At 38.9% G+C, this 288358-nt stretch overlaps 3 protein-coding genes, 2 long non-coding RNA genes, 1 other non-coding gene and 3 pseudogenes across 8 annotated transcripts; 2 read left to right on the forward strand and 7 right to left on the reverse strand.

The window, feature by feature from the left end:
* Window positions 1-4848: 4848 nt before the first annotated feature.
* On the reverse strand, window positions 4849-144766 carry ACAP2 (ArfGAP with coiled-coil, ankyrin repeat and PH domains 2). Of its 2 annotated transcripts, XM_027582803.2 has the most exons (24): window positions 144483-144766; window positions 100381-100438; window positions 90803-90922; window positions 89968-90021; window positions 59114-59172; window positions 57804-57987; window positions 53838-53882; window positions 50850-50945; window positions 43773-43847; window positions 38269-38381; window positions 30718-30769; window positions 29105-29205; window positions 28417-28522; window positions 21520-21728; window positions 21113-21182; window positions 19651-19742; window positions 17678-17862; window positions 17164-17268; window positions 16687-16779; window positions 15478-15665; window positions 14963-15072; window positions 13547-13657; window positions 10784-10845; window positions 5013-5157 (listed from the first exon to the last, which is right to left on the reverse strand). In XM_027582803.2, the coding sequence occupies exons 1-24, from the start codon at window positions 144533-144535 to the stop codon at window positions 5057-5059; spliced, it is 2442 nt and encodes an 813-aa protein (XP_027438604.1). In that variant the 5' UTR covers window positions 144536-144766; the 3' UTR covers window positions 5013-5056. The 2 variants fall into 2 exon arrangements, with proteins under 2 accessions (XP_027438606.1, XP_027438604.1); XM_027582805.1 differs by lacking the exon at window positions 17164-17268 and having other exon boundaries at window positions 4849-5157; window positions 144483-144763.
* On the reverse strand, window positions 42736-42898 carry LOC113919134. The gene has a single exon (XR_003518861.1). It is a non-coding gene; the product is annotated as a U1 spliceosomal RNA (small nuclear RNA).
* LOC113918984 lies at window positions 84514-84639 on the reverse strand (annotated as a pseudogene).
* Window positions 144767-181243: 36477 nt separating the features above from the next.
* Window positions 181244-206196, reverse strand: PPP1R2 (protein phosphatase 1 regulatory inhibitor subunit 2). 2 transcript variants are annotated; one of them, XM_027582476.1, is made up of 6 exons: window positions 205784-206196; window positions 194694-194801; window positions 191344-191421; window positions 190608-190702; window positions 185122-185289; window positions 181244-182770 (listed from the first exon to the last, which is right to left on the reverse strand). In XM_027582476.1, the coding sequence occupies exons 1-6, from the start codon at window positions 205903-205905 to the stop codon at window positions 182724-182726; spliced, it is 618 nt and encodes a 205-aa protein (XP_027438277.1). In that variant the 5' UTR covers window positions 205906-206196; the 3' UTR covers window positions 181244-182723. The 2 variants fall into 2 exon arrangements, with proteins under 2 accessions (XP_027438277.1, XP_035577856.1); XM_035721963.1 differs by having other exon boundaries at window positions 190605-190702; window positions 205784-205933.
* On the forward strand, window positions 195073-196043 carry LOC113917323 (annotated as a pseudogene).
* Window positions 206197-206337: 141 nt separating the features above from the next.
* Window positions 206338-212188, forward strand: LOC113916341. Its single transcript, XR_003517912.1, has 4 exons — window positions 206338-206421; window positions 207568-207750; window positions 209050-209180; window positions 212015-212188. It is a non-coding gene; the product is annotated as an uncharacterized LOC113916341 (long non-coding RNA).
* A 14666-nt stretch (window positions 212189-226854) lies between these two features.
* On the reverse strand, window positions 226855-244037 carry APOD (apolipoprotein D). Its single transcript, XM_027582477.1, has 5 exons — window positions 243865-244037; window positions 240029-240168; window positions 234409-234530; window positions 230684-230772; window positions 226855-227358 (listed from the first exon to the last, which is right to left on the reverse strand). Exons 2-5 carry the CDS (start codon window positions 240146-240148, stop codon window positions 227123-227125), a joined length of 567 nt encoding a protein of 188 aa, XP_027438278.1. The 5' UTR covers window positions 240149-240168; window positions 243865-244037; the 3' UTR covers window positions 226855-227122.
* A 10762-nt stretch (window positions 244038-254799) lies between these two features.
* Window positions 254800-272013, reverse strand: LOC113916342. Its single transcript, XR_003517913.1, has 3 exons — window positions 271914-272013; window positions 270518-270615; window positions 254800-254903 (listed from the first exon to the last, which is right to left on the reverse strand). It is a non-coding gene; the product is annotated as an uncharacterized LOC113916342 (long non-coding RNA).
* A 3145-nt stretch (window positions 272014-275158) lies between these two features.
* LOC113915923 lies at window positions 275159-275412 on the reverse strand (annotated as a pseudogene).
* Between the last annotated feature and the right edge of the window lie 12946 nt (window positions 275413-288358).

Raw genomic sequence — 288358 nt, forward strand, 5'->3', positions numbered from 1 at the left:
GGAATTATGGATGATTATCTTTTTTACTTGTTGTTAAACATTTTTCTACAATGAAAAAGCATTGTTTTGCAATAGGAAAAAGTTGGTTGTCGTTTTCATTTAAAGAATTTACTATTGGTGTGAGTTCTCTTCTTCACAGAACTATTCCGAAAATGAAATGAAGTGGAATAAAGCAAGTCACATAGAAAAGTTTTATGTGTCTGCTTTTAATTAACTTAAAAGGCAAAAAAAAAGCTGGTGATTCACTTCCAGGTCTGTTCTTTCAACCCTCCATTCCTTAGATCTCAATTCACATAGAAACATGTTTTTGTTTATTTACTAAAAGGACTGAGTGTGAACGTGTTGCCTAGATGGGGAACTTCAACAGATGTCAATTATGGAAAATAATTAGGGCTAGCCCCCATTCCCACAAAAAAAGAATAAAAAAAGCCTTAGTAATTTTTAGCTAATAAATGCATACAGCTCTGTGATCAGGAAGAAAATACTTAAAAGATGAAAATGGATTTCCTGATTGAAGCAATCAGCAAAGAGGATCAACTGGATCAATGTGACAGAGCTGGAAAGGAATAGAAGACCTTAAACATGACAGTTCTTAACAGACATGTCTGCAGTTGTAGTTCACAATAAAGTGCAAGTCTGAGCATAAGAGAACTATGCCAGAGGTGAGATTTTTATTGACTTATCATAATTTTTCAGCATACAAAGTATTTAATCAAGTATATTTACAATTCTTACATAATGTACATTTTAGAATAACTATAATGATAATGTACTTTTCTCCATTTACAATGACAAACTACAGTAAAACTACATTCATGAATTAGATACAAATCCTCTACATACTAATAAAAAGTAAATGGAGTGTTGGTTATACATTCTTTAAAATATGCCTTTTCACAGGTAGCAAGAAATATTACATGTAATAAGTCTTTATGACTGGAATGATCCAGAAATATCACAAAGCACAAGTAAACACATATAGAAAAGTAGCTCATCATTTCCAAAAGTTAACCTTTAGCCTTTCTGTAAAATAAATGGTGCCAGCAATCTTTATAATGTAAGCAAGCTTTCCCTGTTTAAAATTAACACCCAAGGCAGGGGATTGTTGAGGAAAAATAAGAAAATCTTAAAACATAAGATAGTGAAAAGACCAATGCAGAGAAAAGATTATTTAATCAAACCTTAAATCCCTCCCCTTATTATTTCATTTTAAGTGGATAAGTTTATGTAATTGGGAAAGGATGTCTACAAAACCATGTTTATAGATGTCAGGATTCAGCCAAACTGAATCCAAGCCCCTTTTAAAGTTACCTTTCATTTGGAAGCATCAAGAATTTGATAATTATATGGTAAATTAAAATCACCTTACCATGTTTTCCTTTAATATTTGTTATTACAAAAATGTAATATTTCCCACAATTTAATGTCTTCAAATCCTAATCTATTCCTTCAAGGTAATTTTATATCCAGGTTCTCCAGAATATTTGGGGTCTTCGTTATGAAAACACAAGGAAAGCTGGCAGTCATTATCAGATTTTGCTACTTTACAATGATTTCAAAACATTTCATGATACAAGTAAAGTGCCTCTAACTAGTAGTCAGTCAGACAGGGGTTCTGGTGTCAGCTGCCCTACCAACCAGCACATCAATGACTCCCCTCTATAAACCAAGAGGAGCAGCCCAGGATCAAAGAAAAGAAATGCTGGCATTCTCAGATTAATATCGCAGAAGTCCTACTGTCAGAATCAGGTGAGATAAAGTAATGTCAAAGTACACTGTGACATTACTTTATCTCACCTGATTCTGACAGTAGGAAAAAGTACACTGTACACAAAAGCATGTTGTTACAGTTTCACCATGTTTTACCCACTCATTTTATTTGTGAGGAGCTCTGAATCCAAAAAGGGCAGTAACTACTAGTCAGTGCTCTTTCCACTATATCATGAAGGTGGAAGTCATTTTGGACATAATAATTCTATAAAAATACATTTTTCCTGCTCCTGTCCATGATCAAAAGTGCTATCAAACAGAAAAGTTAATATGACAATATAAGAGTGCTATGGGAATGTCTTCTTATTCAAAATGAGTAGTAAATTTAGTCTTAAATACAATTTAGTTTATTAGTCACCATACTTTACATGTGTAAAACTGTATTTTTTAAAACACTGCCCAACACATCACAAACTTAAGTTGTCCAGACTGTGAAGGTGTAGTGTTTTTTTCAAAATTATAGTATATATTCCAAATTAAATGTTTCAGAAAGTAAACATCAAAGCTCATTAAAATATACAGTGAAGACCAGTAAAAATTAGGTAAACACTGTAATGTACTGAATCCCTGGAAATTTCTGAATTTCTAAGGATTGTACCAAAGGTAATTTTTAAAAACCTTAGAAATCTTAAACATAAAAGTGTTACCAGGAAACACCGCAAATAACTACTCAATTATCTTTAGTTCTAGTGTGAGACTGCATTTTATGAGCTCTTCCTAGTACTACTGTTCTTATTTTGATGTTAATCTAGCTCTTAAGTTACTGTGCTAGTGACAATAAGCTAAAAGAATACTGATAAGGAATCAGAAACTAATATAAGCAGATCAGTTAGGGAAAGAAAACAAAGGGCCATTACATTGACTTACAAAGCCCAAAAGTATGATTAACATTGTTCACACTATAATTTCTCATAATGCATTGAGAATAATTCACAGCATAATAAAACTCAGATTTGTTACATACTATATAAAAGCTATTAGTTGACACAGCTAAATTCACCTTGGTAAGAGCCAATCTACTTTGTAACTACTAGTAACTATTAATTTACTTTAACGCCTTGCTATATTTACTGCATCACTTCTGCCAAATTTCATCCAAATTGGGTCACGGCATATGCAAGAAATCAAGCCACAGGAATGTATTTTTGTATTGCCAGGCTCCCTATACTGTTAAAGATTTCGTTTCTCTGAAGATATTCAGAACCATGATAATTTTCAAATACATCTCTAACCATTAAATTTAAGTAGACACTAACTACTACCACATTAATAAAACTCATGACTCAAGCCAACAGGAGGTAAGAGTGTCATAAGGAATTGTCTTCACAACCAGAGACCCCAGAGATGATCTGAAGCACCAATGGCTGGATCCCAAAGCAAAACTGTTCAGGCTTCCTCAGATAAAGGTTAGGAGCTTTAGATGTGAAGCCTATGATTAACAGGAATACGCACTACAAAGGAAAAGTGAGCTTCTCTTTTTCTTTCTGTTCATTTTTAACATATTTCCTTATCCTTGAACTTTTTGGACAACTTCAAAGTACACTCTAATAAAAATGTTACAAACTAGACTTGTGCAAAGCCAGATGATCTGTGACTCTGAGGTGAGAAACAGAGAAGATTTAATGTTCCTGTTACTGTTGCAATTAAAATACAGGCTTTGGAAGTTAATATTTTCTTAGAAATAACTATTAAATATATTTTATACTGATCTAACATACACTGTTACTAAATAAGCATTATATACACACAATTTGGCCAAATATGGAAATTTTTCTGTGACATGAATTTACTTCAGTCTAATTCCTGTTTAGACAAATCCTGATTTGACATGCAATCAGCTTATAAAACTCTAGTTACTGGAGGGAGGGATGTTAGAAAATTTTATTATCTACCAAATTAAATATAATTTTTCTACTTATTTGGTAATGCAAATTTTAAAAACTCTTATTTAGAAACTGAGTATCAATATCACTTTGACATAACTTGTAAAAGAAGATTAAACTTAATTATTGACAATATTAGAAACCGTAAGGCAAATTACTTAATTATTTTGTACTCCTGACAAGATATGTCAATCAAAGATGGAATCAGACAAATTTATAGCATTTACGTGTAAATTAGTAGATCCATGTTTTGGAATTCAAGGGTGTTTCATGTAACCAACTACTAAAGATATATAGATAGTATAATTAAAAATACTGTACACTGTGTACAAAGTACACAGATGTTGAAAAAATTTAAAAGCAATTTATCGTTACATAATTTAGTATAAACTAAGAAAAACATGAGGTTTTTCTTTTACAGAAATTTTTCTTTCACTCAATGCAATAGCAAAATTATCTTGAAAAGGAGAAATTTCAAATATAAAAATGCTCTACATTATTTTATAAATCAACTTATCCTTTGAAAGTTTTACAATCTGATAAAAGCATAATTTTTCAACATTCAAGTAACCTTTGAAACACAGTTTTATTACATCAATAAATTTGTCAAGGTTTTAGGAAACCAACCCAACAATGAAGGACTACAACTTCTATAAGTAAGGATTCTTTTGGTTATTTAAAAAAAAAAATTGTTAAGGGCTTCTTTTTGCTTCATAAAATGGAATAAATCTAAAAGACTGAGTTATGTCTACTTGTACAGCCATTACGCGTATGTTAACATACATGACAATAAACAGACATCTAAGGAGTATCACTACATTTATGAGCAAATGGAGGAAACCTATTCTCTAGCTCTGATAATTAAATTACATATCGTGTTTATGATAGTTAGGATACTAGAAAACCAAACAAAACAACAAAAAAAATATTTTTGAACCACCAAAAATCATTAGGGAAGCTAAAAAAAAAAGACATATTCTTCAGGCAGGCAGAACATCTGGCTCTCACTTTGATGCAGACATGCTTGACTGAATGATCCTGGGCATGATGCATAGAAAAAAAAAAACAATGCTACCACCCATTGGCAAAAACAGAGATTTTGTCTAAACTCTTAGCATCTTATAACCTAGAGATGACCTAAGTCTAGATTTAACTTTATCTATAAAAAATAGCCCTTTAAACACTTTTTTTTTATATAAAAGAGGTCCTAAAATAGGTTCCTCTCCCAACTACTAGAGCTCTATGTTTTAATTTATAAAAATATCAATGAATGGGTACCTTTTTTCCAAACCACTCAATACCTACTAAAATTAAGTAGAATTAAAGCAGTAAAAATTTGTGAGATTTCAGATGTACACATTAGGGGATCATTCAATTTAATATTTTCCCCTTCTTAAAATAACTCAGAATTTCTGTGAATCTTGCTGGAAACGATTTAGTTTCTCTGGATTATTGGATGCCATTTGGGAAAAATCACGAAAAATATCCTGGTAGGTTTCATCACCTGCATGAAAGTAAAACAAAGACGCTTTTAAAATGTATACAATGAAAGTATAAATAAACAACATTCATTTTTATGGCTAGTAACTATAATTAATCATATTCAAATTTTGCTCAGATGAGCTTTTTGGAAGAAAAAAGACTAACATATATAAATGCTGGAAAAGCATACAGTGAAAGAAAAAAAAGCTATACCTGAAAAAAGCACCTCAGATGCAGCCACAGAGGAAAGCTCAGAGTTAGAAAAGAGCAAAGATGCAAGTGTTTTAAAAGCAATGTAAAGAAATACATTTATTTACACAGAAATAAAAGTCATTCTAAATGAGGTATAGTAAACAAGGCATTCTTGAAATAAATATTTCCCTTGATCAAAGCCAAAAGAAAAGACCAATAGCAAATAGTAATGCTTCTGATGGATGCAAGTTATTAATAAGACAAACTGATAACCAGTTGAGAAAAAAAGCCTATTTTAATATCATCTTTTAGTTAAAAGGCATTTTAATTTAAATAGCATGTGAAAAAGAAATTCTTTATTCAAACTTTAATGCTTAACTAAAATTAATGCACCTAATCCACTGCTTACTAAGCTTATAAAATAATAAAGCCTAGAAAATGACTAAACTAAAGTCAGTTTCACATTTAGTCAGAGGTTTTTTGTTTACTGTAGGTCATATGAGCAAGAGTGTTATTACAAAAGGGGGACAGATACCAAAGATGTCTGTTAAATTAGAGTAATACATGTATGTATATACATACAAATACGCTTATAGAGAAGCAGATTATAGAACTGATACTACAGCAAACTGAATACTGTTTTTCTTGGTAGGAGAAACTAAATATATGCATACATAAAGATGAATTCCTCAGATGAAGGATTTATATAAAGTAAAATCTTATTTTCAAGATGAATCTTTCATCATGACTACTTCCTGTTAAACATTAGCTTTACACAGAAGCTTAGCATAGTTGTTTTCAAAATTTAAACCATCAAATACTGTTTTAAATGATTACTGCTGCAACATGGTTTTATAATTATTTCCCATATCTTGCATCCATCTTATTACAAACTCATTGCTACAGCTGTTAATAGTGCAGTAAGTTTTGTCAGCTTTTAATAAGCAAGATCTTTGAGGCAGTAGGTATCATACCAAAAGCTAGAGAATCGGAAAAAAGTTGGGGGAAGGGGATAAAGATCTAGTAAAAAGGTCTAACAGCATAACCCAAGATTTTCAATAAAAATTTTTTAATACTTTTAACATTTAGTTACTTTTAGTATTTAGTCTATGTAAAAAGCAAGTTATTAAAATCTCTATATAGTTTTCATTTAGTCCTGGAAATTTTCTCACGACCTGAATCAATCAGTCTACTTTAAAAAGAAAAAATACAGTTAAGAAGAAAATCTTAATAAGTTGGCTAAGAGTAGTATCTAACTCATATTATGTTATTAAAACAATAAAAATAAAATTTGATATACTGGAACAACTGTTAGGACAATCCAATTACACCCACGATTTCTTTAAAAGTTAAACTCTCACATTAAAAGACAAACTACAAATCTATTCCCATTTTTAGCCATTCTAGAAGATATAAAATAAACTGAAAAGAGACCAACATTAAATATCAATTAACAAACCATACAAAATATTTAAAAATTCTTATCCTTAGATGTTGAATTAAAATATTTAAAATATTTATTGTAAACATTAGAAATATTTTTAAAATACTATTTAAACTTGAGAGTCTGGAATTTTACTTTCCAAGGAAGTGTAAAGTGCAGATTATAATACAAAAATAACACAGATTTTACCATTCAACACCAGAAGTAACTTAAAAGGCACACATTATACATTCAAGGAGAAATAGGAAGAAGAATCTAGCAGACACTAATGCCAAATAGTTTACAGATAGCACCAGATGAGCATTCTTAAGTATTACAACAGTACAATGGCAATATATGGCTTCTACTATTAGCAATGCATATTCTGTATAACAAACTGTAGGGGTTTTTTTCTTTTTATGGTTTTCCAGCTTTTGTTCTTAAATCATCTAGTACCTATTACACAAGTACGTTTTAGTAGAACCATTGTACCATGCAAAACAAGTTATAAGATCTTTTATTCACTGAATTAAATGCTTCCTTGAAGGAAAGTGTTGGTGCTACACTAATCATTGGTTTCACGAATACATTTTAAGAGTTAATACAATACAAAAGGAAGTCTCACCTTCACACACACAAACTTCCTGTTAACGTTCAGTTTCTAACAAACATTAATTAATGGACTATCAATAAAATACCTTTCTTAGGGCTCAAAATGTATTATCAAAAAGCAAACATTACAATAACAATAGTGACTAAGATACTTAATATAGTTAACATAAATTGAACTTCAATGTGATTCTTTAAAATTTAAGTATAATTTTCATCATTTAGAATTTTTCCCAAGGCAAATATAACTTGTCTACACTAGAATACATAAACAATAACCCAGAATATGCTGCCCTGGGAGGTCACAGAAGTACATTTAACAGTTTATTACAAATGGTAAGCAACTAATCACCCAGTATTTGTAATGCTAAGTTATATACTTTAAATTACTTAATCACATTCTATTTCTCTTCCAATAGTTAACTATTCTATGCGCCCAGACAGTTCTGAATTTTTAAAATATGAACTGCTGTATGTCCACTGATAGTTTAAAATAGTTTTTGGTTTTTGGTATTCAGAATATCCATTGCAACAGCAATGATGATGATCCAAGATTTTGTTGATTTTGCTCTTGAAATGCACTCCCCTCAAAGAGATGGCAGCACGTGAGACCCCACCCCAAGGTGATCAAGTATATGATCCCACCCTTTCTGGGCTGATTACAGCTTTCTTTTGAAAACTGATCAGTGATCAACCTTTGCCAGCAACATATTCCCATAACCAGCAGTGGTTCACTAAAGCAATAATTTTCAACTGGCTAAGAAACTCTGCCAACAATCAAGAGGAGTCATAGAGCCAGAGACTGTGGGAACCACCAAAGTGGTTTCCAGCAACTGAGAGCAGGGCGTGATATTTCACTCACTCACCCAGTCCTCTTAAGAGTTGTAGGACCTGATAAAGAGGGATACATCTTCCCTTCAGGAAATGTGTGCTCTTATAGCGCCTTGCAAAAAACAGGGAGTTTCAGGTCCTTAGGGTTGTAGATAGAAGTTTCAGAAGCGGGGTTTCTCAGAAATAAGTCCATGATTCCCAAAGGTTATATCTGAGACTTTTAAATGATAGGGCCCTTCATTATCAAAAGGTTGAAGATACCTGCATTTTAAAATTACCCACAATTCTGAGTTATTGCTAGGCCACCAAAAAAAAAAAAAAATCTAGATAAAACAATCAACCACAATTAATGAGAGAAAAAGAACAGTGACAAGTGGAGGGAAAGAAAGACCTACTGCCTGAGCAAACATTTGCTCTCCAAAGACTCATGAAGGGAAAGTAGCCAGAGAGCAATTGCTGTGCCATTTCACCAGGTCACCTGGATAAGTATATAAAATTGTTCTGCTTTACATATGAGACCCCCTAAATGCATTAAAAATCTAACTATTATCAAGATTATCCTCTCATTTTATTCTGCTGATACACCATTTCCAGAATTCTGATCTATTTTTAACCTCTAAAATTTGAGAGTGATAGAAAAAATATTTCCATTTTTTTTTTAAGTGAGGCTTTTTTTGTTCAAATTTTCAGTCAAATACATTGGAAAAATTCATTTTTCTACTGAGGAAAGGAAGGTGTATGCTCATAAACTTATATATAAAACAACAGTGAAAGAGACATTTGAACACTCCTCAACGGTGGCAGCAGAAGTCCAAGCAATTTGAGTGGAACTAGAAGTCACAAGAACATGGAGGCCCTGTCCATTCAAGCTTCCCAACTCCAAAGGAAAGTGACCACTGACCTTAAGACTAATCAGTTGGGTATAACTTCATTAGCAAATAGCTTAAGGAAAGAACAGCTGACCAAACATTTAAGTTTAAAATTTCAGGAATAAGAATTTTTTAACTTAAAATCTTGAAGTTCACTCCTACCTCACAAATATCAGGTTATATCCTTTGAATAATTTTATTTTTAAAGTGCTTAAACACAAAGGCCTCAAAAATGGCCTAGTAATACTCTCACTTAAGTATATCTGTTACAAAATTATAACTTATTTAAAATCTAACATTCAAGTTTAAAACAAATGGGTGAAATTCAGAATTAACGCTGACACTTCACCCTTAATCAGCACTCTTACATCTTGGTATACCATAAGTCAGTAGTATTGTTTGATCCATAGGATTAAAGTGGGACACCCTAGATTAGAAATATCTAGCTGAAGTGCCTCTATTCTCAAAGTTCTTACTTGTTCCCTATTAAACTAGACCAACAATAAGTAGTAGATACAGTCCTCTGAGACAAGAATGGCCCCACATTTATACTAACTATATATTAATCCATTTAAAATAAAAGTTAATGGCTGAAGCTAGCATAAAATACCAAAATTTCAAAACATATTTAAACAGGAAGAATAGATGATATTACCAAGCCACTTTAAAAATAACACATTAATATTCATTTTAAAAAATCAAATATACTTCAAACTAATATTCTCAATTATTTTGGTCATGAATTCCTGAAATTTTTTACTAATACATACACGAATATAAAACAAATTAGTAATTCATATACTCAAATTCATGAAACTGGAGATCCAATTATTACTTTTTTTGTGAAGAATGTCTAAGTAGGATGTGTTCATCAAAGAAAGGAATCTGATTAGCAACATTTCTTCCTTTTCCTGACATCTTGACTCAAAGGTGAAAATTACTCAAAATGAGACGTGAACTGATCCTGAGTTGAGGTTTCTCTAACAAGTCTACTCTGTCATCAGGTTCATGAAATACTGTTCTAAATACTTACATTTATCCAACAAATATCGTAAGATTGCTGGGGGCAAAGCTCAAGATAAAGTGAGACCCTTTCTCTATACCTTTTAAACTAACCCCACTCCCATTATGGACTTCTTAAACTACTAGTAAATTTTATTTTTAAACCTACAACTTAATTTTAGATCAGAGTACAGAACTCTCCATTCAATAAACGTTTTCTAGGTATTTTCCATACTGACTTTTTATATGCCAAACACATGGTGATTTTTTTTTCCCTGAACACAATTCATAGAAATTCCCTGAATAACAAAAAGAAAAGAACTCTGTTATATTCACTTGACAGCTAAAGAGAATTCCAAAATGAAAATGACTATTTTGCTGCTGTAAGGTATAAAGATAGGTTATCATTCCATTCGCGTCACTGGAATGTATATGGAAGACATCTGTACAGCAGATAAAGAAGTCAGCAGCCAAAGTTGAACACAGCAAGTAAATGTGTACTGTAGTAGGAATAGTTATGGAGTTTTAAAGGCTCAGGAGTTAGCCACTCCCAAGAATTCAGTAGGTACAATATATAACAACTCACAATTTACACATTATAAAATCTCTAGAGTATTAAGTCAGTTCTCTAAAGAACTATGAATCTTCCAATTGTAAACTAATAAATTCCTGAATGCATTTCTTATACTGCATTTCAGTATGGTTATTAGTAGAATATTGACCTGGCTGTCCATAAAGTCCTTCTGATTCCCGCATCTCTTCATTCATTCTTGCTAAACGCAACCTAAAATTAAAGGAAAGGATTATTAAAGTTATGTAATATATTCATAAATTAGTGAATTATATAAGCAGGTAAAAACATACACTGATATAATCTTTTCCTTTTCCCAGTATTTACCAATAAAATAGACGAATTTTTAGTTTTAGTTTTCTTTACACAATTCTCATGAGAGAAGGCAATAAAAGATTTATTTTTTTCTCTTTAAAGATTTTATTTTTAAGTAAATCTCTAAGCCCAACAATGGACCTGAGCTCACAACCCCGAGACCAAGAGTCACATGCTCTACCGACTGAGCCAGCCAGGTGCCCTGACAATAAAGGATTTCTAACAAGTACATTTCAGCTGTTTAAGCTGGACCCTTGCAGCATATCCAGTAGCTTACTTGCCTCCAGACTGGCTTCTACAGCAACCTGCCCCACTTTAACTGCCAACTGTTGAAAGTGTTGCTTCTACAGTGTGGGATGTCATATTGTATCGTATAAATTCATTCTGGTTCACCACGAGGTGAGGTCGTTCCAGGTATGTAAATAGTATGTGTTATGTCATAATAGTGGAATTACATTTTGATGTATTAAATGACCATAGGTTACCAAGATTTTCCCAAGGTTACCATTTAATTATACATTCTTTTTTGGGTTATTCATCCTGGCAGCTGGAAGACATGTAGCACTGGATTAAGAAGACAAGAATTTCCTCCCACTGTCTTACTAACTTTAAGCAACTTTAAGCAACGTTTTGAAAGAGGCAAATGTTGCCTTTGGTGCACCTCTCCCACCTTGTACTATTTGTACTATTCGCCTGTGCTTCAGGCCACCAAAACCTCACTGCCCAATGAAAGCTCTGTCACCCTCTACTGATATGCACTCTCTGACATCTGCAGCATGTGACATGAGCTTTCCCTCTCTTCAGAATATCACCATTCCAGGGTTTCTGGGTGGCTCAGTTGGCTGGGCTCAGGTCGTGATCCTGAAGTCCCAGGATTGAGTCCCGCATCGGGCTCCCTGCTCAGCGGGGAGTCTGCTTCTCCCTCTGAAACTCCCCCGTCTCATGTGCTCTCTCTCTCTCATCCTCTCTCTTTCAAATAAATAAATAAAATCTTTAAAAAAAAAAAAAGAAGAAGAGGAAGACCACCATTCCATTCCCTTCCATCTCTTCACAACCACTGCATGAGTTAATAGTGCCTTAAATCCTCTTTGATATTTGGACTTTTCAGAGAGGACACTTATTTTCAAAAATTATTAAGTGAAACTGAAGTCCTCAAAGTAAAATGAGAAAATTTAGATAATTTGGGAATAGATATTTTTGAGGAAAAGGGGCCATTATTTTTTTTTAAGATTTATTAATTTATTAGAGAAAGACAGCAAGCATGGGGAGGGGGAGGAAGAGGGAGAAACTTTATCAGACTCCCCACTGTGCTTGGAGCCCAACATGGGGCTTGATCTCATGACCCTGAGATCATGACCTGAGCCAAAACCAAGAGTCAGACACTCAACCGACTGCGCCACCCAGGGGTCCCCAAAGGGGCCGTTATTATAAGAGTTTCTTTCTCTATAGTATCCCTATCTTTTCTTTAATAACTTATCTTTATCCAATGGTGAATCTATAATGATTTAAAAGTTCTAAATTTTCCTACAATAGCCCCCAAAATTACACTAACCTCTCCAGTGGGGAAAGGACATTGAGTACAGAGAAAGCATGTTTTACTGTTTTACTGTGTGTCTTAATTCAGCAGGGGCCAGGGAGGAGGGATACACGACAAGTCAAGAATTCCCAGCAGCAGCTCGGGTGCTTAAGGCAGCCGGGAGAGTTTCTCTTTGTAAGCGACTGAGATTCAGTAGTGTGAAGGAAACTACCTCTACCCGTATCGCAGGCGATCAACAATTCTGGCCTTCATTCAACCCAGAATAGAATGAGTAAGTGACTTCATACAGCATATTTCCTATATAACAATAAAGTGTAGGTGACAAGCACATTTCTAGGTTCCAGTGTAAACAAACACCTTTGATCTAAGATGAAAATCAAACTAAGTTCTCAAAACTCTTTAACTGATCATATTCGGTCATATTCAAACATTAAAAAACAAGTATTTTTATCTTAAAATAGAATGTTCATGTGAATAATTCCTTAAAAAAATAAGCACAAACAGATCCTAAGTATCACTGCCCAAAGGCAATGCTACTGCAAAAGTGACTGACATCAATGCAGCTGTCCCCCCTACTTATAATCCTTTAACTTTTGAGGTAGAAAAAATGTAGATTCTTGAATAGAGTAACAGCCTGTTACTGTACCACTCCAACCCCTGCCCTAGCACTGCAGTGAGAATTAAAGATCCATTTTAGAGAAGCCACTGGTTTTGTGTCCTTACTGGTCAGGTGGTATAAAGGAAGTGGCTAAGAACATGGGTTTTAGAGACAAAATTCTTAGTTTCAAATACCCATTCCACCAGTCACCAGTTTCTCAAATTATCTGTGGCATGGCTTCCTTATAAAATGAGGCTAATAACAATAATCTCTTCCTCATAGGGTTGTTGTGAGAACCAAGTAAGTTCATGTGTGTAAAGCACTTACTATGTTTAATGTGTCTAGAGAGGTTCGTGGCACACAGTAAACAATCAAGTTTATAGTTCACACCTATGCATGAAACTATGCTAAAACCCTATATAATAATACATTGAGAAATAATCAGGTAAAAGGAAAACACTCACAAGGTCACTATATCCGCATTGGCTGCTTCCACAGCAATGGTCAAAGGGTCTTTCCCTTCTTCATCAGTGGCGTGTTGATTGGCACCTCGTTTTAGAAATAAACATACCTGCCTGTTTCAGAAAACAGCATTTTTGAGACATTGCCAATGAGAAAAAAAAATAGTATTCACCTTAAAAAATAAAAAGCACTACCTAAAGAAATAACATTTTCACTAGGAAATTCTTGACTCATTCTCCAGCTATTTATTGAACACTGGCTCTAATAATAAAAATTTACCATGATCACCATTTTACAAATCTCCAGATGTTTTTACATTTAACTTGGTGCTCTGCAGCAAGATGGAATGTATAATTATGGTCCCTACCCTCAAATAATATCAGAAAAAGATGTACATATATATCCATAAACTTAAAACAGAAATCACTCAAGGTCATTATTTGCAAAAGAAGGAAGCCAAGGCAATGTTAACATATCAACGATAATTCAACAGCAAAGAGTGGAAGGTAATCCTCCCTCTGGACTCCACAAATATTCAAAACTGGAAGAAACTGACAAAAATGAAAAAATATGATAGGATGAATAAATGGAGTCTATGAAGTAAAATGGGAAGAGTGGCTGTTTAAGAATACAAAAATAAAATATGAACATTTTTAAGTATACAGAAGTTTTTATGATGAAGTTATTGAACTCAGTCTCTTTGCTCACAGACAAAAGTAAGCTATGATAAAAGTAGAAAATCCTTAAAAAAAATAGAAGATGCTTTAAATACACTTAAAAAGGGACAGCGTCTTGCTTGTTGGGATAATAAGAATTGGATATCCGGAGATATTTTATTTAAGAACAATCACCTATGACACAAACTTTTCATTTAAGGTCAACATTTTTACTTCATTTGCACCTTTTATTAGAAAATCCATTTTCATGACTTTATTGTTCTGTGAGTCTAAATATCGCTTCAGACACCTCTACAGCAATAGCACAGACTAAGAATTTACTTTAAAATTGGACTTTAGCTACCCTGTGGGAAAACTCAAATGTCCAAAATTACAAAACTCTCCCCAAATGTGTGTGCTATGCATGTAATGTATGTGAACATGCATAAATACAAACACAGATTTAGTTGCTGAAAAAAAAACCATAATTTCAGTAAAAGTTTTAAAGACTAAAACTGATCTATATAAATGGCAAGTAAAGTTCAAAATAGGCTTTGCAACTTTCTTATCTGAAAAGTAACAATAGTTCTTTTCTGCATGAGATTTTTAAAATTTCAAATTCTATCATGACAATAGAAGTCATAGGAAAGTATCATTTTATAAACTCTACCCAATGGGCCTTCACCTGAGAAAAAGCAAAACATTATTCCAAAATAATTTTTCAAATAAAATCTACTTAAATATGTAAGCACAACAGTTTACCCTGTATGTCCCAAGACAGTGGCATGGTGCAGAGGGCCCCGCCCCTGCACATCTCTCTGGTTCACGTTAGCACCATTCTGTAGAAGAAACTCGCAGGTCACCAAAGAACCCTTAAAGGAAAACAGAAGGATAACAATGTACGAAGAGCAAACAATAATATATTCCTATTAAAAACAGGTATTTACTCTGATAGCCTGTTTCCTTTTTCCCAAAAGAGAAAATACTCCCCAGTAAAAGCAGAAAAATGATGTTACATTATTTTCTTCCCAAGAATGACGTCAATAGGGATTCAATTTGCAGTCTGTGATGTAGCAAAAGACACTACACATTCATCACCAGAATTCTCTTCCACTGAGGAAAAAAAAACTGAACTTACACAATCAAAGTGGTGCTCAGAACTCACTACCAGCTTTTTCTTCTACTTTCCAACCCATCTCTTAAAGCAAAAAATAATGCTAAAGCTATGTTCACAATGAATTATAATTTTTCATGTTTTACAATGTATGGATTCATACCCCTAATACAGCCTGAATAAGTGGTGTTGCTTTATTTTCCTCTGAATTAGCCCAGTTCACATCTGCACCATGAGCCAAAGCCTCAGCCATTTTAGGAAGATTTTTTTCATATGAAGCCCTATAAAGCTGGAGTCCTGGGTTAAGATGTTTAGAGTCGAGAAACACAGAAGAATCTTGCCTTTCTCCCTCTGAAAAGCAAACACAAATACGTCAATAAAAACGAGCAGGGCGGGCGAGAATGGGAAGTCCTCGTTTCTCCGGTACAGGGTTTCAGTCGTGTAAGACGAAGAGAGCTCTGTGGCTGGACAGTGGTGACAGCAGCATGAGGGCCACTGCCACGCAACTCTCCATTTAAAAATGGGGAGGATGGTAAATTTTCTGTTATGTACATCTTACCACAATCTAAAAAATAAAACTGAATTCCTACAATGTACCACAATGTAAAAGATGTAAAAGAAACCGCTAATTTAACAAAACGAGCGAATGGGAGATTTTCACAAAAATATGTTATTTCCAACAGACTGATCACTTCCCAGTCAAACTTCTTCTCTCATAAAGACGTTGATTGGTATGCTAGACTTTTGTGGTCCTGCCAGGATTCAACGGGAAGTTAATTACTCTGTACTAGATTAAAATTAGGTATATTCCTATAAAAGCCTGGATTTAAGGACTCACAAAGGCTGGTAAAAAAATTCCTAAAGAATTTTACTACTAGACCAAGCCTTACTTTATTCCTAGGATGGTTTAATACCACCACAATTTACAGTACAAGCAATTCAAGTAATTCAAAAAAATGCTCACTACCCTGGGTATTCTGCAAGATCGAAATCATGGAACTCAAGAAGGAGAGAATGTAGGAAGAAAGCACAGGTCAGAAAAAAATACAATGGAGAGGGAGTGGCTAATCTCTTTCTCCTGATAAAACAGCCATAAAAAAAAGATAAAGAGTAATAAAACGTAGTTCATGTGGATGAGAAAGCGTCCTTAGTGACTGACTAGGCACTTCCAGCACGTATCACGAGGCCTAGAAGAATGTACAGCTACAAGAGAACTTCTAAATATGGAAAGAAATAGCTGCTTTCTCATTTGACAACACCTTCTAAAAGGCTAACCACTTTCTTCAGAAATTATTTAATCAAGACTAAGCACAAAGCACATGTATTTTTCAGCAAACAATACCAATTCACATTGAATTTCACCAAAACTCACCAGGCTCATATAAACTATTGGCAGACACCGTGGAGGGTAAAGATTCTCTTCCATCATCAGAGCTCTGCTGGATTCCACTATCATTACTTTTGACTGTTTTAAAGAAAAATCAGCTAGTGATTAAAGTTCATGCCATTCAGAAAACAATCTACCACAAACAAGAAGGTTTTAAAATGAGCTCTGATATGTCAACATGAACTTGGCCACTACCACAATACATTTAATAAACTTTAATCCTTTCGAACATTTAGCTTATCAAAATATCAATCAATCACAAAGCCTGAAAATAAACTTATCTTCAGAGTCGCAAAACATCTCTTTACCCCATAATATGTCAGGCGTGGTGAAGAGCTTAATTTATTGTATGACTGCCAGTAATGTGTAATTCTGAGACAATGGGTAACATCTAGAGAAATGGCCACACCGCACAATGACCACTGGCACAGACTTGGAATGCTGCACAAGAGTAGTACTTACTACTACGTAGTTTTGAAGAAGTATCAAAGTAGGAGAAGAGTGAATCTAGCTCATCAGGACAGAACAGAGACTCCCGCCTGGCCTCGTCGCTATTTACAGCAACCACTGGGGACATGCAAGTTAGCAAAGCACAAAGCAGGCCATAAGAAGGGAAAAGGGCAGGAAAAAAACGTTACTGGGAAAAATTTAGGAGGAAAAAAATAGGAAGGATATTAGGTGGTTAATCAGATATTTAGGGCTTGTTGCCATGATAGATTTATAATTCCCATCTCCCCCTGCACCTTAAGCAGTTTTATTCCTTAGAATATACGCATTACCTAGAACTGTGAATTACCAAGATGCTATTGCATTTTAACTTTTTTAAAGCCATAGAAATCCAATTTTTCCTTAGAATATGTAGAAGGAAACAGGTTTTTAGCATTTAAATAATCTACAATGGCTACTAATTCAGAGATTAAGAAAGTGACTTCAGCTTAAGAAAATATTTCTATATACAACAAGTAAGCTATAATACCTGAACTTTGGGGAGGTACTTTGACTTGGTCACTGGGCCCAAGTTTAGAAATGCTCAGCCTCTTTTCTTCACAACTTTTGGAGATCATCCTTTTTTCCTGCTCAGAAGGTGATGATGATATAGAATATTTATCCACAAATTTCCTCTCCACATATTTTGCTTTGATATATGCCTCTTTCTCCTGTCTGGTATACATAAAAATGTCATGATGTTCTGCTTAATCTCTTAGTATGGCTAATACTGAAAAGAAGCCATTACATACCAAATATTTCCTAAAAAGTCACTAAATGTATTACTAGTTAAAACTAAATTTGTGATATTATGCAACATATTTCCCTTCCAAATATTTAATAAACTATGATCTCATGTTCAAATAAAATACAAGTAATAAACTAACTGAAAAATCACAAGTATTAACATGGCACTCTCTTCTTCTCTTAATTTCTGGGCTCATTCATTTCTCTACATATTCCCTTGTGTTTGTTTTTTTTTTCCCCTTGTGCTTTTTACAAAATGGAAAACATTACCAAGGAAACTATAAAAATTTACAGAAATTAACTTTAATTTCATTTTACTCCAATAGATAACATCAATAGATGAACTATCACTGTTGTCAGTCATTCCTAAGACAACTACTTTAAAACAACATAGCACTCCTAATTAAAGCGGATGGAAAAATGTCACATTTTAAACTTTTCTGATACAATCATAAAATGCCAAGTCTGTTCTATGCTTTTTCTTACTTATATCCTTTTAAAATAGTTAAATCTTTGGCTAAAATAGAAAGATATTTCAAGGTCTGAAATAACTTGGCCATGCTTTAGCAAATAATCTCACTTAAGTGATACTAGTTCAGACAGCAATAACTTTAAAATAATATTGATTATACATAGGGGCACCTGGGTAGCTCAGTCAAACATCTGCCTTTGGCTCAGGTCATGATCCTGGGGTCTGGTGTCAGGCTTCCTGCTCAGAGGGGAGCCTGCTTCTCCCTCTCCCTCTGCCCCACCCCTTACTTGTGCTTGCTCGCTCGCTCTCTTTCTCTCTCAAATAAAATATTTTAAAAAAATATTGATTATACATAAAGATTTAGTCGAACATAAAATCCCAACACAGGATTATGGCAAATAAAATTTTAATGCTAAAAATAATCATAAAGACTAAAAGCAACATCAACAATAAAAACTAATTTTGTACCTTGAGGGCACTCCTAGCCACTTCATTCAATAAGCCTCTATATATAGAATTGGAAGTATAATTTCAAACACAGCAATTAAGTACTCTCCCCTACCAGAAGCTACCCTTTCACCTTTAATTCTTTAATATCATAATGCCATGTATAAAGTACATGATTAACAAATATATATACATATACATATATATATATATATTTTTTTTTTTTTTTTTGAGAGAGAGCGAGCACAAGCATGGGGGGAGAGGGGGGAGAGCGAGAGGAAGAGAATCTTTAGCAGGCTCCATGCCCAGTGCGGAGCCAGAAGCAGGGCTCGATCCCCAATCCCCGAGACCATGACCTGAGCTGAAATCAAGAGTTGGACACTCAACCGACTGAGCCACCCAGGGACCCCTTAACAGATATTTATTGAAGTCAAACAATGTAAAACTATTCATTCATTGTTGATAATAGAAACTTGATCCTTAGAGACATTAATGAACAGATTACCTCTTTATAAAGGCCTGCCAATAACAGAACTGGTCTACTTTAACTGCTAAGAGCTTTTACATTCTATGTAGACTTTTAATATTTAAGATTCTCATCTGGAGCCTAGAGTTGATTATCTAATCAATAAAAAATAATTATCTAATACCTACCCAAGAAAGAGATAGACATATTTTAACAGTATCTTCTAAACAGTCTGTCTCAATATTACATATCAATTATAGTGAAATAAAATCTTAGCTATATTCCTGCTTATGAAAAAAAAAGTAATACATGGAGACAACTGAAATAGTACCTTTGTCCTGGTTGTGGTTTCTTTATTCCCATTTTTTCCACTTTAGCTTCATAAACTCGATTTATAACATCATTTCCCAACTCACACATAAGCTGTTTTGGCAGGAAAATAGAAAAATAAGCTACAAATTCCTAAAAATACTATAAAAGTCCTTAAAGCACACACAATTAACTCATTCCTTTTGCATATTCTGCCAATGCTCGTCCCACAAATACATTTAAAGTTAAAACAAATTAAGAAAAGGAGTAAGAGCAATATCATCATTTTGCCTAGAAGACTACCACTCTTACAAGAAAGGGTTTCTCCTAACTCACCTTCCCTCAACTATGGCTAGCACAATGCTGCATACTATTCACAATGCTTGGTAAATTAAATGAAAAAAGACCAAACTGGTTAAGTTTTAAAACAGAAGTAAACTATTTTCTCCTTATATTTTATATGAGTTTCAAAGTATTTTGTTTAACACTTGTGGTTATATTTTTTAATGTACCAGACAACTGTGTTTCAACCAAATTTTAAAAATTGAATCTATTAAGTTCAGAGCTACAAAACTGATGCCGAAAAATTAGGTTTCTACCTCTCATCCTCCACTTTCTTCTCCTTTGAATTCATAACAATTAATAGGATCTATCTAAATAGTGCTCTACCTTAGGAACCAATTTATCACTTTCATCCAGATGTTTACACAATAATTCCACAAAGCAAATGTTTTACTTTACATAAGTGAGAGGATTACTAGTTTATCTATGGATTGAAATAAAAATACAAGCACATTAACACAATTTCACACAGAAATAAATGCAGAGTAAACTACAATCTTTAAACTAATATATATATATACATATATATATATATTTTTTACAAATATGGTAAACTAAATGGTGGGAATTAAAAGGAATATATTGTTTACCAATATGAGTTTTATAAATCTTACCAGAACCCGAATAGTGGTCTAAAATGATTTATGATATTTTCATAGATATGAATCCTTGCACAACTTACACAAGGCGAAAGGATGTCTTAGTCTGATGACTACTACCTTGAGAAATGTAAATCTGCAAATGGTCCTATGCTAAAATGGCCCAATGATTAACAACACGCTATACCAATCCATTTGGGAGCACACTAATATGTCTGTTATTCTTTTAACAAAAATTTATATAATTATAAAAAACTAAAATTAAGGCACAGAATTGAAGGTTTTTTTGAGAAAACATAAAAATGTAGGAAAGCTGTTTTCCTTAAAAGGTGAAGTGACTTGCAACTAAAAGTGCTGCATAAACTTAGCAATTAAAAAAACCCAATTATGAAAATATCAGATTTGCCAAAATAGCCTCAGATGTGTGCCAGTAAAATTCAGTTTATTGTTAGCATTGAGAAACTCATACATTTTTTAAATCAAGATTCTAAAATCCTGATCTTTTATGTGAAAATCTGAAACATTTTTAAGTATATATTTTACCTTTAAAAGTTCAGGCTCCCAGGTGTCTAAAGTTAAAGATCGTACTTTTGAAAAATGAACTCCAAGACTCCTAGAGGGAAAAAAAAGACTATATTAATATAGAAAGCCATCAAGTCTCTATTTGCATATTATGCAAATTACTTCTCTTTTAATGGAACAAAGTTGCTAATACAGCCCTCAACATGTATGTAAATAAGTAGAGCTCTTCTGGCTAATAATAAATAGTAAAACAAAGTCCTCTAAGGCACTCCACAAAAAAGAATTTTATTCAGTCTACAGAAGTTATAAAGATACAAATGGCAGTCACATTAAGGCAAGTGGAAAAGGCCCTGTAAGCAACGGGACACGATAATTTACTATGTGTATTCACCCCAGAGAAGTGTCCCACCCGGCGCAGGCCTACCCACCGGTGAATCCCAGAACACTCTATACACAGGGTGATGCCCAGGTTGATGCTGGCCCACCGTGGATCCGCCAGACCACAGTCACAGCAGCTAGCATTGCCAGGAATACACTGGACTCGCTGCAGTGCACTTTCTCCTTTCAATAATTTATCTTTTGACTCATTTCCAGAATCCAGGCTTCCTGTGGATGGAGATGATTTCTTATCCAGCTTCTAAAAGAATTAAGAATTACTTGTTTAAAAAAAAAAAAAAGATTGCAATACTATGCTACACATACCTGCTCCAAAACAAAGCTTCCAATCAATAAATTAAAGGCTTATTATAGGCCTAAGCCAGGTAGTGTTCTAGGCATTACAGATTCAAGGATAAAAAGAAATAGGTTCCTCCATCAACTAGCATTTAGTCTTGTCAGAAGAAACATAAACATTGGAAATGATATATTATTTATCTAAATAAATATTTACATTTAATTTATATGTATATATATAAAATAAATGACACACTGAACACATGTACAAGATATGAGGGTGAAGAGAAAGGGAAACACTTAACATGCAAGATCAGAGATAGATGGAATAAACATGAGACTATTAAGACTCAAGAATAAAATTAATATTATTATTTTATATCAAGTTTTTCCAAAGTATCCAATGAACTGCAAGCAAGTTGTTTTGATTACTGCAGTGAATAACTGGAAATGGTATGGCTTTTTACTAAAGAATAAATCAATTACATAATTATAATTATATTCCCAGCAAGGGAAGTGAAAGACTGAGGAGGGAGAAGAAAGCACTAGTGTGAAGTGCTAGAGCCTGATGAGGGGCAACAGGCAGAAAAGAAGGTTGTTGGTTACATACAGGGGGACTGATCATATAAGTAAACATGTTAAAAATAAAAGGGAGCCATTTATTCATATGGAAAGGAGAGAATTAGAACAAACCCTGTTGTGTGTGCTTACAACTGGAGATATAAGAGGCACACTAATGGTTTTCAATATAAACAGATATATAAAGAAATATAGCTGTAAACATGTCTATGTGTATATACATACATATATTCCTTTATCATGGTTTCTAAAAGCCATTCACCAGCAAAAGGAACTAGGGCTCTTCGGAGAAACTGCTGATTTTAGCACTGGTACAGAGAAAGTGCAAGATGAACCTGGAACACCTCATCATGCTAGAAAGTTAGGAGGAACTCAGATTGATGGGAACATGTCAAAAGGATACAGAAGCCAGGGTTCCACTGGCCAAATTTGGATCAATTTTTTAAAGAATTTATTTATTTATTTATTTATTTGAGAGAGAGAGAGAGAGTGAGAGAGAGAACACATGAGCATGGGGGGCGGGGAGAGTCAGAGGGAGAGGGAGAAGCAGACTCCCCACTGAGCAAGGAGCCCAATGTGGGACTCAATCCCAGGACCCTGGGATCGGGACCTGAGCCAGAGGCAGACGCTTAACTGACTGAGCCACCCAGATGCCCAAACTTGGGTCAATTTGAACAGCAAAACAAATAATCATAGTAATGGATTATAACACACTGAAAAAAGTAGTGGCCTATACTGACATAATTAAATAACATTTAAAGCCTGACGAGGAACAGAATATTCACATAGTCTCAAAGTACCTCCCCTACAAAATACTTATTATCTACAAAAGGAATATTACAGTACAGAAGTCTAGCAAACACCACCTTAATCAAGTGATCACAGTGAACATCACCAATAATGGGACAAATCAAAGTTATGTACCACCTGAATATGCACTGAGAAGAACACAGCATCATTCATATAACCTATCTGCCAAAGATGCATAACCTTGCAAGTAAACATCAAACTTACACTGAAGGACATTTTCCAAAATAACTCGTTTGTTTTCTTCAAAACTATCAAGGTCAAGAAGGTCAGAGTAAGACTGAGGGACTATTCCTGAGGGAAGGAAACTGAAGAGCTGTGACATCTAATGTTACCTGTACTTCTGGACTGGATCTTTATGCTATAAAGAACATACTGGGACAGTTGTTAAACTTAAAGATGTTTGGGACTAAACTGTAGCCATATATCAATGCTCATTTCCTGATTATGATGGCAGTACCGTGGTTTTATAAGAGAAATGTCCTAGGGTGTGGGAAGTTAACACTAAAACAATGGGTGATAGGGCATCATGTTAGAAACCTACTCTGAAATAGTTGGGGGGGGGGGTTATTTGTACAATACTGGGAACTTGTCTATAAGTTTGAAATGATTTCAAAATTTTTTAAAAATGTTTTACTAAAACATGTTCAATAATGTGAATTACCTCATAAGCAATTACCAGATAGGAAAAAGATGTCAATACAATACAGAAATCTTGTTGGTTCATTCCCAGTTTATAGAAACTAATGTTTTTGTACCAAATCAGAGAAGCTGAAAGCAAAGTATACTACACAGCAGAACCTGGGTTCAGGAACAAAGGAATCCCCTCCATTCTTTTTGGCTCATTTTGGCCATGTGCTTGTACTCAAAAGTGTGTACTTCATTCATTCTCTCTGATCTTTATATGTTTTGCCTTTGTCATCATAACTGAGTAGCCTCAACCCTTCTGTACCCTTCCATTATGCAATCTTCGTCAATTTTTAAAGTTAATTCCTATCATACTGTAGTATTCATTTATTACAAATTTAACTATTCTAGTATTTTTACTGAGATTCTAAAGTTCCTGCAAGTATTCTAGTTACAAACTTACACAGGTTTTTAGGGCAGCCCTATCCCTATTTTTCCTATAATCTCTATTATTTCTCATGTATGGCTTTTCATAACAGGTATTTCAGCAATGCCACCAGCTTCTTCATCAAGATGATCTGGATACACACCTAATTTTGTTCCCTCACAAAACTTTGCTAAAAAACAGAAAAAAATTATTAAAAGGCATTATCCTGGGCTTTTATTGGACAAAGTTGTGATAATCTGATCAAAAAAAAAAAATACTGATGTTGAGTATCTTCTTTGGAAAAATGTCTATTCAGGTCCTCTGCCCATTTTTAATCAGATCATTTGTGGGGGGTTTTGGTGTTGAGTTGTATAAGTTCTTTATATTTTTTAGATCTTAACCCCTTATTGGATATATCATTTACAAATAGCTTCTCCCATTCAGTAGGCTGCCTTTCTATCTTATTGATGGTTTCCTTCACTGTGCAAAAGCTTTTTATTTTGATGTAGTCCCAGTAGTTTCTGCTTTTCTTTTCCTTGCCTTAGGAGATGAGATATATCTAGAAAAATGCTGCTACGGCCAATGTCAAAGATATTGTTGCTTATGTTCTCTTCTAGAAGTTTTATGATTTCAGGTCTTACATTTAGGTCTCTAATCCATTTTAAGTTTATTTATGTGTATGGTGCTAGAAAGTGGTCCAGAAAAAAATTCTTTCTGCATGTAGCTGTCCAGTTTTCCCAATGCCATTTATTGAAAAGACTGCTTTTTCCCCATTGTATATTCTTACCTCCTTTGTCATAGATTAACTGACCATATAAGTGTAGGGTTATCTCTGGGCTCTGTATTCTGTTCCATTGATGTTTGGTCTATTTTTGTGCCAGTACCATACAGCTTTGTAGTATATCTTAAAATCTGGAATTGTGATACCTCCAGCTGTGTTCTTCTTTCACAAGATTGCTTTGGTTATTTAGGATCTTTTATGGTTCCATACAAATTTTAGCATTATTTGTTTTAGTTCCATGAAAAATGTTGTTGGCATTTTGCCAGGGATTGTACTAAATCTGTAGATTGCTTTGGGTATTATGAACATTTTAACTATATTAATTCTTCCAATCCATGAGCATGAAATATCTTTCCATTTGTTTGTGTTCTCTTCAATTTCTTTCATCAGTATTTTATAGCTTTCAGAGTACAGGTCTTTTACCTTCTTGGTTAAGTTTATTCCTGGGTATTTTATTCTTTTTTGGTACAATTGTAAATGGAACTGTTTTCTTAATTTCTCTTTCTGCTACTTCATTATTACTATATAGAAATGCAACCAATTTCTGGGTATTAGCTTTGTATCCTCCAACTTTACTGAATTCATCTGTTACTTCTAATAGTTTCTTTGTGACATCTTTAGGGTTTTCTATGTATAGTATCACATCATCTGCAAAGAGTGACAGTTTAAATTCTTCCTTACCAATATGGATGCCTCATCAGGGAAATGCAAATCAAAACCACAATGAGGTATCACCTTACACCTGTCAGAATGGCTAAAATAAAAAAGACAAGAAATAACAAGTGTTGGTGAGGATGTGGAGAAAAAAAACGCCTGTGCATGGTTGCTGGGAATGTAAATTAGTGCAGCTACTATGAAAAACAGTATGGAGGTTCCTAAAAAAATTAAAATAGAAATACTATATAATCTAATAATTCCACTACTGGGTATTTACCCCAAAGAAAATGAAAACGTTAATTCAAAAAGATACATGCAGCTCTATGTTTACTGTAGCATTATTTACAACAGCCAAGATATGAAAGCAACCCAAGGATTCATCAACAGATCAACATTCATCAACAGCTTCACACAGAAGCCTGACAGCATTAGCAATGAATGACTGGATAACCAAGTATTCTGTGTCTCCTGTTGCAATGTGAAGTATAACATATCACCTATGATGTAACTGTATCAGCTGAAATTCTATAGAACAATTAACCTTATCTCTTCAGTAAGTTATTGTCATGAAAAAAAGGCCTTGTTCTAGACTGAAAGACTTGAGGGACAACCAGATGCAATGCCCAGTCATAGATAAGATGCTACTTTGTAAATAGGTTGCAGAAGACATTTTTAGGACAACTGAGGTCCTCTGAATATAGACTGGGTAATAGATGATATTAAGAAATTACTATTAGGCATGAAATGAGATAATGGCTGTACTCTAGAAAGCTTTTGTGTTTTTTCTTTTTTTAGTTAAAAAAAAAGACATTTAGGGCGCCTGGGTGGCTCAGTTGGTTAAGCGACTGCCTTCGGCTCAGGTCATGATCCTGGAGTCCCGGGATCGAGTCCCACATCGGGCTCTCTGCTCAGCAGGGAGTCTGCTTCTCCCTCTGACCCTCTTCCCTCTTGTGCTTTCTATCTCTCATTCTCTCTCTCTCTGAAATAAATAAATAAAATCTTTAAAAAAAAAAAAAAAAGACATTTACCCACTAAAATAGGGAGAACAGAAAAGCAAATAACAGCAACAAAATTCTGAAAGCTGGAAGACGGTTGGATGAATAGTAACTGAGCAGACCAAGGCCAAATCTTACAATGGTAGTAAGTAAAAATCTGAGTTCATGAATTCATATTACATGATACTTAAAGGCCTCAAGGATTTATACCAGTTAACCATGAAATGGGAATCAAAGTGGGAGAAATGACTGTGTAAGGAGCAGGTAGATCCCAAGGTGCCTTCCCCAACTCCATGCCATTTTGGGACTGCTCCCACACATTAACACAAAAAACGAGAATTTTATTTCATTCTCTGAGGAAGTAAAACAGAGAGTCTCTGGATGGGATTTACCTGAAAGGTGGAAGGCAGAAGCTTAAATGAACTTATACATATTGAATACTGAGATCCCCAGCAACTAGTTCCCAGCAGCCCCTTACTCCTCTGCAGGAGACTGATGGGACTTCTCTGGGAAATCATACCAGCTGAAAAGATTCCAAAGATCCTAACTCTATGGTTGTTCCTCAACAAATGGCCCAGACTTCAGAGAGGCTCATGGTCAACAAAGTCCTAACTATGTTTGTAGAGTGTCCAAAGAGATTTTTAGTCCTTAATTTGTAATCAGAACAGATTACCAGATAGCCAAGAAAAACCTCTGACACAATAGTTCTCAACATTGCCTGTATATGGAAATCACCTAGGAAGCTTTTCAAACTATTGATGTCTGGATCCCAACTTCATTTAATTACTCTGGGGTGAGACCTACGTATTGGGATTTTTTTTTAAATCCCTGTGTTATCATCACAGGCAGCCAAGTTTAAAAACCATAGCTCTAACACTGTATCCAAGAAGAAAGAAAAGGTTTACATGTATAAACATTCAGCAAACAAAAAGAAACTCCTGGAAATTTAATATGTGCTAACAGAACTAAAGTATTCAATAGAAGGCTTGGGAGATTAACTGAGAAAATCTCCCAGAAAGTAGAGCAAAAACACAAAAAATCAGAAAATCAGAAAATCAGTCAGAAATTCCAGAAAAAGAAAACAGGAAAATTGGAGAGGAGCAATACAAAAAAAGATCAGTAATAAGAAAGATTCCCAACAGCAATGCTGGAAACTAAACAATGCTGTTAAAATTCTTAAGCATAGTTACTTCCAACCTAAAAACTCCACACCCAACCTAACTATCAAACAAAGGTGAGGATAAAATAAAGATATTTTCAAACATGCACAGACTCACAAATGCCTCATTTTGAAGAAGTTACTAGAGGAATTGTTAAGTTCCATTTCTCAAAACTTACTAATGGCCTTGCTCAAAAGTCTGTAAAATCACTCGGAAGCTGAAGCCAGACTATGACTCAACACTCCACATTCAGCTTAACTTATCCAGGGAGACTTCAAACCAGAGACAATTTGAGCTTTCCTTTTTTGATTTTTACTAATTACTAGTCTTTTATGTTTTACTAATTTTTATTAATAAGAATAATAAAATATTTTGGGAAAAATATTTACGTTAGAATACCTTATGTCAATCTAGGACATACATTCAAATACTGAATTAAACATATATTAAAATGATAAAGTAAAAAGAAATAAAGAAATTGAATCTAGGTTTTCACAGTAAAACCTCTTTCAATTATAAAATTCATCATCCATAGAAAATGTTATAATCATATAATGTTACAACTAAAATTAAAAACTTTTGGCAACATATCATTTCATATTACAATACTGTTTACTAACCTCTGATTCATCACCCTTCTCTCTATAAGCAGTAGCAATACTGGTCTGAACAGCCTTAATCCATGCCTGGCGCAGCTTTTCAGAATCTGCCTGAAGCATACAACTTCTAAAAGAAAACAACATTGTTTTCTCAGATACTAAGTTAACACCCCCCCAAATAATAATGTTTCTTTGCTTATTTAATAATTTTCTAACAAAAAGTAATTTCTTTTGAAAGGTTTTATTTCATCTATCTTTAGGACAGAGTATGTTCATGAAGAAATCAATAGAAATGAAATAAATTGCCTATTAGAAAAAAATCACAGATCCCTTAACATTTAAAAAACAAACTTTAAATTTGCCAACTACAACACTAATTTTTTCTATTGGGTAGAAATATGAAATGATAATTATCAAAGGAATTGATCTGATATATGATGTCAGTTCATCATCAAGACAGGTAAAAACTTTCCATATGGCCACAGCAATAATCTTTATAGAATTTAAAGAAAATGATACTGGGTAGAAGTTACTTAAATATCTCACAGTAATACTTGTAATCATTAATTATTAAAATTTACTTTTAAAGCACTTTTTTTCCTTTCTACCATAATCACAAGTAAAACACAAATGTTTCTCTACTCTGAAAAGGTCTTCAAAATAAACAACAGAAACTTAAAAGCAACTCTCATTCTTTAGAACCACTTACTTTGTTGGAGAGACTACCTCAAAGCAGAAACGTCGTTCTATGTCTTCACAGTGTTTCACTGTGCAGAGCCTTAGATCTTCCACTACCACAGTGGGGTTATCCTACAATAAGGAAACACAACCCCCATGTTTATCAACTTAGTTTTTAAATACTACTACCAATACCAATAATAACATACTTTAAAATATTACTTGTAATAAATGGTCTCATTTTAAAGATTTATATTTATCTTATTTAGGATTAGAGATAGGAGTTATCAACTCCTATATAGATATAACTAATAAAGGTAACTGTGTCCTGTTCATAATTTTATGTCTCATAAAATTGCTATACAAGGATTCAGTGGAAGTATATGTAAAGAGCTTAGTCTAACACTTGGTAATTAATTAATAGGTGCTCAGTAAATGTTAGCTTCCTACTAACTTTCATTTTCTTCCATTTTCTTTCATATCCATTACTCTCCTGGTCCCCCCTCAAATATAATAAAAGCTACTTTCCTCTAAAAAAGAAGCTTTAACAGTCAAGTCTTTCAAGTAACTGAAAAAAAAATAAGAAGCTTATACATTCTTCTTAAAATACTTAAGAAAATGAGAAAGCTTCTATCATTTTTCTAGTACTTAACAAAAATATAAACTCAAAACCAAGTTTATCAGAGCAGAAGAAACCATGAACTTCTGTGGAATAAGCCTGCTAGCACAGAACCAAACAAATAAAACTTCAGATTGTGTATCTCAAGAGTAAAGTGAGTATTTAAAATGGACAGCTGAGGGACGCCTGGGTGGCTGAGTGGGTTAAGCGTCTGCCTTCGGCTGGGCTCAGGTCCTGATCGGGCTCCCTGCTCAGCAGAGAGCCTGCTTCTCCCTTTCCTCCTAGTTCCTGCTCTCTCGTTATCTCTATCGCCATCTTTGTCTCTCTCTCTCAAATAAATAAAAAAAATCTTTAAAAAAAATAATAAAATAAAAAATAATTAAATGTACAGTTGAATACATCATTCACAAAGACTGACTAGGTAAAAATTAATTCATCTATTAACTAAAGGTTTTTTTTCCCTAATTATTTTTAACACTCTCAAGTGCCATGTAATCGCAGTATGCCTTTCTGATAAATAAAAATTCCTCAACCTTAAAATAAGGTTCAGGAAAAGAAATGTATAAAAACAGCATTAACAAATTTAGAGGTTTCTATTTAAATTACTTCAAGCTTACATTTTAATTTCATATTTCACATTTCCATATTATCACCTTTGGCCTGAAGGTGATGTTTCTTAAAAGGCACCCCTTCCTACAGCCTCAAAACAGTACTATGGAATGGTGGTATTGTTCCTTCAACCACAGCGGGTCGAAGAAATGAAAGTAATAATCCTGGGACACAGAAACACCTGTCTCAAAACTAGGAGTCAGGAATTCAGGATTCAAAATCACTCTGCTTCAATTTTAAGGATCAAAAGTTAATACTTTCCACTTTTGAGTCCTCTTATACATGCCTAAACATAAAACTAATAAACAATAATTTTGCATATATGACTATTTAAAGACTTCATTGCTTTATCAAGATGAACAGAGAACTGAAATGGGGGACTCACTGGGTTTCCACTTAATTAATAAGACACCTACCTTAAACTTTTTCTGGTAAACCAATTGATTGTTCTGTATTGAAAACCAGCGTCTAAATAAATAAAAACAGATTAAGTTTTCATAAACATAATTTAGGCCTGTTGTTAGAAATAAAATATTTGGGAAAGCACTAGAAAATCAGTTGATAGTAATTATGTTTTGAGAAGTGCATTGTTTTGTTTTGTTTTATATAGACTGATGTCAATGAGATAACTATTGAAAGTAAAGAACAATTTTAAACAGTTTTAAAACCACAGACTAGGAAAATAAAATTACTGTATTTTGATTCATTTTGTCAGAAATTTATATCCTAACAACAGCTGTTACCCTTTATGCTATCCCCAAATAATAACTGTTATAAAAGTAAAAATTTAGTTTTTTGAGGTTACTCAAAAATAACTAAAAATCTTTCCCCAAAATAATTGCTTCTATTATAAAGTAGAAATAAATTTATGTTGTAAAAAAAGACTATCCATTTGTATACAGCAAAACACTGAAATAAATGGTGCTTTGTCTACAACCTTTCTGCAGCTAATTCAGCAAGCCTTTGATGTGTTAAGCAAAACAGGAAATTAAATCATTTTAGAACTGATATCAAACAAGAGATAATCGCCAATTCACTTGACCTTGCTTTAATATAAAATACTTCTAAGCAGAATAATAAAATATATTACTAAAAATGATTCACCTATTTATATTGTTCTGTTTGTTCTTATAAATTATTAGGCAAACAATTTACTTGCAATCTTTTTTAGAAGAAAAAGCTATGTATGGTATATTTACTAATTCTAATTTATTAAAACAGTAAAAGAACCTAAAAATTTATAAAAAAAAAAATCACAGCAAAAGCCATTCATAAAAGGAAGCAAAAATTCTCATCAAGCATGAAAGGTAAAACTATTTGGTCATTATTTTAAAATTAGTTTCATGTGAGATGATTTCTATTGTAAATGTTATTAATCTATTAGCAGATAGAGATTCTACCTTTTCATTGATACTAATACAAAGCACGAGAAAATGTATTTAGACATATTTAGAATTTTTATTTTAAAAAATTAAGTTATTTCTCCAAAGCTGTGAAAATGATTAGATGCTTTTCTATTTTTAAGCTAGACAGACTGTTAGGTTTTCTTGCTACTTAAAAAGGCATCACCTTTTCCATTAAAATAGAGATGTGTTAAATAAGCATCTAGATAAAACCAAGTGACTTGCCTCTAATGCAAATCATCAAGATGCAGGCTAGAAAAGGAAGAACTTCTGGGTTTCTTTGTTTTGGGACACATAGTTAGTTAGAAATGTTAAAGGAAATACCTATAAACAAACAAAATGGTGCAGCCCTGCCACAAGGATGACATGCAATGGAAACAATCTCTGATATTGATTAATGTGGTAACAAAATACTACATAAAAACCTGATTTTTATGTAGTAAAAATCTGATTATTAACTTTATAGATCATATATATTTCTGAAGCCCAGTTCCCCTGCCATCTATCTGCTTCTGGGTGACTCTCGCACATCTTCATTTTTTTGTACACTCAGGGAAGACACTATAAATTCATCTTAACTTTGACATTTCCTAAGAAACAAAATTAAAATGTACCTTACATAGAAAAAAAAAAAAAAACTAAGATCTGTATGTTGTACGACACTGTCTCCCCTCCTCTGCCATTAAAGAAAAAAAAGAAAAAAAGATCCAACTACAGTCATTGACACTGATCAAAACTTTAATCAGGTAAGTAAAATGGAATATAATTTTTAAATTGCTCTTATAGGATAATCCTAGCTATTATTAACATTTCTAATAAAAGGAAAAATGGGAGAGTACTTAATATTTCAAGCTCGTGCTGCCTGCAATTTGGAGCTACTTTAAAAGATAATTAAATAGAGGTGCCTGGCTGGCTCGGGGGAGCCAGAGGAGGAAGAGGAGCATGCAGCTCTTCATCTTGGGGTCATGAATTCAAGTCCCACGTTAGGTGTAGAGAATACTTAAGCTTTAAAAAACAACTTTTTAAGATAATTAAATAATAAAAAAGACAAACTTTAGAAAGCACTGAGCTGACAACTATACTATATTCTACAAAATTCAGAAACTGACCACAAAGCTAAATTATAAGACTGTTCTTTAAAAAACAAAATTTCTTGGCTCATTAAGAAAAATAATACACCACTTTATATCTATCCCAAAGTGAAATAACTCAATAAAGACTTTAGACCAAAATACTAAATTCATAAACAATTAGATATTATTGACACTGAAATACCTATGAGAGCTTCCAGATAACAAAGCATGGAGGTAAAGGAAAAAATATATAAAAAAAAACTTAAGGGTCTTTTACCATGTTTAATCATGAGTCCTAGAACTGCACTTGAAACCAAGAATAAAATGTAAAAGTAAAACTTCTAAATCTGTAGATTTCTCACTAAAACTATAAAAATGATAGATTTACACACATATTCATATATGTGCAAAATAGGTGAACATTTAACAAAATTAAAAGCTTCAGCATGTGGGCGCCTGGGTGGCTCAGTTGGTTAAGCGACTGCCTTCAGCTCAGGTCATGATTGAGTCCCACATCGGGCTCCCTGCTCAGCAGGGGGGTCTGCTTCTCCCTCTGACCCTCTTCCCTCTCATGTTCTCTGTCTCTCATTCTCTCTCTCAAATAAATAAATAAAATCTTTAAAAAAAAAAAGCTTCAGCATGTATGCTACTATCTTTCAAATTCAATTTAATTTTTCCCAAGGAAAAAGACCAAAATGTTAAAACAAAAAAGCTCTAGGAATTGACAATTTTTATTTTCAATAAAACTAATATGATTATTACCAAAGGCGCTAATTCCTAGTTACTGTTTAAAATTTCTGAAAAGTGTTTACTGGCTTATTTTCCTTAAAAAAAAAAAAAAAGATACAAAGGCATTTGTATCTATACAATTCTATATCTCTGGGGAACTATAAATAATATCAAATGTTCTTTTCATTTTCAATTAAAACAAATAGAGGCTATTGGCAATGAAAAGATAATTCCATTCCTGAAATGAAATGTGTGTATTTTATTCCCAATTTAAAACATGAGACATTATATCCATTGCAAGTAATCCAACTGAAATGCAGGTTAATTATGAGCTTTCTCGTGCCAAAGAGGAAATTGGAGTAAGGCAGGAATGAGGGGAAGGAAGCCATTTGGTACCTGATATGATCGGGCTTTTTCCTGTCATGTGAAAAAATGGGGCAGGATTAAAACATAAAGGAAAGGTGGTAAAAGAATGAAAACGCAAATGTGCAAAATAAGCAAAGGACTAGCATGATATGAAAATAAAGCAAGAATTAAAGAAACAAGCTTAAGCTCAAACCTAACAAAATAGTCAAAAATATCTGTTGCATTTTGTTCTCAAATTTATACATGTATGCATTTATACAATTCTAACTCTTAGGAATCTGAAATGCTAGTATTTCAGAAATATTCAAAAATTTTTTTTTATTATGGTATAAAAAGTTCTGGTAGGACTTAGCACACTTGGGCATACCTCTACTATTATTTTTCTGCCTCTATGGTAATAGCTATAAAATATAGTACTTCTCCTCTTAATAAGTTGCTCCTAAAAAATTAAGGGCAATAATCACTAAAGATATATCTTCATAAACCTGAAACAAAGGAAAACTTTCCATAAGGAAAATAGGATCACTAATTAGGAATTTCAAAGATTATAAAATATCATTAGGCAAATAAACCTACCTCCCACCTGCTCTCCCCCTTTTCATCAATGACAGCAGACACTCAAAGGCCACACATAAGTGGCGTATCTTTAATCTATGCATACACGTCTTATTTTAAACAAAAGGCCAATAAAAATAAAATTTGTATCTCTGCTAGCAACATATATAATACTTTAAGAAACTGTATAATACATTTTATGCTTTTAGCTATATTTTCTAGTTCAACAGACTGACCATAGCATGTTAATAATTGTTTCTTAATTCATTTTACCAGCTTACTATTAAATAATCTTAGTATTTAATTATTTTCTTTGTTCATTCATCTTTCTGAATGTATCATAAAAAGCAAAAGAGACATATAGGTACGAATAATCCATCTGGCACTGATTCGAGTCTGAGGTTAAGCTGCCACACTGAAAAATGGCCTGATATGGAAAGATAATTTTGGTAGCTCTCACCTTTTCAGAAAAATACGTATTATAGACATATAAAAATGCTGAGACACTACAAACTAGAAATCTGAAACCGAGAAACAAATCCAACAATTCACATAAGACATAAAGTGTCTCACTCCTTACACTCTTTCAATCACATCACACAACATATAATCTCTTCCGTAAAATTTCAAATTAGAGAATGATGCTTAGATTTTATGAAGCACCGGGACAGGTTTTAAAACTACCTGGGAATTCTTAGTCAAATACACATTTCCCACAGGAAATAAGTCTTTTTTAAAAGTTGGCTTAAATGAGTGATGGGGATTAAGGAGGGCACCTGTGATGAGCCCCAGGTGTTCTATGTAAGTGTTGCATCACTAAATTCTACACCTAAAACTATTATTATGCTGTATGTTAACTGGAATTGAAATAAAAATGAACAAATAAATAAATAAATGTTGGTTTTGAAAATATTACATGCCACTATTCCATAAAACTATAGATAATGGCAAATTTGTCATATGATTGGTACCTTACAGTGACTACAAGGAAAAGTGTTCCCTAAAACTAATCTACAGACAATCTAAAGAAGATACATAAACAGTAAGCAGAAAAATCTTTATGCTTGAAACTGGAATCCTAGATTTAAAGTTGAGGTACAAATATCACAAATACAGTCTTTTATTTGAAGTCTAATCAAATATATGAAATCAAGCTGGATAGAGAACTAATTAGAGAAGGACAGACTCTACAGTCATAACAGGTAAAGGGAAGGTAACTGCCAAGTACTTCCTGAGATTAGATTTTTTATAAACTTCATATAAGAAATTTAAGATACAGTCCAAATTTTTAAATTGAAAAGCAGAAAAAAATTCTAAATAACATTTAATAGATTTTTCTTCTCCCTTTCACCGTTACTGACCTATAACCTAGAAAATATCTAAAACTTTTGTTTTAAGGTTTTGACTTGTTTTCTATGAAGATACTTTTATACAATGCTTATATGCTATGTTCCTTAGAAGTCTGCTTTTTACTGGTATTTTCATGAAAACACTCTTTTTAAAGGCATATGAAAATGAAATAATCACTATCCATAATTTTTCTAGTAATGTAAATAGACTAGGAAATTTGAATAGTTCCTAAGTTATTTTTAAAAGATTTGACATATTCTATTTTATCAAAACACAAATTTATATGGAATTTCCATAGCACGTTAAAAAAAAAATAACAGGTTTTAGGCCTCAGTCTTGTCACAGACCAGCTGTGTGACCTTCAAAGAGCAACCATCTCTCTGCACCTTCATTTCTTTTCTAAAAATTAGGATGTTGAAATATGATCCATGATTCTAATCAATTAACTATCACCCCAGTACAATTAGATGGCATCTCCCTTAAAGAGCAGCCTCATTTCCAAAGGCATTGTCTTTTCCACTTTACAAATGGAAGGTAACATGGGCGCCTGGTTGGCTCAGTTAAGCGTCTGCCTTCAGCTCAGGTCTTGATCCCAGGGTCTTGGGCTTGAGCCCTGCATTGGGCTCCCTGCTCAGCGGAGAGCCTGCTTCTCTCTCTCCCTTTGCTGCTCCCCCTGCTTGTGTTGCTCTCTCTCTCTCCCTGTGTCAAATAAATAAATCTTTAAAAAAAAGGAAGGTAATATGTCTACAACTGAGAATTTAATAGTTATTCCCTACTTGCTTTTAGTTACATTTTATTATCTATGTCAGTTAATAGAATTCATGAAACAAATAATAAAAATGAAAGGTCCATGCTTAAATTAGAATTAAATTTCTCCTATTGCCTTAAACGGCAATGCAATTTTCCACTAACACTTACTGTGCTTCATTTTGAAGTCTGAGATCATTTCTCACTGGAGTAGTCCATGGAAGATCATTTCATTTCTTCTTAACATAATGGTATAGTTTCTACGGATTTATTGTATTTTCACTGTGTTAAACCTTAAGTAGGTTGTTTTGAAATCTGAAGGTTAAAATTCAATTCTAACATTACCTCATGAAACTGTACTGGTTGAGAAATCTTTATTTTTAATTATAAAAATGTGACACACTATTTTTTAATTTCCTATTCTGGCTATGAAAATTTGCCAGGAAAAACTTAAAAGATTATTGTCTTAACTTAAACAGCTTAGAAAACAGAATTTTAATTTTTCATTTTCACTTTACATTAGTTACAAACACTGTTTCTACACAGACCACCTTGGTTGGTCCTTCTGTATTCATACATTATTTTAGAAGTTCTACATAATTCAAAGAGGCTTTAATATTAAATATAATCACTTTCTAGTTTATATTCATCCTCAGGTAAGGAAAAATTATTTCAAATAAAAACACACCTCATAGATTTAAATATCTGGCAATATCAAATGCTACGGAAATGCTCAATAAATCACTGACATTTGAAAATACCAGTGAATATTTTTTCCATATAACCTCATCACCAAGAAATCAAAATAAGTGCACTAGAAATCCATTTTAATAGATTAAATATTCAAGCATTAGTTTCCATTTAAATTAACAAGAATGTATACTAAATTAAATTTACCAAGAAAATTTTATTTATTTTGCTAATGTCCATTTTTTTAAAAAAGAAAACAAGCTTCTCTATCATTAAGTGAATTCATGTCCTGTTCATGTAGCAAATAAAACACATTCAACCAATAATGTAAATCAATTCACCAGAACCCAATGTTACTCTCAATTATTACTAAATTGTTCTACTTTTTTGTTTTTTTTTGCAAAAACAGAGGCATCCTTGAATAAAAGACTAATCATTACTTTTTGGAAGGATGATCCTGAGTCAACACAATTTTTTTTTTTTATGTTTTAATGTCTGAAATTATTTCACTTTATATTAATACAAAGGAAAACAAAATATTTTATATATTTATATAACAGACATTTACATGATTAATATTTTATAAAACCAGTTTAACAACAACAAAAAGTAACATTTTTGTAGCCATCAAGTTTAGAATAAAGGAGCACCAACTGCCACACACACTTCACATATAAAAACAATCTCATTTCCTAAAAGTCCTGGTTAAAGTTATTGCAAAGTTCAAAAGATCAGTAAAAATTTGTAAGCAAACACTAAATTAAAATGTACATAAACATCACACAGAGAAGGAACCCAAAGGAGAAAAAAATTCTTGCTTCCTGGTTTATACTTTGCTTAAATTTTATAGTTTAGAATTAGTGCTATCATTTTTCACTTGCTTCTTAGGATCCCCTTTCCTAGAAGGGCAACTTATCTTCAATGGACTGGGTTCAAGAAAGTTATTATGGATGGTGAATTTAAAGAATTATGAAAGAAAGAAAGAGCTGCCAAATCACAGGGAAGGTCAGAAAACAATGTCCCAAGATCAAGACTAGTATTTGAAATATATTACCTGTTCCAAGTTTTGAAGGCATTGCTGGCTCGTTTGAACAGATATCCTTCCATAACAATGCCATTTGCAGCATCTACATTATATTCTAACTTAGAGTCATCACTGGAGAAATCCTAAACGAAATAAAAAAGTTTGTACGATTTGATTAAGTCCTTTACACAACAAATTTATCATAGAGAAACAGCTCAAACCACAGAAAAGCTTTGTATTAAAACAGTTATATTAACAATAGTCATTAGAAAAGGAGACACCTAAATGTTGAATAATAGAAGAATGCTTCAACATATAAAGGTATTTCAATTCAATGGCCTGTTATGCAATAATTATTATAATGACAATATTAAAACACAGATGATTATATAGAATAATACTCTGAAAAACAATACAAATTACATACACAGTGATTAAAGGCACAAAATATTATGTGTACAAATAGACAAAAGGAACAACTAAATATAATGCATGTTACGTTTAAAATGTTTTCATTTTCTCCTAATATTGTATTATGATGTGTGTGATATCAATTTAAAAAAAAGGAATATAGATATATTTAAACTGAGATTACTTAAATCTACCACTATTCTCTAAGTATATTACTATTATGGTAGTTTTTTAATATGACAGAAGCACTAACTCCACTATTGGGGAGTTCAGAAATAGAATAAAGGCATTTTTTTCCTAAAATAAAATTTTGTTTTGCAAACAATCACATTTTGAAGTGGGCACACTGAGCTCACTTTTTTATACGGATTATGGAATGCCTCATAATCTTCTATCATTCTAGACATTTTAGTCTTCGCATGAATTCAAACTTTCAATTTTCCTCTAAGGATTCATGAAGTTTTGAAATCAGAAAACTTATATTTTAAATACTTCCTGATGGGGCGCTTGGCTGGCTCAGTAGGTAGAGCATGCAACTCTTGACTCAGGGTACTGAGTTCAAGCACCACGTGGGATGTAGAGATCATTTAAAAATAAAAAATCTTGGGGCCCCTGGGTGACTCAGTTGATTAAGCGTCTCCCTTCAGCTCAGGTCATGGTCCCAGGGTCCTGGGATGGAGCCTCACATTGGGCTCCCCACTCAGCAGGGAGTCTGCTTCTGCTTCTCCCTCTCCCTCTGGGCCTCCCCCACAACTCGTACTCTAATAAATAAATAAAATATTTTTTAAAAATTAAAATAAAAATATTTCTTGATGAACTTACAAAGTAATTTGTACAAAAACTGCAAGACCGCTATTATCCCCAATTTTAAAACTCTAAAAATCATTCTCAGAACTTTCAAAATTACTTCTGGACCAATAATCAAAGTTAGAATATTATCCTTTTAGGGAATAGCAAACTCTGTCTTGAGAAAGATTTTGGCAGAAGCTACATGACCCTCTGCCAAGAATGCTGGATGTGAGGGTCCTCCCCTAGAGGGGAGGCAGAGTAAGAATCACCTAGGAACCTTCCAAATATAAGCGTCTACAAAGATGGAAAATGGAAACAATAAATTCAGAAAAACAAAATTTATTAAAAACCTCTGCTGACATCTCTCAAAATTTAACCATAAAAATATGCTAATCCAAAATAATCAAATGAAACAGAATTTATAAACAAATTGCTACACTTTCTCCTTTTTCTTTGAAAAAAAATCAGGAAAACTTTAATTCCCTCATTTAAAATTTATTTGAGGCTGTAATGTATTTAATTATGCACACAGGATTATGTCAGCAATTGACATAATTGAGTTTGGCAACATTCTAAAGGTTTCATTTATAACACTGGCAGTTTTTAATGACGCTGATGCTACTTAAAACATTAAAATATAACCTCCTTGAAGTACAGTACATTATAAGTATTTTTCTAATTTTCAACTATATTTCCTGAGATAGGTTGTCTTCGATTTACTTACTATTAATATCAATTAATATTGTATAATACTTAAAATGTGACAGATTATATGATTTTATAATGAAAGTAATAACACTGTATAAAATATATAATAAAGTATATAATACTATAATTTAAATATATTGATGAGCTGACAAATTAGGAAGAAATACTCAAAGGCAAAAGATTAAGTGAAAGTAGGAGGCTTGAAGAGGTAAGCTGATCAAGGAAGCCAGATTTCACCTTAAGGGCATTTGCCTCATCAGAATTTGAAGCTTTGGTGTGAGGCCCAGAGAAGAGAAGGCAAGACTAACACTGACCAATATTTTTGAAATTGCAACCAAGACAAGAAGGCCCATTATCACTTCAAGATTATGTTAGAAGTCCTAGCCAACAAAATAAAAAAGAAGTGGGGAAAGAATCAGAAAGGAAGAAACTATTATTATTAGCAGATGATATGACTTTGTACAAGAACATCCAAAAGAATCCAGAGATAAATTAGCATTAAAGAGAGCTTAACAAGAAAACAGGTTTCAAAGTCAATAGAAAAATCAATTTTATTCTAATATGTAATAAAAGTAAACAGCGAGAAAAGAAAATTTTAAGACATTTACAATAATATTTGCAATATAAGTATCTAGGAATAAATTTAACAAAAGATGTAGAAGAAAATATCAAGCTTATAAAGGATGCTAAAGAAAACTTACAATATTTCAAGCTCATAGAAGACATTATAAAATAAAAATATCAATCCTTCTCCATATTGATTCATAGATCCAATGAAATCAATCAAAATCCCAAAAGCTATTTTTATGCAACCTCAAAGTCTGCCCCTGAAATTTATATAAGAACACAAAATTTACACAATTCACTTTTGAAGCAGAGAATGTAAGAGACTTTACTTTGTCAGATATCAAGATATACTATAAAGCTAAAATAATTAAAGCAGCATAGTATTGGCACAATTAAGACAAAAAGGCCAATGAAAAGAATTGAAAACCTGAAACAGACTTCACATGTATGCAAACATGATGTAAATCAGAAGATATAATAGAGTAGTAGGGAAAGAACACATTTTTTAGTAACTGATTCTGGATCATCTAGATACCAATATAAGAATACAAGAAAATTGGATCTCTACCTCACGCCATACACAATCACCCAATTACAGATGGTTTTAAGGTCTAAACATAAAAGGCAAATCTATAAACACTTAGAAGATTATACAGGAGATATATCTTTATGATCCTGGGATAAGAAGGACTTACTAAACAAGACACAAAAAGTACCAAACATAAAAACATTAAAAAAAAAAAACTATGTGAAAATTAAAAACACATATATCCCCCCCCAAAAGGCTTATATCCAGATGATATGAAGAATCTGATCAACAGTTAGGCAACCTGTTGGAAAAATGGAAGAAAAACTAACAGACATTTCACAAACAGGATATCCAAAGGACCAATAGGCACAGGGGAAGGTACTTGAGTTCATTAGTAACTAAAGCATAAATTAAAACCACAACAAGATGTCAGTATCTACTCACCAAAATTAGCAAAAATTAAAAATTCTCACAATACCATGGGGTGGCAAGGAGCACTGAGAACTCACACACAGTGCTGCCTGTCAGGAATGGTAACATCATTTTGGAAAAGTAATTTAGCATTTATCTACTAATACTGAACATATATATACCCTCCGAACCAGCAGTTTTACTCCTAGGTATAAATATATCAGGAATATGTACACATAACCAAAAGACATGTACATGAATGTGCATAGCATCATTGTTTCTTTAATTGATCAATTTCAATTCTTGAAAAATGTAAATAATTACATTAGGTACATTAGACATACTTTCCCTTAATTTTTACGTGATTGAATAGTTTTCTTTTCTTTTTTTTTTTTTTTTTTTTTTTTTTTTTTTTTTAAAATTAATGCCGCCTTGTGTCAGCATTTAAGGGCAAAAAAAAAAAAAAGCAAAACAGCATTACTTTCTTTAAAAGTACAGCAGTAACTATTATTTAAAATCAAGTAAATTAATCTTAGATTCAATAATCTACTACTTTTGGCCCTTTAGTACAACACTGAGCTGTGTATACAACAGGGAAAGATATTAAAAGATACATAATATTCATTAAATAATTCAGTTTAAGCCAACAGTCACAAGCATCTACAAATATCATGATCTCTCATTTTAATTAGAAATGACTGGTCCCAATTTTTAACAATCTCTCCATGGTAATGTCATTAACACAAATTACCCAACCAAAAGTGAGTCTAACTTTAAACAAAACAAAACAGGAAGTTAGTCTTACCTAACTATAACTCGAACTAAGTTAAAGATGATCCAGTAGAAAATCTTTCCCTTTATAAATAATGTTTCTCTTTGAATGTTAATAACCCATCACCAATAAAATTTTCCTTACTTATATTACTGACTTCACTTTAATGTTTTTCTACTGACATCTTTTATGTCAGATCTAGTTCCCTGGTATTTTAAATTCTAAATAAACCATAACAAAAGTTGATCTGACTGGTCAATACCAAAGGAACAGATTCCTTAAAGCAATGCTAGAAGGCATCCTTTTTTTTTAAGGTGACACATGAACAGGGTGCCCCACTACCACAAATTATGCAGTCAAGTTTCCCACATTTGGGGAAATTCCAAGGGTCAGCACATTTGGAGTCAATGGATAAGCCTGACCCTGGGAAAAACACTTTTGTGATCATGCTATCTCCCTTGCCAGGTAAGTACAGAAGGCATCTTGTCACATACTTGTATTATTAGATTCAACCTCCAGTTCTCTCCTTTTATTTTCAGATTACCACACAAAAATATCACTGACTATGTAAGACAAAATATTGTTGAGTTCCAAGTTAGCTGTATTCAAAGCTCTCCACACACAAAAATAAAAATGTGTCATATTTAAATTTCCATTTTAAAAATATCTTTTTCAAATAGTTTAGCTAAGCTTAGGCAAATTAACAAGTAATGCACGTAAATTCCAGTATCACATGAGAGAGGGCAAAGGCTGCCTCAGAGTAACTATAGCTGTTAAGTCCACAATACCAAACACACACTGATGCAAAGATGTTCTCCACTACCCTCTCTGCCTACCCCCCACCCCACACGCTACCCCCCCTCACTCACACACTTTACAGGGATTGGTGATATCCTAACCGAAACTGTAAATAGCAGTTTAAATTCTAGGGCCATTTTTTAATTAGTTAAGATCCTATGAGATTGGGGTGCCTCGGTGGCTTAGTTGGTTAAGCATTTGCCTTTGGCTCAGGTCATGATCTCAGAGTCCTGGGATGAAGCCCTGCTCGTGCTCTCTCTCCTCCCAGCTCGTGCTCTCTTTCTCTCTCTCAAATAAATAAATAATCTTAAAAAAAAAAAGATCCTTTGAGTTCTTGCAAAGTGGTTCAAAAACATGGCTTTCAAATACTGCCTGACCATCTAAAAAATATTTTACTTTTCACAAAAAAAAGGAGGAATTTTCTACCCAATTAAATTACTACATCAACTTAAAGGATTTGTTCGAACACAATGATATCTTGCTGAAACCAATAATCAAACAATTGTATAAAATGGGAATTACTCTCCTGTAACTTTTCTTATCAAGTACCTTTTGTTGAATGGTGGAATGTTTTTGCTCCATCTCTCTTTTCTCCTTCGCTGCATCCACAACCAGTCGATCCAGCTATAAAGGGGGAAAAGGGAAAACATTAGGCAGACTTAAAAATTAAAGAAAAAAAGGTATGATCATTTTTTTAAAAACATACTCTCAATAAGTAAGCCAATTTAAGTTTACTTAAAAAGGCATTTGGCTATAACTTTAAAATGGAAGTTCTCTCTGGTATCAAATCCTTTTTAAGAAAGTCTATAACTCCCCCAGGAAAAACATTTCTAAGAACAGTTGTAATACCAAGCAAACATGACAGGAGGCCTTGTCAGAGGCACTACAGTGATAAAACAAACTCCCGGAATAAGCAAGAGAACTCTAGTTTAAGTTGCCTGCTGACCCCTGCAATTCCAGTAGTCAGAATCAAAGACAGAAAGAAGATACCCTGGTGACTTTTTCCCCAAAAAGCAAAAAGTAGCAGCTATGCTAGTGTGGGGCCAGCTCTCCTAAGTTCAAAATAACAGACACTTTCAATCACTCAAAATGCTTCATGTTTTCAAGTTGGCTTCTTAATGTTATCATCAAATCTAAAAGGCAAAAAAACAAACAAACAACAAAAAACAAAAAGTCACCAGATAAGAGAGAAAGCTAAATAATAAAATTTTTTAAAAAGGAATAATAAAATAGTAATCATTCATAAGGCCAGGGTAAAATTGACATTGTTTTTAAGGTTCTGTTTTAAAAGCTCAAAAAACTTAGGAAATCATAAATCTCATTTCTTTCTTATTCCTTTCCATCAGAAAAGATGATTTTCCAGTATTATGATAAATGCCCTGGCTTCCTGAACTACTCTTTGCTGGAATAACAAACAATTGGGTTATAAATTATGTGAGTCTACTCTTCTAGACCGTGATGTATATCATTTCATCTTTGAATCCCCACACCTCTGATTAATGTGGGATAAATAAAAAATAAAAATGTAAACATCAATAGGAATAAGGAGAAAGATAAAGTATTAAATGAACAAATGTTTTCATTGCTATCAAAACAAAATTTTAAAAAGCCTTCATAAACAAACCATTTGGTCCTTTATTCACTATTACAAATGATGTTTTTTTCCCCTATCAGAATAATTTTGGCCACAGAATTTTTCTTTTGTTTTTTTTTAGTTAAAAAAAATTTTTTTTAGGGATGCCTGGGTGGCTCAGTTGGTTAAACATCTGCCTTCAGCTCAGGTCCTGGGATTGAGTCCCCCATCGGGCTCCCTGTTCAGCGGGGAGTCTGCTTCTCCCTCTCCTGCTCCCCCTGCTTGTGCTCTCTCTTTCTCATTCTGTCAAGTAAATAAGTAAAATCTTTTAAAAAAATTTTTTTTAAGTTTTTATTTAAATCCCAGATAGTTTTTTTTTTTAAGATTTTATTTATTTATTTGAGAGAGAGAGAGAATGAGAGATAGAAAGCACAAGAGGGAAGAGGGTCAGAGGGAGAAGCAGACTCCCCGCCGAGCAGGAAGCCCGATGTGGGACTCGATCCCAGGACTCCAGGATCATGACCTGAGCCGAAGGCAGTCACTTAACCAACTGAGCCACCCAGATGCCCCTAAATCCCAGATAGTTAACACATAGTGTAATATTAGTTTCAGGTGTACAACTGGCCATAGAATCTTAATTATCACTGAATATTAATAAAGAACCAAAAGAAAACACACTGAAACAGAATTATCACTACTATAAATAGTTGATTTAGATGGCAACTATACTACTACACTTGAGGATCTAATGCATACATACATTAGTGACATGTAACATTGATTTAATGGGTAATGCTGGTACATGCTGCACTCGGAAAGTGTCCTCAATATTTTCTTATACTGAATGAGTGAAATAACCATTATACCATGATTTTATATCCTTTAATTGAACGGCATATAAATTTTATCCATTCAGATTGAAGTGAGGTATAAGGCAGGCCCTAAGATTCAACTAATATTTATAAACTTGTGTGCATGTACCTTCCACACTAGTACTGCAATGCAAGTGATGGTTTTCTGCCTGTCCCATCAGTAGTAATTCCTCGGCTACATCCAACCTCACTGCTATTACAGCAGAAAGCGGGAAAATTCACCTCTCTCTGCTGGGGCAGAAGTATAAAGAAAAAAATGTCTCAACATGGTAGAGGGTTGGGGAAGGTATGAGTTGAGGAGATGTGAAGACTAACAGTCTTGTCTCCTATAAGCTGGGATGATATCAGGAAGACAGTCTGGAGCACATCAGAATGTGTCCTATGCTTCTATTAGTCTTGGACATGAGGAGTTTTACAGCTACCTATAACCAGTCAGGTGCCCCCAATCCTCTGTGTTTGGAATCCCCTCTACTCCTACCACATCAGACATCAACACTTCTCTTTCAGCGTTCCAACTTCTCCCATTTCCATCTGCTTATATATTTGTGCAAATCCTATTACCTTAAAAAAAAAAACCTTCCTCCAACTCATATCCTCTCCAGCCACCATCTTCCCCCTCTCTTTCCATCATAACACAACTTCTGGAAAAATCTTCCCTCTTCTTCGCTTGTCTATTTCATATTCATCTACCCATTATTAGTTTAGCTTCTACCACTCAGACCCTCTACTCTCACAAAGGTAACATATAATCTTCTTGCTGCTAAACCCAATAGGTAGTTCTCAGTCCTGGGTTTACTGGACCTTCTTTCCAATACTTGTACTGGTAACTACCCTCTCCTTTTTGAGACATTCTTTCTTTGGCCTGCACTAACACTATCGCCCAGTTTTCACCTCCTCTCTCATCTATGCTTTAATGGAGATCCTCATACCTAACCATTTCTTAAAAATATGTCATTCTTATTTTTCATTTTTTGAGGAACCTCCACACTGTTTTCCAAAGTGGCTGTACCAACTTGCATTCCCACCAACAGTGTAAAGGGGTTCCCCCTTCTCCACGACCTCTCCAACATTTGTTGTTTCTTGCCTTGTCGATTTTTGCCATTCTAACTGGTGTAAGGTGGTATCTCAATAGAGCTACCCTATGACCCAGCAATTGCACTACTGGGTATTTACCCCAAAGACACAGATGTAGTGAAAAGAAGGGCCATATGCACCCCAATGTTCATGGCAGCAATGTCCACAATAGCCAAACTTTGGAAAAAGCCGAAATGCCCTTCAACAGACGAATGGATAAAGAAGATGTGGTCCATATATACAATGGACTATTACTCAGCCATCAGAAAGGATGAACACCCAACTTTTACATCAACATGGATGGGACTGGAGGAGATTATGCTAAGTGAAATAAGTCAAGCAGAGAAAGTCAATTATCATATGGTTTCACTTATTTGTGGAACCTAAGGAATAGCATGGAGGACATTAGGAGAAGGAAGGGAAAAATGAAGGTGGGGAAATCGGAGGGGGTGATGAACCATGAGAGACTATGGACTCTGAGAAACAAACTGAGGGTTTTAGAGGGGAGGGGGTGGGGGGAAGGGTTAGCCCAGTGATGGGAATTACAGAGGGCACGTACTACATGGAGCACGGGGTGTTATTCGAAAACAATGAATCATGGAAAACTACATCAAAAACTAATGATGTACTGTATGGTGACTAACATAATTAAAACAAAATTAAATTTTAAAAAAAATGTCATTCTTAGGGCCCTGTTTGAAGCCAGATTCTCTTTTTACTCTATACTAGTGGCCCTTGACCTTAGTTTACAAAATCAAAATCTTTAAGCATACTGTTCTAGCACTCACATTTTTCAAAATAGCTTTCAAAACACAAAAATGATTTTGGGATCCCTATTAACTCTCCTTGGGTCAATTCACCCACTCTTGTGGTTACAATTAGCAATTATATGTTACTGACTCCTTTAACCTAGTTTTTTTGTTTTTGTTTTTGTTTTGTTTTGTTTTTTGAGCTCCAGATACACCCACTTAGATGTCCTATCATCAAAATTTAACACATTTTTTAAAAGATTTTTTATTTGACAGAGAGAGAGATAGCAAGGGCAGGAACACAAGGAGGGGGAGCGGGAGAGGGAGAAGAAGGCTTCCCGCCGAGCAGGGAGCCCGATGTGGGGCGCAATCCCAGGACCCTGGGTTCACAACCTGAGCTGAAGGCAGACGCTTAACCGACTGAGCCACCCAGGTGCCCCAAAATTTAACACATTTAAACCTCAACTCATCATGTCCCTCTACCTTCAAATTGGCTATGTCTTAAATATCCCTCAAGTCTACTTGTTTCTATCCCTACTGCCATGTTCCTAGTTCCAGATCCAGTTATCTCATAACTGAATTATTCAAAGAATATCTGAACTGGCCGCCTCCAATCAGGCTATGTTTTCCATGAGCTTAGAGGCTTTTCAAGGACCTGAAAAATTATGTGAGAACTGAGAGGGGGAAACTGCAAAACCAAAATTAATAAATGTCTAAAGTATACAATTATTTAAACTATTCAACTGTAATCCAACTCATTTGTTTATAAATTATATTTAATGTAAGATGAGGGTGCAACATAATGCTTGACAGAATGTGGGGAGTGCCTAGAGCCTAGGAAGGTCTTGCCTTCCTCCCAAGTCTGGGTTACAGGTTCTATCTGTATGTTCCTATAACTCTCTGATCCTCTGCTATGTGGTAGAGACAGCCAGCTATTCCCCAATATCCATTCTCTCTTTCTATCTTAACTAAAGAACCCCCAAATTCTAGTAGGTCACATGATTATCTGGCATTAAGTTTTTATCTCCCAGTTTTCCTTGCAGCCTGTATGACACTGGGATGTACACAGAAGTGGCCCTACAATTTCCAGGAGACATCCATAAAGAGAATGCATCTTTCTTTCCTCTTTCCTCTCTCCTGATAGCTAGAATGTGGGTATGGTAACTTTGAACCATGAGGTAGAATTAAAAAATATAAGCCTGCATCCCTGCATACCAGGCCTTTGACTTACATAGGGAAATAAAATTTCATCTTGTTGAAGCTACTATTTTAAGGTTTCTATCTATCCCATGCAAATGAGCAAGTTCTCAATTTATATACCCAGACACAACACTGAGCACAAAGAGTAATTGTCTGGTGACTTGTTGGTTTCCTCCAATAGATTAAATTCTATAGAGCCTGGGAACAGTATCTCTGCAACTCATGGTATATGCCCTGCACACCATCCCAAGACACACACGTACACACATATGTGTATGCACCATATTTACTTTTGGTCAATGAATGCAATTCTTGTTACACTCTTACCTTTTTCCTCATTTCCCTAAACTCTATTTTTCATCCTTAATCCCCTGTCCTCAAAAGGTAATATGAACCTATATGGGGAAAAAAAATCACCTAAAAATTGATACTATTAAATCCAGATGGCTCACCAATCAACAAAAAAAACTGTCCCAGAACAAATCTAATACAAAGTTCTGCTCGGTTATCAAAAATAATTTGAATGTAATGAAATTTCTATATAATACTGTGATATATGTATAATCCACACATGTGCATATGTGTATAAAATAAAAAAGTTCCCAAGACTTCCATAATCTTAAGATTCTAAAATGTTATTAGTCAAAATATAAAGAGTATAGCTCAGATAAAAAATCAGTAGGATTTTTCAATTATCCAAATATAAGAAATGAAAAAATAAATCCAGCTATGTATACTATAAAACAGACACTTTGTTTTTAAGTTTTCCTTTCAACACCCTCACATGCTGTCCATAACATATTTTTAACTTCAATCTTCTTTTTGGTTACACATTTAATCCATACATAAATCTTGTGCAGCATCAAACTTCTTCATTAAATAAATGAAATGTCAAATTTCCCAATATGCTAATTTTTTCCCCAATATGCTAAACTTCTTTAAAAGTACAGACACCAGAGCGAAGGCAACAAAAGCAAAAATAAACAAGTGGGACTACATCAAACCAAAAAGCTCCTGCAAAATATTTTCAAATCATGTATCAGATATAAATGTCCAAGGTATTTAAAGAAGTCATACAACTCAATAGCAAAAAAAAAAAAAAAAACACTTTGTCTTAAAAATGGGCAGAGGATCTGAAGAGACATTTCTCCAAAGAAGACAAACAGATGGCCAAAAGGTATATGAAAAGGTGCTCAACATCACTAATCATCAGGAAAAGGCAAATCAAAACCACAATGAGATATCACCTCACGCCTGTCAAAATGGCTGTCATCAAAAAGAAATCACAAGTGTTGGTGAGGATGTGGAGAAAAGTGCACTAGTGGTAGGAATATAAACTGGTGCATCCACTATGGAAAACAGTATGGAGGCTCCTCAAAAAATTAAAAACAGAACTACCATATGTTCCAGCAATGCCCCTTCTACATATGTTCAATGTACACAAAGATACTAATTTGAAAAAATATCTACATCACCATGTTCACTGCAGCATTATTTATAATAGCCAAGATACAGAAACAACCTAAGTGTCTGTCAAAAGATGAATAGATAAGAAAATGTGGTGTATATATATACACATGGGACTATTATTCAGCCATTAAAAAAAAAAAGGGGAAATCTTGCCATTTGCAACATAGATGGACCTTGAAGGCATTACACTAGGTGAAATAAACAGGCAGAAAAAGACAAATACCATAGGATTTCACTTATATGTGGAATTAAAAAAAACAAAACAAAACAAAACCAAACTCACAGATACAAAGAACAGACTGGAATTTGCCAGAGGTGGGGGATGAGTGGACAAAATGGGTGAAGGGGGTCACAGGTACAAATTTCCAGTTATAAAATAAAGAAGACCTGGGAATGTAATGTACAACATGGTGACTATAGTTAACACTACTGTATCATATATTTGAAAGTTACTAAACAGTAGATCTTAAAAGTTCTGAAGATAAGAAAAAAAATGTTTAAGTCTATGGAGTAATAGTTTACCTTCTGAGGTGGTCATTTGACTATAACTATGTGTGCATTAATACACACATATATCTCAATTATTTTATACACCTAAATTAATGCAATTTATGTCAATCACATCTCAATGAAAAAAATACAGATATCAATGCATAACACAGAATCAAGCAATACAGTACAATATTACCTGTGCACCAAGATCCTTCATGTACGGCCCAAGTTCACTAAATAGATCATACCCTTGATGGAAGAAGGCCAAATGGGCATACATAAAAGATAACATCTAGTAAGAAAAAAAAGTTTAGCATTTTAAAATCAATTCTTAAATATCCTGAAATTTTTAAAAATCTTAATCTTATCTAATGTTTAAAAATTATTCCTTAGAACTGAGTCATTTTTCTTAAAAGAGTATTTCAGAAATATTTGTGAAGTGAGAATAAATTATATTTAAAAGAAATCTCTAAGTGGTTTAAAATTTTAAAAACACCCCAAATTTTAGTTGTTTAGATTATATCCAGACAATCAAAATTCACATGGTAATAATTGAAAGAATCAAGTTTTCAATACTTTCACCATCTTCCCAGGTACATTATAAGATACCATATTATATGCCTTTCAACCAAACTCACTAGCAAAACTTTAAATTGCAAATAAAACATTAGAAAATTAGAAGAGGAAATATGAAGCTCTCAAAATAAAACAATCACACTTTATAACCGACTAGGATCACTAAACACAGTCCAAAGTAGGGGAATGCTTATTTTCTTTCTCAAGATACTGAAATAAAATGAGTCAACAGACTTTGCCAATATGGAGGTTTCTGTATATTCATTCCCAATATCCAAAAATGTTGCTAATAGGTTAAGATTTTTTCCAGGTTTTCCTACATTTTACCTATTCATGAGAGAAAAATCACCCTTATTTTTATTTGTCATTTTTATATGGGAAGAAATTTAATTCAATCATAATAGTGAAAGAATCCTCCAAACATCCATGTTTATTTGTAGCAAGATGAGACATCTGTTTAATTTTCTGAAATTTAAAATAGGTCCTTAATATTCAAGAATGCTTCAAAAGAAAATTTTTTGAAGAGAAAAACCAATTAAAGCACAAACACAAAAGGACAAAGCTCAATAAAAGATTATTTTGTAATTAAATTAACAGTAGTTATGCAACTTTATGAGTGTAATAAAAAAAATTATATAAAAAAGAGGGTGAAAGATGAACAGCTACAACTACATAAAAATGTAAAACATGCCTGCACATCAAAACATATAATAAACATATTAAAAGATAAATGATAAACTAGGAAAACACATGACAAAGGGTTAATAGTCTTAAAATATAAAAGATGTTACAAATCAGTATGAAAAAGATGAATACTTAACAAAAAAACAGGGAACACAGAGGCCAAAAAATATACAGAAAAAAATTCAAACTCATGCATATTTAATACAAACTCATTTGTATTAAAGAAATAAAAAATTGAACAATGACATGACATTTTCTATCTATAAAATTATATGTAGAGTAGGAGAAATTAATACCCAGTGTTGGTAATATAGTTCACTTTCACATACTACTAGTGGAAATGATGTATAACTCTTAAAATTTACCATTATCTTTTAAAAGTTTTAATAAATGCTTAAACCCTTTGACTAAGTAATCTCTTGTCTTAATCTATCCTAAGGAAATAATATTATTTATTAGAATGATCACTATAATGCTATTCTTTAAAGTCAAAAAACATGGAAATTACTTAAAAATCCATTAATGGATAAAACTAATTTATGGCCTAGTCAACTGACCTGCAAACTATATCTAGCCCTATCATCTGTTTTTGGATGGCTTATGAGCTAGGGTTTTTACATTTTTAAATGTTTGAAAGACAATGAAAAGAAGACATGAAATTCATGACATGTGAAAACTATATGAAATTCAAATTTCCATGTCCATAAGAAAAATTCTTATTAACACACAATCATGCTATTCATTTACATATTGTCTATAGCTGCTTTCTCATTACAACATCACAGTTAAGTAATTACAACACAGACCACAAGGCCCACAAAACCTAACATATTCACTACCTGGCCCTTCACAAAAAAAGGTTGCATACCGCTAGTATATTCACATGGTAGAATTCTGTATGGCCAGGAAAGCCATTGTTAAATAAAAAATACTCAATAACATGTGATGATTTTGTAGTTACTATCAAAAGAACAAAGTTATAAAACATATGTAACAATGACTATTTTGTTTAAAAAAATTAAATGCAATTTTAAAACACACATACACATTCACATACATACATGCCCACAGAAAGAGAGGAAAAAAGATGAAGATATATGCCAAGATATTAATAGTAGTTCTCCCTTGGTAGTAAGATTTATAAGTGTTTAAATTTTTTTCTTCATCCATTTTACTTTCCAATTTTCTACAATTAACACATATTACTCTCAATCTGGAAAAGGAAGTAGAGGTAAAGAGCAAGTACAATGTACTTTCCTGATAAGAAATAACATAAATATAGAATTTAGGGAAAAGCTAGGTGGGGACAAGAATCAAAAGCAATTTAGGCATACCGTTTCGGGGGTAAAAAACAAAACACTTCAGTGAACAGAGAGGAAAAATTATTTCTAAGGTTCTCAAAATGTGAAAGATTGCAATGTCATACCAGTACCATCCCATGTCCACTTCTTTGTTAGCTTTAAGGTTTTAAAAAATGGTCAAATGAAAAAGTGGCCATAGAGGCTCAGGGAAAACCATTATCCTCAAATTTCACCCCATTTGTTTTCAAATGGCACTCTAAAGAACAAACCAAAAGGATGAAAAATCATCAATAACCCGGGAGGAAAAATTCTCTAAATGATACTATTTATGCATGCCCTCAATCTCAAATATTTAAATGTCAATTATTAAGGAGCTCACAGTGTGTTAATAGAGGAGATACACATAAATAACTGTAACATGAAGGAGACAAAAAAGTGGTTAAGTGACATAGGAGAAGTATGAAAAGATCTGTAAGATTAATTCTAAGCCTGGAATAAACATATTTACATATATATATACACACACATAAATATACACATATATGATGCTGCTTTAAACACTTATATATGTACACTTAGATGATATTAAAATGTTGAAAACATCATTTCAATAAATATCTTACTGATTTTAGGATTTCTGATCTCCTTTTTGATTGAAGGACATTAATCTGAGGGAAAATACACTTGGTTAATTACCCATGCATTTATTTTAAAAACTAATCTACAATGCAATATTGTAAAATTTGATTTTTCTGATAGTTTGATACTTTTCCAGAAAAGTAAATAAAATCAAAGTTCAAGTTTTTCACCCTTTGACCCACGTTTTGCAAAAACAGTTAAGACAAACATACCAACAAAACTCTCATCTATTTTCAACTCAAAGAAAAACTGGCCATGCATAAGTCATAAATACTGTAGTGATAAAACTATCACTCTGAGAGACATATCAATTTCTTAGAATTCCATCTTTTCCCCATCCTCCTTATGTAATTGCTCAACTAGACCCTTCAACATGTATCCTTAATGCAAATTCTCATCAATTTTTGCCACTACTACCAAACACCATCTTACTTTTCTAGACTGTTGCAATAGCGTATGAACTTGTCTCTCTGTCCTCTTGACTCTCTACAATCCATTCTCCACACAGCAAACAGAGTGATCTTTTCAAAATATAAATAAGATTATACTATGTCCAACTTAAAACCTTCCAACTTCCTCCTGTAGCCTTCATGGCCCTCTGTGATATCACCTCTCTAACCTAGTTTTCTATTACTTTCCCCTTTCTGTGCTCCAACCACAATCCAAAACTACTCCCACCTCAACACTTTCAAACTAGTTGTTCTGTCTTCATGTCATAACTGTCTGCCCAGATAGGCATAAGGCTACCTGTTCCAATCAGGTCCCAGCTAAAATACTATCTCCTCAAAAAGGTCTAAGTAGGCCCTATGTACTCTCTAGTACAACAACCCTATTTATTTCCTTGATAACATTCATAACTACCTTATATTTTCTTATTTACTTATGTCTTTTCCCTGGTTAAAGTGTGAGCTCCGTAAGATCAAGGAAGGTCTTGCCTTATTCCCAGCTGCATTCCGCAAGTGGTACATAGTGAGGACTCAATAAATATTTGTTAACTAAATTAACAGACCTCAAATAATATTTTAATTAAACTAAACTTACTGAAAGATCAGTAAATTATGAAAGTTGCCTTTGTGGTATCTCTCCCAACTCTGGAAATTCTTAACAAATATTTTTTTTTGTCTATTATATATCAGCTTAATGAAATTAATGTTTATACAAAAAAAGAATCATCCACTTTTTGCTAATATTGTCAAAAGATTATAGAATATCTTCCTTTTTGATATGTTCTTCCCAATGAATATTCTGTCTGTTTTATAAGATAATTTTAAAGCACTGATCAGAAAACTAAAAACACACCAAGAAAAGTCCAAATAACTATGCTTAATGAGCACTAATTTCCTTTTTATGTCTGTTTCAAGGCCTATTCAGTTTTGAGAACTAAAATATTAACTTTCAAATGCTCTAAGTAAAAGCAGAGGCTGCAGATAACCTATTATTCAGACTTTGAAAAATGCCAAAAGTGCTTCTGTTTTATGTATTTTTTTATGTTGGGCAATGAAAATAGCATGTACTTGGAAAAAAAAAGTAAATTCAAATATTTAGAGAAGCTAAAGCATGACAAACTTTATAAACTTGGATATTACTTACTACACCCTAAAATAGCCACTTTAGCCATATAATAAAATGACACAAGAGTTCTCATCAGAAAAATCAAATAAGGTAATAGTTACAGGGGACATGGGGATCCTAACTTAAAACTACTGGATGAGCACTAAATGAAATGGATAATTTATTTTCCAACCACTAGAGGGAAAGAATATAACCTAGGAGTAGAAAAGAGATATAAATACATAATTATAATAAATGTGATTAAGTGCTCTAACAGCAATGTGTATGACAATATTATGACAGCACAGAAGAGGCAAAGGCAAGGATGATTCACTTTGCCTGGAGAAACTTGTATAACTGACCCCAGAACAGAGAACAAAGTGGTAACAGGACAGGGAAGAGCAATGCAAGAAGACTAATTTTTTGAGAACATCTTAATACTCCAGATAAGAAACAATAAAGACTGGTGTTAGGGCTGCAGCAGGGGTAAGAAAGAGCAGACTTAAGAGGTACACAGACCTTTTTTCTTTTTTTTTTTAAGAGTGAGAGAGTGTGCACCAGCGGGGCGTAGGGGAGTGGGTCACAGAAGGAGAGGAAGAGAGAGAATCCCAAGCAAGCACCACGCCCAGTGCGGGGCCTGACTCAGGGATTGATCTCACGACACTGAGATCATGACCTCAGCCCAAATCAAGAGTCAGATGCTCAACCAACTGAGCCACCCAGGCGCCCTAATACACAGAACTTTTTAAGGCAGTTTTGATTGTTAGAGCAGCTGAGAATGAGAATATCTGATGTAATTCTCCATGTGACTTTCTAGGATTGAGTAAGAGGGTGTTGGCATTCAGTTAGGTAAGGGTAAAAAGAAGCCATTTGGAAGAAGGCAGTTTTCAGTTGTGAATCAAAAAGAAAGAGGGATGTCTGAGAAAAATAGATTTTGTCATCTATACATGATGGTAATTCAAGCAAGGGGCATGAGCCTTTCAGGGAAATCAAAAGGTCAGAAAAGAATAGGACCAAGAGGGAACCCTGAAAAAGAGGTTGAAAAGACGGACAAAGGAGAGAAGCCCAACATGGACACTGAGAAGAAATACAAATTAACAGAAGTTAAGAAACAGAAGCTAAATAGAAGTTAATGCAACCTAAAAGTGGTTTGAGATAAATCAAGACAAAAGTATATTTCAAGAAAGAGAGTGCGGTCCACCATTTCAGTGAAACACAATAGTCAAGTTGGTTAAGAATTAAACTGTATCTAATGAGTAAGACCTTAGCATGAGCTATGTCAGTGGAATGGGATAGGAAGACAGAATTCATCCTACCGCAGGAAGTGGACTAAATGGAAGAGAGCTAATGGGAGAAAGGAAATACAGAGCATTCCATTCTAGAAGATTCTAGTTAATAAATGGAATGCACTTCATTGAGGTTTATCTGAGGCGCGATTATTGCTAATTGAAAACTTTAACTTCCTACTTACTGAATAGAAACTTAAAAAAAACTTAGTCATTTTCTACTGTTTTGCTAAGTTTTCTAAGTAGTTTTTAATCACTAATTTGTATATGGTTACTTATTATTTTTTTAAAGAAATAATCTGTGATTGCTAGTTAACAATCTCTGGGGACTCCACTGCTGTTTTGTAAAAGGAGATTCAGACAAACTAATTTCCTGAGCTTTAAAGCTTTCAACTCATGATATATAGGAACACATCAAGTACATGTGAAATAATGTACACTTTGCCTTCACTTTTCATGTCTCTCGAATCCCTCTGGAGACCTATCACATTCAAACTGATTTCAATTATACATAGGACCACAAGATCACTAGGCAACTTATCAAATACTGATCTCTAATTTTAAAAAATAGCATGTAATGCAATTATGAGAACACCACTTCTAGAAATATTTTTCATTTGTCAATATGGTATGCCTTAATACCTCTAAGAATCTACTCTAAAGAAATAATCAGAAATGTGGCAAAAGATTTATATACAAAGATGTTATTATCATTTACAATTATTGAAAACTATATTTTCACTATTGCCAGTAAAAACTGGCAACAATGTCTGATAAGCAGTATTAATTAAATTAACCTAGCAACTCCACAGAATAAAATAAAGCGATTAAAATGCTTTTTACAACATTTAAAAATGTTGTAAAAAACATTTTTAATGTTTACATTAAGTATCATGTTAAGTGAAAAGGGGAAGAAATCAGAACCAAAGGTATACACATGTACACACACACATTTATGTGCATACACAGATATACAGACAAGTGAAAAGTCTTCACAAAAGATCATGGCTTAATTTTAGACTCAAAGAAACAGTATTAGTTCTTCTCAGTGTAATCACTCAAAAGTAATGACATATTTAGTAAGCATTTTTTGAAAACATATAATAAATATACCTGAAGTACATAGTCGAGGGCTATATGTCGAAAACATTTTCTTGTTGCTGTCAGAATGTTCGTGGCTTCTTCAACTTCATGCTGTTTGTTTCTTTGTACTTGAGCATTTTTTACTAATGCATTTTCTTTCTCTTCACTGACTTTTTCAAATTGCTTCTTGGCATCTTTGAATTTTCTAAGATCTCTAAAAAATAAAAACAGGAAAACTTCCATAAATCCTACTGTGGGTGATCTACAAACCACACTTTAAGAAATATCACTCATTTCTTGTTGAGGGAAATTACTGGGCCAAAGGGCATGAATATATTCTTAAAACACACATACATACAATCTTTGATAAAAAAAACCGCATACCCATAAAGGGTAATGGTTTCCATTTCAGTATTCTGAAACCCTTGATTCATTAATGATCTTAGATAAGTACTTTTTTCTACCAGAGAACCAGGCAAAATGACTTGAAAACAAATGATTTTAAAATAATAAAGTAGACCCGAGAAAGACTTTAAAGTCTAAGAAGCCATAAATTTTCATGCATACATTCTATAAGGACATTCTGAACGTTAGTCTATTATTTGGAAAGAATCTGTGAGATATCACTACAGGACAATAAATTCTAACCTACTAAACGGCAGTGCACTATGTTCATGAGATGTGCTACTTTTTATAGCTTATAACTTCTATAATAATCCTGAATACTGTATCATAACCAACTTTATCTGTAATTTTATGTATTCTCAGTCAGGAATTAAAAGAGAAAAACTGAATTATTAATGTGGGAAAGGAAAATGTTCCTATCTGGAAAGTTCAGATGTTTTTATTTCTAGTTCAATTTTATTTCACATATAAAATGGGATGAATGTGACACAAAAGGATCACATGTAGCAAAAAAAAACATGCACTTTTATGATTCATTCTCATATATTCCATTATATTCTCTTCAAAGAAAAAACCATATTGAGACAATGGAAAACTTAGTCTCCACTATAATAACTAATAGTATTTCAACCACTTTTGGGATCTGCTTTGATTTTGAAAGGTCATTCAATTATTTTTTAATCTATAACAATCCTAGTTATAAATCCTGAATACAAATTTCATAGTATAAATGATTCACTGAAAGACATGAAGTCTGATTCCCTTATGGAGTAATTCAAGAGGAAATGCAATATACACTTCACAAAGCAACAAAACAAAAACTCCAATATTTTCAATAAATCACAATTCATACAATTCCTCTCAAAAGATAACCAACTCCCAGATGTGATCATGAACTTGTTGCTTTTCTTTTCTCTTCACTGCACTTGACTTACTCTTTAACAAAGTTCTGAAGCTGTGCTTTAATTGATCTCTGAGTTTGGTCAAATAGGATCTAAAAGATAAAATGAAACATTACACAATTAGAAAAGTAAACAAAAAATAATTTTCATGTAGGTTGATAAATAACACATCCTTCCACCAGTACTCCAATTCTAATAACACCTATATTTCTTATTGAAGACTACATAAAAATAAGCATTTAAAAAAGAAACAAACTGATTTTCAAGCGAATTTCATCTGTCTAAAAAATAAAATTATTTCTAATTACAGGGAAAATCAAATTTGCATTACTATTTAAATAGAATGTTAAAACAATAAAGCAATTTATTGCCTTGATTTTAATTCAAGCTTTGAAAAACAACCTGAAAGAGTAACACAAATTCCACTTCATTTACTACAGGAATTTCTTACTTTAACATATCAAAACACTTCAAGTAAAAACGACTCCAGAACTGCCTTATATCTTAGTTAGAGATTACTCATTTGGCAAGACCTAGGTATTTAAATGTTTTACATTCTTAATTTGAGTAAACATTATATAGTCCTTTAGGTTCAATGACTGCTAAGACTAGAGACAAGAATAAAGTTTTATTCCTCGTGACAATAATTTGCCCCACTTAAATAATGCCACATGTTAAACTTTAGTAGCTCTATGTGTGGGAAATTTCACTGGGCTTGTCATGGAAATTCTGAGTATTTTGATAATTTACAGATACTCTACATTCAGAGATGAACAGGCACAAAAATCAATATTCAAAACAAAAAAAAAATCCTGTACCCTTCTCATTAAAAACAGTACCAATTTCACTCTCTCTGAAATCTTGCTACTAGCAAAGTCTCATGTTCTTGCCTAAACACTAAACACCAACACCACACACACATACACACACACACACCACACCTGAACTGAGTACTACAGGATTTAAAAATATGACAATTTACATCCAGACTGAAAGAACTGTTTTCTGTAATATGTTAAACCCAAAGTAGTAAATCCAAATTAAGCAGAAGAGAGGAAATAATAAAGATGATCGGAAGTCAGCTAAACAGTATCAGTAACCCAAACTCAACAAAAACATAAGCCAGTTCTTTCAGAAGGTCTATAAAGTTGATGAACCTCTTGCCAAAGAAAAAATTTTGAAAACACGAACTTCAGGGGCAACTGGGTGGCTCAGTCAGTTAAGCATCCGGCTCTTGATTTTGGCTCAGGACAAGGTCTCAGGGTTGTGAGATCAAGCCTCACATTGGGCTCCACGCTGGGTGTGGAGCCTGCTTGAGATTCTCTCTCTCCCTCTCCCTCTGTCCCTACCCCCAGCTCTAAAAAAACAAAAAAACTTCGAATACCAAGAAGGAGAGAGATGACAACACCACAGACTCTACAAATATTAAAAGGAATAACCAGGGGAACTGGGGAATAATTTTATGCCTATAAATTTAACAGACAAGATGGGTTAATTCTTTGAAAGACAAAAACTACCAAAGCTCACTCAATAAGAATCAATAACCTAAACAGAATTAAAGAAATAGAATCTATTAAAAACCTCCATGTCCTATAAAGTTTAAAGCTATACTTACATAAAACTTAGCAATCCCACTCCTAGGAACTTGCCCAAGAAAAAAGAAAACTTAGATTTACACCAAAATCTGTATGCAAACATTTATAGCAATTCCGTTCCTAATTGCCAAAAACTGGAAACAATCCAAACGTCCTTGAAGAAATAAACTTTGGTACATCCATGCAATGGAATACTACTCAGCAATAAAAAGGAACAACTATTAATACATACAACAACATAGATGAATCTCAATGGATTTAGCTAAGTAAAATAAGTCATATTCAAAAGGTTACAAACTATATGATTCCATTTATATGACATTCGGGAAAAGATAAAACTATAGGGATGAAGAATAAATCAGAAATTTCTAGTGGTCGGAGGTAGAAGGTACTAACAACGGAGTAAAATAAGGGTATTTTTAGGATTATTGGAACTGTCATGCATCTAGATTGTGGTATGGAGATCCAACCATATGTGTTTGTCAAAATTCATAAAGCTAATTAATAGTATTTATCACAGAATTAGAAAAAATAATCCTAAAATTTGTATGGAACTACAAAAGACCACAAAGATTCAAAGCAATCTTGCAAAAAAAACAAAACTGGAGGCATCACAAATCCAGATTTCAAACTCTACTGCAAAGCTATAATAATCAAACAGTATGGTACTAGCACAAAAACATACACAGAGAACAATGGGACAGAATAAAGAGCCCAGAAACAAACTCATATTCAATTAATCTACAATAATGGAGGCAAGAATATACAGCAGAGAAAACACAGTCTCTTCAGTACATACTGTTGGGAAAACTGGACTGGTACATGCAAAAGAATGAAACTGGACCATTTTCTTATATCATACACAAAAATAAACTCAAAATAGATTAAAGACCTAAATGTGACATCCGAAACCATAAATATCATGGCCTTAGTATTTTTCTGAATTATCTCCCCAGGCAAGGGAAATAAAGGAAAAATAAACAATTGTGACTACATCAAATTTAAAAGTTTTACACGGTGAAGGAAACCATCAATAAAATGAGAAGGTAACATACTGAATGGGAGAAGATATTTGCAAATGATATACCTGGTAAGGAGTTAATACCCAAAATACATAAAGAACTCATACACAGGGCACCTGGGTGGCTTACATGGTTAAATACATAAAGAACTCATACACAGGGCACCTGGGTGGCTTACATGGTTAAGCGTCTGCCTTTGGCTCAGGTCATAATCTCGGGGTTCTGGGATCAAACCCTGCATCAGGTTCCTCACTCAGTGGGGAGTCTGCTTCTCCCTTTCTCTCTCCCTCTGTGACCTCCCTTGCTCTTGCTCTCTGTCAAATAAATAAATAAAATCTTGAGGGGCGGAGCAAGATGGCAGAGGAGTAGGAGACCTGGCTTTCGTCTGATCTCAGGAATTCAGCTGGATAGGGATCAAACCATTCTGAACTCAACAGGAGATCGAAGAGAAAAATAGCAACAACTCTCTAAACAGAAATGCGACCACTTTCTGGAAGGTAGGACGTGCGGAGAAGTGAATCCGAGGGGGATATTCAGGATACGCCGGGGGAGGGGGCCTCCGTCGCCGCTTCTGGCAAGTGATAGAGCCACGGAGCACAAAATCTGAACTTTTAGAAGCCGGCTCCGCTAAGGGACGTCGCTCCAGTGGCTAAGCGGGGGGTGGAACCCTCGCGGGACAGTGTGGTCTCAGGACCCTCGGGGTCACAGAAAGACCGGAGGTGCCTGAGTGCGGCAGAGCTCCCAGGTATCAGAGCGGGGAAGCCGGCTGCAGAGAGGGAGCCGAGGCTCGGGCTCTCAGCTCGGGGTTGCCATAAACTGTGATCCGCGGCCCAGTCCGGCCACTGCTCCTCCAGCAGGGACCCAACAAGTGACAGAGCCGGGGAGATTCCCCTTCCTCCCCGGGGAGGAGCAGCGCGGGAGTGCACCGCACGGATCTGCTGGGTTTGGAGACTCCACACGGGGTCGGGTGCCAGAGATAGAAATGCTCGGTCACAGGCCGGGTGAGTACGCAGTGCGGCTGGAGACCGGGGACATGGCAGTGACTGACTGCTTTTCTCTGGGGGCGCACTGAGGAGTGGGACCCCGAGTTCTCGGCTCCTCCGGGGCGGAGATTAGGAGGCCGCCATTTTCACTCTCGTCCCCCAAAGCTGTACCAAGAGCTTGCAGGGAACAAAAGCTCCTGAGAGCAAACCCGTGCTTAGCCCGGACAGACAAGGGAAGGGCAATTCCGCCTCCGGCAAAGACATTTGGGAACCACGGCAACAGGCCCCTCCCCCAAAAGATCAGCACGAACAGCCAGCAAGCAAGACCAAGTTTACCGATCAAGGAGAACGGGAGAACTCCAGCGCTAGGGGAATATTGCACATAGAATTCATGGCTTTTTTTACCATGATTCATTAGTTTCTCAAAGTTAATTTTTTAAGTGTTTCTTATTTTTCTTTTTCCCTTTTTCAACCAACATCTTATCAATCCCTTTTTTAAAAAAACATTTTTTATTTTTCATTTTTAGAGTCATATTTTATCCCTACATAGTAGTTACCCTTATTTTCGTCATATATATATATATATATATAAAGTTCTTCTCTCTTTAAAATTTTAAGATACAGTTTCTTCTAACAGATCAAAATATACCCTAAATCACTAGTGTATGGCTTTGTTCTAGTCTCCTGCCTGATCACATTCTCTCCTTTTTTTTTTAATCTTCTTCTTTCTTTTTTCAAACAACTTCTTATCAATTCCTTTTATAAAATCTTTTATAATTTTCATCTTTACAGTCATCTTCCATCTCTTCATTGTATCAACCCTAATTTTGTACATATATAAGTCTTTCTTCCTTTAAAATTTTAGGAGGCACTTTCTTCTAACAGACCAAAATACGTCCAAAATCTAGTATGTGGCACTGATCTATGCACTAGCCTGATCATATTAGATCATATTCGGTTTTTTTTGTATTGTTCTGTTTTTGTTTTTATCTTTTTCTTTTTGTTTTTTCTCTCTCTCTCTTCTTTCTTTCTTTCTTTCCCTTTCTTTTCCCCTGGTTTCAGGTCTTTTCTGATTTGTATAGAGTATATTTGCTGGGGACGTTGTTAACCTGATAGCATTTTGTTCTCTCATTCATCTATTCTCCTCTGGACAAAATGACAAGATGAAAACAATCACCTCAACAAAAAGAACAAGAGGTAGTACCCTCTGCCAGGGACCTACTCCATACAGACATTAGTGCGATGTTGGACCTAGAGTTCAGAATCATGACTTTAAAGATACTAGCTGGGCTTGAAAAAAGCGTGGAAGTTATTAGAGAAACCCTTTCTGGAGAAATAAAAGAACTAAAATCTAACCAAGTCGAAATCAAAAAGGCTACTAATGAGGTACAATCAAAAATGGGGGCACTAACTGCTATGATGAACAAGGCAGAAGAGAGAATCAGCGATATAGAAGACCAAATGATGGAAAATAAAGACGCTGAGAAAAAGAGAGAGAAACAACTACAGGATCACAGGGGCAGAATTTGAGAGATAAGCGATATGTAAGACGAAACAACATTAGAATAATTGGGATCCCAGAAGAAGAAGAAAGAGAGAGGGGCAGAAGGTATATTGGAGCAAATTATAGCAGAGAACTTCCCTAATGTGAGGAAGGAAACAGGCATCAAAATCCAGGAGGCACAGAGAACCCCTCTCAAATTCAATAAAAATAGGTCAACACCCCGACATCTAATAGTAAAACTTACGAGCCTCAGAGACAGAGAAAATCCTGAAAGCAGCTCGGGAGAAGAGATATGTAACCTACAATGGTAGAAATATTAGACTGGCAACAGACCTATCCACAGAGACCTGGCAGGCCAGAAAGGACTGGCATGATATCTTCAGAGCACTAAACGAGAAAAATATGCAGCCAAGAATACTATATCCAGCTAGGCTGTCATTGAAAATAGAAGAAGAGATAAAAAGCTTCCAGGACAAACAAAAACTAAAGGAATTTGCAAACACGAAACCAGCCCTCCAAGAAATATTGAAAGGGGTCCTCTAAGCAAAGAGAGAGCCTAAAAGCAACATAGACCAGAAAGGAACACAGACAATATACAGTAACAGTCACCTTACAGGCAATACAATGGCACTAAATTCATACCTTTCAATAGTTACCCTGAATGTAAATGGGCTAAATGCCCCAATCAAAAGACACAGGCTATCAGATTGGATTAAAAAACAAGACTCATCCATTTGCTGTCCGCAAGAGACTCATTTTAGAACCAAAGACACCCCCAGATTGAAAGTGAGGGGGTGGAAAACCATTTACCATGCTAATGGACACCAAAAGAAAGTTGGGGTGGCAATCCTTATATCAGACAAATTAGATTTTAAAACAAAGACTGTAATAAGAGATGAGGAAGGACACTATATCCTACTTAAAGGGTCTATCCAACAAGAAGATCTAACAATTGTAAATATCTATGCCCCTAACATGGGAGCAGCCAATTATATAAGCCAATTAATAACTAAAGCAAAGAAACACATTGACAACTATACAATAATAGTGGGGGACTTTAACACCCCCCTGGCTGAAATGGACAGATCATCTAAGCAAAAGATCAACAAGGAAATAAAGACTTTAAATGACACACTGGACGAAATGGACTTCACAGACATATTCAGAACATTCCATCCCAAAGCAACGGAATACACATTCTTCTCTAGTCCCCGTGGAACATTCTCCAGAATTGATCACATCCTAGGTCACAAATCAGGTCTCAACTGGTACCAAAAGATTGGGATTATTCCCTGCATATTTTCAGACCACAGTGCTTTGAAACTAGAACTCAATCACAAGAGGAAAGTCGGAAAGAACTCAAATGCATGGAGGCTAAAGAGCATCCTACTAACGAATGAATGGGTCAACCAGGAAATTAAAGAAGAATTAAAAAAATTCATGGAAACCAATGAAAATGAAAACACAACTGTTCAAAATCTTTGGGATACAGCAAAGGCAGTCCTGAGAGGAAAGTATATAGCAACACAAGCCTTTCTCAAGAAACAAGAAAGGTCCCAAATACACAACCTAACCCTACACCTAAAGGAGCTGGAGAAAGAACAGCAAAGAAAGCCTAAACCCAGCAGGAGAAGAGAAATCATAAAGATCAGACCAGAAATCAATGAAATAGAAACCAAAAGAACAGTAGAACAGATCAACGAAACCAGGAGCTGGTTCTTTGAAAGAATTAACAAGATTGACAAACCCCTGGCCAGACTTATCAAAAAGAAAAGAGAAATGACCCAAATCAACAAAATCATGAATGAAAGAGGAGAGATCACAACCAACACCAAAGAAATACAAACAATTATAAGAACATATTATGAGCAACTCTATGCCAGCAAATTAGGTAACCTGGAAGAAATGGATGCATTCCTAGAGATGTATCAACTACCAAAATTGAATCAGGAAGAAATAGAAAACCTGAACAGACCTATAACCACCAAGGAAATTGAAGCAGTCATCAAAAATCTCCCAACAAACAAAAGCCCAGGGCCAGATGGCTTCCCAGGGGAATTCTATCAGACATTTAAAGAAGAATTAATACCTATTCTCCTGAAACTGTTCCAAAAAATAGAAATGGAAAGAAAACTTCCAAACTCATTTTATGAGGCCACCACTACCTTGATCCCCAAACCAGACAAAGACCCCATCAAAAAGGAGAATGACAGACCAATATCCTTGATGAACATGGATGCAAAAATTCTCACCAAAATACTAGCCAACAGGGTCCAACAGTACATTAAAAGGATTATTCACCATGACCAAGTGGGATTTATCCCTGGGCTGCAAGGTTGGTTCAACATCCACAAATCAAACGTGATACAATACATTAACAAAAGAAAGAACAAGAATCATATGATCCTCTCAATAGATGCAGAAAAAGCATTTGACAAAGTATAGCATCCTTTCTTGATCAAAACTCTTCAGAGTATAGGGATAGAGGCTACATACCTCAATATCATAAAAGCCATCTATGAAAAACCTACAGCGAATATCATTCTCAATGGGGAAAAGCTGAGAACTTTTCCCCTAAGGTCAGGAACGTGGCAGGGATGTCCACTATCACCACTGCTATTCAACATAGTATGAGAAGTCTTAGCCACAGCAATCAGACAACAAAAAGAAATCAAAGCATCCAAATTGGCAAGGAGGAAGTCAAACTCTCACTCTTCGCAGATGATATGATACTGTATGTGGAAAACCCAAAAGACTCCACCCTAAAACTGCTAGAACTCATACAGGAATTCAGTAAAGTAGCAGGATATAAAATCAGTGCACAGAAATCAGTGGCATTCCTATACACCAACAACAAGACAGAAGAGAGACAAATCAAGGAGTCGATCCCATTTACAATTGCACCCAAAACCATAAGATACCTAGGAATAAATTTAACCAAAGAGGCAAAGGATCTGTACTCAGAAAACTATAAAATACTCATGAAAGAAATTGAGGAAGACACAAAGAAATGGAAAAACGTTCCATGCTCATGGATTGGAAGAACAAACATTGTGAAGATGTCAATGCTACCTAGAGCAATCTACACATTCAATGCAATCCCCATCAAAATACCATCCACTTTTTTCAAAGAAATGGAACAAATAATCCTAAAATTTGTATGGAACCAGAAGAGACCCCGAATAGCCAGAGGAATATTGAAAAAGAAAAGCAAAGCTGGCGGCATCACAATTCCAGACTTCCAGCTCTATTACAAAGCTGTCATCATCAAGACAGTATGGTACTGGCACCAAAACAGACACATAGATCAATGGAACAGAATAGAGAGTCCAGAAATGGACCCTCAATTCTATGGTCAACTCATCTTTGACAAAGCAGGAAAGAATGTCCAATGGAAAAAAGACAGTCTCTTCAACAAATGGTGTTGGGAAAATTGGACAGCCACATGCAGAAGAATGAAACTGGACCATTTCCTTACACCACACACAAAAATAGACTCCAAATGGTTGAAAGACCTAAATGTGAGACAGGAGTTCATCAAATCCTAAAGGAGAACACAGGTAGCAATCTCTTTGACCTCAGCCGCAGCAACTTTTTCCTAGAAACATTGCCAAAGGCAAGGGAAGCAAGGGCAAAAATGAACTCTTGGGATTTCATCAAGATCAAAAGCTTTTGCACAGCAAAAGAAACAGTCCACAAAACCAAAAGACAACTGACAGAATGGGAGAAAGTATTTGCAAATGACATATCAGATAAAGGGCTAATATCCAAAATCTATAAAGAACTTATCAAACTCAACACCCAAAGAATAATCCAATCAGGAAATGGGCAGAAGACATGAACAGACATTTTTCCAAAGAAGACATCCAAATGGCCAACAGACACATGAAAAAGTGCTCAACATCGCTCGGCATCAGGGAAATCCAAATCAAAACCTCAATGAGATACCACTTCACACCAGTCAGAATGGCGAAAATTAACAAGTCAGGAAATGACAGATGTTGGCAGGGATGCGGAGAAAGGGGAACCCTCCTACGCTGTTGGTGGGAATGCAAGCTGGTGCAACCACTCTGGAAAACAGTATGGAGGTTCCTCAAGCAGTTGAAATTAGAGCTACCATACGATCCAGCAATTGCACTACTGGGTATTTACCCCAAAGATACCAATGTAGGGATCCGAAGGGGTACGTGCACCCCAATGTTTATAGCAGCAACGTCCACAATAGCCAAACTGTGGAAAGAGACAAGATGTCCATCGACAGATGAATGGATAAAGAAGATGTGGTATATATACAAAATGGGATATTATGCAGCCATCAAAAGGAATGAGATCTTGCCATTTGCAATGACGTGGATGGAACTGGAGGGTGTTATGCTGAGTGAAATAAGTCAATCAGAGAAAGACATGTATCATATGACCTCACTGATATGAAGAATTCTTAATCTCAAGAAACAAACTGAGTGTTGCTGGAGTGGTGGGGGGTGGGAGGGATGGGGGTGGCTGGGTGATAGACATTGGGTAGGTATGTGCTATGGTGAGCGTTGTGAATTGTGCAAGACTGTTGAATCACAGATCTGTACTTCTGAAACAATGCAACATATGTTAAGAAAAAAGAAAAAGAAGAAGATAGCAGGAGGGGAAGAATGAAGGGGAGTAAATCAGAGGGGGAGACGAACCATGAGAGACGATGGACTCTGAAAAACAAACTGAGGGTTCTAGAGGGAAGGAATGTGGGGGGATGGGTTAGCCTGGTGATGGGTATTAAAGAGGGCACATTCTGTGTGGAGCACTGGGTGTTATGCACAAACAATGAATCATGGAACACTACATCAAAAACTAATGATGTAACGTATGGTGATTAACAATAAAAAATTTTAAAAAAACAAATAAAATCTTAAAAAAAAAAGAACTCATACACAAAAGAAACAATCTGGTTTAAAAACTGGCAGAGGACCCGCACAGATATTTTTTCAAAGAAAATATACAGATGGCCAACAAACACATGAAAAGATGCTCAACATCACTCATCATCAAGGAAATGCAAATCAAAACCATAATGAGCTATCACCTCACACAAGTCAGAACGGCCAGTATCAAAAAGACAAGAACAAGTGTTGGTGAGGATGTAGAAACAAGGGAACCCTCAACATCCCTCATGAACATGCATGCAAAAATTCTTAATACGTGACAATGATATATAATAACAACATATAAAAAGGACAATATATCATAACTAATTAGGACTTATTCTGGGATTGCAAGATTGATTTAACATTCAAAAATCAATGACTATAATTTACCATGTTAACAAACTAAAAGAGAAAGTATACAAAAAAGCATTCGACCAAATCCAACATCCATTCCTGATAAAAATTCTCAGGAACCCAGGAATAGAAGGGGACTTCCTCAAACTAATAAAAGGCACATATGAAAAACCTACAGCTAACATATTCAGTGGTGAAAGCCTTTTTTTTTTTTGTGGTGAAAGCCTTCTTAATGGCAATGATCAAGAACAAGGCAAGACTGTCTGCTCTCATCACTTCTATTCAACACTGTACTAGAAATCCTAGCAATGCAATCAAGCAAGAAAAATGAAAAAAGGGGAAAATATTAAAAAGGAAGAATATAAAACAATCTTTACCCATAGGTGATATGATTGGCTATATCGATAATACTATGGAATTTACAGAAAAGTCTACTAGAACTAATAAGTGTACTTAGCAGGGCCACAGGAACAAAGTCAATATACATAATTCAATGCTATTTCTATATACCAGCGACAACTAATTAGAAACCGAACTTTACAGTAGCATCAAAAAATTGGAAATGCTGGGGCGCCTGGATAGCTCAGCAGTTAAGCATCTGCCTTGGGCTCAGGTCATGATCCCAGGGTCCTGGCATCAAGCCCCACATCAGGCTCCTTGGTCAGCGGAGAGCCTGCTGCTTCTCCCTCTCCCTCTGCTGCTCCCCTTGCTTGTGCTGTCAAATAAATAAATAAAATCTTAAAAAAAAATAGGAAATGCTTAGGGATACAGCTGACAAAAGATACATAAGACTTGTACAGTGAAGACTACAAAACATTACCAAGAGAAATTAAACTTAAATAAATGGAGAGATAACTGTGTTCATGGAGAGATATACTGTGTTCATGGATTCGAAGACTCAATATTAGTATGATGTCAATTCTCACCAAACTGATCTATACCTTCAATGCAATCCCACTCTAAATCCCAGTAAGATTTTCTGTAGAAGCTGGAAATCTGATTCAAAAATTTATGTGAAAATGTAAAAGACCTAGCAATAGCCAAGCCAATTTTGAAAAAAAGGAACAAAGCTGGAATAGCTACACTACCTGACTTTAAGGCTTACTACAAAAGCTACAGTAATCAAGGCTATTGTGCTATTAGAATAAAGATAAGCAAAAAGATCAGTGAAACAAAATAGAGTCCAAAAATGACCCACATGTTTTTTTAGACAGTGTGGCGCTGGTGGTATACTGGTGAGCACAGCTGCCTTCCAAAAGTTGCCAAAATGGGAAAGCAAAAGTTTTTGAGCAAATGGTATCAGAACAAACAACTGAAGAGCCACATGCTGAAAAAAAATAAACCTTGATCCTTACCATGCAAACATACAGAAAATTTAACTCAGAATGGATCACAAATCTAAACACAGAATAAACTGGCAAACATTTCTTGGTAAAACACAAAAAGAAAACTATAAAAGAAAACAATCAATAAATTGACAATTAAAATTAAAACTACTGCTCTTCAAAAGATATGGTTATAAAAGTGAAAAAGACAAGCCAAAGCCTGGAAGAAAATAGCTGCAAAACATTTATCTGACAAAAAACATATCTGGAATACAGAAAGAACTCTTACAACTAAATAAGATTTTAAAAATCCAAAAATTTTTGGGCGCCTGGGTGGCTCAGATGGTTAAGCGTCTGCCTTCGGCTCAGGTCATGATCCCAGGGTCCTGGGATCGAGTCCCGCATCGGGCTCCCTGCTCCTTGGGAGCCTGCTTCTCCCTCTGCCTCTCTCTCTCTCTCTCTCATGAATAAATAAATAAAAAATCTTTAAAAAAAAAATAAAAATCCAAAAATTTTTAATGGGCAAAAGATCTGACATTTCATCAAGAAGATATATTAATGGAAAATAAACACACACAAAAAGATGCTCAGCATCTCTAGTTATCAAGAAAATGCCAATTAAAACCATGATAAATTTAAAAAGAGTGACCATACCAAGTGTGTTGATTAAAGCAACTAGAACTCTCATACATGGCTGCTATAAAATATATAGTCAACTTTGGGAAACAATTTCCAAATTCTGGGAGGTTTTCTTTAATTTCTTTGAAGAAGTTAAAATTTTTTTAAAATTTAACATAGGAAAGAATATTATTATTATAAACAACAAGTTATTTTCTCTTCCCTTAATTTTTCTTACCAATGTTTTGTAGCCTTCACTATACAAATAGTTTTGTAAAAAGTTAAACATAATCCTACCTTATAAATTAGCCATTCTACTCCTATTTACACGAAAGAAATAAATGCATATACATATATAAACTTTTACATATATTTTTATAAGTAGCTTTATTTATAATAGCCAAAACCCAGAAACAACTCAAACAACTTTAAAATATGTCCACAAATCCTTTAACATTCCTCCCTTCAAAAGTGGAGTCTGATGCTTCTTACCTTGAGAATAAGCTGGTTACAGTGCCTTACTTTTTTTTTTTTTTAAAGATTTTTATTTATTTATTTGAGAGAATGAGAGATAGAGAGCACAAGAGGGAAGAGGGTCAGAGGGAGAAGCAGACTCCCTGCTGAGCAGGGAGCCCGATGTGGGACTGGATCCCGGGACTCCAGGATCATGATCTGAGCCGAAGGCAGTTGCCCAACCAACTGAGCCACCCAGGCGCCCACAGTGCCTTACTTCTAACAAATGGTACTATGGAGGAAGTGAAAATGTGTGTCTTCTAAAACTAAGTCATGAAAAGTATTGCAGCTTTCTCTTTGCCCTTGCTCTTGGATAGCTTGTTTAGAGAGTAACCACATTCTATGTAGTAAGGACACTCAAGCAGCCCAAGGAGGATGCTCCTTGGGAGGAACTGAGGTCTGCCTGGATCCAACAGCCATGTACATGGCCCTATCTTGGAACTGGATCCTCCAGCCCCATAAAACTTTCAAGTGACTGTGGCCCAGCCAACACCTTAACAGTAATCTCATAGAAAACTGAGCCAGAGCAAACCAGCCATGTCTCTTTAAAAATTCCTGGCCCAGAAACCATGATAATAAATGTTGATTGTTTTAAGCCACTCTATTTTGGGGTAATCCACTATACAGCAATAGATAACTAAGACATCCGTCAACAGGTGAATGGATAAATCATGGCATATCCATACAGTTTAACAGTATTAAGCAATAAAAAGGGAATGAATTATTGATAAGCACAACACTATTGAGTCTCAAAATAATTACACTGATTCTATTTACAAGTAAGTATAGAAAATCCAAACTAATCAATAATGATAGAAAGTAGATCAGTGAATGACTAGAAATGAGGAGGCAGCAAACAATTATAAAGTGGCATAGGAAAACTTTTGGGGTGTGACTGTTACTATATTCACTCAGGTGACAGTTTACATGGAGGTTTACATATCTCAACATTTCCAAAATTGTACACTTTAATAAGCTGGCTATATTATTCCTCAGTTACGCTGTTTAAAAAAATCAATATATTCCAAAGGAAAAAAACACAATGTTTTCCTGTGTAGCATTGTCATTGTTTTAAAACTATAAAAACATTACTATCTACATCCTCCAAGATACAGCATTACCTAAATTTTATATACATTTGAATGGATAAGAAGTATTTTAGGAAACTGCCAATTATCTAGGCAACATATTTTCAACACCTCCATTACAGTGAAAAGTATGTCGTTAATGCAAAAGTAACTGAGTAAAGAGCTGTCTGTCTCCTACCTGCCAACTGCATGCCACCCGGACAACCTACCAGCTAACTACTGCTGTTTCCTGTGCAAACTGCTTCAGAGTTGCCTCAGTCCCATTTCTTAAATCACTAATCTATACTCGGCCTGAGGCAGAATTCACAGCATTCCTTTTCATATGCTAAAAGTAAAAAGCTCTATAAGCCTTGAAAGAATCAGAGGCTGAAATAAAAGTAGCCTTGTCAATGTTCCTGGAAGCCAGGTACCAAATGAACTTTGTAAGACTCTTTCCTAAGTTTTTGCCCTTTATCTGATTTCCCCATTTTCCTTGTGTTGTGTTCTATCTTCACTAATAGGGGATTCTGATCCAGATCTTATGCAAAGTGTTCAGTGATCACCCAAAAACTTCACTTAGGTTTTAGACCAAAAAAATTGTCTTATCCTCAGAACTGAGTACATCTCGGGTCTTGTCTTTTGTTTCTATACCACAAAGCCTGGAATGGTATAATAAAGCCACAATGAGACATTGTGGGGGTGAGGGAAGCTACCACACAAAAGCTAAGGTTCATTTCCATTTCTGAACATTAAGAGTATTATTCTTAGCGACATATATATATATAACAAATAACCAACAATGTATCATTTGACCTATCTGCTAATTATAAAAGGATCTAACTTGAATGCATAGATAATATATAGCAGTTTAAAACCAATGGCTTTGGGTGTCTGGATGGCTCAGTCACTTAAGCAGCAGACTCTTGATTTCAGCTCAGATCATGATCTCAGGATTGTGGGACTGAGCCCCGCCTTGGGCTCCACACTCAGTGGGGAGTCTGCTCGAGGATTCTCTCTCCCCCCTCCCTCTGGCCTCCCCACTCACCCTCTGTCACTCTCCCTCTAAAATCAATCAATCAATCTTTAAAACCAATGGCTTACACTCAGGTTTATTTCCCATTCATGTCTGGACCTGGTTAAAGCAACACTATCTCACCTGCTTTCAGGAAAGGATGAAAGCTGAGATGCACTTTACACATGGCAGAGTATTCTAGGAAGGTTAGAAGAAGACAGGTTACACAACCATAGTTGGCACGGAAAGTTTCCAGTTCTTACCATTTAGGTCCCATTGGTTCAAAGTATAAATTTTGTAAAGTCTTTGTCTTCCATTTAAATTTTATTCAACCACCACAGCACTCTCTTCTATAATTCTACAGGACAAAATCATCCCTGTGCTTTCCAAAATCTATAGAAGAGTACAGGGCTATGGCTGTGGACTCACTGAATCTTTTTTTGTGTAAGATTTATTTTATTTATTTATTGGAGAGAAAGAGTGTGAGTGAGCAGAGGGGAGGAGCAGAGGGAGAGGGAGAGAGTCTCAGGTAGACTCCCTGCTCAATGTGGAGCCCGACCCCTGGCTCGATCCCACAACCCTGAGCCAAAATCAAGAGTCGGACGCTTAACTGACTGGGCCACCAGTCACTGAATCTTTTCATTAATCTCACTAGACTTGTAAATAGGGCAATAATAAATCAAGTGGTCTCTGCTATCATCAGGAACAGGTCCCAATATGCAAATGATTGTTTATCATTTGTTCCTCTTTTTCTACATTCTCTGCTTGTCCTAGCCTATCCAGTTCTCTAAATTCTTCTTTCTCCCTTCATTCCTCTACAGCAGTGATTCTTTGCTAGCTTATCATGGGGAAAGCTAACAGAAAATACCAAGGTCCAAACTTGTTGAAGAAAGATAGAATCCCCGGGGCGCCTGGGTGGCTCAGTCAGTTGAGCATCCAACTCCTGACGTCAGCTCAGGTCATGATCTCAGACGGGGAATTGAGCCCCACCTCCAGCTCCATGCCTAACGCTGTCTGTTTAAGATTCTCTCCCTCTCCCTCTGCCCTCCCTCCCCACCCTCCACCCCGCTTGCACTTGCAAACATGCTCGCTCGCTCGCTCTCTCAAAAAAAAGAAAAAAGAATACCTCTGTATTTTTATTAAGTTTGCTAAGTGATTCTATTACTTAAAGATTGAGACAAACTGCTCTAACCCAGGGGTTCTTAAATTGGTTGTACATTAGAATAACCTGGGGAACTTTTAAATACCCTGATAATCAGAAACACTGGTGAGACTCAGGAGTCAGTATATTTAAAGGTCCCCAGGTGTAAACCAGCATTATGCATATCACCTGGTTGCTTGTTAGAAAAGAATTTCCAAAACCACTCCAAACTTACAGAATCAGTCTGCATTTACAAAGATTTCCAAGTAGTTTGTTTGGGGGAAGCAATATACTATTTCAAACTAGGCTGCACACTGGAATGACCTGGGGACCTTTGAAAATTACTGATGCCTGGTTCCTACTTCCAGAGATTCTGATTTTAGTTAGTCTGGGTTGCAGCTTTGGTTCATCCACTACCACTCCACTGAGAAAAATTCATCAAGGTAACTAGTCTTTAAATCACTTTCACTAAAGCAGAAAAAAGGTCTCTCTTCAGTGGGTGTCATGTCAGATATAGTCCCTAGAAGTGGACAAAAATAAAGGAGTCCTTTAGAGCAGAGGTCAGCACATTTTTTCTGTAAAAGACTAGACAGTATTTTAGGCTTGCGGGTCATGTGGTCTTTGTGACAACTACTCTCTTTGTAGTAGCCACAGACAATACAGAAACGAATGTGTTCCAGTGAAACTTTATATGCAAAAAGGGGGTGATGGGCTAGATCTGACCTTCAAACCAAAGTCTGCCAACCCCTGCTCTAGAACAGCGGTTCTCAAACTTTATAGTACCTCAGAATTGCCTAGAAGGCTTGTTCAAACACAGATGGCTGGCTCCCAGCCTCAGAATGCGGATTCAGTAGATCTGGGTGAACTCTGAGAAGCTCAAGTTCTAACAAGTCCCCAGGTGATGCTGATGCTGTTAGTCCATGGATCACAATTTGAGAATCACTGATTTAAAGTAGTGGTACTCAAACTACTACATGTCAGAATCACCTAGAGAAATTTTTAAAATTCTGATGCTATACTCCAGATGACATAAGTCAAAATCTCTGGGGATGGGGACAAATTTTCTACTGCAAAGGTTCCAAACACTTGGGTCAATGGCACGCACTACTGGTGTGCTGAAAGATACAGTAGACTGTATATATATATAGATGGCCACCAACAATTCTTCTCATCCCTCCATGTGCATGGTACTCTCCCACCAAAAGGTAGAGTTTATTTCCCTTTACACTGAATTTGGGGTAGTCCTGTATCTTGCTTTGACCGAAAGAATGTAGCAGAAATGATTGTGTGATTTCCAGGCCTAAGCCTGAAGAAAAGCTAGTTATCACATTAAGAAGTCTGACTACCCTGCTGGAGATAGATCACATTATAAGAGAAAAGCCCTCGAGAAGGAAAGACTCCAAAGGGCAGGAAGAGCCTGGCCAATCCCAGCCATTCTAGCCACCCCAGATAAGGCACCAGACATGCTGGATCCTCCAGCCACACACAAACCACTCAGCCAACACCAACTGACATAGAGACAAGCTGCCCCCCTCCAAGCCCTACCTAAACACATGACAGTTGTTTTAAGTCACTAAATTTTGGGGTGGTTGTTAAACAGCCAGACAAAAATGTCAACAAAGGGTTTTTGGGGGGTGTTCTTTTTTTTAAGAGAGGGAGCGGGGAGAGAGAGGGAGAGAGAGATCTTAAGCAGGCTCCATGCTCAGCACAGAGCCCAACACCGGGCTGAATCTCACAACTGTGAGATCATGATCTAAACTGAAATCAAGAGTCAGATGCTTAGACTAAGCCACCCAGGTACCCCAGTTTATAAGTTTTCATAGTGATTTGAGAAGTTGTAAACTATTTGGTACAACCATTCAGAAATTACCAACTGCTAAAATTGTATTTTTGCTAAAATTATATTCTAATATTATTTGTCTGACTTGCTCTGTAAAGTATTCAAATGCAATAATTATTACTTTAACAAAACTATGTAACTTTCCCCCTGGTGTTACCATTTGAATCATCCAAAACTATTTTAGTCATAATTTGTCATCACTTCTTGGCTTTGTACCCACTGTTAATTCTTTTTTTTTTTTTTTTAAGATTTTTATTTATTTGACAGAGAGAGACACAGTGAGAGGGAACACAAGCAGAAGGAGTGTGAGAGGGAGAAGCAGGCCTCCCGCCAAGCAGGGAGCCCGATGCGGGGCTCGATCCCAGGACCCTGAGACCATGACCTGAGCCGAAGGCAGACGCTTAACCGACTGAGCCACCCAGGCGCCCCTTTGTACCCACTGTTAAATATTTCATCTTTCTTTGGCTCTTATTTTCACAAATTTTTGCTATTAATGTGTTTTTATTTTTCACATTTCTACTTATAAGGTATATATAATTGTTTCCTTAGCATCATCATTTGTTATGAGGTATTTCTATTAGAATACAATCGATTTGGGGAGGAGGAGAACACAGGCAGCAACTTCTTCCTAAAACATCACCAAAGGCAAGGGAAGCAAGGGCAAAAATGAACTACTGGGACTTCATCAAGATAAAAAGCTTTTGCACAGCAAAGGAAACAGTCAACAAAATCAAAAGACAACCAACAGAATGGGAGAAAATATTCGCAAATACATATCAGATAAAGGGCTAGTATCCAAAATCTATAAAGAACTTATCAAACTCAACACCCAAAGAACAAATAATCCAATCAGGAAATGGGCAGAAGACATGAACAGACATTTCTCCAAAGAAGACATCCAAATGGCCAACAGACACAAAACAAAGTGCTCAACATCACTTGGCATCAGGGAAATCCAAATCAAAACCTCCATGAGATACCACCTCACACCCGTCAGAATGGCTAAAATTAACAAGTGAGGAAACGACAGATGTTGGCGGGGATGCGGAGAAAAGGGAACCCTCCTACACTGTTGGTGGGAATGCAAGCTGGTGCAGCCACTCTGGAAAACAGTAGGGAGGTTCCTCAAACAGTTGAAAATAGAGCTACCATACGATCCAGCAATTGCACTACTGGGTATTTACCCCAAAGATACAAATGTAGGGATCCGAAGGGGTACGTGCACCCCAATGCTTACAGCAGCGCTGTCCACAATAGCCAAACTATGGAAAGAGCCAAGATGTCCATCAACAGATGAATGGATAAAGAAGATGCAGTATGTATACATACACACACACACACGCACACACAATGGAATATTATGCAGCCATCAAAAAACACAAAATCTTGCCATTTGCAACGATGTGGATGGAACTAGAGGGTATTATGCTAAGTGAAATAAGTCAATCAGAGAAAGACAAGAATCATATGATCTCACTGATACGAGGAATTCTTAATCTCAGGAAATAAATTGATGGCTGCTGGAGTGGTGGGGGGTGGGAGGGATGGGGTGGCTGGGTGATAGACATTGGGGTGGGTATGTGCTATGGTGAGCGCTGTGAATTGTGTAAGACTGATGAATCACAGACCTGTACCTCTGAAACAAATAATACATTATATGTTAAAAAAAAAAAAGATAGTAGGAAGGGAAAAATGAAGGGGGGCAAATTGGAGGGGGAGATGAACCATGAAAGACTATGGACTCTGAGAAACAAACTGAGGGTTTTAGAGGGGAGGGGTTTGGGGGGATGGGTTAGCCCGGTGATGTGTATTAAGGAGGGCACATATTGAATGGAGCACTGGGTGTTATATGCAAACAATGAATCATGGAAAACTACATCAAAAAAAAAAAAAAAAGAATACAATCAATTATTTTTTTGACTATTACTTCTTGATATTTATTATTGGCTTTTGATGTTAATTAGCCAAACTCTGACTCTTGATGAAATTTCATTGTTTTATTTTTAATTATTAAAAAACATTTCTGAAGATGAATGCACATAATCTGTTGTGATGAGCACTGAGTGCTAGATATAAGTGATGAATCACTAAATTCCACTCCTGAAACTAATATAACACTATATGTTAACTAACTGGAATTTAAATAAAAAACTTGAAATAAACAAATGCACATAATCATTTAAATGGTATTGTAGGCATTTGCAGATTTTAAAACACTTTGAAAATTTGATTTTCTGATCATACATGAGAGTAACATTTATTGCATTAACTAAATTAGTATTTCCTATTTTTATATTAAATGTTCATTATATTATCTTTCAACAATTTTAAAACATTTTAAGAATGCAGAAAAACATACACACATATCAATTTCTGAAACTTAAAGACATATATTGTTTCATTTTCATACTTAGATTTTTTACTGATTGTTTTCCCACCATAATGGACAAATTTTTCAATAAATAGTGCTGAAAAGTGATTACATTCAGAATACAAACACAATAGTCCAAATTCTCTTCTTTGACCTATCTTTTTTATCAAAGTTATTAAATGAATCAATGGTAGAAGCAAACCATACAGGACTTCAACACAAAACATCCATTTCATACAGAAAGATTTGTACTCTAAACTTCTGCAAACACAAAAAAAAGAAACAAAGTTCTCTTATGAAATTAGTCACAACAATATCAAATTAAGAAACTAGTTACAAAGAAAAAAAAAAGGAGCTGGTTACAAGACGACCCAATTAGGAGCTAGAGCCAGAATGCCTCATACAATTGCAAAATTGCACAGTATGTTAGCTTGCAAGGAGAATGTCAAAACTTCATAATTTCCAAACAGGCAAAGGAAATCAAAAAGGTACCACATATGAGTAACAGAACAGAACAAACAAACAGAACAAACATGCATTTGACAGCATGCCAAATAAACACAGTAACAGTCACTAATCCAGAAGAAAACTTTATCAAAAGTGTTTATTGCTGAGTGATGATTCTACATGTTAAGAACTGTGCTCAAGTTAACAGCAATGGTTGAAACGTCTGAATAGAAGATTATCTTGCAAAGCCATCAATTGTTTTTGCAAAGTACCAAAACAAACTCCTAGGGATGAAATACTCAAAATGCTAGAAAAAAAATTTAAAACAAAAAAGATTATATTATGGAGACATTCTAATGTTGCACACTGATAGCGCTGTCATAATGACAGCAAGATGTAAGTTTGTGCTAAAAATTCATTTGGAAAACTCTGAAGATCTAGTAACACATTATTTCACAAAGGATCTCTCAAAGTAAAAGTTTGAATGCAGACATAAATTCCAAATTAAATGTTATCAAAATAATGTATGGATCTAAACAAAGTATTCAAAACCTTTGGTTCATCCATTTTTAGCTTTTTGGTAAAGAAAGGATATGAGACTATCACTCTCTGCTGTTTCAAACAAAATGTACTGGCTGTCAAAAGAACTGTGCCTAAGTTTGTAAGTTAAAAGTAGAATTCAAAAAGTTTAGGAGGAATAAATCTCAACTTACAGGTGTGGTTAATGCTAGTTATTGACATTAAAATATGGCTTAAGCAGCATTCTGCAATCTGATGAACTTATTTCAAGCAATCCTTGATATTTCTGACAATTAACATACACTGACAAACTGTGTGGATTCAGAGTGTTGGAAAGGAGAGGCTGAGAATGAATCACTAGGGAGTCTGCTATAATCTACATCCACAAAGAGAATTATTAAAAGTTAATTAAGGGTTAAAGGGAGAAAAAAGTAGGTAGACCAACTTCTGTGTATACCTGCAAAAAAGGTTCATCATTACTTTATTCAAAATCTATTCAGTTTATCCAGGAAAATTTAAGCATTACAGATGTCAATGAAAGAAAAAAACAGAGCACTTCAACTTAATGAATGATTGCTCCTTTAAAGCACAACTTAAAGAGACAGAATTACTTAAATTCTAATTACATGGGATAAAGAAGGTCCTATCAATCAGGAAGAAAGGGCAATAAATCAACTCCTGTCAATCAGGAGCAAAGGGCAATAAATACTCACCTGCCTTTCACCAATATGCCTACTTATGCAGACAACATTCTCATCAATGACAATGACCAAGAATTTGAAAAATCAGCTCTCTCTCAAATAAATAAATAAAATCTTTAAAATATATATATATATTAAATATTTAGAAGTGTTATACATTCAATATGTAATATCTTCCCTAATACTATGTTTTATTTTAACATAATTCTATTAAAAAGAAAAATTTTTAAAAAGATTGTTTATTTGACAGAGAAAGACACAGCGAGAGAGGGAACACAAGCAGGGGGAGCAGGAGAGGGAGAAGCAGGCTTCCCGCAGAGCAGGGAGCCCTATGCAGGGCTCGATCCCAGAACCCCAGGATCATGACCTGAGCTGAGGGCAGGTGCCTATCGACTGAGCCACCCAGGCGCCCCTAAAAAGAAGTTTTTATTTATTAAATATTTATTAATTACTTTAACATAATTCCATTTTTAAAATCTAAACGTTTTTCACCAACACCCGATAGGACATGACACTTTCATGAAACCATTTATTGAGTGAATGAGTAGACAGCTACAATATGGAAACTCAAACTTACAAAAAAAAGCAAAAAGGGTTACACATTTTATAGAATTTATGCATCAATTCAACCTTAAAGCTTAATTCAGCAAAGAGAATAATCAAATAGTCCAAGTTCCTTACACAAACAGCAAGTTAGAGTCATCAGTGAAGTTATAGACATCTCTGTATTCCAGAAAAACAAGTCAGTATTCAAGCCAACTCCAATACGTAGTAGAACGTAGCACACATGACCTGCTCTGGAAAAGTCATGAGTTGGCATCTTATAAAGACATGAGTTAAAGAGCAACCCTAGGAAATTCTCATTCCATAAGGAATCCGGAACAGTAATATCCATTTTTACAGAAGAAATAAACCACCAAGGAATCCAAATAATTTTTTTAAATGACCAAAGACAATCTAATCCCAATCTATGTTTAATCTTACTTGGCTAAAAACCCAAATGGCTCTATTATTTCAAACATTTATTTAAACCATAAAGTTATTCATAAATGACATCTGTTGAATATCCAGCTTTTTATCCTGACACAAATTGATACCCCAAAACCTAAGTATTACAAAGTCTGCTATAGACTGTGAGCAGATTCCAGTGTTCATTACATTTTAGAAAGCAGTTTGTCATATCCTATAAAGCCTCCTTCACCCTGTAATGCTATGTAATTAAAATTCATTGTAGAGAATGCTACTAAAATGAAGCATTTTATGCAGCTAGGCTTTTCCCACATTTTAACAAATGGCTCTGAGACCATAATTAAATCTTATAATAAATAATGCTTTGTAACCTTAGAATGTTTATAACTAAAAGTCATCTAGTAAAGCCCATTCACTTTACAGAGGAGGAGGATAAAGCTCAGAAAAATTAAATGACTGCCCCAGGATAAGAATTATGCAAGTACTAGGAATATATGAAACAAGAGGTGTGTCATCCCTGGATATATTCTAGTTAAAGTGAAGTATGCAGTATTATGATGGAGGAAGAATCTTTGCCTCATATATAAGAACTCTGAATCAAGTACACACAAGTCACTCCTCCTAGGAAAAATTAAAAGTACTTGTTAACGAGAAACAAAAAGGCCAGGTAAAGCAGACAGCATAGCGACTATAAAAGGAAAGGATATTAAAATAAACCAAGGTCTTAGAATTTCAGACTTTATCTATTAGTAGGAAAATTTGAGATGCTATAAAAAATATGCAAATAAAATTAGAAAGGCACTGGACATCTGAGTGTAGTTTCAAAGAGTTTTCTATTTATACATACATATGTAGTGCGTATACAAACACACACAAGCTCACCAACCTAGAGCCTTAAGACCTCTGAGCAGACAGGCCGACAAAGAGTAATCGGTCGGTTTGCAAATTATTTTTTTTAAGATTTTATTTATTGGGGCGCCAGGGTGGCTCGGTCAGTTAAGCATCTGCCTTCGGCTCAGGTCACGCTGGGATCAAGCCCCACATCGGGCTCCCTGCTCAGCGGGAGGCCTGCTTCTCCCTCTCCCGCTCCCCCTGCTTATGTTCCCTCGCTCGCTGTCTCTCTCTCTCTCTCTCTCTCTCAAATAAACAAAATCTTTAAAAAAAAAAAAAAAAAAAAAAAGCTGAGCAGGGAACCCAACGCAGAGCTTGATCCCAGGACCCTGAGAGATCAGGACCTGAGCTGAAGGCAGACACTTAACCAGCCACCCAGGCGCCCCATTTTGGAAATTATTTTTAAAGCAACATAAATTTTATAGTCAAAACAGAGATCCTGAAGTTTTTCAAGTGCCAGAAACAATAAAAGAAAATTTTTAAACATTGCTTTAAATTATCTACCTAGTGTGTGCTATTACGGATTTAAAAAGATTTTTATTCATTTAATGACTATAAAAAAAACCACTTAAGAGTTTTAATAACTTCATAACCCCAGTCTTCTTAACTCTGCCGTGAGTAACTACTTTCTACCAAGAATCTTGTAGGTGGTAGTAGCAGAGATTAATACAACAAAGTGTCTGCAGTCATGGAACTTAGAACAGACAATAAATTAAGTACATACATACATTTAAGAACCAGACCCACATATCTGTACATCATCTGTGTGTGTGTGCATGGCGCACTCACATGTGTGTGTGGGTGTGTGTATGTATATAAAAAACAGAGTAAAATGACATAAAGTGACCATAGGGTGGTCAAGGAAGGTTTCTCTGAAAGGCTGTGACCTAAATAAAGTGAAGGAGATCCATAGGAAGAGAAGGAATATTGTAAGGAAAACAGCCATACATAGATATGAAGGAAGAATATTCTGCACAGAACAGACAGCGAGTGCAAAAGCCCTAAGATGAGAACGACTTTGATATGTTAAAGAACAACGAAGTCCAAGTAGCTACAGCCAAGTCGAGAGTAGAGATGAGATCAGGGAGTTATCAGAGGGCTTGGTAGACCATGGTTATAACGGATTTTACTCTGAGTGTGATGGGAAGCTAGAACAGTGGAATGCTGCTAACTAATTTATATTTTTACAGTTCTTCCTGACCGGGTGCCTGGGTGGCTCAGTCAGTTAAGCATCTGACCCTTTTTTCTGGGGGGGAAGGGGATCTCTGGCCTTTTATTTATTATTTTTATTATGTTATGTTAGTCACCATACAGTACATCATCAGTTTTTGATGTACTGTCCCATGATTATTTGCATATAATACCCAATGCTCATTACAACACATGCCCTCCTTAATACCCATCCCTCCACCCCCCTCCCCTCTGAAACCCTCAGATTGTTTCCCGGAGTCCAGAGTCTCTCATGGCTCATCTCCCCCTCGCTGATTTCCCCCCCTTCAGTTTTCCCTTCCTTCCCCTAATGTCCTCCCTGCTATTCCTTATGTTCCACATATGAGTGAAACCATATAATTGTCTTTCTCTGCCTGACTTATTTCACTTAGCATAATCCCCTCCAGTTCCATCCATGTCGATGCAAATGGTAGGTATTCATCCTTTCTGATGGCTGAGTAATATTCCATTGTATATATGGACCACATCTTTGGTAAAAGTTTTCAATTAGCAATAATCACGCTTCAGATAAACCTCATTGGCTACAATACTGCCACCGCACAAAGCTAAGAATCCGACTCTTAATTTTGGCTGAGGTCATGATCTCAGGGTCATGAGATCAAGCCCCACATCGGGCTCCATGCTGAACGTGGAGCCTGCTTAAGATTCTCTCTTTCCTTCTCCCTCTGTCCCCCATCCCACTCACTTGCATGCTCTCTCAAAAATTAAATTAAAAAAAGTTCTTCCTGGCTGCTGTATACAGAACTCACTGTAGAAGGGCAAGAAAAGAAGCAGAAACACAAGTTGGGAGGCTATGTTATAATCCTAAACAAGAGGTGGTAGTAGTTTAGACTTGGAGGTGATAGAGAAACTACTATTAGATAGACTTGGGGTATATTTTGCTAATATATTGGATATGGAGAATATGGAAAAGAGAAAAGTCATATAAGAAGTTTTAAGGATAAAAATCATTAAATTGCACAACAATTTGACTGCCAAAAATATTTTTTTCCTCAGTGCAATTGGTTTTTATTATTAAAGCCAAGATTGGAAAACGGCTATCCCCCCAACCTTGCCGTGACCCTCCCATCTACTTCCAGATTCATCCTGTTATGTCCTGTGAAGGTGAAAACTAGATTTCTCTGGAAAAGACTCAGAAATGCTCATGCCCACCAAAAATATTTTCAAATTATAGCCTTTATGGTTCTTGTGCTGGTTAATTGTTGGTTTTCACCACTACATCACCCTTCCATGGGCTCCTCCTCTATATTGCCAGGTACTAGAAATCTGCAAAACATATTTCCTAGGCTTCCTTGCATACAAAGAGGTTAGATTCTGCCAGTGGAAGCCAATATTAGATTAAGAGGCAAGACATAGAGGAAGCCACTGTTTTTCCTGCTTCTGTTCTGACACAGACATCAGTAATCAACTGTGAGCCACACCAACTTTGAGCAGCACTGGTGACCAATCTAGGCAGTTTCAAGGGGACTACAGGCTCCTTGACTCTTGAGGCAGCCACAAGAAGGCAAGCTCCTGGCTTCCTGGCCAGGTAACAATGGCCGTATTCTCAAAAGTGCAGTACTTGGGGGCTCTGGGAAACACCACTTTCCCTTTTGTTTCTCCAGCCCCAGGGGCAATAGCTACTTCCCATATTTACTAATCTCTAGGTGGCATCACCTTAACTTTTTTTTTTATTCCTCCAGACCTTCTAACATTTTTGTAACCCATTCACTGTATTAAAATCTTTCTATCAGAAATATCCTAAGTGGTTTGTTTTCCTGAATGTATGCCAACTGATACAACTGATATGAAGAAAGGAATATCACTCTCCGGAGTCTACTTTCACATACTGTGTTCCTCATAACACCCTTACATATAGGCATGGCAAATTCTATTATTCCCTTTATATGAAACAATAAACTGAAAAATGAAAGTGATTATTAAAATACTTTGAAGATTTGAGAAGAAAGCTTCCAATACACATTTAAACAATTTATTTACCAAGTGTTTATCTTAACCATAACTTTTCACATATAAAACTTTAACAAAGAGCAAGGTATTCTTATGTAAAGCAATAATATAAGATTTACACTGATTTTTTTTTAAAGATTTTATTTATTTATTGGAGAGAGAGAGAGAGATCATGATCAGGGGGACGGGCAGAAGGAGAGGGAGAAGCAGACTCCCTGCCGAGCAGGGAGCCCAGCGTGGGGCTCTCAGCATCCCAGGATGCTGAGATCATGACCTGAGTCGAAGGCAGACACTTAACCGACTGAACCACCCAGGCGCCCCAAGACTTATAGTGATTTAAAGAAAATATCAGAAACAAGACTATTACAAAAGATATCACGGAGAAAACATTTAACCTGTTACATTAATTTCAAATCAATAGCTTTTATCCCCCCAAAATTAATTCTCACTATATTGCATTTTTTTAAGAAGTTTAAATACAAGCAATCACTTGATTTAAAAAGAATCAAACATACTATATTCTGGCATCTAAATCCGCCAGAAGGCAAAAAGAGAACTAATAAGAGGTCATCAAAAAAACAAACTGGTCAAAATATCAGAGCTAAAACCGTAAAGCTCTTAGAAGAAAATGAAGGAATAAATCTTCATGATCTGGGATTTGGCAATGGATTTTTGGATATGACCCCGAAAGCAGAAACAACAGAAGAAAAAATAAATTGAATTTCATCAAAATTAACTTTTGTGCATCAAAGAACATTATCAAGAAAGTGAAAAGACAACTTACAGAATGGGAGAAAATATTTATATATCACTTATCTGATAAGAGTTTAATATCCAAAATATACAAAGAATTCAATTTTAAAAATTCCAATTTAAAAATGGTCAAAGGAGTTGAATGGGCAACAATGGTAATGATGACAGAAGATATACAATATCATATGCCAATAAACACATGAAAACATGCTCAACTGCATTAAGCATTAGAGAAATGCAAATCCAAACCACAGTGACACTACTTCATACCTCCTAGGATAGCTATGATAAAAAAAATGGAAAATAATAAATGTTGACAAGGATGTGAAAAACTGGAACATGCATATATTGCTGGTGGGAATGTAAAATGGTACAGGTTCTGTGAAAAACAGTTTAGTGGTTCCTCAGGAAGGAAGTAGTATAGAAGTACCATATGAAGCAGTAATTTCACACCTGGATATACACTCAAAAGAACTGAAATCAGGAACTGAAGCAGATACTTGTACACGCTAATTTTTGTACAGATAAAATTTGAAGTACAATTAAAATAAATATTATCAGATAACTTTATCCTTAATTTATTGACCAAAAAAGAAAATCAAATATACTAAGAACCAAAAATCAGACTTTAAAGAATATAAGTGCTCATATTCTTGTTATAAACAGCTGCTAATAAATTCTGCAACACCAAATAATTATATGACAGTCATATATTTTAAGCTTTTAAAAATATTAAAAGCGTATAACACAAAAATTAACTCAAAATAGATTAAAGACTTGAATGGAAGACCCAGAGCCCGTAAAACTCCTAGAAGAAAACACAGACAGTAAGCTCCTTGACATGTCTTGGCAATGATTTTTTGGATTTGACACCAAAACAAAGGTAACAAAAACAAAAATAAACAACTGGGACTACATCAAACTAAAAAGTTTCTGCCCTACAAAGGAAACCAACCAACAAAGTAAAAAAGGAACTTACCGGATGGCAGAAAATATTTGCAAATCATATATCTGATAAGGGGTTAATATTAAAATTAAAAAAAAACCTCATACAACTCAATAGCAGAGGGTCAGAATAAATATGTTTCCAAAGAAAACATGCAGATGGTTGATAAATGAAGAGATGTTCTACATCACTAATCATCAGGGAAATAAATGTAAATCAAAATGCAATGAGATACCACCTCATCCCTGTTAGAATGACTATTATCAAAAGGACAAGGAAAAACAAAACAAAACAAAACAAAACAGGGCACCTGGGTGGCTCAGTCATTAAGTGTCTGCCTTCGTCTCAGGTCATGATCCCAGGGTCCTGGGATTGAGCCCCATATTGAGCTCCCTGCTCAGTGGGGAGTCTGCTTTTCCCTCCCTCTCCCTCTGCTGTTCCCCCTGCTTGTGCTCTCTCTCTCTCTGTATCAAATAAATAAAATCTTTAAAAAAAAAAAAACAAAAAAAAAGACAAGAAATAACAAATGTTGATGAGATTACAGAGAAAGGGGAACCCTCTTGCACTATTGGTGGCAATGCAAACTGGTGCAGCCACTATGAAAACAGTATGGAAGTTTCTCAAAAAAAATAAAATTAGAATACCGTATGATCCAGCACTTCCACTTCTGGGTATTATGGGAAAAAAGTGAAAACACTAACTTGAAAAGATATCTGCACCCCCATGTTCATAGCAGCATCATTTACACTAGCCAAGACATGGAAACAACCTCCATGTCCATCACTGGATGAACGGATAAAGAAGATATAGATGTGTGTATATATACAGATACACATACAATGCAGTACTACTCAGTCATAAAAATTAATGAACTCCTGCCATTTGCAACAAAATGGATGGACCTTACAGGCATTATGCTAAGTGAAATAAGCCAGAGAGAAAAAGATAAATACTGTATGATTGCACTCAGATGTAAAATTTTTAAAACAACAACAACAAAAAAACAAGCTTAAGGATATGGAGAACAGACGGGTCTGGTGGCTGCCTGAGGCAGGGGTGGGGGTGATGGGGGTCAAAAGGTGTAAATTTCTAGTTATAAAGTGACTATGCTGCGGGAACATATTGTACAGTATGATGACTATAGTTAATAATACTGTACTGCAGGGGCGCCTGGGTGGCTTAGTCAGTTAAGCAGCCGACTCCTGATTTCAGCTCAGGTCATGATCTCACGTCTGGCTCTGAGCTCACTGCGGAGTCTGCCTATGCCTCTCCCTTTGCTCCTCCCCTACCCTCAAATAAATAAATAAATGAATAAAATCTTCTAAAAAATAATAATAATACCGTACTGCATATTTGAAAGTAGGTAGGAGAGTGGGTCTTGAAAGTTCTCATCACAAGAAAAAAAGTTTGTAACTATATGTGCTGATACATGTTAAGTGAAATTTACTGTGGTAATCATTTTGCAATATAGGCAAATATAGAATCATTACATGGAATCACTATACACATGAAACTAATATGTCAATTATACATCAATAAAAATTGTTTTTAAAAGAAGTATATAATTTACAAGCTACTACATTTTCAGTAAACTTTTACAAAATTTATAAAGGAATTTCCTGACATTCTAAAAGTAGTATCTATCCCTCATTCTTGAGGGATAAAAGCCCTTAAATCTTTTGGTTTTTTTTCTTATTCTGATTTTAGGTTTTATTGCCCTGGTTAGAATCATAAAGAGAAATGTTCTTAGCAAAGGAAAACAGAAAAAAACAGCATCTTTTGCCCTCATGAATAACTAGAATAAAAGTCTTCAAATCTTAAATGCACATATAAATAGCTCAAGGAATACAGCAGTCTTTAATCCTGGCAACTGATTAGAGACAAAGGGGATATATTTGTGTATCTTAAAAGAAATAGCTAAATTTAGAATAATGGCTTTTACTTCTTCATTCTTATTTTAAATAATTCCTTAAAAACTCACAAAGGCACAACTTAAACAAAAAAAATAACTTTTATGGGTATATACTTCATTAAGTTCACTATATTAGAATGAGAAATAAAATGTCTCTCTCTCATACACACACACACATTTTAGATCGACCAACTAAACAGTTGGCAAATCAAAGTTACTGAATTACAACTTAAGTAATTTTATAAAATACCACCATTCATGGAAAGTACTACACATTTACATGCTCATACTAATACCTACTTACTGACACTTACTGTGTGAAAATTTATCATTTCTTGAAGACTGTCAGAAAACTTGGTCAAACTTGTCTATGAGAAAGAAACCAAAAGAAAAACCAAGTCATTTAAGAGCCATGAAAATAGGTCACAAAAATGTTACTTCTGCATTTCTGACAGAAACATCTAGTTACACTGTAAACAATAACATTTACTTCCGAGGATGATTTCATGGCACTGCGTCAGGGGCATGCTCTGCAAAGAGGACCAGTGTACATGTGGTAGGATAGTCAAAGAATTAGTACTGTCATATCTACAGGCGTAGGCTAACAAATAATAATGGCACATATAAACCTAAAGGTAAAATTGAGTGTATCAAGACTGTGCCCATTTAGACATCCATGAACCAACTCATCATCAAAGCACACCCATTACCTAACCAGCTATTATTCCTCATGGAAGAAATATCGTTAATACCACATAGTATAGCAAGTGGTCTAAGTTAACCCAGCACAGCTAGCTGACAAGAATTTTCCTATGCAACCTCATACATAGAGTTAGATACTATTCTTAAGATTTAAATGCTCTCTGCTTGCCCTATAAGCTCCTACTAGCAAGGATAGTCCTCCTCTCCCTACTCAGGTCCTCTTGTAGAAGATTCAGCTCACCTAGCAGAAGTAAACTTATATTCACAATGAAATCAACCATCAACTTCTAACTACACTTAGAAAACAAGATTATACAACACCAGTAGGTGATAGCTTTTCTACTCCTAACTTTAAGGACCACTATAACTACTAATATGGTAAATGGGTGCATAGTTCTTTAACATTTTGTTGAACTTATCATATTAACTAATTTTAATAATACTAACCTCAACTACAGCATCATTACTAGAATACTGTGCCAGGTCTCGAATCCCATTCATGAACTGTTTATTTGCAACACAAAAGGCCTTTCCGGTATCAATCATCACAATACAAAGTTTCACAAGCTGAAAAAGAAAAACATTACATCAGGTTGAAAATAATTACACAAATTATTGTACAAGTGTTAGCAACAGCTAACATGAGTTAGCCTAGTTAAGATAAATTATGGTTCATCAATAAAGCCAAAATAGACTAACTGAAATTACTCTTTTTAACTCTGACTTACAAAGTAAATTCATAGGAGAGTTGTACCAAAAAAAGTTGACCCTTTAGGACCCACAGGTGGTATGGTAACAACAACAAATAATTTTATCAAGTCAAATTCAATTCCATAACTCCATAAAAATTTATTAAGCACCTCCTAGAAGAAAGAACAGGGAAGTTCAGGCAGAACAATCAGTATGCTAAAAAAATACTTAAAAAAAACCCCAAAACCTGTGGTATGTTGGAGGAAAGAGGAGTAAACTGGTATGTTGGGTTAGTCATGCTAGGCATTTCAGTGTCAATCTATGAACACAAACATCTGAATTGATTAATCAACCATATTTCGCCAATGTCCACTATTTTAGGCATTGTGCTAGTCTTAAAATTTAGACTTTGTTTCATCTTTCTTTCTCTATAATTCTTTTCCTCCCCTCCTTTCTCTTTTCTGTTCCTTATTTTTCTCCTTTCATTCAAACACAGAACACTTTCTTTAAACAAATAAAATCTTGGGTGAATACATACATTTTTAAAAAGTGGATAAAGGAAGGATGCTGAGAGGGTAATGGTGGGGGCACCAAGAAGAGGGTAAAGAGCAAAAAAAAAAACAACTTTAGAAAACATCTAAAGGATCTCAAGAGTATAATTTAAAACTGTTACCCTAGGGCCTAGAAGAACAGAAATTAAAAACATAATGTCAGCTCTCAGAAGCTCTAATTCTAACCAGTAGACAAGCAGATAAATTCTGTACGGCACAAACACAACTGCTATGCATGACAAAACCACACATGATCAAACAAAGGAAGGACATCTAACCAGGACCATGGGCATCAGGGAAGGATTCCTGGTAAAGAACACTTAAGAAAAGTCCTGAAGACCAACAAAAATTAGCCAATCAGACAAGAGTAATGGGAAGATACTACTCTAGGAAGAGCATGTACTAAGTAAGGCCCAGAACCTACCTGGGCAGGGCAAACCAGAGGCACTAAGTAGCTTAGTGCAGGGTGAAAATGTGGGGCATTAAAGGCGTGATGTTGGAAAATGTATGCAAGGGCCAGATCAGGACAAGCCTTTATGTGCAATGCTAAAATGTTCACATTTTGTATGAAAGGAAACAGGAAACAAGTGAAGACACTAATTGGTGAGTTCACCAGAGTTCCATCTTAGAATGATGACCTAAAAGGAGAAAAAGTAAAGACAGGGAAATAGAAAGAATAAAGATAAGAGGATTAGACCAAATACCATGACAGGCTGAATTAAGGCAGTAAGCAGGGAGAGAAATGGAGAGACATATACAAGAATTACAGTCAAGTACCCTTATGTAGTACAGTTATGTAGACTGTGTCCCACCAAGGGAAAAAAAATAGGAGCTGAAATCCAGCCTGAGCTCTGCTTGCCATGGGCTACATCTGCTAATTCACACAAAGACACATTGAACTGGCCAGCAAAAGACTTGTTTTCACTGTGTTAGGCCTGTGAGGTGGCCCTGAACTAGATGGGCCTGTGATATTAAGCCAAGTGGAAAGCTGATCAAACACGTGAAAACAGATGTTTGAAACTCAAAAAAGAGGCATGTGCTGTAGATACACACAGAGGAGTCATCAGCATATATATAGTTATATCAGTGCTGCAGTGCTACATCCTAGACAGAAAGCAGGGGCAGAGCATGCAGCGTGAAAACCTCACAGCGGAAACAAAAGAGGAAGAGGAAAAGTAGGAGGAAAAGCAAGAGAATCATTTCACCAAAGTAAAAAAAAGAACAAAGTATCAAAAGATGGATGATGAATAGGCTGAAAATCCATAAAGTCAAATTTTAAAAAAGACTTTAAAAATTTCTATTGAGCTTAGTGACAAAGTCACCAGCATCCTTGGCAAGAATAATTGTAAGAGAAACTGACTGGGGGGCTGTTAGCCAGATTACAGGAGTTATGAACTGTAGATGAAGGAAGACATGATGATAGATCAATATTTCCCAAATATATTCTACAGAATATCCTACAGGAACATCCTATACCAAAATAAGGATCCTGTGACAAAATAAATCTGGCAAACTCTGGGTTCAAAGAGATAAACGGATTTCTTTATTGCTGAACTTTAAAGAGCTTTTGATATACTCATGGGTGTTGTGAATCCTAGAGGAGTATAATATGTAGCATTTCTCAAAAATATTTAGCATAGAATTCTCTTCAGAGGAAATATGCTCATAGAAACAACATTCCAAAACACTCACTACAAGAAATGCTGGCAGAGATCAGTCTTTTAAACAGTTTGAAAATTACAAATAAAGAGAAAATTACAAAAAATAATGTCTTAAAAACCAGAAAAACTAATTCTAAAATTCATATGGAATAACCAACATGCAAGAAGAGGGAAAATAACTGAAAATGAGCAATGTGATGGGAACATTAGCCTTATATATTATTAAAATGTATTATACAAGTATAGTAATGACAATTCTGGTAATGGACATGAACAGACAAACGTTTTCATTGGAACAGAATATGGAGTCAAGAAACTGATACAGGGGTGCCTGGGTGACTCAGTCGGTTAAGCGGCTGCCTTTGGCTAGGGTCATGATCCCAGGGTCCTGGGATTGAGTCCCGCGTCAGGCTCCCTGCTCAGCGGAGAGCCTGCTTCTCCTTCTCCCTCTGCCTGCCACTCGGCCTACTTGTGCTCTCTATCTCTCTGTCAAATCAATGAAAACCTTAAAAAAAAAATTAAAAAAAAAAAAAGAAACCAATACAAATATGCAGTACTTGATTAAAGTAACCTTCTAGCCAGTAGGGGGAAAAGTGATTCAATAAATGACATAGGGACATTAGCATCTAAAGGGGAAAAAAGAAAAAAAGAAACTAAGTTGAATTCCAAACACTCCAATTAATTTCAGATGGAATAAAGATTTAAACATGAAATATTAAATCAGAAAACTAAAACAGGAGGTAATATTTTTTATAATCCCAAAGTAAGAAAAGTCTTTTTGAGAAAGTTGCAAAACTCAGAAGTCATAGAAGAAAGAAATCAACTCAACTACAAAAAAATAAAAATTTCAGGGCGTCTGGGTGGCTCAGTTGGTTAGGTGTCCAACTCTTGATCTCAGCTCAGGTCTTTGATCTCAGGGTCATGAGTTCAAGCCCCGCATTTGGCTCTACCCTGGGGCATGGAGTCTATTTAAAAATAAATAAATAAAACATTTTTATTAGGGGAAAAAAAACTTAGTCAAAAGACAATAATATGGGAAAACAATATTAGTAACAAATCATAAGGGACTAATTTCCCTGCTATAAGAAGAGGATACAAATCATTTCTGAAAATCAAACCAGCCACTACAAAAATAATAGCCAACAGATTATGTACAGATAATACCCAGTAAAGAAAATTCAAAGACATACTATGCCCATGAAAAAAAAAATTCAATCTCACTCATAGTAAAAGAATATTTTACTCTTTTACAAAGAGTAAATTACTGTTTTTTTTACATAATAGCAAAGATTATAAAGTTTATTAACTTGCTATTTTAGAGAGGGTAGGTATGGGGAAACAGGTACTCTTACACATTTATGGGGGAGATGTAAACTGGTACAATTTCTATGTAAGGCAACTTAGCAAGAGCTATCAAAATTTTAAACACATACCCTCTACTCTAGCAATTCCACTTTTAGAAAAGTATTATAAAGTTATATGTTCACCTAAACCACATGACACACATGTGAAGTCATACACTGCAGCCACAGTAAAATACAGGTAGCAATCTAAGTGTCCATCAGTAGGCAACTGGATAAATTATGATATATCCATACAATGAAATACAATTCAGCCATTAAAAAGAATGAGGCAGCTCAATAATTAATAACAGAAACCCAAATCCAAGATGTAGTTTTTCAAAAGGCAAAATGTAGAACAGTGTTAATATTTTTGTTGTACTGGGAGAGAAGAAGACAAATATTTATAATCTTTTATATGCCTAGAAAATTTCTGGAAGGACACAAGTGTTCTCCTTTAGGAAAGAGATTAGAGGGTTACCAATTTTTCATTGGGTACACACTTTTGTGTCTTTGAAATCTGTATCACATAGGAGGTATTATTCAGCAAATTAAACAACTTTAAAATAATTAAATTAAAAGGTTCCATGATAGCTGAAAGAGAGAGGTTGGTAATATAACATCATCATGGTTAAAAACATAGGGTTCTGGGCTCAGTCAGTTTAGGTTCAAATCCTGCTGCTGTACTTAACCATCTAAATGATTCTGAGTGAGCTTAACCTCAGTAATCTTAAGTTTCTTCTGTCTGAAATGATCACAATGGTACCAAACCATGCAAGATTACTATAAAAGAATTAAGATAATGCACTTAAAGATCTTAGCACAAACCATTACTGGCACATGGTAATTACTAAAGATTTATATTTCCTTGTCAGAATTTTCTTGTTTGCTTTTGGTTTTCTCTCTTATTTTGTTTTTGTTCCAGGGAAACTTGAACACTTTCTACTTAAAATGAAGAGGTGGTAGAGAAAGAAAAGAAGAAAGATGGCTAAAGCAAAGTCCTGAGAAGTTAAGAGTTTGGAATTACATAGGAAAAGGGATACTTTTATCACTCAAATGGGAGGAAAAGTGGAAAAAGAGAAGGGCATAGTCTAAATTTCTAGATTAGGAGCAAGAAATAAAAATGTTCCACCAAAAGGAAGATAGAGTCAAAGTCATCTATTAAGAAAGAAGAACAAAGTGATAAATCATGAGAAAACAGAAGCATAACAGCTGTTAGAGATAACAAGATAACCTGAATAAGTCTTGGAAAATTTGTTTTATATCAAGAATTCCAGGAATGTGTAACTCCACCAGTTGATTTCACCAAACAATTGTGTAACTTCTCCTACAGGGCTTTACAGCCCAGATATGACACAGAGAATACAGATGATTAGACTAATATAGTGAGAATTCTATGGAGTAGGTTTTATGGAAGGGAAATGAAGGCATCCAGAAGAAAAATATGATGGAATAAAATTAAGAGTAGACTAAAAGGGTTCATAGCAGTATTATTCATACTAGCCAAAAAGTGGAAATAACCCAAATGTCCATCAAGTGATGAAGGGATAAATAAAATGTGGTCTATCCACACAAAGGCATAAAAGGAAATACTGGAACATGTTACAACATGTACTGATGAACCTTAAAAACATCATGCTAAGTGAAAGAAGCTAGTCACAAAAGGACAAATTATGATTCCATTTATATGAAATGTTCAAAATAGGCAAACCCATACAGACACAGTAGATTAGTGGTTGCCAGAGGATGTAGGGAGAGGTGAATTGGGAGTGACTGCCAACAGGTACAGGATTTCTCTTTAAGGTAATGGAAATGCACTGGAATTAGACAGTGGTGAGGGTTGCACAATAGTGTGAATACACTGGAAACACTGAACTGTACACTTTAAAATGATGAATTTTATGTCCGGTGAATTTTATCTCCAAAAATTACTCCCCCCCCGCAAAATTGCACTGAAAGGGGAGTTTAAAATGTCTAAAATATCAGAAGTTTATAGGCTGAAAGACTAGAGGGCTAGCTAAGCTTGAAGAACAGAAGTGGAGTGAAATGAGAACTGGAAAGACTAGAGTCTCAGGTAAGAAAGTAAGAGATCCGCATTCCAGATTTCCGACATGAGAACTCTGAATGGTAAGGCAGAGCTCTGACCATGGAAACAGGTATCAGAATTAGAATAGAGGCCACTATCACAGGAGCTGGAGACAGAATGGAACTGACATATAGCTGAGCCACACATACACTGCAGCTATGCAGGAGGAAGGACTGACTTGATGATAGAAACTATGCCAGCTAGCAAAATCCTTAGTAGATGACACTGAGGACAGGTATAACTGAATAACAGAAGCCTACAAAGAGGGAAGATTCTTACCCAAGAGTATATGTCAAGTTAGTCAAAATTATCAAGCTAGTAGCCCCAATTCATTCAAAAGTTCTTTGGTACTAAGTGATATGTATGTCATAGGCGCTTTTCCAGGTGATGAGAATATAAACAACTTATCGGTTGACTGTCCTTGAGTAAATAACAACCTCTCTAAGTCTCATTTTTCTCACGGGCAAATTGGGTATAATACCAACTTTGCAACATTGTTGTGACAGTTGGAGATAATATAAGTAAAACTTAGCACTTGATACATGGTGTGCATCAAATGAGGGTTTTCCTTTTTCTTCAAAGACTGTCTTCAAGGAGCTAATAATCTGTTGAAGAGACACCATCATTACCATTTATTTAGAACTTAACATGTGCTAAGAACCATGCTAAGCACTAACATATACTAAAGCACCTTATTCTCATAATAACCCTACGAGACAGAAACTCTAATTTTACTTTTTGGAGATGAAGAAACTGAGGCATAGGAAGGTTGAGGAACTTGCCCAACGCCAAACAGCTTAGTAAGTGGTAGAGCCAGATTCAAATGAAGGCAGTCTTACTCCAGGCTTTGTGTTCTTAACCATTAGACCATGCTACAATCCAAAAACTACAATAATATTTTAATAATTTAAATGGAAGTGTGTGCAACAAAGAATGCAATACAAGAAAAAGAACCTCAGTTTGGTAGTACTTGAGCTGTGATTTAAAGAGGATCTGCTCACCAGAGAGGGAACAAGCATTCCAGTGAGAAGATACACCAGATACAGAAATTACATCTAGACGGCCATCATGATGCTCTACGGTGCTGTCAATGCCAGAATGCCTGGCAGAATGGACAAATCATTGGACCCAGCAGAACAATGCCACTCATAAAGCATTATTGTCCACAACGAGTGTAACTATTGGTAACATATTATAAGCAAAATAAATAAAAGAAGTCATCAAGCTAGTTTAACCTGTTGGTGGCATGATTTACAATGATATTACAGCTGGAATTTGCCTTGCACAAAGTTATGAAATCACTAAACTAATCTTGGGCAACCCCTCCCCTCCACTAGTCCTTCAGTGCCTCCACCTTTAATAATAACCATTTCTTCCTCCCCTCTGGTTCTCCTCTCTGTGCTAACTCCTCAAAATTCTAAAGTGAAATGATAGATACTAACTTAAGAATTTGGGAGAGGTACATTTTATAAGAAATCAAGATCTTAAACTAGAGAAACATAAAAGTAACATAGACCTTCTATTCAGATGGAAGATAATATTTTTTTAAATGTCAAAATTTCCATGATGCCCTTATTAGCCTTTGGGTAATAAATACTCTAGAAAGGGCTTAGTACTGATTGCCAATATTTGAATAACTTGTTTTAAACTTGAATCTCTTGGTTTTAAGATTCTACCAGTCTCCCAACTCCAACCAAATTTGACACAGAGGGGGGTGGGGGGGTGGGGGGAGGAGCTGTTCACAAAAGCAAAATCAGTAACAAAAATGCTGTTAGTGGATTCTATCAGTTTAGATAGTTCAAATTTTGAGGACCCCCCCATGAACACACAAAATGTTTCACATGATTTACATGCAGTTCTACCCAAAAAGAATAGATATCCTGATTAGACTACTCTATGATTCTTTAAAAAGCCTTGTCTTTCAGGGGTGCCTGGGTGGCTCAGTCAGTTAAACATCTGCCTCTGGCTCAGGTCATGATCCCAAGGTCCTGGGATCAGGCCCTGTGTCGGCTCCTTACTCAGCTGGGAGCTGAGCCTGCTTCTCCATCTCTCCCCTGCTCATGCTCTGTGTCTCACTCTCTCTCTCAAATAAAATCTAAAAAAAAAAAAAAAAAAAAGCCTTGTCCTTCTACATACTCTCTCATAAATCTACCAGAAAATCAAGACTATATTTCTGTTGCCTACCTTATGGTTAAAAACTTTATTTCAGAGTGTTTAAAATAAATGTAATACCTCTGGGTAAAATAACAACAATAATCCTATATGTGATTTTAAAGAGAAATATTTGAAAATATTTTTGAAAATATCCTTACCAAAAATTACAACACTAATTTTAAAAAACACTTGCCAAGAAGCTTTTCAGTGTTCCTCAAAAAATTTCCAAGTGGCAAAGGGCTCCCCAGTACAGATCCAGAAGTACAGTGATGCACAAAAAGAGCACTGAACTAAGAATAAAAACGTGAGTCCTGACGCTGGTTCTGCCTCTTCTACCTCTGACTTGAAGCAAGTCCCCTTCACTTTCTGGGCTTTGGTATCCTCATCTATAAAATGGGAAAAATAGCACTTGTATTATCTACCTCACAGAATTATTGTAAAAATCAAAGAACATACTATATATCAAAGTGTTTCAAAAACTATAGAGTACAACACAAAAATAACTATTATTTTCTAAAAGTTTGGTTTTACATTCATAATTAATACTACTACTTTATATAGTCTCTATGCCATTTACATTATATACATACATATATTTCATGATTTCAAAACATTTGAAAACCTTCAGCTTAGTTATTTTATATCCTTCTATTCAAAGTGCGGTCCATGGAACAACAGCATTGGTGTCACCTGGAATCTGATTAGAAACACAGAATCTCAGGTACCCCAGACTTACTAAATCAGGATCTGTATTTTTACAAGATCCCCAGGTGATTCCTATGCACAGTACAGTTTGAGAAGCACTGCTTTACATAGCTATACCATTTACAATAATAATTAAACAAGTAGGAAGTTATTTTCAGAAAAGGTATTTCAGGTATGTGCATCTGATTTATCTCCATAAATTTTAAGAAAGATATTTCACTAAACAGTTACTGGTTACTTGAAACCAGAAGCCATGTCTTACTCATTCTCATATTTCTTCCTGCTTTATAGCAATATTTCTTGGGTAGAGAAAAAAAAAAGATGATCAATAATTAATATAGAAGATAGGAATCAATGAACATTTACCCTCAAATAGAATATGACCACTTAATATCAATTATTAAATATATACTAAGCATTTCTGGCATTAGCTTTAAAAAATGGAAGCAGTATTTTAAATTTTATTTATATTTAATGTGTCCACACCTACATTTATAAACAAGAATGGTCAGGTTATGTATGAAAATCACTAAGCATCAAAAAGATACATGCAATCTTTTTGATGGAGAAGAAAACAAAGTTCCAACAATATAAAGGATATCTAGTTAGCTTTGAAGTCAGATGCTGTTCAAATTCCTGCTCTGGCCCTTAGATTTTCAATAAGCTATTTTATGTCTGTAGCCTCAATTTACTCATGTGTAAAATTGGGATAATAATAACATTTATCCTCATAGAGATAAAAAAAAAGTAACATGAACCACTTAGTATTAAAGGCCCAAATCATTGTTAATGGAAAATAAGAATTAATGTTTTAAAAAACTTTTAAAGTAAAATTCACCTTATCGAGTTTTAGTTCCAATTCTGCCACATCTCCTTCTACTTCTTCCAAAGCAGCCCTAGAAAAATCATATATAAAGTAAGTTATCATGTGTTTATTATTTTTTTTAAAGTGCCCCCCTCCTCCCCCCAGTCCCTCCCCACATCCACCCTCCAGCCTCCTCCCTCCCCCGCTAAGTTATCAGATGTGTTTAAATGTTACTTTACTCTTGGAAAATAACTCTAAATGAAAAAAGATATGAATCTTAAAAATTACACTTCACATTAAGTAATAATTACCTTAGGATGAAGTATAAGTACTTCATAAACATGCAATGTAACAGATAATACAATTATTATTTAAGGTAATGAGAGAACACATTAGGCTGACTGATTCAAAGCATTCATGTTACTCAAATTAATAACACTAATAAGAAGTACTTAGCATTTTTTTTTTAATGAGGAAAAATTTTTAAAGTTGAGCCTTAACAAAACTTGGATTTCTATTCAATAGAACACATCTAACCAAATAACACAGCATCCTTGGCAACCAAAAAGAAAAGGTTTTTATTTTTATAAATAGTTCAGAAAAATGTCAGCCTTGTTTAATGAACCATTTTCTTTCCCATGTATTTTTAAGAAGGCATTAGATCCTCTTAATTGTCAGGAGAATTATAAAATTATAATACTTATTAGTACTTGATATCACACTACAGGCAACATTCCAAAATTGGAAATTTGGAACAAAACAACAGCAACTAAAACTTTTTAAGGATAATAAGATTTTACACTTAAGAGTTAAGATATAACAAAACACAATTCATCTACTTTAAGTCATCTATCCCATTTTCAGGTACCTACTTGATAAACTAGCAACTTTCCAGTAGTTATTTTATGAATTAACCAAATTTGTTTCAAATGGACAACAGTGGAGGACTAACCACCCAAAAAGTTATTTTGAAACCTGAGTAAGAAATTCTCAATTACATAACAGAACTAAGAAAAAGATAACTAAAATATAAGCTCTATTCCCAGAACTACTCATACTTAACCTCTATGTAATAATGTCCAAATAATCATTTTTATCAGCTTGTATTTCTACTTCTCTATCTGGTAACAATTACTGAAAAAAATTTTTAATCTCCAAAATAAGAAAATTATACAACTATAAATTATTCAGCAAAGAGATGCCTATTCCATAAAACAAGATACTCTAGCATACAGTTCAAAGTTCAAGAAGACAAGAGGTGCTATACTTCCAAAGCATAGGAACAGAAATGTTTCTCCCCTAACTAAAAGTATCATTTTCTTCCGCAGTGTTTTTCAAATTACATTTGTTCCCTTAGCCTAGAAAACATTTTTCCTTCACATTAATCTTAACTCCCTTTCACCTGCCTAGATATGCTACTTATCATTTAAAGTAACAAGGCAGAAAACAACGAATGTTGGAGAGGTTGTGGAGAAAGGGGAACCTCTTACACTGTTGGTGGGAATGCAAGCTGGTACAGCCACTTTGGAAAACAGTGTGGAGGTTCCTCAAAAAGTTAAAAATAGAGCTACCCTATGATCCAGCAATTGCACTACTGGGTATTTACCCCAAAGATACAGATGTAGTGGAAAGGGACACAGGCACCCCAATGTTCATAGCAGCAATGTCCACAATAGCCAAACTGTGGAAAGAGCCGAGATGCCCTTCAATAGACGAATGGATAAAGAAGATGTGGTTCATATATACAATGGAATATTACTCAGCCATCAGAAAAGATGAATATCCATCATTTGCATCGACATGGATGGGACTGCAGGGGATTATGCTAAGTGAAATAAGTCGAGCAGAGAAAGTTAATTATCATATGGTTTCACTTATTTGTGGAACATAAGGAATAGCAGGGAGGACATTAGGAGAAGGAAGGGAAAAATGAACGGGGGGAATCAGAGGGGGAGAAGAACCATGAGAGACTCTGGACTCCGGGAAACAATCTGAGGGTTTCACAGGGGAGGGGGTGGGGCGATGGGTATTAAGGAGGGCATGTATTGCAATGAGCACTGGGTGTTATACGCAAACAATGAATCATGGAACACTACATCAAAAAAAAAAAGTAAAATAAAATTTTTAAATAATGGTTAAAAAATAAAACTTAATTCATAAAAGAAAACAAATATATCTGCATAAGAATATTCACTCTTTGTAACAGGTTGAAAACCTACATGTCCAGAAATAGGAAATAATGTAAATAAATGAGGGACCATCCATCCCCATATTTGAGGCAGCAAGTTTTTCAAATGTGATTGATCTACATCTACTGGGATAGAAACAGACATGTGATATACTATTACATGTGGGGGGAAAAAGCAAGTTACAAAATTATATATAGTATGAACCCAATTTTGTGGAGAAAAAAAACCGGTTGGTAAATGCACAGGGAAAAATCTAGAAGCATATTTACCAGTCTATTACCTATAACTTTGAAAATGAGGATTGGAGAACAAAAAGTGTAAATACGGATTTACACTGTTTACTAGTTACACTTCTGGATTGTTTAATATTTGCAAGAACTACAAATTTTTAAAAAATTTTAAAGCCAATAAAGGGGGAAAAGAAAGAAATTCAGACATCATCTTCCCAGGAGGCAGGGTCTTTTGGGAACCTCTTCCTCCACCCACTCCAGCTTAATTACACATCTGTCCTGTGCCCCCACAATACCTCATGCATGCCTCTATCACTGTCCACTTCTCTCACTTATCTGAGCTCCCCATAGCAGTACAGACACTCAAAATGTTTGTTGGGTCAAGAAAGAAACTCCACAATTATTTATTCTGTCAGAAATATTCTTCATTTACTTGTAACATTTATTTAATCTAGCTTTACTCAATCTTCAATTTCTTTCAAGCATATTAGTTGAAATGACCAGCTTAAGATTTGATTTAATCATTGACTTCTAGTAAACAATTTGATAGAAACTTTATGTATATTCCTCAATCTTATTTCATTGTGCAATTCTACTAATTTACTTTTGTAAAACAACATTTTTTATAAAGATTTTATTTTTTTAAGTATCTCTACACCCAATGTGGGGCTCAAACTCACAACCCTGAGATCAAGAGCCGCATGTTCCACCAACTGAGCCAGCCAGGTGTCCCGTAAAACAACATTTTAAAGAGAGGTACAAACACAAAAGGAAAAATGTGTTTTACCTGCATCTAAAAGTAAAGCCCTCTCTAATCATATAATCAAAGAATCTGAAACTTTACCTTAGAGGTTCTTCAATTCAACATTTCACCTTTTCTAAAAAAAAATCTCTGTTCTTGGTCATCTAAGATGTGTGTGAAAACTCGTAGTAATAGCAAAGCAGACACACACACACACACAACTTGTAGTAATAGCTAAGTAGCTGATGTGTAAGACAAACTAGTTAACTGAATATTCCTTAGTATAAAAAGAAAAGTATATGGAAAGATCATGATCTCAGTTCAAATTCTCCACCACTCACTTATTTAGTATTTTATCTAAGTTTCTTCATCTGTAAAATGAGTAAAGATATGCCTACTTAAACAAGTTGTAAAGGTTAAATGAGGGGCTGTGTGTATCACTGACCACAGCATATACCATGCCACAAAGAATACAATCCTTAAGAGTCTCTCTCTCTCTCCTTTCTCTTATCCCTACATTCTAACCTAAGTTTTGCCTCCCTATTACTTCTATTGAATAATGCAAGAGAACCATCCTGGAACATGTATAATAAATGAGTAAGTGAAATGAAACAATCTGTACAACAGTCCTTCAAATAATGGAAGAAAGATACTATTCCTTTTCAACTCTCCAAAATATCTATTGAGTATATATAACTTTTATAAATGTGCAAGGTGTTAAAGAGGCCAATATTATAGGTCCTACCCCCCATAGCTTAAAACTTAATAATCATTAAATTTTTTTGAATTATTAAAATTTAAAAGTTATAAACACATTAACAATGTCAGAAAATATATGACTAAGTAGCAAAACACAAAATAATGTTAAAAGAAAGGGGAAAAAACAGAAAATAGTCAGCAAAGTCTCACAGGATTATTTGGAACAGAGTTCAGCAAACTACAACCTGTCAGGCAAGTCTGGACCTAACCTGTTTTTATACAGCCCATGAGCTAAAAATGGTTTTCACATTTTTAAATGGTTGGAAAAAAAACAAGAGTATTTAATGACAAGAAAATTATATTAAATTCAAATTCAGCATCCACAAGTAAAGTTTTATGGAAACACAGCCAAGTTCATTCATTTAAATATTGTCTTTGACAGCTTACATGCAATAATGGCATGAAAGAGTTGAATAGTTTAGGAAGAGAGACTATATGGCCCACAAAACCTAAAATATTTACTATTATCTGGCATCTTACAGGAAAGGTTTACTGACTCCTTGTTATGAATATTAAATACAAAAACATGAATGAAAATCCTTTCTCAAATACAAAATACATACACGGAAATAATTTTTAGAACATTGTTCTGGTTGGCTGTACCTTCTAAGAAGCTGAATAAGCCTATAATTCAGAAAAATGTCACTTTACTTTTAATAACATCTTCATTCTTTTATCTATTCATGCATCAGTTTTTTTATGATCAACTCAGAAAACAGTTAACTAAAAACATAAAACTAGAATAGAAAAAATTCTAGAAGCAAGTATTAACATTGAGACTTTTTTTTTTTTTTTTTAAGTAGGCTCCACACCCAGCGCTGAGCCCAACTTGGGCCTGGAACTCATGACCGTGAGATCAAGACCTAAACCAAGATCAAGAGTTGGATGCTCAACTGACTGAGCCACCCAAGTGCCCCAACACTGAGACATTTCTAATCACATGGTGATCACTTTCAGCTGTGAATTAAATGAAGCTCTATGAGAAGCATAAAAACAGAATTCTCCCTACCCAGATAATTGCATACCCCTGATGTAGCAATAACCTTTTTTAAACCACTGTTTTGTTTTGTAAGTCAGAGTTTTTTCTTAAAAAGATTTTATTTATTTGAGAGAGTGAGCGAGAGAGCACAAACAGAGCAGAGGGGCAGCGGGAGAGGGAGAAGCCAACTCCCCACTGAGCAAAGAGCCCGATGTAGGATCCCAGAACCCTGGGATCATGACCTGAGCTGAAGGCAGATGCTTAACCGACTGAGCCACCCAGGCACCCCTAAACCACTGTTTTTATAAAATGATCCATAAAAATAACTAAATAGTATGAATAATATGAGCACTATATTCTCTTTATAAAAGCTAATTATTTGAAACAGGAAGTATGATGGATTGTTGTAGCCATCCATTTGAGATCCTAAAAAAAAAAAAAAGCTAACTTCCACGTGAACCTTGGCAATTTCCTTAAAATGGAATTAATTGTGAGACTAGGTCACATGATGATACAATCTAAAATGTAACAACAGGATATTCGAGATCACTAATAAGCCCATAAATACTAAAGATTAAGTATTTAAACAATTAAAGATGGATTTGAGGCTCTAAGTCATAACAACCTTCTAAAGAATTAGACATTTTGAAACTTTTGATTTTGAAACTAACACCTATATTCCTTGTTTTATATAAAAAATATATTCCTAAAGGTTGCATATAAATTAGCCATTTAGATACTGGGAGGAGTTGCCTATATTGTCCATCATGGCACCTACCATCACCAGGCAACTTCCTCTTTCAGATCAACAGCTTTAACCACTGTGGGCAATGCTTGGCTATTCTGGCAAAGAAAGGACAATGGCTGGATCAGGGACAGCCCACAACCTGTAACTCAATAAACAATAAAACTCCTAGTGGTGGCTCTAAGATGAGATGGTTCCCTCTGCATTTTTGACCAGAAAAAACAGAGAGTACATACCCTGAAACCTGCTTTTTAAAATAAATCTCTCGGGCTGGGATGCTGGGTGGATGAGTCAGTTAAGCATCTGCCTTCAGTTCAGGTTCTAATCCCAGGGTCCTGGGATCAAGTCCCTCATCAGGCGCCTTGCTTGGCGGGGAGCCTGCTTCTCCCTCTGCCTCTGCCCCTCTCCCTGCTTGTGTTTTCTCTGACAAATAAATAAATAAAATCTTTTAAAATAAATCTCTCGGGGTGCCTGGCTGGCTCAGTTTGTTAAGCATCTGCCTTCAGCTCAGGTCACAATCCCAGGGTCCTGGGATAGAGTCCCACATCAGGCTCCCTGCTCAGTGGGGAGCCTGCTTCTCCCTCTCCCTCTGCCCTTCCCCCTGCCTGTGCTCTCTCTCTCCCTCAGATAAATCTTTAAAAAAATTTTTTTAAATAAATCTCTCATTAAATCATTTTGTAATGTGAATGGCCACCCCTTACTTTGTTGGTAAGTTCTGGGTCCTTTAGAATTGGGTCTCTTTAACACCTTTATGCTAAGAAGCAATCGAATGGAATTTTTTAAACTGTCAGTGTTTGAATTCAGTATTTTACTTCTTACACTAGCTATGTAACATCAAATAAGTTCTTTGTGTTTCAATTTCATCTACAAAATACAGATAATGACAATCTCTCCCATAGAGCTATATGACAAATTTCAAAATACTTATAAAAATTTTAGCACAGTGACTGACAGTAAGTAATCAATAAATGCCAGCTATAATAATCTATAATGTTAAAGAAAATAACACGCTCTCTTTTCATTTTCATTTTATGGGAACAAAAGGGAAAGAAGCAGTAATAAGATTAAGTCATCACATACTTCAAACATGAATTTCAAATGGTTTGAAAAAGGAGCAAAAAACGTTAAAAGGCCTATGATCAACAAATAAAACAGCAAGTCCAAATTCTAAGCACTTCAATACTCTTGCCCTTTTCCAAAAATTTTATGTCAAATACACTTTTCCTAACTTCTTCATTATTTCAGTCTGGGCCACAGTGCTACACAATATGACAGGATATTATTTGAAAATCCACTTTATTTTCCAAGGTCATCAAGGACACTTCTGTCTGACTCGTCTAAGAACAAACAGAGCTAACTCTGCAATCAATACAAAGAAGTATTAAGGCTCTGAATGTATGTTTATTACATAACAATATTAAGCCACCTTTTCTAAAAGACTGAATCTTATCACTGCAGTAGGTTTTGACATGATAGGAAAATAAAATAGTTACCATCACTGTTTAAAGAATTAAAATATTTAACCAAAGCAGTTAAACTGCAATCCTTATCATATCAGTGGTATGTCATGGTCAATACATTTAGGGAGAAGAGAGCACTGTAAACTTCATGGTTCCTAACAGGGGGAAAGTAGATATCTATGAGGAAAGAACACTGTGACTGATAATACTGTCAGGATGACCAAGATGGGACTATCAGCAGACTCAATGGAAGAAAGGAGCAAGATGGTAGGGACATCTACGGCTAAGCCCAGACAAAATTGTCAAAAATTATAATCAGAGACCATATTCCCTTTATCCTTTTCATGGCTGTTCACCTTTATCCTTTTCAGGAACTGGAAATGGTACTTAAGCCACAGGATAGCCTGCAAATCAGAGCAGGTAAATAACTGCATACTGGGTCTTTCAGGGTTCTATTTGTCTATGACATATCTTAGACTGCTAAACAAATCCCATCTATAACTTTTCCAGGCTTCTCCGTTAACAAAAGAATCCGTTTTAGTACATAATGAAAATAATTTTGCCATATATTTTCACTGTATTTTACAATCTGCATGGGGCACCTGCATTATGATACAGCAGTTGTTATATTAATAATACAGAATAGTAATAATGAACTAGTAAAGAGAAAAACCATTAACAGGAAATGAGCTACAACTCCAGAATCACAGAATCTGGAATTGGAAGAAACTTTAGCAAATTGCTGAACGTCAGAACTGTTTAATGAAAATAGAGCGGGCTGTGTTTAGAAAAGCACTTCACGTAGTACTTTATCTCCATTAAAACCGTGCAATTTTACAAGATCTGTAAACAGGATGCAGAAGAATACACATTTAAGAGCCTAATAAAAAGGCTCAGGGTTTTAAAGACACTGTTCACACACTAAGTTTGTGACACTGAAGTAAATAGTAATTTTGTGACACTGAAGTGCCGCCTTCTCAGTGGAATGAGCACCTTGCCACCACCTCCTCCACAAAGCACCCTATGCTTACATCAAATAGAACACTTGGCACTCAATATGATAATTCAACTTGCGGTCTTGTTGCCTAAACTGAGAGACATGAGCAGAGACTATGGTCCATTTAGCTATCTACCCCTAGTTTATTTAGTTACCAAGTAAACATTTGTTTATTGGATGGACAGATGCAGCATTAAGAAAAATTTCAGAATCTGGGGCCCAAGACCACTCATGATGGTTATACCTCCATCTCAGTGCACATGTATTTATATGTAACTTTCCAGTTCCCTCTTGCTCCAGTTTTAGTTATTCTAATCTGCCTCTACAGCCTCATAGAGATGTTACTAGAAAAGCCTTTAAAGAAAAGAAAAAATACACAAATAATTGCATAAACGTCAAAACTAGATTTACAATGAAAGAAGGAAAAAGTTCTTTCCACATACAAGGATGAGCCTATATACCTTTACCTAGCCATTATTATAATACCTGTAATTTCTTTTAAAGTTGAGAGAAACAGGAAATTCTTGTAATATAAAACTCTAGATAGAATATACACTAATATAGGATTTGGATTTCTAAAACAGGCTTCTTGAAAGAAACCTCAAAGGATCTAAGGAGGAATTCACTGTACCACCACCACAAAATTACACTACCATGATTCCATAACTACATTCAACTTATAAATCAAATAGAATCCTTGGACATCCAAAGAGAAGAATCAAAATAGTTAAACTAAAGTGGGGGGGGGGGATTTTTTTAAACAACTTTAAAAAAAAAAACACTACTAGAAAAATTCAGACAAATAAAGAAATGAAATTTCCCTTCCTTTTCTCTAACAACAAACAGGAGCAAATATCTATTGCTTAGGATACGCAGATGAAATAAAGAACCTTGCCCTCCTCGACCTTACACTGGAAGAGGAAGACAGTCAATAAACAACAAACATAATAAATAAGTCATTTAGATAGTACTCTAAAAGGTGATTAGTGCTCTTAAAAAGGTTAAAATATCAAGGGGGTACCGCGCAGGGGGCAAGGACAGCTACAGCTTTAAATAGGATGGTCAAGACAGTCCTCACTGAGAAAGTGATATTTGAGCAAAGCCTGAAGAAGTAAACCATGCAGAGAAAGATGTCATGGACAGAAAAAAACAACCAATGCAATGGGTTACCCTGGTGTGTTAAAGGAATAGCAAGGAGGCCAGCATGACTGAAACAGAACAAGCACAGGAGAGAGATGCAGGAGAGGAAATGAGAGAAGTAATGGAGAGCCCCATCACCATTAACAGTCTAAGGCATGGTAGGCCAATGATAAAGATTCTAAGTGAAATGGGAAACAACCGAAGGGTCTAAAAAGCAGGGAAGAGACACAATATGACTTATTTTTGTAAGAATCACTTCTGGCTGCTGTATGGAGAAGATTGTAGGGAAACAAAAAAGAAAGCAAAGAGACCAGTTAGAAAGCTACAGATCATCCAAGTAAGCGATGAAGGTGGCTTAAACAAACACCAATCACTGGTAAAAAAAATGCTAATATGGATATATTTTGAAGGTAGAGCCAAGAGGATTTCCTCATGAGCTGGATGTGGTGTGTGAGCACATGCACAGGTACCCCAATGAGCAGGTGGGTGTGAAATTAAGGATGGATTCCAAGATTTTAGCTGGAACAGTCAAACAGGGCTGCAACCAACTGAGATGGAGAACACTATGGGCAAAACAGGTCTGGGGAGAAAAGAACTGTAGTTCAGGTTTGGACTAGATCTGAAATATTTACTAGATATACAAGTGGTGACATCAAATAGGTGGATTAATATGAGCCTAGAGTTTAGGAGTCTGAGCTGGGGATGTAAGTTTAGGAATCATGAACAAACAGTATTTACAGCTGTGAGACGATATATTGAAAAAAAGTAAAGATAAAAAAATAATTTAAAGACTGAGGTCTAGGACATTCCAGTATTAAAGGTCAGGCAAAACAAAGAGAAATAGAAAAAGAAACAGAAGGAGCAACGAAGGAGGTAAGAGGAAAACCAAGAGAGTATGGTACAGAAGGGAAATGAAAAAAATGTAATAAGGAGGAAGAAGTGATCAACTATGTCAAAGGCTACTAACAGGTCAAATAAGGGCTGAGATAAACACCAATTTTGAGTCAAGTCAAAATGGTTAGGAAAACAATTTTTAAATGTTGAAAAACACTTCTGGTCTGATACTTTGAGGAACCAAGACTGTTCCTACGGAAAAGATTAATATTTTAAAATAGAAGTTTGGAAAATTTTTTTAGGAATATAAGGCATATGGAACTAAAATGAAGAGAAAAAAAATCCCAAATAGAAACTGAAAATGTGTTCTAATAATCAACAAGGAAGACAAGTAGGCAGGTTCCCCTCTTTCCCTTTTCATTCTCAATCCCTCCCTGGAAGATAAAGGTAATTAATTAGACAAAAAAGAAATCTTCGCATTCTTTCTCAGGAAGTCTAGGGTAAAAGTTCTACTGCCACTCATATTAAACACAATCTAACTCCTATAAATACAAGGAGTGCTAATCTAGCTCTAATTCCTCATGAGACGATATACAGATCAAAATCTGTGCTTGTCTTTCTATAAAATTAGAATTGATTTCATTCTAAGTCTATAACTCATTTTGTATAGCTACAGCTTTGTTATCCTTTGCTGATAAATTCTCAAAAACAACACATACACAAGACCAATCACTTCAAATTAATTTCATTACCTCTTTAGGGATGGGTTATAATTCTGTCCCACAAATTTGCCAATCTTGTTTTTTAGCAGTAAACAAAACTGGAAGTCTGGGTTACCTTCATATGAACAATCTAGCTATGGTAACCTTAATACAATCATATTACCTATACTGCTAAAAAGCCAAGAATCCTTATACTTCAAATTTTATTTTCCATCAATAAGTCATCAATCATCCTTGCATTTAACCATCCTTACACTCTAAAGGAGATTGTGCAATTCATGTAAGAGATTGTACAACTTCAGTAATACATATATTTAGGTGGAGCATTTATTCATATTCCATAGCTCATCAAGAGATCTAGAATCCACCAATTTACAATGGCTAAGAAAGGACTACAGATACAATGGATGCCCATTAAACATCCTAGACCTATAGCATCTTAGTTGTACATTCTCGGTGATACCTAATGTTACCAACTAAATAACAGGAAAATATTCAAAGACATCAGATGACTTAACTGAGAGAACTAAATAAGCCAATATGTATAATGATGATGTATTTACCTTCAGAGAACAGCTAATGTGACACTTCCAAGGAGGTATAAACTGAGACACCCTACAAGTTCAAAATATTTTGTGTTTAACACAATTCTACTACTTAAACTTTACAGACTTAAGAATTGGCTTAAATCTTATTTGTCCTATGTAGCATATCTAAATCTGTGTCTGACAACCATCTTATAAAAGGATTTCTGTTGGAGTCTCAAAATAACTGCTGACAAGTCCATTTTGAGTTTAATTTCCATTCCTTAGGAATGGAAATACATGTGTGTATGATGCACACTAAAATCTAGACTATATAAAGATGCCAGTAAGAAAGTCTCCTGGATTAATAACCACACATATCCCTGACCAAATAATGGGCATATCAAAATACAGACTCCAAGATCCCTATCCCACTCACTCTGACATATTTTAATCTTCACTGAGATCCCAGGTAAATCTAGGATGCAGTCAGCCACAGGGACGTCATTACCCTCAAAGTCAAAAATAAAAATACACTGCAACACATAAACTTTTTCTTATAAAACAGATAACATTTTAAATAAGAAGAAATCATACATGTTAGTGAGTTGGAAACAGAAATCACCTGGTTTTAAAATTCTACTATCTTAAACTATTATGACTGTGTCCAACATTGCTGAAGAAAGTAAAAAGCATGTTTCTTAAGGAAACAGCCCAACACTAAATAGATGTATTTACTGTATGAACACTGAGTTGTGTCATAGTCTGAGGAGGCTGTATTATTTAAAACTACAGGAATAAATCCACATTCCTGAAAGGTAAGGTCATTCCCAGTGGCAAGTGTTAAGGTAGCACCCATTATCTGGGCAAGACCAGTAAAAAAAACAGCAGTGTCCTCTGAAAAACAAACGCCGGCATCTGGTGGCTCAGTCGGCTAGGTTTTGACTCTTGATTTCCACTCAGGTCATGATCTCAGGGTCCTGAGACTGAGCCCCTGTTTGGCTCCCCACTGGGCATGGAGACTGCTTAAGATTCTTTCTCTCCCACTCCCTCCGCCGCTCCCTTCCCCAAAAAAGAAGAGCGAACACATAAGGTGGGAATGGGGAGTTATTGTTAATCGGTACAGTTTTACTTTTGCAAGATGAAAAGAGTTCTGGAGATGGATAGTCCTAAAAGGCAGACAACAATATTAAGTGTACTTTAATACCACTAAACTATGCATTCAAAAATAGTTAAGACAGTACATTTTATGTTATAGTTTTATCACCATAAAAAATGGAAAATGAATTAAAAGTATGAATATCTACACATCAAAAGACACCATACACACTTTATTTAGCTATTTCCTGGATAATCTCTAATCTTTAGTCTTTTGCCTGTGACAAGCATATTCCTGGTACCGACCAATTTCATAGAAATTTCTAGGTCAATCTGCTGAGGGATTTATAGGTAATTAACATAGTAATTATGCTGCATTAAAACTCACAGTGGATGTCAAAATTTGTTTTAAAGCTATGTCTTAATAGTAAAGGATTACATCTTATGCTATATAAACCTGCTGATCAACTACTTAAGAATCTATGCTTAACTTAAAAATAAAAATCAGCATACTCTATTAAGGTAGCATAACTTTCTGCTCAGAATATAAAATTTGAAATTCTGAACAGTTAGTAATAAGCAGAAATTTAAGTCCTTTTCAGCTGTATGAATTTTTCGTAAAATTAATCTTGGCAAGAACAACAAATTAAGACCATAATAATTGTCTGAAATCAGCAGTAATTGTAAAATCAATCTCAGAGATAATAAAAATAAGACTGTAACAACTGCTTTTGAAATCAGCAGGGTTTTTTTTTATGTCCCAATAAACTTTATTTACAGAAACAAGTTTGAATTTTATATAATTTTCATGTCACAAAATATTATTTTCTTAATTCCAGTATACTTAACATACAGTGTTATATTAGTTTCAGGTGTACAATATAGTGATTCAGCAATTCTATACATTACTCAGTGCTCATCAAGATAAGTGTACTCTTTAATTCCCTTCACCTATTTCATCCATCCCCACACCTACCTCCCCTCTGATAACCATCAGTTTGTTCTCTATAGTTGAGAGACTGTTTTATGGTTTGTCTCTTTTTTCCCTTTGTTTTGTTTTGTTTCTTAAATTCTACATATGAGTAAAATCATATGGTATTTGTCTTTCTGTGACTGGCTTATTTGACTTAGCATTATACCCTCTAGATCTATCCATGATGTTGCAAATGGCAAGATTTCATTCTTTTTTATGGCTGAATAATATCCCATTGTATAAATATACACCTCATCTTTTTTATCCATTATCTAGCAATTGATACTTGGGCTGTTCCTATAATTTGGCTATTGTAAATAATGCTGCAATAAACATAGGGCACATATATCTTTTCAAATTAGTGTTTTTATATTCTTTGCGTAAATACCCACTAGTGGAATTACCAGGTCAGATGACAGATGTATTTTTAATTTTTGAAGAAACTCCATACTGTTTCCCAGAGTGACTGAACCTGTTTGTATCCCCACCAAAAGCACACAAGGGTTCCTTTCTCTTCCACATTCTCACCAACACTTGTTTCTTATGTTTTTGATTTTAGCCATTCTGACAGGGGTGAGGTGAATATCTCATTGTGGTTTGGATTTGCATTTCCCTGATGATGAGTGATATTGAGCATCTTTTCATGTGTCTGTTGGCCATCTGTATGTCTTCTTTGGAGAAATGTCTGTTCATGTCTTCTACCCATTTTTAATTGGATTATTTGGGTTTTTTGATGTTGAGTTGTATAAGTTCTTTATATATTTGGGATACTAACCCTTTATCGGGTATGTCATTTGCAAATATCTTCTCCCATTCTGTAAGTTATCCTTCAGTAGGTGAATGGATTGATTGATTGATTGATTTACTTACTTACTGTGGTACATCTAGACAGTGGGATATTCAAAAGCTAAAAAGGAATGAGTTATGAAGTCATGAAAGGACAAAACTTAAATGCATACTAAGTGAAAGTAGCCAATCTGAAAATGTTACACATTGTATGATTTCAACTATATGACATTCTGGGAAAGGCAAAACTATGGAGATATTATGAAGATCAGGGGTTAAGGGAAAGGGAGGGATGAATTAGAACACAGAGGATTTTGAGGGCAGTTAAACCATTCTGCATGTTACTATGATGGTGGGTGCATGTCATACATTTGTCCAAACCCACAGAATGCACAACACCAAGAGTGAACCCTAATGTAACCCATGGACTTTGGGTGATAATGATGTATCAATGCAGGTTCTTCAACTGCAACAAACGTGCCATACTTGGATGCCTGATAAAGACAGTGGAGGAGGTTGTAAGTGTGCGGGGTAGGGATAACATGGGAATTCTATGTACTTTCTGCTCAGGTTGACTGTGAACCTAAAACTGCTCTAAAAGATACAACCTACTAAAAAGAACACACATATTTGCTGATGTCTGTATCATCATTTATAACTGTAAAATATTTTCAATTGTATGATCACTCAATACCACTGACGGATCAAATTTTTCTACGTATGAAATGCCATGAAAAATGTGAAAAGAAACTAAAAGAACAAGTACCAATTAGGTTGAATCTCACAATTTTAACACTGGAAGTATAAACATATTCAACAAAACACTTTCAGAATGCCTGTTTTATTTGGCAAGCACCTCTTTCAGCACAAGCTGAATATGTATCTGTCGTAAAATATAAAAGGAACTTACCCCAACTTATAAAATCAACTTACCCTCAAGGAAATAAATACCAACATCTCAAATCTTCCATCTCCAGCCCATATCTCTCAGAGCTTCAGACTGCCTATTGAACATCTCTGCCTGAATGGACCGTAACTAAAATAAATTGGGCATTATCTTCTCCATCAAATCTGCCCTTCTCTATCTCAGTGAGTAGCAACGGTAGTTGCACACCTGATCAAGACATAAATCTAGACATCATCCTGGACTCCTTTCTCATCTCTCAGACGCAAGCAAACACAATGTCCTAACGTTCTACCACTTAAATACCTTGATGCTATCCTACTTCTGACCATCATTCCCTCTCACCTGAGTTGCAGCAACCACCTTCTAAAGGACTGTCCCGCTCCAGTGAAGTTAATTGCATCAACACACTGCAATCAACATGTTCTTTAGTAAGCAAAAATATGATCAAGATACACTAACCTCCTGATTAGCCTTTTTTGATGGCTTTCTACTATCCTCAGTTTAAAAATCCTTAATGTGGGGGCACCTGGGTGGCTCAGGCAGTCAAGTGTCTGCCTTCGGCTCAGGTCATGATCCCAGGGTCCTGGGATCGAGCCCCATGTCGGACTCCCTGCTCAGCCGGGAGCCTGCTTCTCCTTCTCCCTCTGCTTCTGCTCTGTCAAATGAATAAATAAAATCTTTAATTAAAAAACAAAATAAAATCTTTAATGTGACTCAAAAGGACCATGATCTCGCCCTTATTTATGCTCCCATCTTCACCATTCTACATTCTCACCTATATTTGGGCCTTTGTACATGCAGCTCTGTACCAGAAATCCTTTTCTTAAACTCCTCTTCACCTTGATAATTCCCAAGTTGTCCTTCACCTGTCAGCTTAAACACTTCACCTTGGGAAGCTTCGCTTGCCCATGCAAGACGGAGAACTTTTTTATATGCTCCCAAGATTAACTTCAATTCTATCACTTAGTACACTGCAATTTAAGTGTCCATTTGCTCCATGAAGCAAAGATTGAGTCTTGTTCACCATCAAACTCCAAAACATAGCTTAAAGGATTAACAGGTTGAACTTTCTTCAAAAAGCAAGAAATTACAATATCTCGCAATTTGCAATTAACATGTTCTTCAGTGATTTCTCAGTCTGCCTAAAACCCATCCTGAAAATAATTGTTTTTAATAATTTCTGATCAAAGGGATAAACAAGAAGTCCACATAAAAACATTAATTCTTCTAAAAGTGTTTTGTAGAGAATATTACCCTCTAAATATGCATATGTATGGAACTATTCAAATCACTGAGACGAGATATTTGCAGAGCATTTTTTAATAATTTTTATTGTTATGTTAATCACCATACATTACATCATTAGTTTTTGATGTAGTGTTCCATGATTCATTGTTTGTGCATAACACCCGGTGCTCCACGCAGAATGTGCCCTCTTTAATACCCATCACCAGGCTAACCCATCCCCCCACCCCCCTCCCTGCAAATAGAGTATTAAGTGAAAAAAGCCCTGTGTAGATTTCTAAAAGTGGAATTGCTGAAACAAATGTTTTATGAGTATCAATATTTTAAGGGTTTGTTGTTGTTGTTGTTGTTGTTGTTATACAATGTCATATTATCTACTCTCCTAGCCCCCCACAAAGGCTGTATCAAATTATACTTCTACCAGCTACATGAGTACACCCAACTCTTTATATTCTGAGTATTAATCATTTTAATCTTCATCAATTGAACAATTTAAATTAATGGCATCTCCATGTTGATTTAATTTCCCATTTAATTAATAGAAAATATGAAAGGAATGTCTGGGTGGCTCAGTTGGTTAAGCATCTGACTTCAGCTCAGGTCATGATCTCAGGGTCTTGGGATCAAGCCCCTAGTCGGGCTCCCCACTCAGCGGGGAGGCTTCTTGTACCCCCCCCGTCTGCCCCTCCCCCTGCTCCTGTTTTCTCTCAAATAAATAAAATCATCTTTAAAAAGTAATTATGAAAAAAATTAGATTTATAAGCCATCCACGTTCCTTTTTTAAATGCCTATTTATGATATTAGCTTGTTTTCTAAGGTAGGTTTGCAATAAAAAAAATTTAACAGCTTTATTGAGCTAGAATTCAAATACAATACTCATTTAAAGCATAGATTTTGATAGTTTTTGTATGGTTCAAAGTTGTTCACCCATCACCACAATCTACTTTTAGAATATTCACATCACCCCCAAAAGAACCTCCATACCCATGAGAAGTCACTACTCATTCCCCTCCCCCTATTCCCAGGCCTAGGCAACCACTAATCTACTTTCAGTCCTGGTAGGTTGGCCAGTTCTGGACACTTCATACAAATGGAACTCCAAGACTTTTTTTTTTCCCCCAGTACATTATTTCAGATTTATTTAAATGGCCAAATAATTTAAATGCTCTTTTGATAAAAGGATGGGGAAGAATTTTTATATTAGAGTGTATTTTTACAGATCAGAAGTTGATATAGACATTTTCAGATATCTGAGCTAGGGGTTAAGCTTCTGACTTTTATTTTAGATGGAGACTTCTTAGCCAAACATATTCTTGAATCCAGTTATAAACAACTGCATCAGGTCTTATCTAAAAAGAATACAGATTAGCAGGGGCATACCCACGAGCTAGTAGTATATGTAACTCAGAGCAGCCAGAGAGATGGGCAAGGTAAATGGGAGAGGACACAGAACTTCCATGCTCTCTGAGCGTGCCACTCTCTCCAAATCTCCACATGTTCACCAACCCAGGAGTTCCTGCAAGACATTTTTAAGAACTCTCTAAATACATAGGATTTGAAATTTCTTTCACTTATTCCAAATATTTTCCCATATGTCTTTATGGGGGGGTTAATATTCTTATAGTGTCAAATGTAGGTTTTGTCTTTGTTGTCATGCTCAGAAAGACTCTCCTGATCCCAAGTATGAACTGCTTAAAAAGCTGAAATAAGGTCTTCTGAGGAACTAGAAACCCACATATGCGTATAAAATCTTAAAATTTTTAAACATTGGCAACTTTTTAATCAATGTTAACTTTTACATTACACAAGCCAACACAGTACACGGCAAACAAAATATGTCTGTGGACCAAATAAGACTATGCTAGCCAGTCTGCAACCTCTGCTAGAGAGGAACAAAATAAGATGATCAGTACAGTTGATCCAACAGACATATAGCCATCAACTAAGAGTTATACCCTGCAAACAGAGTATACAGATTCTATTTAAACATTTCATGGACCACTTTAGAAAACTGAATCATTAACCCACAAAGATAATTCATAACGTTCATAAAACAGAAATACAATGAACCACACTGACCACAACGTAAAGAAAATAAAAATAGAGGGTGCCTGGGTGGCTCAGTCGTTAAGCGTCTGCCTTCAGCTCAGGTCATGATCCCAGGGTCCTGGGATCGAGCCCCACGTTGGGCTCCCTGCTGTGCGGGAAGCCTGCTTCTCCCTCTCCCGCTTCCCCTGCTTGTGGTCCCTCTCTCACTGTGTCTCTCTCTGTCAAATAAATAAGTAAAATCTTTAAAAAATAATAATAAAAAAAGAAAAATAGCGTAATTAAAAAATCCCAATCACTTAGGAATTTTTACATTTTCTCCCAAAGAGTAATGAGTTAAAGAGAAAATCAAAATTACACAGTAACACAGTAATATAGTAAACAATGATAAAAATATTTCACATCAAAATGGTGAAACAAAAGCTAAGCTCAAAGAAAAATGTATACTCTTGAAGATTTTATACTAAATATTAGACAAAGTTAGATTTATTCTGTTTTCAAGAAGTAAAATTATGAAGACGACTAAGGCAGATATCAATAAAAATAGAAATGAAAAACTCAGTAACTAATTTGGGGAGGTAGATGAAAAATAAATATTATGGGACACCATATTAACAAGATAAAAAAAAGCATCAATTAAAAAATAAAGAGTGAAGACAAAAAATCCACAATATTTTATATGACCCTATACTGTACAAACTTGAAAGCAGGAATGAAACACATACTGTTTTAGTTTCCTAGGGTTCCCAAAACAAATTACCATGAACTAGGTGGCTTAAAACAACAAATGTATTCTCTTACAGTTCTAGAGTCTGAAAAGAAGGTGTTGGTAGGGCCATGCTCCCTCTGAAACTTGTAGAGGAGGATCCTTCCTTGCCTCTTTCTAGCTTTGGGTGATAGCCATCAAGTCTTGGCTTGCAGCTACATCATCCTAATCTCTGCCTCTGCAATCAGATGGCTGTCTTCTCCCTGTGCGTCTATCTTCACATTGTCTTCTGTCTTCTTATATGAACAAGAATATTTATCAGATTGTTTATATACATAGAAAAAATTGTGCAAGTAGAATGTTCGCATCCCCACCAACAGTGCACAAGGGTTCCTTTTTCTTCCACATCCTTGCCAACACTTGTTTCTTGTGTTTTTGATTTCAGCCATTCTGACAGTGTGAGGTGATATAGCTCATCATGGTTTTGATTTCCAAATAAGGTCACATTCTGAGATACCAGAGATTAGTACTTCAACATATCTTTTGGGAGAACACAATTTAACCCATAACAGATACTTTTTGGTAAGACAAATTACCAAAAAGTGGCAGTCAGAAAGGTCTTATGTAGGTGAATTATATAATTATATAACAACTTGAAGAACAAATAATTTCAAAATCAAATTACACCACAGCATGAAGAAAGAAGTAGGCATTTGGTTTTTCGGGTTTGTCCGTCCATTTTATAGCGGGTGCCTGGGTGGCTCAGTCATTGGGTGTCTGCCTTCAGCTCAGGTCATGATCCCAGGGTCCTGGGATTGAGCCCTGCATCAGGCTCCCTGCTCAGGTCATGATCCCAGGGTCCTGGGATCGAGCCCCGCATCAGGGGATCCTGTTTCTCCCTCTCCCACTCCCCGCTGCTTGTGTTCCTTCTCTCGTATCTGTCAAATAAATAAAATCTTAAAAAAAAAAAAAAAAAGAATACAAAATAAAAATAAATAAATAAAAGGCCAGTATAGGGGCACCTGGGCGGCTCAGTCGGTTAGGTGGCTGACTCTTGGTTTCAGCTCAGGTCGTGATCTTGGAGTCATAGGATTGAGCCCCATGTTGGGCTCTGCGATCAGCACAGAGTCTGCTTGGGATCTCTCTCCCCCTCTCCCTCTGCCCCTCCCCTTGCTCTCTCGCTCTCTCTCTCTCTCTCTCTCAAATAAATAAAGGGACACATGGGTAGCTCAGTCAGTTAAGTGTCTGCCTTCGGCTCAGCTCATGATCCCAGGGTCCTGGGATCGAGTCCCGCATCAGGCTCCTTGCTCAGCAGGGAACCTGCTTCTCCCTCTCCCTCTCTCTCTCCCTGCCACTCCCCCTTCTTGCTCTCGCTCTCTCTCTGTCAAATAAATAAATAAAATCTTTAAAAAGTTAAGTATAACATTACCAAAACCTAAGACAGAATCATTGCTCATTATAACTTATGAATATCAATGCAAAATTACAAATAAAATATTAACAAATAAGATCCTACTATGTTTTTAAAAATTATAACCAAATGAAGATTATTTATGACTGTAATAATATTTAAATATTAAGAAATCTATTAATTTAATCTACTATGGTAATAAGTCAAAGAAAAGCAAAATGATTCTACTATAGACTGAACATCTGTATTCCTCCAAAATTCGTATGTTCAAACTCTAATCTCCAAAGTGATCATATTTGGAGGTAGGACCATTGGGAGGTAGTTATATTATGTCATGAGGGTGGAGCTCCCATGACAGAATTAGTTCCCTTATAAGGAGATGAAGGGACCACAGCTCTCTCTTTACACCAGGAAGAAGGCCCTCATCAAGAACCCAACCATGCTGACACGTTGATCTTGGACTTCCAGCCTCCAGAACTGTGAGAAATAAATGTTTGCTGTTTAAGCCACTCAGTCTCTGGTATTCTGATATGGCAGCCCAAACTGACTAAGCCAGTCTCAAATGATAAAAAGGCGTTAAACAAAATTAAACATCCATTCCTGATCTAAAGCCCTATTTATTTAAAAATAAAAAGTTACTTTTTTAAGATGATACACATACACACACAGAAAAACCAGAAAGCACTATTTGGTTGGACTAGTCCTCCCTCATTTTTCTTCTCTTATTGAAGCAAAATTTAACAATATTTTCAAAAATTTAGGTGTTTATTCTCTTTGACCCAATTATGATCCTTTTTAGGTATTTATGCTACAGATGCAACAAGGCAAATATACCAGGAGTACAAAAGGAAGCTCTTAAAAAATAAATAAAAACAACTAAAAATGAAAAACCCATCAGGCAACTAGTTATTCAAATTATTATTCAATAATTAGTACACTGTCATTTAAAGAGTATGCAGCCATTTAAAGAGTAAGGCAGATCTCTATGTCCTGACAAAGAAATATGGATATTACTGTTAAGTGAAAAAAGGCTAGGTGCAGCAGACTGAATAGGACCTGATGTCATTTCATGCAAGAAAAATATATATGTTAGCATAAACAAAGCAAAATGTCTGAAAACATAAACACTAAGTTGCTGGCATTATGAGTTTATTTTAAATGTTTGTATTGTATTATTTTTCTAATATAAACTGTACAAAAAACTAAAACTTGTACAAAAAAATAAAGCTTCCTAATTTAAGACAGAAGAATGAAAAGAGCATTGCATATAAAAGTTTGAAGTGCCATGGCAATGTTTAGGTGACACACACACACAAAATTAGAAGACAAAGGAGGAAGTAAAAAGGCCTTATTAGCAAAGTATACCTCAAAGTCAATGTAAAGACAGAGAATTTTTGTGTATAAAAGTAAAAATGATGAAAGGGGTATCCTAGGAAATATTAATACACTACAATAACAATACCTGGTAGCACTGGGTTGGGCAGGAACAGGTTATCTAGCAAAGTCATATAATGAGGTTGTCTATGATGGGGGTTATAGAGATGGATCTGAGGTATGACACAATACTTTTGTTACTAATGACTGGGATATAAATGTTATCATATCACTTGCCTGGTAAAAACACTGTAGTGGCTATCCATTGCAACTGTAAATGATTTACTTGTTCCAGAGAAACAGAAAAAGGAGGAATGGGGTTATAGATAGCCAGCAGAAAACTGCCTTGCCCAAAAGCATTAGGTTTAAAAAACCAAGGAGAGGGGTGCCTGGCTGGCTCAGTCAGTAGAGTATGCAACTCCTGATCTTGAGGTTGTAAGATAGAGCCCCATGATGGGTGTAGAGATTACTTAAAAATAAAATCTTTAAAAAATAAAAAACAAGAAGACTGACAATCACTATGCTTTACCCCTATCTATTTACATACATTAAAGAAGAATTCTGACACTGTTAGAGCAGTAGTCCTTGAGTAAAGGTTCAGATCACAATCACCTAAAAAGGCTTTTCAAACTATCTCTGCCCCCAAAGTTCTGATTCAGTAGGTCTGGATATGAGTCCAAGCAAAGGTACTGTGGAAAAAGCTTCCCAGGTCATTCTGATGTGCACCTCTGGTTAAAAACTGCTTATCTGACTACACGGATGGCTTCCCAAATTATCAATGAAACACTGAAAGAAAAAGAAAAACATTCTTTATATAGAGGGCAAAGACCTTGAACTAAGTCATCTGTTAATTTACTTTCTTAGAATCAAATGCTACCTTCTAACATTGTCATATTTTTACTTCAACAACTACTACCAGCACCTCTGACCAGAATGCAGCTGCTGGATTCAAATCAAAAGAGATGCCATTGTTTCTATCTCTTGGAATCATAGTAAAGGGGTACTAATAACGCATTAATGCTGTATTCATAGGAAAGATTACACATAATTTACACAATAGCTGATTGATAAGCAAGAAATCTCCACAACAGCATTCTGCAACTGTGAATCGTGGTTTGAATTAAAATTTTGTAATTTGTGCAGAATTTTTCTATTGTCATAGCTAGCTTTCTGCCATACTTAAAAGATGGCAGTGTTTTTTTTTAAGATTGTATTTATTTATTTGAGAGAGAGAATGAGAGATAGAGAGCATGAGAGGGAAGAGGGTCAGAGGGAGAAGCAGACTCCCTGCTGAGCAGGGAGCCCGATGTGGGACCCGATCCCGGGACTCCAGGATCATGACCTGAGCCGAAGGCAGTTGCTTAACAACTGAGCCACCCAGGCGCCCCCAAAGATGGCAGTTTTTAAATAAATACTGTAAGAACAAGATTATTTCTTAATATCCTAAAATGCTGGATTATTCTCAAGAGATTCAGGAACATATGATTTTTGCTAATTCTTTTTCTAGGCTAATATTCAGAAATAAGTTTCTTAAAAAAAGGGGGGGCACCTGGGTGGCTCAGTCAGTCAAGCATCTGCCTTCAGCCTGGGTCATGATCCCAGGGTCCTGGGATCGAGCCCGGCACCTGGCTCCTTGCTGGCAGGGAGCCTACTTCTCCCTCTCCCCTGCTAGTGCTCTCTCTCTTTCACTCTTTCTCTCAAATAAGCAAAAAAATAAAATCTTAAAAAAAAAACTTTAAAAAAAAAAAGAAAGAAGTTTCTTTGATATGTATCTTGACACTATATATAAAGAACTCCTCTTCAGAGGGGGAGACGAACCATGAGAGACTATGGACTCTGAGAAACAAACTGAGGGTTCTAGAGGGGAGGGTGTGGGGGGATGGGTTAGCCTGGTGATGGGTATTAAAGAGGGCACGTACTGCATGGAGCACTGGGTGTTATACGCAAACAATGAATCATGGAACACTACATCAAAAACTAATGATGTAATGTATGGTGATTAACATAATTAAAAAAAAAAAAGAAGAACTCCTCTGGAAAGTAAAAAAAGTTTACAGTATCAGACAACTTTCACATGCAAATTAACCCTTCTAGTTCATTTTCAATTCAAAAAATGAAATGTTGGTGGTTGACTTTTTAACCTCTTATAAAACAAATAATACACACATACCCATCACCTAGTTTCAACAACTGAAACAAGGCTATTCTTATTTCATATAGTCCTATCCCTTTCCTGTTGATGTACTTTAAAGCAAATCCCAGATGTTGTACTTTATTGATCTTTAACAGATAAGAAATTTTTAATGGGCTCTCTTTATCATTATTACACATACAATAATTCCTTCAAATATCTCATACCCATTTCATGTTTGACTTTCCCAAATTGTCTCAAAAATGTATTTTTTTACACTTTTGTTCAAGACTATCTCATTTTGTACCAAATTGTGATATACTAAAATATTTTGACTCAAAAGTTAATGTTATATATACTATCCAAATCTAAACATGTCACATGTCTTTTAAGAGCTTCCCACTGTTTCTATGATGATCCACCAAAGTCTTTAACATGATAGAAAATCTTGCATGATTTGGTCCTTACCCAAATCAAGGCCTCAGAGATGACTAAGATCTCTCCTAGCTCCATAACAATCCAGTATTTTCTTAATGGTTAATTCATCCCAGTGAAAGATGACGGATTAAAAGAATCAAAAATGTATAGTCAGCTACAGGTAATGAAAAACCAACCCACTGCATAAACCTTGATTAGATGCTAGGGGAAAAAAATTACTTATACAAGGCATTATTGGTACAGTTGGGAAAATTTGAACATGTAATTACTATTAGTGTTATAAATGTGACTATGGTAGAGAATGTCCTTATTTTTAGGAGATGCATGCCAAACTTTCAAATGATTTTAAAAAAATGTACGTGCAATGTATATATACATGTATGTGTGTGTGTAAGACAAAGCTAACAAATATGCCAAAATATTAACAACTGATGAATCTAGATGAAGGTTAGATTGATGTTCACTATATGATCCTTTCAACTCTTAAGTTTGAGTAATTTTTACTTTTTTTTTAAAGATTTTATTTATTTATGTATTTGACAGAGAGAGAAAGACAGCGAGAGAGGGAACACAAGCAACGGGGAGTGAGAGAGGGAGAAGCAGGCTTTCCACTGAGCAGGAAGCCCAATGCAGAGCTCGATCTCAGGACCCCAGGATCATGACCTCAACAGACGCTTAATGACTGAGCCACCCAAGCGTCCCAAGTTTGAATAATTCTTAAATAAAAAGCTGTGGGGGTGTTTGATATTCACAGATCAATCAACATGATATATCACATCAATAAGAAAAATAATAACCACATGATCATTTCAATAGATGCAGAAAAAGCATTTGACAAAATACAATATCTATTCATGATAAAAACCCTCAACAAAGTAGGTTTAGAGGGAACATATCTCAACATAATAAAGCTCATATATAACAAACCCATAACTAACATCATACTCAATAGGGAAAAACTGACAGTGTTTCCCCCAAGATCAGGAAGACAAGGATGTCCACTCTCACCACTTTTATTCAACATAGTACTGGAAGTCCTAGCCACAGCAATCAGACAAGAAATAAGGATAACTGGGTAGCTCAGTCGGTTGAGTGTCTGACTCCTGATTCTGGCTCAGGTAATGAACCCAGAGCATGAGACTGAGCCCCAAACTGGGGGGGGGGCGGGGTGGAGCCTGCTTAAGATTCTCTCTCTCCCTCTCCTTCTGCTCCTCCCCCACTTGCTCTCTTGTTCTCTCTCTTAAAAAAAAAAAGAAAGAAAAGACATCCAATTTGGTAAGGAAGAAGTAAAATTTTCACTATGTGCAGATGACATGATACTGTATATAGAAAAACCTAACCACCACCAAAAAACCACGAGAATAAATGAATTCAGTAAGGTTGCAGGACACAAAAATCAATGTACAGAAATTAGTTCCATTTCTATACACTAACAATGAAGCAGCAGAAATTAAGAAAATAATCCCATGAACAACTGCACCAAAAATCATAAAATACCTAAGAATAAACTTAAACAAAGAGGTGAAAGACTTGAACTCTGAAAACTATAACAGACATTGATGAATTAAAGACGGCACAAACAAATGGAAAGATATTCCATGCTCATGGATTAAAAGAGAACAAGTATTGTTAAAATATCCATACCACCCCAAGCAATCTATAGATTCCATGGAATCTCTATCAAAGTACCAAGAGCATTCTTCACACAATTAAAACGAACAATCCTAAAATTTGTATGGAAACACAAAAGACCTCAAATAGCCAAAACAATCTTGAAAAAGAAAAACAAAACTGGAGGTATCACAGTCCCAGATTTCAAGTTATATTACAAAGCTATAATAAAACAGCATGGTATTGGCACAAAAATAGACATATAGATCAATGGAACAGAATAGAAATCCCAGAAGTAAACCCACAAGTATACAGTCAATTAATCTTTGACAAAGGAAGCAAGAAGATGCAATGGGAAAAAAGACGGGGGGCACCTGGGTGGCTCAGTCGTTAAGCGTCTGCCTTCGGCTCAGGTCATGATCCCAGGGTCCTGGGATCGAGCCCCACATTGGGCTCCCTGCTCCGCGGGAGGCCTGCTTCTCCCTCTCCCACTCCCCTTGCTTGTGTTCGCTCTCTAGCTGTCTCTCTCTCTGTCGGATAAATAGATAAAATCTTAAAAAAAAAAAAAAAAAAGACGGTCTCCTCAACAAATGGTGCTGGGAAAATTGAACAGCTACATGCAAAAGAATGAAACTGGACCACTTTCTTATAGCACACACAAAAATAAACTCAGAGTGGAGTAAGGACCTAAATGTGACACCTGAAACCATAAAAATCCTAGAGGACAGCACAGGCAGTAACTTCTCTGATATTGGCCATAGCAGCATTTTTCTAGACATGTCTCCTGAAGCAAGGGAAACACAAGCAAAAATAAACTATTGGGACTACATCAATGTAAAAAGCTTCTGCACAGAAAAGGAAACAACCAACAAAATTAAAAGATAACCTACAGAATGGGAGAAGATATTTTCAAATAACATAGCCAAAAAAGGGTTAGTATCCCAAATATATAAAGAACTTATACAACTCAACATCAAAAAACCCAAATAATCCAATTAAAAATGGGTAGAAGACATGAACAGACATTTCTCCAAAGAAGACATACAGAAGACCAACAGACACATGAAAAGATGCTCAATATCACTCATTATCAGGGAAATGCAAATCAAAACCACAAGGAGATATCACCTCACACCTGTCAGAATGGCTAAAATCAAAAACACAAGAAACAAGCGTTGGTGAGAATGTGGAAGAGAAAGGAACCCTTGTGCACTGTTAGTGGGGATGCAAACATTCTACTTGCACAATCTTCTCTATATATAAACAATCTGATAAATATCCTTGTTCATATAATTTTGCACATTTTTCTTATTATTCCTGAGAAGAAATTCCTAGATATAAAAACTCTGAAGCAAAGTATGTATTCTTAAGTTCTGAGATATTTTACTACTTTGTCCTTTGAGAAAAAGCTCTACCAAACGACACTCTTTCCAACAGTATGAGGACTGTTTCCCTAAACTTTCCCAGTAGTGGGAACTCTTAAAATTGAAGTCCAACAGAAAAACCTGCTTGCTTTAGCTCTACATATATCTCATTGCATCTTAATTTTCCTCATAATGATTTCCAAGACACTTTCGGACACAATGTGCAGCAGACTGTATTTTCCAAAGATGGCCACACTGGGTCATCTGCAACATGACCTTGCCATTCCCCCAGCAAGATATAAAGTCTATTTCTCTACTCCCTTGCATCCGGGTGACCCCTGTGACTACTCTAAAAGAACATGACAGAAATGATCTGTCTCTTCCAAACTTAGCCTTTAACTGGCCTGCTAGCTTCAACTTCCTATCTTTTAAAAATAAGCTGCCAAGGGGCACCTGCCTGGGTTAGTAGGAAAGGCATGCTACTCTTGATCTCAAGGCTGTGAGTTCCAGCCCCACACTGGGTGTAGAGATTACTAAAAAAAGTAAACAAACAAAAAATGAGTGGCCATGTAAGTGTAATTACCCTAATACTAACATGCTGTGAGAAGCCTGACCACAAGGAAAATCTCTGAAGGATGAAATGTCATGTGAAGAGAAGACAGAAAGACCAAGAAGAACAGAGCATCAGATGTGAAAGTGGATCTAACAGCCTCAGCAACCCAGCTTTCAGAACATGATCACAGATGAACCATCCAGGCAAAACCGTTCCAAACTCCTGACCTACAAACCTTGAGCAAAATAAAATGGTTGTTTTATTTTTTTAAATAATTGTTTCAAGTAACTAAGTTTTAGATTGATTTGTTACAGAAGAACAGATAAACTAGAACTCGATTTAAAGTAACTTTTGAGGGGTGCCTGGATCGCTTAGTTGGTTGAGCGTCTGACTCTAGGTTTCAGCTCAGGTCATGATCTCCTCATTGTGGGATCAAGCCCCACATCAGGCTCCTCACTCAACGGGGAGTCTGCTTGAGATTCTCTTGCTCCCTCTCCCTCTGCCCAGCCCACACTCTAAAGTAAATAAATCTTTTTTTTTAAGATTTTATTTATTTATTTGACAGAGAGAGACACGGTGAGAGAGGGAACACAAGCAGGGGGAGTGGGAGAGGGAGAAGCAGGTTTCCTGCTGAGCAGGGAGCCCGATGGAGGGCTCGATCCCAGGACCCTGGGATCATGACCCAAGCCAAAGGCAGATGCTTAACGACTGAGCCACCCAGATGCCCCAAAAGTAAATAAATCTTTTTTTAAATAAATCTTTAAAAAACATAAAGTAACCACTGATAAAAATTTTAAGTTAATTTATCTCCAAATAAGCATGCACTTCAAAAGCTATCTTAGAAAAACACACTTACTCCAGTATTTCTCAACTGCTATAAGCATCTTAAGAACAACTCTTTTATAGTTTTTTACAGCTTTTAAGGAGCTTTAGTTACTTTTTTTTTCAAATATCTCATTCTGATTCATGTGATCCAGGGACAACAATTTCAAAAAGACTTAGATTTTATAAGTAGACAATCAATTGAAAAATTAAGAGTTTATCAATATGACAGGATATGACACTTATTAAATTTTCTATACAAGTGCAACAAGCCTTAATTCTCTGAATAGTTCAGTCTGTTAAATTAAATATAATATCTCCCTAGAAACCTCCCATATAAATATGTCAGTAGACTAGAAAGAGACTAGTCAGTCTCTTGAGAACTATGACAACTACCCACGAGAACCTAAAGATTTTGGTTTCACTTAATCACTACACTGGAAAAGAAAATTTAAACAATTCATATATTACTCATAGTTTTGCAATTCATCAGTAGTACAATAACAGAAAAAGTCCTAAAATAAAAATTAGAGTATGCTATGTGAAAATGAAGAATCTATGACTATTTTATGAAACTAATTTTTGGCAATAAAAGTCTGTAGCCTAACTACTGTGTGCAAAGAAGTGTGCTGAGTGAAAGGATACAATGACACTAGTAGGCTCTATGACCAGAGAGTTTACATACAGTCTAAAAAGGAGTGTGAGATGTGACTGTATCAGTTTGTAAAGTAAAATTACAAAAGGCTACACAGAGGTGCCAATTCTACCTAACAGCTCCACTTGGGTGTCTATCTCAAACTCAACAAGTACAAAAATTAAATTCCTGATTTTTGTTTTTTTATCCAAAACCTGTTCTTCCCTTGCCTTCCCCTTATCAGTAAGCAATACCTCCATCCACCCAGTTGCTCAAGCCAAAAATGTTATTTTTATTCTTTGCATTCCCTACAAACAATTCAACGGCATTTCTTATCGATTCTATCCTAAAAATTATCCATTCTCTACCAATCATCTCTTGCCTGGCCTAGCCTGATAACTAGTGTCCTGTAATGGCTTCCTTAACCGGTCTCTCTATATTCATTTTTGCCCCTCTACAACTCATTTTCCAAATAGAAGTCAAGATATTTTTAAACTGTAAGCCTTATAAATTGCTCACCACTGCTAAAAGCTTTCTAATACCTTCCTATTGCACTAATCATAAAATCCGAACTTCTTTCTATGGATGACTTACAAGGCCTAACCTGATCTGGTCCCTGCTATCTCTCTGAACTTACCTCCTACCACTATGTCCCCTGCCACTCTGCTCCAACCCCACTGGCCTTTTTGCTCCTTGAAAATCAAGCTCTTTCCCACCTCAAGCCCCTTGATCTACAGTCATCCTGCTCTCTCTGGTCCCCCGCCCCTGGCACCAGTTACCCAAATTAGCAATGCCAACAAGAAGACAACCAAACATCACCGGCCTCCTGATGCAAATAATACATTACCCACCACCTGCGAGTATTCTTGCCAAAACTGTTTAAACGGAATTTACCTAGAGTAAACAATCAGAAAAACTCAAAATGTGGGATATTCTACAAGACAATTTCCCCACACTCTTCAAAAAAGTAAGTAACATGAGATTAGCTGTCATATTATCTATAATCCAGAAAAGTAGGGGATCAACACATCCAAAACAGGTATAAGCAATAAATGTTATGTTATAACATCCTGATGAAACATGATACAACCATTTTTTTTAAATCATAAAATCTTCCTAACAATATAGAAAATTTACAACATACCACTAAAAAAAATAGCAAAACTACCATAAATTTGCAATATGATTATAAGAAGGTGATATAAATCGCAACAGGGGTTGAGACTTTTGGGGATGCTGGGATGGGGTGAATATATTCTGCATGTAGGACAGAATATATTCTGGGAGCCAGAGGGAGGAACTGTGGGAGATGGAATAATGGCCCCCTAAGGATGTCAATATCCTAATCCCCTGAACCTATAAATACATTAGGTTACACTAAAAAAGTGAATTCAGGCAGCACACAGAATTAAGGTTGATAATCATCTAACTTGGGATGGGGAGATTATGCTGGAAATATCTAAGTAGGCCAACAATACCACGAGGGTCTTTATAAGTGAAAGACAGAGGCAGAACAGAGAGTGTCCCAGTAATTGCTGGCTCTGAAGATAGAAGGGTATCATGAGCTAAGTAATGTGGGCAGCCTCTTGATACTGGAAAAAGTAAAAAAAATATTCTCTTCTAGACTTTCTAGAAAGGAATGCAGTCCTGCCAAACTCTTGATTTCAGCCAACTGAGACCTGTGTTGAAACAAACTATAAGATAATGAATTTGTGTTGTTTTAGCCCACTATGTTTGGGATAATTTGTTATAGCAGCAATAGGAAACCAATCAAGCTTATTCTATGATTGGACTAAGATGATCATCCACAACTCTATCTACCAAAGGAAAGAGTGAATCCTCTTGAGAGAAAGATAACATCACATTACCCAGAGCATCTATAACTTTTCATATATAGTGTATAGCATTAAATAAAAAATGCTGGCACGCTAAAAGTAGTTAAGAAGAGTAGGAGGAGAAGGAAGAAGGAAGAGGAGGAGAACAAATGAATAAGAGACAAATAGAAATAGACACACAGATAATCTAAATAAGGTTTCATTAAATAGGGACTCAAAAGTGGTAATATGTTCATGAAACTAGAGAAAAATATGCAAGAAACAAATACAAAGGTGGTAATTTTCACCAAAGAAGAAGAATCTATAAAAAACAAAACCAAATAAAATTTCCAAAAGTGAAAAACATAACTGGAGAACTCCAGAGATAGGTTTCACAGGAGATTATACTCAGAAGATGAGCTTAATAAACAGGAATATAGATCAATAGATAATATTCTACTTTTCTGTGAAGCTTATCATTTCAGAAAAGAATGTGAGAGACATGTAGACACAACAAAAGACTCTAACATATGTGTAACTGAGTGCCATAAGGAGAGAAAAAAGCAAAGCAGAAGCAGGCAATATTCAAAGAGATAAAAGCCAGGAATTTTACAAACTGATGAAAGACATGCCCTACAAACCCCATCTATTGAAACTCTACAAGCCCCAAGCAGGAAGAACAAAAAAGAAACCACACCTACACATGTAATAGTAAAACTGCCAAAAACCAGTCCAAAGAAAAAAATCTTTAAAAAAGCGGAGGAGGTATGCCTGCGTGGCTCAGTCGGTTAACCATCTGACTCTTGATTTCAGCTTGGGTCATGAGATCAAGTCCCACGTTGGGCTCTGCATTGGGTGTGGAGCCTGCTTGAGATTCTCTTTCTCCCTTTCCTTCTGCCCCTACCCTTCCTTTCTCTCTCTCTCCCCCTCTCCAATTAAAAAAAAGAGAGAGAAAAGATACATTATCCGCAAAAGAACAATAACACTAATAAAACTTGTAACAAATGATAAAGACAAAAAAAAAAAAAAACAAATAAAAGACAATGAAATGACACTGTGCTTTAAAAAAAGAAAAAAAGGGGCCTGGGTGGCTCAATCGTTAAGCATCTGCCTTTGGCTCAGGTCATGATCCCAGCGTCCTGGGATCGAGCCCCGCGTCAGGCTCCCTGCTCAGCAGAAGCCTGCTTCTCCCTCTCCCACTCCCCCTGCTTGTGTTCCCTCCCTCACTGTCTCTCTCAAAAAATAAAATAAAATCTTTAAAAAGAAAAAGAAAAAAAGCCAACCTACTACTCCATGCTTTGGGAAAATAGCCTTCCAACATCAAAGAAAAACAAAGGTATTTTCAGACAAAAACTGAGATGGCTCTTAGCCAGTAGATAAACACTAAAAGAAATACCAAAGGATGTCTTAAAATTAAATGATAAATGTGCTAGGAAGTATCTTGTTTTTATCCATACAAAACAATTACCTGACAATAACCAATAAAACCTAGTCTCTTTATTATTGTTAGTGAAATATATTGACTTAAAAATCCAAAGGGGGGAAAAAATCTAAAGAGATGGATTTTTAACTTACTATAAAGCTCTCAATGAGCAGAAAACTGGGAATCAAATAAAACAACATAGCAACAAGTTAAAAATCATTTTTTTAAAAAAAGATCAACAAGAAAAGTTTTATTTATTTAAAAATGAACATATTTCTTTAAGATTTTTTTTAAGACTATTTGTCAGAGAGAAAGAGCACAAGCAGAGGGAGTGGCAGGCAGAGAAGCAGGCTCCCCACTGAGCAAGGAGCCTGACACAGGACTAAATTCCAGGACCCTGGGATCATGACCTGAGCCAAAGGCAGACGCTCAACTGACTGAGCCACCCAGGCATCACCAAAATGAATATACTTCAGGCTAGAACTACAAAAATTAAAATGGTTAGTCCCCCCCCCAAAAAAATGGTTAGTTCCATCAACTTTAATTTTGCGTAAGTCAATTTAAAAAGTAATCACACACGCTTTGCACACATCTTGTCTAAAAGTGACTCTAAAATACATACAAAATTAAATCCTTGATATTAATCATCTGAGTGACCCTCTCCACTGCTTGCCTTGGATTAAACTGTTTTACCATGTTTTACACTTCAGTACTACACTGTATTTCTTTAGCAGTAAAAATTTTAATATTTAAATGTGAGTATGTCTGGGGCATCACAGAAAATATAAAAATTGTAAAGGGAAAACTGACTACATTTCATTAAAGAATCCTGACTTATTTAAATTTTTTTCTAAGTAATCTCTACACCCAATGTGGGGCTCGAACTTATAACCCTGAGATCAAGAGTCACATGCTCCACAGACTGAGCCAGGCAGGTGCCCCCTGACTTACTTAAGATACAAATTACTACAAGATTACAATCAAGTCAATTCTTTGAGAATTTCTTCATCTCTGGAATAGATAATGATATACTGGAATAGTTAATAATATACTCATTTAACTCACATTTCTTCTCATCTAACTTCCAGATCCTTCTTCTAGAGATATAATTCAAAGGAAAGAGATTTCATGTAATCCCAAATAAACATATATATTTCCTCACGTAAGTTTTCTTCCATGACCTCTCAGTTTACTTATCCTTTGCTCTGACATCATTTCAGATATAAATCTTTAAGGCATTGTGTCCTCTGGGTTTTTGTTTTGTTTTGTCTTTTTCCTCCTCTTTTGCTCACTCTACCTTCTTAAATACTCTAAATAGAAAATCTATAAATGACTCTTTTTTAAGACCTTTCCTGCTCTCCTTCTACAAAGTGAAGTGAAGTTTGCCCATCTTTTATATTCTTTCTTTATCCACAACATAGATGATTTTCATATATACAAGTAACATGCCTAATCCTTCATGCATTCTAAACTACTAGTTTACTTCCACATGGGAAAGCCAGCATCTTTAACTAAATCATCCAAATTCCTCTTCAAGGATACAAGAGAAAGAGGAAAGGGAATTAGCACTATTAAGTAGGTTGCTCCCTATCTACTTCCGTGAAAGGTAGTATTATTCTCACTCATTGAGCCTAGGAAAAATTCAGAAATCTGCCCAAAGGTTTCACTAAGGTTTCACTACCAATATGTGAAAAAGACAGAAGTCAAACAGGTCATCTGACTCCAGAGGTTGTATACTTGGTTCATATTCACTGCCCTAAAAGAATGTTCTGCAGTATAAATTATGCTTTGCCTATCAACAGCACCAGAAGCTTCCAATTAAACACTGCAGGTTAACTATACCCCTTTACCTTCATTTTCTCCAAAAATCCAATTAAAATGACAGAAAAAAAAATTTTTAAAGCACTAATCCACAGAGAAGAGAAGCAGTAATAGTAGCAACACAATTCTGGAAACCGAAAGGTAAAAGAATAGGAACTCACTTAGACCAGAAAAAGCCAAAACCCAAGTCTTCAAAGTGTACTGGTAAAGCCAATTTGAAGCCAGAAGATTTGGAATCAGAATTCCAAGATGGTTACTGAATATATGCTGAACAATGATCTTGAGCAGCTTTCATGTGCTTATTGACCATTTGCATATCTTCTTTGGAGAAATGTTTATTCAAATCATTTGCCGGTTTTTAAACTGGGTTATTGCTCTTTTATTGTTGAGTTGTAGAGTTCTTTATATTCTTTGGATACAAATCCCTTACATAATTTGCAAATATTTCCTATCATTCTGTAGGCTGTTTCACATTCTTGATTCCTTTGAAGCACAAAAGTTTTAATTTTGATGAAATCCAATTTGCCAATTTTTTCTTCAGTTGCTTGTACTTTAGGCATCGTACCTAAAAAATCATTGCCTAATTCAAGGTAAATCTTTTGGATACAAGGTAATTCATGTAAATCTTTTGGGTACAAAGATTTACTCTTATGTTTTCTTCTAAGAATTGTATAGTTTTTGATCTTACATTTAGGTCTATGACCCATTTAGACCTAACTTTTGCATAGGATGTGATACAGGAGTCTAACATCATTCTTTTACACATGGGTGTCCAGTTGTTTCAGCACCATTTGTTAAAAAGGCTATTCTTTCTCCATTGACTGTACTGGAACCCTTGTCAAAACTTGGTTTATCGTAAATGTAAAGGTTTCTGGATTCTCTATTCCATTGATCTACACATACCCTGCTTTAATGCCAATACCACACTGTCTTGATTACATAGCTTTGTAGTGTTTTTAAAATGGGAAGTGAACCCTCCAAATTTGTTCTTTTTCCAGATTGTTTTGGCTATTCTAAGCCACTTGTATTTTCATATGAATTTTAGGATCAGCTTGCCAGTCTTCAAAGAAATTAGCTGGAAATTGATAGGGTTTGCCTTTAGTCTATAGGAGAATAGAATATGGGGAATATTGTAATCTTAACAATATTAAGTCTTCTGATCCATGAACATAGAATATCTTTCCATTATTTTAGGTCTTTCTTTCAGTGATATTATATAGTTTTCAGTGTACAGTTTTGTACTTCTTTGGCTAAATTTATGCCTATGTATTTTATTCTTTTTTAATGCCACCGTTCAATGGAATGATTTTCTTTGCTAGTACATAGAAATACAAATGATTTTTGTACACTGACCTTACATCCTGCTGGCTTGCTGAATTTATTAGTTCCAACTGATTTTGGTGGATTCCTTAAGATCTTTTATATACAAGATATATATAATCTAAAAGTAGAGATAGTTGTACTCCTAGTTTTTTTTTTTTTATATGGATGCCTTTTATTTTTCTTTCCTGCCAAATACTCCGGTTATAACCCCTACTACATTGTGGAATAGAAGTGGAGAGAGTGGACTTTTATTCATGGTCACAGGGAAAAACTTTTAGTCTTTCACCCTTAAGTATGATGTTAGCTAGGAATGTTTCATAGATATCCTTTACCACATTAAGAAAGTACCATATTCCTGCTTTATTGAATATTTTCACCATGAAAGTGTGGTGGATTGCCAAATGCTTTTTCTGTGCCTATTAAGACAAGTATACAGTTTTTGTACTTTATTCTACATTCACTGATTTTTTGCATCCCTGGATAAATCCTACTTGGGCATGATGTACAATCCTTTTTATATGTTGCTATATTTGGTCTGCTAATATTTTGTTAAGGATTTTTGTATATTTATAAGGGATATCAGTCTGTTGTTTTCTTATGATATCTTTGGCTTTGGTAGCAGGGTAATACTAGCCTCACAGAATGACTCAGTGATACCTCCTCTTCTATTTCAGGGAAAAATTTGTAAAGGATTATTGTTATTCACCTTTAAACATTTGGAAGAGATCATTGGTAAAGCCACCTTGCCCTAGGTTTTTCCTTTGGGAAACTTTTTTTTTTTTAAGTAGGCTCCACACCCAGTGTGGAGCCCAACATGAGACCCAAACCCATAACCCCGAGATCAAGACCTGAGCTAAGACCAAGAGTCATATGCAGGATGAGCATATGAACGGAATGAGCCACCCAGGCACCCTCTAAGGGAAGCTTTTTGATCATTAATTCAATCTCTTTTTTTTTTTCAAATTAGCCAACTATCCACTTTTATATGAGGTTATATTTTTCAAGACTAAGCAGATCCTTAATGCTATTTAATCCAATCTTTTATTATTTTTCCAAAATTGTTCAAAATACAAAGAGACTACTGATTTCATGATGAATTGTCACAGAGAGGTTCCCCTCTAACTAGAGAAAAGGCTATCAAGAATAATGGATTATAATTGTGGAAATTGGTATTTTCTCCTTTAAGCAGAATTCATACTCCTCTTCAGTGTGTGAAACCCATTTTGTTACTCAATATATCTCCTAATCCCCAAACAGTGATGATGGCATTTTGATTGCTCTATAGAAACATCATATATGCTGATTACCCACTATCACCAACACACATTCTTTTTTTTTTATTTTTTTTTCCTGTAGCATTACTAGGTTTGTGTCAATTTGTCCTTTTACTTTTGCCACCTGTGGCTGACTGCAGTAAAAGTAGCAATCTGGTGTCTGGAAGAGATCACAACTATCTTTTATCTGGACAGCCAATGTGAGGCTGGCCCCTGATGACATATTTTTTTTCCTTTTAAAATTTTTTTAAATTTAAATTCAATTAATTAACACATAGTGTATTATTAGTTTCAGAGATAGAGTTCAGTGATTCAGCAGTCTCATATAACATCCAGTGCTCATTACACCATGTTCTCTCCTCAATGTCCAACACCCAGTTACCCCAGCCCCTAACCCTCCTCCCCTTCAGCAACCCTCAGTTTGTTTCCTATGATTAAGGGTCTCTTATGGTTTGTCTCACTCTCTGATTTAGTCTTTTTTTTTTTTTTTTTGCGGGGGGGTCTATTCAGATTTTCTATTTCTTCTTGAGTTGGTTTCAATAGATTGCATCTTTCTAGGAATAGATCCATTTCATCTAGCTTATTCTCATGTAATTATTCACAGTATTCTCCTATAACCCTTTGTATTTCTGTAGGACAATCCCAATGTCCTCCCTTTCATTCCTGAATCCAGTAATTTGAGTCTTCTTTTTTTCTTGGTCAGTCTAGCTAAAGATTTGTCAATTTTATTGATCTTTTTGAAAAACAAACCTTTGGTTCCATGACTTTTTCTACTGTCCCATTCTCTATTTTTTATTTCTGCTCTAGTCTTTTTTATTTCCTCCCTCTTCCTGCTTTACAATCAGTTTGCTAGTTCCTCTTTCTAGTGTCTTAAGATAGATGGTTTGATCATGATTTGAGAGGATTTTAACGCAGGTGTTTGAAGATACACATGTCCCTCTAGGCACTACTTTAGCTGCATCCCGTAAGTTTTGGTATGTGATTTTGTTTTCATTGGTCAGAAAGTATTTCCTAGTTGCCCTTATGATTTCTTCTTGGATCCACTGGTTATTTCAGAGTGTTAATTTCCACATATTGTGAATTTTTTGGATTTTTCTTCTGTTATTGATTTCTAATTTCATTTCATGATGGTCCAAGAACATATTTTGTATGGTTTCAAAACTTTCAAATTTATTGAAGCTTGTTTAATAGCCTAACATAGTCTATGCTGGAAAATGTTTCACATGCACTTGAGAAGAATGTGAATCACTTCTGTTGTGTGACGTGTTCTATAGATTATATCTGTTATGATTATACCTATTACCGATTATTTATTATGTATCCATTATTATCTTGTTGGGTTTGTTTTGTTTTTTGAGAGAGAGAGCACAAGCAGGGGGAGCGGCAGAGGGAGAGGGAGAAGCAGATTCCCCACTGAGCAGGGAACCCAACACGGGGCTCCATCTCAGGACCCTGGGATCATGACCTGAGCCACCCAGGTGCCCTTGTTGGTTTATAGTATTGTTCACATCTATTTCCTTGTTGACCTTCTGCTTAGTTGTTCTACCCATTATTGAAAGTATTATGTCTTCAACTCTTATTACTAAACTGTCTCCTTTTTCCTTCAATTCTGTCAGTTTTGCTTTATGTATTTTGGGGCTCTCTTAAGTGCATATTTGTAGGTGTTATGTCTTCCTGATGGATTGACCTTTTTATCATTATAAAATGTCCTTTATCTCTAGTAATTTTTGTCTTAAGGTCTATTTCAGCTGATATTAGTATAGTCCAGCTCTCTTTTGGGTACTGTTTACATGATTTATCATTTTTATCCTTTTACTTTCAACCTACTTGTGTCTTTGAATGTAAAGCATGTTTCCTGTATGAGTTCAAGCCCCACACTGGATGTGGAGATTACTTAAAAATAAATGATTGTTTAAAAAAACAAAAATAAAGTATGTTTCTTGTAAACAGCATATAGTTGGATCATCACTGAAATTTTATATAAGAAAAAGTTTTAAAAACATAAGGGCAAAATACATTAAAAAGGCATGCCCTTTTCTGAAACTGAAGAAAGTACTACAAAGACAAAATATTTTTTGAAAAAAAAAATAAGGGAAAACTTGTCCCATCAGATATCAAAACACTCATTATGAAAAGTATTATAACTAAAATATTAATGGTATTTGATGAATAGACAAATACATTAGTGAAAAAGTAGAATCCAGAAAAATATCCACATATGTATATATCTATGTAATATTAAATCAAGGGGGAGATTATTCAATAAAAGGTGTTAGGATAAGTGACTTCCATTAGAAAGAAAACAAAATTAGATTCTCAAGACTAAAATCCAGTCACATTACATGAAACTAAAAATTAGTATGAAATGATAGAAAAATACCCTATAAGTAATAATGGAATAGGGGAGACTTTTCTAGGTAATACACAAAAACCAGTTTTTAAATTTCTGTATAATAAAAAAACACCATAAACAGACTTAATGCAAATTTAATCACTGCAACTAAAGCTGTGGCTTGAGAGACAGCATTAAAAAGTGAATTCACTTCCAGGTCCACCATTAAAAAAGTGAATTTAGGGGCGCCTGGGTGGCTCGGTAGGTTAAGTGTCTGCCTTTGGCTCAGGTCAAGATCCCACAACTCTGGGATCAAGCCCCGAACCCCCAGGCTCCCTGCTCAGCAGGGTGTCTGCTTCTCCCTCTGCCTCTTCCCCCTGCCTACCTTCTGCTTCTCCCTCTGCCTCCTCCCCCCTTACCGTCCGTCCCCCCCTTGTGCGCGCGCTCACGCTCTCTCTTACTCTCTCTCTCAAATAAATAAAATGTATTTTTTAGATGAATTTAACTTCTCAAAATATCGGGTTTGGGATTTTTTTTAATTTTAAAAATGAAGATAATTCCTACCTCACAATATATTTTAATGTTAAATGAGAGAATAGCTATAAAAGCATCTAGTGTGAAATCTGCCACATTATAGAAGCTTCTTCCTTATTTCAACTTAAGTTGGTATTACATTACATTATTACATTTAATGAGGAATTACAAGCTGCAATCAGGAATAGCAAGATTCCTGTATCTTGGTTCATGATAAAACTACTTTATAATTATAATAATACTTTTATAATTATAAAAACTACTTTATAATAAATGAAAACACATTTCCCCACATCCCTCACCCACTATGTTTGCCATGTAAAGATGGAAGGTAAAGTGGCAAAGCAGCCAGGACCGGCCCCAGTTTAAGAGCAAAACATAACCAGTATAGATATACATCAATAGCTACATCTTATGTCATATCTTTCACCCATTAAAACCTTTCTCCCCAAAATATCTTTTTTAAGATTTTCTTCCTAAGTTCTCCAACAAGGATCATATCTGAAACAGAATCTACAAATGAAAAACCTTCAGAATGGTACACAGTAAACACTGTTAAGGATAAAACATAAACGTGTATCAGGTAAAGACTAAAGTTTTGAAGACTTGTTAATGCCAATATTTTTATATTAGAACATTGCTTAGATCAAAAATGTTTCACAATTCAGAAAGTGCAAATTCAACCTTTTTTTTAATATTCACTTCCTGCATGAACCATAGTATGTTTAAATAAAGGAAAAGCACAATTTTTGTTTAATTCTATAAAATTCCTTATTTTTCTTTTTTTAAGATTTTATTTATTTGAGAGAGAATGAGAGATAGAGAGCACAAGAGGGAGGAAGTTCAGAGGGAGAAGCAGACTCCCTGCTGAGCAGGGAGCCTGATGTGGGACTCAATCCCAGGACTCCAGGATCATAACCTGAGCTGAAGGCAGTCGCTTAACCAACTGAGCCACCCAGGCGCCCTAATTCTATAAAATTCTAAAGAGCAACTACATATACCATTTAGAGTCCAAACAAATTCAAACTTCTTCAAACAAATGTTGGTCAAAATGGAAAATTCCAATTTGAAAAAAAGTATGCTTAGACACGTGTACTTTCTTGTAGATTGTTAGATGAACAAGATTTTGACCTTCAGACTAGTTTTTAAAAAAACTAAAAAGGTAATTTTTAGTCACACAAAATTACACAACGAAATGTGCCTTCCAATCTAAAAACAAAACAAACAAAAAAATGTCCATTGGAATGTAAAAGTAACCATCCGCTTTATTCACATTACTAAAGACAATGTTGCAATAGCAACATCCTTCTCTCCCTATTTCAACCAATCCCCCTATTTTCCTTACCGACTTAGCAGGAAAATTAATGTTTAGAACTTGAACACTGGTAAATTTTTCTTCAGCAATATCTGCCTTCTGCAACAATTCTACAGCACCCAAGGCAGTTATGCCCCCATGGCAGACTTAAATGCCATTAAGATTCATTTACAAAGGAAAAATAAAAGAATTAGTTTTAAAACATCACAACAGATCAGAATACTACAAGGAATAAATAGTGCAGCTGCCTTGCCATCAAAAAGCAAAAACAGGGCACCTGGGTGTCTCAGTTAAGTGTCTGCCTTAGGCTCAGGTCATGATCTTAGGGTCCTGGGATCCAGCCCCAATTGGGGGGAAGGGGCTGGCCCTTGCTCAGCCGGGAGCCTGCTTCTCCCTCTCCCTCCCCGCTCATTTTCTCTCTCTCTCTCAAGTAAATAATCTTTTTTTTTTAAGATTTTATTTATTTATTTGAGAGGGAGAGCAGAGGAGGAATGAGAGGGAGCAGCAGACTCCCCGCTGAACAGAGAGCCCGAAGCAGGCTTGATCCCAGGACCCGGAGATCATGACCTGAGCTGAAAGCAGAAGCTTAATCAACTGAGCCACCCAGGCGCCCCATCAAATAAATAAAATCTTTTTTAAAAAAGATTTTTTAAAAAGCAAAACCAAAAACAAAACAATAAGCCCACCCCTCACAAATTTTCTATTCTACTATTAAAGTTTCAATATATCATTCACAACATGCAGATACTCTTAAAAGTCAAGTTTCTCTTACACATAAAGCATATGGATAAAAGAATTCTAAAATATTCTTTTCAAATGCTATACAAACTTACATAGTAATGGGGTTATAGAAAGACTGGAAAAATTAGGAATGTGAGCGATGAGACCTTTATGTCTTGGCATACTAACCACTATTGCCAATCTAATCTAGTTCCAAAAATGTATACTAGATATTGGAGTTCTCTGAATCAATTTCTCTTCCCAATCTGCAGCCAACAATAATTGGAATACTGGAAGCAACTCTTTGAAAAATCGCTAATATTGAATTAAAATAGAATAGATATTATATTCAAGTTTAACAAAGTTCACTATAATATTCCATACAACTTAATCAGTATCTTTCCCTCTTATTTTATATTCAATGATTCCTTTATTTCAAAAACAAAGACATCACATGGTTTGTGAACAACACCAGTGACTACAAGTATTTCCATATCACTTCTCTCAACTTGTTTAAAAAAATCCAACTTAAAATGTGAAACAAATTGAGTATAAAGCCACATTCTCTAGAGGGAAAATGCTGTTACTTCATTAAAAAAATAGCCAAGTCATATAAATAAAAATCCACAAAAAGCAGAATTTTCTGAGGTACACTTTAAAAATTACTTCATTTGCCACACAGTCTGGACTCTACCCTGCAAAGCTGTCCTAGGCAATCCATGTGTGTCCCCTTTGGGTCCTTTTAATTCACACGGAGCATAAAACTTTCAAAAACTAGTATCAACAATAGCAATCAAACCAGATGCAGCTTTTTACAGGCAATAGCCCTAAGCTCCAAATAAAATTAACACCCTCCTCAAAAAAAAGCAAGTCAAAAAAAAAAAAGTTCTTAAATTTTCTCTTAGGAGTTCCTCAGTTTTACAATTCTTTTCTTTGCTTTTCAGTGAAAAGAGAATGGGAAATCAGTGATAAGAATGAGAACAGTTAGTTCCCAGGAGAAGGATGCAAGAATTTAAAACTCAGGGTTGGCCTAGAGATCGGCAGGCAAATACACACCAATGCTCAGGGAAAGCTTTCAAGAAATGTCATTATCTAAGGCAAGTCGTAAGGCCTCTTATTTTAAGGCCTAAGGACAGCCCTATACATGCACCGTAAAATACAACCTATCAAAACTATTCTCCAAAAACAATTCAAGAGTTTCCCAAGATGCCCGAAACGTAAAGGGCAAGTACTCTGGACACCTCAGGACTGCCGCCTCTCACATGGGAGGGAGGCCAGCCCCTGTGAATCCGAGTGCCACCACGTCAGTTTATGTGACAGATCCACTGGGAGCATCCGACTGTGATCCGGGGCCCTCCCGGGCCGACGCTGCTGGAAGAGGAATATACATGCAATCTTCAGGGCCCTCCTACTTCCGTTCTCAAAACAGAAATGCACTATTTCTCCTAGTCCTCACCCCTCAGCCCAGTGCCTCTCAACTGCGGGGAGAGCTCAAGTGGAAAGAAAAGCAGACAGTCTCCGACCAGGGTCGACAGAACGCGGTTGGTCAAAGCACTCCCACCCGCGACTCCGGGGGCAAAGCGACGGCCAGCGTCTCCCTGAGCGCCCCCCTGGCAGGGGACACGCAAGCAGCAGCAGTCCCAGGTCGCCCCACTCCTTCGTCCCCGGGGTAAGGGGAGCGGAAAAGCGCAAAGAGGAACTAAGTGAACTGCAAGAGGGTGCCCTGCAAGCTCCTCAAAGAGGGGGTGGGGCGGGAGTGGAAACGAAGAAGGAGCGGAAGGAAGGGGCAAGGAGCAGCCAGAGGAAGGGGACGAGAGCGCACGCCCGCAAAGGGCACGACTCTCCGGGGACGCGGCTGCACCCTGGTTCCTCGAAGAGGACGGGTGCTCTCGGCCTCCGGGGCGCTCCTCCCCAGGCAGAGGACGAGGAAGCGAGATGAGGAGGCGACGTCCCCCTCCCGGGCCAGCCTCAGCCCTCATCAAGGGTCGGTCGGGGCTGCAGTGCCCTCGCCGGGTCCGGAGCTGCGACAACGGCCGCTGGCCTCGTCGGAAGACGCGGACTGCGGGGCCCTCGGCGCGCTCAGCGGGCCGGCTTTCGCGCCCCCACCCCCGGGGGAGGCAGCTCCGGGGTGATGGCAGCCCGGCGGCCTCGCGGGTTACCTGAAGCGGGGCGAGTCCTTCAGACACTCTTCGAAATCCACCGTCATCTTCATCCTGCCTCCGCCTCGCCTCGAAGGCGGCGCTGGAAGAGCCGAGAGAGCCGCGGAAGCGGCTGCGCCGGGGATCCAGAGAGCGACGGCGGGCGCACGGCCGCGACTAGCGCTGCGCGGAGCTGCGGAGGGCGCCTCGCCCGCTAGTCATAGCAGCCGCGAGGACGGTGGCGGCAGCGGCGGCTCGTCAGGCCCCAGTCCGGCCCCTCTTCCTCCCGCCCCCAGCCGAGCGCCGGCCACAGGGAAACCGCCCGGGAGTGACAGCCTCAGCCAGCCAGCCACGAACCCGGCGGCCAATGGGAGGGGCTTCCGGCAGCACCGCCTGCGGGCGCTCCGGCAACACACCTGAGCGACGGTAGCTCGAGCCAATGAACAGCGCGACCGTGGGTGCCCGCTTGCCACAAGCGTCCCCGAGGGCCAACCGGGATGCGCAGGAGTCGTTAGGCGGGACGCTCCCGGTTGCTGGGAGGCCAGCAGCTGAGGCTCCTTGGGAAGGAAGTCACGTGGCTGAACGCCGCGCTTCCCTCGGAGCCCCCGCCTCTTCTCGGGCTTCTCAGCCCCGCCCTGCTGGGCTGCCAACGCGGAGGAGCCGCCGCCTGCAGGTCTGAGGACTCCTACAGCTTTGGCAGAAACCTGAAGAGGTTGGGAGTAGAAACTATCAAAGGAAGAGATAAGCTAACCCACCGCTTACTTTCCGTTTAGAGAAACTGAGGTCGGGAGAGGAGTAAGGGTGGCTTTAATGATTAAATCCCTCTTTCACTTTACTGACTTCATCTCTTAATAACTTGGAAATCTCTCCCACGTGTATCTTCTCATTTAACTAAGAGACTACTTCCTGAAGGAGCTGGTATTTGGGGCGAGCCTGGAAAGATCAGGATTCCGACAGGTAGGCGAAGTAGGGCGTTTGGTGTGGAGGAAACGCTTTCAAACCCGCAGAAGACATTCCTCCTTACTGATACTTTCCTCTCAATAGCTTTCACCAGTTCAAAGACCATAGGGTTCTGAAAATCAGGCTCACTTCCTCACTTCCTCATTTGCAACACCAGCCCACTGAAAGTTGTTCTAAGAGCCCTCCCTGCAAGATACGCATCACCTGATCCAACAAGGCATTTACCATACTTCTGATTTCAATATGCCATTGATGGTAAAAAAAAAAAAAAATTAGGATACATTATATTGACATGTAACCCAACCTAAAAGGCATAAGAATATCCATAGAAGGCAACAAAATGCATACTGTAACAGTGTAGTGGCTCTGAGTGAGAGCCTGAAGGCAAACTTTCTGGATTTACCTATCTTTTCTTACTGCAAAATGAAGGTAACACCACCGATCTGATAGAGTTGCCTTGAAGCTGAAATAAGAACTCTAAAGACACAAGACAGTGCCACATAGTAACCATTCAGTAAATGCTGGCTATTATCGTAATTGTACCACTTTATTCTTAAGTGCTATAATAAAAGTTTAAATGTAAGCCTTCTCACTTCCACTGCCTAAAGTCTTATATAACCATTTTGACCATCTGGCTAAGTGTAGCATGATGGTAGGATGTTTTACATAACCAGTGGTTGTATCTTGATCTCTTTAGCACCTTTTAGAAATTAACAGTATAATTTTGAGACATTTCAAAGAATATACAAGCATTATATATGTTTCTTCTTTGGTTATCAACTTGGTTTCTTTTTTTTTTTAGGTTTTTATTTTAATTCTAGTTAGTTAACATACAGGTGTTATATTGGTTTCAGGTGTACAACATAGTGATTCAGCACTTCCATACATCACCCAGTGCTCATCAGGACAAGTGCACTCCTTAATCCCCATCACCTATTTCACCCATCCCCCCCATGATCAGTTTGTTCTCTATAATTAAGAAGCTGTTTCTTGATCTCTCTCTCTCTCTCTTATTTTTTCCCTTTGCTTATTTGTTTTGTTTCTTAAATTCCACATATGAGTGAACTCACACGGTAACTTGGTTTCTTTTTTAAATTGAATTGCATATCCCTGGAATCTACACAGCTTCTTTTGAAAACTGGAAACTATTGACAGTTAAGCCTTCAGTATCCCCAGACACTATAGTTGGTCAAGCCAACCTCTTCTGGATTTATAACTTATGTGTCAAATTTAGAAAGAGAGTTGGCCATTTCTGCATTTAATTGTATTCCTGATGCATGACAACTAATCTGTATATACAATAACTAATTGTTGCAATGCTTCAACACAATGTAACCTTTTGGAAGAGGCCTAACTTGACACTTTGGGATTCAAATTAAAATTCCCCTGCATGGCACCATCAATGAAAATGACTCAACGAAGCTAATTGTCAATAATGAACATTTTCTTTCTGCGGACAGCTAAATTTATGTACATCCAGTTAGTGATAACACTATCAATTTTTTTTTCTGCCCTGTTGTAAAGCAAGCATTTGGGGTTGTCAATTGTGGGGTATGTCCTAAATTAAGAAATATTACAAGTGGGTTAGGGTGGGAAGAGTGAGTCTTAGAAGAAACATAATATTATTATTCTGGACTTAGAGTAATGAAAACCAAGACCCCAAGGTATAGAACTAACTTGCTGGGTGACAAGCTAAACACAGGCCCCGTGTCACCAGACTCTTAACTGCAAACTGCCCGCTCTCCCCTTTAGAATTTGTTCTTTATAAGTGTGGTTCTATCTGCCTATGAAACATTTCCTTTTCATCCATTTCATTTTAAAGATGTAGCTCAAATGCCACTTCTTTCAGGAAGCCTTCTCAGTTTGCTGAAATACAGACCTCTCTTTTCAACACACAGTGAAAGTTAGTCGGTAAAGGATATAAATAATCAAACCTTAAATCTCACAAATGTCTTTTCCCCAGACTTCCCAGTCCCTTCCTCAAAAACCTCTGGAACCCTGTATACCCATAGACCTTCCTTCCCAGAATGCTTCTGATTTCCTCTGAGGATACTTTTTTTTTTAATTTTATTCATTTATTTAGAGAGCATGTGCACGCATGTGGGAGGGGGGCAAAAGGGAGAGGGAGAGAGAACCCCAACCAGACTCCAAGCTGAGTGCTAAGCCCGTCATGGGGCCTAATCTCACAACCCTGAGATCATGACCTGAGCCAAAATCAAGAGTCAGACGCTCAAACAATTGAGCCACCCAGGCGCCCCTCTCTGAGGATACTTTTAACTGTACATCCTCTTGAGTAGAAGTTGTTCACGACCCCTTCCTTCCCTGATCCTCCTTGGCCAAGGATACATAGTCAGCAAGAATCTAACTCTTGACAACTTAACAATTTACATTCCACCTTCGTACAAGAATTTATTTTGGGGGGCTAATGTCATCTAGCTACACCGCTGTCTTACTGTCCCCGTTGCTGTTCTCCACCAATTTCCCACTCACTCCCTGCCTTAGCCTGGCTCACTGCATTGCAAATTATGTCAAGAGCCTGGAGTTATGATGAGGGTAACTGTGGGCGGGTACTGGAACTGGGAAGCCGAAAAACCCAGACACCTGTGGGAACTGGTTTCCCTCTCCTGGTAGCTGTATCCTCAGTCTTTCTCACCTACTGCCCAACTCTCACCAGGTGTCCTCTCTGCTCTGTATGGGTTCTGTTCCCCTGTGAGCCTGGCTTGCATATAATCCCTCATTGCTACTGGTTCCTTCAACAAGCTCGGGGTCAGATGGCTCCGGGGGCCCAAGCAGATGACGTAAGTGAAGGAAGCTGGCCAGGTGTAAGCAGCATGGGGGGTGGCTGAGGTGAAGGGGGGAAGCATGTGCCCTGTGTCCTGCTCAGCTCCAGGATGTTTTTGCCATATCAGGCCTTCAGATTTTATAAGAGAAGCCAAACAGCCAGATTTTAATGTGAAACCTCCCCAATTTTCAAATGTTGGCAACACTTTCAAATTATTAGAAAGCATTGCACAGGTCACAAAAATAAGTTTCAGGGCCACTCTGCAACTGCTATAGATTTTTTTGACAATTCTTGATCTATCCTTTCAACCTATGCTGGAGCTTACCACTTTAATCTGTTTCCTAATTCCCAGGTCCCAGGAGAAAACAGATTAACCCAGCTCATCTTTTCATGACAGGTCACACAGGTGCCCAGCCAGCTAATAGGAGGGTCGGATTACCCAATTTAATCATTCCTACAGGAATGGGGGTCAGAATGTAGACAAGGCAGTTTCCCTAAAAGAAAGTATTAATGGCCTGGTCCCATAAAACACAGCTAGTAAACCTTTTTTTTTTTTTAAAGATTTTATTTATTTATTCGTGAGAGACAGGGAGAGAGAGAGAGAGAAGCAGAGGGAGAAGCAGGCTCCCAAGGAGCAGGGAGCCCGATGCGGGACTCGATCCCAGGACCCCGGGATCATGACCTGAGCCGAAGGCAGACGCTTAACCATCTGAGCCACCCAGGCGCCCCAGCTAGTAAACCTTTATGTTTGGCCTCTGACTCATAGCCCTCCACCCCAACTCCTGCCACCAGCTAAGGTGATTTTAATATTCACTCATTCTTTCTTCATTTAATAATATCCATTAAGCAGGTATGCTGCCCAGACACCATGACAGGCTCTGAGGTTTACGAGTGAGATAAACAGTATTTCCCCTCTAGAGTTTGGAGGGCTGTGAATACTCTGACAGTCATTTCTCCTGGAGAAGGAAATAAGGGTTCTTATATCTTGCAGAAAAGTAAGATCCAAGGAAAGGTGAGGAAGTTTTTTCCAAGGACCTTTAGTCACAGGGAACTGTGTGACTAAAGCAGAGGTTAACAGTGACCAGATACAAAGGATTTTGCCACTGTAAGGAATTCATATATATTTTTTAAAAGATTTTATTTATTTACTTGACAGAGAGAGTGCACAAGGCAGGGGGAGCAGCAGTGGGAGAGGGAGAAGCAGGCTCCCCAAGGAGCAGGGAGCCCAGTGTGGGACTCGATCCCAGGACCCTGGAATCATGACCTGAGCCGAAGGCAGAGGCTTACACTTACACAACTGAGCCACCCAGGTGTCCCCGGAATTCATATTTTAAGGCAATGGGAAGCCATTAGAAGAATTTAAGCCTGGAGCGAGGCGAGACAGTTTGAATTTTAAAGGAGAGTGCGTCAAGGGGGTGGGGCTATCAGGACTGAGACCAAACACATAGCAGTTGAGAGGTTTTCAACCAAGGCCATTGATGTTCAGGCAACAAAATCAAAAGGATCTGATGATCAACTAAATGTGAGGGAGGAAAAAAAGACTAAACTCTTAGGGTGACTCCAGGTTTCAAGTTAGAGAATGATTAGTGGGATGTGGTGCTATCCATAGAGAGAAGAAAATGTATCTCTTTGTCTCAAAATATGTCACTTCAGACAGTCCTTACATATACCCACCTTAAACCTCGTCCTTAAACCTTGTACATTCCATACACAAGCTCAGCCTCAAATGTCTCACATACATTCACTTCACAACCCCAACCCCAGCCCAGGATTCTTTTTATCTCCCAGGCTGCTGGTATCCACCTGTCTTGCTTTCCTCTCTACGTCAACAACTCCCCCAAACCTCCTCCCAGGTCCTTCCACAACCGTGTCACACACCCAGCACTAGATCAATCCAAGCATTTCCTTCGGGTTCCCCCCTCCTAGTTGCTGAGCAATGCTGGAGACAATTTATATCTTCAAGCAATGGGAGCCACTGGAAAAATGTTAAGCCAGGGAGTGTGATGTGATCTGATTTGCATTTTAAAGGGGGCTGGGTAGGCAAGAGGCGAAGGCTTTTATCGCTGCATTTGATGATGCAAGACCTGGGCATGACATGCTTGGGATTTTCAACTGTCTTTGTATTATTTATCTGTGGCCAGATCCCTGGCCTACTGGCACAATGGCTGTTCCTAAACTTGCCATCCAAGCTGTGGCCCACCCCTCTCATAAACTGTAAATAATTTGACTCTTCCCAAAGAAAATAGGAATCATTGGGTGGGAACACTCTTCCTAGCCCTGACCCACATACTCACCCACATTCCCATCTTCTTTACTTCTTCCCATCTATCTCAAAGGGAAGTACACCTCTTCCTTGTTTGTGTTCCAGACCTCATACCTTCCAATCTCCTCTGAGAATGGCTCTGTCAGTTATCCTTTCTCTGCATGCTCAACCTTTCTCTCAAGTGACCTTTCTTTTCTCTTTGTAGAAAAGAGAAAGAAACAAAAACATACACCCTCTGTATCCGAAAGGATCTGTATGTGTGTGTGTGTGTGTGTGAGTGTGTGTGTGTAAGACACTAGTGAATAAGGCAAAAATAGAGAGTTCATGATTAGATAGAATGGCTTTACCCTAAGCCCAGACGATAGGCTTTCCACGGAACTTGAGAAGGATTGGGAACCAGGACCTGTAAAGCCTGGATGCTCCTTCCCTTCCATTCTTTCCACACATACTTTGCTCTTCTGCACATCTATAGCTCATTTCATCTGATTCTCTAGGCCCAGCTCTCAAGATTAACCAACGAATTGGAGTGAAAGGGTTTTCTCTCTTGGCCCAAATTACAAATTTCTTGGGGAAGTATTGGCCTAGCTTGCATGATGTACCCCATCAAGGGCCAGTCAACTACAGCAAGGCGGCAGTATGTACATACATGGCGATCCACGTATGGATAGCGGATCAGTTAGCAAAGAAGGGAGACATGTGAATTGGACAAATACCCCTTTGGCTATGGCCAAATCTCCCTCCATTGCTCTCCATCTAAGACTCCTAAGAGCACAGCCTCCTCTTTTTCTCCTATTCATTCCACTATGCACTGCATTCTCTTTTTCACGCCCTACCCACCCGCACCACCTGTTTTCAATAAGGCCACTTTCCATTTGACACACCAAAGGACACTTTAGTACTTGTTTTTCCGGACATCACTTTAGCACTTGACACTGTTTGCAGCCCTTTTCACCTTGAAAACTCATGCTTATAATTCTTCACTGGTTTATCATTGCCTAAAGCTATGGTTTTTAAACTTTCCTTAATCACGAAACCCTCTGTTTAAAAGAAAAAGTCTTTCAGCCATGCTCACCATTATATGGATAATAGTGAAGCTGGTTTGGTTGAAATGGATGGGAGACGCAGAGTCCTGCCCGCCTTGCTTCACTCCCCACCCCAGATGACTCACGGGTAGACTCCGAGGGGTGTTACAGCTCCACTGAGAAATATATAATTTGGAAACCACAGATCTGTAGGGTAAATTCCAAATTTCTTAATTTTAAACGTAAGGTTGCTTTAGTATCCAGCACCAACCAACCTTCCCTATCTTCCTTGCTGCCAGTCTGTCTGCTCCAGATGGGTTCATCCACCCACAAAGGAATTCTTGTTGTCAACGGCTTTAGTCTGGTGCTTTCCCAGCCCCACCTTGGGCATGATGTTTCCTCTCCCCGAATGGGCCTCCTCCCTCTGTGTGCCTGCGGAGCTCCTATTCATTATTTCAAACTTGGCTTAACTAGAATCTCAGGTACTCCCCGCTCACAGTGACCTGACTTCTCCTTTGTGCTGTGGTCCTTTTGTCACCTGTTGCATGTAACTATTAGAATAGAGTTCAGTATTATAATTTGAGATTTTTATACCCATATTCTCTTCAGACCTGGAGCTTCTGGGTAGTGACATTATTTTCATCTTTGTAGCTCTAGAACCTAGCCCAGTGGCTGGCACTTAGTGTCTGATAAAGGTCGAATAAATGGATGTATTTCTCTCCACAGTGATCTTTTCCTTATTCAAATTCCCATGATTACTTGTGCACATGTATGTATTTCTCCAACAGATTACGAGCTCAGAATGATACTTCTATGTTAGGGTGATTTGAAGATTATATAAGCTACACATAAGAGTGCCTAACAATGCCTGACTCATCAGTAGTTTTTCCTCCTGGCTATGTAACAGAATCCCCTAGAGAGTTTTTCTGTGTTTGTTTTAATGTAGATTCATGGGCCTTACTTACTAAATCATATTTTCCAGAGAGGGTGCTGGGCATCCAGCGCACAAATGATTCTGATGCACAGCCTTCACTGAAACTCAATAAATGCTAATGTTCATTTTTGTAACTCCAGAATCTGGCACAGAGACTAACAATGTAGTAAGAGCTCACTAAATATAGTAGAAGGAATTGAAATATATAATGTCTTCAACATGTAGAATATAACATCTTACATCTAACAAGCCACGGGTTTGAGGCAAAAGGTAGATTTAGGTTAAAAGGGCCCAGATGACAACTTCTCAGTCTCTCATTGCTGGGTCTGTGTTCAGTGAGCTCTCTCCTGCTCTTCCCAACTGCCGTGCCCCCTTCCCACCTTCCTGCTTTTTTTAATTTGTAGGAAGACTCATCCTCTGTCCAACTACCATCCCCAGGGATCCCAAAACACTAATGTTTCTAAGCAGTTGCTTCCTCACATTTTGACTTGGCTGTGGTCTGCCTCTGAGGGCTCTCCTGGAAGTCTTCCTCTCTCATAACCACCGCACTGTGCCCACCTTCCAAAGCTCAGTGCCACCGCTTTAGTTCAGGCCTTCAGTATCTCTTGCTTACTAACACACAGAATTCCCTGCGTTCAGACCAGCCTTCCTCAGGTCTAAGGCAGGATTATTGCTACTCATACTCATCCCTCAAAATCCATTTCAGATGTCAGATTCTCCAGGAAGACTTCCTTCTGGATTTGACCTTCTTAATTTGTACTCCCAGTACACCCGGTGTCTACTTCCCATCATAACACTTACCATACTGTCCTTCCATAGATAGTGAGCTCACAGGCAGGACCTGACCCTGTTACTTATGTGTCCTCATATATGGCACGGGGCCCAGCTCTAAGTAGATGCACTACAAATATGTGAAGGAGTTTATCTCCAATCCTCTTTCTCACACTTTATGCTCAAGTAATGACAAACTGTTTATAGTTCCCCAGGTATACTGTGCTGTTTCAGGTTCCTGGGCCCCTGCATATGCTACTTCATGCTGCTTTCTTCATGCAAGAAATAACTCACCCCCTCCTCACCACTCCCAAATATATATGTTAGGTATGTGTACCTGTATGTATGCTATGTGTAAATACACAGCATAAAGAATAATACAATACATGCCTTGTACCCGCCACGCAGCTTATGAAATAGAACGTTATCAACACTGTTGGACCCCTCTATGAGTTCCTTCCTGATTGCCTATCCTTACCTCCTCCCCCTTGGAAATTATCTTGAATTTTGCATTTGTTATTCCCTTTTTGTTCCACTTTAATTTGTATCCCTAAGCAACAGATTATTTACTCTTGTATAATTTTTTAACTTTACATATATTCTCCTGTAATTTTTTTAAGCTAAAAATCATGTTTATGAAATTTACCCCATTGATATCTATAATTCTAGATCATTCTAAATCATTTTTTTTTTTAGATTTTATTCATTTATTTGAGAGAGAGAATGAGAGATAGAGAGCATGAGAGGGAAGAGGGTCAGAGGGAGAAGCAGACTCCCTGCTGAGCAGGGAGCCCGATGTGGGACCCGATCCCGGGACTCCAGGATCATGACCCGAGCCAAAGGCAGTTAGTTGCTTAACCAACTGAGCCACCCAGGTGCCCCATTCATTTTCACTGCTATATGAATATACTTTATCCATTCTCCTGTGAATTTAAGTTGTTTACAGTTGTTGTTTTCAGAAACAATGCCGCTGTGAGCATTCTTGTCCGTACGTTCGGGGCCCTAATCCAATACCACTGGTGTCCTTATAACAAGAGGAAGGGACACCAGGGATGCATGCACACAGATATGTATCCGTTTACAAGAGTATCTCCAGGGTATACCTAGGAGTGGAATTGCTGAGCCATGGAGTATACAGACCCTCAACTTTATAAGATGGAGATAGCTTATTGCCAAGTGTTAAACCACTTTGTGGTTTAACCCCCACCCTGCATGAGCTCCCATTACTCCTTACCCTCTCTAATACTTGGTGCTATCAAATGTTTTAATTCTTACCAATCTGATGGTATAAAAATCATCTCATTGAGTTTCTAATTTACATATATATGTTTCCCTGATTAGTAATGAGGTTGAACATCTTTTTACAATGCTCCTTGGTCAGTCATGTTGCCACTTCTGTGAAATGTTTATTCATGTCTTTTGCCCAGTTTTTATTAGAGTTATTTTTTCTTCACTCGCAGAACATCTTTATATCTTTTGTCAATTATGTGTTGCAACTATCTTCTTTCAGTTGTGGATGCTGTATTTTTTATATGGTGACTTTTAATAAATAGAAGTAATTATTTTTAATGTATCCAAATCTATCCTTTTGTTTATGATTTGTGCTTCTTGTAGTTGAAGGAATTCTTCTATACCCTGAGATTATGAAGACATTCTTTTATATGATCTTCAAAAATTTTGTTCCTCTCATGTAAATCTCTAATCACATGTGGACTCAATATTTGTGAATAGTGCAAGATAGCTACCTTAAAATATATATATATTGATAGCTCATTGTCTCAGTGCTATGCACTGAAAACTCCATCCTAATAGATTACTCTTTGTTTATACATCTATGTCCCTTTACTAGCCCATGGCTCCTTTATCTTATTCTGTGTGTATTCACTGTCTAGCATAGTTCCTTGCATTAACATTCAACACATGTTGTTGAGTTTGCAAACGTACTCTTAAATCCATAACATTATAGACTGTCTGAGCTAGAAGGCACCTAAAAACATTGTCCTGTCCAGCCCCTTTATTTTACAGGTGAGGAAACGGAGGCCCAGTGAGTGAGTGATCTGTGCACTTCTGAGATCACTTGGGGATTCAGTGCCTAGCCAGGGCTCAGCACACTGTTTCCTGTTTCTCCTAAAATCCCAGGCACCAAGTCCAGTTCCACTTACCATGGTCATCCAGCACCTGAACTAAGTCAGGGGCCAGTTGGCAAGGACAGAGAGGGCACTGGTATCTACCACCATGGCAAAGGATTAATGTAATTAATCCTGACAAATCAGAAAGAAAAGATCAAGAATGGTCTTATTAAAAAGTGGAAGAAATACAAATGGGCAAAAAATTATTGAATTCAGAAATCAAACACATGCAAGTTAGAAAGACATACTTTTGCTCCCCTCTCAGATGGTAAAGATAGAAAAGAATGCCTTAGGAAACGGTCCACTAGGAATATAAACTTCCTGAGAGCAGAGACTGTCTGTTTTGCTCACCACTGTGTTCCTATCATGTGGCACAGGGCCTGGCAGCTAGTTGGAGCTCAATTACTATTTAATATTAACTAAATGACTAGCACTTAGGTGTATTTACGAGATGGGGGCTTTCCTTATTGCAGGAGGAGGCAGGCAGATCCCAGTCCCACAGCCTTCCCTCTGCCACACACAACACAGGAGGAAATGCCTATTCTTCAAAAGAAGCATGGCTGGTGATGCTACAAGTTCTGAGAGCTCAGGCTCCTGAGAAGATAAACTGCTTTCAAAAAGGAAACAGAAGGGGCACCTGGGTGGCTCAGTCCTTAAGCGTCTGCCTTGGGCTCAGGTCATGATCCCAGGGTCCTGGGATTGGGCTCCCTGCTCGGCGGGAAGCCTGCTTCTCCCTCTCCCACTCCCCCTGCTTGTGTTCCCTCTCTCGCTGTGTCTCTCTCTGTCAAATAAATAAATAAAATCTTAAAAAAAAAAAAGGAAACAGGAAACATGTATAAAGGGAAAAATTAAGTAAATATCAGTGAGACTGTACAGACAGAGGTTCCCACAAGCTGTTAGTAGGAGCATAGGCCTTTTCTGGACATTCTGGAAATATGTATCAAAATGCTAAATAGGTGTATCTTTTCAATTTATCTGAAAAAGACAGGACACATATACATATGCATGATTGCTGCAGTGTTGTTCCTACAGGAAAGAAGGATATATCCTAAGTTTTTTACTAATACATTGGTTGAACAAATCACAATATATCCATATAGTAGAATACCATGTAAGTTATTCTTAGGGGGAAGAAAAAGGAAATAAATTGAGTGCTAGCAATGATTATATGTTTTGCTTCATTTTTTTATGCAGTATCTAATTTTGTTTTAGACAGTTATATATATATATTTTTAATACTTTTTTAAAGATTTATTAACTTGTTTTTGGAGGGGAGAGAGGGAAGGGAGGAGGGAGAGGGAGAGAGAAACCCCAAGCAGACTCCACACTGAGCACGGAGTTGTGGCGGGGCTTGATCTCAAGCCCTGAGATCAGGACCTGAGCCAAAACCAAGAGTCGGTCGCTCAACCAAGTGGGCCACTCAGGGGCCCCTTAAAGATTTTATTTTGAAGGAATCTCTACATGCAATGTTGGGCTCAAACTCACAATCCCGAGATCAAGATGCTCTTCCGACTGAGCCAGCCAGGCACCCCTTATATTACTATTATAATCAGAAAAAAATTTTCAGACCCATTATTCCAAGAACAGGGGATCCTGAAGAATTTCAAGTTGTATCTACTTACTTTCTTTTAATTATTTATATCCTGCATAGTTCTTGAATTAAAAAATATTAAATAAGGCAGTTAAAATGAAAGTTTTCAAAAAAATTAACAACTTATAGGGAAAAGAGTAAAAAGTTATGCCAAAAACCTAGGCTTTTTTTTTTTTGACAAGGCTAAAAATGAAATATACTGTTAATGTTGTTCTAGTTAGCTAAAGAAAGAATTCAAACCAGCATGTTAAGAAAGACATTTTCCAGAGTTCCAAGAGGGATTTATACAAGCTTAATTTCTATTCCTATTACCTGTTAGCTAACTAACTTGCACTTCCACTGAAACCTCTCTCAAGTGCTGAATCCGCAGCTTTGAAAGTGCTTATACGTGAGGATGTGGTATTATCACAGGATATTCTGGTACTTCCTTTGGGTGGGCATCAAAACACGTACCCTATGTTTTTTGCTTTTATTATTTTTAAGAAAATTTGGCATTCTCAAACATGGAAATGAAGGTTAAATTAAAATATTCAGGGACTTTAGTTTTGTTGTTATTGTTATGATTTAAATACTTAAAACGTTTGCACATGGTACGAAGGGGTATGCAGTGAAGAGTAGGTCTCTCCCCTGCTGCTGTTGAAGTTGCGGGCACTCAAGTCTTAGACTTCACTGTGTTTCTCTCCTTAAATGCCAAACCACCCACAACCTTCAGCATGAACCCGTAACTGCTTTTCTTCTGAATATCTTTCTTTTCCCTTTATCTGCCTCTAGATTCTAGGTGGAGATGCTAAGGGAAGTATTAGGCAATAGAAAAAAAATTGTCTTCTTTCATGTGATAAAATTGGTATTGATAGGTAAACCAAGCTACTGACTTCTGTGGTTGAAATTTAAAACATTTCTTCAATTTTTATCAACAGTACAAATAGAACTAAATATGTCCATTAATAGAAAAGCTAAGAAGCTACCTACACCAAACTATCTGCCAAACATGGTTTATAGATACATCATTCCTGCATCTCTCTCTTTTTTTTTTTCTTTTTAAGATTTTATTTATTTGAGAGAGAGAGAGAGTACGAGCCGGGGAGAAGGAGCGGCAGAGTGAGAAGCAGGCTCCTGGAGCCCAAACGCTGGGCGGGAGCCCGATGCAGGGCTCGATCCCAGGACCCTCGGATCATGACCTGAGCTGAAGGCAGACGCTTAACCAACTGAGCCAGGCGTCTGCATCTCTCCTAATGACAAACTGGCTTCTTCTTGTTAAAAAAAAAAAAAAATTGGGGGGCTGGGAAGGGAGAGGACAAATTTTACCTATTTGTTAGTTCCTTTGAACATACTGTCCTACAGCATTCTACAGATCTATATTACAATTATGACTTCAAAAAAGTCTTTTAAAAAGAGGTTTAGTTTCACCAGAGGGAAGTATTCATTTTTATATTTTATTTTTATTGGAAAATAGTTGAGGTATTCATTTCTAAAATGTTGTAATGTTGGCATTACTAATGGCCTTTTGCACCAAAATAAAGGCTTGCCAAAGTGCTATAAATCCCAAACTACACATTCAAAACACGATATTTGTGTGCTCTGAGAAGACAAGGGGAAAGACGATGTTTCATTTTAGTAAAGAAGAGCCAGAACAAGGAATAAACTGTTAAAGAAGTGGCAGAGTCCAGGAGTACAAGGGGTTAAACACTCCCCACCCCCAGCTGTGGGGCCTCAGTACCTCAAAGTGTAATACTGTTCAGTGTACTGTGATTTCTACATGATTGGTCACAGCATAGTTAAGTTCAAAGAGCAGAAATTGTCCAACTCCCCTGGTCTCAGCCTCCACTACCCAACCCCTCACAGTCCTGACTCCCAGCTTTCTTACCTCTCAGACAATTAGCAGATTTGTTAGAGCAAAACTAATAGGTGGGCTGGTGCCGGTGCCATGCTGTCACTGACGAGAGGGTACAGAGCCCCACCGGCATTGGGTAATTAGCTAGGTCAACCCTCCCCTCCACCCATGGAGCAGCTGACCTGCCAGGCAACTTCGGGCAAAGTTCCACAGAGGTGACCATCGGCGTGTAGGGACCACCAGTCTTCCAAGGGGCATACCAACCTTCCCCGGTCTCAGCTGATTCCATAATTGGCAGCTGACAGGGGCCAAGGGTGGGCAGGGGCACTGTCACCGAGCTGTCGGCAGCTTGTGGAAGTGACTCTGGAAGGCAGCAGAGGTGGGTGGCACTATGGAGATAGGCAATTCACACCTCCCCGGGCTTCCTCCCACTCCCTAACTTGGAAACACAAGGTACTTTGGGATCTGGATTCAGCCTCCTGCAGCTGTTCTGCTATGGCTTATGCTTTGCCAACTGCTTCCTTGGGACTGTCCTCAAGGAGTGTTGGTTTTTGCCTTCTATCTCATTCTAGGTCACAGCGAGACATTTGGCCACACACCCAAACAGAGAGGATTTCCAGCATCGAGAGTCGAAAGTTTACGAAGCCATAAGAACCATGAAGATTCCGGAAAGAACTCCCCCAGGATGTCACAGCTAGCTTACAGCAGTGTTTCTCACATGGTCAGAAATACATTTTACCTGGTGACCAGTGAGTGTGAGTGTAACATAAACGTATACAAGGTTAATATTGACATCTTTGCAATTGAAACAGGAATGTCATGATACAATGTTACCCTTTCCAAATGCTATGTTGTTTTCCTTTCTATTGTTGTTTTGTTAAAGCTGTTTTTGACCCCTGGAAATTGGTCTATGGCCCACTAAAGGGTCACAACCTGTAATTTGAAAAGTACCATACACATGAGCAAAAACTCCTTGTGCTATCTCGTATTGAACCATCTAACTCACTTTTAATTATGTAGTAAAATTTTCTGAAAATAAGTGTAATCACCACTCTTAGTTCAAAGGGTCTCATATTTCATGTAAAACCCTTTTCAGAAAACAATTATTGTCCCCGCCCCTCACTCTCCGCTTCTGCCCACGGAGCTATAGAGAAGCTGTTACACTGTAAGTTCCATCACGTCAGTCCTTTGCATGAAACTCTTCAGTGGCCCCTGGTTGCCAGTGATAATAATAGCTAGCACTCAAACACGCTTACCATATGCCAGGCCCTCTTCTAAACATTTTACATGTTTCACTCATTTGTTCCTCACGGTAGCTCTAGAAGGCCGGGTTATTAGCAGACCCATCTTACGACGATGATGAGTAACCAGCACAAAGACCCACAGCTAGTCAGAGACAAGCTGGGATTTGAACCCGAGCCGCAGTCCAGTTCCGGAGTCAGCACTCTTGGCCACTGGGCCTCTCTCCCCTTGGCAGAGAACAGCACATCCAACTGCTTAAAATACTTTCCAAGCCTCATCCTGCTACCCTGTGTGCTCCTGCCTGCTGACCAGTGCTGTGACCTCCCACATGCGGTTCCCTATGCCTAACGTGAGTCACCTCCCACATTTGAGCTTCCCTTCGGGTCTCCCTCACTCCTTTACGCTGCCTCAGATGTCCCCTCTGTGTTCCCAGAGTACTCTGTTTCCCTGAGCCCCTGCTCTCCCCCTCATTCTTTTTTTTTTTTTAAAGATTTTATTTATTTATTTGAGAGAGAGAATGAGATAGAGAGAGAGAGCATGAGAGGGGGGAGGGTCCGAGGGAGAAGCAGACTCCCCGCTGAGCAGGGAGCCCAATGCGGGACTCGATCCCGAGACTCCAGGATCATGACCTGAGCCGAAGGCAGTCACCTAACCGACTGAGCCACCCAGGCGCCCTCTCCCCCTCATTCTGATACTTACTCCATGCAAGGAGATACAGTAGCAAAAGTGACCAAGTCCTTGCCCTCATGAGCTCATAGTTCCCAAAAGGGGGCGAGGGGAGAAGATAATATATGACTAGAATGTCAGCTGGTGACAGTGTTAATGAGAAAAATAAAGCAGAGTAAAGTGGATAGGGCGTGCGCAGGGCAAGGGGCCTGCGCCTATTTTATATCGGGAGGGTAGGGGAAGGGCTCGCTGAGGAGGTGACCTCTCAGCAGAGATCAAAGGAAGAAAGAGAGCCACGTGGCTTTCAGGGAGAGGAGCAGCCCATTAAAAGAGAACCACCAGTGCAAGCGCCTTGAGTGGAGAGAGTGCATGGAGAGTTCAAGAAGAGTGAGGAGGCCAGTGCAGCTGGAACAGAGTGAGAGTGGAAGAAAGTGAGTCAGAGGGGTAGGGGGCCAGATGGCTCGGGGCCTTGCAGGTCACTTTGTCTTTTACCTTGTGTGAACCACTAGAAGGCTCTGAGCAGAAGAGTAATATGTGAGCTTTCTATTCCTGCTATAACAAGTCACCACAAATTTAGTGGCTTAAAACAACACAGATTGATTGTCTTACAGTTCTGGAGGTCAGGAGTTAGACACAGGTCTCTCCTGGATAAAAATCAAGGTGTTGGCAGGGCGGAGCTGTGTGTCTTCTGGGGGCTCCAGGGGAGAATCTGTTCCTTGTGTTTTTTGGCTTCCAGAGACTCTCTTCATCTTCAAAGCCAGCAATGTACATTTCTGTGACCACTTTTTCTGTGGTCACATCTGCCTCTGACCACAGCCACGTCTAAGGATTCATGTAATTTAGGTTGGGCCCACCTGAATAATCCAGAAGAGTCTCCACATCTCAAGGTCCTTAATCATATCCGCCAAGTCCTTTGGAAGCATATTTATAGGTTCCAGGGGCTAGGACGTGAACCTCTTCTGGAGAGGGAGGCATTATTCTGCCTACAACAAGTGACATGACCTGTCTTCAGTTTTAAGACGATCACTCCGGGGTGGACGCGGGGAGACCGGGTAGGAAGCCATCAGGGTCATACAGGTGAGATCAATGGAGGCCTGGGCCAGAGTGGAGAGATGGGGTCAAATTCTGGATGTCTTGTGGACGTAGAGGTGACATGATTTGCTGATGCATTGGATGTGGGATGTGAGAGGAGTGAAGTCAAGGATATTTCCAAGGTTGATACTCTCTCCCCTGCTTACAGTATTTAACAGAGACACAACCTCTGGTGTTATTTGTTAAACTATCTCCCATATTTAGTTATTTGTTTAACTATCTCCCCTTTAGACTGAGAGTTCAAATCTGGCTTGTTCAGGGTTGTTATTTTCACATCACTGAGTGTGTAGAACATAGCAATACAGTTCATAATTACTGCTTATTGAACTATTACCATGTGTCAGGTGCTTTATCTTATTTAATCATTGGAACAGCCTCTATTACTACTATTATTTACTAAATGAGGAAACTGAGGCCCAGGAAGATTAAATGACTTATAGAAGTAAATAGAAGAGCCAGGATTTAAATCCACATTGAGGGGCGCCTGGGTGGCTCAGTCGTTAAGCGTCTGCCTTCGGCTCAGGTCATGATCCCGGGGTCCTGGGATCGAGCCCCGCATCGGGCTCCCTGCTCCGCAGGAAGCCTGCTTCTCCCTCTCCCGCTCCCCCTGCTTGTGTTCCCTCTCTCGCTGTGTCTCTCTCTGTCAAATAAATAAATAAAATCTTCAAAAAAATAAAAAAATAAATCCACATTGAGTTAATATATGAATTCAAATTAATCAAAATAGTCTGGCCACATGTGGAATGGGAGATGGAGGAAAAAAACACAGGCTTATAAATATTTTGGTTACAGCCATAGACCAATCATATCAAGAAACAACAAAAGTTAGCGCAACCAACTTACGAATTCTTAGAGTATGGTCAATTTAGCTGTGGTTTGGTTACTGTGATGAGTGACACAGATGATAATTTCAGAAATGTTTTGTAACTACTCTGAAGGCAAAGAGGAGAAAAATAGATGACATCAGGCCGACCATGGTGGTACAATGAAAACTGCCCAGATCTGAGAGTGGTCTCACTTCACTTCCAACCACTTATTAGCCAGTCTATTTTGAGGTATTTACATCATCTTTCTGAGACCATCTCGACTATAAAAAGGATATATTTTCTACCTTATTTACTTCATAGCCTCTTGGGAGAAACTAAGTTTATTCATTTAATAAATACAAAGCATTATGTGTGCCTGGCACTGCGGGGGACACGAGCAACATGTCATGAACAAAACAGACAAAATCCTCACCCTCGTGGAGTTTGCATTCTAGGGGAAAGGGAGACTGATAAAAATCAGAATAGACAATAGTAGATAAATGCTATAAAGTGATAAATGCTATAAAGAAAAACAGAACAGGACAGGGCTTAGCGAGTGATCTAGGGAGGAAGTAACATTGGACAGAGACTTGAATAAAGAGTATAAAGTGATAAATGCTATAAAGAAAAACAGAACAGGACAGGGCTTAGCGAGTGATCCAGGGAGGAAGTAACATTGGACAGAGACTTGAATAAAGAGAGATCAAGCTAGACAATAATCTGAGGAAAGGGCAGTCCAGGCCAAGGGAAGGAACAGAATTTGTGAAGTTCCAGAAGTCAGAATGATCTTGGGGTTCATATCTGAGGCACAGCAAGGAGTAAGCGGGGACAACGGTGGACGATGCTGAAGAGGTAGGCAGAGGCCCACTCATGCAGCCTTACAGGCGAGGGCAGAAAGCATGCATTTTATTGTGCTCATGAGAGGAAGAAAATGGACTCAAAAACATGTGAAGAGCAACACAAACAGTAGACAAAGGAGGTGGCACTCCTGTTGAGAGCATGGGCTCTGATATGCCTGAGTTGGAATCTTGGAAGCACCGCTGTGTGTGGCCTTGGATCAGTTAATTTCTCAGCACTTCAATTCCCCCACTTGTAAAATAGGAGTAATAATAGTACCTACCATGTTAGAGTTGTGTTGAAGGTTAAATGAGATATTATGTATATAACCCTTAGAATAATTTCTAGAACACAAGTGCTCAGGAAATGTTAGCCGTTATTACTATTAACTACCAAGCTGTGCAACAGCCTGAGTTCACGAATGCAGAGTTCTTTAATTAAGAATCTGCAATTTATTTTTTTGAAGATTTTACTTGAGAGAGAGAGAGAGAGCGAGAGAGAGCACCAGCAAGGGAAGCAGCAGGCAGAAGGAGAAGCAGAAGACGTGGGGCTCAATCCAGGGGCTCCGGGATCATGACCCAAGCCGAAGGCAGACGCTGAGCCAACTGAGCCACCCAGGCGCCCCTACAACTTATTTTTTAAACAAAAAATTTACATATAAAGAAAAAACCTTTTAAACAGAAAAATTGTTTATTTTTTAATATATAAATTGTTATAGAATTCAGGCAATAAATGAAATTAGCCTCCTCCAAAGTACTGGATAATACATTTTTTAAAGATTTTATTTATTTATTTGAAAGAGAGAGAGAGAGTGCACGAACAGTGGGGAGGGGCAGAGGCAGAGGGAGAGGGAGAAACAGACTCCCCTCTGAGCAGGGAGCCCAACATAGGGCTGTATCTCAGGACCCTGAGATCATGACCTGAGCGGAAGGTAGACATTTAACTGACTGGCGCCCCAGTACTGGATAATATTAAAGTGCTTAAATATAAAGGGTGTAAATAAACACACTGAAGGGTTTTACTGCCCACTGTTCTCTCCTTTAGGGGACCAACCCTCCCTCTTCCCATGATTTTTCTTGTCCCATGTAATAATGGTGAGGAGGGAAATCGGATCCAGGTCTGCCCAGAGGCCTCCATCTACACTCTGCCCTCACTGTCCCCACCCACTCTCTGCAACGTACACCCAGAGTGATTGTTCTAAGAATGAACGGCACAAGACCCAGACTGGGACAAATCAGAGTCCTCCTTGAGGTTTTTGCCAAACCGTAGGGGAAAGATGCTCTCTCTCTGACATCTCAAGCCTCTACAGATGATGTGGACCAGGTACCAGCAGCCAACTCTATCTACCACTAGGTGGAGAGAAGGAAGCCAACACAGAAGAGTCAAAAGGTGGAACCAGAGCCCTGCTGGGAATTCAGCCATGTCTAAAGTCAGATCACCTCTGCACTTGACAGTTATGTGAGCCATTCCTATTCTGCTTAAGAATTTAGTTTGTCATGTGTACCAGAAGATTCTCGATACACATACCTTCTATGAAAGACACTCTGCTTCTTTCAAAATCTGTAATAGCTTGTGTCTATACAACATTCTTTATATAATGCTTTAAGAACCTGTTAAATTTAAAAATTCAATACAGATGTTTACAGGATGGATAAGGATGAAAGTTAGAAATCAATGTCAGCTTAGCTAATAAACCAAGGCACACAGTTTGTCAATATTGTTGGTAACCCATGTTTTTAGATCTACAGAGGACCTCATCCTAGTAGAGGCACCTTAGGAATGACCTGTGTAATATCAGGCTTTCATTGTAATTGTTACTTTTCAGAGAAAGTGATTTCAATCTCAGTAAAAACTAATACGTGTACCACGGCAATGGAATTTTTGCATCTTTGTGTAATAATAAGGCAACATCTGTTTTCAATAGTGTAATGTGATTCCATATCCACAAATTCACCCTATTTTATATTTTTGTAACTTTCCCCTTATTCTCACAGTATATAGAAAAACCTTATTTTTGATGTTTGAATATAAGAAGGAAATTAGAGTAATGTGTAATTGAAGCAAACCAGATTAAGAACAAAGCTGTTCTGAAACCCGGGTGCCAACCAGCTACGCAGTCACCCACCTTACTTAATTTGTTCTCTTGGAATTGAATAGCAGCCAAAAACAAATTCTCTTCAAAACTGGATTAAGATGCATGTAAATAACAAAATGCTGTGAAACAAGTCTTCTGATATCAGTAGATAGCTTGAAAGGAAAGAGGCAGGTGAAAAATTCCCAGGAAATGTATAAAAACTTGGCAGAGATGTTTATCATTTGGGTCATGCAGGAAACAACCCTGATAAATAAGCACACTGAAAAAAGTTTTGGTATAAAGCATAACATATTTTACCACCATTTGAAAAGTAAGCATGTTTTTGTTTTGATTTTTAGCTTTTCTAAGTCCAAGCACCCAGTGCCTTTACGAAGCTATTTCTGGTGGTGGTACAGTGTTCTGACACCTTTTCTCTAAGTAAAATTGACACAGCTGCTGAAATTAACATTTTTATCTCCACGGACCCACACGTTACTGAAAAATATAAGGTATCATTGTGTTTTCTGCTAACCAGCATTTAGAAGCAGCTGTTAAGCCAAACCAACTCCAGTCCCCTGAGAGAGGGACTATGTTATTATTAATTCCTATCTCTTTTGAATACTATAAAGCCTTGAATAGGGTGGATAAACTCAGCTCAAACTAACTACACTGAATAGATGTGTCTGTGGCAGCCCAAATCCCGTCTGTTGGAATCTGCATATAGATAATACACTGGCAATCCAGCAAGTTTGTTTGGTGCCTAGAACTAAAGAGGAAGGAAGAGCAACACAACTGTAATGTTTTCTTACAGCCAATAAAGAAACAGGTCCAAGGCACTGGAACCTTTCTTCTCGATCCCTTCACCCATATCCAGCTATAAATTGACACTAGGGCTCTCTTTTGGGTTCCTGGGCCCAACTTCCAACGTGTGGAGGCGGGAGGCTTCCCCACACATCCAATCAATGCACCAGATATCAGCTGAGTGTCCTCCAATTTAGCTAAATTCTGACACTATCTACTCAGAACATCAGATTCCGGAGGTTAAGGGTTCAGGCCTAGAAGACTGCTCCCCACCCCACTATTACAGACACCAGTCCCAAGCCTCACGCTGTTACCTGTGCTTCTGACCAAAAGCTATAGACTGTGGAGTCTCCAGCCTCCTATTAGGTTGGATTAATTTGTTACAGCTGCTCACAGAAGTTAGGGAAACACATTTACCAGTTTGTTAAAAGATAGGATAAAGGATACGAATCAACAGCCAGATGAAGAGCTACATGGGGCAAGGCATGGGGAAAAGACATGGAGCTTCCATACCCTCCCCAGGTGTGCCCCGTGTTCACCAACCCGGAAGCTCTCCAAACCCAGTCCTCTCAGGTTTTTATGGAGGCTTCATTGCATAGGCATGATATACTATTAGCCGTTGGCCAATTCAACTTCCAGCTCTGCCCTCCCGAGGTGGGTGGGGGGCAGGACTCAAAGTCCCAACCCTCTAATTACATGGTTGGTCCTCCTGGCAACCAGGCTCACCCTTGGGGGGTGGGACCCCAAAGTCACCTTCACTAATAACAAGACACCCCTTTCACCTTTTTGTCTCTGAAGCATTTTCAGGAACAGTGGATGGAGACCAAGTATGTCTGAGAAATATATTTTGGTCATCTGAATGACCACATATATATTTATTATAAATCATTATATCACAGGCTCCATCATTAGAGATTGGAATCACATACTAATGCTTCACTAGTCAATATACCTCAAGATTCAAGAATTATTAAACATTTGTCATGCACTTTCCTACGTGTTAGAACATACCAGATGTGATTAGTCCAAGAAAAGAGAAGACAGGTACACAAATAATTATAACACAGAACAGAACATGATTAGGGAAAAATAAGCATAAAGTAATAGGGGTTCAAAGGAAAAAAATCATAAGGAAAAAAGGTTTATGAAAGAGGTCAAACAACCTAAAAGACAGAAATGATCAGAATGATAGAGGGTTGACAGAGAAAAGAAAAAGAAGAAAAGAAAGCAAAAGCTATGTTAGAGAAAAAAGAGCTGTCAGCATCACCCAAACCCAGGGGATATACAACGAGTAGAGAGAACTATGCCTGGGAAGGTAGACCAGGGTCAGAGCATAAAGGACCTGAGGACACTGAGTTTCAATTTTATCCTGCGGGCCATAGGGAGCCCGGGGTCTCCAAACTGGGAATATTTTAATGTATGATTACTTCCGTTTTAAAAGGAAATTGACATCCAGGAATCGAATGTAGATTAGCGAGAGTGACAGAAGAGGTACTGAAGGCAGGAGACTAGCTGGAAGGTGGGTAATAAAGGATCAGAGTGACAACAGTTACAGAGAAGCTAGAAAAGGACAGATTAAAGCAATACTTTGAAGGTAATATTCACGGTTTAGTAATTGAGAAGATGTGAGAATGAGGTCAGGAAGGGCATCACAGATGACCACATAGCTTGGGTGACAGGAACACACTACCCCACAATTACGGCACTGTTTGGTAGGGAAATTTTAGTTTAGTTTTGTACACATTGAGTTGAAACAAAAGGATGCAAACTTAAAACTGTTTTTTTTTTCTTTCCAGATATCCTTTTGAAAAATTTTGCTTTGACTGCTGAATTCCAAAATTAGCTCTGAGCTGTCTAGCCCTGTGCTCAAATGCTCTGTTTTGGGGCGTTAGAATATCCCCTTTCTTTAGACCTGCCACTTCCACTGTCCAAAATTTCATTTAAAAAAAAAAGGTGGTAATTTTAAATGTTTTCCTCAATAGCCTTTCCCCTCCCTACCACCAGTAGATATTTTTTCATTTTAACAAAAATTTGGATGCAATAAAGTTTTTTAATAAGATGGGTGAACAAAGAACCATAAAGTTTGGTGATCTTTTGAAGGCAAATGACATGAAAATGATAGAAAATATATATTTAAAATATTTTATTTATTTGAGAGAGAGAGAGAGAAAGAGAGCACAAGAGGGGGGAGGGTCAGAGGGAGAAGCAGACTCCCTGCCAAGCAAGGAGCCCGATGCGGGACTCGATCCCGGGACTCCGGGATCATGACCTGAGCCAAAGGCAGTCGTTTAACCAACTGAACCATCCAGGCGCCCAATAATAGAAAATATTAATATAGCTTTCATAAACCTGCACTACAGAAAACAATGGTGTGCTTCAGGCATTGCTTTAAAAGAACAGGCTGAGAAGATGCCACAATGAGATGCTTAATAAAGAATATATGTACATTATAATATGCACAGATAAGGAGATAGCTACTTCAAAGAACTCTAAGTCACAGTTACTAATTAGGTATTTCCATAGGTCTGTTTACACTGTTATTGCTGGTGATTAATTTTTAAACTTTAGTAATGTGTACATTCATACCTATTTACAAAAGGTGATCCTTCTCGTCCTATCTTCTAAGTCTATATTAATTTGTAAAATAGAATTATAAACATACAAATCTCTGTTCTACTTTGTCTACTGTTCTATCTCCATCTTCCCTTTCACAACTAAATTCTTGGAACAAGCTACCCACACATCAGTCTCTGTGTCCACACCTTCCACTCACTCCTCAGCTCCCTGTAACAGCCCCCTTCCACCTTCACAAGCCCAGTGAAGTCCGTTCTCACCAAGATCACCAGGATCTAGGTGACGCTTAATCCAATGAAGACTTTGTCATGTTAGCCCTCTTGCTTTGGGGACTGAGTAAGTTTATTCTAACCTTAGTACTGAGTGTCTGAAATGTTTAAGATATGTTCCAATGTATCTTTCATTGGTCTATCCACACCTTCTATAGGTAAATCCAGTAAGTGGCTCTTTTCATTATTTATGTAGTTTTTTACTTATTTATTTTTGAAAAGATTTTATTTATTTGACAGAAAGAGAGAGCAAGAGCAGGAACACAAGCAGGGGGAGTGGGAGAGGGAGAAGCAGGCTCCCTGCTGAGCAGGGAGCCCGATGCGGGGCTCTATCCCAGGACCCTGGGATCATGACCCGAGCCAAAAGCAGACACTCAACCAACCGAGCCACCCAGGCACCCTTTTGCTGGTCTTTTTCAAAAGTAAAATATGTGAGGGTAGTTACCAGCTTCTGGGTGTGGGCTTTGTGACTGTTTTCCTTGGTGCCAAGAGGCATTTCATTTCTGGCTTATTGTCTTTGTTTCTGGCTGTAATTCCCAAGATTTCACACGAGGGTGAATTACTGTAATGTAATACTCCTTGAACTGTGCCCAGCCCTACCTGTCTCAGTAAGGTCTTTAACACTTTTGAAAAACTGGTATTTTTATACCAGTTGCTGAGTCCTGTAGTCCAACTAGAACATGAGTCCAAAAAGTTCTATGAATTTTTGAGAACCAGATTTTGAATACTTTGAGCACTTAACCTTCTCCTTTGCCAAATTCTGGAAAATTATATGTTGATGAGATTCTTCTGAAGACTTAAAGTGGAAGAGCATACTTTACTGTATTCTTTTATTTTTCTGGCTTAGTTCTATAAATACAAGTGAGTGTAAATGTGATGGCTTTTTGTTTATTTTAAATAATGAAAATCTAAAAAATACATTAAAAAAAAAAAAAGACCAGCTTGTTAGACTTCGGAAAAATCCGTTCAATTGGCCCTTGAGGGCAAGACTTCCAGACAACACAATGATCAATGTTCATAAAACAAACTGGAGTCAGTAAGTAAAGATTATGTCTGGGGTCACTAGTTCGTGAACATTGTGCAAGAGAGTGGCACAAGATTTGAAGAGGTAGGTGGGGGCCAGTACATGCAAAGAAAGCGGTAGAGAAATCCTTGAAGGGCTTCAAGTATGGCAGTAATGCTTGCTGTTAAAGGAAATGGATGGGAAAGGGACAGAATCAAAGTGGGGAAATCAGGAAGTTGTGACAGGAGTATAGGCAGATTATGATGGAGCTTGACTAGGATACTGCAGTAGGGTTTGGAGAAGGCAAGAGATAAGATACATTATGGAGTAGTCAAAAATATTTACTAAAAGGACTGGTTTTATGTATATGAGAGAATGAACAAAATCAACACAGAGAAATGACACAGTGGAAGAATGCTTAGTGTGGGGAATAGTGCAATTAAGAATAGTTTGGAGGAGGACGCCTAGGTGGCTCAGTCTTTAAGCATCTGCCTTCGGCTGGGGTCATGATCCCAGGGTCCTGGGATCGAGCCCTGCATCGGGCTCCCCGCTCAGCGGGAAGCCTGCTTCTCCCTCTCCCACTCCCCCTGCTTGTGTTCCCTCTCTCTGTTGAAAAATAAATAAAATCCTTAAAAAAAAAAAGTTTGGAGGACAAAGAGCTCAGTTTTGGACATGCTGTTTGATGTGGGAGCCATCTTATGTAAGCAACAGACATTCTGAACCCTAGCTACTTCTTATATCTTATGTTTTTTTTTTTTTTAAAGATTTTATTTATTTTTTCGACAGAAAGAGACACAGCGAGAGAGGGAACACAAGCAGGGGGAGTGGGAGAGAGAGAGGCAGGCTTCCCGCAGAGCGGGGAGCCCGATGCGGGGCTTGATCCCAGGACCCTGGGATCATGACCTGAGCCGAAGGCAGACGCTTAACGACTGAGCCACCCAGGCGCCCCTATATCTTATGTTTTGATTTTGGTCACATTAATTGCGTATCTTTTTTCTAAAACCATCTTTTATTTACTTTTTTATGTACACTGCTCAGTAAATTCCTAGGCATATAGTTCGTGCTTAATAAATGTTTAATAATGTTCTCAAAAATAAACATCTTTCCCCTTCACTCAACTTTATATTCATCAATGTGTTCTCATCTAAACCATAAAATTTTGGTAACTCTAGCCTAGGTCTACAGAACAATGCTTGAAGCTTCGAATAACAGAATACTATTCTGGGTCCAATTCACTTTGCAATGTGGTCAATTTTCTCCCACTAGGGCTGTTTTAAAGACTCCTAGATTAGATTCTATACTTTGTGATTTACCATGAAAAATTCAAGATGCTCTCAGTAGGTTAGTGGAGAATAATTTGCTTCTCAAAGTTAGCACTGGATCAGGGCACATTTCCTGATAGTTTCAAGTTAGAGTGGGACTTCCATAACTGTGGTCTTGACTCAGACCTTCTTACCCCATCCCCCCTTACTCCCACAAACTGACTTAGGGATTACTAAAATGGCTTAATTGGCAACAATCCATAATCTGCTTCAACTTCTGAAATCCAACATTCTGGAATATGCTTTAAAAAAAATCATTTGACATTTCTGATATCTGTGGAATCTAACTTGCTTAATAACAATTTTGTAGTAGATGACTAAAGAGATTGTACTCTGTGGTTTTCAGGAAAACTGTATAAAAACTGGTACATAGCAAAGTCTTGCTAATTAGGCCAGCCTTCCCTACAGAAAGGCCTCCGCAGAATGGCTAGAGAGGGGAAGTGCACGGCTTTCTCTTTCTTTTGCCCCCAAAGCAGTGGTTTCTGCTCCATTTGCACACATAAATTTGAAAATCTTTAAAGGCAGGGAAACTCTTTTATGTCCATAGCTCCCAATTAGCTTGACATGGTGCCCTACAATAAAGTGCTTATTTATTTTTCAATTGGGTATCTCTTTTACATAGGGAGATAAAATACAGTTGACCCTTTAACAACAGTTTGAACTGCATGGGTCCACTTACATGCAAATTTTTTTTGATAGATCCACTATAGTACTATAAATATTTTCTCTTAAGATTTTCTTAAAAAGTTTAAGATTTTATTTATTTATTTGAGAGAGAGAGAGACAGTGAGAGAGGGAACACAAGCAGGGGGAGTGGAAGAGGGAAAAAGCAGGCTTCCGGCTGAGCAGGGAGCCCGATGTGGGGCTCGATCCCAGGGCCCTGGGATCATGACCTGAGCTGAAGGCAGACACTTAATGACTGAGCTACCCAAGCGCCCCAATATTTGCTTTTCTCTGCTTAGTTTATTGTAAAAATACAGTATATTATGCATATAACATATAAAATGTTAATCAATTGTTTATATTACTGGTAGGCTTCAGATCAACAGTAAACCGTTAGTAGTTAAGTTTTGGGGGAGTCAAAAGTTATACGTGGCTTTTCAACGGTGCGGGGAGTAGACACCCGTAAACATTGCATTATTCAAGTGTCAATTATATATTTTCTTTTAAGTAATTGCTTATGTAAGAGATACTTCAGATGGCAGGAAGTATAACTAAACAAGAGTATAACTAAACTTTCTTCTTCCTATGTTTTGTTAGTTCTGTTACTGGTAAGACTTTTTCAGGTTGGACCATTTTCTTAGAACAAATTCATACTGCAAAGCATACTGCTTATAATCCCTTTTTGCTTAAAAAGTGAGGTCAAATGATATTAAGATAAAAGATCAACCTGCACAATCCTCTATTTCTAGTCAAACACTGTTATTGATTCAAAAAGAATTAAACAGATGAGAACAAAAATTTATAGAAGTCCTCTTCCATTCCAATAATCCTATTGGTAATAGAACTGAAATGCTGAACACTCACTTGGCAGACTTACTGAAAAAACCTTCAGGTTGGGCAGTTAAGATAAAATCATGACTAAACACTTGCCAAATCCACCCTCACTTACCTACTTTCAGCATTACCTCCCCCAAATAATTCCTCAAATAAAAAACTAGATGAGTCAACCCCTTGCCCCAACCAGAACCCCCCAAATTTACTTTGCTGGGGCAGCTAACCAAGGCTTGGGGGTGTAAGCCACAGACCAGAGACACTTGCTATATGCTCTTTTATTTTCCTAATGTGTAGCAGATGTGCTCCTGTCAACCAGTTATGTAAGAGCTGACGGAGAGAAGGCATTTTGGAAAATTGCTTAGAGCAGCAAGTCTTTGAGCAATAGTTGTATCAATAGTAAACCACAGCACAAAACAGCTCCTGCCCTATCACATGTGCTAGGCAGTCTTAGTTGGGACGAGCGCTCATCTAAAATGGCTCCTGCCCAGGAAGCAGGGGGACCAGCCCTGACCACCAGTGCACCCACAGCAGTAGTGAGCCAGCCCACAAAGGGAATACCCTGGGAGCTCCTGATTCTAGTCAGCAGGGGTGACTGTGCTTCTGGGCCCCACAGGACTCGTTGTACATAAGGCCACTCCTTCAAAATGAGGAGACATAGCTGATTTACCTAATACATAGAAACACATGCAGAGGTGGGCAAAATGAGAAGACAGAGGAATAAGTTCTTAATAAAAGAACAAGACAAAACCTCAGAAAAAGAACTAAATACAATGGAGATAAAGAGATCTGATAAAGAGTTCAAAGTAAAGGTCATAATGATACTGCACTGAGGAGAATACACATGAACACAAAACTTCAAAAAAGAGATAGAAAATATAAAAAAGAACTAATCAGAGCTGAATAATACAATAACTAAAATGAAAAATACAATAGAGGGAATCAACAGCAGCTTAGAAGCTGCAGAAGAACAGATCAGTGATCTGGAAGACAGTGTACTGGAAATCACCCAAGCGGAGCAATAAAGACTAAAAAATAATTTAAAAAACTGAGGATAGACCTCTGGGCTAACATCAATCATACTAACATTCCCATTATAGGAATCCCAGAAGAAGAGAGAGAAAGGAGCAGAAAACTCATTTGAAAAAATAGTATCTGAAAGCTCCCCTAACCTGGGGAGGTAAATAGACATCAAGGTCCAGGAAGCAGAGAGAGTCCCAAACAAGATGAACCCAAAGAGTCCATACAAAGACCCATACTAATGACAATGTCAAAAACTAAAAATAGAGAATCTTAAAAACAGCAAGAGAAAAGCAACTAGTTATGTATAAGGGAACACCTAAAGACTATCAGCTGACCTTTCCTCAGGAAGTTTGCAGGCCAGTAGGGAGTGGCACAATATGTTCTACAACCAAGAATACTCCATCTGGCAAGGTTATCATTAACAATTAATTGAAGGAGAGAGAGTTTTCCCAACAAACAAAAGTTAAAGGAGTTCATCACCCCTAAACTGCCCTCACAAGAAATGTTGAAGGGACCTGTTTAAGCGGAAAAGAAAAGGTCAAAGCTAGAAGAAAATGATGAAAGAAAAGAATCTCACTGGTGGTTAAAGCAAACATATGGTAAAGGTAGTGGATCAACCACTTATAAAGTTGGTATAAAGATTAAAAGACAAAAATGGTAAGACCAACTATATATACAATAATCAGTTAAGGGATACATAAGACAGAATATGTAAAATTTGACATCAATTACGTAAGACCTGACTAGGGAAGAGTAAAAATGTACTGCTTTTAGAATGTGTTCAAACTTGAGTGACCACCAACTTTAAATAGACTGCTATATACACAGGGTGTTATATATGAACTTCACAGTAACTACAAAACAAAAACCTGTAATATATACCCCCCAAAATAAAAATGAATCCAAATGTAACACTGAAAGAAAGTCATCAAGTCATAAGGGAAGAAGCAAGAAAAGAATAAAGAAAGAACTACAAAAATCAACAAGTGATTTTGTCAGTGGTATGGTGTGCTATGCCTAGAAAATGGCCTCTCTACTCATTGGCCCATTTCCCAACACTCAGAGTTGTTAGCATTCTTGGTAGAAAGTTTGAGAACCCAATCCCAGCCAGCTCATTAAAATGCTGGCTATAAAATCAATTAAAAAAAAAAAAAACCCAAACCTAGGATGACTGACTGAATAAAAAAACAAGACCTATCTATATGTTGCCTCTAAGAGACTCACTTCGGACCTAGGGACACATACAAACTGAATGTGAAGGTATAGAAAAAGATGTATATTACATACAAATGGAAATAAAAATAAAGCTTGGATAGCAATACTTTTATCAGACAAAACAGATTTTAAAACAAAGACTGTAACAAGAGACAAAGAAGGGCATCACATGATGATAAAGGTATCGATCTAAAAGGAGGATAGAACAGTTAGTAAGTATCTATTCACCCATCACAGGAGCACCTAAGTGTATAAAGCAAATATTAACAAACATACAGGGGAAAGTGTAATAGCAGGGGACTTTAACACCCCACTTACATCAGTGGTTAGATCATGCAGACAGAAAATCAGTAAGAAGGGGCACCTGGGTAGCTCAGTCAGTTATGCATCTGCCTTCGGCTCAGGTCATGATCTCAGGTTCCTGGGATTGAGTCCCGTGTTGGGCTCCCCACTAATTGGGCAGTTTGCTTCTCCCTCTACCCCTCCTCCTGCTCGTGTTTGCTAATAAATAAATAAAAATCTTAAAAAAGAAAAAAATCAATAAGGAAATAGTGGTCTTGAATGACACATTAGACTAGATGGACTTAACAGATAATATATAGAATGTTCCATTCCAAAACAGCAGAATACACATTCAAGTGCATCTGGAACATTCTCCATGATAGATCATACTAGGCCACCACAAAATAAATCTCAATAAATTTAAGAAGATCTAAATCATATCAAGCATCTTTTCTGACCACAACAGTATCAAACCAGAAATCAACTGCAAGAACAAAAAGTGGAAAAAACAAAACACATGGAGGCTAAACTACATGCTATTAAACAACCAACGGGTCAAGAAGAAATCAATGAGGAAATAAAAAAATACTGAGACAAGTAAAAATAGAAACACAGCATTCCAAAATCTGTGTGATGTAGCAAAAGCAGTTCTATGAGGGAAGTTCATAGGTTACAGATCTACCTCAAGAAACAAGAAAAATAAACAATCTAAGCTAACACCTAAAGGAACTAGAAAAAGAACAAAGCCCAAAGTTAATAGAAGGAAGGAAATAAAGATCAGCGTGGAAGGAAATGAAAGAAAAACTGAAAAAGCAATAGAAAAGATCAGTGAAAAGAAGAGCCATTTCTTTGAAAGAACAAAACTGATAAACCTTTAGCCAGACTCATCAAGAAAAAAAAAAGGGGGCTCAAAGTCAAAAATGAAGAAGCTACAACCAACACCATAGAAATACAAAAGATTATAAGAGACTACTACAATTACATGTCAACAAATTGAACTTAGAAGAAATGGATAAATTCCTAGAAACATACAATCTCCCAAGAATGAATCAGGAAGAAATGATAACTGACTGACTCACTACTAGCCATGAAATTGAGTCAGTAACCAAAAAAAAACCCAAAAAACCTCCCAACAAACAAAAGTCCAGGATCAGATGGCTTCACAGGTGAATTCTACCAAATGTTTCAAAAAGAATTAGTAATACTTGTCCTACTCAAACTATTTAAAAAAACTGAAGAGGAAGGAATGCTTTCAAATTTGTTCTATGAGGCTCACATTACCCTAATACCAAAACTAGAAAGATACTATAAAAGCGAAAACGGCAAATCAATGTCCCTGATGAATACTGATGCAAAAATCTTCAACAAAATATTAGCAAAGGAAATTCAACAATACATTCAAAGGTTCATACAGCATGATCAATTTATTTGAGGGATGCAAGGATGGTTTATTATCTGCAAATCAATGTGATACAACATATTAACAAAATGAAGGATGAATATCATGATCATCTCAATAGATGCAGAAAAAGCATTAGACAAAATTCAACATCCATTTATGATAAAAACTCTCAAAAAAGTAGGTATAGAGGAAACATACCTCAACATAATAAAGGTCATTTATAACAAACCCAATGTTAACATCACATTCAACAGTAAAAAGCTGAAAGCTTTTCCTCTAAAATCAAGAACAAGACAAGAATGTCCACTCTAACCACTTTTATTCAACACAGTACTAGCAGTCCCAGCCACAGCAATGAGACAAAAAAAGATATAAAAGCATCCAAATTGGTAAGGAAGAAGTAAAACTGCCGCAATTTGTAGATGACATGATACTATATGTGGAAAACCCTGTAAGACTCCACACAACAAAAATATCAAAATAAATGAACAAACTCAAAATGGACTAGAAAACTAAATGTAAGACTTGAAACTATAAACCTCCTGAAAGAAAACACAGGCAGTAAACTCTTGGACCTTGGTCTTAGCAATATATATATATATATATATATATATATATATATTTTTTTTTTTTTTCTTCCCCTGATTTGTCTCCTCAGGCAAGGGCAACAAAAGCAAAAAGAAACAACTGGGACTGCATCAAACTAAAAGGCTTTTTATACAGTGAAAGAAACCATCACCAAAATGTAACGGTAACCTATGGAATAAAAGAAGATATTTACAAATCATACTATCTGATAAGGGTTTAATATCCAAAATATATAAAGAACTCATACAAGTCAACACCAAAAAAAACAATCAACCCAATGAAAAAATAAGCAGAGAACCTAAATAAGCATTTATCCAAAGAAGACATACATATGGCCAACAGTCACAAGAAGAGATCCTCAGTATCACTAATCATCAGGAAAATACAAATCAAAACCACGAGAAATCACCTCACACAAGTCAGAATGGCTAATATCAAAAAGACAAGAAGAACCTGTTGTGTGGAGCACAGGCTGATAGATGGAACTACTGAATTACTGTATGTACACCTGAAACTAATATAACACTGTATGATAACTAATGGGAATTAAAATAAAAACTTAAAAAAAATGAAAAAAAAGAGAACTACAAGTGTTGGTGAGGACGTGGACAAATGGAACCCTGATGCACTGCTGGTGGGAATGTAAATTGGTACTGCCATTATGAATAACTATGGATAGTATGGAGGTTCCTCAAAAAATGAAAAATGTTAATACCAGAAGTTTCACTTCTGGGTACTTACCTGAAGAAAATGAAAACATGAATTCAAAAATATGTATGTATTCTTATGTTTACTTCAGCATTACTTACAATAGCCAACATATGGAAGCAACCTTTGTGTCCACTAACAGATGAATCGATAAAATGCAGTATATATATGCAATGGAGTATTACTCAGCCATAAAAAATAAAGAAATCTTGCCATCTGTGACAACACGAATGGACCTAGAGGGTATTATGCTAAGGGAAGTCAGACAAAGACAAGTACCATATGATTTCACATGGGGAATCTAAAAAACAAAACAAATGAACAAACAAAATAGAAACAGACTCATAAATACGGAGAGCTAGTGGTTGCCAGCAGGGAGAACAGGGGGATGGGTGAAACAGATGAAGTGGATTAAGAGGTACAAACTTCCAGTTAAAAAATAAACAAGTCACAGGGATATAAAATACAGCCTAGGGAATACAGTCAATAATATTGTAATAACAATGTATGGTGACAGACTTATGGTGGTGATCACTTTGTAATGTATATAAATGACAAATCACTATGTTGTACAGCTAAAACTAACAGAATAGCGTATGTCAACTATATTTCAATTAAAAAAAATTACTAAAGTATAGCAGCTTATAACCAACCACATCAACCACATCTTTGTCTGTCCTGGATATGTATTTTACTGTTTCTTGCATAAGTCAGCAAAAATTAATTAATTTGTCGGGGGTGGGGGGCAGCACACAAGCAGGGGGAGTGGCAGGCAGAGGGAGAAGCAGGCTCCCTGCTGAACAGGGAGCCCGATGTGGGGCTTAATCCCAGGACTCTGGGATCGTGACCTGAGCCAAAGGCGGATGCTTAACGACTAAGCCACCCAGGCATCCCACAAGTTAGCAAAAATTAAAGTCTTATGTTTAACAAATTATATACGACCGATAGATACTGTGCACTTATTGCTACCAAGCCTTCCTTCTTTCAATGGTAAATTATTCTCTTTCTCTTTTAGGAGGAAGTTCCAACTATCATGCTCCCTACTATTTGCTACGTTACTTGAAAGGAAGTTATAGTGAAATATATTTGAAAATGGTAGTTTAAAAACAGGTTGTTTATGCAGGATATCTCAGACTCTTTAATATGATAATCAACATTATTTTAAATCTCCAAGAAAGTAGGGGAACAAAGTATGTACTATGTGCAGAGCTTATTTGCTCCTGGATACCTTTCCATGGAACATACTGTGAGATGAGGGTTTCATGGCACACACTGGAAAAACACTGGTTTAGGTACATGTTACATTTTTATAGACTAGCTTAGTTCTTAATTCATAGTATTAGTTCTATGAAAAAATTATGTCCCGAGTTTGAAACAACACGCTTAGAAAAAAACTTGCCGAATGCAATCAAATCACATGTATTTAGATTTCTATAGCCACTGGTTACTGTGCTTTTGAGATTTTCCCTAAATGGCATGTTAACCTCAAACAAAATAAAATTATTCCCAAGTTTTCAGTTTAAAACAAGAAATAAAAATGCAAACTAAACACCTGAAAAACAGTATTGCTACAAGCACATAACGTTTATCAATAATCCAAATAAAGTTTATTTGTAAGGTGCAACTTCCAAAATGAGAGAATTTTCTATATCTAAAAAAGCATGGATAAAAAGCATAATATTTAGTTGGTCTGGATTTGAATCCTGTCATTTAGCATTTATGAGAGACTGAGACTGAATAACCTGGCCAAGAGCTTTTTCCTCCCTACAAAGTATTAGTATTTGCTTTGTGTGGTTGTTTTGAGGATTAGATTAAAGACCGAGCACAATGACGGGCAAGAACAAATAATAGGTTTTCAAGAAATGGTAGTTCTTGTTATCATTTCCATCCTAAAACAACTAGTTTGCCACAATATAGTCCAAGAACCTCTCATGGTATCTAGAACACTTGGCGAATAGAACATGGTGCTAAGACAGCTGGGTAGCAAGAAAATAAAATCCACAGGTAGAAAATTGTCATACTACTATAGTTTCTTATAATGTGTTTACGGAACTTAAAAGGGAAAATATTATGAATGCCTAGGGGAAAATGGCACTTTCCTTCAATATTCAATTTAAAGTTATTCATGGGCGCCTGGGTGGCTCAATTGGTTAAGCGACTGCCTTCGGCTCAGGTCATGATCCTGGAGTCCCGGGATCGAGTCCCGCATCGGGCTCCCTGCTCAGCAGGGAGTCTGCTTCTCCCTCTGACCCTCTTCCCTCTCGTGCTATCTCTCATTCTCTCTCTCTCAAATAAATAAAATCTTTAAAAAAAATTTAAAGTTATTCATATTTAACCATCTTTCATACCATTATACGTCTCAGATTTTAAAGATCATTGCTCGATTTCAGACTGAAAAATGAATACACAAAAAAGATACCAAAAGAATTAAGCAGAAGTGATACTGACTAAAGAGTTGAAAATAAAATCTACCCTGGCTAGAACTGAACACTGACAGGTAACTTTCTCCAAAGGAAAATCTAACTTGAATTATACAAGATTCATTTTTTTATACAGTTCAATAGCCTGTCAATGAGGAACTCAAGACACAAAAGCCGTTTTATCTGACTACCTAAAATTCTACTGTGCATTGTCATTTTTCAGGTCTTACTCCTCTGAAATAATTATGTACTTCCTGAAACCGGAAATGAGAGTTTGCCTGTGATTTAAGTTTCAGAAAAGTTTGTAGAAAACAGCAAAGCACATCAGTTGTTAAAGGTCTTACCTTTTCCGCACTATATAGCAGCCATTTCTACAAATATAAAAGAGTATGTGCATACTTTCTCAGAACTCAAAATGAGAACACCAAGAACAGAAGTCTATGTGCATAAACATATGTATACACATATGTATCAGCTAAATTCCCCAAAGTGGATTTAAACCAGTAAGACTACTTTGACATTCTAAATTCAGAAAGCAGAAAGCAGACATAAGCACTATTTTGTTTATAAATCAGAGGTATAATGAGCTAATAAGTTTCAGTCAGAATACTATATAGTTTAGAAGTACTCTGACTGGATCCCATTAAAAAAAAGTCATTCAAAATAAAAAGCACATTCTTCTAACAGCAAAGAATTCTCCCACTTTTTATTTATTTTGACATATTGGTATTCTCATAAACTTGCAAGTGGAAGATAAGCTGTTCAATAAAAGCCATTTCATATATACAATATACAGAAATTTTAAAAGTCTGTTCATATAATGAATTCTTTTGGTATTGACAAAAAATTAAGATACAAATAATTGACTAGAAATGAAACTATCACTTAACTAACACAGGAACTGCACTTCATTTCAGGAAAAAAATCCAGATCTTACTGTGTTAGAAGAATAAAGCACATTTGTCATAGTATACATTATCATATTCCCCTAAAGCAGGGACTATTTAAAGTTTTTAAATTAAAAAGTATTCAGGATTACTTCTGTCTGTACATTCAGGAACTATCATCATATCACTGGTTACACACAATTCTCTCATCATGCAAAAAACCTGTTAGTTGTTTTCTAAGGTCTAATCAAGTCAAACAATAAACTAATTATAGCAATTTAATTAGCAAGCTGTCTATCAGAGAGGTGTAGAAATTCCACAGTTGAATTCTATTTCCTGTCTACAGTATGGCCGCTATTCAATTTTCTCCATGTATTAGAACTAATAGGCATTGATAGTCAAACATTTCATTGTAGCAGCAAATGATTGAATATGTGAGAGGAGGAAGAGTTCCTAATTTCATGACAATCTTTATTACGCTTTGTAAAGGTAAAGGGCTGTGTGTGTGTATGTGGAAAGGAGTAAGAAACAAAGATAGGAGGTTAAGACAGGTATATAAAGGGAATGTTGAGACTATACCAGACTTGTATTTATTTAAAAAACGGATCTGAAAGTCCGCCCATCAAGTGTACAAAAAACAGAGCAGATGTTAGTGCAAGTTTAACCTGATCATTTATTTGTGAAAAAAGCCAGTTTTGATGAGGAAAAATTCAATCCTGTCCTTGTAAACATAAAGACACTCAAGGGGACTTTTAAAGATAGTAGGCCAGAAAATGCAAGTTACTCTTATAATCTTTTCAATTGAACAGACAAATCAATTTGAAGACACATGTTAAAATACTTTTCAGACTATTTACCAGCTTATATAATCTCTTGTTCCAACTGGATTTTGATAAAAAAAAAAACCACTTTTTATAAGAGCTATCACACCTAGAAGTGAAGAAAATAAATTAGATCCCCCCAAAAGATATTATTTTAACCTCTAAAGCATAAAAAGCTATATAATATACAAATTAACCAGTGTTCTTACAAAAGTAATGCAGTTTTGGACTGATGACATTATGCTATATTTGTGGTGAAGTACTAGGCACAAGAATATATGTATCAATTAGGCATTTTCAGTCCAATTAGTCTTGAAAGTCATTTAATTCTTGGCAATATACAATAACTGGTATGCATTCTGGTACTTAAGTCATGAATTGTTGAGAACAAGAAGCAGTGTATTATAGTAACAGGGTCTGTGTCTGACAATTACAGTGTTGAACAAATCTTTTCTATGAACTCTGTGATTTGTTTTGCAGTTGGTCACTTGTAGTAGATCCTGCAAAGATAAAAGAAAAAAAAAGTCAATACAATTTATTGTGTATTGCCAACCTTGGAACTACCTGAGCTAAAGTTTCCTCTCACTGCTACGGATGATAAATATAAAAACCTAAAAAAACAAATAAAGATGTTTGATGTAGGCTTATTGGTCTGACATAAAAGAATCAGTATACCTCCTAAATATTCTAAAGAGCAGAACAAGAGTGTCTACTTGGTGATGGGACAAAAGGTTTCAGACTGAAATGTTTCTGTGAATAAATCAAAAGTAGCAGTTAAGAGAACTCAAATATCCAAAGTTATAAAAAGATCTCAAAACAAGAAAATATTTCCTTAGAGTCTAAACATGCTACTTTTGTTTTTATAAAAACAGCAATAAAATAGATGTAAATGGGCAGGAGGTTGGGGAGAGGAGGAGAATGATAATACTCATAAAATAATGGGCTACATAGAACCTGGAGATTTTAAAAGCTGATAAGTTTTTTTTTTTCTTTAAGGGCTCAAAAAGAGTAGAGGACAAATAAGGAACGAACTTACTTCCCTAAGGCTTATTACATAGTCTTTTCTATCCTTGTGGACTTAATGATGATAAAATATACTCCTGTCATTGGAGGAAAATCTGGCACTGAACTAACACAAATTTTAATCATTTATTGAATTTAAAAGAAAAAATGTATTTATGTACTGAATGTGTGAAATCTAATATCTTACCAGCAATGACAGACAAAATGCCAGAGTTATTTTTCAAAAGCCATGGCTTAAAGAAAAAGACATCCGTGGCACCTGGGTGGCACAGCCAGTTAGGTGTCCAACTCTTGGTTTGGGCTCAGGTCATGATCTCAGGGTCATGAGATGGAGCCCCACATTGGGCTCCACCGTCAGAGCGGAGTCTGCTTAAGACTCTCTCCCCCTCTCCCTCTACCTCTCCCCACCCCCCTTAATAAACACATAAATCTTAAAAAAAAATCCTTTAAATCTTTGACACGGTGTTACTGATGCAAATTTCCAGCAAATGAAGGACATTCCTAGTGCTCTGCCAGAGTCACTAGAACTGATATTAAAAGTCTGAGCAAAAACTGATGAAAAGTTACAACCAAAAAAACATTCATTTTGAATACATCAAAATAAATCACAAAGATATGGGAAACAAAGACCGATTAGGGTATGTCACCTAAAAATGGATAATAAACTTTAAAAGAGGAAGAGAGAGACATATAACAATAATTACTTAAAATGAAGTTTGTTAAGTATAAGCTAAAAAACGATGGTGAATATAATAGAAGTAAAATGCTGTATGAAACAAAATGAAAGTCTAAAGCATAATATGGAATAAAAATTATTGTAATTAGGACATTAAATGAGACACAGAGTCATCACGTTCTATCACAGAATCATTCATATTTCATATATGCTCATCAAAACAATAATATGTTACTTTCTTTTTTTTTTAAAGATTTTATTTATTTATTCATGAAAGACAGAGAGAGAGAGAGAGAGAAAGAGAAAGAGAGAGGCAGAGGGAGAAGCAGGCTCCCAAGGAGCAGGGAGCCCGACGCGGAACTCGATCCCAAGACCCTGGGATCATGACCTGAGCCGAAGGCAGACGCTTAACCATCTGAGCCACCCAGGCGCCCTAATGAGTTACTTTCTTAAGGCTTAACCATCTGAGGCGCAACAAATAAAGTTACATCTCCAGTTTTCAAGTATAAAGCATCAGTTTTCAAGTACAAAGAGTAGGTAAATGGGCACAAAATCTGCATTAGCAGTATAGAAGATTCACCTTCATAAAATACCAGAATTTAATTAAAAAAATAAATAAAATCTATTGACTATGTTGGATCAAGAGTTGGCAGGTTGCAAGGGCTGACTGTCCCAAGACTTAAAAACAAATAAAAATCAGACAGGTATTTTGTCAATCCAGTAGTCAAAAGAATCAGTATTAGAAAGATATGACATACTCTATACTTGAAAGGATGTTAAAAACAAATCTTCCGTATTAAAAACATGCTTTTAAAAAGTTTAAAACTTAGATTGGTATGACAGATAAAATATGAAACATCAAAAACAAAATACAGCCTAATGTGAAGACAAACATCCTTGCTTAAGCCAAGTAAACAAATGAAAAAATCCAGCCATATACATATGGTCTTAAATCAAAACACCTCTGGGCATAAAAACTTTATTTTGAAATTGGCCACAGGGGTTGAAATTTTAGAAAGTTTGGCATAATAAATTTAAGTGAATTTCAAAAAAATTTTCTGAGGTTTTTTAAACATGTAAAGCAAAATAAAGTATGTTATTTAGGCACAAAGAATCACAAGTGTCTCGGTGATAATTTCAGAAACATCTAACCTTGATTTGACTCTTCCATGTTCATGCTTTCGTCGGCTGCAGTCTCTAACATTTCTTCATCTTCCTCATCATCATGTAGGTCTTTTGAAATTAATTGTCTAGCTAATTTAATATTCAGTCCTTCATTGTAGTGAAGCTTCCTTTTCATTTCAAACTGTCGCTTTTTTTCTACAAGATACAAAAAGTAGGTTTAGGAAGTCTTTAGCTCAAGGATTAGGAAAATACAGCCTGTGTCTGTTTGGTAAATAAACTATTATTGGGGGCTGCCCGCGTGGTTCAGTCGGTTAAGCATCTGCCTTCAGCTCAGGTCATGATACCAGGGTCCTGGGATCCAGCCCCAAGTAGGGCTCCTGCTCAGTGCAGAGTCTGCTTCTCCCTCTCCCTCTGCCCCTCCTCCCTGCTCATGCTCTCTCTTCCTCTCTCAAATAAATAAAATCTTAAAAAAAACTTATTGGAACATGATCCGTGCTCCTTTGTTTCTATAATGCTAACAGCTACTTTTGAGCTCAATGGCAGAGTTGAATAGGTGCAATTGAGGCCATATGGCCCATAAAACCTAAAATATTTAATTTTTTTTACTGAAAAACCTAAATCTTGTCTTATACAGAAAAAGTTTGCACACCTCTGCTTTAGATGTTTCAAGTACATCTTAATGGGAAAACAGGAATAAAAACCATTACTAGGTAAATTTGTGAAGAAAATTTAAAGACATAAGAAAAATCTCCAAAAAGAGTTGAAATGAGGAAAAAAAACAAGCTATATAATACCATATATGTGTCAGGTAAAAAGGCTGCATGCATGTATATGCATACACACAGAAAATAAGACTCAACAATTAACCTTGTTAATTTTGGGACAAGGAACTGTGGGGTAATTTTAGTATTTTCAAGTCTTCCATTTTTATAATTAATTAAAAATTCCCTCAAAAATTCTTATTAGTAGGGTGCCTGAGTGGCTCAGGCAGTTGAGCGTCTGCCTTTGGCTCAGGTCATGATCCCAGGGTCCTGGGATCGAGCCCCTTGTGGGGCTCCCTGCTCAGCTGAGAGCCTGTTTCTCCCTCTAGCCCCTGGCTCGTGCTCTCTCTCAAATAAATAATAAAATCTTTAAAAAAGAATTATTAGCAAAAAAATAAATAAAAATTCTCATTATCCATGAAGAAACTGCAGTGATTTAAAACACTGCTAGTTAAAACATAACTTCATTCCCAGAGTAATTTTAAGAAAAAGCTGTTATAAGGGACAGTGAAGAAATCCTACACTGTTCTTTCATTTATAGTCTTCACCACAGAAACACAGGGTTAGCAGCAAATCAACTTAACTGATCATATTTTATTAACAGCATTTAAAGACTATTCTGTAGAAATAGTTCTAAGATTTTAAAATTTCTTAGACTGGTAAATAAAAAGGGGTGACATAAAATTGCCAACTGTTTATTTTGTCAAACAAGAGCATTAAAATTCATTTATCATAGTTTTATTATATTCATGTAAGTATTTTAATGCTAAAAAAGCATAGAGAAATCTCTGCATAAGGCTACTCAAAGACTTTCTCAGTCTCCTTTAATTCCCTCTAAGTTTTAATAATCATCTATACTTAACAGATGACTTACAGTTACTTATGTTTCAAAAGCAGGCATTTATTGTTCTTGTTAGTACTGATCAATCACTTTTCAGTCTCCATTTGGGTTGGGTAAAGCAAAGTTCTGAGCCCACCAACTCAGTATTCCATAAACATTTGTTTCAAACGACCAAGATCTTGCCAGGCATCTTTCTTCTTCTCTACTTATGAATTACTTTTGTGATTTATTTTACTCTTTGAGAATACCATATGGTAGAGGGAAGTAAAATTGAAAAAAAGAAGCCAATAAAAAGACCAAATCCTCAGGACTAAATCTGTAGTGATGCCTTTCAAGTATTCAAATGATGTAAAAACCAATATTAAAAAACCAAAAAAATGGTTTTACAAACTTTCAGTGACAAAATAAATTAAGTCATGGAGATGTAAAGTACAACAAAGGGAATATAATCAATAATACTGTAATAACACTATATTATACGGTGACAGATGGTGACTATACTTATGATGAACACTGACTAATGTACAAAATTGTTGAATCCATACACTGTACATCTGAAAACTAATGTAACATCAATTGTACTTCAATAATGAATTTTAAAAAATGGTTCTGATTGCCTCCAATACCAGATCTCTTTACTAAAAAGGTATCACTTTTTATCATTACAAAGTAACACATGTTCACGGTAGAAACTTAAAAAAAAAAAAACTTGATTTCCTCACTCAGAAATTACCATTAATATTTTATGACTTTAGAATTTTTTCCAGAAATTTTTCTAAAAATAACTCCTATATTTTTATTTATGCTATTTTTTCACTTACGATATAGTTACAATTACCATATGTCCCAGTTTGCCCAGGCAAGGTTCAGTTTATGCCTACCATCTGAGGAAGCATAATATGACCCTTTCTTTCACCCTAAAATGATCCAGAGTTTAGATAATTAGGTATATGAAGATATAGTAAAATTCTGCCATGTACATAGCAGATTTATATAATTTTTAAATGGTTATAAAGTATTGAGTTATCATTTCTTTATTCTTGGTCAAAGATTTCTAATCTCCCTCTACGTATTTTCAATGTTTTTATAGTGTAATACACATATGTTTTGTGCTTTGGTTCTATTACTTGATCGGTGTGAACTAGTGTCTTTTCAAACCGTGCATCAGGATTCTTTAGTGGGTCACAACCAGTATTTTTTAAAAAATGAAAACAAAAAAACAGAATAAACTGCAATGCATTACACATACTAAGGGTGAGTACTATTTTGTGAAGTTTTTCTTTTTGTAATTTATGCATACATGTATAACATGTAGGACTTAGTCAAAAATGTTTACAAAACATTGGAATAGACTCTGGGAAACTGAATTGCTAGACCAAAGGGTATCATTTTTTTTTAAAGCTTTTGGCTCATATATTGCCATACTGCCCTCCAGAAAAGCCAAGCCATTTTTCATGCCCACTGATAAGTACATGAGTAACTTATTCTCTACATTCACACCCAAAAAGAAACTCATTCTTTTTAATCTTTGTTGATCTGAAAGGAAAGAAAGGGACCATGATGCTGTGTGTTTATGTGCTATGTATGTATGTAGGTATGTAGTCTCCGTGCTGAGTGTGGAGCCCAACACATGGGTTGAACTCACAACCCTGAGATCAAGACCTGAGCCGAGATCAAGAGTTGGCTGCTAAACCAACGGAGCCACCCAGGCGTCCCCATGATGCTGTTTTAATTTGCAATTTTTTATTCCTAGGAGTTGACATTACAGTATTTCTCTCTTGTGAATATTTACAGTCTAAGAAAATTATTTTTTTAATTCTAAGAGATGCTGAATTTGGTTTTGCTTGTTATAGATACATTCTAATTTTAGAATATTCAAAATGCTTTATGTAAGTTTAAAATATACAATATATTCATTTTGTAGAAAAATGCTAATACAAGTGGTCTCAATCTTCTTTGACTATTTATATTCATTTTACCTATAATCCTTGTATGGTAGAGTCCCATACTACAAAGAGTACAAGGACGTTAGGATCTTAGGCCTGGCTCTGACAATAATCAACTCTCCATGTGAACTTCACAAGTGAATTACTATTCTATAAAATAATGGAGAATACACCAATTATTTAAGTTATTACAAGTTATTATTTACTGAAAACTTACAATATCAGTGTTAGGTGCTTTAAATTCTTTATCTCATTTAATACTCACAATACCTCTAAATATTTTTATAGATGTCAATTTAAAGAAACTGAGGCTCAGAGAAATTACAAATTAGACATGTGACATACCTGGAGTACAAACTTTGATTTGTCTGATTCCACAACCAATATCTTAATTGTTATGCTACCAGTTACAAGATAACTTTTTCTAAGAATTTTTATCAATAAACAAGGACTTTCAAATATGTAATTTGTTTAAAAGCAATAAACACCTACAGGAGTCAGTACCTACTAGTAGGAACTGAACTTTTGAACTTGTAACCAAATTGTTCCCCCTGCTGGCTAATTCTGGAACTACAATTTGAGGGGGGGGAGGAAAAAAAAAATCCCTTTATGAAAACTGACAATATAGACTAATAATAAATTCCTGTTCTCAACAGATGTTTTTAAGAGGATAATGAAGAAACCAGCTCCAGAAACAATTTATATTTGAAACCGTTTTCAAGGGTCTTTGGACTATATTTTTAGATAATAAGTTAGGAAGTCACTGAGGATACAAGACCTATAATACAACTTGTGATTAGGCTATATGTAAAAATTTTTTTTCTCTTGTACAACAATTAGGCTCTGACCATCACAGTTTGTTGAATAAGCTATATTCTGAAGATGACAGACAGAAGTAGCAAATTATACCTGAGCAGCTACACATGACAAAGATTCTGACAATTAACTAGCAATATTCAGAATCTCAGCTCTAAAGTTTCTGAACTTCTTTACAGTACAGGTAACATCCACATTTCCAGGCTTCAAGTACACTACTCTTTTCTTTTTCTTTTTTGTGAGGGTGTGTTTGTGTTTTTCTTGAAATATTTTTCCTATACATAGGCTTCGTTTTTCCTTTAAAAAATAGCTAAACACGGTGTTATACACAAACAATGAATCATGGAACGCTACATCAAAAACTAATGATGTAATGTATGGTGATTAACATAATAAAATTAAAAAAATAGTTAAACACTATATAAATAATTTTAATTCTTGAAAAGACTGTACAGTCACATGGTTCAAAGAGTGTAAAAGGCAACAAGATGAAATATCTTCCTTTTCTTACCTCCACAGATAACCACTGTTACTTGTAAAAATAAACCATGAGTAGGTAGCAATGCCTTAACTGTGTATGTACTGTATGGGCTACAAGAGCCTCTTCCAACCCTGCTGAAAGGCTCTTTAATTTCCTTGCCTATGACATTACTGTTCTTTTTTTATTCAATGGGACCTAAGAAAGATCTTCACTCTACATCTGACCATTTTGGTTCATTTGGTAAGTTTCACCACGGTTTTAAAACAGAAAAAGCACAAGCAATTGGGAAATTAGCTCTTACTGCTATCCACTTTAAGATCATCCAAACACTCAATGACTCTAAAAGCATTAATAAATATTTACTGAGCATCTACTCTGTATCAGACAGTAAAAAAGAAAAAAGTACAAAGGAACTATAATTACTTAAAAGGTGGTAATATTTTCCCAAATTCTCGAAACCAAGGGAGGTGGTGTATGTGTGCAGGGGGGAGGGAAGCTGTTATCCCATAAACCCACATGAGCAGAATCTGAATTATAAAAATTTTGTTCCCTAACCTTCCACCATCCACTTCCCCAAAAGGAAAACTACTTGACAACCTTCAAATAATGGATTTATTTTAGCAAAAATTATTAGCACACTGCTGAAAGCAGTAAAGGAAATCAACTACCTTGTTCTTCAGGTGAGAGGTCACTATCCTCGTCTTCACTGCTTGCTTGTTCATGAACCCGATACTTTGGCTCTGAGCCTTCAGCAGCAGCTAATCTACACAACAATCATTTACAAAGAAATCAACACTGTGATATTCTTTTATTGGGTGTCTCATTCATTCAATTCTTGAGTCTCATAAAAACATTTAAAGATTATTAATATGCCAGCTATAACCTGATGAGGAAAATAAAAAGCAAGAAAGTGGGAATGAGTATAGAAACCAGTAAGCAATAAGAAAAGTGGAAGGTGATAGAAATCAAAGCAAAGAAATAGAGCTTTTTGTTTATGAACCCACTTATTTCTGCGTAATCTCTAGGTGTAGACCCAATGTGGGGCTCAAATTCACAACCAAGAGCTGCATGCTCTTCAGACTGAGCCAGCCAGATGTACCATCTTACTTTTATCTTTAAAACACAGGACATTAATTAAAACAACAACAACAAAAACACAAAAGCATAGGGGATTGACACAAGGAATCTGTGTCCTAGGCTCTAGTACTCTAATCTTTCTGCTACCTGCATACTTTGATTTTAATCTAGAAATAAGACTATAAAAGTTGCTATGAAAAATCCAAATAAACTTAGCTCATGCTCTTTATTTACACTTGTACAAGTATAGTAGAATGGCTTCAACTCTGAATAATTAAAAACAAGTGAAAATATGTAAGTGAAAATGCTTCAGTCATCAGTACTTACTTCTTAGCTAAGACATCTGGGGTCAGGGCTTCAGTGGCTTCTGAATCACTCAATGCATCTTCATCATCACCTACCATACTAGAATGACAAGCACATTATAATTAATACCTAAACTGTAATTTTTCAAGCAGAAAAACAAGGTAGAGAACCATAATTCTATTGATTTAGTTATATCAACATATTTATAGCTCTGTTGTCCTATTTGAAGCTTAATTTAATTTTATTTTTTAAGAGATTTTATTTATTTGACACAGAGAGAGGGGGAGAGAGAGAGAGAGAGAGTGCACACACAAGCAGGGGGAGTGGTAGGTAGAGGGAGAGGGAGAAGCAGGTTCCCTGCTGAGCACAGAGCCTGATGCAGGGCTTGATCCCAGGACTCTGGGATCATGACCTGAGCCAAAGGCAGATGCTAACCGACTGAACCACCCAGGTGCTCTGAGGCTTAATTTTAAATTGTTTCTATTCCATGCAAATATTTGAAAATACAGCACCGATCAAAAAAACCCTCCAAATGATTTTTAAAAACCACTACTGCAACCATGAAAATAAATATTAAGAACTCGAATCATTTGTAAAAAATTAAAAAACTTCAATTGTTCCATCCATGAGAGGGAACAAATATGTAGGAAAACAAAAACAAAACCACTGTCTGGTTTTAGAATATATATTTGTACATCAACCTGAAGACAGAAACAAATGATCCACGCAGACATAAGGCTAGGTAAAATACCATAATTAAGATTCTAAGACCTGGGGTGCCTGGGTGGTCATGGTCCCAGGGTCCTGGGATGGAGCCCCACATCGGGCTCCCTGCTCAGCAGGAAACCTGCTTCTCCCTCTCCCACTCCCCTTGCTTGTGTTCCTTCTCTTGCTGTGTCTCTCTCTGTCAAATAAATAAATAAAAATCTTTAAAAAAAAAAAAAGATCCTGGGGCGCCTGGGTGGCTCAGATGGTTAAGCGTCTGCCTTCGGCTCGGGTCATGATCCCAGGGTCCTGGGATCGAGTCCCACATCGGACTCCTTGCTCCTTGGGAGCCTGCTTCTCCCTCTGCTTCTCTCTCTCTCTCTCTCTCTCATGAATAAATAAAATCTTTAAAAAAAAAAAAAAATCCTAAGACCTAATTCAGAGCATTTTAAAAGCTATTAGCTTTCCCAATCTATCCTCTAATAAAAAATTTTCTCCCCACTTAATTGCAAACATGGGCATATTTCATTCTCAAGCCACTGAAAGGTTTATAAAAGCAGAAGTCACCTATATATATATTAAAAAAAAAGTGATTTATATCTTTCCTGGTAGTTGAGGAGACAAGTTAAATAAGCGCTACAGTTTAGATGCTGCTGCTCTTTTTTCATGGGAAGTTGAAATAAAGTTATTTACATTATTGGATATAATTAGAGTAGAATAAAATCTATCAATTTGTAGAACTTTTACAGACAACTCTATGTTATATTATAAAATTTACAGACAAATTATATGTGTGTGTTTGGTGTGTGTGTATAGTCATACATACGTATATATAAAAGCATTAATAACTTCTGTATACTAACAGTGTGAAATTCTTAGATAGTATAACATGATCTTTCTATAAAAAGCATCCTCTTTTATTAAACAAAACTCTTAAAAAAAAAAAAAGGGCCATGAAAGAAACTGTTAAAACTGAGCACTAAATCGATAAAAGCTAAGCACATATATCTGTACATACATATAGCCTCAATTACTTAGGAACCAAATGACTTCGGCAACTCCCAGAGGGAGGATATGGGTAAGGTAAAGCGGGAAAAAAAAGCAGTACTAAATAAATACCATTCAGATTTATTATATTTTAAATATAAACAGTCTAAAAATAATGCCTACAACTTTTTGAGTCATGTTCAATTTTAATTCTTTTAGGATAGATATTTCCAACCAACACAGATAAGGAAAGGATGTCTATCTACTACCATTACTGAAAAGGAAGAAAGCCCTGACTGTGGCTTCCGGCACAATAAAAGCTTTAAGATATAAAGTATATTCTTGTAATTAGAAGAAAAATGAGGGTATAAACTTTTCATAAATTATATGTCCATTTCTTCCCTCAAGCTTTATTAGTATTGAGTTTCAGCACCTGTACCTATTTTCATTATTTCTACCTTTGTCAAAATCTTCCTGTTTATTCTTGTTTTTACTGTTTTTGCTATCAACAAGTTATAAGTTATCTCAACTTACTTTCTAAAGTTTTCATCACTGATTCAAAATACAGACTTTCTTAACTCTATTTTAACAGTAACTCCTGGATTTATGTTACCTTCCTTCATAGACAAAGTACTTCATTCCTGGAAGTCTTCTTCATTACAAATTAGGGCATGGTCTGAATTAGGTATTTCTACTACTTAGAATCTCTATCTTCTCATAATGCTTACTGGTACATTATTTTTGTCTTCATACTAATTATTGCCACACACTATAAAAAATTCTGGAAGACTCAAAACTGCCAATAATCACAATGTAATTATCTGAAGTGTAAGTTTAAAAATAAGGACATGGAACAATAGTAATGACCACTTGTCTTTGAATGGGTTAAAAAAAAAGCTGTGACGTTATCCTTTTCTGCGGGGATTGAGTAAGCCACTGATTTCTACTTAGAAAGCAAACAAGTCCAACCCTCATCTTCCTTTTTATAAATAGATGATCTTAAGGAAGGCAAAAGTCACTAATCTGTGTGTATCATCAGTGGCTAGGGACCACTGAGTTACGGCAAACAAACATTTACTACCACAATTATAATGTACAAAACGGATTCCCAATTTTTTCTTACGGGGGGGGATGGGGAGGGGCAGAGTGAGAGGGAGAGAGAATCTTAAGCAGGTTCCATGCCCAGTGCAGAGCCTGATCTCACAACCCCGAGATCATGACCTGAGGCTAAATCAAGAGTCGGACGCTTAACCGACTGAGCCACCCAGATGCTCCTAGATCCCCAAGTTTTAAAGTTACATATTACTGGGACGCCCGGGTGGCTCAGTGGGTTAAGCATCTGCCTTTGGCTCAGGTCATGATCCCAGGATTCTGGGATCAAGTCCCACATTGGGCTCCCTGCTCAGCGGGGAGCCTGCTTCTCCCTCTGCCTGCCGCTCCCCCCTGCTTGTGCACGCACTAGCTCCCTCTCCCTCTCTCTCATAAATAAATAAAATCTTTAAAAAAAAATAAAGTTACATATTACTTATACTATTATACACAAATATGCAGTTGGGTTATTGATTCGTGCTCCAGTAACAAATATAAAATCAAACAGAAACTTAAATCAGCTGTTATTCAGAAGCTCATATGGAATGCAAAATGGAAGTAAAAAAAGGAATGAATCTACAAAACATTACCTATGGTAAGGAGTGCTAGGTTCATCTATTTTCATTAAACCATAGTCTTTGTCTGCTGGATGATATGTCGCCAGGATGTTCATTTCATCCCACTTCTGGGATTTTTTACTAAAATTAAAAAGAAAAAAAATTTCATCAGTGAAGTAAAAGATAAAAAGGGTGCACATCTAAAATTGACAAACATCCAAATCCCACATTTCAACTTCTATTTGACTGCTACCTTCTATTTTTACATATACTTTCTTGGAATAGAAACTGACATAGGGTAAAGGCCATAAGTAATTACAATAAAATAAATATTTTACAGAATACTTAGTGCCCACATATTAAAAACACACTATTCGGAATCTTCACCAGATATTCAAGACACTATTATATTATGACATGCTTAGGCTTCATCTGGCCTATAGAAGATTCCCCCGTGCCCTCCTGCATTTATGAGTTCTGCGGGTGATCGCCTACTGCGGACCTCAGGTTGGAGAGGGGCTAGTGCCCCAATGCAGCCTGGAGACCTCCAGGCTGGAGGGCAAGCAGGGAGGTAAGTGGGAGCTGGGGTGGAAAGCGACTGAGGGGGCCTCCCCACCCCTGCCCAGCCCAGCGTTGCCCCACTTGGGGCTGTGAGGCCGGACAAGGAGAAGCTGGAGCAAAACCCTGAGTAATCCCAGGACATCAAAGCTCTGCAGAAAGACCTGGAATAATCTGCCAAGCTCCTAAAGCAGAAGAGGACCACCCTGGGATACACTCAGGCTAATGTGGGGCTCACCCTGGGGGTTTCTCTTTGGGAAGGTGTTTAGCCAAACCACTATCTGCCATTGTGAGGCTCTGCAGCTCAGTTTCAAGAACATGTGTAAGCTGCAGAAGTGGGTGGGAGAAGCTGACAACAACAATCTACAGGAGATACGCAAAGCAGAGGCCCTTGTGCAGGCCCAAAAGAGAAAGTGAACAACAAATACCAAACAAGGATTGAGAACCAAGAACCGAGTGAGAGGCAACCTGGAAAACATGCGATGTGCCTGCAGTGCCAGAAACCCACCCTGCAGCCGATCCGCCACACTGCCCAGCAGCTTGAGCTTGAGAAGGATGTGGCCCGAGCATGGTTCTGCCATTGCTGGCAGAAGGACAAATGATGAAGCAGTGAACTATTAGCGAGGAGAAGATTCTGAGGCTGCTGGGTCCCCTTTCTCAGGGCACGAGTATCCTTTCTTCTGGCACCAGGACCCCATTTTGATACCCCAGGCTACGGGGGCCCTCACTTCACTACGCTATACTCCTCAGTCCCTCTCTCTGAGGGTGAAGCCTTCCCCCTCTGTGTCAGTCACCACTCTGCGCTCTCCCCCCCATTCAAACTGAGACGCCAACCGTTCCCAGGAATGGGGGCCAGAGGAAGGGGGAGAGCTAGGCAAAGAGAACCCGGGGTCTATACCAGGATTTTGGGATTAAGTTCTTCATTAAGAAAGGATTTAGGAATGCAAAGGGTGTGGGGGCAGGGAATTTGGGGGGAACTGGTTGGAGGGAAGGTAAAGTTCAAGGATGCTCTTGTTTTTAATCCCCACATCACTCATCACTTTCTTAAATAAAGAAGCCTGGGACACACAAAAAACTAAATTAAAATTTAAAAAAAAAACCAATGAATACCTCCTTGGCCTAATTTTTCAGAGATATCCAAAACAATCAAAAGAATTAGAACATAAAACTACAGGGAATACCTCACTAAACATAAATAGCATTAATAAAGACTTAGGTTGCAAACAAAATTACAGTTCAGCCTTTTTTTTTTAAATCTGGAAAAATAAGAGTTTGCTAAGAAATGGTATATTCAGGGTACTTGAGATAAATCTTAAAAAAATAAAAGTAAGTGTTGTATGAACATCCATAGTAATATCCATTCAACAAAATATTTACACAACTTTTAAGGTGCTAAATAATTAATGACTTAATTACAGACTCTTTGGATCTACTCATTATTGCCACCCAACAATATTTTGTTACATATACAATTTGTGCCTTCGTTATATACTTGAAAATAAAACTGTAAAAATCAATGTAGATTTTACACAGATTCAAATCTTTTCTGCACTTGCACACATTGGTGAGGTTTTACTGTAGATATTTTTAATTTTCCTAAACCTACCAACACCCAGATTCTGAAATGTTCTTGAAAAATGACATTCTTAAACTTTAATATCATATTCCCTTCTCCATGCCCTGAGTCACCTTTAAATTATATGTGCCTGCTCATGGCAGGGGAGCCTGACTTTTATGTTCTCTTGTTTTCTTCTCCAAAGCACCCTATTTCAAACTAAGCACTTTTTTCTTCTTCATATTTTAGTAGTAAAATCTGTATAAAATTCACCATTTTAAACATTTTTAAGTGTACAGTTCTGCAGCATTAAGTACATTCGCATTGTTATGCAACCACCACCACCATCCATCTTCAGAACTTTCTCATCTTCCCCAACTGAAACTCCACCCACTGAACACTAACTCCCCATCCTCCCCTCTCCCAGCCCAGGCAACCACCATTCCATTTTGTCTCTGAATTAAACTACTTCGGGTACCTCATATAAATAGACTCATACAGTATTTGTTCTTTTGTGACTGGCTTATTTCACTTAATGACTTCAAGGTTAATCTATGTGGTCGCATATATCAAAATTGTCTTCCTTTTTAAAGCTGATTAATGCTCCACTACAGACTAAGTACTTGGACTACAACTTCAAGTTGCTTATCCTTTGTTTTATCAAGAGACAAAGGTTGGTCCAGACATACTCCACAAGGGACTAAAACAACTCCCATTTTCCCCCCAAAAGCAGTCAGAAGTTACCTAATGTCTCCTCACCATGAAACAGTCAAAATCTTAAAAGCTTGTTAAGAAGCTAAAAATTAAGACATATTGGTCATTAACTGAAGCACAGAAACAAGATTTCTTCTTTAAAGAGTTGCTTTTTTTAATCCAGCATGGAATGTACCTGAACTTTCAACTAACCAAATTTAAATCTCACTAGTATTAAAAACACTTGAGTGAACAAAACTAGAAAAATGGACACTGATTTTTTTTTACATGTCTAGCTGCTGAGTAATACATAATTGGTCTTGTGGCAGAATACAAACAAACAAACAAAACACACACACAAAAATCCCAGCATGTAAGGTTCAAGTTCCAGTTACCCCTTCACTAGTCCTGTGACTACAGGCAAGTCCAACAAACACCCTCTTTCGGGCTATATTTACTCTACATGGAAATTATAATAAAATGGGAGTTTTAGTAACAGTCCTTTTTACAATACAGGGTTGAGAGAATCAACTGAAATAGTGTCTGTGAAAACAAATTATAAAAGCACCACACAAACATATAAGGAGTTTTTATGATTTTAAAGTCCACAGTTTGGGGTTAAAAATCCTGAAACCATATCTCACTTAGAACTGTAGAGAATGGGTTGAGAAAGGTTATTCTGAAGAAATGTTTAAAACTGCTTTTGAACTGAGTGCCTTCCACCTTGCCCTGCAAGACTCAACATTTATATGATTTTGAAAAATTTCTATCTGCCACAGAACGAATTTTTCTAAAAAGCAACTACTTTTGTATTCAACTAAGTCTATAGTTTCAGACATTTTGTTATATAGTTCTTATCTATAAATTACTGTGAATTTAGAAAGCAAATGACTAGGTTTACTCATGCTATATAAGGAAACTCATAGTGGAGAGATATATTTCTAAAGATTTTAGACAGCAGACATGATCAAGCAGCTCTGATTAGAAGAACCGTGAAAGAAACGTACACAAGCTTTAAGAGAATTAGATAAAGTTTGTGAAGAAAGCAATCCAATTAATAAGCAAAGGGAGATTCAGGATACCATAATTAGATATTCCCTCCTGAGAGAACAAATGCCTCTGAAATGACAGCTGAGGTTAAGTGCCAGGCAGAAACAAAATCACAAGTAAAAGTTTCATAAAACCTGCATTAACAGACAGTCCTATTAAGATTTCCTATTAAAGATACTGTATAAGAAAGCTAGCACACCTCTATATAATATAAAGTTCAAAAGCTGACAAAACTAAAGTGTGTAGGGATGTATACTTATTACTTATGTGATTTCCACAGAAGTCAGGAAGGTGGTTATGTTGGGAGATGGGAGGAAAGAGCGTGATTGGAAAGGGCATTCCTGAGGTGATGGAAACAGTCTTTTTCTTGACCAGAATGGTGGTTACAGGGGTGTTTTATAAGACATATATAATTTTATAATATAAATATATTAATTTGTAATTTTATAATTTCTCTAACTTTAAAATTAATTTAACACACCTTTCCATATTTGTATTACATTACAACAAAATACTTTAAAATAAACACATATTAATGACCTTGTTAGGTACTTCCTAACTTCAAAGTAAAACAAGTTATTTCCTAAATGATGTTAACAATATTGAATTAAAAATGATAACTTATCATCATTACTGCTTAGGATAGAAAAATGATAGGCCGTTAGGAGTTTGAAAGGTTTCTCTAATGGGTGGAAACCCAAACACACCCTATATATCTATTTTGCGAGATAACAGGAACAAAAAGAACTGTAGGATGCAAGCAGAAATAACGTTTTCTTAAAATTAAGGATAAAATTTAATAATAATCCCAGTACCCTAGCCAACTAGCAATTGTGATTTCTGCAAATTCCATTATATAAAATAATATATATTATATAAAAATATGTAAGCTTTCAGTATATACAAGAAAATATAAACTGTATACATACATATAACAGTAGATACAGTATTTAAAAATACATATACTGATATGGAAGCATTAGTATATATATTTTACTTATAAAAGAGTAGATACAATATATAAAATACATCTACTGATATGGAAGCTATTAGTGTATATATTTTATTATAATAAGCCACTTGTATTTTCTAGTCTTTAGTTTTTAAGTAAACGCATAATACTCAGTAATAAACTATTCACCCAGTGTTAGATATTTATATTGAATCCAAGTTTTTCCTATTTAGAATAAAGCAGAAATGAACACATTTGTGCATATTCTGCTTAATGATATGTTTAGGATAACATGCTAGGATAGGCATATCTGGGTTAAAATTCATCAGGAGCTTTAGAGTTCACTCCATGTTGCCATATAGCTTCAAAAGAGAGAACAATATGTAATGTCCCCAGTAATTACCAAAACTTTGTCAAGACTGGTTATTTGTGTATGTGTTATCTCCTCCTGAGCAGTACAAATCATTATGTAAAAGCTATTTTATGTTTCTTTGCTCATTACCTTATAAATATGAAAAAATACTTTGTTATTTTACTTTCCTTTTATGAATTATGTTTATATCCTTTGCCTTTCTATTGGAAACCTTATAAATTTAAGTTCTTTACACTGAAATATGAGCAAGTTCTTGTACATCTGTATATATAGACTTACAATGATGTAGAAAAACATAAAGAACTCAAAGGTAGAGATTTAAACCATGTTATGTATATATAAACCAAAGATACATATAAGGTATAAACCACATTATATATAACCACATTATATGTAACCCAAATTCTTCCTGGTTTGTCTTTTAGTTTATTTTCCACTATTAAAATAACTAAAGTTTTATGTATTCAAAGCTTTACTCGACTTCCTCAACACAATACTAAGAGCAAAAGAAATTCTTAGAATTATTCAGTTCCAAAGAGAACATCTTGCAAAAACATCAATTTAAATTAGGGCATAAAACAATAGGTTACAAAGCATGCCAGGAATTCTTATGTGGAAAGTAGTGAAGTAGAAGGAACTGTCAGCAGAGGACACTAAATATGGAAATTAGCATCTCTAAAGTTTTGGCAGAATTAACATTAGTTATAGAGTAACAAAATCCAAAAAGGAAAAGTGAGTTTGATTCCAAGCTGCTTGTGTGACCTTCTGTAGTTCATTATCTCTACCTAGAAAAAATATGGGCACCACCACTTAATCGCAGATCTGCTGGGAGGATGAAAGTACCTGCTGGTTTCATTTCCCCCCTCCCTCTTGGAAGACTGGTTTTCCTACAGCCTAAATCTGGTCGGGAAAAAGTCACCCCTTCTCACTTTCACTTTGATAGCTCATATGATACCACCTCAAAGACCTACCCCTACACTTCTTGTTGCTAGTGATTTGCTCATTTGGTAGGTTTTAGCCACACTTGGAGTAGGAAGCAGGATTTTGCTTCAAGGTGTTAAACTTTAATTGCACACTTCAAGAAAAGGTTCCTTCTTTAAATAAAGATTCAACTTACATAGGTTGACAAAGTACAAGACTATGAAGCTTGAAACAATTACTGAACAATTAGTTAAAGAGTTGACAATAAAAGCAATCAGTAATCAAAAAGTCACTTTCGGAAAACTACAGTACAGTGAGGCTTTATAGACCATATCCCCTTACAGGCAGACAAAGATGAAGCTGAAGCATGTTTATATAAAATTATATTAAAGGAAATTAATTCAGGTGCAATGCTTTTAAGCAGAATTTGCCTACATTACCTAAGAGTACTATTGAATTTGAATGGAACATAGTGACTTCAAAGCATACTGTATAAAACAATCTACTGAGATGTGGGAAAAATTAGATTCCTATAGTTATTTCTGCTTGAATAAGACTAATATTTGAGGGTGAGATACTGAGCTAAACTTACTTTTCATTTATTAACTAATTTATTTTTTTTTTAAAGCAGGAGCGGAGGGGCAGAGGGAGAGGGACAAGACTCCCCACTGGATCATGACCTGAGCCCAACGCAGACACTTAACCGACTGAGCCACCCAGGTGCCCCTTATTAACTCATTTAATATAATTAAACTACACATGAATATAATGAATAAGTCACAGGAAGTCACAGAGGTAATAAGTAGTAGACAGGATCCAAACCCAGACAATCTAGTCCCAGATTAATCACTAACCTATAACACTTCTCATAAGTTTTAGTAACATTTAATTTCTTATTTTCACCAATTAAAAATGCACTTTCTCATTTTAATCTCTCTGAAAACAGTGTATCTTAAAATGGATGGCATCTTATAATTGACAGTATTTTCTTCTTTCTTGGTGGTACATAAAATCACAGTACATCTTAGAATCAATGGTTTCTTGTTTTTGATGAAATGCAAATAGCTACTCGCTAGATCTGTTATGTTAGACCTTTACAAGTTGTACACTATATTCAAGGTAATCCTGATAGAATGGGAATTCCAAAATCATAGGAGATGACAGTGATGTTCTAACTAGTTGAATAGTGTGATACCATATGCTGATTAATCTATGCCTGATTATGTGGATTTACAGATTCTATCCAGTTGTAATTGAACTAACCCTCAAAAAATGGTATCAGACAAATGGTAACTGAAGAAACCATTCATTGAAGAAAACAGTACAAATGCAAAGCATAAAGAGAATAAGAAAATAACAGGACTGAGACAAAAAAAGTTTGACAAGAACTGCGTAAAAAAATTCTAAGACTATTTGAAATACGGCATTATATGAATCTCACTTTTAAGTGTATACTGAGCCTTGAAATATTATCTAATAATAGTAATATATGAGATCAATTATAAACAAACATATCTGAAGCATATTTGAATTTTTTCCTACTAAAAAGATACACAATTAAGAGTTTAGAGACACATGAAATAAGACAACTCAACTTCTGGCCTTAAAAGAAAAAAAAAATCCCGTGGTAACATCTCTTCATGTTAAATAAAATGTTATGTTAAACAATATCCTCACAACTAATGAGGGGGTGAAGTGGTGTGTGCAGAGAAAGGAAACTACCACTGCATTTTACTTGATAAAGTCACCAATAAAAGATAGTTATTTGTGGATTCTGTATTTGCAAATTTACCTACTTGATAAAATTTATTTGTAACTCCAAAGTCTTACATGAGGGAGGCGCTTTCTCCGTCTCTCACAGACATGTCACAGAACAGGGACAATTCTGATTGCTTCATGCACAACTTCCCAGCTGTTAAACAAGGTGATTGATACTTTACCTTGTTTCAGCTCTCAAACTGTAAATAAGTGTCTCTTTTGCGTCCATTTAGTAACACGTTTTTTACTTTTTTGTGTTTTTGTTGAATCCATTGTTTTAAATGGCTCCCAAGTGTAGTGCTAAAGTGCTGTCTAGTGTTCTAAGCACAAGAGGGAGGAATCTAGGGGCGCCTGGGTGGCTCAGTCATTGAGCGTCTGCCTTTGGCTCAGGTCATGATCTCAGGGTCCTGGGATCCAGCCCTGCATCGGGCTCCCTGCTCTGCGGGAAGCCTGCTTCTCCCTCTCCCACTCCCCCTGCTTGTGTTCCCTCTCTTGCTGTGTCTCTTGCTGTCAAATAAATAAATGAATAATTAAAAAAAAAAAAAGAGGGAGGAATCTTGTAGGAATCTAACTCTGCTATTTCTCTTGGAGCAATGGTTCAGTATTCACTAATTCAGAGTTTGTGGTGATTATATAGAACAGGACTGCTGAGAACAACAAGAATTGACTTAGATCCTGGGTCATTTTCACAATATGAGATTCTTTTGCCTTATACTCTGTTCCAACATTTAAAGTTAAACCATTACACTACACTTACTAGTTTGTGAATTTTAAGTGTATTAATAAAGTGTATTAAATAAAATAATTATTTATTTTCAGTCCTTTCTATAGCAAAAGGGGAATATTGGTTGTAATTAAATGAAATTAAACATTACAAAGAGAGTTCAACTATACCTTTATTGTTTCTGTTCAGAGGCTCTCATAAAATTGCTAATGTTTGCATAAGCTGTGACATAAATAATGTGTATTATATTACCAACAGAATTTTCTTTGCTTTACAGACCTATAACACTGATAATGAAAAAGCCCATCCCCTTTTACTACTTGTTTACTACAAACATCATGAACCTCAATGAATTAGAGCTTGGTAGTTCCCTTTGAAGACTTATGAGCTGTCCAACCCTCTAAGACAAGCCAACCAAAATCATCCACCTTGGAACCTTGTAAAAGGCCCCTTTTAAGTGAATCTGTCCTGCTAGCAGCCTAGGATAGTGGCTTTCAAAGGCAGAAATACCTGAAAGTAAACCCCAGCCAATTACAGAAAGAGGCTAAGCCATTGAGTAAGACCACAGGAAATTATGGCAGATCCAAGTTGAGAATAAACAGAAGATAAGGAAGCAGAGAAAGATAGGGGAAAACAATAAGCCACTTGGTAGCCAAACAAAAAGAAGCTCACACTGGGCACCTGGGTGGCTTAGTTGGTTAAGCGACTGCCTTCGGCTCAGGTCATGATCCTGGAGTCTCGGGATCGAGTCCCGCATCGGGCTCCCTGCTAGGTGAGGAGCCTGCTTCTCCCTCTGACCCTCTTCCCCTCTCATGTGCTCTCTCTCCCATTCTCGCTCTCTCAAATAAATAAATCTTAAAAAAAAAAAAAGCAGCTCACACTAAGAGTAACTAAATAACATAAATGCCAGTGAGAACCATACTCTTGCTGTTGAATACCCTGAAACTGTAGAAGAGCTTTCTACAGTTTGTTTGGTTAATTATCTTAGTCTTCCTGCTATAGCTATGTTTCAGTGAGATTGTTTTCTTAATTCAGTAACCTACAGCCCTCATTCCCCACCAATTCCCATTTGAAGCAACTTACCCAAAATAGAGGTTGGAAAATTTCCGGTTAGAGAATGTAAGTCAAGCATCCAAAAGAGAGTGGGAGCATAGGAACTGTGAGACAAATTAAGGTCCTTTTCAATCCCAAAAGGCCATGAGTCTAAGCTGTCATCCTACTTAATGTTTTCTTCAAAGTAACACAAATTTCTATAAATTTATCACCACCAAGTAGTAGTTCCTTTTATAGTCCTAAATTGATACTTAAACAGGTGTGCTCTAGTTGTAATATTCTAAGTTTTTACAAATGCCCTCATTTTAGCTTTACGACTTTACAGATTTCAATGATAACTTCTCTTAAGCCTTATTTCTAGAATATAGAGTCTTTATATTTTTAGCATCTTGTAACACCCAAGACCCCTAGTACTTCTAATCCAATAGTATATTTTACACTATATGTATGGTACTATTTTCTTTTCATTGAGCATTGCACCTTGGATATCTTCCTCTGTACATAAACATCTTTCTTGCTCTTTTTAAAAGGGTGGTATGTTGTTTCATTATACAAATGTACCATAATTAATATTTCACTAGTCCTTATTAATAGACCTTGGGTTGTTTCCAATTATTTACTATTACACACGATGTTATTGGGCAACATCTTTTTACATGTGTACCTGTGAGTAGGTATGACTAAGTACATATCACTGGATCATTTTAAGCTTCTACTTTCTGAACTGTTCTGAGCTTAGTTACGTCTTTCAAGAGGAACAAAGACTAGAAAGCACTCCAAATTCTTGTTGCAGATGCAAAAATAATTAGCAATAGATTTCCATTAAATATAGACCAAAGACCTGGAAAATTTTGGTTTCTCTTAGTGTAGAGATAATGACAAACCAGGATCTAAGAGAGTTGAGTGTGGCATGATGCTTCTGATAATGTTCACCTAAAAAGGAATGACTGTGGAAGCTCGATTAGAAAAATGGGAAAAAGGGTCTCTTTTATGGAGCGGTCTCGTATTGGCTTGAGACTGGATCTTAAAGGGTTCCCAAGCCAAGAAAAGACTTTTTATTATTGAAGAATCTTAGATACCTCAGATATGAGGTTAAGAAATAATAAAAGCTTAACAGGTGAATCTTTGAAACTTCTGATTCTTAATGTTTCCAATTTCCCAAAGTTCAAAGATCAGATGTTTGTTTTAAAAAATGACATATGCGTGTATACTTTTAAAAGAAGGACTAAAACGATTAACGTCATAGCTCCTGCCTTCTTTAAAACCACTCTACCCGGCAGCCTGGCTGGAGGAGAGAGAGACCCGAGCGCCGCTGGAGCCGCATCCACGCAGCTGCCCCGGCCGCCGGTCAGCGCTCGGGGTCGGGGCTGGGTCCGGGGCCAGTAACGGCGGGGGAGGGGGGAGGGGGGAGGGGGGAGGCGAGGCCGCCCGAGAAGGAAGGAAGAGCTTCCTGGGCCCACCCGCGGCCGTCGCTCCCGGCTCTCACCTCAGCTCTTCGTCGACACTCCTGCCGGGCTGCTCGGCCGAGGCCACCACAGAGGAAGTCGCAGAACTCTTGTTCTTCAGGATCCCCTTGATGGGCCGATGCGAGGCCGTCGAGGCCGCCATTGCCCGCCGCTCCGGCGGTCGGCTCAGCGTCGCTGCTTGGCGCTGGGTCCAGGAAGGAAAGGGCTGGGCGCGAGCACAGACTCGCCAGGCAGCCGCTGAGCCCGCCTGGGGCTAAAGCGGCCGCACCTGCTGTCGCGGAGACAGCTACCGGAGTCGTTGTCACGACACAACGACCCCGACGCCACGGCCGACGCCGCGCGGCTGGCGGCTCTTCACGCGCCCTCCGCCACCGACACTTAACCGCGGCCCGGGGACAGAAGCCGGCCTAGTGCCCCAGCGCGGGAGCGACGCCGACGCCGAAGCCAAGCGGACCCGCCCTCTCGCGATATCTAGGGAGGGGCGGGGGCGGGGCGAGAACAAAGCCAACCTCCTCGCCCCGCCCCCTCCCTGTCCTGTCGGCTTGCTCGGGCTCAGAGTCCAGGAGCTGTAACAGAGAACGTTCGGAGAGGTTCCTGGTTTGCCTCCGTATAAAGTTACAGATCGCTCCAGGCATCCTCACTCCCACCACCTCATAAGGTCCATATTGTTGTTTTTGTGTTTTATAAATCGGAAAACTGAGGCTCACGGTGACATCATTCCACAAAGATGTTAGCTGATTTTTAGAGAAAAGATATATGTGTCACCTCTTTCCTTACATTTAACCGCATAAAAAGTTTTAGCTGTTATAAATTCATGGAAAATCAGCATTAGAGTGGTCCTTAGAGACCTATTATGAAATCACAGAATACTGACTTTTATGAAATCATAGAATACCAGCATTGAAATAGTCTGACTGATTTTACCATTGGAGTAAAGTACAGAGAAGGTGACCTGACCGCCACTGTCACACAACCATAGTGTGTGGTCATAGAACTTGAGGCTTCTGACCTCTGGTGTCTCTGAGTCTGGTGTTTCCCCATTTTACCACATCCTCCCTATGTGTTTGTAATCCCATGGAAGGTATTGCTGGCATAAATTTCTAGAATTGTGATTTATAATCTGTCTCCCTAAAAAAAAAAAAAAAATCTAGAAAATTCATTTAAGGTAGCCAGTTTGTCCAACACTGGATGAAATAGGCCAGAAATCTTGGGTGCTGTTTAGGTAGTTGTAAGAAGAATCCCAAAGGAGAAAATCAAAAACCAAAAACCTCACACACACACAGCCTCCCCAAGTCCATGTTATTCTGTGCCTGGGTGTCAAGGAAAGATTTCAGGGAGCTCTTTGATGAGAGGAGAGAGCTTGAGCCTCTAGGGTGTCAGGATAAGTGGGTGTCCGGGTTGGGGGTGCTGTGGATATTGTGAGGAGATGGGGATTCTGTGAAAAACAGGAAAGAGCAGAAGTTTGAAACCCTGGGAACAGTCTCAGAACTATGCTGTATATAAAGTCAAGCTAGGGCTAGCAGAGGGAGTGATGTCTTACTCCAGGCACCCAGCCTCTCTCCATGCAGTGCCAGCACTGGGAGTTGTACAGATGGGAAAAGTTGAGGTCTCAGAGATTCAGCAAGTTTCTTCCTGTTATGGACTGAATTGTATCCCCCCTAAAAGTAAGATATGTTGAAGTACCTCAGAGTGTAAACTTATTTGGAAATAGGTTAAGTGCAGATCTAATTAGTTAAATTAATATGAGGTCATACTGGAGTAGGGTGGGCCCCTAATCCAATACGACTCTTGTCTCTGTAAGAAGCTGGCCGTGTGAAGACAAGGAGGACACCATGTGATGACAGAAGATTGGACTGATACACCCATAAGCCAGGGAAAAGCAGAGTGATCCAAAGCTGGGAGAAGGATGGAACAGATCCTCCTTTAGAGCTCTCAGAAGGAACCAACCCTGCTGACACCTTGATTTTGGACTTCAAGCTTCAGAACTGTGAGGCTCTAAATTTCTGTTGTTGAAAGGTACCCAGTTTGTGGTACTTTGTTATGGCAGTCCTGTAGACCCCCTTCCCTCCAACTCCTTCCCCCAGTTGCCAATTCCCTCCTCACCAGGCTTTCTCCTACTACCCTTCCCTGACCAAGCCTCATCATCCTCATGACCAGCTAGAGCAGAGCAGACTAGTTCACCCAGAACTGCCATCTCCAGGAGCCCAGCCCCTTGGGGATTCATAGATCACAGGTCTGGAAGGGATCTTGTCAATCTCACCAGCAGCTATCCAGCCTCTTCTCCAATAAGCCAAATGACCAGGAGCTGGCCATCCCCCAACACAGCTCATTTTATCTTTGGACAGTTTTGACTTCAGTTCCTCCTCAGGTTGAACTAACACCTAGTTCCCAGCAACATGGGTCCACTGGGGTAGGGAGTGGGGTGAGAGAATGTGTCAGGGGGTAAGGGCTGTACTCTATCTTACCCCGATGGCAGCCCGCTCACTCATCTCCTAACTCTGGGCCCCCCACTCACTCATCTCCTATCTCTGGGCCCCACATCTCAACTCCTTTAACGCAGGCTCTGCACCTTAAGGAGCAACACAGTTCATGTCCTTAGAACTCTGCTCCTCAGAAATGACTTCAGTGTTCCTTAAAACTATTCTGCTTTTATTGTCTGCCCTCCCCCCCCCCCCGCCCCCCACCAAGTCTCGCTGAGATCCTGGCATGGAACAGTAAAGGAATGACTCCTGAATGAAGATAATGGAGGGGAAGTGAGCAGGAAGGGCAGAAAGGCAACAGCTTTGCCAGTCAGGGTCCCCTGTGTTCCCCGGGGATTTCCCCAGGTGGGCTCTCCACAGTCACTCTTGGCACCTCCCCCTCCTGGCCCCATTTCTGTTCTAAGCCACAGGTCCCCAGCTGCCCTCCTCCCTCACCACCACTGGATCTGACCTCACACCCTGATAGCCCCACCCAGCCCCTGGGCCAGAGAGAAGGTTCTCATTCAAGGGGAAGCAGGATGGCCACCTCCCTTCCTGAGTCCTTTCCACCACATTTTCTCACACCTGCGTTGCCTCTCTTGCCCTGTCAGCAGGAGCCCAGGTCAGCAGTGATAATCCTGTTTTCAAGGGAATACGCAAAACTTCCCATCATATTCTAAATTATTGGGCAGATTTGCTTTGTTCCTGCTTGGGCCCAGAGTCACCTCCCTGAACCTGTGACAGGGCCCCTAATTAAGCACTGCCTTGCTTTGAGACCCTCTAATGAAAAGGCCTACCATAGTATGACCTCATGTGTTTTATTACAGTTAATAAAATAAAATACGTTGGAACAGGAAGTAATGAGGAGTTCTCTGAAGAACCTTGAAAAAATGTTTCCCTCATCAAAATTCAAACTTCGCCTCGCATATTATTTCTTCCACCCCCAACCCCACTAAAAGTGAGTGCAAAGAGGACTTTCTTTTTTTTTTTAATGTTTTATTTATTTATTCATGAGAGTCAGAGAGAGAGAGAGAGAGAGAGGCAGAGGCAGAGGGAGAAGCAGGCTCCCCGCCTAGCAGGGAGCCCAATGCGGAACTCGATCCCAGGACCCTGGGATCATGGCCTGAGCCGAAGGCAGACGCTTAACCATCTGAGCCACCCGGGCGTCCCAACAAAGAGGACTTTCTTAATATTTAAAAAAATAATAATAAAATGTTAGTTTGCAAGGCTGTAAGTGCCAGTACAGCTTTTTCTTATATTTTAGAATAATTGAACCACTTGATCCCTCAGCTTCGTCCAAAGGAGATTTCCAAATGCCTCTACATAGAGCCCTCCTTCTATGCCTTGCTGAGATCCACTCTTATAGGAAGTCATCTGGACAAAACAGCCCAAACACTAAATTTGGCTGTATTGGTATTATTTCCTGAGTGTTGAGGGTTTGGCTGCCAAGAGATGGATTGTGGATGGAATCTTCCATTGTGGATCCAGTTTCTGGAGGTAGCTATTGAGCTCAAGACAAATCACATATTTAAAAATATATTCATGTTTAAGGATTATCTCACAATTATTCCTGCTTTCTTTTTGAAGACTTCATATGGTTGCCTGGTTCAATGCTACATATAGAGAGGAGGACAGGAGATACTTTTAATGTACACATGTATGTGGCTAAGCCACTTGGCTCTCTGCTCACTGAAATTGGCTAACTGAGGCCAATGCCACTTGGTTTCTCACCAAGAACAGAATTTCAAACCTAGCAAGGGCTTCAGTGGCTGGCTCTACCCAGCCTGCCTACATCATCAACCAGGGTTCAGTGAGCAGAGAAATGATAGTACCTGCCTTCCAACCTCTGGAACAGTACCCAAAGGTTTGACTTAATGACCACTAGTCAACAGTAGCTCTTTCCCTGCCAAGAATAGCACATTGTTCGTTTCCTTTTCAAGTAATCCCCCCACAGGACAAGAAAATCACACATTTTGTAGTACACGTGGTAGAAATTCATGGTAGCAGGGGCAAGAGTATTTAAACCAAGTACAAAAAGTATTCAAAAAGAGAGAAAGGCAAGGACAAAGATGAATCATTTTCTGCTTTAAAAAAATGACTTTGATTTGCAACTTTGCACTGTTCTCTTCAAAGATATCTCTCAAAAGTTTCCTAAACCTTACCATAAAATCCCCCAGTGTGCCAAAATATTTTTCTTAAAAGACTCACAACACATAGACAGACCTGTCAGGTATACAAAGGTTTTGTTAGTTTCCAAATGTTTCCTGACCTTTTAAAAACTAGTTAAATTGAGGGAATTTCAGGAAGCACTTCCTTTTTCCAAACCTTTCAGACAAAAAAAAAAAAAAAAAAAGGAAAGAGAAAAGAAGGCAGGATAAGTAGTGTGAAGAGCCTTGGAATGGTAAGTAGGAAATGTGAATTATTTTCTTGGCTAAGCCACAAATTTATCTTGTGCCTGCCAGAAATCACTCAGTTTTTTGTGACTGTAAATTTTCCATACATGTCAACTGGTCTGGTTTGTAAATTATTGCAAGAAGTAAGCAAGCAGCCATACGCTGTAATTTCATTATGCTGATGTTGCCAGACTCTATTGCGTTTTAATATTCTGTGAACTCATAGTGGAATCAGGAGTAGAGATTTTGATTCAGAATACATGTGATGTTCGTATAAACACTTCCTGGAAAACCCAAAATATGAAGTCTGTATAGTCATTGTTTACACTAGGAAGACTTTTTCCTTTAATAACTATGTTTATGTTCACTTGCATTTGTTCTACTTTGAAATTTCTCAGATATGTAATCTTATTTGTATCTGATTGTTGTTACAGTCTCCAGATTGGTCTAGGGGCCAGTCTCCATTTTCCTTGCTGTCTGTTCATCTTCACACTGCTCTCATGCTAAAACAAAAATTGGGTTACATCATGAGCCTGAATTTATAAATTCAATTCTGCTTTTCCAGCTGTGGCATAGAGCACGGAGCAAGTAGATCCTTCCCCACTTTTGTCATTTGATCAAGGAGCTCTGTCTTCAGTGACTTCTCATTGCATAAGATAAAGTCCAAATTCCTTGGGCCTCCACAATCTGGCCCCATCTGTTTCTCTTTTCACATCCCCTTCCTTCCTCCCTGTGTTCTTCACACCAGTTCTTTCTCAAGGTGCCAGAGCGCCCCCTGTGCCTTCACTTTTTCATGACTTTCCCAATCTGTGCAAAATGCCATTCTCCTTTCTTGCCCTGGGATTACCCCAGCTCAGAGGTCACCTCCCTCCCCACTCCACTCAGGCAGTTAGTCTTTGCCTCTGCCGAGATCCCCAGGAACAGTTTACATTCCTCTATCTCATAGGGTCATAATTTTCTAAGTGTCGGTCTCTCACACGGTGGCCTCTTACGGGCAGGTGCATTTCTCCCTTTACTCGCCAACAGCACAGATTAATGAATGTGGTGTCTGTCCATAAAAAGCCCTCAACAAGTGTTGATCAAAGCAGTGAATAAACCATTCTGAAATTCCCCCATCCAAATGATGGTGCCCTTAAAAACATGGAAAATGAGCTGATTATATATCTTGTTCTATGTGCCAGATTGTGGTATGAACAGCTGTAATGCTGGAAAGGAAATTATAGAAATGAGGGCTACTGAAGAGGGTAGAGGAGGCATTGAGGAGGATGTTTGTCCTGCTGACAATCAGTCAAAAGTCTTTATTGAGGGCTTTTTATATGCCAGACCCTGTCCTAGGTACTACCTGTAGCTTGGTTTCATAAACTGAACTATAGCAATGGTTTCTTTTTTTTCATTTTAGGTTCAGAACCCTTCTTAAAGAAAAAAAAGTCTTCATCACTAGAAACACACTTGCACATGCGTGCGCATGCACACATGCACATCTACTTTTTTTTTTTTTTATGCACATCTACTTTTAATTAGGTCCCTCCAAGCTTTGGTTCTATGCTCTGTGAGAATAAAGTTGCTGTTTTTGTGAGGGTATATCTTCCTATATGTGTCATTCAGGTGTTGTATTATGTGGGCATGTGCTCTGGATAGGATTGCAGACCCTCCATGCTCTGCTGGGGCCAACTTGGCGGGGGGTGGCGGGGAACCCTCAGGAGGACACACAGAGCTCTCACAAGAGCACCTGGTGTCTAGCTCTCTCCCCCATTGACAGGAAAGTCAGGGGAAAGCAAAACAAGGGACACTGTGGAGAGAGGCTCACGTTTGGGAAACCAGCAGCCAGAGCCACATGGGTTGGTGGTTTTTGTGCAAACATTCTCATCTGTAAAACATAAAGCAGGAAATGATGAAGGTTTCCAATACTCTCTTTTTATATCTCTTACCAAGAACATTCTAGGGCACAAAAGAATTTGCTTCTCACCGTTTCTCGTATGGGGTTTTCTAGCCAGCATCTTGAATGAAATTGAATTAAAAATGAAGCCAAAGTAAAAACTAGTTTTGTCCCTAGGATTTTTTTTTTTTTTAACTGGGGCACCTATATTGTTGTATTGTAGATAACGAACTAGAATGTTCTTTCTAACTGCCTGCCATTAATAGTTTACCTACTTGGAAACCCAATTCTGTCCAAAATAAGCCCTCGGTTCACATTAATTTTGTTTCAGTTTTATGAAGATCTACCCTACCCCTAATATTCTGGTATTCTCAAATACACTCTTCAGCTGTGCTTGTCAAAAACAATTGTATTTGCCACATTTCAGAAGGGTGCAGAAACACGTTTGAGTCTGTGCTAGAAAGGGTTGCAGTGTAGGATTGTGGAGCTTTATGGGTGATCATAGCTGAAACTTACTTTGATCTTACTAGATCTCGTCAAATAGAAAACAATGAATTAAGGCTGCATGCAGAATAAATTCTATCTGGCTTTTTTTTTTTTTTTTTTTAAGTAGGCTCCACTCCTAGTGTGGAGCCCAAGGTGGAACTTGAACTCATGACCCTCAGATGAAGGACTGAGCTGAGATAGAGACCTGAGCTGAGATAGAGTCAGACACTAAACCGACTGAATCACCCAGGCACCCTCTGCCCCCACAACTTTTTTAGAGTCAAAGCAAATGCGTAAAAATGTTAACTACCTTTGTTTCATGTTTCCTCTCTCTACATCGGGGGAAACAGAAATAAAGAAAAATTGTATGGAGTAGGTAGGAATAAAATCCTCTGGTTAATCAAGTTAGCATAACTACTAAGTGTGAGATTACATTTGAAGGATTAGGACATAATGAAATTAGGTCAATACTAAAATAACCCTAAGCAGAATTTAGCACAAATGTGACCCCCTCCCTCTCCCCAGGCATTGAACTCTGCTTTCAATTTGGCCAGGCTCTGGGACAGCCAAGCTCTTCCCTCCTGGGAGGCCAACTAGGACCCAACTAGGCAGCAGCGCTTCTCTCCCAGCTCATCCATCTCTCAGAGAGTCCAAAGGCACAGTGGCTAGCCTTTTCACACCCAAGGCCAGCTCTGCTCACTAGGTCTCCCAGTCCTATCACTCTTGGCTTCCCCGGGTATGCAGCCTCTTTCCCCACTGTCATCTACAAGCATCTCAGTGCTGCTTCTCCTCAGCCCTGTCTGCTGGGCAGTCCAGCCTCCATTCCTCGAAAACCAACTGCTTATGCTCTGGGTGATAATCAGAATATTTGATAACCAAAATAGTGCGGGCTGGCCCCAACCAAGCAGAAAGGAAAATGGCCACCCTGCAGGTGTGGGTTCATATAATTCATTGAGGCTTCTGCTGTACCAAGTGCTACCTACCCCTTTAGTTTCTGGGCTCACTGGGGGGCCCCCAGGGTGGTGAGGTGATGGGGAACACTCTGGAGACTCAGAAGAGTGGCTTATCCTGGTTCTGTTGTGCGGGTACACACCCACTGAGTATCAGCCCTCCTGGGACCCCAAATGACTTCCCAGAATGTTGCTTGCATTCCTCACTTTGACAGAATTCTGGTTTTTCTCCTCTGTGCAGCTCTTAGAAATCACAGCTAGACGTTCACTGCATGCTTTGGCGCCCAGGGCCCAAGAAGGGGTGGGGCTTTCCCTTGACTCTCCGGGCAGCTTCCTTCCTCATCACTCCTCCACCCCCGCCCACCTGTGCCGGCAAAAACTGCCTCCTCAGGTACTATGCATCCCTGTCCGCTCCTCTCAGTCACTGCCATCTCTGAAGCTCTTGCCAATCTCCACGTTTCATCAAGAACTTGGACTCATTTTTTTTCTCACTTTCACTGTAAATTAACAAGTTGCTATTCTGATTTTATTTTTAAAATGCAAGTTAAATTACTTCCTCGATCACGCCCCCTTGATAGTAGCATTGAAACCTGAAGTCTTTGTCGTGGTGTTCATGGGGAGTGGACCCTTGACCGCCTACTAGCTTCATATTCCACCGCTCCTCCCTAGACCCTGTCCCCCAGATGTTACTGAATTATGTGAGTTCTCTGTGTGTGACAGTCTTTCTTCTGCGTGGGATGCCACCTCATCCCCCTTACAGTTTGGACTTGTTCTAGTTTGTTCTGAATGCAGCTCAGGATTTGCTCCTGAGTGAAACCTTCTCTGACTCTTTCAGGTCAGGGTCAAGTGACCTTCCTCTGTGCTCCCGCAATGCCCCATTCTAACCTCGATTGCAGCCTCCTAATTCTCCATGGTCTCTGAATCCTCTGTTGGGATGATTGATTTTCTTGCTTATCTCTCCCTTTAGACTCTGGGCAACTCAAGTAGACTCAGGTCAATTCTCCTAAAAGCAGTGTGCCTAACATATTGCCCCTTTTTGGTATCTGTGGGGGTATCCCGTGCTTTTTATCTCCCCTAATTTTTGGCATTTTTATTTTGTTTTCTCTTGATGGAATTTGATTTTTGCAATTTAGTTGGCTTTTCCTTGCTGGAATTCCTGGCTCTCCACAGACATTGGACGTGGCTCTAGGGCACTCCGCTTCAAAGAGGTAGTGTTTGTGGTTACCCATGATGGAGGCTGAGCAGCAAAGCCTGAATGAGGTGGAGATGGTGCAATTAGGAGACATCTGGAAGCATTGCTGTGGATGAGATACTGAGATATGGAGACTCTGAAGACTTGTTTGTGGGTGGATCCCAAGTGTAAATGGTTGAAATATCTTGCTTTCTGTCACCGATAATATTTGGTAAAAATTAGTATTTATAATTAACATTTCAGAATCCAGTATATTTTGTGGTGATTTTGAGATCTTGATTCATAGTAAATAAAAGAAAAATAACAGTTCTAAGGGAAGTAGCAATACCATCATTCATAGGATGTTACAAATCTGTTATGAACTAATTTGAAATACAAAGTTTGAGTTGCTTTTGATCAAAGTATTTTAAAAAGTGTTTAAAGCGTCAAAAATATAGGAACAAAGAATAGAACAGATAGAAGAGAAAGGTACTCAAAAGAGGGTTGACTTTTGAACCAGGCACTGCACCCAGTCATGTGTTAACTTCATTCCTCTGTGCTAGAAGTGGGGGATACAAACATGAATGACAGAATTCTTGCCCCCTAGGCCCTCATTCTAGTAGGAGAGGTGTGCCGGCAACTAACAGCAAAGAGTCAAGGAGATAATTTAGGTCTATTATTTAGAGTGGACACATTGCATTTCTCTTTGGAGGCAGTAATTCTAAGAAGAAGAATAGCTTCCTTCCTGCCACAGCTCATATGTTGAGCCATTGGAGTTCTTAGGCATGATTCAAATAATGAATCAAACCAGTCCTCAGAGCAGGTACCTGAAGACATTGCACACGTTACCAATCTTTGTCCCTCGAGTGGAAAACTACCATACTATCTCTTGACCAGTATTGAATTTGGTGGTTTAATGTAATGTTTCCTGGCATGTTCTGTGGATTCTGTTTTTAGAAAGTTGTTCTACCACCTGAATAGTTTATTTTGTTATTCTGAAAAAATAATTATGCTTAATTTTAAATTGCTTTGCTTTGTGATTTTTTTTTTTGAGTTTTGTGTTTAACATTTAGGGTACCATCATTCGGTATTGAAAATAATCTTTTAGGAAACCACCTATTGGTTGCTCTTTGGGCTTTAAAAGAGATGCCTTTCTTTAAGATGGTGGTAGAAGTGGTTGCTACGATATTATTAATTATAATGAATAATATCAGTTAATTATGAAGTTACTTTGGGAGCTAAGAAAGATTCTCAAAGATAGGCTATTCTTTGGTAAATTTCTCATCTTCATAGAGTTACCCTTACTGTGGGTAATTCTTTTGCTGTCGGTTAACAGTGAACTTACTTATGGAAAGATATGACACCTCAGGGTTGTTGTTTGTTTGAAATTATTAAAATTGAAGTTATTTGAAATGCTTTCTCCTTTCAATGACAGCTATACTTTTCTATTATAATTCAAAACAGATTTCAGAACGGGCAACATTTTCAAGGAGCAAGAAGAAAGAAAGGATGAATGAATGAATTAGGGTGCATTTTCTATAACATACAAATGGAAAATGAGAACTGGGCACAGATAAAACATTCAGGCTTATTTAAAAATTAGTAATGTTTCTCAATCAATGTATTAAGTACGTGCAATCAGTTTTTGCCCCTCAAGTCAAAAGGAGGCAGCCTAGTCTCACGGGAGGAGGAGAAGCAGGTATTAGGAGCTCCTATTTTCATGGTTCCTTCTGTCCTTGTCTAGATGGACCCAGATGCTGGGAAGGTCTCACAAAATCAGTCAGTTCCTTGCTTCCTAGTAGAATTGCCCCTTAACTATGTGAAACAATATCCCTAATGCTAAAAATAACCGGCGTCTGAGTCCAAGACTTCCACGTTGGTCATCTTGTGTACCTGGTAGCTCTGGGGACTCCTCCTCCCACTCATCCCTAATGACATAGAGTATTAACAAGCCTAGCCAAAGTTGCTTTCTTTCTTTTTTTTTTTTAAGATTTTATTTATTTATTAGAGGGAGAGAGAGAGCACAAGCCAGGGGAGTGGCAGGCAGAGGGAGAAGCAGGCTCTCTGCTGAGAAGGGAGCCCGATGCCAGACTCTATCCCGGGACTCTGGGATCATGACCTGAGCCGAAGGCAGACGCTTAACCGACCGAGCCACCCAGGTGTCCCGCCAAAGTTGCTTTCTTGATAACCATGTCTTGTATATAATCTCCCGTGTAGTGGTAATTGACTTGCCGAATGTAACCCCGACTTTATACCATGTCTTTGTGAGACAAAAAACTATGGTACCATTTTCTCATAGGAAGTGTTTTGTTGTTTTATTTGTGGGGGAAGGAGCAAAATGAAGCAAAAATCCCAAATCATCCTCTGAGTAAATTACCTCTCTGATAGAAAATAGGGTCCAAGTAACCATAACTAGCCACATAGTTGTATTCAAGTCATTTCACTTTGCTGGGCTTCAGTTTCTCCATCTGGAAGATGAATGTGCAAATGTGTATATGAATGTGCACACAGTAGTATATTGTGGGAACAAAGCAGAAATAGTAAATTGGGAAGCAGTCTTAGCTGAATATGTTGAAGCACATGAATATGGGATATTTACGTTACTTTGCGTTCTGTTTTCACTTCTATGACTGATTCTTTTGAGTCCTCGGGCATTTATTCAGCCTCTGCGTTTATCCATTCGTTTATTCACTCATTCACTCATTCATTCAGTAAACATTTATTGCCTAGTATGTCAGGCACTATCCTAACCTCCGGGGATACAAGATATAAGAAGAAAAAAAAAGCGGGGCTCCTGAATTCAGAAAGCCTACATTCTAGTGGGAAAGATGGACAATAACTACATAAGCAAATAAGTATATAAGATAATCGCAGAGAGTAAAAAAAGAGGTTAAGAAAGAAAAGGGGTTATGGGATTGAGGGTTATGGAGCCAATCACTTGCAGGTAGATGCTTATAGAGATGCCATCTGAGCTGAAACTTGACAAATGAAGTGCCAAACTTAAGCTCCTAGGCCTGAAAAACTAGAGAGGTTATTCACATTAGTAATCCATAATTGCAAAAATGACCCATTTAGACTGTTTCCTGTGCACGGTAACACTCTGTACAAAATGAACAAAATGTCCTCAGGCAGAATAACACAGATGTCAGCCTCAATGTTTTAGATTTCCATGGCGTCTTCCAATAGGGTTGGAGGATGGCCATCCTCCAAATAGCCATTACCCATGTTAAGTTTAAAAATAAAACTGCCCGGGGGCGCCTGGGTGGCTCAGCCATTAAGCGTCTGCCTTCAGCTCAGGTCATAATCCCAGGATCCTGGGATCAAGCCCCGCATCGGGCTCCCTGCTCCACGGGAAGCCTGCTTCTCCCTCTCCCACTCCCCCTGCTTGTGTTCCCTCTTTCGCTGTGTCTCTCTCTGTCAAATAAATAGATAAAATAAAAAAGAAGTGGTAAAAAAAAAAAAAAACCAACTAAAAAGCTGCCAGTTATTTTACCGGCAGAAGTGGATTTATTTGGGAATGACAGAATCACAATTCAGGACAAGCCATCTATGGCAAAACCATAGACAAGGCCTGAGAACAAAGGAGAGGAATACTCTCTTACAGAGGTAAGGAGAAAGTTGGGGGGGAGCTGTTATAAATCAAAAGTCCACTGGAATACAGGGAATTCGCAGTAGAGTGGCTTTTCATTGGCTGAGATGTGACAGTCTTTCATTGGCTGGGCTGTTGCCTGGGGAGGAGTAAGAACTTCCTTCCTTTTGCTGGGATAGTAATGTAGTATCCATGTGCAGGGTCTGGCTCTTACTGCTGGGTCTGCAACTGAGTGGTGGGGCCTCCGAGCTCCCCCTGCCGACCTCCCAGCTCCATTCTAAATGAGGTTGCCTGGTACTAATTTTCACACCCACTGTTCCCTCATTTGGGGACGGAGGATGCAGGGAGTCCTCTGACTCTGTGGTGCATGCTCTGGCTTCATCAGTTCTGCTCCCACCAGGCTGCAGGTAAAGATCAAACACCTGCTTAGTCATAGCTGAACTGTGCTGGGAAAAGAGTGGCCACCTGCTGCTTCTACCAGCTCTGCTCATGCTGGCCAAGGAACTGCTGAGCCCATTTGTCATCTCCTGGGAATAGAGCTGACTCAGAGCATTGGCTTCCTGTTTGACCTGGGAGCGGTTGGCAACAGACAGACGGCTTGGAGGAGAAGCAGGTGGAGCTGGTGGCTGTCTATGTAATATGGCTGGAATTCTTCTCTCCTGACCTGTCCTCCGTGCTTGAAATTTGACTGCCAGAAGTTAGCATCCAATCCACTCAGTTTTGAAAGGTTTTCATTTGTTTGTTTTCGGTCTTCAGTTCTCTCAATTTTTGGAGGAGGGGCCACTCTTTAAATATTATAATTTAACATCTTAAAAGGGACTCGCAAAACATTCTAAAAATGACAAGGGTCCATTTATAAGTGACTTACCCAGAATTACCCCATCTCTGAAATGATAAATTCATACACTCTGCTCCTAGAACGTAACTCCTAGTCCTCTGACCTGCCCCTGGGTTACTCTCATTACCTTGCTCTTCAGCCTCCTGGAGACCTCTCTTGCCATGACTGGTTCACAGTGTGTCTGACATAAGACACACAGCTGGAACTCAAGGTAGAGGTCCACGAGTCTATGCCTGCTATTTCCCACCATTCAGCCTAAGAAACAAAACATTACAGGGTGTGTGGGTGGCTCAGTTGGTTAACTTTTGCCTACGGCTCAGGTCATGATCCCAGGGTCCTGGGATTGAGCCCTGTGTCAGGCTCCTTGCTCAGCGGGGAGCCTGCTTCTCCCTCTCCCTCTCCCTCTGCCTCTCTCCCTGCTCATACTCTCTCTCTTTCTCTGTGTCAAATAAATAAATAAAATCTTTAAAAAAAAAGAAATAAAATATTACTATGGTAGACTAAAAATTCCCTCCCTCCCAAAGATATCAGGTCTTAATCTCTAAAACCGTAAATCTTAAATTTGGAAGAAGGGTCTTTGCAGGTGTGATTAAACTAAGGGTCTTGAGATGGGGAGATTATCCTGGACTGTCTGGATGGGTTCTAAATATCATCACAAGTATCCTTGTAAGGGGGGTGGCAGAGGGAGATTTCACACACACACACACACACACACACACACACGCGCGCGCGCGCGAAGGCCCTGTGAAGACTGAGCAGGAAGAGATTTGAAGGTTGGAGTGGTAGGTCCACAAACCGAGGAATGTCAGCAACCACCAGAAGCTGGAAAAGGTAAGGAAGAGATTCTCCCCTAGAGCCTCCAGAAGGAGTATGGCCCCGTCTGTACCCTCATTCTGGCTCAGTGATCTGGATTTTGGACTGTAGGCTACAGAACTGTGAGAAAATAAATGTTGGTTGTTTTAAGCCACCAAGTTTGTGATAATTTCTTAGAGCAGCCACAGAAAATTAATAAAATTACCAATGCAAGAAAGCCACTGGTGTTTCCCTACTCAACTGCAACCCACTCCTACCTCAGGAGGTAACTAAGACCTTGAGCTTGGCATTTATAATTCTCTGAATTTCATTATACTTTTATTACATATGTATGTATTCTGAAATAATGTCATTTTATGTATTCTACTGTATTGTTCCACATTTTGCTTTTTGCTTTTATACTTCTGCTTATTCTGCTTATTTATATATGTAAACATATATTATAAATTATATATGGTGAAACACGTAACTCTAGTTCACTTTTATTGTTGCATAATATTCCAGTGTGTACGTGTGTGTGTGTGTACCTCAATCTTAAAATCAATTCTTCTGCTGATGGATATTTATTTAGGTTGTATAGTTTTTCAGTCTTTCAGACAGCAATGCTATGAAGATTTTTGCACATGTCTTTTTTGCTCATGTGTGGAGTGTTTCCAGAATATTTACAAGAGAATAGAATTACTAGGTCAAATCTTATGTCATCCTCAATTTGTCTAGATACTGCCAAACTGCTCTGATAAAGTACCCGTGTACACTTGGTGGGTTGGATTTTGACAGCAGTAGATTTCAGTAAGGCGAATGATGTGTACCAAAGGTATAGGCATGGGAAACACAGGGAGTGGTAAGTAGTCAGTTCTGTTTGACAAAGCAGCAGTTCCCATTTGAGGCCTGAAAGCAAATCTGCACTGCTTGGGGGGAATTTTTATAATCTTTACCCTCTTTTGCCCACTCTCTCCCCATTCTGGGGTAGCTCCTCAAGAAACAGATGCATTTTCTCAGGTAATGGTGGCAGGCCTTGGTTGAGACCAGTAGACTGGGTGCCTGAGAAGGAGCCAAGGGAGGAGGGGCAGGGAAACTGGGCTGGAAGGGCCACCAGGAGGGCTGAAATGTCAGCCAAGAGAACGCAAGCAGGCAGCACCCAAAGTCTCCAGCAGAAGTGTGCACCTGCCCCTCTACAGGTATCTGGAGGCATCAGGAGGGCTTCGGTACCTTAGGATAAGAGATTTGGAATAGGGCGCCTGGGTGGCTCAGTTGGTTAAGTGACTGCCTTCGGCTCAGGTCATGATCCTAGAGTCCTGGGATCAAGTCCCGCATTGGGCTCCCTGCTCAGCAGGGAGTCTGCTTCTCCCTCTGACCCTCTTCCCTCTCGTGCTCTCTATCTCTCATTCTCAATCTCTCAAATAAATAAATAAATAAATCTTAAAAAGAGAGAGATTTGGAATAAAGGTTGGCATTTGGCCTTTGGTAACACTTCCCTGAAGTCCCCTTCGAACTGTGCTCACTGAGAGTCACTTTATAATTCAGCTTCCCCCTGTGTCTCTGGATGCATTGAGCATGCTGAAGAGCTGGCTGAAGGTTGACATTTTAGATTTTAATTATAATTGGCAGTCCAGGAACAATGTAATACATCCAATGCATTTATAGAATGTTAACAAGTTATAGGAATAAAATGTGTGTATCCCTCTGAAAAAAATATATACATCCAAATAATGTATAGTATGAAAAAGCCATGTATATTGATTAAAAAATAAAGTGTGTATGTGTATGCACATGTGTACATTGATAAGGAAGGGGACACAAAACAATGCAAAGAGCTGGTCTTTTAAGTTTATGACTCATTTTCCCTGTAAAGGTACAGGTACTTTCTCCTTTTTAGCAAAAATTGCACTTTATTAATCATTTACAAAACTACAGAACTATAAATGTTTGACCTGGAAGGGTCCTTGGAGATACGTCATCCAGTTCAGCTCTTTCAGTGACATGCGGGTGAGGAGACAAGCCTGCCAGGGGAGCGGGTCTGCTGGGGTAAGCTCCTGACTAGCCTGGGGCTGGAAGTAGCGCTAGATCCTATCTCAGTGCACTTTCCTCCACGGTACCTCAACATTGCCCGCTCATTCAGATCACTCACTTTGCTGAAAAACGTAGATAATTCTTGATGAACCTATTTTATTTTTTATATTTTAAGATTTTATTTATTTATTTGACAGAGAGACACAGCGAGAGAGGGAACACAAGCAGGGGGAGTGGGAGAGGGAGAAGCAGGCTTCCTGCTGAGCAGGAAGCCCAATGCGGGGCTCGATCCCAGGACCCTGGGATCATGACCTGAGCCGAAGGCAGACGCTTAACGACTGAGCCACCCAGGTGCCCCCTTGATGAGCCCATTTTAATTTCATATTTGGTAGTTGGTCAAGATACTGATTTTAGCATAAAAGTTGACCATATTTTATTTACCCAAAGGATACAAACATAGTGATCCGAAGGGGCACTTGCAGTCCAATGTTTATAGCAGCAATGTCCACAATAGCTAAACTGTGGAAAGAACCCAGATGTCCATCAACAGATGAATGGATAAAGAAGATGTAGTTCATATATACAATGGAATATTACTCAGCCATCAAAAAACAGAAATCTTACCATTTACATCAACATGGATGGAACTAGAGGGTATTATGGTAAGTGAAGTAAGTCAATCAGAGAAAGACAATTATCATATGATTTCACTCATATGTGGAATTTAAGAAACAAAAGAGAAGATCATAGGGCAAGGGAGGGAAAAATAAAATAAGACAAAATCAGAGAGAGAGACAAACCATAAGAGCCTCTTAACTATACGGAACATATTGAGGGTTGCTGGATGGGAGATGGGTGGGGGAATGGGGTAACTGGGTGATGAACATTAAGGAGGGCACTTGATGTAATGAGCACTGATGAATCACTAAACTCTACCTTGAAACTACTAATACTATATTAAATACTAATTAAATTTAAATGAAATTTTTTTAAAAAGTTGACCATATTTAACAAATATTTAGGGGTGCCTGGCTGGCTCAGTCAGTTAAGTGTCTGATTCTTGATCTCAGCTCAGGTCTTGATCTCAGGGTCTTGAGTTCAAGCCCTGTGTTGGGCTCCATGCTGGGTGTAGAACCTTAAAAAACAAAACAAAACATGGGGCACCTGGGTGGCTCAGTCAGTTAAGCATCTGACTCTTGATTTTGGCTCAGGTCATGATCTCAGTGTTGTGAGACTGAGCCCCATGATGGGCTCTGCATTCGGTGGGGAGTCTGCTTTGGGATTCTCTCTCCCCCTCTCCCTCTGCCCTCCCCACACCCCACCACACACTCTTCTCTCTCTCTAAAATAAAATAAATAAATCTTAAAAACCCCCAAATATTTAAAAATTTTAATAGTTTGTCATAATTATCAAGGTGAAAGTGACTGCTTTCGGGGGAAATCTTTTATAAAATTACATAATGTTTAGACAACTGTGCAAATATAACTTTCTAAATTACTTGCTATCCTTCTTCATGTCTTCTAGAAGTGTACCAAGGACCTCGTTGGTAGTAAATAAAGATTGCTTTAATAACACATCCTATATGCACACAACAAACCATCATCTCAAATGTATTGGGATTATGGTGGGATGGGAGAACAGTCCAAAAAGGCCTGAAAGTGTGAGGTAGTTACTAGAAGAAAAAACCTATTTCTTGCTTGGTGCTAAACTTGCCAGAGGGTCAGGTTGAACTAGAAGGACGTCTTAGGGTCTAAAGTTTTAGGGCCTACAATACAAACACCTATAGCAAAAATTACAAAGGGGGGAAATCACCTTGTAATTCTAGCACTCTAACACATTAATTGCTTTCATTTTCTCTGTTCACTTTTAGTCCTTGATTTTACGCCTTCATTTCATGTAACTATAACATAGGCACAATGGTACATTCTTTTCTTCACTCAACATTATAATGTGAACACGTTTGTCTTAGTGCTATTTTAGTTGCAAGGAACATTCACTCAGTCAAGTTAAATTACCTCAAAAAAAAAAAAAAAAGGTGTGTGTGTGGCTAATCTTGCACAAATCCCAGGACAAGAACCTGAGACAGCTAAGTTCCATGGGAATTGGAGCCAGGACACAGCAAGCCATCAGCTACCGGAGCTGCTCTTAGGGGCCTTGGGTGGGCCTGCTCATCTCTGCATTTCTGTTCCACACACTGGTAACTTCAGTGGTGCATCACCAACAATGGGCTCCCCAAACAACATGACCTTATGGTTCCAGAGTTTTCAATCATCCTCTCTTCAGATCTCTTAAAGTCAAGTCCTGATTTGATTGACCTCATCTCTCTTTTCCATCCAGTTAGGCCACAAGAGTCAGAGGTTTCTGCTCAGCCTGTGGATTGGCTGTCAGTAGCTCAGGTAGACCAACAGCTTAGTCCAGTGCGTGTGGCTCCAGACACTAGCTCTGCAGGCAGCAAGGCCATGTTCAGGGACCCCACCCCCCCCATCCCAAGCAATGCATGTGGGTGGGCAGGCACCAGCTCTCTTGTGCCTGCATTGTCTTCTTAACTAGGAACTTCGATGAATGCACACTACGTCAGGTCCCACCATTTAGGATCCCATTCCTCGGCTGTTAGTGTTAGCTTCAATTTAGCTCCTTTTGGTTTGGGGGCTGCTACAAGTAAAACTGTGATGAACATTTTTATGCATGTTTCTTCCCTTTAATCTGGATTATATAAAATAATCTTTGAATCACATTGAAATTGCATTCTCTGAGCACCTTCAGGATATAACACATAATCTTACATTTTCTTTGTTTAAAAAGTACCTGTATTTGTTAGAGATTTGTACATAGGCAGTTATGGGCAAAATAAGAAGATGTGATATCTGGGATTTGCTTCAAACCCTCTAGCAAAAATGCGGGGGGCAGTGGGGGAGAGCCGAAACCAGACTGGTGAGATGTTGATGACCGTTAGAGCCAACCATAGATACATGGGGATTTATTCTCTACTACTGTCTCTATTTTGCTGTTTTTCCCACTTCCCTTCCTTTTCCTCTCCCTTCTGGGTTTTTTGTTCTTTTCCCCATGTTTCCTCTTGCTACTTGGTGCCCACATGCTTCCCTCTGGATTCCCAAAAGTTTTCCTCTGGTTTAGTCACCCCTGATATCTGCTTCAGAGTTCCCTTTTCCTTTATGGGGAAACTCCAGTCCATCCATCTACACATCCAGTCAGTAACTCATTCTCATACGCAATTTGAGGCTATGTATCGGGCAAGACACTGTAAAAGGTACTAACCGTAGTTACCTTCAAGGTCTTTGATGTTACCAGACAGCTGTTAAGAGAAAGGCAGTCACAACTTATTTTGTACTATGAAATAAGAGACAGGTCGGTAACACTCTTGGGGATAACAGTATTTGAGAAGAGGAACCAAGTGCCCTCTGGTCGGGTGGGTGGCATGATAAAGCACAGGGCACACTGGCAGGCAGAGCTGGGGAGAGGGTCTTCTCCTCCAGTACCCACCTCCCCTTCCTGCCTTTTTGCCTGGTTGTTTTCAGACTTCAGGAATGTCGAACCGGAAGTTCCAATATGAGGTCGTATTTATTTAGTAAAATGGAAATTGTATCTCTTGAGGTGCTGGGGATTTTTGTAACCTTTAATATAAAGCATTAAAAAGTCTCCAGTGCTCAAGGAAATTTATACCTTATGTTCATTCTGAAAAAACAAAATTCTAATAAGATGGCTTATTTTGTCTTCATTTCCCAAAGCATTAGTAGATTACAAATGCTATGTGAACTGAGTGAAATTGCAGGGGGAGCATTCTGAGGTCTTTCTGATTTTAAAAGTCATGATGTAAAAAAAAAAAAAAACCAAAACCAAAAAAACCCAAAAGTCAAGGTGATTCCCGATTCTCTGAAGTTGGGACACCCAGAGGCATGACTGTGCAACACTGTGGGTGCCTCTGTCCTGCAGGGATTGAGACTTTCCTGGAGCTCCCCACAGTTCCCTCCATGTGCTGCTACCTCTGCATTCCTCAGCTTGGACAGTATTTGCATCTATACTTGTTAGTCTCCCTGGCTGGTCTGGGAGCTTCTGTGGGATGACAAGGGTTCAGTGCCTGGAAAGCAGTTGGGCCTCAGTAAATATCAGTTGAACGCAAGACCCCCCAAAATTATTTTCTTAAAAAAAAAATCCCCATCATCTTCTCCCTTATCGATTCTCCCCTGCACAGACCCCAAGATGCTCCCCTATGTTAGCTTGACTCTGAGGACCTCCTGATGAGAAAGTAAATACTTCAAAGAAACTGCCTCTCAGAGACTCAAAAAATGCAAATGATTCCCCCTAAAGGAGTGCCCACTGCAGGATGGAGACCCCTGGATTCAGGCCACCCTCCACAGGCCTTTGCTACCAGCTTTCCCCTTCCAGAAACAGGATTGTTACCTTTAAACTGTGCACTGCTTTGTTTCTTTTAACAGAACTGTTCAAGGATCTCCAGACATAAGCTTGTAATTAAGACCCCACAAAAATCAATTCAGAAATCTACTGTGAGCACAGCAGGTCAGCAACAAGTTTATTATTAGACTGGCAAGGTCACAGACTGGTGCATGGCTAAGTGTTTGGGCCAACTTTCCTTGACTTTCTTTCCACGGGCTTCTGCTGTCAAATTTCTCTACTGGTGTTTGCATCCATTTGCTGTGGTTGGTTTGTCTTTACGGGGGAGGGGGATGGATGGAGTGAGGAGGGGGAAGCAAAGCAAAAGAAGTAACACGGAGTGAGGGCAGGTTCCCTTTAGAGCCTCTCACAGTGACTCGGGGCAATTCACCTGATCTGTGATAGTCATTTTTTCAATGTCAATATCATTAGAGGTCAGGATATCTTTTAGATAGGTCACCGTTTCTGGAGGGAGGTAAGGGTTTCTCCCCAAGATCCAAACATGATCCATGTGAAAAAGCCAGACGATTGTGGTGCAGGAGTACACGAGGGCGTAGTTCTCGTAGTCGGTGGCCAGGACCCAGTATGGAGCTGAGGGCATCACTGAGAACCAGAGGAGGGCGGAGTTAAGAAGGGCCAGGGCAAGAGAACCCTCATGTCCAGGACCCTGGAAACCAGGGTCCTAGTTCTTCTCATGAGTACTTTTTTTTTTTAAAGATTTATTTATTTATTTTGAGAGAGTAGAGAATGAGAGAGAGAGAAAGAGTACATGAGAGGGGGGAGGGTTAGAGGGAGAAGCAGGCTCCTCGCCGAGCAGGGAGCCCGATGCGGGACTCGATCCCGGGACTCCAGGATCATGACCGGAGCTGAAGATAGTAGCTTAACCAACTGAGCCACCCAGGCGCAACTCTGGCTTCATGTGGGAATCTTATGGGAGCTCTGAAAAATCCTAGGCCACTTCCCTCCTCCAGGCTTGCCCAGATTCTGATGTGGAGGTGGTTGGGACTCTTGAAGGCTCCCTCATGATTCCAATGTGCAGCCAGAGCTCAGAGCCATCATTCTGGATCCTCCCTCCCTGGGAGCAGGTCGGTCTGCAGAAGGTGATGGTAATGGGGGGTTTTGCCGACCCCCTAGGCTAACAGGCTGCTCTTAGCACGAGTACAAATGGAGGTACCACTTAGATAAGTGGAGTCAAGAATGTGAGGTCAGCAGCGCCTGGGTGGCTCAGTCAGTTAAGCGTCTGCCTTCAGCTCAGGTCATGATCCCAGGGTCCTGGGATCGAGTCCCGCATTGGGCTCCCCGCTCAGCGGGGAATCTGTTTCTCCCTCTGCCTGCAGCTCCCCCTGGCTTGTGCTCTCTCTCTCTGACAAATAAATAAATAAAATCTTAAGAAAAAAGAGGATGTGATGTGAGGTCAGGGGCCCCAGGCTTTCCAAGTCTGTACTTCCCAGCTTCCTCTAGAACCTGCCTGGGGAAGGAATTAAGGACTAATGTTGATTTGTTTGTTTTTCTGTGTGACCTTCAAAAGTTCCTCTGTTCTTAAGAATACGGTAAATCACGTGGTAACAGGTTATAAACTCTTCCTCATAAGGGGCATATAAAGATTCATTGATTGACATCTGCATCGTATCAAAAGTTCAGCATTAAAGGGTCCTTACGAAAAGAGAGGGAGGGATTTACCTTCTCCATCTGAATCCAGAAATTTCCTCTAGGGACTTACCTCCACAGCCATGGTCCAAGGCAAGGAAAAGTCATAGCCCACCTTGTTAAAGTTAAGTGGAAAATGAACCCACATGGCAGAAAGCTGTGTGCTGAGCCCATAAGAACAAAAGATTTGGACACGTATGCCGTCATGTGTGATTTGCTTTCCTGGGTTTCAAGCATCCCACCTCCTCCACTCAAAAATAATCCCTCTGTTTGCCAAGTCAAACCGGATCTCAACACTTGTGAATGACCACGAGAAGCTGCCCAAAGGAGGCTGTGTGTGAGAGGTTAGAGCTTGGCTGGGCATCAAGGACCCAGCTGGTCATTAAGATAACACAAGAGGGCTAGTCCAGATGACCACCCAACAAGGTCCCTCCTCTCTCTTTCTGCCTGTTTATAAATATGAAAACAGAAGGACTCCTGGTGGAAAGAAGCCGGTACAAAGCTATGGGGCCCACACCGAGTGCTGTTTCTGACTTACCTTTCTAGCCCTGTTGGTGCTGGCCTGCCGGGCTCGCCCATGAGAGCTTGTATTCATCAGATATCTGCTATCTGTGAATTTCCACTGCTTTGTGTGTTCCCGGCTGGACCGAGAACTGTGCAGCCCTGAGTAGTCGGGGGGCAGTATGTCTTCCAACCTCTTCTCGCAACGGCATCCTGCCCTACCTGCACACAGCCAGTCTTCCTCCCACAGGGTCTAGCTCTCAAGACACATTTACCCAGACATTTCCTCTCAGCAAAGAAAATGCCCTGTCTCTTTGTTAGGAAACTCTGACAACCTCCTACTGCTTATGGAAGACACTCCAACCCATGAACATGGCTTTTGAGGCTCTGCCCAGTCTTGTCTTGTGCTCCACATACCTGCCCATCCTCTGGGCTTCTCCCTGCAGGCCTTTCCTCCTGCCATTCCTGCATGTGGGACAGCCTTTTCCATAATGTCCCCCACACCCTGGAAGACCCAGTGCAAACATCTGACCCCTCCACCAGAGTAAATCTCTTCCTCCTCTGCTTGCCCTGCCGGCAGCTCCTGCCTCTTTGAGCTCCTGCCTCTTTGAGCTCCTGTTCTGGGCTTCCTTCGGAAGGTCGTGCACATGATATTTGGCCTTGCCTCCCATCCCCTTCCCTCACCCTGGAGTTGGGAGTCCTAGGTTTTGGTTCCTAGTCGGCCTCTAATTAGTCCAGTGACCTTGCCTCCATCACCTAGCTTTTCTGCACTTTGACTATCTTATTTGTGAAAATAAGCAAGAGAAACTGACATGTACGAAGCCCCTTGCAGCTTACAGAGCATGTGCCATCTCATTTACCTTTACGCTACCGGGCACAGAGGTGACGTTAACTGCCCGTGGTCCTATGTGCGGGCAGAACTCTTTTCATCTCCCAGCCTTCCTATCTTGGTGTATAAACTAGGAGCTTCCTCTCTGCCCCACTGCAGGGGTTTGATGGGGGGTGGGAGGAGGGGTTCCTCTTGCAGCTGTGACTTCAGCGTCCGCCTCCTGCGTGGGGAGAGGGACCCTCGAGCAATCTGGGCATTAGGAAGTCTCACATTTCTGAGCTGGCTTCTCCCGTGTGTCGGTATCAAGAGTAAAACGAGTATTTGGTGCTCTCTCTGTTGCCTGGGTCCATTCCTCAGTTAGCCCAGAGCTCAGAGGGCAAATGCCCGTGATCAAATATCCCTCAGGGAACCCCACAGTGTGGCGAGAAAGTGGCAGACAGAGCCAGGGCTCAAAGTTACCTTCACTCTTATCATCTCTTGCTTCCAAGCTTTTGCACATATCGATTGTTCTGCTAATATTACCACTACTAGTTGTAACTACTATTAAGTACTAATTTTTCGGGCCTCCATCCCCTCTGGGAAACATGACAGGATTGGGTCTCCTACTGCTCATGCCCTTGTGCTGTTATCTGTGCTTCCTCTATTGAAACATGGTAGTTTTATAGTGAATTGCCTGGGTACTTGTCAGTATCCACACTGGGGTGTAAGCCCCTCGGGACAAGGGCCAGCGCTGTCTGGCTCATCATTGCATCTTCGGTGCCTAGCCCCAAGCGTGGCAAGTAGCAGGTGCTCAACAAATAATTATGTATTAAGTCACTACGGGTGACACCCAGATGTGACAGGACTGTTCCTACCCAGGGCTCTGACTTACCATTCTAGGTAGAAAAGGCTCTAGCTTTCAGTTTGCATACCTCCTATCCCTGAAACCTCCTGAGGGAAGTGAATACTTACACCAGAAGAACTTAACTCCCAGCTTGGCAGGCTCCGTAAGGTTGCCCTGGGTGGCTTCACCTTCAATTTGGTTCACGGTTCCATCAGATCTGTAATGAGTTAAAACAAAACAAAACGCCTTAACTCACTGGAAGCCAAAAATCAATGAAAGGCAAGATGTGTAACACTAAAGGACCAGGACGCCAAGACTGTGATTGATGGTTAGGAAGGCTCTGTCCCCTTTCCTTTGTCACTGTCTCAGACCAAGCGGAGGAAGACAGCCTTGGAGTGGTAAGAAGCAACAACTGAAATGCTCCAGGACCGGATAATATGTCAGGCCCTTGCCCTTTAGGGCTGTTTTTTGAGTCCTGCAAGGCCATTTCCTGCTCTCAGTCTCCAGAGGGGTGGGAGTAAAAGAGAAGAGAAAAACAGACAAACAAAACAACCCAATACACTAAGAAGATTCACTTCTTTAAAATGAGACTGAACCAAAGGAAAAAAACAAGAAGGACTGCCGTGATTGCTAGAAGTCTGGAGATCTGCAAGCTTTCCTTGCTCTTGGGGAGTCAGGGACAGCAGTCCCATAAAGGCGTTCATACGCCTGAGCTCTGAGACCCCTAGCCAGTCCTGCAAAGCTTCTGACTGAGTGCGGGAGGTTTTGACACAGGTCAGGTAAATCAGCAGCGAGGAAACATTGGTGATTCTCAGAGACTTCGTTAAATGTGAAGAAACGCACATCTTACACCGGATGCCACCTTACACGTACAATTGGTCGTTTCTTTCTTAGCGGTTTATAAAATGGCGGTGTGTCTTAAAAGTGATGATCTTACGACGCCTGGGTGGCTCAGTTGGTTAAGCGACTGCCTTCGGCTCGGCTCAGGTCATGATCCCGGAGTCCCGGGATCGAGTCCCGCAGCGGGCTCCCTGCTCAGCGGGGAGTCTGCTTCTCCCTCTGACCCTCCCTCCTCTCATGCGCGCGCTCTCTCTCTCTCTCTCATTCTCTCTAATAAATAAATAAAATCTTTTTTTTAAAAAAAGTGATGATCTTAGATTGGATGAAGTACTTTCACTCTTTTCAAGGGAGCTGGCTCCATTTCCGGGTGACGTGCTACGACCCCAGGGACCTCAGGGACAGGGAAAAGGCCTAGGGATGCACCGAAGGAGGGTGCATCACACATCACAGTGCTCTTCCGAGGAAGCTGACGGAGGACCGGCCAGTTCACCACTCCTCAAGGGGCAAACTAAAACTAGAGCAATAGCGTGTCTTAGAAAGTCGGTAGGCTATGGTTACTGGCGATCGATGTCCCAGAAACCAGACAATAAGCAACAGGTAAGGACGGATGGCAAATGTCCTCTGATGCTGCTGGATGCAGAGTCTGTTTGTCATCAGGTAGGGCTGGAGACCAGACCCTTCCTTGTCACCTGGAACTCAGCTGGGAAGACAGAAAGCAGGGAAGACAGGAAGATGGTCCCTTTTCATTTGCATACGGTTGCTTAGCAACAAACCAGCCTCTTCTCAACAGACTTTCCACCCTTCCTTCATCATTTATGTTTTGTCCAGAACAGTTTTCAAAACACCAGTCTCTGAGCATAAACTCACAGTTTGTTCATGGAAAAAAAACCTTGTATTTTCAAGAGTAGCCCCAGATTAACGGAATAGGCTGTATTTATTAAGTGATTACTGCACACCAAACACTACGTGATTTACACGTGTTACCTCATCCAACGCTCACAAAACCCTATGGAGGGAGATTCTATGATTATTTCCATTTTACAGAGAGGAAACAGAGGCTTAGAGAATGATCATAACTCACTGAAGATCACATCGTTAGTATTTGACAGAACCAGCATTTGAAACCAGGCAGGCTAACTCCCAGCCCGAGCCCTTCAGCTCCCAGCCCGGTGCCAACTGCTCTGGCTCTCAAATCCCCCGACCCTGGCTGAGAGTAGTCTGCTCAGACGCCGCGCTGTGCCTCTGCGCATCCTGCAGTACCCTGAAAGGAAAAACACACCCCTCCCCTGAACTAGCAAACCTTTCTCCGTGTGCCCTTGTATTTCAAACACACGTGACCCTACATGCGGAGCAACCTAATACTCAGGACACGGTTCAAGACGACTCCTGGCCAGCTGCACAGCACATCCCATCCCAAAGACTCTCGTGGGTTTTGGGATCCATGTCATTGTCTGACTCTTGGCCACAGAGTGGGACAAAATATTTGAAATGCGGTCATCGCAACTTCAGATGGGTGCCTGCATCCCAGTCCCTGTAACCCTTCCTGGGCTCTAAAATGAGCTGTTTCTCTCTTCACAGGCTCTTAAGATTTTTACTTTGTTTCTATGATGCACGCAGGGCCAGGGAGTCACCCCACCGTGTCTTGGCTCACAGGAAGCTCAGTGGGCAAGAGAATGGCCACACAAAGCGTCTCTGAGCCTGAGTAAATTCCAGGCTGGGTTGTGGTTGTTTTCTTGGGAGTTGAACACAGCTGTCAGATCCTGTAGGGCACAGGAAGGACAGCCCCTCACCCCCCGCCTTCCTTTCATGTGTCCTCTGTCCTCTCCCCCATTTCACTTCTCCCCGGGTTTGAATCTCAGCGTTGCTGCTTATAAGCTGTGTGGCCCCTGGGCACATTACCTCTCTGTACCTCAATTTTTCTCATCTAGAAAAGTGGGGTTAATCACAGTACCTACCTCAGAGTCGCTATGGGGATTGAGTGAGCCTGTATACTCGTTTACACAGACATACATAGAGGGTCACACGTGCGCACATACACATACAGAATAGTGCCTCGCACATAGGAAATGCTTGATATTTGTTACTACCATTTATTGTTGCTCTTATCTTTGTTGATGGAAGGTGGCTAGGAGCACTTTCTGGGGCTTTTTAAAAGCTTATGTGTGCTTTCTAAAGTATGAATTTTTGTATCAAATAGAAATCCATTAGGGGGCGCCTGGGTGGCTCAGTCGTTAAGTGTCTGCCTTCGGCTCAGGTCATGATCCCAGGGTCCTGGGATCGAGCCCTGCATTGGGCTCCCCGCTCCGCGGGGAGCCTGCTTCTCCCTCTCCCACTCCCCCTGCTTATGTTCCTTCTCTTGCTGTGTCTCTCTCTGTCAAATAAATAAATAAAATCTTAAAAAAAAAAAAAAAAGAAATCCATCAGAAGCTGTCAGTCATAAAAAAGTAGACTTCTACAGCCTATCCTGTTCACATAAGCCAGAGTGGGACTATGTCTGTAATAGTCAAAGCTGCCTGGAGATGGAATAAATTGTCATGGAAGGCGATGAGCAACCACCAGTTCCTAGAAGGATTCAAGCAGAGCTGGATGTCCTCTGTCAGTAGATAATGTACAAGGGCTTCTCTCTTGGTTTGGAGATCAGATGAGAAGGTCCCCCCTGCCCTTTGCTATGAGAGTATCTACTTCACATTGAGAGCAGGAACCCTGCAGTTTGGATTCCTGTTGCGTCCTTAGTGCCTTTCACAGGGAGTACACATACAACATGATACTCACAAGGAGTACACAATACAGTAAGATGCTCAGCAATGGTCCTGCAAATAAATGAGTGGCTTCTAGACCCCACCATTCCGCCTGCCAAAAGCTTTCATCTCAGGACCTGCTGTGAACAGGAGTGCAGACCCAGCCACATCGGCATGCCCCCGAACCAGACTGCAAGGGCACCCAGTCACCCCAGGACAGCTCTCTGCGGGCTGGCTCCAGGGCTGTGTTTGCTTTTGAAACCACAGCCACTCACCTCAACTCCTGGTTTATCACTTTGATGTTTCCGTTTTCCATTAGCGAGTAGTTGGCTTGGATGCAACTTCCCTTCTCAAAGCTCACTGGGATCTTCTCAATTTCGTACCATCGTCCAAGATACTGCAGAGATAACAATAAGCAGAGAAAAACCTGTGGCTCTCTGGGGACCTGCAAACTCTTCCCTATTGTTGTCTTTTAGAGCAGAGCCCTTTCCTGGGGAAACCAAGCAAAATGGGCTGCATTGTTCACAACAGCAACCGAGCAAGATATTGATTCAAAGGAAAGTAAGTGAATCGGATGTGCAGACATTGGTCGAATGCCACATCTTATTCCTAAAGTGCTCTTTATTTAGATATGCTGTCAGTTGCCCCTCCAGCCAAAATCTATGTGAAATTCTAGACTCTGTAAAAGAGAGGGAGCAGTCCAGGTGATGTAAGGTGCCACCTCAAATATTTTGTGATTCTACGAGGCAACTTTGAATTGTGTGCAAAGTCAGATATATATTCACTGTGGGGGACTGGGACTCCAGAGTTGGTTGAGTTCTCCTCATATAACCCCGGACAGGGAGCTGGTCACAAAGGCTTTTGGCAGGTGATCAGGAGTTAGAAGACTGGTATCATTCTTCCACTGGGGGCTTGGTCTCAGTTCATAACTTTGTGCACAGAGTCAGTCTTAAAGGAAGTGTGCAATGGAGTGGGTGAGGGTGAGGGGAGACAGGTGTTTTCATGCTTCCATGCATTGCCGTGCACGGAGACTACTCCAATTTACAAACTTCACGGGGGGTAATTTGGTAATTATCTAGCAAAGCTGAAAATGCATGTAGTGCATATATGAGGTTATTTGTTGTGGTACTATATTGTAAGAACTAGACAGGAAACTAGAGCTTAAGTGAGCATTAGTAGGGGACCTGGGTCCATAAATAATGGCACATTCATACAATGGAATGTTATACACCCTCTCTTAAAGGAGTCATATGCAATTATCCCCAAAATACATTCAGTGGAAAAAGAGCTGGGTGAAAAATGGGGTATATGGAAAAATGAGGGGAAAGGTTATTATATTCATTTTCTATTGCTGCTATAACAAATTACCACAAGCTTACAACGTAAATTTATGGTCTCACAGTTCTGTTCATCACAGTTCCGTACATCAAGTGAGCTTGGTTACAATCAAGGTGTTGGCAGGGCTGTGTTCCTTCCTAGAGGTTCTAGAGAACTCTGTCTTTTTGCCTTGTCCAAGTTCTAGAGGCCACCCACATTCCTTGGTTGGTGAACCCCTTCCCCATGTTCACAGCCAGCAAAAACGGGAGAGATCCTTCTCACATTGCACCTCTCTGACTCTTGTTCCATCATCACACCTCTCTGACCACAGCTCGGGAAGGTTCTCTGCCTTCAGTGATTAGACTGGGCCCACTGGATAATCTGGGCCACTCTTGTCATCTCCAAGTTTATAACTTTCATCACATCGGCAAAATCCCCCTTCCCGTGGAAAGTAGCATATCCACAGGTTCCAGGGATCAGGGTGTGTACATCGTTCTGCCTCCTGCAGTTATGTATGTATTTGTGGACGTATACATTATCTCCCAAAAGATACACAAGGAACTGTTTTTATTGGCTGCTACTAGGGAAGGAAACTGAGGTAGGCAGGAAACAGGGGTAGGAGAAAAACTTTTCATCGAATGTTCTTTGATACATTTAGAATTTTGAACCATGTGAATATATTTACTTGGTCAAAATATTAATTCAGAGTATTTTAGAAATTTAAAAATGTATTACTCAACAAAGGAAAATCAGAGATGCACTCACCTTCAAAAAAGTCAGACTCTGAACTGAAAGTGTACTGCCAACAGGGGGCAGTATTGCTCCAGTCACATGGCTGTTTGCTCAACTATATACCCACGTTTATGACAGAAATGTTCCACTCAATTATTAAAGCGTATCTTTCAATTAAAACCACTGAAATTAACATTCATTTAAAGCACCCAAAAATAAGGTTAAAGGTCATTTGGTTTCCTAGGCATCCTCAAAAAAAAAGCTCCATTTTATACAGATCATTTAAAATAGTTCTATTATTGTTAAGGTGACTTTAGTGCTCCACAATTAAAACTGAGGAAGCATGATTTTCCAGAAAAGAGGAAACTCAGAGGTGGAAGATTGCTTTTCATGTCATGCTCCCTTATAATTTCATAATACTTTTGTGAAAGCCCTTTCATGGTTTTGGGTCTGCTTCTCTATCCACATAAGGAGAATGCAACGTGTAGAAAGAATCCTGGAGGGGCGGCGCCTGGGGTGGCTCAGCTGGTTGGGCTTCCGACTCTTGATTTTGGCTCGGATCCTGATCTTGGGGTTGTGGGATTGAGCCCTGCGTCAGGCTCCATGCTGATTGTGGAGCCTGCTTGGGATCTTCTCCCTTTCCCTCTGCCCCTCCCTGCTGGTGCACACACGTGTGCTCTCTCTCTCTCTCTGTCTCTCAAAAAAAAAAAGAAAGAAAGAAAGAAAGAAAGAAAGAAAGAAAAGAAAAGAAAAGAAAAGAAAAAGAAAGAAAAAAGAATCCTGGAAAAGAAGAAGTAAAACTATCTCTATTTGCAGATAACATGATTTTGTAATAGAAAATCCTAAGGAATCCACACACACAAAAACTATTAGAACTAATAAATGAAATCAGCTAGGTTAAACGATACAAGATCAATATACAGAAATCAAATAGCTTTCTACACTTACAATGAACACTGTAAATTATGAAAATTCCATTTACGATTGCATCAAAAGAATAAAATACTTATGAATAAATTTAACCAAAGAAATGCAAAATTTATACTCTGAAAAATACAAAACGTTATTGAAAGAAATTAAAGAAGACCTAAGAGTAAATGGAAAGATAACCTATGTTCATGGATTAGAAGGCTTAAAATTGTTAAGATGACAATATTCTCCAGACTGATCTAGATTCATTGCAGTATTTATAAAAGAAAAATGCAAACAACTGGGCCTCTTTGCAGAAATTGACAGATCCTAAAAGTCATATGGAAATGCAAAGGACTCAGAATAGTCAGAAGAACGAAGGTGGAGGCCTCAAATATTCTAATTTCAAAACTTACTACAAAGCTATAGTAATCAATACAGTATAGCACTGGCATGAGGATAGACATATAGAATAGAATAGAATTGAGAGTCCAAAAACACTCTTACATTTATATGGCCAATTGATTTTCAACAAAGATGCCAAGATTATTCGATGGGGAAAGAACAGTCTTTTCAACAAAGAGTTCTGGGAGAACTGAATATCCAATATCGAAGTTTCACATCAATAAAGTGAAAAGACAATCCACAGGATGTGGGAAGTATTTGCACATCCTATATCTGATAAAAGACTTGTATCTAAACATATAAAGAACTCTCAGCTCAATAATTAAAAGAGAAATAACCCAAGTAAAAGATGGGCAAAGGACTCAGACATTTCTCCAAAGAAGACAGACACATGGACAATAAACACATGAAAAGATGCTCAACGTCATTAGCCATCAGAGAAATGCAAATCAAGCCCACAATGAGATACCACTTCGTGCCCGCTAAAATTTTAAGGACTATAATCAAAAAAGATGGCAATAACAAGTGTGGGCAAAGATATGGAGAAACTGGTGTGAGACACTGCCAGTGGGACTGTAAAATGGTGATGCAGTTCTTTTGGAAAACAGTCTGACAGTTTCTCAAAAAGTTAACGTGGAGTTACCATATGACCTAGCAATTCTCCTCCTAGGTATATGCCCAGGAGAACCGAAAATATATGTCCACAAAAAAACTCCCACAAAAATAAACACACAAAAACCGTGTACATGAATGCTTATAGCAGCATTATTCCTGATAGTTGAAAGTGTAAACAACCCAAATGATGAACAGATAAATAACATGTGGCATTATCCATGCAGTAGAATATTATTTGCCAATGAAAAGAAATGAAGTACAGATACATAGTACAATATGGGTAAGCCTTGAAAATACAATGTTAAGTAAAAGAAGTCAGTCACAAAAGACCACACACTGTATGATTCCACGTCTATGAAATGTCCAGAATAGGCAAATTCATAGAGACAGGTTGCCTGGGGCAGGGAGAGGTGAGGGGGAAATGGAGAGTGACTGTTTTATGTGTAGGGATGATGAAAATACTCTAAAATTGATTGTGGTGATGGTTTCATAACTCTGTGATTATACAAAAAAAAACATTAAAACATCGAAAGTGAACTTTAAACAGGTGAATGATATGGCATATGAATTATATTTCAATAAAACTTTTTTTTAAACATCCCGCTTTATTCTTCAAAAGACTTTTGTAAATATAGATCAATTATAATTTTCAAGATGTCTCGGGATTTTTTACCCCCAAATTGAAACATGATTCAAATTCCCTGGATTTTTTCTGGAAAGTCTCCTGTGGCTTCGCAGGGTTACCTCAATAAAGGGATCAGCCCGTAATAGTTTTGGAGTGAGTCAATGTAAACTGTCCTGTGTGTCTCCTGCCTACCTCCCCTGTGTGACTCTCTATTGATGGGGCTCCTTCCCCACAGCCCGCAGGGCTCTGAGCTCTCTTCCCTCACCCCTCTACCTACTCCATGCCCTGAGAGGTCCCAACACTCATTCACACTGAGGAGGGAGTGACTGGTAACAATTTTAATGTTACGGATCATGAGTACAACCTTAAAAAAGATCCAAACTTTCTGCTAAGGAGAAAATGTCTTAAGAGGAGATTCTAGGCATGAGGTCGCAGCCACGGAAGCCGTTTCGTGCTACCCAGTAGCTGCTTCGGCAGTTCCCTGCGTGTACATATGTACACATATACACAGTAAGGCTGGGCCTGATCCCACAAAGAAAAACCACATATGGGGGATCTGGTTATATTGGTATCTTTTTAGCGTAGGGAACAAAAAAAAAGCCTCTTGGGGGAGTTCTGTCTTCTTCTAGGCCCTGCGTGAGGAACCCGTGGGTGTCCTGCGCAGCGGCGAAGGCTGGTCTTGAATCCCACTCTGCACTGATTAGCCGGGTGACCTGGGTCAGTGATGAGCTGTCCGACATTGAGCTTCTTCATCCGTAGAATGCGGATAATAGCTCTGGAACAGCGGCTGCCCATGAACCGCCCCATGTCCTCTCAGCCCAGCTGGGTTCACCTCGGCCACCTTGGACAATTTCCACACACCGGCAGCTACCCACCTTGAGCCCACACCTCTCCCTCTGCCGGAAGGCCTTGCCAGCACCACGGGAACACCCACAGCCCGCTCACATCCCTCCGTGCGACAATCTGAGGAGCATTCTACACATTTCCTCAGAGGACCCCCAGCAGGACGGAACCCTGTTGTTAACAGTGTTACTGTCGAGGAATGCATCCTTTACTGCTGTCCTGCTTCTCTGTTAGGACAGCACATGCCCCCCGGTTAGGACACCCCACATGCCCACGGTGCTTCCTGGGATCATCTTCCCCAAACCCTCTGCTCAGCGTCTGCTTTGGGGGATCCCCCAATTGGATAAGTACCTACCCCAAGGCTTGCTGTGGGACTCAAAGCAGAATACTCACACTGAAGCCCAGAGGATGGTTATTCAAACCAATAGGAGGTTAGCCTTTTACCGCACCTTATTCACATCAAAATCCTTCTGCACTGGAGGGCTCGGGCATTTCCCAAGGTGGAAGGCTTGTCCGTCCACAGCGCTGAAGAGGCCGACCAGCACAGGAAGCAGCAGCTCCCTCACCATCTTGGGGCTGAGGATGGAACCTGGAGTTCGGAGAAACAAAGCAGCTCCAGTCGTTCTGGGCCTCCCGAGGACACGCAGTCACCAGGGGAAAATTTCTGGGGACCTCTCTGGGGACCTTCCCCTGAGCCTTTTGCGACAGTCACCCTGCAGGGTCACCTGAGTCAATGGCACTGGGAGCCCTTCCACTCCCGGGATCCTCTCCAGACCTTCTGTCCCTCCAGGAGAGCACACTCTGCCTGCACTCTGCCTGGTGTTGGAGCCCAGGATGTATTCTGCAACTGCTCCCTCCCAAGTATGCATTTTTCAAGGATGGACACTCCCAGAACCTGGGAGTGTCAGGCACAGTCCAGACTTGTTGAAGGAGAGAAACAATGTGGGGTGGGGGTAGGCAAAGGGGGAGGTGGAAGCTGTTGAGTGAACCATGCAAGAGAAAAAAGATGAACATAAACCGTGCATGACATTTAGTGTCTGATGAGAGTCGTAAGAGAAATGCCTCCCTGATCCACACCCCACACCCCATCTTAGGGGGCTGTTTACCGACTCAGGAGTAAGCCTGAGACCTGAACAGGCAGCCATGTGCTGGGAACCCCACGGTCACCCCGAATGGGTTTGAATGCGGGCTTTGCCACATACTAAGTATAACTGTGTCCAGTTCACACTTGAGCTTCCTGGTCTATTAAGTGGGAGTAACAATCATACCAACCTCATGAAGTTTTGCGAGAATAAAATGAGATGCTATAGAGAGAGCATTTAGGGTGGTGTCTGACACAGAGCAAATGCTTCACAAATGCTAGTTATTGTTAGCATGAAAAGCAGAAACAAATAGTTATTTCCTGAATTTCTCTTTGGACCTCTGTTGGGGATATCTTCCATAGATGTGCATTTATTTATTTATTTATTTTTAGTTGAACAGACAGGGACACGGATGTGCATTTAGCTAGAGGTGGGCCAGCAGCTGGCAACGGGCGTTTCGGCCCAAGCGCCCTTCCCTGCTTCTTGCCCTGACTGTTCTCTTCCGTGTGACTCCTTGTCTGTGGCTCCACAGGAGCTATTTCCAGCTTTTTGCCTTTCTCCCTGCAACGGAGAGGACTGAATCAATGCAAGCAAAATGTTCTCAGATCTGAGCATTTAAAAGGATGTGTCATAACAGGAATAATTATAACCACTTTATTATGGTTAAACCTCCAAATAACCTTTAATAATCAATAGCTTTTCTTCTGGAGTTTTCATTGCTCCGTTTTCAAAGGAACAGTTACATAATGAGTAAAGCTGCCAGCCGGGGATGGTGGTGGGGGGGTGGTGGCTGAGTCTCCCTTGAGCAAGCCAAGTCGGTTTGTAGGACCCCACCTTCTCTGAGAATCCATCTCCTATCAGCTCCTACCACCACGTAAACAACACCTGTCTTTTAACCTTTTGGGAGAGGATGGAATTGCCTCAACTTGCACAAATTTGCGTCCATCTCCAAGAAATTCTTAGAACCATGAAGCTCTACTCTTGGCCCTCAGTAGGCTCCAAGCTCAGTGCCTTGACCAGAAGATCCAACCTCAAAGGATGGTCACACATTACGCACATTCTACAGGGTCCCCCAAACTGGCAGGACTTGAGAGGTCCTTGACCCACCCTCCAAGCCCCCTACACATGGGAAGCTGAGTGCCAGAAGGGGCAGAGAGCTGGGACTCAGGGGCCATTGCCAACTGTCCATCCTGCAGTGACCCTGAGACATGCTGCCTTCTGCACGCCGCCTTTGGTGGCTTTCCATAAACACCTACCTCTGTAACCTTGATGAGCCTCATTTCACCAAGTGAATTACACCAAAAGTCAGTTCCCTGTCTTACTCTTGACAAATATTAAAAAAGTGTTCTATTGTGGGCTGAAACATGTGCTTTAGCTCTGTAGGAGGATTTCAGAGCTAATTCTTACCCTTGCTCGCATCTTTTCCAAAGATGCTTCTTTCTTGCAGTAGTTTTATTCCTATGGTTAAAACTTTTTGTAGAGAGAGAGGGTTGATGGCATCCATAGTTTCTTTGCCAGGCCCCTCCCACTCTAGTTCACTCCCCACTTCTTGAGCACCTTCTGAAGGGGAGGCAGGAGGGGGAGGACTCGGAGCCAAGTTGAGCAAAGTAAAGCCATTTGGGCTTTAGGCTGACCCTTTAACCTAAGAGTCGGCAGGTCGTAAAAAGAGTTAACAAGATCCGACTCACGGAAGACCACAAGACCCCTCCGGCAGTAAAAGCCACAAAGGTCTGACATTCTTAAAATTGCTCCCTGCAGGTAATTTCATGTTCCTAAAACAATGGAAAAACACACCACCCAATGTAAAAGATAAACTCAAAGTTAAAGAGTGAACCCCTCCCTGTATGGTTAGCTAAAAAAAACAAAAAGACAAAAACAAAACGTCTAAAATCCTTTATTAGAGGCAAAGGAGTGTCCTATTTCTCTACTAGAAGGAGAGACCACTCCTTTGTGAGGTAGCTCCTTTCTTCTAGATTTAATAAATCTTGGTTCCTTACTCTCAATGGCTTGCGCTTGAATTCTTTCCTGTGCAAGGCCAAGAACCTTCTTGGCGATGGGCCTGAGGCCCTCCCTCTGGGGCCTCGGCCCCATCCCGCATCAGAGGTAAGTCACATTAGTAACATGTACCTGTGAACTTGGCTGTGTGTGACCTGTATGTTTGCATCATCTTCTAATACTAACAGGAAGATTGTCTTAATGAGGGGAGTTTACATACTTTAAAAATAAATATAATTTAAATGCTTTTAACTGAATCTTAAATTGTTTCATAATAATTCCACTAAAGTTACAGTGCACCCACCCTGGGCCAGCACTGACCCTGTGAACTGATACTCACACTCACTGACCTTCCCCATGGAGAAGCCCTGGCCTCTCAGTATGTTGAATGGGCCCCACACTGTATCGCCACCATACCCTGTCTGTCAGGGTCCTGCACTGACATTCTCTTTGCACTCAATGCTGCTGATGAGCCCAGGTTACTTCCTGCGAAACTCTGAAGCCAGAACTTACTCACACCAGGTCTCCTAGGAGCCTGTTCTCTTAATGCCTGAGTATTAGTGAGGACATAGTCCCTGCTTTCAAAGAGCTGCCGATCATTAAGGACTAGAGTTTTAGATTTCACATGATAAAACAAAATACATTTCCACAAGTAAATGGGTCTAAAAAACCCATTTAGCTATTGAATCTAACAAGAAAATATGTCTTCTGAAGAAAATAGGTTTGTACCATATTGTTAAATGCATTTCCCATTCACAGGATTAATTCTAGATCACTTTTCAGTTAATTTTACTGTAGCACACCGGTGGCTGACAACTCCCTGAGAACCCATCTAGTCCAGCATTGGTGTAGGGAAGATCTTCTTATTGTCTATATAGCATTGAAGAGGGTGCCCTGTGCAAGCAGAAGACTTGGAGATGAGTCAACATGGGGTTGGCACCCCAGCCTGGTATCTGTTGGCAGTCGTCTCTTAGACTTGTTGTTTGGGATAGCGGAACCTCAGCTGCATCGTCTGAAAATGGCACGAATAGTATCTACCTTGTAAGGGTGCTTGAGGAAAAATGAGACCAAATTTGCCAAGCAGCTGGTACAAACCTTCCATCCTGTTAGTTACTATTTTTAGCCGAAAAGGGGGCAGTGAAAAGCCAAGACTGCCTCTAGTTCAAGCATCATTCATCATAAATGAAAATTAAAACCACAGTACGTACCTTTTTTGTCAAGATGAAGGCAGTTTCCACATGCAAACTCATCCAATTTAGGATGCCTTCTCTTGTTGACTGGCTTCTCCCAAGCTATTTTATAAGCTTCATAGGGTCATTGATGTTTACTTTTAATGCATGCCACACCCCCTCCAGTTCAGGAAGGCTGGCCTAAAAGCTTAGCTCTGTACCAAACACAGAGATGGGATGTTTTGTCCATTTCCCTCCCCCAATTTCCTTCACAGCTGCTCCCTGCAAAAGAAACAATGAGATACTGTGTGTGTGTGGATGCGAGAGAGAGAGAGAGAGAGAGAGAGAGAGAGAGAGAGAGAGAGAGAAAGAGAGAGAGAGAGAGAGAGAGACAAAGTGCATTTCATTCAAAACATCTTTTTTGCTCTGTGGGTTTTCTAATTTAAATGCACTTTTAAGTTCCAGCAAGATGAGTTGCAACATGTTTTCGAGCATCTGGTATTTATTTTTCATTTTTGTGTAAATGAAAAATCAACGGTCTCATTTCCTGACGTGGAGCATGAATTCCACCCCATGTGGTCTCTGGCGTGGAGTGTGGCTCAGGCAACAGGGTGAAGGTTAAGAATTAGAGATGGCTTTTTTGTGTGAACCTGGGGGAGCCACCCACTTCTCTGAGTCTCAGTCTCCCCATGGTGAGGTAGGGACTGTCATTTCTGTCTCTGCCAGAGCTGAGTGTACAGGGAAGTTAACCAGTTGGGAAAGAGCTGGGGCTACGAGCTGAGAATGCCAAAGGTATCTTGAGCAGCTTCTCGATCCGGACCGCTCATCCCCCCCCCCCCCCCGCCCCAAGCTGCATATTCTCCGTGGCCTCTTCCTGCCTGGGGTAGAAGTGGATTTAAGTCGCTCATTCCACAGAGATGGGGCTGGGCCTCATCTCTCTTGGTGGAATGAGCAGCTTTGAGTCTTAGGACTTGGATTCTGTGCCTTTGTGATAAGGCAGGAGGTGTTTTTAGGGGCATGTAGACAAGACAGTACCTTTGTAGGAGACTTCAATTCCCAAATAAAATGCATTCTCCAATTCCTAAGCAATAGAGAGAAATTTATAGCGCTAGGCCTTATACACATGAAAATAACAACAACAGCAACAAAAGCGAGTCCTTGACATACCAGACCCTGAGAGAGAGAACAGGAGAAGCTCTGATTTCCGTTCAGGCCCTGACTTGCTGGGTCCCTCAGTGCTCTGCTGCCTCTCGCCCTCTCTCCTCCTGTGTCCTTGCTCAAATGTTACTTCCTTTAAAAGGCCTTCCTGACCTTTGAGAAAAATAGTGCTCTTGTCACTACCACTTTGCCTGCTTTATTATATCCTTGTTAAAGCTTTACCTGAAATTATACCCCTGATTTGATGTATTTTTTGCTTCTTGTGTTTCCCCACTAGTATATAAGCAACACAAGTGCAGAGAATCTGTCTCATTGACTCCCTGCTGTACCCCCCAGTGCAAGAATACATTATAAGCACTCAATAAATAAATTGAATGGAAGGGATCTACCTATTCAAAGAATTTACTGAGGGGCACCTGGCTGGTTCAGTCAGTGGAGAGTGCAACTCTTGATCTGGGGGTTGTGAATTCCAGCCCCATGCTGGATGTAGAGATTACTTAAAAAAAACCAAAAACATTTTTGGGGCGCCTGGCTGGCTCAGTCTGTAGAGCGTGTGACTCTTAATCTCAGGGTTGTCAGTTTAAGCCCCACATTGGGCGTGGAGCCTACTTAAAAAAATAAATAAAAAAGAATTTACTGAGAATTCTAAGGTCTGCAAAAGGAACTAGAGGTAGAGACTTTTATTTGAATTGTTTTTCTGGGAAACTATTAACCTGTAAATTTCTGTGTCTTCTTGACCTGCATCACATTTGTTACCAGGACTTGCCTGTCATTGAAGAAATACACAGTTAATCTCTCGTTAACTTCATAAAAAGAATATTTTCCTTTACTCTAAATAACCACAGAGTTTTCCACAAAGCAATGTTGCTCAAGTTTCCAAATGTGTAAGTTGGAGATCGATATATTTTATCTTTTTTTTTTTTTTAAGATGTATTTATGCGGCACCTAGGTGGCTCAGTCCGTTAAGCGTCTGCCTTCGGCTCAGGTCACGATCCTGGGGTCCTGGGATAAAGCCCCACGTGGGCTCCCTGCTCAGCAGGGAGTCTGCTTCTCCCTCTGCCCCTCCCCTGCTTGTGCTTGAGCTTTCTCTCTCTCTCTCAAATAAAATCTTTTAAAAATTTTTAAAAAATAAAAGATTTTATTTATTTACTTGAGGGAGAGAGAGAGTGCAGGGGACAGCAGTAGGGAGAGAGGGAAAGAGAGTCCCAAGCAGACTCTGCATAGAGTGCAGAGCCCAATGGGGGGCTCGACCTTACAACCCTGCGATCAGAACCTGAGCCAAAACCAAGAGTCGGTCCCGTAACTGACTAAGCCACCCAGGCACCCCGATATATTTTCTCTTTTATTCCTCAGCTTGAATCAGCTGACTGTACTGGTCTAGGAGTCACAGCCTGAGAAAAATCACCTTATCTTTCTGAATCTCAGTTTATTGTTTCCTCTAAATGTTGGCAAATGATATAATTTAGGGAAATCCTCTCTTGGCATGTTTCTGGAATGTAGAGCGAAGCACGAGTTTTTTATGCATCATAAAACAAATCAGACCCATGTTTTAAATAAATCTTTATTTTTAGTTTTTATTTTATTTTTAAATTCCAAAATAGTACACATTTATTGTAAACAATTAAAATAGTACCAGGGCACCTGGGTGGCTCAGTTGGTTAAGCGACTGCCTTCAGCTCAGGTCATGATCCTGGAGTCCCGGGATCGAGTCCCACATCGGGCTCCCTGCACAGCAGGGAGTCTGCTTCGCCCTCTGACCCTCCCCCCTCTCATGTGCTCTCTCTCTCATTCTCGCTCTCTCAAATAAATAAATAAAAATCTAAAAAAATAAAATAAAATAAAATAAAATAAAATAGCACCAAAATGTAGGACTCAGAAACTCTTAAGTGCCTCATAATCCCACACCTCATGACCATTGTTATGTTTGCGTTTATTCTCCCTGGGAATTCGTACACAGATCCCAATATAGTAACAATAGTAGCCACAATATCCAGTATCCTGAAACTTGCTTGTTTTCATGTAATAACGTATCTCTTTGTCTAGCCATAATCTCCATCAGTCTCTCACCTGCTGCAAAACTTGGCTTTTACCTGACAGCATATTTTTTCAAGGACACAGTCTGTGGTTTCACAGGGAAGTAGCTTTTTGGGTGGGTGATCTGCTGTCATCCAGGGGCTTGCTTCAGGAGTTTCACTCTAAAGCTCTCAGGGAAGATGATTTTGTTTTGGTGGACTTTTTGTAGTAAGAAATAGAAAACCATTCCATCTTTTTTTTTTTTTTAAGTGTTTCTCTGGTAAACATGTCTTCATTAATAAGTGGTTCTCTCAAATACTGGAGTCATCCTGCCTGCCCTTCTGAAGTGATTTTTCTTTTGTCAGTTAAAGGGACAATACAGGGGCACCTGGGTGGCTCAGTTGGTTAAGCGACTGCCTTTGGCTCAGGTCATGATCCTGGAGTCCCTGGATCGAGTCCCGCATCAGGCTCCCTGCTCAGCAGGGAGTCTGCTTCTCCCTCTGACCCTCCCCCCTCTCATGTGCGCTCTCTCTCTCTCATTCTCTCTGTCTCAAATAAATAAATAAAATCTTTAAAAAAAAAAAAAAGGGACAATACAACGGTACTTTTCGTGTGAAAACCCAGACTAAGGGTTTCCAATAACACATATTTACGCTCTGAGACTCAGCTCAGAGTTCCACTCTCTGGGACGTCCTCCTGACTCTTGCCCACTCTGTTCAGCCGTCCTTGCTCTTGGCACATGATGCTTGTTCTCAGGCGCACCGCAGCAGGGTGTGTGGGCATCGCCGCAGGCCTACAGGCTCCTTCTGGAGACCGTCAGGTCCTTCAGAGTAGGGTTGTGTTTCTATCCCTGGTTAATTGCTTAATGCCAGGTACATAATAAATGTTTACTAAATATTATTGGATGGTTCCAATAATATGATGAATATTATTGATTATATATGATTATATATTATATATATGATTATATATGAGAATGTTCCATTCTCATTATTTGTGGGGATGATTATGTACTTCTTGATTCATTCAGAGGCCCTCTTTCCTCCCCTTCCTGTTCCCTTAGAGCCATTTCCTTTATCACTAGGAGCTGGAACCAGTTGAGAGTTGAATGGTGCCAAGTATCTGGTGAACAGCAAGAAAGCCATCAAACTGTTAAAGCAGCGGGGCGCCTGGCTGGCTCAGTCAGGAAAGCATGCAACTCTTGATCTTGGGGCCGTAAGTTCAAGCCCCACAGTGGGCCTAGCGCTTATTTGAAACAAAACCAAACAGGGACGCCTGGGTGGCTCAGTAGTTAAGTGTCTGCCTTCGGCTCAGGTCATGATCCCAGGGTCCTGGGATCGAGCCCCGCATCAGGCTCCCTACTCTGTAGGAAGCCTGCTTCTCCCTCTCCCACTCCCCTGCTTGTGTTCCCTCTCTCGCTGTGCCTCTCTCTGTCAAATAAATAAAATCTTTAAAACAAACAAACAAACAAAACAAAACAAAACACAACTGGTAAAGCTGCAGCTCGCCATGGCCCCGGGGAAGAACACTGAATTGGGAGACAGGAGACCTGGGTTCTGGTCCCACCTCTGGTACCAATTCATTTACCCATTCACTCACTCTTTCAACAATATTTGTGCAGCACTCAGTTCTAAGTCCTGCAGATGTCATGGTGAGGAAGAAAGACAAGATCCTAACTCTCATCTTCCAGGGGAGAGTCCAGCACACACACAGTAAAAGGTGATGTGATAGGGAGTGTCTGGGTGGCCACTTCCGTTTTGTGGTGAGGAAGGGCCTCCCTGAGAACTGACATTTCAGCTGAGATGTGAAGGAGGAAAAGGAGCCAGTCACTCAAGGACCATAGGGATGAGCATTCCAGGAAGAAGAGCCAGTGCCAATGTCCTAAGGTGGAAACAGAGTTTGTGTTGTCAAGGGACAGAAAGAGTGTGTGGCTGGAGTAGAGAGAGTGAGGAGAAACATGATTGAAAATGAGTTTGAAGAGGTGGGTGGAAGCCGTATACTATCCTGCTTTGAGGAATTTGGATTTTATTTTAAGTACAATGGGAAGCAAGTGGAGGGTTTTAAGCAAGACAGTGAGAAGATCATTCAGGCTTTCCTTCCAAGAATGGATAGCAGGATGGTTACAGAGGGATCAGCTGGGAGCATTGCAGTCATTCAGGCAGTGTGGACTTAGGCTAGGGTGATTGTAATGAAAATGGAGAGAAGTGGATGAATTTGGAATATGCTCTGTAGATAAAGTGGACAAGACTTGCTGACAGATTGAATGTGGAAGATGAGGAAAGAGAGGAATCAAGACCGAATCCTAGATTTATAGGTTGAACAACAGGATGGATGCTCGTCTAATGACTAAAAGTAGGAAGACTGAGGGAGGAGCAAGTTGGGTAGGAAAACTCGAGTTCTTTATGGATAAATTATGTCTGAGTTGCATATTAGACATCTGTGTGGAAATGTTAGGAAGGCGGTTGGATATCCAAGTCATGCTTTGGGGAAAATTCAGGGCTGGATGTAGAGATTTGGGGATCATAAGCACATAGATGGTCTCCAAAGCCATGGGACTGGATGGGGTTACCGAAGTAGTAGTAGAGGAGAGGAGCCCATAAGGACAACAGAAGGGAAAGAGAACAGCAGGGGGTCACAGAGTCAAGAGAGAAAACATTTCAAGAGGAGGAAATAATCAACTTTTGCTGAAAGGTCACGGAAGGTAAGAACAAAGAGGTGGCCTCTGGATTTAGCGACATGGAGGTCGTTGGTGACCTTGACAGTAGCAGTCTCTGTGGAGAGTAGGGACCGAAGCCCAATTTGAGTGCACTGAGGAGGGGACACGGAGACAGCAAATCTCTTGTAAAGTTGAAGGAAAGTAGAGAAATTAGTTAGTAGCTGAAAGGAGACATAGGGGTTCGGGGAGATGTTAAGAGAATGCGCGCACGGCAATGGCCCCAGTAGAGGAGAAGTATTGACTCTGTGGGTATGGGGGTGAGGACTGCAGGAGCGACCCCGAGGAGAGAGGGGGGACGCAACCCCGAGCACAGGGGGAGAGACTGCGTTTTGAGAGCGACAGAGGTTCTGGGTTTACAGAAACCAGAAGGAAGGCAGCAGGTACAAGAATGTATGTGGGGTTGGTGGAAAGAAGATGCAGGATTTTCCCTTTGTGTGACTGTGGTTGAGTCACTTATCTTGCCGAGAAGCTGAACAGGTCTGCTCCAACCATGATGAATGTGCTTCTTTGAACATAGTCAGTCCGCCAATCACACCTGCCTTAACATCTGCTTTATTCAGTAAGGGGCCTGTGGGGGAGGTGCAGGGTTCAACCTAGACCTAATTATAATAATGGCTCCTAACTATTCAACACTATACATCAGGTCCTATATGGAGGCTTTCCATAAATTCACTCTCACTGTCCCCACACTCTGCAATGCAGGCTTTAGTAACATTCACATGAGAGAGATTAAGAAACCGAGGTGGGGGGCGCCTGGGTGGCTCAGTCAGTTAAGTGTCTGCCTTCAGCTCAGGTCTTGATCTCAGGGTCGTGGGATGGCGCCCCAGGTAGGCTCCCTGCTCAGCGGGGAGTCTGCTTCTCCCTCTGCCCCTCCCCTGCTTGTGCTCTCTCTCTCTCTCTCTCTGTCAAATAAATAAATAAAATCTTTAAAAAAAAAAAAAAAGGAAACCGAGGTGGGAAGAGGTGGTCAAGCAACTTTTCTAAAATGATGCAGTGAGAATTTAATCCCCGAAGTGTGACCTGCACCCCTACTTTTGACCATTGTGTTGTTCTATTGCCCCTGCATAGGAAGGGGTGAGAGGGCTCAGCTAGGACACTCGGGGGTTGCTCAGGTTAAATACCTTCTAGTCTTCTCCTCAGAGAGATGACAATAATTGCTCACTTATTCCTAAAAAGTGCTGAGGGAAGCAGGAGAGCTGAGTTTTCTATAGCAGGCTCCGAGTTTAATGTTCCAGACTCCTTGACAAAGGCCACGTGGAGGCAGAGGGATTGAAGACACTCATTTAAAGCCATAATCCAGCGCTATCATCTGTATGCCTGGGACATCTGCTGCCAGTTACCAGTGTATTAGATAAATCCTCAAATGATTGTGGCCTTAGGTTTCTCCAGATGTTTGCTGGGAAACAATCTTTGCCCGGTTTTGCAATCCTCTATAAAATAAGGTCAGTTTCATATGAATACAGATTGGGCAGCAGGGCCTCATCCATACCTTCCAACTTGCATAAAATTCAGGATTTTTCCATGCAGAGCAGTACGATTTCTGTTTTCTTTTTCTTAATTTTCTAAAATAACAAGTAAATTGGTGGAAAGAGCCCTGGTCCGGGAGTAGGGAGACAGGCCCCTATCATCTGTCTCACTTCATAGCTGGGTGACCTTGGAGAGTTTCCCAAGTTGTCAGTAAGGGCTTTGGCTATCAGGGGGTTACCGTATAGAACGGGTGGAACTCCGTGGGAAATTGATACAATTGTATTTCAGTATAATTGAATTCCTTGTGGTCTTGTGTCTTTTATTGTATGGGTTTGTGGACATTTTGCCAAACTGTTAAAGGGATCCACGGCACAAAAAGTGTAGGAACCAGCCAGAGGATCTCCGGAGTTCCTGTTTAATTTGACATTAAGTTCCATTAACATACCTTCCCGGAACTAATTTTCTTTTAACAAAGTCCAACAGCTGGAAGAGGGAAGAGCAGTTCCTCAACGCTGGTCAGAGGGGTCAATAAATAGGAGGTGATAGAGCCTCCCATTTGGGCTGTGGCCCCGGCCTGCAGACGGAGAAACCCAGGCTCTTGGCTCTCACATGCTGTCAACATCTGAGTAGAGGGGCGGCACCAGCCACATGCCCAGATGTGCATCTGGGGACCACCCTGAGAGGCAGGAGTGGCCTGCAGACTGAGGTGTCTCGGGAACCAGGTGCTGCCTCGAGAGAGGAAGGAGAGGGGGAAGAATGGCAGCAGGAGAAGAACCATGACATGGCCAGGCCTTCTATCTCCTGTGCTATTTCCACTCCTATAACACAGTTTCTCATAATAAAGTGTGATGCTAGAAGAGATCCTGGGTAAAAGAGGCATCACTGACTAATAAGCCACCTATTAGATATTGGCCACTTACTATCCTGGGCACTCTACATACTTTACCTCCTTTAAGCCAAGAGAACCACGTAAGGTAGATATAATTATAACCATGTCACGGAGAAGAGAACAGGTTCCCAGAAGTTAGGCATCTTGCCCAATATGGTGCAGCAAGTGGCTGAACTGGGATTCACACCCATTTCCACATTCGCCTTCCAGTCAATGGGAGCTGTTGGTCAGCATTTGGCTCAAGGTAGTCCCTCTCCCTCTCAGACTGGGACACGCCCCAGTTTGAAGAATAGGACTTCTGTGTCTTCTTCCAAGCCTCTAAGAAGATGGCCAAGCTGGATTTATTGATTTACTACTTACTTTGTCAAAAGCAGTGTTGCACTGTGTCTGGAGTTTTGTGTTTGATCGAAAGCCTTCTTTTGAGTTTTCGGAAACTAATATTTACAAGGAGGTCCTTATTGGAGCCATGAGAAGAGTATTACTGGATTTGAGAACCACAGCACCCTCCTTTAAGAATGGCAAATGGTTTTTCTATGGGCTCTATCTCCTGGAGGGGGCTGTACAGCGAGTCTGTTACAGACTCAGGGACGTATCAGTGCATCCCTTGGCCTTGTGTGCTTTGCATCGGGTCTAAGACCCAGTGTCTTAGAAGTATTGGCAGAGTGAGCTGTTAGATTATAGTACACTCTGGGCTTTTCCTTTCCAAAGGTCTTGTGTTGGTGACTCTTCCTTAACCCACTGGTCCCTAACTCCGATGTATACCTGGGGTGCTTTCGACAAGACTGATTCCTGGGCGCCCCCTCCAAAGAGTCACTTAAATCTGTGTGAGGGTCTGGGCATCAGTAATTGTTAAAAGCCCTGCCAAAGATTTCAGTGTACAGCAAAGGCAAGAACCACTGAGCCATGGTCTTACTTGCCTTGAGCCATGCTGTTGGTGCTCCCTTACCTAGAAAGCCTGGCCAACTTGTGCTTATTCTCCAGGAAGTCTTCTCTGAAACCCGGCGGGGCTCTGTGGCCCTCCTCTGTGCTCCCAGGACTGCTTGCACCGGCTCACTGTCACACATCTCATGGCACCCCAGTCTTCAGTTTGCCTGCCTTCCATACAAGGCTGTAGGTGGAAGAGACGGGGCCTCGTGTCTCTGAAGCCCCAGCTTCCAGCACGGTGCCTGGCACAGGGTGGAAGCTTGGCACGTGCTTGTTGAATAAATGGGGGGATGAACACATTTGTGGGGGGAAAGAATAAAAAATGTGGTTAGACTCGGGTCTAGTTCTCCAAGGGCCCGGAAGATGTCCCAGGGGAGCTCAGTATGAGTGTGTTTGGGGAGGTCTGAGGCTGAATATGCACCTGACATTCAGAAATAATTGTGTTCTTTGGAAGAAGGTGTCCCGCACGTTGTCGTAGAGGAGACCAGAGTGAGTATCGCAATCCCAGGGGCTGCTGCCCCAGCTACCCCTGTGCCCCCACCACTCGGCCCAGCCGTCTGCTCGGCTCATGAATCAGGCTGCCTCTTTGTCCCTCCCAGAGATGTTGGTTCTGTTTCAGAGGAACAAAGGGAACATTCTGGCTGTGAGACAATGACTTTCAGGGTTTTCCTGGTGCAGCTCTGGAGAGAAGACACTTATTTCTACCTGCTCTGTGGGGACCAGGAGAGGCAGGGGCATACCCATGGCCTTCAGTCGTGAGATTCAGATTCAGACAGCAGTGGCCAAGCCTCCTTGGGGTGGGTACTCTGAGGTTTCCAGGTGGGAAATTCCTACCGTTAGTGAAAACGGAGAGGGACGAGGAGGAGGGGGAAAGCGGCTTCTCTTAGGAACCTACCCGATGGTACTAGGACACCATTGTGGGCACTCTGCGTTAACTCTACTCCTTGCAGCAACCCATGAAGTAGGTATCATCTTTGAGCCAGCCTTCAACAACACCCACATATCTTCAGGCACCTCATTCTCTCCAGCCAGCCTCCTAAACTTACATCTCGTTCCTTCTCTCCCCAATGGCAATGCCCTAGCGCAGGCCACCATCTAATTTGCCATGAGAAGGCGCAAGTGTCACTAAGCTCACACCTTATGTCCAAACCATAGTGAGAGCTGTGTTCGGAGTTGGGTCTTGATTAAAGGGATATCTCTGTTGAGTCAGTAATTCTGAGACTCAAGGGGCCCATCTAAAGAAAGACTCCGGGGCCTGAAGGAGGTTCCCACCTCACAACCCTAAGTGATGAACACATACACTTTGCCTTTTTCTCTATAATTTAGCCTGAGATGATCTCCTGTCGTCATAGTAACTACTCCAGATTGAGAATTTCACTTCCTGGAGACTCACCCTAACACTCAAAAGAACCCCACTGATGGCCTAAAGATTTAGGCACCACCCTAACTCACCCCTCACCCCCTTTTCCCCCACTAACCAGGACCCGGGGCTGTGGAATTTTCCAGAGGCTGGTGCCTCTATTTGAGGGGAAGTGACTGGATTTCCTGGGACCCTCCAGCTTCAGGAGGATCATTTGAAAAGATGTCATGGCCTGCTTAGGGAATAATTACAATTTTTGGAGCAAGGATGTGCTTGGGTAAGGCTGGCTTCAACTGAGGTCCTGAGGGACGGGGTTTGAAACCGGGGAGAAGGAAAAGTAAAAAAAAAAAAAAACAAAAAAACAAAAAACAAAAAACAACCAAAAAACAAAAAACCAAACAATGGTACAAAGGAAGCACTGTCCCCATGAGCAGATGGAGTGGCGGGGTCAGCCCAGCCCAGGTCGCTGTACCAGGCCTCCCACGGCATCTGTTTGGGCTGGGAGGAAGCACATCTCTGGTCCAGGAGATAAACGGCTACATTAAGACATCCTGTGGAACAGAGGGATACACACAAGACTTTAGACTTGAAAACCAGATATGTGGAGGGTACTTTTCAGTTCTACGTTAGGAATCCTGCAGTGTAGACTGCCAAATAGAATAATTCAAGTGGCAAAATGAACATTCCAACTTGAAATATACAGCTTCACTGCCACCCATTCTGATTAACTAACCAGATAACCAGATCACTGCCAAATCTTCAGACTTCAGCAGGATCTATGGACCAAGTGTGGGTTTGAATATCAGGAGGCTGCCTTTGGTCCTGCAGCTGCTTCTCACGTATGTGGTCTTATGTGCACCTAAACAGTTTAAGGACCCTTCTTTCCCCCAGGGCCCTGGAGCTAAATGGGGTTAGGGATGAATCATGCTGCTGATGGTCACTAGGTGGACAGAAGAGGGAAGGGAAAATTCACGTGACTGAATATGGCCACTGCGTTATTAGACCCTACTCTTGGGCTTGAGGGAGTTTGTAGACTTCTTCCAATGATGCTATATACAACTAAGGTTTATTCTAGTTTGTCTTATTTCCATTTTGGTATCTTGACGGGCCATTGTTTTTTATACCCAGGGACTGAACCTGTAAGAATCTCCATAACAGCTCAGTTACAGAATCCTCTTTTTTTAAAGTTTTAATTTTAATTCTAATCAGTTACCATAGAGTGTTATGTTAGTTTCAGGTGTACTATGTAGTGATTCAACAGTTCCATACGTCACTCAGTGCTCATCACAAGTGTCCTCCTTAATCCCCATCACCTGTTTCACCCATCCCCCACCCCCTCCCCTCTGGTGACCCGAATCCGTTTGTTCTCTATAGTTAAGGGTCTGTTTCTTGGTTTTCCCCTCTCTCTTTTTCCCCTTTGCTGTTTGTTTCTTTTCTTTTTTCTTTTTTAAAATATTTTATTTATTAGAGAGAGAGCATGAGCCGGCGGAGGGGCAGAGGGAGAGGGAGAAGCAGACTCCCCACTGAGTGCGGAGCACGACGAGGGCTCGATCCCAAGACCCCAGATCATGACCTGAGCTGAAGTCAGATGTTTAACCAACTGAGCCACCCAGAAACCCCTCTTTTTTTTTTTTAAGATTTTTATTTATTTATTTGAGAAAGAGAGAGAGAGAGCACAAGTGGGAAGGGCAGAGGGCGAGGGAGAGAAACTCAAGCAGACTCCACACTGAGTGCAGAGCCCCACATGGGGCTCCATCTCATGACCCTGAGATCACGACCTGAGCCAAAACCAAGAGTCACTTAACCAACTGTGCCACTCAGGCACCCCTGTTTTGTTTCTTTTTTTTTTTTTTTAAAGATTTTATTTATTTATTTGAGAGAGAGAATGAGAGACAGAGAGCATGAGAGGGAGGAGGGTGAGAAGGAGAAGCAGACTCTCCGCTGAGCAGGGAGCCCGATGTGGGACTCGATCCCGGGACTCCAGGATCATGACCCGAGCCGAAGGCAGTCGCTCAACCAACTGAGCCACCCAGGCGCCCCCCTGTTTTGTTTCTTAAATTCCACATAGAAGTGAAGTCATAGTATTTGTCTTTCTCTGACTGACTTATTTGGCTTAGCATTATATTCTCTAGCTCCCTCCATGTCGTTGCAAATGGCAAGATTTCATTCTTTTTTACAGCTGGGTAATATTCCATCATATATATATATATATATATATATATATATATACACACACACCATATCTCCTTTATCCATTCATCAGTTGTTGGATACCTGGGCTGCTTCTGTATCTTGGCTAATAATGCTGCTATAAACATAGGGGTGCATGTATCCCTTTGAATTAGTGTTTTTGTATTCTTTGGGTAAATATCCAGTAGTGTGATTGTTGGATCGTAGGGTAGTTCTAGTTTTATTTTTTTTATTTTTATTTTTTTAAAGATTTATTTATTTATTTGAGAGAGCGAGAATGAGAGAGAGAGAGTACATGAGAGGGGGGAGGGTCAGAGGGAGAAGCAGACTCCCTGCTGAGCAGGGAGCTCGATGTGGGACTCGATCCCAGGACTCCAAGATCATGACCTGAGCCGAAGGCAGTCGCTTAACCAACTGAGCCACCCAGGGGCCCAGGGTAGTTCTAGTTTTAACTTCTTGAGGAACCTCCATACTGTTTTCCATAGGGACTGCACCAGTTTGCATTCCCACCAAAAGTGTAAGAGGTTCCTTTTACTCCACATCCTTGCCAACACCTGTTGTTTCTTGTGTAAAGAATCCTTTTCATGTTAGGGCTTCTGGAAAGAGCACAGGTCTGTGAATCAAGATAGGAGGGGTTCTAAGCCCAGCTTTGTCATGAACTTGCAGCTGACCTTGGCAAGGCACTTTTTATACCTAGATCAAGGTTTCATCCTCTTTCTTGCTACTTTAACATCCTATGACTGTGATTTGGTCATGGGAAGAAGACAGGACCCCCGGTAGGTTAGGGAAATCAGGAAGTGAAGTTAAGGAGGGTCATATTAGCTTGGGAACCATTAAAAATCCTTGGATCCCTACGTAACCTGCCTGCATCTCTAAATGTTTGAAGTCCACTGGCTGCTTCCTACCTCCTAAACCGTCAGCTCTCACCGGGGCCTGTGGGCCCCCTTGGAAGCGCCAAGAATCACTGGGTCCCCATTTCTTTTCTGTATGCAGTCACCATGGGGGATGAAAGCCAGAGAGACAGGCTAGGGGGTGAGGAAGGAGGGCATTTGGAGAGAACAGGATGATGCTTCTATTTTGAAATCGTTTGCTGCAGACCCTCCAGCCCCAACAACAGGATAGGACCAGAGTCATGGGTAAACAGCATCTGCTTTTCTTTTCAGATGAAATTGTTTATCTGAAAAGGAAATGCAAAACACTGGTTCTGTTTTTCTGCACTATGTTATTCTGATGGTATTCCAGTTGTGCAACCCAGAGTGTGATTATTAAACCTATCTTACGGGCACAAAGGAGCTCTGTAAGGAAGCCAAGAGGCACAGACTCCCCAAGGCAGGATTTGGAGATTTTACAAATTCCAGTTTTCCTGATGAACTGTAGTAACCCAACACAAGACAGAAGATGGAGTCAAACTCCAAGTGCATCTTGTCCTCATAGAGTTTGTTTTGACACTAGAAGAATTTCATCTCTGTGTCATTCTCATGGTCTTACCCCCATGAGCTTGTTCAGCACTCAATCTAGTGGACACCTGGTGAATATAAAGGTCTGTCTCTCCAGCACAAAATAACTGGTCAAGAATGGATGGGAACATTCCATGATTCCATAGGTTAGTTTATTCGCAGGATCCAAGTTGTCTGGTTGGTTCTTCTCCCAAATTGCAGAACTGATTATTTGAGAGGAAGGATTTATTAGAGACACATGATTAAGGGTGTGGCTGAGGGCTTGGGCCCTTGGATTCCCGGAGAAAGGCAGCTTTTTAATGGAAAGCCTCGGGGTGCCTGGGTGGCTCAGTTGGTTAAGCGACTGCCTTCGGCTCAGGTCATGATCCTGGAGTCCCGGGATCGAGTCCCGCATCGGGCTCCCTGCTCGGCGGGGAGTCTGCTTCTCCCTCTGACCCTCCCCCCTCTCATGTGCTCTCTCTCTCTCTAATTCTCTCTCTCAAATAAATAAATAAAATCTTTAAAAAAAAATAATGGTAAGCCTCTAGCAGTCAGACAGAACCAGCCTGGGAATTTTAGTGAGAGCGCTGAGCCAATCTAGAGAAGGTAGAGAGAAGTGCCTGGATGATTTTAGCCAGGCTTTTTATTGGGTGGTGGGGGGAAAGGTCATTCTCTCAACTACTGCAAACCAAACCTGGAATTCAGGCACATATGTACAAGGGTGCCATGATTTTCCCCTTACACAAGGGCTGGACCTTCCCTGCCCACATGCTTCTCAGGCAGCAAGGGTCCCTTTCCTGACCCTCCCTCTGTCTTTGCCCCTCGTGCCCTTCCCAAGGTGCTCATTTTATCCACTTTTGCCTGGAGACAAATGATGGAAGAGGGCAGTGAGCTTAGCCCCACACTAGCCTTCACCCCTCAGGAGGACCTTCAACCTTGTTCAACCGAACGAGCTGCACTCGGTGATAAAATCAGGAAGAAACCTGAGAAAAGAGGAGCAGAGAAAGACCAGCACTGTGACTTGGGGAACAGAAGTGCCTCTTATTGGTTCACCTCTAACAAGAATTAGGGCAGGAGGAAATGTATAAAACTTAGCTCTCCAAGGTCTAGAATGATCTTAATCTTCCATATCCACTTTACTGAGGCCACTTCTAGTACTTTGTTTAGGGAGATTTGGGTAAAGAAACTTTGATCTACTGTCATAGATTTTAACCAACCATGAAAATAGGGCCAAATTATAAAGCTTGGTCCTCAGATATGCCCCAAATATTCATTTCTGTTTTTATTCTTTTACTTTGTACTGCTTATTAGATCCAGGACACAGTGACAATTGCATTTTTCTTGCCCTCATATCTTGACATCTTTAATTCTTAGCCACGCAGATACCATACATACATAATAAATAGAAAGTTAACTACTTTTGTTTTAATTTCTTGTTGCATTTTTTGCACACAAATAGAGTGTATAAGGCATAAAAATCAAAGAAAATCCAATTCAAGTTGATAACCAACAACATTTGGCAGATGATAAACTTCCCCAAGGTGCTATGCCTAGAGGAAGTACAAGTACCATATTGTTGATATACAATAGGTATCTCACCCATGATATCGTATAACTTACAAGTAGCATCTACCTCAAGTTGCTCATGTTGAGTTGTAAGATGCTGCTACATATATATATATATGTGTAAATAGATGCAAATATATATATATATATAATTTTTTTTAAGTAGGCTCCATGCCCAGCATAGAGCCCAACGTGGGGCTTGAACTCATGACCCTGAGATCAAGACCTGAGCTGAGATCAAGAGTAAGATGCTTAGCCAACTGAGCCACCCAGGTGCCCCAAGATACTGTTAATATTTATTTTAAAAACATACAAAAAATAGTTCTCTTTTTCATTGCCCCACCCACCCTTAGAGTACTTTAAAGCACTTTTGTAACTATTTTTCGTGTGTGTGATTAGAGGAGTAATTCATGTTCAGTGCAAAACGTGGAAAACACACAAAGAAGAAAAGCATGTAGAGGAGCGAGTAATCCCAGCGGTCGGACAAAACCCTGGTTAACACTCAGTAGCTCTGACATACAGAGATAGAGTCACAGAGGTAGAGAGGCAGACATCTCTGAAAACAAAGCTGAGATCTCATAGAGGAGTAGGGAGACAAAAGCCGAGAGAGACGGTGGCATCAGAATTCATGCAAGGCCTTCTTGAGAGAAGTGGAATGTTTGAGCTAGCTAAACCCTCCCAGGAGGCTGGCCTTTCCGATTACCTCAGGGTGCAGCCCGGCTCTAACTGACGGCGCTGTTCGTGGGGTGTCTGCGCCTGTCCGTGGTGCACAGCCCAGCAAGGCCCCTGGAGGACTTACTCTGCTGTGTCGCACCCCACACGGACCTTGAGGAAGGCTGTGAAGAAAATGCTTCTAACTTTTCCTCTCTCTTCTCTTCCCCCTTAGCCAGGATTCTTGGCTTGCAGGAGCCAGGCTTCTTTGTAATTGACTTACTACTTATGATATTTGCCCTGCTGTCACGACAATGGTTTTATATTTTGTTCCCCTTGGATACGTTGTGAGAGAAGGAGATATGCTTTTCCCTCTGTTCCACTTTATGCTCCTTTATGCTAAATGTATAAAATGGCTCCTCATGCATTTCCCACACCCTGCAGCATAGAAAAATCTTCATTTGGTTGTGTCTTCACAACCACACAGGTTTCTTCGACTTTGGGCCAGATCGATTCACTATTCATCACACAAATTTTATTAAGCATGTACCCAGGCCAGGCGCCACTCCAGGTGTTGGGAATACAGCAATGAATGGAACACAAAAATCCCATCCCTCATGGGGGGGAGCTCTCGTTCTGGTGAGACCAGGTGGCCAAACGCCTCTTGCTGTCATGCAAGTTCATTCACTCGGGCAATACATAGTGGATGCTGACTTAGCGTTGTGTCCACTTGGCTGGGCTGAACCACATTTTCCTTTCCTGGTATGATTTTGGTTGGGGTAGAGCACAAGAGGGATTCTTACGTGAGATCTGGAGGGTGAAAATGAAGCAGCGGCCATTTTGTAGCTCACACACACTTTGTTGTTCATCTAGTGGCCTGCCTCATAGGCATGAAGCTGTGATGGGGCACGCAAGTGCCTACCCTCCGCTGGATCCTCCCTCGGCTTCTCTGTTTCCTGGGCCAGCTGTGGACAATTTCCTTCAGGATGACAGCCACCTTTATATCACTCAGCAGCCCTATCAGCTCCTTTGCACTCTGCTCTGTTCTCCAAAGATGGCGTTGCTTACCCTCTGCTCTGCTGCGCCCTGCCTTTCACTTTTAATTAGCTAAGGAAGCCATGCTATATCACTTATTGTAAACTCTCTCTCTTTCTTTCCTTCCTTCCTTCCTCCCTCCCTTCCTTCTTTCCTTTCTTCCTTCCTCCATCCAACAAATATTTTAATGAGATTCTCCCAAATGGCAGGTGCTCTGCTAGTTGCTGGTGCTACAGTGAAGAGCAGAACAGAGGTGGTCTCTGCTTATATAAAGCTTTACGGCCCAACAGGGGAGGATAGACCAAAAAAATCAAATAAATGAAACTGGGGGAAGAAAATGAGTGGGCTGCGTAAATAGAAAAAAATGGGCCAGGGTGGACAAGAGAGTAGGACCTATTCCAGACAAAATAGATGGGAAAGGCCTTTATATCTAAATGTATTTTTAAATATTAGAAAGTTGAAAGGATATGGACCTATTGAGAAAGCAGTTTTAGTTTTTGTTAGAAGTTTTCATGCATTTGAAAAATACTCCATAGAGGCTAAATTTCTTAAGAGGACATAGGAGTAGAGATGGAAAGCTAGCAGCCTGAGAGACCCCTGTTCAAGAGGAAAGAGACAATCATAAAAGATTCCGTGGGAGCATGGGAGATGTGGAGTTTTATCTTTTTCTTTCCTGTTGTTCTGATGTTGAAATGGGGGGGAGGCTAGTCTTTCATTCTAACAGGCACTATTGAGAATGATTTATTGAGATTGAGCCCGAGCTGTGCCATCAAAAACCTTACTTAAGATAGGAGTCAGGTGACGGGTTGGGATAAAGGACCCTGAGAACGTGCAGGACGTGCTTGGGACAAACCACTGGGGTGTGTGTGCGCGCACCCTTCTCCCTACAGAGAACACCCGCCAAGTGAAGTGCTGTGCGCCCAGCAGGAGGACCGATACTCCCGGATGGCTTTACGCAAAAGCTTTCCACCTGTTCAAAGTCAGCTTTTAAAGCTTGGGGCCTGAAGTGTGGACTCAGAACACAGAGGCCCCAGCAAGGAACTGGTGGGTCTTCTTTTAATGTTTCTCAGGATGGTTCCAGGTCTAGTTACTGGTTTGGGATCCAGAGGAACCATGTTCCTTCTGTTTGGAATTCTACAGATTAGATGAAGAGCTCCAGCTAAAACCTAGGAGACAAGCCAATGTGGTGAGGGGTAGAGTAAAGCCTCTTTCTTGTCAAATGAGGATATTGCTGTCAAAACAAGGATGAACACTGTGTTTTGGAAATTCCAAGTTCTTCTTACTGGATTGCTCTCAGGGCAATTTCAGTAAATAAAATTCCCATTGTTATTCATCGGCTTCTCCAGGTTTGCTTTAAACTGCTTTAGCTTGGTGCTGGCAGGCTGATAGGTTATAAAGGAAATGCAGGAAGAGAAATCCAAAGTAAAATTTTTATTTGAAAGTTAGTAACCTACCGTGGAATCTGACATTCTCTTCACGGTCAGAATGTCCAGAGATTCTGCATCTCATCTACCCCTCAGGAGACTAAGCACCAAACATTTTATAGATTCACAAAAGACAAAGGTTTTTACAAACATGGACCCATGCAAAAGCTCAGTTGTCACTGTTAAAAACAATAGAGTTCCTCAGGCTTATAGTCTGGCCCTAATTAACAAAGACATAAATATCATGGTCTCCAGTGTGACCTTGTCACAATTCACTCACCTTGACTACTAATGGACTTCATCTGACATAAAGCAAATTACCTGTCATGGAACAGGTGAACAAAATCATAAAAATTCAAGCAAAAGAGGGGGGGGATGATGTACACGTAAAGTTTAACCCAAGGTCACCCTGTCTAAAGCACCGAGCCAGAAAAAATGTCAGAATCTTTCTGCCCATGAGGCCCTACTGGGTGGAAAACACACTAAGCATCGTCAGTCAAGTCTGCCCAACAGTTGCCTTCCCACAGTGCCCACAGAGAAAGAACAGCCTGAGATCCTATCGCCCGCACGAGGAGCGCCGTGCCCTGGCTTCCAACTCGCCCTCAGAGGCCAAGGCCTGGAACAGCCTGGATTCACTATTCCACACTGTAGCAAGACCTCAAAGAAGTTCAGGTCAGAACTCAGTGTTTATTGCACAAAGCACTTTGTTATCAAAAGCCTTTGCCTGGAGCCTTGGAGAGGATTGCAAAGGAATGCTTTCTTCTCTCAGCTTTCTTAGGAAATTACCTCCAGACCTGCCAAAGTCACAAAGAACTGCAGGATTTCTTTGGTGCCTTCATACATGGAACTTTTGGACATCCCTCATGATTTTTTGCACTCCTATTTCCTGAGGAGAAAACAGGAAATCTGGGAGAGAGGAACTGCCTGCCTCTGGTCTCTTGGCAGCCCTGATAGAAAGACTCCAAGGGGCAGCTGCAGGAACAAGGCTCGGACTGTGAGCAGATCCATAACTTAGTGCTTACATCTTACTTCACGGTGGGTGGCCCCTCTGTCAGGTTCTTTGCCTTCATCCTTGTTTTGTTACCACATTTCCTTCTTTTCTGCCTTCCTTCCATTTATCCATCCATAAATCCATTCACCATCCATCTACTCATCCATCTATCCATCCATCCATCCATCCATCCATCCATCCATCCATCCATCCTTCTACCCATTCATCCAAAACTGATAACTTACATACCAGGCTCTGTGTTAGAAACTGATTCTACATATGACCTCGCTGATATGAGGAATTTTTAACCTCAGGAAACAAACTGAGGGTTGCTGGAGTGGTCGGGGGTGGGAGGGATGGGGTGACCAGGTGACAGACACTGGGGAGGGTATGTGCTATGGTGAGCGCTGTGAATTGTGCAAGACTGTTGAATCACAGATCGGTACTTCTGAAACAAATAATGCAATATATGTTAAGAAAAAAAAAAGAAGAAGAAGATAGCAGGAGGGGAAGAATGAAGGGGAGTAAGTCGGAGGGGGAGACGAACCATGAGAGACGACGGACTCTGAAAAACAAACTGAGGGTTCTAGAGGGGAGGGGGGTGGGGGGATGGGTTAGCCTGGGGATGGGTATTAAAGAGGGCACGTTCTGCATGGAGCACTGGGTGTTGTGCACAAACAATGAATCACGGAACACTACATCAGAAACTAACGATGTAATGTATGGTGATTAACATAGCAATAAAAAAAATAAAAAAATAAAAAGAAACTGATTCTAAAGATGAGCAAGAACAGTTCCTGCCCCCAACCTTGTGGGAGAGGCAGACACACACGTAAATAACTCTAACATGGTGCAGAGGTTGAGTTGTGCATAAAACCAAGGGACCGTGTTCAAAGGAGAAGCATGTCCTCCAGCTGTTACCTCCTGTGGTGGACTTTCTCTTAAAATGGTCCCTATGATCCCACCTCCTGGTGTTCACATCCTTGTGTGATCCCCTCCTGAGCATGGGTGGGACCTGTGACTTGCTTCTAATCAGTAGAAAATGGCAAAGGAGTTAGGATATGGGTGATTCCATGTATGTGATTACATTACTATGTTACATAAAATTGTAGCGTCCATCTTGCTAGAGTCTCTATCTATCTCCCTGGCTGTGGAGAGAGAGTTCCCCAAGTGGCCATGTTGGGGAACCACATATGGCAAGGAACTGCAGGTGGGCTCCAGGTGCTGAGGGTAGCCCCTAGCCAACAGCCAGCAGGAAACTGAAGCCCTCAGTCACACAGCCACAGGAACTGAACTCTGCTAACAATCAGGAAGCTTAGAAGCAGCCCTTTCCCCAGGAAAGCCACTTTGAGCCACTCAGATTGCAGCCTTGTGAGCCCCTAAAAAGAAGACCCAGTTAGGCTGTGCCTGGACGCCTGACCCACAGAAACTGTGAGATAAGACAGGTGTGTTGTTTCAAACCCCTAAATTGGTGATAATTTGTTATGCAACATTAGAGGACTATTACACCCCCTGAGGAGCAGCCATCAGAAACATAAAGTTCTGGGAAGGGGCCGTATGCCTCCAACCCCCAGGCTCATTCATTCAACAAATATTTATTGAGCACTTAAGGGCCACATGGCACTGTTCTAGATACATTAGTAAACAAAAGAAAATTCCTGCTCTCATGAAGCTTATATTCTTAGTCAAGGAATACAGATATGAAATTAATAAGTTAATTATATAGTATGTTCCTCAATAATGAGTACTACAGAAAAAGATAGATGGGGGGCTGTGAATGTCAGGAAGGTGGGTTGAAACGTTTCAGGGTAGACCCCACTGATCAAGTAACACTCGAGTAAATGTTGGAAGAGGTGAGGAAATACTGCACAAGAAACTCTGGGCATCCTCCCTATGGACAGCTTCAAGCATGGAATCTAAGTCTGACCCTGCTCTGGGAGATGATGGGGGGGGTCATAGCTGCTCTTTTCAACCTCATTCCCCACTTCTACCCCTCCACTGTTTGAGTCTGCCCACTTCATCACCTCCCGACTGTCTACTGTTCCCCAAACCCACTTCCCAAGAATCCTCACTTCTCATTCTGTTCACCTGACAAAATGCTTCTTCTTGGTTCATCTCAATGGTCACCCCCCCCCAGACTCCCCCCACCCCGCAGAATGTCAGCTTCTCTTCTGCCTTCCCTCTGGCTTTATGATTTTATGACGAGCCTTCCACTTTCCACAGGTATTACAGCTTTGTGGCCTCTGTCTCTTACAGATTGTGGGCTTATAGGACACAGGGACCTTCACCTATTATACTGAATTTCCAGACTGGCATGTTCTAGATGGTATCTGTTGAAAAAAGATTTAGTTAGGTGTCACTCCTCTGTGTGTTGTTTTTTCCTCTCTCTTTCCATCTATCCCTTACCTGACTCCCTCACTATCTGTTTTTCTCTGCACATCTCTCTTTGCCTCTCTAGGTGCTTTTTTCTGTTTCTTAGTCTGTTTCTCATACACACAGACACATGTGCACAGAAACTTGCACAATCATATATAGCAGTTTCTTTTGAGCATCCTGTCTTCCGTGACAAGAGCGGGGACAGGTGCAAGGAAATGAGGGAGGGGGTGGGGTGGGCTTGGGGTAGGGGAGGAACCTTTACTTTAAAGGACAAATCTAAAGTATACAGCTGGCTCTTCTTAAATATTAGATTAAAATAACCACATTATTACCACACATCCATCAATGGAGGACACTTCTCCCTCTACTGTCACGTAGCCCAGGGTTTCTCAGTGGGGTCATTACTGGTATTTTGGATCCGATAACTCTATTGTGGGAGAATGTCCTGTGTATTGCAGGGGGTTTAGCAGCATCTCTGTCCTCTAACCACCAACAGTAGCCCCCTATCGTGACAATCAAAAGATCTCTAGACATTGCCAAATGTCCCTCAGAGGCAAAATCTCCACGGCCTTCACTGAGAACTGCTAATATAACCCTTTTCTCCCAGGGTCTGAAGGTACTCACCTGCAATTTTTCAGGCAGCCTCCTAAGCACATAATTTCTACAGGGTGGAACAAAGAATACAGTGTCTGGGTTTAAGACAACTTCAGCCTGTTCTCATCCTTCCCTAAGTCTTTGGTCAGCCCTATTGGATCCAACGCGGGTCTTGCAGGGTCTCTGGTAGCTTGCGGGGCACCTTTGTGCTACCTCTTCTAGGAAGTCCTAGCTCTAAGTTAGGACGCACAGCTTGGATTTTGGACCTCATTCACCAGCTCTACTGGGCCTTCATGTGCAATGTGCAAACAGCACAACTGTACACTGTGGTCCCAGACACAACCCTCCCTTCTGCTACCAGCCAATGGGGCAGCTGCCAGTGAGTTGTTCTTCTAAAACCATGACAACCCTATTCTCCTCTAACATATCCATAGCTGAGGTGACGAGCATCAGCGGGGGTGAGGTGTGGAGAGGAACATGTTTTGCTTCTTGAAGCATCAGACTGTCCCTTGCTAAATGTCATTCATCTAGTAGCAAAATCTGGTCACCTGTGCAGATCAGGCCAGACTAGAAGGAGACTCTAGCGTGAAGATCCAGCTAGAACTCAGAACACCCCCAGGATGGAAATGTAGTTGACCCAGAGAAACAGATGACCCACACTTGCAAAAACAGGTCCTGACACTTGTGCTACCAGAGTCCAGGGACTCACAAAGGGAAATCTGACTACACACCTGGCCTTAGAAGACTCCACCCCTAGGGGATTCACAGAGCTCGGTCCTGATCCTGCCAAACTGGGGCAGTCAGCCTGTAGTGCTGGGAACACAGGCATCTTAGTATGAAACCCAAAATGTTCTTTAGAAATGGTAACGTAGTTAGAGGAAGTTTCTATCATTTTGTATTTGGTTTGTTACTCAGAGAGTATTTGTTTCGAGCCAGCTTCTTCTATGGCATAGGCCAGACCCTGCTCACAGAATGGCTCACATGTTCAAGACTCCGCTGGGGGCTCTAAAACAGAAAATTCATGCAGCCGCATCCATCTTTCCCCGAGAGGGGAAGACAGAATGATGACTTTAAAGCATTACTAGTAAGCAGCAAGCACCAGGAGAAAGGAATGGTTTCCCTTCTTGAGTCCAGAGCCCCAAATGTGGTGATTAAAAAAGTCTTGCTGTTGAATCACTTATTACAATTAAACATAAAACACGATGGTAGCAAAAGTCTTGCTGATGGAAGCTTTGGTCTGAAATGCAAGCACCTGCATGTTTATAATACCACTCACTGTGTAAGCCAATGACTGGAGGAAATAATTAGTTAGCCTCTGATTACATCTGATTGTCAACTGTGATGACAATAAACAAGGCGGAAAGACCACATGATACTTGTGGGAAGCTCTGAAAAGGGCTTGGGAAACATTTTCAATTGAGGATACACCAGAAGGGGGGAAAAAATCAGCGAAGGGTCCCATAGATAAAAGGCACACTTATTTAAATCAGTCATCAAAGCAATACAAATTAAAATAACAAAGAGGTATCTCTTTATACCTATTAGATCGGCAGATGTTACAAAGCTGACTAATGGCCAAGTGTGGTGGGGGCTATGGGTTATAGGAAACCTCTTGAACTGTTGGGGGCTGGGGGGTCCTGGGGTAGCCATTCTAGAGAGGAGCAAGATTGAGTACCTACCTATGAGGATTAAATGAAATAATATATGTACAACATTTAGCACAGCACCTGGCATGTAGCAAGTGATTAATGGAGATTAATACTTTTATTATCAGTATTCTATTAATACTTCCATTATTATTATTCTCAGAAATGGCTGGTCCAGATTGTTCCCTTTGATGGTATAAGGGAAGGTTGGGGGGAGACGACCCTAGTAGGAGGGTGGGTCTTTTTGTCCCCCCCCCAGGCGAATGCCTCCAATCTAGTGGCACATCTGTCACTGCCCTCAAAGGCTTTTTCCATTCCCTCAGTAGAGTGGCCTGATCAATCTGAGAACTAAGGAAGAACAGAGAGACATGCAGGGGAGCCCCTTGCCTCTGAAATGGGGACTCTGATACTGGCAGGTGGGATGACACTCGTGTCCTTCCTACTGGTGGGGAAGAGAAACTCACTGCCAGTGACAATATTCTCTTTGAAAGGTACATGGCAAGGGGCGCCTGGGTGGCTCAGTCTGTTAAGTGTCTGCTTTCAGCTCAGGCCATGATCCCAGGGCCCTGAGATTGAGCCCCGCTTGGGGCTCCCTGCTCAGTGGGGAGCCTGCTTCTCCCTCTGCTGTTCCCCCTGCTTGCGTTCCCTCTCTCTCGCATTCAAATAAATAAATAAAAAATTTTTTTTAAATGTACATGGCAAAAGATAAAGATTTCTGAGAAGGGGAAAAATGATTAAGTTAGTACTTGCCACAAGCCACCCACAGAGAGACTCAGATCCTCTTTCGAGCACGAAAGGGGTAGAATCAGGAGAGAGATGTACATTTTTCTCCCAGCAATTGCACCAAGTCTAAGAAGTATCCTTTACAGGCTTAATTGCCATATAACCTTCAACTTGATAAATATGTTTTAAAAATAATAACTGTGGCCGGACTGAGAGTTTTGAAAAGTAGCACCAAACAGGCTGTAACTCTGTCAAATGGTTCAAGGAGACTGAAGTTGGCCTGAGAAAAGGATCCTGTTCTCGGGGAAGACAGTTGTAAGGAAACAGCGCTTGGTTATACAGCGTTTGGTTATCATGCTGATACAATGTATGCGGTCACTTATCTGAGTTAACCACTTAACCATCAATATTCCTCTCATCTTAACAGATCTTAACAGAAAAAAAAAATGAAAAATTCAATCAACTTTAACGGAAAGCAGAAGAAAGGAAGAAAAAAATTCACCCTAGATTCTGTCCCTTCCAAATTCAACTCCTTTTCTGGGTTTCCCAAATATAATCTTACTCAGTTCAGCTTATAGCATATAGATATATTTTTAACTTTTCCTTACTTAGCACTGATTAACGTTCTCTATTGGGAGGTGTTATACTGAATAATGTTTAAATTTAGTAATGTAAAAGTAGAAATACTTCAGGAATTAAAGCACAGACAGCAATTTCTTTCCAAGTCCTTTTGCCCTTGCCCATAGGAAGCTGGGGTCGCAAAGGTCAACTCTTTAACACCTTTTTTCCAGGTGTAGTCCAGGGATAGGGGCCGTTGGAGGGTTATGCTGATTCTGCTGTAGAGCTGAGTTTGAGCGGTGAAGGCTGCTGAGGCCTTGGGAACTGCTGAGCGGGTGTGATGAACAGATGAATGAGTGAGTGCTAAAGGGGACTGAGGAAGTAGGTTTGCGGGCATTGGGGCGGGGGGGGGGGGGGTGTGGAGGAGAGAGACAGGAAAAGACAAATAGCAGTGTGGTCAGGCCCAGCCTGGTCTGGCTTCAGAGTCTGAACCTCCGATGTGCTGGCAACTGGGAGGGAACCCCAAGCACACTGGCACCTCGACAGTGTCGCCCCTTTGGGAGTACAGGGAGGACGCTGGCTGATGGGGCTTCGCACGGTTTTGCTGGCAGGCGCGTGAATAGTGGCTGCAGAAAGGTCTGTGAGGGAGAGGACGCTGAGCATGTCTAAGCTAGCTGGGGGCCTCCCAGAAATAAGTGGGGTGGTGGAGGGAGACGCCAGGTGTGGTGGGCTGAGGTCCTGAATCAGGTGGCTATGGGGTGACGGAAAATTAAAATGTGACTTTTATGATAACCTTCTTTGTGGCCACAGGCTGGGGTTTGGGGACACCTTGGCAATAGAGGGAATCTCCCTTTTTATCCACTAGCAAGAAAAAGATATAAAAACCTCAGGAATATTTGTCTCACTCCCTCATGTTTTAAAGAAGATCTTCAAGGTCAAGAGGAGTAGATATAGGAGCCTGTTCTCAGGGCTTACCTTCCTTCCTTCCTTCCTTCCTTTCTGGTACAAACTGGCTTCTCAAGGGTAGTGAAATACATTGAGGAAGGCACTCTCTGGGGAAAAAATTGTTGGTTCTTGAGAGAGAAACAGAGAAGAAATATGATCACGACATACGCTCTTGGTAGACACGGGGCACTGCTTGTGCAAAGTCCTTTCTTTGGGCGTTAATTAATAAAAAAAATACAGTTGCCTTTAAATGGTTATTGTGTTTCAAAATGTAGACTTGTTATATCTGAGGGTCCTCCCTATGTTCCAGAAAAACAATTTCTCCCAAGAGAAGTAGCTGAGGCTTAATTCAAGTCAGCGGTGAGGTTAAGAAGTTGGTTGGATTGGCTGAGTAGTCATGGAACCCCCCGTTGTAAGCCTAGCATCTGGTTTTGTGGGGGGAAATAGGTCTAGATGAATCGCCAGGGTCCCTGTCCTCAAGAAGCTCATACTCGAGCTGCAGAGAGAGCTAGTGCTCAGCTGGGTGAGTAAATTCAACATTTACATTAGACACTTTGGTTCTGCCGTTACCTGGGTCTGCACTGTATGCAACAGCATAAGCCTGGCTGGTAGTCCCTGAGGATGCCTGGTTTGGACAGCTGCTGAAGAAGGACCTCCAGTCATTTCCACAGTTGGTCAACAGAGGGTACTATTCCTTCCAATGGGAGGAGGAGGGCTGACAGCATATTATATTTTGTGGGCCTGCCAGGCTACCTTGGGCTTTATGTGGAAACATCTCCTACCTGTTCTCCAACTGAAGACACAAATAGCTGCACTTCCCTTGGGGCACATGGAGCACTACCAGTATGTAACCAGCTCTGGCTGTGATCTGCCATTTTGTCTGGATGAAGAAAAGCTTGGAGGGTGGGTGTGGGTTGAACAGTTCAAGATGGCGATGTAGGGAAATCCTGAATTCACCTCCTCCCGTGGACACAGTGAATTTACAGCTACATATGGAACAATTTCGTCTTAAAGAAAAACCTAAAAGCTGGCTGAGTCGTCACTATACGTCAGCAAATGAGGCTTGGCAGATTACCAGCCCCAGGGCAGTACACACTGAAGTAGGTAGGAAGGCTGGAACACAGTCTCACCATAAACCCCACCACTGACACCTAACTCACAGTTGGGAGGGAACTCAAAACCCAGAGCTTCTCCATGAGGAGCAAAGGGATTGAACCCCATACCAGGTACCCTAAATTTTAAGATCTGCACCTGAGAGATGGCATCTAATTTTGAAAAGCAGCTGGGCTCAGGTCCTGACACCCACAAGACTATATCCCTCTGAGAAGTGGGTCCCGAAGGGCTCGCACACTCGGACTCACCCACCCCAGGCCCAGCTCAGAGGCAGTAGATCAATGGTGCCCAGACTTAAGGTAAAGATGCTTACCTGCTTCTCTTAAAGAATCGGCCTGAGAGGCAAGCATCTCCGAGCCGGCTTGGACACTCTCCAGGGCCAGGGAGGGCTGGGCGCCGTCTTTGTGTTCTTCCTCCACCATACACCAAAGCACCAATATCTCCTGGAAGGGACATTTTTTTTTTTTTTTACATGTGCCGGGTGTCCCGATTTTTACAGCTGCTGCCCAGGGGATGCCTCTTGATTGTCTGGTCCTCTAAGCTAAGGGGACTTACGTTCCTGGTCTCATGCGACTATAACATTCAGAGTCACCCAAAAGGGAGCTCATACCCTTGTCTTATGCTCTGATTTTTGTAGTTGCTGGCAGGAGACACCTCTGCATGGCCTGGGTCTGATGGTCAGTGGGGCTTAGTTAACGGGGGCTACACGACTCTATATATTTACATAGTTTTAAAAGCTGGTTTTTATATTTCCTTGGCTTTTAGGTTTGCTTCCCCCATTTTTATGGATTCTGCCCAGGGGATGGCCCTTGATTTCCTGGCTCTGGTGGCCAGGGGACTTACATTCCTGGGTTGCATAGGACTGTAACAATCAGAGAGACAGTGGGTAGGCTATCATCCCCAGGACACTGCACACACCCAGTCTTTCTGTGAAAGAGCCCCTTTGCCTGACCTGGAGCTTTGGCCTGAGGGATAGGCTTCAGGTGTGATACATATTTAGTGGCCTACAGAGCTGCTCTCAAGGAATACGGGCCGTAGATGCCAGCTTGGTACTCTCCCTCGGCCTTGCGCCAGCTCGCTGCTATCTCCCAGACAGGAGCTTAAACACTTGCCTGGAGCCCTGATCTTTGTGACTGCCTTCCGGTGGATGCTTCCAGATTACCTGGCTCTGGTGGTAGCAGGGCTTCTGCTTGCGGTCCCCCAGGACTCTGTATATTTGCACACTTTTAAGAGCTGCTGCCTGAGGGTCTAGTTTCAATCAGCTTGAAGCTAGGTGCTGAGATCCTCCCCTTTGGGACACTGACCGGTCTTGGCAGATACTTAACTACTGGGAGCTATTTAAAAACATAATAGGGTGCTGAGATGAGCACACAGGTTTGAGAGACAACCAAGAGCTAGGGCAGGTTTAAGCTACAATATTCATCTCCTACATGAACTGGTTTACATAAATTGGTCTGAACTGACTGATTACCAGCAATGAAATTGAATCAGTGATAAAAAAAAAAAAAATCTCCCAACAAACAAAAGTCCAGGACCAGATAGCTTCACTGGTGAATTCTACCAAACATTCAAAGAATTAATACTAATCCTTCTCAAATTCTTCTAGAAAATGTAAGAGGAGGGAACTCTTCCAAACTCATCTTATGAGGCCAACATTACCCTAATTACAAACCAGACAAGGATGCCAATATCCCTGATGAACATTTATGCAAAAATCCTCAAAATATTAGCAATCCAAATTCAACAATATATTAAAAGGATCATATAGCATGATCAAGTGGGATTTATTCCAGGAATGTAAGGCAGGTTCAAATCAAATCAATCAATGTGATACACCACATTAACAAAATGAAGGATAAAAATCATATGATTATCTCAGTAGATGCAGAAAAAGCATTTGACAAAATTCATCCCTTTATCATAAAAATTCTCGACAAAATGGGTATAGAGGGAGTCTATATCTCAAAATAATAAAGGCCATATAAGACAAGCCCACAGCTAACATCATCCTCAACAGTGAAAAACTAAAAGCTTTTGCTCTAAGATCAGGAACAAGACAAGGATGCCACTTTTATTCAACATAGTACTGAAAGCCCTACCAGAAAAATAAATGAAAGGTATCTAAACTGGAAAGGAAGAAATTAAATTCTCACTATTTGCCGATGACATGATGTTATGTATAGAAGACCCTAAAGATTTGACCAAAAAAAACTTAGAATAAATTAATTCAGTAATGTTGCAGGATATAAAATCAATATGTAAAAATCTATTGCATTTCTATATATTAACAATGAACTATCAGAAAGAAAACAACTCCATTTACAATTGCATCAAAAAGAGTAAAGTACCTAAGAATAAATTTAACCAAAGAGGTGAAAGACCCATACTCTGAAAACTGTAAGACATAAGGAAAGAAATTAAAGAAGACACAAATAAATGGGAAGATATTCCATGCTCATGGATTGAAAGAATTAATATTGATAAAATGTCCATACTACCCAAAGCAATCTACAGATTTAGTGCAATCCCTATTGAATTCCAATAGCATTTTGTCACAGAAATAGAACAAACAATCCTAAAATTTGTATAGAACCACAAAGACCCTGAACAGCCAGAGCAATCTTGAGAAAGAAGAGCAAAGCTGGAAACATCACAACTCCCTGATTTCAAGCTCTTTGTTACAAAGTTACTATAACACAGCATGACACTGGCATAAAAACAGCACATAAAACAGTGTAACAGAGTAGAGAGCCCAGAAATAAACCCATGTATATATACAGTCAATTAATTATGAGGAGCTAAGAATATACAGTTTGGAAAGGACAGTCTCTTCAATAAATTATGTTGGGAAAACTGGACTGCTACATGCCAAAGAATGAAACCGGTCCACTATACACAAAAATTAACTTAAAAAGAATGAAAGACTTGAACATAAGACCCCAACCCATAAAACTCCTAGTAGAAAACACAGGCAGTAAGCTCTTTGACATAGAGTTGGTGATGATTTTTTAAAAATCTGACGCCAAAAACACCAAAAGCAAAAATAAAACAATGGGACTATATCAAACTAAGAGCTTCTGCACAGCAAAGGAAACCATTAACAAAATGAAAAGGCAACTTACTGAGTGGGAGAAAATATGGCAAATCATATATCCAATAAAGGGTTAATGTCCAAAATACATAAAGAACTCATACAACTCAATAGTAAACAAACAAACAAACAAACAAAAAGCGCAATTGATTAAAAACTGGGCAGAGGATCTGAAGAGACATCCCCCTCCCAAGTTAGAGTATTTTAGTTATTAGCAGTTACCAAATAAGCTGAAGGTAAATTTCTTCCAAGGAGCTGCTCATAATTTGCTTTGTTGAGGGCGCCTGGGTGGTTCAGTCACTTAAGCGTCTGCCTTCAGCTCAGGTCATGATCCCGGGGTCCTGGGATTGAGTCCTGCATCGGGCTCCTTGCTCGGTGGGGAGTCTCCTTCTCCCTCTCCCTTTGCCACTCCCCCTGCTCGTGCTCTCTCTCTCTCTCTCTCTCTCTAATAAATAAATAAATAATCTTTAAAAAATCTGCTTTGTTGAGAGGAGGCGAGGAGCTGTTTCACTGTTCCTCTCTAAGATATTGCAAGTGTTTTTATCCTTGAAAGGGGTTTCTGAGGTTGCTATCCCTATCGGCAAGGGGTCGCTCCTGGGGTGCTCCTCCCAGGAGGACACCCGTGAAACCTTTACTCTCTCAGTGGAGGCTCCATTCTCAAATGCTGTACACTCTTCCTTGCCTGGATGAGGCTGGTGGTGCTTGCTGTTTTGCTCCACATCTTCAGTTATTATTTTTACCTGAAACGAGTAAGGCTTCCTGTGGCCCACTGTTTTCAGGTTGTAAGTGGTGGAATGAATCTGGAGCTTTCCACCGCTCTCCAGACCCCAGGCCAGAGGGGCTGACCTCCTGAGTCTGGGTGCAGCCAGGGCTTCGTGATTGTCAAAATCACTCCGCAGCTGGTTCTAATGTCTGAAGAGACATTTTTCAAAGAAGACATCCAGATGGCCAACAGACGCATGAAAAGATGCTCAAGATCACGAATCATCAGGGAAATCAAATCAAAACCACAGTGAGATATCACCTCACTCCTGTCAGAATGGCTGCTATCAAAAAGACAAGAGATAACACGTGTTGGTGAGGATGTGGAGAAAAGGGAACCCTCGTGCACTGCTGGTGGGAATGCAAGCTGGGGCAGCCACTCTGGAAAACAGTATGGAAGTTCCTCAAAAAGTTACAAATAGAACTACCACATGATCCAGCAATTCCATTTCTGGGTATTTATCCAAAGAAAACAAAAACACGAAACTCTGGAAAATATATGTACCCCATGTCCTTTGTAGTGTTACTTAACAATAACCAAGGTATGGAAACAACCTAAGTTTCCACTGATGAATACATGGATAAAGAAATTGTGGTATATGTATATTCAATGGACTATTATTCAGCCATAAAAAAGAGTGAAATCTTGCCACTTGAGACAACATGGATGGGGCTCAAGAGCATTATGCTAAGTGAAATAACTCAGAGAAAGACAAATAGTGTATGATCTGTCTTATATGTGGAATCTAAAAAAATAAATCCAGCTCACAGATACAGAGAACAACAGTTCGGTGGTTGTCAGAGGTGGGGCTAGAGGGGTGGGAAAATGGGTGAAGGGGAGCCACAAAGAAAAAAAGTTAAAAAAATAATAAAAATAGAAAATAGAAGGTATAATTGAATCACATTCTTTGAATCTATGGTTACATATAGATGTAAATATTTGAAAAATGTCCTATACAGATAACAACCCAGGCTCATATCTGGGTGTTACATATGGAATTAATTAAACTAAATTTAGGTTACTTTTTAAATTAAAAAATAGACATTCCATTATGGAAAACATTTACTATTATTGACACACAGATGTGTATCCATCACAGATATCCATTATTAAGCAATATCCATGATGGATACACATTTTTTCTGAAGGTGGTGATATGCATCTTGGCTTTGGGGATACATTTTTAATATGCTTTAAAAAAAATACAAGAATCAGCTAGAATACTATTGTCCTTGTTTTAAGTAAAGAAAAGTTCATTATTCCTTCAGGATGTATACTTTGACCATGAAATTGAAGTCTAAAATCAAGTCAAAGGGCAATGTTGAGTTAGAAAAAAAAATCCTGAAAATAAAACAATCCATGTGTTGAAAGAAAGAAAGAGAGAAAGAACTTGGGTTGATAGAGGCAAGTGGTTGGTCTGTTTACCCTCTGAAGACCAAGCCAGGGGGCTCATGGGTGTTGGCTGGTTTGGCTCTGCCCCAGTGACTCAGGGACTACTTGTGGGGCTTAGCGGGAATGCTTGCTTCTGGTTTTTTTTTTTTTTTGTTCTGAGTCCTTGCCTGGTTTGAAACTTTTCAGCCCCGGCAGTTTTCTCCTCAGCACTGTGTCTTTTGCTGAGGCCGGTAAGTAGCTCTCCTGTGAGAAGAGGCGGCCAGGCCTTGGGAATGAGCCAGCCTGGGGTCTAGCTCCATCTGTTCGGTAACTTCAGCAAGGTATGTCATCTCCTGAAACCTCAGTGTCTCCATCTGTATACAGAGTAAGCCCTCTGGCTCGCAGCTGAAAATGGGTTGTGACCAGAAAACTAAGGATTGTCGAATGGCCGTTTGGAAGGAACCGCTATCACACAGAAAACCCGGCCTCCGGGAAAAACCCTTGGAAAAGGAGAGCGCAAGGAGAGGGAATCACAGGCAAGCCAGGCTAGGGGCCTTCCTGTGAGCCCTGGCCCAGCACGGCTCGTACAGGATGCCTGAGCCTCCCTTTCACGGTGTCCGGACCCGCAGAGAATTAACAGGCCCACTGCAACCGGGCGTGGACACCTCCGCGTGCCTAGCACCCTACAGTTTGCACACATTAGGCGGTGTGCTCTTCAGGCTGCACCCGCCTTTGTTGCTCCCGGAAGTTTCATCTCTTGCAGAAAGTCTTTCTCCCTGGATCTGATGAGTCCCAGCCCTGCCCCTGGGCAGTCCCTCGGATCCCCACAGAGCACAGCATTCTCTCCACAAGGGAACGGACTGGACGAGGGGAAAGGCTGAAGATGGGCCGTTCCCCTCACCCACCCGCATCTCACCCCTGCCTCCAGCACAGTGCTGCCTCTCCTCAGCAACCCTGCGCCAACCCCAGAGCTTGCTGCATCTCCAAGGAGGGCCTTTCCACCTGGGGCGAGGGCCAGCCACCGGCAGCACCTCCCACCAGGGCTAGTTGGCCCGCCTCCCAGAGCAGTTTAAGCCGGAGCCGGAGCTAGGCCTTGCCCGGCGCCTTGTCTGATGTTGGAGAAGAGTGACCTCTAGTGGTAGTTCTTGGAAGAGACGCCGCGGCTTCCCCCAGCCTGGGTGAGCCCCCCATCTGTCGGGGGAGTCAGGGGGCGGAGCTTGAGTGGGTGCAGTTGAGAGAGAGAGAGAGAGGCGGGGAGGGCGGGCACTGTGGACTCCTGAGCTCCAGGAAGCTGGACCTTGCACAGCTGGTTTGTCAGGTCTGCTCTTGGACATGAGCACATCTATCTCTGCTACTCCTGTAACACCCAAGACTCTGGGTGTTGGAGCAGCCCACCCCTCACCCCTGACTCCCCTGGAGGCAACAAGCTCCCCAGCCTCTGTGACTAAAGAAGGGGAAGGTGGGAAGGGCATCAGGTAGTGTGTCTGGGTATGAACGAGGGCACCTGGTTGTCTATTGAGAGCACCAACCCGCAGGTGGTCTCCATCTGTGCCTCCGTGGACCCGCAATGACCAATCGGTCAGTCCTGTCTTCAGCAGGGTTGAGTGGAGAGGGGGGAGCTTATCAATGTGTGAGCAGGCCAATGTTGGGGGGCAAGCTCTGCGACACGGCAGGACTGCCTGGTGACTTTGGCCTTTCCATCCCACCATCTCTGTCAACACCATCCCATTCTTTGAGATGGACAATTTTTTCCAATCTTCAGTAAAGAGCTACACAGTTCAGATTAAAGCCTCCCTTCCCTTCTAAACAGATTGCCTTGCCTAAGCCCCCTCTTCTAAGGAACTTGAGAGCTACCCCACCTGCCACAGGACATATTTCCATGTGCCTAGGAGGCAGAGGCTTCAGGAAGTGAAGTGGTATAAGCATGCTTGAAGGGAGAAGGTTCTCAGCACTACACCCTCTCCCTCCTCAGTCTGAAATACATTCAGAGCCTTTTTTTCCTTGCTGTTGTTTCCTATGATTGATAATCTATCTTCACTGTGTGACTTTACTGAGTTTAATGAGACCCAAAACTCCTGCACCTACAGGGTCAAATTGAGTGCTCTTTGTGTATAATTTTTGCCCATTCTATTTCTAATCATAAGTAGGGTAACCACCTCTCCCAGTTTGCCTGGGACTGTGCTGGTTTTCATCTCTCTGGCATAATTATTAACATTGTTCCCTTTTACTCTGAAAAGGGTCCCATTGAGATGGTAAATTACACTGTCACCCTAATCACAGGTCATCTCTGTAAGAAAACATTAAGGCATGAGGATACAGAGGATGTGAGAGATAAGGTTACCCTGAATTTGAGATTTAAATTGGTTATTACAATCTTGGCACAATTAGCTCTCAGCTTCTTGGCAGCTGGAACAAAAGAAAAACATAAAGGGCTAGGAAGTTGATTCTATCTTGTAAAACGATGCGTATTATGTCTTCCAAAGGGACATGTTTATCGGGCACTAACCTTCAGGAGGAATTTTAAACATAAATTATTATACAAGGGACACTGAGTAACATAAAGGGACCATGTCTTCCGTGGTCGTTTTCACGAAGTTTCTATGTGGCTATGTTTTATATGGGTCCTCAAAGTGACTGTGGTTTTCCAATTCTCTTTGTGAAAAAGGGGAGGGAATAAAAATTATTTCACAGGGATTAACGAAGATAATATGTGTGCCAGTGCCAAGGAAACTATAAAAGTCAAAACTTTTATCATTTTCACTCTTATTAGCTTGTCCACAATCCTCCTTTTATTGATGGGGAAGCCAAGGCCCAGAGAGGGAGGAAGAGATGTAGCTAGTTAGTGGCAACACTGGGGTTAAGACTCCTGTTTAACCCTAAATGCTACCAAACTTCCTATCTGTTTGCCAAGATGTAATTGAGATTCTGTCAGGCCACCTGCGGGGGGCGCTGTGGGGATGGTGGAGGAGAATCAGAAAGGCATTCCAAGGCCTTGGACCATGGTGGGGGTAGTGGCCCAAAAGCAGAGGCTAGAAATGGTGTTTTAAGTCACCACCATAAAAAGATGTTACTAACATGATTTTCTTTTAGTACCTGGTGGTGTTTGTCTGAATTACTTCTGCCTGAAAAGAACCAGACATCTGTTTTTTGTCAGTTAAGAAGAGCCTGTTCTCTTTCTGGCCTCCGGTGACACAGACCTTGGGGGAGGGGGAGCTGGTGTCAGCAGTGGGGTTTTCCAGCATTAGAGTACAACCTTCTTTTCAGCTTCCCTTCTCCAGGCCAGTGGGTCTCAAAGTGTGGTCTCAGACCAGCAGCCTCAGCGTCACCCAGAAACGTGTCAGGAATGCAGATTCTCTGGCCCCGCCCCAGACCCGCCAAATCAGGAAAGGGCTGATTCTGGTGCACGCGAAGGTGTGAGAACCATCGCTCTAGACTGTTCTTAGGCCTGTGTGGCTTCAAAGGGAGAAGAGAAGCAGACCCACAGCGGCCCCCACCCTTTGTCCCTCCCCCCACCCCCTAGGTGGGCTGTCCTTTCCAAACTCCCAATAACCATTGCCTTTTTAGATGTGACCATTGCTGGGGGACTTACTCAAAAAGGAAGAAGTAGCATGGCCTTTGTGTGATGGCTTAGCTAGCCAGTACCACGCCTGGACAGTAAAATCTACCTTTACCAGCACTTCATGTACACCAGAGTTAAGAGCCCTACAATCCAATGGCCCAAATGAGTTCTGTTTTAAAGGAAAAAACATTTCTCTCTTCAGCCTCTGAAGTCTATGGCTCGTTTTCAGTTGAAATAAACTAAAAAGGATCCCATCAATTTTTTTAAGGTAATCAGTTCTCCAGGAAGTAAAAGCTATAGCAACCCAGAATGTAGAACTCTGTAGGAACTGATCTTCCTTTCTACAAAGAGCTTTCACATTTCCAAATGGGTCTCCATAGAAATAGTTTATCTGCACCTTAAAGAGGACCGATTCGCTTTTCAAAGCACAATAAGCCTAACGGTTTCAGCTGCTCAGCCTGCCCTTGCCCCAGACCAGTGTTGTGGGTGCAGGCTTATCAGTGGGGAAAGAGCCCTCAACCCTCCCTGCTGAGGGCTTTTTTTGACCGAGATGTAAACTAAGAAGGAAATGAGAATTCTGCCTGCATGGACCTCACATTGCCCTTTTCTGTCTTTCTTTCCAATGAAACATTTTGGACTATGCAAGGCACTCTCCCCCAGGCGTTATGTTGTAGGCAACGTGCTGGCAGGAGAGTGGGAATTTATTCTACTCAGCATGGCAAAGGGGAAGCTGGGCTTTGGGAGGCCTGGGCTGAATTCCTATACAGGTGCGTAGGAAAGCAGGCCCTGAGAGCTGGCTTCCACTCCCGGACGTGACCTGTCAGCACAACCCACCTGAGCTCTGGAGCAAGCCGCCTTGGCCAATAGCGAGGGGGGAAAGACATAAAAATGAGGAGAAAAGTAACAGCTGGAGACAAAGAGAATCAAGAACAGAAGTATCTTTCCGCTAACATAGGGTTCTGAGCCTTGAGCTGCGCATTTGAATTTGGGGAGCGGCTATTTATTTTTTGTTGTGGTTTGTTTTAGTTTTTTTTGTTGTTGTTTTGTTTTTTGTTTTTTTAAGTAGGCGCCACACACAGCGTGGGGCCCAACACAGGGCTTAAACTCACTACCCTGAGATCAAGACCTGAGCTGAGGTCAACCAGCTGAGCCACCCAGGCGCCTCTCACCTGGGAAGCTTTTAAAATGTCTAAGGACCAGGATTCTGCTAGACCAATTAAATCAGAATCTCTGGGAGTGGTACCCGACATCAGCATTTTTTTTTTTTTTAAGCTCCCTGGGTCTTTCCAGGGTGCAGCCAGGATTGAGAACCATCTTTCCAGCATTCACTTGCTCCAGCAACTCTCATTTTCCTGCCTTCTTTCAACAGTGCCATGCATCAGGGCATGGCCCCTTCTTATTCATCTTAGCTTATATTTTCTTTGCTCTCCTGGCCTTGAGGACCTTGACGTAGAATCAGGAGCATCTTACACTAAGTGAAAATTTAATCTGAACTTCTTTTGCTCAAGAGCCCCTATTTCCCTTTGGATCTTGTATCTTTATCAGACACTGAGTTGGAGTCCCAGAAGAAATAATTGGTTGTATTATTCACAAATGAGATACAAAGCCAGACCTATCATTTGACTTTGAACTTCCTGGTCACTTCTGGTTGAATACGATGAACAAATGAGCCTCTCCATAAGGAGACTGCTTCCTGACAGTAGTCAAAGAAAAGTGGAGTCTCAAGAATAGGAGAGATTCGATGTTTTACTGGACAGATGTGGTGACCCCTTTCAAAAGTATGTCATCAGGGCCTCTTCCAAACAGTCATTTTAAAGTTTGCCAACTTAAGACCCCAAGATCTTTCTTTCCCCTGCAGGGCATGCTGAGTTCTTGTCTCCTTTGTAAGGCCCCTCCTCTCCTATGGAATACAAAGCCATTCTTGGAAGAGGTCTTGGGTTCAACAGATGTACAGGCAAGCCTGTGATTTTGAAGTCTCAAGGAACTTGGGTGTGATGGTCACCAGCTTTTGCCTAATAAGCCCTCCCCTCCTGCTTTCTTGCCCTGAAGCTCTTCCAACCACTAAAGCCTCTTAAAAATTTGGAAACGGGTTCGCCTACTCCCTCCTCACTCCCCAGTTCACCATACTCTTGGCAGGATCTGGGGCATCAGTGGCCATGACAGCAGCAGGAATACACAATAGGCTGTGAACCAAGCCAGCCTACGGGATACTCTGGCCCCTTCTCCTTCACTCCCCTCTGCTGCCTGGGGGTGCCTCAGCTAAGCATTATGCCCAAGTTGTCTTCAATGAAAAAAAAAATGCTGTGTCATTTCAGGGAGGGACTATGTTTTGAACCTGCTAACTATTTAGGCTTGTTACCCCTCCTAACCTTTTACCCGTTTCCACAAAAGCTGGGTATTCCCTTTTCAGCCCTAGGCTAGAAGGACTTACTCTGGGCACTCCCCAGCCCAAAGGCCGGGAAGAAAGCCTCTCTTCTCAGAGCAGGTCAAATCAAGATCCCTGCCTTAGCCCAGTTTCCCCTGAAAATGGAGCCTGAGGCAAAGCTTGCATGGGGGCAGAGATGGGTTTCGGGAAAGTAAGAGTGAGGGGAAAAAGCAAGGAAGGAGATAAAGGGAATATGAAGCAGCTCATTACCAAACTGGCCATGGCGTCTTCAACAAGGCTGGTTGCTCAGGCAACAGGTACTTGATCCTGGGGCTGGGATAGAAGTCTGGCTAAGCAAGAGCTGACTTGGGGGTACCTTCTCAGGATGATGGATTTCAGACCCTGGCAAGGACCCCAGGGGTTGAGGCAAACTCTTGGGTGGCCCCTAGAAGCCTGGAGAAAGCAACAGCCAGTGCCGAGTGCTGAAGTGGAAAAGCCTGGTTTGCCTTGGCAGATGGCTGTGAAGGGGTGAGAAGGCTGAGGAAGTGGGGCACGCCGGAATCAATCTATAATCGGAGGCCAGAAGATCCACCAGGGGGGTAGGTTCCACGGGGGTCCCATTGGAGCAAGAGGGTGGAGAGAAATATAATTTTGATCTTATTTGACTAGTAATCTTTATTTTCTAAGTTTTCTAGAAGCTCTCAGTAGTAAAGCAAGCAAGTCATCAAGAGTTCTCCTTTGGTGAGTTTTCATGGAGGCATATTGCACATTCTGCCAGGGGGTGGACCAAGTTCAGGGAGGTGAGTGTTCCAAATCCAGAGGAATGAAGGCCAGGGACAGTCAACTCTTTGCAAAGGAGGTGTGATATGGCCGGGGGAGGGGACAGGCCCCTGACGCCAATTCAGCCACCGTCTGAGCAGCATCCCCTGTGTGTCAGGCACTGTGCCAGGCATCGGGGGATACAGAGGTGAATCCAGTCTGGTGCCTGAGGTCCAGGAGCTCCCAGACCAATAATCTAGAACTAGCCATGGAGGACCTCATGACTGGGTAGAGATCATCTCCTTGGGCCTCTCTCTGAATTGTAGATGTTGATATTTACTCACTGCCAGGAAGTGTTGACTTTGAGTTGTTTTTCTACTAAGGGAAAAATCCTCTGATCTACTGCCCACATTGGTGAGCCTAGGCCAGGTCAGGGCCAGAGCTCTTCCCTGAGCCTGAGGGGCCCTGGGCCAGCTGTGTGGGAACCAGCAGTTAGAGGGGCCGCTGACCCACTGTGCACACTGGCAGCCCACTAGGGAAACCCATGAAGAAAACACTTCAGTGGGTGACGTATTTTCTCCTGGGTTTCCTGCCACCTTGGAAATGAAGAAGGAGAAATAACTGGCTGCAAATGGCTGAACAGAATTCCACTAGACTGAAAAGGAGACTCTCAGACTCATGGTGGTGTCACCCCGTGCCTAGCGCACTGCCCGCCCACACTTGGTAGGTTCTCAGTTGCTGTCACTGATTGAGACTAGGTTGTTATTGAATGCACCTGAAAAGTTCTGTTCAATGCTTTTTTGGTTATTGTTTTAATTATGAAAGTATTGACTGCTATGACAACAAATTCGGACAGAGGTGTAAAGTAAAAACTGCCCCTATCAATCCGTGCTCTTACTTACCAGAGGTAATAACTTCATAGTTTCTTGTAATTCCTTTTAGAAAGATTTTTAGCAAATATAAGGATAATACACACACACACACACACACACACACACGTGCACACACACAGTTGGTCATACTACACATCAGATCCTTAGTTTGTTTTTCTCACTTAAAAATAGATAGTGAAGCTCTTTTCACACCAGCCTATCCTATTTAGTGGCTACAAAATATATTTCAGTGCATGAGTATACCATAATTTAGTTACCCATTTACCATGTGGTTGATATATTATTTGCAGCTTTTTAATTTTATAGTGTTACAGTGAATATAATAATGCATACACCACTGGGCACTTCTACAAGTTAATCTAGATGACACATTTCTAGAACTGGAACTGCTGGGTTGAATTCTGGAAGCTACTACCAAATTGCTCTCTCCTCGTGCCAGATTTATTTGTAACAACTAGTGTATGAACCTATTTCCCTTCATCTACCACCTCCCTGGGATGAGGGCCGGGGGATTCCTGCCATGGGCCTAAGCTGTAGGAAGTTCTATTCTGTCTCTCTTCTGGCTGTGCCCTTCCTATAGGGCATGTGTCCTATGAGGTCAAGGAGATATGCCCACCTAGAGCCTGCACCCCTCCCCATATTAACCATGTTCTGTGTATCTGAGACCCCAGAATTTCCTTCTTGAAGAGCCCCAAGCCCTTCTAGGGTCTGCATAGGCTCTTTCCAGATCCATCTTCCAGACTGTATACTGCTGGTCCACTCATCCCAGACCCTAAGGTGGCCAAGGGGTAACCATATATGGAGTGTAGAGGGGCTTGGATGTGTGGGCTGGGGGGTACCCATATAGATCTAAGGCCTCATGTGGAGGTTGGGGCTGGGGTGGGAAAAGGAGAGGCAGGTGATAGACTAGGGGCTGAGAGCTGTATCTGGGGCAGAAGCCTAAGTCTGAGGAGTATGACAACTCTAAACTTGAACCTGGCGTTTCAGATTGTGATTGAGATATATTTATTAAGGGAAGAGAAAGGATTGTATTTGATTAAAGAGTTTGCTTGATTTATAATCCTTTTTTTTTACTTGGTTTATAATCTTAAGTATTTATGTGATATGTGGGTGTGCATTTATATTGTGCCTTTAACCCTGAGAACATTAATGGTAGGTCATTACCAAGTTTTTAATCTCTGACAATCTGTTGACAAAAAATGATACCTGGGACTGGGCATCTCTTTAAAATTAGTTGAACACATTTACAAGTTTCTCAACCATTTACTTATTTTGCTGTGAACTACTTTTTTATATCCTTTGTTCCTTTGCTTCTTTCTTTACTTCTTTCTTCTTTTCTTCCTGCCTATCTTTCTTAATTTTATTCTTTGTAAATGTTCTCTTGTGTAGTAAGCTAATTAGCCCCTTGCTGTATGTGCTGCATATGTGTTCTCCCTTCTTTTTTGTCATTCATCTTTTTTTTAAAGATTTTATTTATTTATTTGACAGAGAGAGAGCACAAGCAGGGGGAGTGGCAAGCACAGGGAAAGGGAGAAGCAGGCTCCCCGCTGAGCAGGGAGCCCGATGCGGGGCTCGATCCCGGGACCCTGGGATCATGACCTCAGCTGAAGGCAGACGCTTAACCGACTGAGCCACCCAGGCGCTCCTTTGTCAGTCATCTTTTGATTTTGTTTAGTTTTTTTTTTTTTGCCAGTGTTTAAACATTTTCTTCTTTCATATTTATCTATCATTTTCCTTCTTTTTTTATTTTTTTTTAAAATTTTTTATTGTTATGTTAATCACCATACATTACATCATTAGTTCTTGATGTAGTGTTCCATGATTCATTGTTTGTGCATAACACCCAGTGCTCCATGCAGAACGTGCCCTCCTTAATACCCATCACCAGGCTAACCCATCCCCCCACCCCCCTCCCCTCTAGAAACCTCAGTTTGTTTTTCAGAATCCATCGTCTTTCATGGTTCATCTCCCCCTCCGACTTACTCCCCTTCAATCTTCCCCTCCTGTTATCTTCTTCTTTTTCTTTTTTCCTAACATATCTTCCATTATTTGTTTCAGAAGTACAGATCTGTGATTCAACAGTCTTGCACAATTCACAACGCTCACCATAGCACATACCCTACCCAATGTCTATCACCCAGCCACCCCATCCCTCCCACCCCCCACCACTCCAGCAACACTCAGTTTGTTTCCTGAGATTAAGAATTCCTCATATCAGTGAGGTCATATGATACATGTCTTTCTCTGATTGACTCATTTCACTCAGCATAACACCCTCCAGTTCCATCCACGTCGTTGCAAATGGCAAGATCTCATTCCTTTTGATGGCTGCATAATATCCCATTGTGTATATATAACACATCTTCTTTATCCATTCATCTGTCGATGGACATCTTGGCTCTTTCCACAGTTTGGCTATTGTGGACATTGCTGCTATAAACATTGGGGTGCACGTACCCCTTCGGATCCCTATATTTGTATCTTTGTGGTAAATACCCAGTAGTGCAATTGCTGGATCGTATGGTAGCTCTATTTTCAACTGTTTGAGGAACCTCCATACTGTTTTCCAGAGTGGCTGCACCAGCTTGCATTCCCACCAACAGTGTAGGAGGGTTCCCCTTTCTCCACATCCCGGCCAGCATCTGTCGTTTCCTGACTTGTTAATTTTAGCCATTCTGACGGGTGTGAGGTGGTATCTCATGGAGGTTTTGATTTGGATTTCCCTGATGCCGAGCGATGTTGAGCACTTTTTCATGTGTCTGTTGGCCATTTGGATGTCTTCTTTGGAAAAATGTCTGTTCATGTCTTCTGCCTATTTCTTGATTGGATTATTTGTTCTTTGGGTATTGAGTTTGATAAGTTCTTTATAGATTTTGGATACTAGCCCTTTATCTGATATGTCATTTGCAAATATTTTCTCCCATTCTGTCGGTTGTCTTTTGGTTTTGTGGACTGTTTCTTTTGCTGTGCAAAAGCTTTTTATCTTGATGAAATCCCAATAGTTCATTTTTGCCCTTGTTTCCCTTGCTTTTGGCAATGTTTCTAGGAAGAAGTTGCTGCGGCTGAGGTCGAAGAGGTTGCTGCCTGTGTTCTCCTTTAGGATTTTGATGGACTCCTGTCTCACGTTTAGGTCTTTCAACCATTTGGAGTCTATTTTTGTGTGTGGTGTAAGGAAACAGTCCAGTTTCATTTTTCTGCATGTGGCTGTCCAATTTTCCCAACACCATTTGTTGAAGAGACTGTCTTTTTTCCATTGGACATTCTTTCCTGCTTTGGCAAAGATGAGTTGACCATAGAGTTGAGGGTCCATTTCTGGGCTCTCGATTCTGTTCCATTGATCTATGTGTCTGTTTTGGTGCCAGTACCATTATGTCTTGATGATGACAGCTTTGTAATAGAGCTGGAAGTCTGGAATTGTGATGCCGCCAGCTTTGCTTTTCTTTTTCAATATTCCTCTGGCTATTCGGGGTCTCTTCTGGTTCCATACAAATTTTAGGATTATTTGTTCCATTTCTTTGAAAAAAGTGGATGGTATTTTGATGGGGATTGCATTGAATGTGTAGATTGCTCTAGGTAGCATTGACATCTTCACAATGTTTATTCTTCCAATCCATGAGCATGGAACGTTTTTCCATTTCTTTGTGTCTTCTTCAATTTCTTTCATGACTATTTTATAGTTTTCTGAGTACAGATCCTTTGCCTCTTTGGTTAAATTTATTCCTAGGTATCTTATGGTTTTGGGTGCAATTGTAAATGGGATCGACTCCTTGATTTGTCTCTCTTCTGTCTTGTTGTTGGTGTATAGGAATGCCACTGATTTCTGTGCATTGATTTTATATCCTGCTACTTTACTGAATTCCTGTATGAGTTCTAGCAGTTTTGGGGTGGAGTCTTTGGGTTTTCCACATACAGTATCATATCATCTGCAAAGAGTGAGAGTTTGACTTCCTCTTTGCC

The sequence above is a fragment of the Zalophus californianus genome, chromosome 1, assembly GCF_009762305.2.
Source record: "Zalophus californianus isolate mZalCal1 chromosome 1, mZalCal1.pri.v2, whole genome shotgun sequence".
In the NCBI taxonomy this organism is placed as follows: Eukaryota; Metazoa; Chordata; class Mammalia; order Carnivora; family Otariidae; genus Zalophus; species Zalophus californianus.

Bases quoted from the DNA above. Each gene is read 5' to 3' on its own strand.
- ACAP2 (XM_027582803.2), bottom strand. From the start codon at position 144,535: ATGAAGATGACGGTGGATTTCGAAGAGTGTCTGAAGGACTCGCCCCGC. The intron at 53,883-57,803 runs GTATATTTATTA...ATTTTCCCTCAG, and splicing joins CCCTCGACTATGTACTTCAG to ATTAATGTCCTTCAATCAAA. The intron at 43,848-50,849 runs GTAATATTGTAC...CCCCCTTTATAG, and splicing joins TGAAGGATCTTGGTGCACAG to CTGGATCGACTGGTTGTGGA.
- PPP1R2 (XM_035721963.1), bottom strand. From the start codon at position 205,905: ATGGCGGCCTCGACGGCCTCGCATCGGCCCATCAAGGGGATCCTGAAG. The intron at 191,422-194,693 runs GTAATGTTTTGT...TTGTCATTCTAG, and splicing joins CCTAGCACTCCTTACCATAG to TATGGTAGGTGATGATGAAG. The intron at 182,771-185,121 runs GTTAGATGTTTC...TTATCTTTGCAG, and splicing joins CATGGAAGAGTCAAATCAAG to GATCTACTACAAGTGACCAA.
- APOD (XM_027582477.1), bottom strand. From the start codon at position 240,148: ATGGTGAGGGAGCTGCTGCTTCCTGTGCTGGTCGGCCTCTTCAGCGCT. The intron at 234,531-240,028 runs GTGCGGTAAAAG...TTATCTCTGCAG, and splicing joins AGGATTTTGATGTGAATAAG to TATCTTGGACGATGGTACGA. The intron at 230,773-234,408 runs GTGAGTGGCTGT...AACTCATTACAG, and splicing joins GTGATAAACCAGGAGTTGAG to ATCTGATGGAACCGTGAACC.